This window comes from Rosa rugosa, chromosome 7 (assembly GCF_958449725.1).
Source record: "Rosa rugosa chromosome 7, drRosRugo1.1, whole genome shotgun sequence".
Classification (NCBI taxonomy): Eukaryota; Viridiplantae; Streptophyta; class Magnoliopsida; order Rosales; family Rosaceae; genus Rosa; species Rosa rugosa.
Window position 1 is genome coordinate 2378340 of NC_084826.1, and position 280551 is coordinate 2658890.

The 280551-nt window shown below is 38.2% G+C and overlaps 29 protein-coding genes, 7 long non-coding RNA genes, 3 other non-coding genes and 5 pseudogenes across 84 annotated transcripts in view; 26 read left to right on the plus strand and 18 right to left on the minus strand.

The window, feature by feature from the left end:
* Positions 1 to 18994: 18994 nt before the first annotated feature.
* Positions 18995 to 19487, minus strand: LOC133723725 (pathogenesis-related protein PR-4-like; annotated as a pseudogene).
* A 2906-nt stretch (positions 19488 to 22393) lies between these two features.
* LOC133720932 (cyclin-T1-4-like) lies at positions 22394 to 26240 on the plus strand (annotated as a pseudogene).
* Positions 26241 to 26372: 132 nt separating this feature from the next.
* Positions 26373 to 27220, minus strand: LOC133722206 (barwin-like). Its single transcript, XM_062149025.1, has 2 exons — positions 26799 to 27220; positions 26373 to 26716 (listed from the first exon to the last, which is right to left on the minus strand). Exons 1-2 carry the CDS (start codon positions 27209 to 27211, stop codon positions 26473 to 26475), a joined length of 657 nt encoding a protein of 218 aa, XP_062005009.1. The 5' UTR covers positions 27212 to 27220; the 3' UTR covers positions 26373 to 26472.
* Positions 27221 to 32943: 5723 nt separating this feature from the next.
* LOC133723801 (uncharacterized) lies at positions 32944 to 36396 on the plus strand. Of its 3 annotated transcripts, none has more exons than XR_009853279.1 (4): positions 32944 to 33098; positions 34762 to 35839; positions 35958 to 36039; positions 36140 to 36396. It is a non-coding gene; the product is annotated as an uncharacterized LOC133723801 (long non-coding RNA). The 3 variants fall into 3 exon arrangements; XR_009853280.1 differs by having other exon boundaries at positions 34762 to 35017; positions 35102 to 36039; XR_009853278.1 differs by having other exon boundaries at positions 34762 to 36039.
* Positions 36397 to 42103: 5707 nt separating this feature from the next.
* Positions 42104 to 44624, plus strand: LOC133723932 (uncharacterized). Of its 5 annotated transcripts, none has more exons than XR_009853353.1 (8): positions 42104 to 42301; positions 42411 to 42595; positions 42707 to 42779; positions 42890 to 42982; positions 43199 to 43270; positions 43574 to 43681; positions 43877 to 44103; positions 44413 to 44624. XR_009853353.1 is itself a non-coding variant. In XM_062150803.1 (2 exons), the coding sequence occupies exons 1-2, from the start codon at positions 43819 to 43821 to the stop codon at positions 44452 to 44454; spliced, it is 327 nt and encodes a 108-aa protein (XP_062006787.1). In that variant the 5' UTR covers positions 43762 to 43818; the 3' UTR covers positions 44455 to 44624. The 5 variants fall into 5 exon arrangements, 1 of the variants encoding a protein (XP_062006787.1); XR_009853355.1 differs by having other exon boundaries at positions 42906 to 42982; XR_009853352.1 differs by having other exon boundaries at positions 42411 to 42569; positions 42654 to 42779.
* A 4378-nt stretch (positions 44625 to 49002) lies between these two features.
* Positions 49003 to 51397, minus strand: LOC133720650 (auxin-responsive protein IAA16-like). Its single transcript, XM_062147061.1, has 5 exons — positions 50975 to 51397; positions 49824 to 50062; positions 49588 to 49723; positions 49438 to 49499; positions 49003 to 49346 (listed from the first exon to the last, which is right to left on the minus strand). The coding sequence occupies exons 1-5, from the start codon at positions 51259 to 51261 to the stop codon at positions 49309 to 49311; spliced, it is 762 nt and encodes a 253-aa protein (XP_062003045.1). The 5' UTR covers positions 51262 to 51397; the 3' UTR covers positions 49003 to 49308.
* Positions 51398 to 53071: 1674 nt separating this feature from the next.
* LOC133722593 (uncharacterized) lies at positions 53072 to 54900 on the plus strand. The gene is made up of 2 exons (XR_009852860.1): positions 53072 to 53831; positions 53936 to 54900. It is a non-coding gene; the product is annotated as an uncharacterized LOC133722593 (long non-coding RNA).
* A 5981-nt stretch (positions 54901 to 60881) lies between these two features.
* Positions 60882 to 62038, plus strand: LOC133720224 (auxin-responsive protein IAA4-like). The gene is made up of 2 exons (XM_062146431.1): positions 60882 to 61191; positions 61315 to 62038. Exons 1-2 carry the CDS (start codon positions 61031 to 61033, stop codon positions 61697 to 61699), a joined length of 546 nt encoding a protein of 181 aa, XP_062002415.1. The 5' UTR covers positions 60882 to 61030; the 3' UTR covers positions 61700 to 62038.
* Positions 62039 to 65104: 3066 nt separating this feature from the next.
* Positions 65105 to 67304, minus strand: LOC133720225 (uncharacterized). 5 transcript variants are annotated; one of them, XR_009851775.1, is made up of 5 exons: positions 67112 to 67304; positions 66825 to 66919; positions 66535 to 66627; positions 65764 to 66454; positions 65105 to 65672 (listed from the first exon to the last, which is right to left on the minus strand). It is a non-coding gene; the product is annotated as an uncharacterized LOC133720225 (long non-coding RNA). The 5 variants fall into 5 exon arrangements; XR_009851773.1 differs by having other exon boundaries at positions 65105 to 65320; positions 65764 to 65835; positions 67112 to 67303; XR_009851772.1 differs by having other exon boundaries at positions 65105 to 66454; positions 66825 to 66922.
* A 1090-nt stretch (positions 67305 to 68394) lies between these two features.
* Positions 68395 to 76717, plus strand: LOC133720222 (mediator of RNA polymerase II transcription subunit 14). Of its 2 annotated transcripts, none has more exons than XM_062146430.1 (8): positions 68395 to 68840; positions 69521 to 70600; positions 70745 to 70842; positions 71103 to 71280; positions 71459 to 72455; positions 72548 to 73560; positions 73950 to 75025; positions 75129 to 75436. In XM_062146430.1, exons 1-8 carry the CDS (start codon positions 68622 to 68624, stop codon positions 75154 to 75156), a joined length of 4689 nt encoding a protein of 1562 aa, XP_062002414.1. In that variant the 5' UTR covers positions 68395 to 68621; the 3' UTR covers positions 75157 to 75436. The 2 variants fall into 2 exon arrangements, with proteins under 2 accessions (XP_062002414.1, XP_062002413.1); XM_062146429.1 differs by lacking the exon at positions 75129 to 75436 and adding an exon at positions 75619 to 76717 and having other exon boundaries at positions 68400 to 68840.
* Positions 76718 to 76945: 228 nt separating this feature from the next.
* LOC133722662 (pentatricopeptide repeat-containing protein At3g04750, mitochondrial) lies at positions 76946 to 79708 on the minus strand. 4 transcript variants are annotated; one of them, XM_062149533.1, is made up of 2 exons: positions 78493 to 79708; positions 76946 to 78405 (listed from the first exon to the last, which is right to left on the minus strand). In XM_062149533.1, exons 1-2 carry the CDS (start codon positions 79100 to 79102, stop codon positions 77093 to 77095), a joined length of 1923 nt encoding a protein of 640 aa, XP_062005517.1. In that variant the 5' UTR covers positions 79103 to 79708; the 3' UTR covers positions 76946 to 77092. The 4 variants fall into 4 exon arrangements, with proteins under 4 accessions (XP_062005517.1, XP_062005515.1, XP_062005516.1 ...); XM_062149531.1 differs by having other exon boundaries at positions 76946 to 79468; positions 79616 to 79685; XM_062149532.1 differs by having other exon boundaries at positions 76946 to 79146; positions 79616 to 79682.
* A 752-nt stretch (positions 79709 to 80460) lies between these two features.
* LOC133721589 (transcription factor UNE12-like) lies at positions 80461 to 84774 on the minus strand. 5 transcript variants are annotated; one of them, XM_062148244.1, is made up of 8 exons: positions 84305 to 84770; positions 83862 to 84205; positions 83651 to 83767; positions 82101 to 82220; positions 81896 to 81961; positions 81715 to 81780; positions 81208 to 81285; positions 80461 to 81087 (listed from the first exon to the last, which is right to left on the minus strand). In XM_062148244.1, the coding sequence occupies exons 2-8, from the start codon at positions 84201 to 84203 to the stop codon at positions 80854 to 80856; spliced, it is 1023 nt and encodes a 340-aa protein (XP_062004228.1). In that variant the 5' UTR covers positions 84204 to 84205; positions 84305 to 84770; the 3' UTR covers positions 80461 to 80853. The 5 variants fall into 5 exon arrangements, with proteins under 5 accessions (XP_062004228.1, XP_062004229.1, XP_062004226.1 ...); XM_062148245.1 differs by having other exon boundaries at positions 82101 to 82217; positions 83862 to 84774; XM_062148242.1 differs by having other exon boundaries at positions 83862 to 84769.
* A 1897-nt stretch (positions 84775 to 86671) lies between these two features.
* On the minus strand, positions 86672 to 89672 carry LOC133720437 (sec-independent protein translocase protein TATA, chloroplastic). The gene is made up of 2 exons (XM_062146728.1): positions 89249 to 89672; positions 86672 to 86911 (listed from the first exon to the last, which is right to left on the minus strand). Exons 1-2 carry the CDS (start codon positions 89669 to 89671, stop codon positions 86777 to 86779), a joined length of 558 nt encoding a protein of 185 aa, XP_062002712.1. The 5' UTR covers position 89672; the 3' UTR covers positions 86672 to 86776.
* Positions 89673 to 89822: 150 nt separating this feature from the next.
* On the plus strand, positions 89823 to 91739 carry LOC133720435 (pentatricopeptide repeat-containing protein At3g18970). The gene has a single exon (XM_062146726.1). It carries the CDS (start codon positions 90033 to 90035, stop codon positions 91461 to 91463), a length of 1431 nt encoding a protein of 476 aa, XP_062002710.1. The 5' UTR covers positions 89823 to 90032; the 3' UTR covers positions 91464 to 91739.
* Positions 91740 to 91893: 154 nt separating this feature from the next.
* Positions 91894 to 95223, minus strand: LOC133720436 (light-inducible protein CPRF2). Its single transcript, XM_062146727.1, has 6 exons — positions 94708 to 95223; positions 93733 to 93829; positions 93297 to 93507; positions 92841 to 92916; positions 92623 to 92748; positions 91894 to 92530 (listed from the first exon to the last, which is right to left on the minus strand). Exons 1-6 carry the CDS (start codon positions 95101 to 95103, stop codon positions 92159 to 92161), a joined length of 1278 nt encoding a protein of 425 aa, XP_062002711.1. The 5' UTR covers positions 95104 to 95223; the 3' UTR covers positions 91894 to 92158.
* A 1273-nt stretch (positions 95224 to 96496) lies between these two features.
* Positions 96497 to 98787, minus strand: LOC133721099 (V-type proton ATPase subunit F). The gene is made up of 5 exons (XM_062147624.1): positions 98710 to 98787; positions 98388 to 98467; positions 97769 to 97850; positions 97016 to 97098; positions 96497 to 96890 (listed from the first exon to the last, which is right to left on the minus strand). The coding sequence occupies exons 2-5, from the start codon at positions 98448 to 98450 to the stop codon at positions 96726 to 96728; spliced, it is 393 nt and encodes a 130-aa protein (XP_062003608.1). The 5' UTR covers positions 98451 to 98467; positions 98710 to 98787; the 3' UTR covers positions 96497 to 96725.
* Positions 98788 to 107947: 9160 nt separating this feature from the next.
* On the plus strand, positions 107948 to 108026 carry LOC133723990 (small nucleolar RNA J33). The gene has a single exon (XR_009853410.1). It is a non-coding gene; the product is annotated as a small nucleolar RNA J33 (small nucleolar RNA).
* A 3769-nt stretch (positions 108027 to 111795) lies between these two features.
* On the plus strand, positions 111796 to 116536 carry LOC133722381 (uncharacterized). 18 transcript variants are annotated; one of them, XM_062149270.1, is made up of 12 exons: positions 111825 to 112286; positions 112438 to 112526; positions 112612 to 112696; positions 112799 to 112958; positions 113036 to 113386; positions 113552 to 113612; positions 113721 to 114070; positions 114176 to 114298; positions 114512 to 114633; positions 114965 to 115011; positions 115602 to 115694; positions 116156 to 116536. In XM_062149270.1, the coding sequence occupies exons 7-12, from the start codon at positions 113888 to 113890 to the stop codon at positions 116329 to 116331; spliced, it is 744 nt and encodes a 247-aa protein (XP_062005254.1). In that variant the 5' UTR covers positions 111825 to 112286; positions 112438 to 112526; positions 112612 to 112696; positions 112799 to 112958; positions 113036 to 113386; positions 113552 to 113612; positions 113721 to 113887; the 3' UTR covers positions 116332 to 116536. The 18 variants fall into 18 exon arrangements, 6 of the variants coding, with proteins under 6 accessions (XP_062005259.1, XP_062005253.1, XP_062005254.1 ...); XM_062149271.1 differs by having other exon boundaries at positions 111829 to 112286; positions 113036 to 113112; positions 113549 to 113612; XM_062149272.1 differs by having other exon boundaries at positions 111829 to 112286; positions 113036 to 113112.
* Positions 116537 to 118553: 2017 nt separating this feature from the next.
* On the plus strand, positions 118554 to 121787 carry LOC133721665 (GDP-mannose 3,5-epimerase 1). Its single transcript, XM_062148347.1, has 7 exons — positions 118554 to 118713; positions 119317 to 119727; positions 119863 to 119956; positions 120039 to 120168; positions 120266 to 120398; positions 121005 to 121212; positions 121335 to 121787. Exons 2-7 carry the CDS (start codon positions 119318 to 119320, stop codon positions 121488 to 121490), a joined length of 1131 nt encoding a protein of 376 aa, XP_062004331.1. The 5' UTR covers positions 118554 to 118713; position 119317; the 3' UTR covers positions 121491 to 121787.
* A 937-nt stretch (positions 121788 to 122724) lies between these two features.
* LOC133722434 (uncharacterized) lies at positions 122725 to 126953 on the minus strand. The gene is made up of 4 exons (XM_062149330.1): positions 126605 to 126953; positions 126173 to 126367; positions 124031 to 124212; positions 122725 to 123285 (listed from the first exon to the last, which is right to left on the minus strand). The coding sequence occupies exons 1-4, from the start codon at positions 126891 to 126893 to the stop codon at positions 122977 to 122979; spliced, it is 975 nt and encodes a 324-aa protein (XP_062005314.1). The 5' UTR covers positions 126894 to 126953; the 3' UTR covers positions 122725 to 122976.
* A 9534-nt stretch (positions 126954 to 136487) lies between these two features.
* On the plus strand, positions 136488 to 139552 carry LOC133719942 (probable aldo-keto reductase 1). The gene is made up of 7 exons (XM_062146128.1): positions 136488 to 136812; positions 137312 to 137479; positions 137804 to 138007; positions 138172 to 138344; positions 138577 to 138673; positions 138815 to 138968; positions 139108 to 139552. Exons 1-7 carry the CDS (start codon positions 136753 to 136755, stop codon positions 139284 to 139286), a joined length of 1035 nt encoding a protein of 344 aa, XP_062002112.1. The 5' UTR covers positions 136488 to 136752; the 3' UTR covers positions 139287 to 139552.
* A 6688-nt stretch (positions 139553 to 146240) lies between these two features.
* On the minus strand, positions 146241 to 147869 carry LOC133719944 (uncharacterized). Its single transcript, XR_009851571.1, has 2 exons — positions 147427 to 147869; positions 146241 to 146728 (listed from the first exon to the last, which is right to left on the minus strand). It is a non-coding gene; the product is annotated as an uncharacterized LOC133719944 (long non-coding RNA).
* A 171-nt stretch (positions 147870 to 148040) lies between these two features.
* On the plus strand, positions 148041 to 155708 carry LOC133719941 (probable aldo-keto reductase 1; annotated as a pseudogene).
* On the minus strand, positions 150322 to 156561 carry LOC133719943 (uncharacterized). 4 transcript variants are annotated; one of them, XR_009851569.1, is made up of 3 exons: positions 152752 to 153235; positions 152522 to 152644; positions 150322 to 150643 (listed from the first exon to the last, which is right to left on the minus strand). XR_009851569.1 is itself a non-coding variant. In XM_062146129.1 (2 exons), the coding sequence occupies exon 1, from the start codon at positions 156506 to 156508 to the stop codon at positions 155717 to 155719; it is 792 nt and encodes a 263-aa protein (XP_062002113.1). In that variant the 5' UTR covers positions 156509 to 156561; the 3' UTR covers positions 150322 to 150643; positions 155712 to 155716. The 4 variants fall into 4 exon arrangements, 2 of the variants coding, with proteins under 2 accessions (XP_062002113.1, XP_062002115.1); XR_009851570.1 differs by lacking the exon at positions 150322 to 150643 and adding an exon at positions 150833 to 151319 and having other exon boundaries at positions 152752 to 153240; XM_062146129.1 differs by lacking the exons at positions 152522 to 152644; positions 152752 to 153235 and adding an exon at positions 155712 to 156561.
* Positions 156562 to 163812: 7251 nt separating this feature from the next.
* LOC133719939 (probable aldo-keto reductase 1) lies at positions 163813 to 166062 on the plus strand (annotated as a pseudogene).
* A 3293-nt stretch (positions 166063 to 169355) lies between these two features.
* Positions 169356 to 172740, plus strand: LOC133721062 (perakine reductase-like). The gene is made up of 8 exons (XM_062147579.1): positions 169356 to 169622; positions 170631 to 170728; positions 170920 to 171090; positions 171200 to 171403; positions 171518 to 171690; positions 171844 to 171940; positions 172078 to 172231; positions 172386 to 172740. Exons 1-8 carry the CDS (start codon positions 169508 to 169510, stop codon positions 172562 to 172564), a joined length of 1191 nt encoding a protein of 396 aa, XP_062003563.1. The 5' UTR covers positions 169356 to 169507; the 3' UTR covers positions 172565 to 172740.
* A 206-nt stretch (positions 172741 to 172946) lies between these two features.
* TRNAG-GCC (transfer RNA glycine (anticodon GCC)) lies at positions 172947 to 173017 on the plus strand. The gene has a single exon. It is a non-coding gene; the product is annotated as a tRNA-Gly (tRNA).
* Positions 173018 to 173066: 49 nt separating this feature from the next.
* LOC133721063 (probable aldo-keto reductase 1) lies at positions 173067 to 176553 on the plus strand. Its single transcript, XM_062147580.1, has 7 exons — positions 173067 to 173203; positions 174217 to 174384; positions 174543 to 174749; positions 174900 to 175072; positions 175306 to 175402; positions 175556 to 175709; positions 176200 to 176553. The coding sequence occupies exons 1-7, from the start codon at positions 173144 to 173146 to the stop codon at positions 176385 to 176387; spliced, it is 1047 nt and encodes a 348-aa protein (XP_062003564.1). The 5' UTR covers positions 173067 to 173143; the 3' UTR covers positions 176388 to 176553.
* Positions 176554 to 177872: 1319 nt separating this feature from the next.
* Positions 177873 to 177943, plus strand: TRNAG-GCC (transfer RNA glycine (anticodon GCC)). The gene has a single exon. It is a non-coding gene; the product is annotated as a tRNA-Gly (tRNA).
* Positions 177944 to 179224: 1281 nt separating this feature from the next.
* Positions 179225 to 181615, minus strand: LOC133721064 (perakine reductase-like; annotated as a pseudogene).
* Positions 181616 to 183761: 2146 nt separating this feature from the next.
* LOC133722113 (probable aldo-keto reductase 1) lies at positions 183762 to 186257 on the plus strand. Its single transcript, XM_062148929.1, has 7 exons — positions 183762 to 183931; positions 184024 to 184191; positions 184351 to 184557; positions 184710 to 184882; positions 185075 to 185171; positions 185310 to 185463; positions 185941 to 186257. Exons 1-7 carry the CDS (start codon positions 183872 to 183874, stop codon positions 186126 to 186128), a joined length of 1047 nt encoding a protein of 348 aa, XP_062004913.1. The 5' UTR covers positions 183762 to 183871; the 3' UTR covers positions 186129 to 186257.
* Positions 186258 to 196532: 10275 nt separating this feature from the next.
* Positions 196533 to 206071, plus strand: LOC133722962 (perakine reductase-like). Its single transcript, XM_062149805.1, has 7 exons — positions 196533 to 196694; positions 196792 to 196959; positions 197202 to 197402; positions 197535 to 197707; positions 198351 to 198447; positions 205399 to 205552; positions 205700 to 206071. Exons 1-7 carry the CDS (start codon positions 196635 to 196637, stop codon positions 205882 to 205884), a joined length of 1038 nt encoding a protein of 345 aa, XP_062005789.1. The 5' UTR covers positions 196533 to 196634; the 3' UTR covers positions 205885 to 206071.
* Positions 198458 to 200221, plus strand: LOC133722963 (uncharacterized). The gene is made up of 2 exons (XR_009852911.1): positions 198458 to 199035; positions 199734 to 200221. It is a non-coding gene; the product is annotated as an uncharacterized LOC133722963 (long non-coding RNA).
* Positions 206072 to 209029: 2958 nt separating the features above from the next.
* LOC133721634 (perakine reductase-like) lies at positions 209030 to 211710 on the plus strand. Its single transcript, XM_062148299.1, has 7 exons — positions 209030 to 209193; positions 209291 to 209458; positions 209615 to 209818; positions 209948 to 210120; positions 210723 to 210819; positions 211005 to 211158; positions 211305 to 211710. The coding sequence occupies exons 1-7, from the start codon at positions 209134 to 209136 to the stop codon at positions 211487 to 211489; spliced, it is 1041 nt and encodes a 346-aa protein (XP_062004283.1). The 5' UTR covers positions 209030 to 209133; the 3' UTR covers positions 211490 to 211710.
* Positions 211711 to 215263: 3553 nt separating this feature from the next.
* LOC133722625 (protein ECERIFERUM 26-like) lies at positions 215264 to 220812 on the minus strand. Its single transcript, XM_062149498.1, has 2 exons — positions 220082 to 220812; positions 215264 to 216562 (listed from the first exon to the last, which is right to left on the minus strand). The coding sequence occupies exons 1-2, from the start codon at positions 220583 to 220585 to the stop codon at positions 215594 to 215596; spliced, it is 1473 nt and encodes a 490-aa protein (XP_062005482.1). The 5' UTR covers positions 220586 to 220812; the 3' UTR covers positions 215264 to 215593.
* Positions 220813 to 224934: 4122 nt separating this feature from the next.
* Positions 224935 to 229564, minus strand: LOC133720039 (uncharacterized). The gene is made up of 3 exons (XR_009851642.1): positions 227205 to 229564; positions 225958 to 226990; positions 224935 to 225318 (listed from the first exon to the last, which is right to left on the minus strand). It is a non-coding gene; the product is annotated as an uncharacterized LOC133720039 (long non-coding RNA).
* A 2079-nt stretch (positions 229565 to 231643) lies between these two features.
* LOC133720387 (peptide-N(4)-(N-acetyl-beta-glucosaminyl)asparagine amidase) lies at positions 231644 to 237295 on the plus strand. The gene is made up of 17 exons (XM_062146643.1): positions 231644 to 231801; positions 231878 to 231931; positions 232015 to 232176; positions 232255 to 232353; positions 232539 to 232625; positions 233130 to 233212; positions 233763 to 233864; positions 234386 to 234440; positions 234554 to 234640; positions 234879 to 234934; positions 235036 to 235095; positions 235217 to 235304; positions 235447 to 236208; positions 236282 to 236342; positions 236624 to 236726; positions 236800 to 236934; positions 237013 to 237295. Exons 1-17 carry the CDS (start codon positions 231724 to 231726, stop codon positions 237095 to 237097), a joined length of 2157 nt encoding a protein of 718 aa, XP_062002627.1. The 5' UTR covers positions 231644 to 231723; the 3' UTR covers positions 237098 to 237295.
* A 420-nt stretch (positions 237296 to 237715) lies between these two features.
* LOC133720388 (PITH domain-containing protein At3g04780) lies at positions 237716 to 240548 on the minus strand. The gene is made up of 8 exons (XM_062146645.1): positions 240392 to 240548; positions 240088 to 240174; positions 239286 to 239409; positions 239064 to 239112; positions 238917 to 238974; positions 238740 to 238786; positions 238574 to 238651; positions 237716 to 238000 (listed from the first exon to the last, which is right to left on the minus strand). Exons 1-8 carry the CDS (start codon positions 240428 to 240430, stop codon positions 237949 to 237951), a joined length of 534 nt encoding a protein of 177 aa, XP_062002629.1. The 5' UTR covers positions 240431 to 240548; the 3' UTR covers positions 237716 to 237948.
* Positions 240549 to 242244: 1696 nt separating this feature from the next.
* On the plus strand, positions 242245 to 243246 carry LOC133720934 (PHD finger-containing protein 1-like). The gene has a single exon (XM_062147425.1). It carries the CDS (start codon positions 242245 to 242247, stop codon positions 243244 to 243246), a length of 1002 nt encoding a protein of 333 aa, XP_062003409.1.
* Positions 243247 to 245120: 1874 nt separating this feature from the next.
* LOC133722641 (probable ribose-5-phosphate isomerase 3, chloroplastic) lies at positions 245121 to 246324 on the plus strand. The gene has a single exon (XM_062149511.1). The coding sequence runs from the start codon at positions 245237 to 245239 to the stop codon at positions 246059 to 246061; it is 825 nt and encodes a 274-aa protein (XP_062005495.1). The 5' UTR covers positions 245121 to 245236; the 3' UTR covers positions 246062 to 246324.
* A 3912-nt stretch (positions 246325 to 250236) lies between these two features.
* On the minus strand, positions 250237 to 252189 carry LOC133721843 (uncharacterized). Its single transcript, XM_062148583.1, has 6 exons — positions 251884 to 252189; positions 251628 to 251780; positions 251446 to 251529; positions 251226 to 251357; positions 251029 to 251118; positions 250237 to 250561 (listed from the first exon to the last, which is right to left on the minus strand). The coding sequence occupies exons 1-6, from the start codon at positions 251984 to 251986 to the stop codon at positions 250491 to 250493; spliced, it is 633 nt and encodes a 210-aa protein (XP_062004567.1). The 5' UTR covers positions 251987 to 252189; the 3' UTR covers positions 250237 to 250490.
* Positions 252190 to 253436: 1247 nt separating this feature from the next.
* Positions 253437 to 260218, plus strand: LOC133721967 (uncharacterized). Of its 8 annotated transcripts, XR_009852411.1 has the most exons (10): positions 253437 to 254022; positions 254625 to 254778; positions 255007 to 255124; positions 255279 to 255322; positions 255401 to 255483; positions 255776 to 255954; positions 256220 to 256259; positions 256608 to 256779; positions 259527 to 259665; positions 259782 to 260217. It is a non-coding gene; the product is annotated as an uncharacterized LOC133721967 (long non-coding RNA). The 8 variants fall into 8 exon arrangements; XR_009852408.1 differs by having other exon boundaries at positions 255007 to 255322; positions 259782 to 260218; XR_009852406.1 differs by having other exon boundaries at positions 253437 to 253796; positions 253908 to 254022; positions 255007 to 255483; positions 259782 to 260218.
* Positions 260219 to 274285: 14067 nt separating this feature from the next.
* LOC133721710 (disease resistance protein RUN1-like) lies at positions 274286 to 279283 on the plus strand. Its single transcript, XM_062148399.1, has 6 exons — positions 274286 to 274600; positions 274728 to 275298; positions 275415 to 276534; positions 276710 to 276988; positions 277094 to 278431; positions 278501 to 279283. Exons 2-6 carry the CDS (start codon positions 274814 to 274816, stop codon positions 278984 to 278986), a joined length of 3708 nt encoding a protein of 1235 aa, XP_062004383.1. The 5' UTR covers positions 274286 to 274600; positions 274728 to 274813; the 3' UTR covers positions 278987 to 279283.
* A 539-nt stretch (positions 279284 to 279822) lies between these two features.
* The window catches only part of LOC133720935 (protein HEAT INTOLERANT 4-like), a 2929-nt gene continuing 2200 nt past the window's right edge, over positions 279823 to 280551 (minus strand). The window contains exon 3 of the mRNA XM_062147427.1: positions 279823 to 280054. Coding sequence (XP_062003411.1) covers positions 279823 to 280054 — 232 coding nt within the window. The remainder of the gene's footprint in view (positions 280055 to 280551) is intronic.

A 280551-nucleotide genomic window follows, 5' to 3' on the forward strand; every position in this document is an offset into this window, starting at 1 on the left:
AAGCCTGAAATTGAATTTTTGACGTCGAAATCGAGCCTTACCGAATTCTGCAAATTTTCGCCGGATTCTGGAAAATTTCCGGCCACCTCGACTGTTTTAGGTAATTTCAACCACTTCCGGTCATTTTTAGCTTACATGATAGTTATGAAAGTTGTTAAGAATGATGAGAGGAAGAGGAGCAGCCCGTCCCCGACACCATTGGCGGTGGTCGGCGGCGGCTCTGCCACTAACTCCGGCGTCCCTTTCCGGCAACCTCCGGGGATCAAAAATATGGTTTCTGTACATTTTCAGATTCTATATTTCAATACGATCATTTTGATATATTATACGCAATTTTCGGATTTCGTATGATTTAGTTATGAATTTTTACGTTTCGTTCGATTTCGAATCGTTCGATTTATGATCTGTGAAGATCTGACCGTCCGATGGACTTGTAGTTTTGTTATGATGATCGTATGACTGTCCCAGTGACTTTTTGTGGTCACGGGCGAAGATCCGACCGTTGGATCTTTGTATAATTGTGAAATAGTGATTTGAAAGGCGATTCGTGAGAATCTGACCGTCGGATTATAGTATAATTTTGTGGAGATGTTTGCAAGGACGATTCAGGAAGATCCAACCGTTGGATCTTCGTGATAATTTTGGAGGATGATCCTAAAGGCAATCCGTGAGGATCCGACCTTTGGATCATCATTTAATTTCGATCCGACCGTTGGATCGTCGTATAAGTATGCTTGTGAGTTGTTGGCTAAGTTAAGATCTTGTTGGATTAGGTGATCGACGGATTGATTTGGCGGACGATTTGTAAAATTGTCTTTTGGGCTGTTAAGAAAACGCAGCTGGATTAGAGGTGATTAAACCTCACGTGGTTCATATTACGAACCGAGCACTTTTAATTAATTTATTTTGTCGTAATTGTGTGAAAAATGTTTATGGAATAAATATTTGTTTTAAAACATATGGACATGATCAACTACGGTTCATAGGTAAGTAAAATGATTTTAATTATACAAAATGAATTTCACAATTTTCTTGTGTGGACTATAGTTGGTATTAGTAGTCATTCCTGAGGGGACGACTACGTATATATATATATATATATATATATATATATATATATATATATATTATATGAAATATATATCTGAATGGTGTGGCATTGTGATATGTAGATTATTGAATTGAACATTTACATATGTCGGAAACATATATGTATTGGTAGAATTATTGTGATGCAAACAATATTTGTGAGTGAGTTCATATATTGTTTTGAAGTATGACTTTTCGGGAAACAATATGTTGTGGGAAATGGTATTTCTATTGTTTTAAAAAGTGTTTGAAGATTTGGGAGTCACAGGTTGTGATTTCTCATTTTAATGATTTGAGTAATGAGTGAGTTTGTTATTGTTTTGGGATATAACTTTCGGGAAAGTAATATATGGTGGGAAATGGTATTTCTATTGTTTTGAAAAGTGTTTGAGGATTTGGGGAGTTGCAGGTTGTGATTTCTCCTTTTGGGTTGGGTAACATTTTCAGGTCCGGTATGACCATTTTAAATGTTTTAATCTGACGACCGGTGGTCTGAGGATTTGAGAGTCACAGGTTGTGATTTCTCCGTTTGATTTGATTTAACATTTTGGGTCCAGTGCGACTCGTTTAAATGTTTTGATCTAAGGGTCAGGTTGGCCTAAGGATCCGGGGTTGCAGGTTGTGACCTCAGGCAATATATCGTAATTACGCCTTTGGCCCGGTTAGTGATTTCGATCAGTTAGAGCTCTAGTCTGTTTGCCAACGTGTCCAGGTTGGACCGGATTTTCATAATGATTTGTTAGGTTAACATTTCCTATGATTTTGTCACGATGTGACTTGTAAGAGTCCTTTTGGTAAAAGGTGTTGAGTTTTGGATGGATTTATTAGTGTGAGTTGATGATGTCTTTAATTAATTTCCTTGTTAACTCTTTTGTTTAAATTTCTATTCTTTTTCTCTTTTCTTCTTTTTCGGTTATATTGTTTATTATCTCTATTTATTTTCCTTGATCATTTCTATGGTTCGATTTCCCGTTTATTTCTCTTTTTCATTTTATTGTTTGATTTTAATGTAATCTCCTGAACTAAATTATATGCAGGGATTACTATGACTTCTGATTTTATGCGTGTTGGTTATTTCCTGAATTAATTTTCTATGCATGATTAATGTTCTTATTAGTTTAATTGGGGAGTGCAGTGATGGGTGAGACTCGTAGAATGTTGAGAAATATTATTCCGTATTGTGGGGATAAATACATCTTGTTAAGAGGAGAGATGAGTGATTCATTTGATTTCTTTGTTTGAGATTTCAAATGATTTGGAGTTAATGATTTTGGTGATCGATTATTGAGATTGTGGTTTTCTTGGTGGATGTTGAAATTGTTGGTTGTTACTTGAGTTAAAAGTATTGTGTTATAATAAATCAACCATTCTTTCTTTTTACTCATACGGGCTGTCAAAAGCTTACCGGGTTTTGTGTTGTTGCAATCCCGGTACACTATTCAAACGGTGTAGCTGATAATCCTACAGGTTAGAATATTGATTATTCATCATCGAAGCCAAGGTGGACTTTCCGAGAACGGGGACGTAGAAAGTGCTTATAGTTGTAGTCTTCCGCTGTGTAGTGAGTTGGTGAGTGTGTTTACATATTGAATTGATATTCGGTTATTTGTAAACTCTCAGAATTGAAATACGTGTGGTTCTATGCTTGGTTTAATTTAAAAAAAAAAATCTGAGCATTTGAACAGGTTAGTTGAGTTTCATGTTTTCGGATTTGAATTTGTTATTCAAAATTCGGGGCGTGACAGTGATGGACAAGAAACAGTACCATCCACGAACTTGAGAAGGCCATGACCACAAAGCAGAGAATACAGCTGAAAATGCCATGTGGGATAGTTGTTGTGATCGAGTTTGACCGAGACGATGCTTGAGAGATTAGCAAGAAGAGTCACAGCAGTAGCCACCATTGTTGCTCAAGAACAAAAAACTTGAATCTTGATAAGATCGGAGAAGAAAGATTGAGAGATCGAAGAAGAAAAGATTGAGAGATCGAAGAAGAAATTGTTAGGAACAGAGAAGCTGAAATGAAATTGAAGGCTTAGAACACTTGAAATTGAAGATCTAAAAGCTTAGAAAGATCGATCCATGGCTCTTGATACCATGCTGAAATGTAAGATCTGGAGTTTATAGAGAAGTAAGAGAGAGAAAGAGAGTGAAGAAGATGAAGAATAGTGACTAATATTGAATGAATGGTCCACGGGATTCTTACATAGCCTTTATATAGAATTAGGCTTAACAAATTATGTTTTACTCTAACAAACTCAGCTAATTAGTTATAGTAACTAATTCTGACAACCACTCTGATCATCACACGTGTCATCCTTAGTAGCCACAGCTATTGCTTTGCTTACTCGTAAGACTTGTGAACCTTGACCATCTTGACCATCACTATAATCCTTACAGCTTTTAGGTCTCCATGTATATATCATTTATGCAAATTTTCAATTAAATTGATAATCGTTAAAGTACCAATTATATCAAATCAATAGCCGAACTGAATCTGCCAGCATGAACCATTCATATTCATAATAGTAAATTACAGTTATAAATACCTTAACGATTTTTGATTTGTCTAAAAATTACATAAATGATACACTCATAGAGACCTAAAAATCTAATAGTCAATTTACCGATATGTGACCGAAAAGTGAATTCCACAACAAAAAATAGAACTGCTATATAATAGGTGCGCATGCACACTCTCCGCATCCTTCTCAGCTCTACTAGCTTAAAGATTCCCCCTTATCTAGTTGGACTTATCGTTCATGCTATTTGAATAATCCCGAGTCAAAAGAATCCCTGGTCGAGCAGCGGTGGTTTTAGAAAGCCTAACATGAACAATAATCAGGATATGCATGAGGATGACTACTACTCGATCAAAGCTGCAAATCTTCATGAGCCCGCTGCAGAATTAGCATTCACTCCCAAGCTTACCGCTACTTCCAACATGACCCAAAGTTATGTGTTATCATTCAACCACCACCAGCATGATCAGGGTACTTAGTAAAAATTCTTAGTTAAATTTTAATTTTGAAGATGTTGACATGGGATATAGTAAAACAATTAATTATTTCATACAGCGGTTGGAGTGACGTCGTCACAAGGCCGAAGTGGCGGTGATTATTGCTATAATGGTCACCAACCCTCCTCTGCAGCTTCGCAGCCAAGTTCCCAATGGAATCCAACCCCAGAGCAGTTACGGGTTCTGGATGAGCTGTACGGACATGGATTAAAGACACCGACGGCACAGCAAATCCGACAAGTGACTGCACGGCTTCGACACTTTGGAAAGATTGAAGGCAAGAATGTCTTCTACTGGTTTCAGAACCACCGAGCGAGGGAGAGGCAGAAGAGACGAAGAGAACTCATGTCCATGCGTCAGTATCACTCTAAGGAACAACAACTTTGGAGTAACAAAGAATCTGCAGGAGGTATTGGTCTTGGGACTGTACTGTATTAAATATGTTTTCATCTCTCCCCAAATAGTATGGAACTAGGGCTCAACACTAGGCCGGTGAGGCCACCTCCTTTAGGTTAAATGATTGAGTACTCGAGTTTCAAAATAGGTTGTAAAATTTGTTTCTATATGAGTTTCACGATTGCTCAAGCTCAAAAATTAATTAACAGATAAATCACAAGTATCGAAATTGTCTACTTGCAGCTGCAGGACTGAGAAGGTCAAGTACTCTTGAAATTGAGCACCAGAATAAATGGACACTATCAAACTGCGGTGTTCTGCTTGCTGATCAGGTATATATCATTTTCTTAACGTATGCGGTTCTTAGACCTAACTGTATCTAACCAAAATCTCAAGAAAAGATAGAAATGGATTGAATGCTAGGAATTTTTACTTTTTTACATTACATGTACGTACGTGCATGAGTTTCATTTGTTACTGTAAGTCCGCAGGAATTATCTCCAGGGTTGCGGAAGAGGATGAGCATGGTGACGGGTATTTACTCCGGTCAATTGGAGGAGCAATCCTATTCGATCGGCTACACAGACCTCGGAAGCACGCGCAGCTACATTAATATACCCAAAGCTCTTGGACTATCATCATCCCCATTATGATTATGATTACGGTACGGTGTTGAGTGCACCCAATATTTACAAAGGAGCAGAAAGAAGATTAGAAACTCAAACGCTGGAGCTCTTTCCACTTGAGAGCGACAATGTTAAGGGTGTTAATGAATCACCTATGATCAGAACCACAAACACAGACAGTAATGAAGACTTCATGGCAGACCCATATTTTCAATTTCTTTGAAGAATCTGAGAATCGGAGTATTTAGCTAGAAATCTCCTTAATTTGGAAGCGTTTGTCAACCTATCCATGTAATAATAAACTAAAAAAGACCCACTGCACTCTTGCATCCTTTGATTTCTTCTCCCGTGTTGGGGGGGAGTAGGGGTCCTCTTTATCAGGTTCTATTGTTCCTTCCTACTTGGAAGGGTAAGGTTGATGTCTCCCTTTATGTTTAATTTGTTTTTTCTGTATTGTTGGTGGGGTACGTGAAGCGGCCACACATATTGTTTCCTACTAAATGCGAAGCTCTTTACATTGTTTACATATAGGTCAGGCGACTACTTGTCAAATTTTGATATCGATAGTGTGACCAAAACAATTATTTGGAAGCAAGATCCAAAACAGTGCAAAGAACCACGTACGTCAAATATATCATAGATGCCGGATTGCCGGGCATAGAAACATGCTTGTACACGACTACGTAACGTTAATTGATGGCAGACTGAATCACATACTGTAAGCTTTTATTTATTTATTTATTTTGGGTCATAAACTGCATTGTAAGACATTAATCAAGCTTCAAGAAGATTCCCATGCATAAGGATCATTGTCTCTGGTTACATTGTTGTGTACTTTTATTTTGCATATCAACTTTAGCTTATGACAAATAAGTTTAGCATAACAAGAAGATTAACAATGCTATTCTGCAGTAAAAAAAAAAAACAATGCTATTTCGCCGGCTGATAATTTCCTCCATCTCTTGCCGTCTATGCTCTCAAATTGCTTTCCTTGAGTACGCCTCATATTCTCATCGTGATAGACATATATTGTGAAGCATTTTTTTATATTTTTATTTTAAATAAGCAGAGATTAAGTAATATTAGTTCTTTGAATGCAGACAATTAGTTTCATCCTCAATTCTGAAGGAGAGTGGTCTACCTACCACACTCTGGAAGTTCACTTCCGGTCTCCCCGGCCATTTTATTGAAAAGTAAACTAATAATAAAAAGTTGTTGAGGGACATAAACCTAAACGGCTAAACCCAACAACAGAAAAGAAGAGGCAAATCACACCCATAAGTACTTGCTAGGAAACTAGGCAAAGAATTCACCACATAAAACCTTCATGAAGTGCATCATAATTCTCAAGCTTATACGCCAAAGCATTGCCCTCTCTATAAACAAGAGATAAGCAAAATTGAATAGAGGGAGTAAAATGAAGACAATTAAACCAATCCACTCGAAGTCTCCACAAAATAGAATTTTGTTTGTTAAATTTGTTGAGAATGTGATAAAATATAACTCCCACATTGGAAAAATATAACTTTGCTTATGGGTTTATAAGGGTTTGGGCCACTCCATCCATTGCCAATTGGTTTTGGATGTGAACCCCAGATTACTTTATCATGGTATCAGAGCCAGGTTACCCACGTGTTTGGTTTCAGCGATGGTCACACGTGCTCACCGTCACCCAATATAACTTGTCCACATGTATGGCTTGAGAAATTGCCACACGTGCGGGGGCGTGTTGAGAATGTGATAAAATATATGTCACGCCCCGAATTTTGAATAATAAATTCAAATCCGAAACCTGAATAATTACAATTACAAAAAACCAAATCTCGAAACTTCGAGTTCATTATTACAATTCACTCTCACAATATATTATAAAGCTCAAATGAGCATAACACACCTCACAACTTACAATTGTTGTAAAACTCTAACAATTGCTCTAACCGCACGATCACCGTCCTGGTTCTCCTGTCCTGTAGGATTACCCGCTACACAATTTGAATAGTGTACCGGGAGTTGCAACAACACAAAACCCGGTAAGCTTTTTACAGCCAGTATGAGTAAACAAGAAAGAACTGTTGATTTATTAGATTTCAAGACTACCACAAACCCACGTTACTTTCTCACTCTCATATATATATATAGCCACTTATGAGTTACTCTCAATTTAGCTCATAAGATCACTCACTCTCATATATATATATAGACACTTATGAGTTACTCTCAATTTAGCTCATAAGATCACTCACTCTCATATATATATATAGACACTTATGAGTTACTCTCAAATTCGCTCATAAGATTTCCCAACATTTGGTAGACAGACTCATATATATATATAGACCCTTATGAGTTACTCTCAATTTCCCTCATAAGGTTACCATATATATATTGACACTTATGAGTTACTCTCAATTTCACTCATAAGTTCACTCCACATTTGGCAGACAGACTAGAGCTCTAACTGAACGTAACCACTCGTCCGGCCACAGACGTGATTACGATTTAATACTATTAATAACCACCAGCCCGGTACGAGAGCGTGATTCACTAATAGATGCCATGGTCACCTCGTGACCTAGTGATCTCCACAGATCACAACAATTTATTGTTCCTCAACAATAAAACTCAACACCTCTCACAATATATTGTTTCTCAACAATAAACTCAATATCTCTCACAATATATTGTTTCTCAACAATAACTCAACACAACTCCAACAATACATATTATTTCACGTAATAATATATATACAGACATTCACACAGGAATGTCTAGTAACACCAACAATAGTTCATATGATTGCAACAAAATAAAGCAATTAATTGTATTGGGTTCGTAATATGAACCACGTGAGGTTTACTCACCTCGATAATCCCGCTGCGTCTTCAATTCAGCTCAAAATACGATCCACAATCGTCCACCAACTCAAACCGTCAATCACCTAGTCAGATACGATCTTAACTTAGCAATCATTCATAAACCACACATATACGGAAATCCAACGGTCGGATTCTAATTTAATGATGATCCAACGGTCAGATCGAATTTATACGATGATCCAACGGTCGGATCCTAATTATACGATGATCCAACGGTCGGATCAAAATTATACGATGATCCAACGGTCGGATCAAAATTATACGATGATCCAACGGTCGGATCCTCACGGATCGCCCTTAGGATCATCCTCCAAAATTATCACAAAGATCCAATGGTCAGATCTTCTTGAATCACTCTAACAAACATCTCCATAAAATTATACGAAAATCTGACGGTCGGATTCTCACGAATCGCCTTCCGAATCATTGTTTTACATTTATACGAAGATCCAACGGTCGGATCTTCGCCCATGACCACACAAAGCCACTGGGACAGTCATAAGATCATCATATCCAAATTTGAAGTAAAACCGATGGTCAGATCCTCACAGATCGTAAACCGAAGATAAAACGTAAAAACGTTAAATAGTAACGTCAAAACATAAATTCACTATTTATCAACGTTTTCTAAAATGACCTTGTAATATATCAAAACGCTCGTAAGGATGCGTAGATCATCACCTAGATAATAAAAACTCAAAATATGGTCGAATACGCCGCCACAAGCGGCGGTCAGTGGGCGGTCAACGGCGGTCAACGCGGCGGTCAACCACCTCCTCTGGCCACCAAATTTCATCCACAGCATCATCTCAACATTTCCAATCACTTTCTCAACTGTGACAAAGTCAGAAAATACCTTGAAGTAGCCGAACAATTAAGCACTCCGATGTACAGTGAAATTTTCCAATTATGCTTTCTTCCTCCATGCTTCGATCTGGGTTATGAGACTTGGCGAGCATGAAGAGCGGCTTAAGGCGCTTCTAATGGACCTGGGTTTATGACTGGAGGTGGCCGGAAATCGGCGTTGACTAATTTGCTACAGTAAAAATGTTGGCTTCGATCTCCACATTTCCGGCCAAATCGTCGTAAACAACTCCCACATGCGTGATAAGGAGGAAGAGACGAGTCTATCGATGCTCGCAGCTCGCCATTTGGTGGTCTAGAGGTGGTGAAAGAGGAGGTTGCAGAAGAGAGAAAGAGAGAGTTGCAGAAGAGAGAGACTGAGAGAGCACGGGGGAAGGAGAGAGAAAAGAAAGAAAAGTTACCTGGCTACAGTAACATTTCAAATTTATACCAATCTACCATAAACAGTAACTTTCATATTTTGCTTATAACTTTCGCATACGAACTCCGATTTTTACGTACCACATATGCACGCACTCGGTTTAATGTCCTCTACAACTTTCATGAAGGAAGTTTTCCCAAATTCCCAATGTATAAAAAGTCACTTTTTGAGACCCCCTAAATAACGTTCGTTTTTTCGAAAATTAATCGTTCGAACTAATTCCACAATTCCTCCGAGCCTCGTACTCGCTCCCACTATCGTGAAATCATTTCTAAAAATCCACAGAATTTAATTTGGATTTTTCGGGGTATTACAATCTACCCTCCTTAAAGAAATTTCGTCCCGAAATTTAAGCGTAAGTCAATTCCTCTCGATTAAGGTTGACCTAATCATAGAATCTCCATCTTTTCCAAATCTGTAGTAATCTACAAAGCCACAATCCTTTGTATAAAAATACATTCCTATGGCCACTAAATCCCTTCATCACAATGTAAATTCACAAAACAACTGTTCAACAACACTCCACATCACATACACAAAATCGTCACATGGATCATCTCATAGATCCTCACATAGATCTTCACATAGATCATCACATAGATCTTCACATAGATCATCACTCTGTACTGGCATACAAGCACAGTAATCACTCCCACAAAGTGTTTCGCTACTCAATTAGCATCACGGTAAATCTCCATAGTAAAACTTAAGCATGCACCACTCTTCACAACCATAGAGATGCATCACTCAAAACAAATCATCCCCAAAAGTACGCCAATAAATTATGTCACCCAATGATGATGACTTGGGCTTGCTCAATCCTTGGGCTAAGCACTAGGGCTGGCCAATTGGGCCTGAAGAAATCGGACCATCCACATTTCGAACCGGCCCCAAACCACTTTGGGTTTAACATTTGGGCCTACTATTCGGGCCGAACGATTGGGCTTAACATTTGGGCCTACCATTTGGGCCTACCAATCGGGCCGAACAATTGGGCTTACTATTTGGGCCTACCAATCGGCCCACCAACTTCCAGCTCGGCTACGGTATGAAATTGTACATACCGTATATACGTATACATACCATACAGACCGTATATACGTATGCATACCGTACAACTGTATATACGTATGCATACCGTACAGACCGTATATACTTATGTATACCGTACATACCGTATATACGTCCGTATATCAAGCATATACGAGATCCAAAAATATTTGTAAGAGGTAAGGTTCGAACTCCCGACCTCGAACACGAAGGTTTTGCTCCCAACCACTGAAGCAAGAGCTGCCTTCACTAATATATGCTCACGTGTTATATTTATTATGTCATAAGTGACATAAATAAAATAACGGGGAAGGCAAGGTTCGAAACCTCAACCTGCCGCACGAAACCTTTGTCCCCCAACCACTGGAGCACAAGCTGTGCTTAATATAATGTGTACAAATTTTATACTTATTATGTCATAAACGAACATAATAAAAATAAACGAGAGGCGAGGTTCGAACCTCAGACCTCTTGTACACGAACTGTACACTCAACCACTCGAGCACGGCTGCTCACGTTATTATCCATACCAATCCTTTTATTTAAACCAACTGTTTCAACTGTTTCAACAATTCGGCCCAACTCATCCAAAACTGTTTCAGAAACTCGGCCCATCATGTCCAAAACTGTTTCTGAAACTCGGCCCATCAGGCCTCCACCCACAGCTACAGTGATGCCTTGATCCGAGACAGGCCCAAGTACGGCCCACTTGTGTCACGGCTTATCCCTTCCGTGATTTACGGCAGTCAAATCTGCTTTCGGCTAAAGCTGTCTGCCACAGCATCTCGAGGTTCGGCCTGTCCCCTTACACGCTCTCCACGCGCCAACAACTTTTCCGGGTTTTCGGATGACTTTAATCCAACGCGTGGATTCAAATTCTGAGATCGTTCATCCAACGGTGGAGATCTGCTCACCTTGTTCTATAAATAGGTGCATTCTGGGGAAAAACTGTTCACTCCAAAAGAAAAGAAATTTTCTTCCGAGCTCAAGCCTTTCTCTCTCAACTCTTCAGCCTTTCTCTTCTCAAATCCTTTCTTCATCAATTTCAATCCTTCTCTTCTGATCTTCTCTCCCATCTAGTTGATTCAATCCCATCTTTCCTCTGAACTTTCAGATCTTCAATCTTTTCCTCCAAATCTTCAATCCTTCTTTCTCAGATCTTTTCTTCCATTTGAAGATTCGATCTCATCTTTCCTCTGAGAATCTCAGATCTCCAATCACCAGTTCAACAACTCCAATCCTTCTAACAAAATCTCCCTCAAACACTAAACCATGTATTCCTCGATTTCCACATCCTCTCACCCCATGACCCAAGAGCCACGAACTCTGCAACTAATGGAGCTCCAAACCCCGCAACAAATGGAACCACAACAACAGCAACCAACAGAGGAGGGAGGAAACACCCAAGCAGCTGGAAGTAGTGCCAACATGGATTTCTGGCGAAGCCGTACCAGGTGGATTCCTACTCCAGAACAAATAAGAATCCTCAAGGATCTTTACTATGTCAAGGGATTTAAGTGCCCAACTACAGAGCAGATTCACGAGATCTGTCTCCAGCTGAACCAGTATGGGTATGTTGAGGGTAAGAACATTTACTTTTGGTTCCAGAACGTCAGGGCTCGAGAGAAGCAGATGAATAGGTGTAATCAGGCTGCTCCAGTGCCCATGGGAACTAGTTCTCTTGGTACTGGTAGATCCATTGATCTCAATTTTGGGTCCACTGGTTCTACTGGTGCTAGTGGATCCATCGACATCAATTTTGGGCCAGCTGGTGGATCCATTGACATCAATTTTGGGTCCACTAGTTCTACTGATGATGGTAGATCCATTGATCTCAACTTTGGTTCCACCTATTCTACTGGTAATGAAGGATTTCTTGATTTAAATTTTGTTTCATATTCTTCCTCACACTTCAACACTAATACCAGTCCAACTCTTTTGGCACAACAGGAGGACAAACATCCCTGCAACAACGAGGAGGAGATCACCAGGAGGTTCAAACTCTTCCTCTGTTCCCCGTGCACGGCGAGGACGTCTTTGGTAACCTGAAGACTACTTCCGAGGAAGGTAGTGCACATGATTACTATTTCGGTGGCTCAGGCGGTTACAACCGTGGATCTCCAGTTTCTCTTGAGCTCAGCCTCAACCCATCCGGAGCTGCTGACTAGGCTTAGTACAGCATAGTCCTCGTTTTCCTTTTTTTTTTTTTTTTTTTTCTTTTTTTTTTTGTAATATAAACTCAATAAGATGGTGTGCATGTTTTCTTTCCTGTTTGTTTAACCAACAACAACACCAAGGATCGAACCTTGGTCACCCAATACTATTTTCAAAACCATAAACAACTCTACTGCACACATCTTTCATAATGATGCAATAAAAACAATCACTCAAAAAGAATCCAACAATCAATTAAGTCGCATCGAGGTCTAGCTAGTATCCTCTGAGTCAAACCAAACACAACAATTTCATCGATAGGATTAGGGATTTATAAAGCTAAACACATCCTGAGTTAGCTAGGAAAAACCCACGTTTTTAGAGTTACTCTTACAACTCTTATAGAATCTCGATAATTCCATCTATCAATTGCTTCAACAAAAACTCACCACAATTCAATCCCTAACATTTAGCGATTCAGAAATCGAATCAAACTCCATATCACATAGTAATTCACTTGAACCACTATGGATACCTAACAAAGTCACTAAAATCAATATCTGAAATTGCGTTTAACTATATCACCTAAAATCAATCACCAAAGGCAAACCCTTGCCTGACTCTAACATGTCCTCCATGCTTCTTCCTGCACCATACATAGGCCTCAAAATTCAATTTCATTCACTTGAACAAAACTATATTCACAAGTCTGCTATAGACATCAGGGAAAAACCCATACATTTACTCATAACTTTTCCTTCTAAAAGTTCATCACGTAGTGTATATAAAATCACCACACAACCTTCTTAGTCTACACTAAGAATTCAATCTCACACAAGGTCAGCATAATTGCCTCAGAGTCACTTTAATCACGTATCACATGTCAATTACCAAAACTCCACTAAGACGTCTCTTTATAAAACAAGATATCTAATCCTTGATACGTACACCTCATCTAAACATCTGTACGTCCAACTTAAGAAGACAAAATTTATAACAATTCATACTCGTATCCACACTAGGTACGTGCATAGGTCCACACCATGTCTTCAACCAAACACTTCAACAATCAAAAGAACCTCATTTCCATAAAACAATCCTCGTTGACTTAACAGAGTTGAATCAAGAGGTTCCTATTCCTCAAGGATTGTAACTCGCGGCCACTGAACTTATTCCAATACGAACCTACAAGACAACTGTAAGGTTCTAAGTACAACCCCTTCGAATCTCCATCACCTAAGGAGTATAGTATGCTTGGCTAAGACATGTATAACACTTAAAACACAGTATAAGTCAAATACAAATTCATATTAACCAAGTCAATACTATAGGGAAGGTATTCACGTTCCCTAAACGACCTAGCGGCCTAAACAACTCCCAACACTCACGCATACCCAATGACTTAGCCAATACCGAAGAGCACACGATGGGGATCCGCTGCAGACGGGCCATCACTCGGAAGGTATTGACACATCACCAAATATGCACCTTACGCTCTGATACCAAACTGTCACGCCCCGAATTTTGAATAATAAATTCAAATCCGAAACCTGAATAATTACAATTACAAAAAACCAAATCTCGAAACTTCGAGTTCATTATTACAATTCACTCTCACAATATATTATAAAGCTCAAATGAGCATAACACACCTCACAACTTACAATTGTTGTAAAACTCTAACAATTGCTCTAACCGCACGATCACCGTCCTGGTTCTCCTGTCCTGTAGGATTACCCGCTACACAATTTGAATAGTGTACCGGGAGTTGCAACAACACAAAACCCGGTAAGCTTTTTACAGCCAGTATGAGTAAACAAGAAAGAACTGTTGATTTATTAGATTTCAAGACTACCACAAACCCACGTTACTTTCTCACTCTCATATATATATATAGCCACTTATGAGTTACTCTCAATTTAGCTCATAAGATCACTCACTCTCATATATATATATAGACACTTATGAGTTACTCTCAATTTAGCTCATAAGATCACTCACTCTCATATATATATATAGACACTTATGAGTTACTCTCAAATTCGCTCATAAGATTTCCCAACATTTGGTAGACAGACTCATATATATATATAGACCCTTATGAGTTACTCTCAATTTCCCTCATAAGGTTACCATATATATATTGACACTTATGAGTTACTCTCAATTTCACTCATAAGTTCACTCCACATTTGGCAGACAGACTAGAGCTCTAACTGAACGTAACCACTCGTCCGGCCACAGACGTGATTACGATTTAATACTATTAATAACCACCAGCCCGGTACGAGAGCGTGATTCACTAATAGATGCCATGGTCACCTCGTGACCTAGTGATCTCCACAGATCACAACAATTTATTGTTCCTCAACAATAAAACTCAACACCTCTCACAATATATTGTTTCTCAACAATAAACTCAATATCTCTCACAATATATTGTTTCTCAACAATAACTCAACACAACTCCAACAATACATATTATTTCACGTAATAATATATATACAGACATTCACACAGGAATGTCTAGTAACACCAACAATAGTTCATATGATTGCAACAAAATAAAGCAATTAATTGTATTGGGTTCGTAATATGAACCACGTGAGGTTTACTCACCTCGATAATCCCGCTGCGTCTTCAATTCAGCTCAAAATACGATCCACAATCGTCCACCAACTCAAACCGTCAATCACCTAGTCAGATACGATCTTAACTTAGCAATCATTCATAAACCACACATATACGGAAATCCAACGGTCGGATTCTAATTTAATGATGATCCAACGGTCAGATCGAATTTATACGATGATCCAACGGTCGGATCCTAATTATACGATGATCCAACGGTCGGATCAAAATTATACGATGATCCAACGGTCGGATCAAAATTATACGATGATCCAACGGTCGGATCCTCACGGATCGCCCTTAGGATCATCCTCCAAAATTATCACAAAGATCCAATGGTCAGATCTTCTTGAATCACTCTAACAAACATCTCCATAAAATTATACGAAAATCTGACGGTCGGATTCTCACGAATCGCCTTCCGAATCATTGTTTTACATTTATACGAAGATCCAACGGTCGGATCTTCGCCCATGACCACACAAAGCCACTGGGACAGTCATAAGATCATCATATCCAAATTTGAAGTAAAACCGATGGTCAGATCCTCACAGATCGTAAACCGAAGATAAAACGTAAAAACGTTAAATAGTAACGTCAAAACATAAATTCACTATTTATCAACGTTTTCTAAAATGACCTTGTAATATATCAAAACGCTCGTAAGGATGCGTAGATCATCACCTAGATAATAAAAACTCAAAATATGGTCGAATACGCCGCCACAAGCGGCGGTCAGTGGGCGGTCAACGGCGGTCAACGCGGCGGTCAACCACCTCCTCTGGCCACCAAATTTCATCCACAGCATCATCTCAACATTTCCAATCACTTTCTCAACTGTGACAAAGTCAGAAAATACCTTGAAGTAGCCGAACAATTAAGCACTCCGATGTACAGTGAAATTTTCCAATTATGCTTTCTTCCTCCATGCTTCGATCTGGGTTATGAGACTTGGCGAGCATGAAGAGCGGCTTAAGGCGCTTCTAATGGACCTGGGTTTATGACTGGAGGTGGCCGGAAATCGGCGTTGACTAATTTGCTACAGTAAAAATGTTGGCTTCGATCTCCACATTTCCGGCCAAATCGTCGTAAACAACTCCCACATGCGTGATAAGGAGGAAGAGACGAGTCTATCGATGCTCGCAGCTCGCCATTTGGTGGTCTAGAGGTGGTGAAAGAGGAGGTTGCAGAAGAGAGAAAGAGAGAGTTGCAGAAGAGAGAGACTGAGAGAGCACGGGGGAAGGAGAGAGAAAAGAAAGAAAAGTTACCTGGCTACAGTAACATTTCAAATTTATACCAATCTACCATAAACAGTAACTTTCATATTTTGCTTATAACTTTCGCATACGAACTCCGATTTTTACGTACCACATATGCACGCACTCGGTTTAATGTCCTCTACAACTTTCATGAAGGAAGTTTTCCCAAATTCCCAATGTATAAAAAGTCACTTTTTGAGACCCCCTAAATAACGTTCGTTTTTTCGAAAATTAATCGTTCGAACTAATTCCACAATTCCTCCGAGCCTCGTACTCGCTCCCACTATCGTGAAATCATTTCTAAAAATCCACAGAATTTAATTTGGATTTTTCGGGGTATTACAATATAACTCCCACATTGGAAAAATATAACTTTGCTTATGGGTTTATAAGGGTTTGGGCCACTCCATCTATTGCCAATTGGTTTTGGATGTGAACCCCAGATTACTTTATCAAAAGTAATGTATACCACCGGAGCTGAATTAGCCTCTAGGCATATATACTTTGGTCCAACTTCTAGACCAAGCAACCCTTATCGCGTAAATCACCATTCTATGTGAATTTCAAATAACATGTGAAACTTAGAAGATGATGCTGTGACACATCTAAACGTACCAAACAATGTTAATCCTTATTTTAATTCAAACTCTTCCATCCATGAACCCGTACGTACACTATTGTTGGACATCTTGTCAAAGCCCAATAAGTGTCGCCTAACACACCAAAAACATAAAGGAAAGCCTACATTTTCTCGAACCGAGTCCTTTCCTGCCTAAACGAGCTGAAGTAGTTTTATTCTCTGTACGTACGTCTTCAACCTCTCGACTCAAAGTCTCAAACCCTTATCACTCTGATAAAACCCTAAACCTTCAAAGTTCCCTTACTCGATCACCCTCCACACCTTAGTGTCTTATGTATATATGCTGAGAAGTAAGAACTTTTAGTGTGTAGAACACCAAGAATCTGAGAAGACTAGTACTCTAAAACACACCATGAATTTGCTTACTTCAGTCCCTAATATGTCATCCCAACCCGAATTTTCCTGCAAATTCAGAAGCTAATTTCTACATGTACTTCAGCGAGAACAGACTTGAGCACAACCGAAGAGTGAGGATCATCATGCATAGGTAAGAGTTGGATAGCAGACCAGTAACACTCTTCCATGTTACAAGTAGCATTGTTAGTATGAGAATCATTTGATCATCAACAATTTATCCTGCATGTATACCCATGTTTTCCTTTCAGATTATGAATCTTAATTATCTTTGTTTCTGATTTCGAAGTAGACATAGTATTCAGTCTGACAGAGTTTTTGTCCCTATCACTACTTTGCTTTCTTCGAAAAGGGGATAACATCTGTATTGAACTTATTACTTTGGAAGCTTCACATTTGACTACAATGGTTGAAACGACAATCTGATTGCAAAGACTAATCCCCCTTTTTCTTTGTTATCAATGTCGGACGGGTGTTTGAAGGCTACTTGCTCGGGAGCTCTAAGAGAGGGGTGCTGGCTCAAGGTTTGGCTGATGGTTTTGACGGCAAGCACCGGACGACGGCTTGGATGCGGTGAGCGTTTGTACACAGCAGGTCATCGATGATGGTGGGGCTTGACGGTGGATCTGCACCGGATCGGGCATCGTGGGAGGCTGGTCATGGTTTCGGCACTGCGTTTTGACTGTGGCGGCGCGGCTTGCAACGAGGTGACGATGGCGGTGAGGGATGCAGTGACGCCGGTTGAAGCATTGGGATGCAGCGGTGGGATCGACAAAGTTGCACCGGTGCTGTGTGCAGCCAGGGAAGCTGAGATGAAATTTGGGCTTGGGTCAAGTCATCCTTGTTGGGCCTTATGGGTCACTTTTCTTTGGGCTGCCTTTGGGCTTCTATGGTGGGCTGGGATGTTTTCCCTACGCCCATCCCTATGTTTTTAGCTTTGTCTAAGTACAATAAATTCCTTGTATTAGGAAGTTAAGCACCGATGTGCACTTGATGTGCACTCTAAATATCTCTAGCGCCTCTGAAGTTGTACCAAAGGAGGGTCTTCGCTACCTCTACGTATTTGAATGTATAATGAGTAGGACTATTTGTACATACCACTTGTGGGTACTACCACTATCTTCTTGTCTGTCTATGACTTTAAATGACAGTGGAATGGTATGTAACGGCCTATTCTGGCTTGTGATGAATATACAATTTCCCTGATTCAAAAAAATTCTAGGCAAGAAATTCTCATGGTTATATAAGCCAAGAATTCCAAGTAGCTTTCACTTTTATTCAGTTGAGAGATTCTTACATAGGACAAACGTACCATGTGGTAGTGGGGCAGCCCAATCAAAATTCAGAAAATTTGAAGTGTGTTCCAAATTTGTCCTTACTTATTAAAATAAAATACCCAAAGCATCCCCTTGCATGTTCACTGATTGGGCTGCCCTACCAGCCGCGTGGTACGTTTGTCCTACGTAAAAATCTCTCCAGTTATAATAAACACTTAATTCCAGTGCTACATTTCATTCATATGATGAAACTGTGTTTCATATCCATATGGTGAAGTTTATTTACTAGTTAGCAAAAATTACATAATTTGATTGGACTCTAATTAAAAAATAATTCAGTTGATTTAGTCGCCGCAGTCCACAAAGTCATAGTTGACAACAAGGTGTCCTTCCGCATAGCCTCTTCCATCTGTGTCTATCTGGTTAAACACATTCACATCCAAATCCAAACCTCCATTGCTGCACTGATCGATGATTCTTACTGTTTCCTGAGCTCCATGCAGGCCCCATGTTCGTCACCTTCATATACATATATTTCAATTAATTATTTGCACGTATAAAAGATCAAGAATAATAGTCTTAACTAATTACCGGTAGGCATTTTCCGCAAGCGTCTGCTCCACTAGGGCCATTAGGTCCGCAGAAGGTTGTCCATCCATATCTGCTGCGCCATTCGAAGGGCCGATCCTCATCAAATGTGGCGCAGAAGGCATCTACTGCAAGCAAGTCCCAGTTGTTATCCTGCGGATTGTAGTGGTGGAATGTGGATCTCACATCAGAAGCACTTTGGGCAGAAGCACTTCCCATTGTTGCACAGACAATAAGTAACAAAACTATATTCCTCATCTTCCCGGCCATTTTCCAAGTTTACTTTGATGGTATATATGGCAATTGATAATATGATCTTTGGTACACGAGGATATGGTATGAGGAACCTTATATATAGAGTAGCCTAGACCTAATACGATGTGACAAAGACGTATGGCACATGCATTGAAAATTTGAAATCAACATAGATTAATGATCCTTATGCAAACTGTTACATTGTTGCGTAATACGTGGTCGACCGAAATTAGAAATTTACAGTTAATTCTAAATTATAAATTATTGAAATAGTGTGAGTCTTGTTAAAAAAAAAATGGTGGATTGGCCAATATTACTATCAGTGTTATTGTTTTCAATAACTTTCTTCAAGATACCCGTAAAAAATAAGCCGGTCACATATATGTTTTCAAGGTGTTTTGATATTTATTATTTGATATAATTAAACAACAATTTATGAATTTAAACAGGAAAAACCCTAGGGTTTGGTAGAGAGCTGCGGCCGAGGATCCTGAGGTTGCATGCTGGTATAGCGGCGACAGGGCTTCTTGGCGAGGGCTGTGTTGGCCGGCCGGTCGGATTCCAGATCACGGTGTGCTTGGACAGGGTCTTTCGGTGGTGGAGGAAGACCAGTGGATCGGAGAGGTCGACGCGATCACGGTGTGCTTATCGGGTCTGTGCGGGGTCGGATTTCGGTATTGAGTGCAGGGGTCCGTCTGTTCTCCTGATTCCGACTTGGAGGGGCTGAGGTTGTTTCCTCGTCGGTGGATCTGGACGTGCAGGTGCTCGAAGACTTTGCTTGGGTTGCGGCTTGAGGTCACCATGGCCAGGCTCCGTCGCGGTCGGCCGCCGGAGGGTTGGACGGCGGCAGCGGCGACTTGGCTACTGGGGGCTAGGGCTATTGTCTTGGCTACTCGGGTTTGGGCTTGGGCTTTTGGGCCTGGGCTCAAACTTGGGTTGCGGGGCTATAAACCTAGGCCCACTTTATGGGCTCAAGGTTTTTTAAAGTGTCAGTCCTAATTCAGATCATGGTTCTTCGGAATTGGTAATTATCTTGAGTTGGACTGGAGGAAGCGGCTTTTGGATGAGGATCTGACTCCTATTTGTTTGCTGGGAAGTGGCTCTCTGTTGGTACCGCAATTGCGCGCCTGGCTAATGGGGATGCTAGTAAATGATTTTGCCCTAGAAGACACGGAGTTGTTCTTTGTTTATGGGCGCTTCCAAAGCGGGCTCAAAATCGACTTGTAATGAGTTTACATTACTTAGATAGGAGCGTGGTAGTTACCCCGCCATTTTTCTGTCTTTAAATGTATGTTAGACTCTGGCTCTTTGGCTGGTCATCTAATGCAATGAACTTTTGTTTCAAAAAAAAAAAAATTTATGAATTTATTGAATACGTACACCACTAGTTATTGTCGCATAATTATTTCATAAAAGGAAGACATACCATTGCCTAGACTACAAATTAAAGAACCCCGTACGTCAAAAACTATAAGATTCTATTTCAAAAACAAAAACAAAAATGATAAGATTCTGGGTATAGAAATATTCTTGTATTGTACGTAACGTTAATTAAATAAGAAATACATGCTAATTTATCGGCAGGCTCAATCAAACAAGAGTATGAAGTAGTACATTTCTTGTATAATGTGTATATTTAATTGTAAGCAGATCGAAATTAATAAATAGCTTCAATAAGATCCCCATGCATGCCATATCTCTGTTGGTTAATTTGCATTGAAGTTGATGTTTTATTATGATCCATATGCATATACTTACATTGTTGTCTACTTTTGTTTTACATATTAACTTAAACTGATGAGATATATCTGTAGCAAAACAAGGAGAGTAACGTCTGTGCCGGTTGCTTTTCTCCATCTCTTGCCGTCTATCTGTCATTGCTTTGTCTCATACTTTGCTTTCCTCATTTTCTTAATTTTTTTAAAATATTACTCTTAACAGAACTACAAAAATTGAAGAAAAAAAAATCAAAATGATTTCAGAGCTCTGAAGTGAAGTGGTTAATGCTTCCACTGTGCTACAAGTTCAAAAGGTTGAAAAGCGAGTATGCACGGTCGTGTCGTGTGATGGCAATATTGATGCATTTTTTTGGTTATATTAGAGGGGAATCAAAACCCCTTATATAGCTTAGTCCTACCTTATTTTTCAACCCTCCCTCACCACTTGAGCTAACACTAAGAGTTGAAACTCACACACAGGAGATTCGAACCTCCAACCTCTTAGTTGGGAGATTTGTAGATGATATTAATACATGTGCTAATTAAAAGTTAAAGCTAACCAAAAAGCAAAGCTCGTCAAAGCCCAACAAGTTTAGCCCAACACAACAAAAACATAAAAGGAAATGCCCAACACCCTTTCCCGCCAAAACGAGCCGAAGCAGTTTTCTTCCTCTCCGCTCAAACCCTAATCAATTTGATCAAACCCTAAACCTCCAAAGCCCCCTTACTCGGATCACCCTCCTCCAGACCCGAAACATCAACCCGATTTGGAAACCCGTCCCCAATCGCGACCCGATTTGGAGATTCGGAGCTCCAGGTGAGATAATCTCCCCCAAATTTTATTCAATTCTGCAATTAGTTCAAATTTTACGTGTTTAGGAGAGAAAGATTCCAACTTTCGTGTTTGGATTTGTTTAATTCGTGCTTTGGTATTGCTAGCTCGTCCCAATAAGAATTAGGGTTTCTTTAATTAGGGAAAGAAAGCAAGATTGTTAATTTCGTTAAAGAACTAACAAGTTGCTTAATTGAGGTGAAATCCCTAATTTACTTTTTTACAATTACCTTCCTTTTCTGGGTTCTTGTCCTATTTAGTAATGTTCTTAGGTACTAAAATGTAATTATAATCTTCAAAGTGTACTTTGATAAAGATTACTGTTAATTGGTTGTTTAAGTAGAATGTCCATGCCAGAAGAACCTGGGTGCTCTAGGAGTAAGTGGTTCTTTACAAGGCAGGAAATAGAGTCTCATTCTCCGTCACGGAGGGATGGCATTAGCCTGAAGAAAGAGGCCCAATTGCGGCGGTCCTACTCGTTGTTGCTTCAAGAGATTGGGACGAAGCTTAAAGTGTAAGTACTTGTGATTATTTGTGTATTTATTTGATAGCATCTGAGGTGTAGTTGTTCTGAAAATTTGGAGTTTCTCTTACTATGTATGGCGTGTTTTGGCTCATTGACTGCAATAGCATGGCTATCTATTCTATGCTGTATTTTCAGTTATTCTATAACTGTATATCGTTGCCAAGTATACGTACTAGCTTTACCGGTCAAGTTGATCTTAGGTAATTCTACAAACCAAGGCTGAATTTGAGCTAAAATGTAGGCTACATATTCTAAGCATGAACATCTTGGTTGCCTAAAAGCCTCAAGTAATATTTGGGAATGTTGCTTCTGACTTTCTGTATGAGTGATATCAAAACTGCCTGTGTTTTACTTTTATTGGCAGGATATTCTAGCTGATTGTGCTAACTATATATATATATTATATATTTTTTATTTATTTGTTTATCTGTACTTGGTTGAGTTGCCTCTCCATTCTCCTTTATGATTAAAAGTTTCCAGAGTAAATGAAGTTAATCCAAGTTTTTTCCTGTGTAATCTTTTGATTGCCTCCAAATATCCTTTTAGTTGCCCACCTTTCACTAGTGCTACTCGTCATACAATGGCTATGTTATCTCTGTTATTTTTTAAGTTTTCTTTTGGGGGAAAATATCACTGTCTACTGTTTCCCTTTTCAGTTTATATCAATGCTACTTTTCATCAACTACTGATTTCCATACGATGGTATACAAAACTCAATGGTAAAGGTTGATGTTTTATATCCTTCAGGCCTCATCTGACAATTGCAACTGCAAAGATGTTGTGCCACCGCTTTTATATGCATCAGTCTCATGCTAAGAATGATTGGCAGGTAAAGTTTTTCTGTGTGAATAATGAAATGAAATTTTTTTTGGCAACCTAAGAAGCCTTTTTGTTCAACTATATGACAGTCAACATTTTACAGACTATTGCAACTGCTTGCATCCTTGTCGCCTGCAAAGTGGACGACACACCACACTTTCTGAGTGATGTTGCTTTTGTGGCATATGAGATATGAGATAGCACACAAGTTTAATCCGTCTGCCTTAGAGAGTATCAGACAAAGAGTATGTCGATACCAATTATATGGCACTACCTCATTATATATTTCCTGCACTCAGGGTTGAGCATTTCCCAGTTCCCATCTTCTGCATGCAGGAATTTTTCAGAAAGCAAAAGGAGTTGATTGTAGTGGCGGAGAGAGCTCTATTGACAACAATTGACTTTGATCTTGACATTTGATGTGCTCATATTTTCCTATATTTCTTTGCCTCTTAATCTTAGTATTTATGCTTAGTCCTCCTTATTTCGAGTCATTTGTGTTGTTATAGTGTTTTTGTAGGTTTGTCTCATAAAGAGAAGAAAAGAAGCTAAAATGAGCTAAATAGGATTAAAAGACGCCCAGGTCCCAGAATCTGTCTGTGCAGAACATCCAACTTCGCCGAATTACTGGGAGTTACCCAGATCGAATCAGACAATGAGCCTTATATGCATGGAAAGCTACGGATGTCTACTTTCTATAGAATTTTACGGATCTCGTTTTCGATACTTCTGGAGAAAGTTATGATTATTTGAGTGAAGATAGGTTGGACAGGAAATCTGCTCGGGAATTTACAACCATTCGTGGAGAACTCAAGTTCCGTGACACAAGATTGTCAAATCCTAATGTTTAAAGGAAGTTAATTCAGATGAGTATTCAATGATGAACTTATTCCTACTTCTACAAGAGATATTTCAAGGTTTTCCCATTCCAAATGAAGAAAGGAATCTAAATCCAAGTTTTACAAGGAAACATGAAGCCAAAGATGAGCAGAAATCTTCCCTATATAAAGGAGCACGAATTTACATGAAGGGAGAGTCTCGGGAGCACAATGTAGATGCCTAAGGAGCAGAGACGACTCATCCATCTTTCCCTTCTTTTCCCCTTCCATTCTTTTTATGTTTTTCCTATGTTTTACTTAGTTATCTTTTGTTAAACCTTTTTCTAGGGTTAAGATGATGCCTTAGCATGATTGTTTATGTACTTTGATGATTTATTGATGGATTTATAGTTTCTTTATGATGAATTCTTAGTCACTATTTGAATTGATGCTTTATATTTAAGTTCTTTGATTGATCACCTTAGGGCTTTGCATCTAGTAATTAGAAGATGAATTTGAGGCGTACCTGCAATATAATTCAAATTAGCTTCTTGTGATTAAGAGTTGTGAATTACATTATTGTCGTACCTGAAGTAATGGTTTGCATGATTCTCTCGTTTTCTAGAACGTAATGAGTCCTATATGTTAAATTTATGCCGTACCTGGATAGACTGCATGTTAGGATATACGACCTCTGCCGTACCTGGAGAGAATCATACACTTAAGGAAAACTATGGTCTAAGTGCCGTACCTGGACTTAGATACGGGAATTGTCATCAAAAGAAATAAAAGAATCTGTTAATTGCATCGAAACATAAATAAGATTGTTAGTGGTTGATTTCGAAACCCTAGGTTTTATCATCTTTGCTTTTCAACTTATAAACTTTATTTTGTTTGTTTGTTTGTTTCACATTATTTCTTTATTCGAAAATCTAAAAACAATACTTTCTTTATCTTAATTGTTCATTGTGTTTTTGTGTTCATAGTTTGGATTAATTAGGTTAGAATTTAAATTGATTATCAATCTTCAGTTGGAACGACCTCGTACTTGCACACTATACTAACAACGATTCGTGCGCTTGCGAGTTTTAATTAAAATTTCACAACAACATTCAGCTTCCATACAAGACACTTGTTGCGGTTCTAAAGAGATTAAATATCCCTGACCTCGCTAAGGTTGCTAAGGTGGCATGGCATCTTATTGATCAGTGGTGAGGAACTGAGGATTATATTCTTAATTTTTAAAAGACTTGTGTATGTGTCCTACTGGAGATGTAAAATTGGACTTTCTTTTTGTTATTTTGCATCATTGATTATACTTACGAATGAAAGTGTAGGCTTCAAACATCACTGTGCCTACAGTACAAGCCCCATTACATTGCTGCTGGTTCAATTGTTCTTGTTGCTAGAATTCTAGAAGTCAAACTACCTACAGAGAAGGGAAAATTTTGGTGGTTGGAGATTGATGTGGCGCCGGAACAATTAGATGGTTGGTTGCAATTCCCTGCTCCATTCCTTTTTTTTTTCTTGATTTATGTATGATGCATCTATTGAAGTCATTTGCTGAGTGTTAGACTGGATTCATGAGTTTATTGTTCACAGATTTCCCTCTTCAACTCCTCCCTTCTTATTGTATATTGGTGTTGGGTGTTTGCTTCATTTAAGGTATATAACTTATCTCTCATTTCTTGCAGAGGTCATTAAGTGGATGCATAGTAAATTGGAGCCTTTACCATCCAAAAGTACGACAATCAATCATTCTGAATCTTTGTCTAGACATACCCCCTTGGTCAAGGAGAGAGGATTAGGAGAGTCTGTTATGTCTATTAACTGCCAAAATCTTGCAGAAGGTTACAACTATATGCTACTACGAAGGAAGCTTTACCACCATCTCAGGTAAGTGATAGTGGTCCTTTGATTAAAGCAGTAAGAGGGGAATTTGATAATCAGAACTCATTATGCAAGAGTTTAAAGATGCATTGAAGAGAAGAAGAGATCTGGTCTTCCTATGTATATATTGTTCCGCATTGTAGTTTGATTGGGGATCTGATTACACTAATTTTTCAAGTGTATAAAGTCTATATCATACTAGTTAATATTTGTTGTTATATGTGACTATTTGGTGAACAAATTTGACGAGTTGATGAGTATAGTAGCGTCTTTTGCTAAAGATGTGAGAGTGCAGTTTATTGGAAACCATTTCCAGGAATCCCATGGTGGTGGAATCCCCAAAAGTTGTCACAACTCTCATGACATTTTATTATAAAGCTAGCTCAGAACGTTTACTGAACATCTTTATCACCATCAGAAACTCAGAAAGCAGGGAATCGAGGACATTTCCACAGTCGACAAACTGGTAGTTGACTATGAGATGACCTTGTGCATATCCACTTCCATCAGTGTCTAATTTTTGGAACACACCCACATCCAAATCCAAGCCTCCATTACTGCATTGATCCACAATCCTCACCGTCGTTTGAGCTCCGGTCCGCGTATTTTTAACCTATATCAGGTAGCATATGCATCACTATGACTTAAAAAGTGCGGATAACATAATCATAAAATTAAGCTATTTGGTTACTTGTCCTTAAGCATTTGCCACAAGCAGCTTGGCCATGAGGCCCGGCCGGGCCACAGAAAGCTGTCCAGCCATATTTACTTCGCCATGAGTAGGGTTTGCTAGCATCCCCAGTAACGCAATAAGCACTCACTGCACCCAGGTCCCATCCATGTTGCTCCGGATTATACATATGATACGCTGAACGCACATTGGACGCGCTCTCACCTCCACCGCCACCGCCACCGCCACCGCTACATTTGCTCTGGCATCCCTTAGATGGGGAGCAGTAATCGTCGGAGGTGCCACAGTAGCCGTACTGGCTACAACACAGGTTGCCGGCACAAGTTTTGCCGCCAGCTTGCCGGCCACATTGTTGGGCTACACCACCACTTATTATGCACACTAGTAGTACCAAAATGCAACCACTGAGTCTACCCATGTTTTTAGAAGTTTTGTATATTAATGCACATTATGGTGTAGAGATCGAATTGTTTGAGTCTTATAGTGTTGGCCGGAGTAGAAGTGGACAAACATTGAAGCGGCTGGTGAAGTCAGACTCAATAAATAATAATCGGGGCGGCTTTCCTCAGTTTGGAACCCAAACTAAATTTGGCTTCTATCATCCATATCCAGCAAAGCAAACTTATCTCACACATATGTAAGCTAACGTTTTGGTATTTTCCAAAAGAAAAGGCATCTGATGCATATGTAAGCTAACGTTTTGGTATTTTTCAAAAGAAAAGGCCAAGGTTTTGGTTGTATATATTTGTCCTTCACAGTCCTTTAAAAATTGTGCACAACAACAAGGTTTTACACATATACAAGCTGAAGGCGATTCAAAGTTGGTTATTGATGTTGTGAAGGGTCACATATAGCCACCTGGCGGATTGCAAAACTTATCCAAGGTATCCGGAACATTGCTACCAATTTTTCTTCTATCACTTTAAACCATGTATTTAGGGAAGCAAACTTTGTAGCTGATGCAGTGACTAATGTAGGTCATGGATCTTTTGATGGTTTCTCGTGGACTAACAATTTCCCGAGAAATGCATCTAATGCTCTCATTTTGTAAACTCTGGATATCCTAGAGGCTTCCATTTATAATCATAATCTTTTCATATAAAAAAACAAGTTCCTTAAGAATTATTTTTTAGGTGAGCAGCCCTTATGTTATACATACCTATCAATTTCATCATCAATTTCTATATGCTCGTGATCAATGTCATCGTCCCGATTTGGACTCAATTTTTGTATATTCAATCCTAAGGCATTGTCAATAGACTAGTCATTAGTTGTTGGAGATGCTTAGAACATAAAGTGCGCAAGTGCATTAAAAAGTATGTTTTTTTTTTTTTTGAGAATGCATTAAAAAGTATGTTAAGTACATTATACATATGAAAAGTTTCAAAGATGAGAAATTTTATTCACACACCTCTAAATACTAAATACACATCCCTTTTTTCACACACCCAACATCACATTTTATGGGTAAGTTAAATTACCAAAAGAGGTATTTATATTAACAATAAAGAAACATAGTTGGAATTAAGAAATATATGCAGTTTTTTTTTTGTTTCCAAGTCTACCGCAGATGGATATCATGAATTTGATTCTCAATAATTTAGCATGCATGGAATCGAGCCTTCTTATCAATCTGGTTTCAAAAATGTATTAACTGTCCAAATGATATGGACAAACAAGAGCAAGTGAAAACACAACAAATATGGTTAATAGTCTTCTCATATTGACCTAGCATGCTCTGCTAGGGTTTGGTAGACGGCTCGACCTTTCTACTATACCTGGTTGTCATTTGATGGCTGCGTTGAAGTCAGTCCGACTGACTTTGCTTCTTGTCACCTCCTTCTTGATCTATGTTGAGGGAGAGGCTATAGGGGTGGATTTTGTTCGATCTGAAGGTGTGAAAGGAGTCTCAGATTTTGTCTGGGATAGGGAGATTGTTGGCTTTCGATTATGGGAGCCTGATGGATGTCGATCAGTTTGGTTGGACTGCCTGGTGGTTGCTGATTCCCAGGCTGTGTGGGTCGGAGATGTGGCGGCGGGGTCGACGGCACTAGGATTTCTTTCGTTGAAGGCTTGGACTGATGGGATCGGGTACCCAATTTTTGGATGCTTCGATCTGCTGTGGCGATGGTTATTGAAGGTGGGATGGGATGAATTTGACGATGGTGGGGGAATGAATGTTCATCTGCCATCGCTGAAATTGAGATCGATCTTGTCTTACTTTGGCATGGATAATAATGGCTGCTTGAATAATGCTGGTTGTCCAAAGTGCGGCGGTGGCTTTGGTGGCGGCGTTCAGGGCTAGTGTGGCGGCAAGGAGGTTTCTTTCCCTGCTCAAGTCGAACCTTGGAGCAGCTGGGCCGTTTGGACCTTGTATTGGCCTGTGGGCCGTAGCTCTAGGCTCACTGCTCTAGGTTTTCAAGTGGGCTGGATTACCCTTGTGTTATGGGGCTGGATGGATTGGGTCTTTATGGCCTATAGTATTGTTTAATTTCTGTTTGGGTCACAAAAACCAGTGCCTTAGTTGAATCCATTTTATGTCTACTTCGAGGTTTTCTTGGTTTTTGTTAGAATAATAGTGCGTGGACTTCCTAAAAGGTGGGTGTACTGGGGACTTTTCGGGATTTTATTCTTCTAGAATAGGGTTTTGGGAGGTTCTAAGGAACGATTGTTTCTGTCGACCCCATAGGGGTGTTTCGTTTTTGTACTGCTTGCTGAATTTAATGAAAGGGCTGACCTATTTTCCGATAAAAAAAAAAAAAAGCAAGTGAAAACCTTTGAAAAATTCCTCAAGAACTCTTGTGATGTATTTGTTTTGTTTCGCTCCAATTTCATCATCAGTAGTTCACAAATCTCAACAATTGGCATATGAATATTGTCTTGGTCAAATCCTCAATGACAAGCAATTCCCCATTGGCATTTGAGTATGTTCAACCCAACAAGTGAAAAGCAATTAAAACATTCTTTGGGTGCCATTGTATTAACTTTAGTGATGACCATGTGATTTCCCGAAACTCTCACATTGAGCCATTGAGGAATTGATGCTGAGTCTTCTAGTGTAATATGCCATTCTTTGGGTCTCATTTTTTACTTTTTCAACTGCAGCAATGCAATAGGTAGTCTCTCTTGTATAAGAAAAAAAAAAAAAGTAGTCTCTTAACAGATATTTATCTCAATTTATTTCAGCAAAAAAAAAAAAGATATTTATTTAATGAAAAAATATTGTGTATTGTGAATGAGGATAGTTTAGGAAGTTTGGGGTTTGTGTTTCTAGTAAAATATTAAAATAAAAAAGTTAATAGGTTGTGTATTAAGTAAGAGATGTGTATCTATCATTTAGCAATGTGTGAATAAAATTTCTCTTCAAAGATTTGGCAAGTAAAATGAAAAAAAAAATAGTGGTTTCGTAGCAATGGTAACCAATTCATTATGCAAAAATATCGATCCTATCCAGATATATAACAGGAATTGATCATTTCTGAGAGTTAGGGTTCATATATGTTGATAAGCAGTTTATTGTTTCAAACAAGAGAGAGGATAGAAATTCACCACCTACACTACATGCAGGAGGTAAAACTCTGAAATCAACTTCATAGAAATCCTGGCAATAGTCTGGACCCTCCCAGTAAATCAATAGAAAATTCATAAAAACCATGCAGCAAGAAAGATCCCAAATTTCACCAAACCATTACGAGTCTTCTCTTCCAAGATTCACATTGCCAACGTCGACGTCGAGGTAATCTCCCGCCACTGCAAATGAGATGTTTACACTGGTCTCGCTCCTCTTGCCTAAACTGTTAGAGCAAGGACCATCTTAACTCGACTACTATAAAGTGAAACCCTCAAAAGTTTCACCAAATTTTAAACTACCTTAATTACCCCTATCGAGTTAATTGAAACAAATAAATACAAGGATTATTATAGTAATAAATAAAAAAATAAATAAAGAGATAAATTATGGAAAAGAGACGTGGATGGAAGCAATATAGAATAGATAATTGCATTCATTTCAAATTCTCACGTCTACAGACTACAAGCAAGTCGATAAATTGATAAATCAAAATTAATCACCTCATTTTATTTTTTACATAGACTTTGTGATCAGTTCGTACATCTGCACAAATATGAGGCTAGTATTGATAATAATCCGCCAAACAATTTTTTTTTTTCCCTTGGTTTCCAATTTAGACTAGTTTAGACTTTAGACTTTAAGGTTAGGGTTTGGTGTCAAAAATTTATAATCAGATGTAATCATCTCTGATGGATTACTTTAGTTATTTGGCAATGATTAAAATAATAGTAACATAAAAAAATAAAAAAACCTTAATTGTTAGGTCTATGAGTTGAAAAATTAAGATTCTTATGAACATGAAGTGTCTTATTTGGTGTGCACCACAGAAGTGTCTCGTTCCGATATTTTTTGATTTTTTATTTATTTATTTTTTGGGGGGGGGGGGGGTTGCTAAACAGGTACCTTCAAGCCCACCGGACTTTTCTGAAAACCTCACCGGGAAGGTTTATTGCCCCCCAATAGAAGGGCAATAGACGTCTATTACCCCCCAATAGACGTCTATCAGCCATGTATTGCCCCCCAGTAGACGTCTATTGCCCCCCAATAGAACTTTCGGTAGCCGGAATGGGAACTAATATTCCTAAAATCAGACAAATAAAACTTTGGGCACCCACCTCTTCACCTTTCCATCTTCTCCGCTTGCTCCTTTTTTTTTTCCTCCCAGAATGGCTTTGTCGGTTGCGGTTTTGGGGCAAAAACAGAGAAGGGACCGGAGAGTTGCTGTTTTGGGGCAAGAACGACGTCGTCGGCGTAAGAGAGAGAGAGAGAGTCGACGGTGATGATGACGACGACCCGGTCCGGCGAGTCGAGATGAGGCGGCTCCTCGATTCGGATCTTTGCGCCGGTGGCCTGTTGGAGCTGCTCGGTGACGCTGCCGGACTTGCAAAGGCGATGTGGCCGGGAGGAACAGTGAGCAGAGGCTACTGCTGGCGCGGCTTGGAGGATCCATTTTCGAAGTTGGGCTCGGAAGAGGAGGAGGTGGAGGACATAATATAAAGGGACCTCACCAGAAAACACCGGTAAACCTCGCCGGAGACTTTACAGTGATGAGAGAGAGAGGGAGAGAATCGGTTTGTGCAAATCGTGGAGAGAGAGAAACTAGATCGGAAGGAGGAGAGAGATAGGGAGTGGTAGTAATTGTGTTCAGGGTAAAATGGTCATTTGGTGTTAAATTGTGTAAGTGGGAACAAAAATCTGTTGCTGGGGTAAGTAGGATAATTTTAGCTCATTTTAGTGCTTTTGGTCAAGGACCCAAAAAAAAATTACAATTCTATATTTAAAGCTATACTTATCATGAAAAAAAAAAGATTACATGAAACAAGAAAAAAAAATAGTATGAAGTCACATTCTAAATATTCACCTCATGCCTAAATAATCTAAGGACCGGCCCTAGTAGAAATGTAAGAGAGCTTAGTTTTGTGTCGAGTGAACTTCTCTTCGTCATATCACTACTTAGTGGAACATTAGTTTGTACCGGTAATTTCTTACTAAAGATTTGATTTGATATAGTTAGCTTGATTGTATAATGATTGGTTATGCTAAATATAGTTACTAGATTAATTTTTAGCCATGGTTAACCTGATTCACGATCTCCTTGCTCTTTCGATCATGATTTTTTTTATCATGATTGAAGCTTCTAAAAGAGTTGTAGATTTACTCTGTGTAAAAGCGGATTATTATTTTTATATTTTTAAAACAACATGATTCTTCACTGTCTTTCAAAAATGGCGGCATGGTCCATTGCATTTGTTTTCAAAACTGTCGATCTAGAATCATCCACTAATGCATGAGTAGAGTGGACCAAAAAAAGGAAACAACATGTGTCTAAATTATATATGGCCCTGGTGTGAAATGTTTAATTTTTTTTTATTTTAAGAAAGAATTGATTAAGACCGAAATTTATGTTTGAAACGGTTTATTGTTTCTCAAAACCACTTAATCTCCCACTATTTTTCGAAACTGCGGCATGGTCCATTGTTTTTGTTTTCAAAACCGTCAATCTAGAATCATCCACCGATCTATAAAAAGAGACTCAAGACGAGTGGGTTGTGCACTCATTTCTAATTGTCTAGCTAATTGCTTGGTTACATTTTATTTTTCACAACACAAATGATGATAGTCGATGTTTCTAAAAGATGGATGTCAAGATGAAGAGGAAGATGATGCAGTCGAGAAGATTTATTATAGCAGCTAAATCAATCATCGAATCAATGATTTACCAAATTAAAGAGAGGTATAATACATAGGTTATTTAAATATGTATATATATATATATATATATATATATATATATATATTTTTTTTTAAGAAACATGTCATCAACTCGTTTATTGTTCAGCAAAATTATACATAGTTCAGCGGCTTATCACTCAACTTGAAGGTACAGATCAGTTCAACGGGTTCCATAGTTCCATTAGCTGCTTCCTTTCAACAAGAGTTCGGATAAACTCTACTGTAAGTATAAAAAAAATGGAAGGGTTCATCAAACTACTATAGAGAAGTTTAAAAATGAGAATTACAAAAGTTGGAAAGTGAATCATACAAAATATCTAAGAAACGTTTGTTGTATAAAGATGTTCTAATTCTGAAATTTTTAGGTAAAAGGACGTTATTGCACAACAGAAAGAGGGATTTTTTGTTGTCTAAATGAAAGAAAAAAAATAACATGCATATTTCTCTCCTGTCTTGAGTCAAATTTGGTTAATTTTGTTGTAGGAGTTTAACTTGCAAATTATCATACCCTCAAAACGAACAAAGTTTTGCTTGAATTGTTGGTTATGCTTGCAAGTTCGTACAACAGAATGACATATTTGTGTTGTCTGAATGAGAAATGCCTAGCTGTAGCGCCAAGTCCGACATGTTTGATTGCACGGGTGGGAATTTTTCCTTTTTGCTTCCTCAGCTGTGTAGCAAATCAAACAACATCAATTTATCTATATGTTGTCTCAGTAATTAATAAAAAATAAAAATAAAAACAAAAACGTTAGACCCGTTTTTGACTCAATTAGGCAACAACCTATTCTCTCACTGCCACTTAGGTTATTAGAAGCTTGGAGTCCTTTCAACACTCGGAAACTTTTCTTTGACCATAACCATAGCACTCTTCCTTCGATGAGAGAGAAGACAAATCTGGGATTTCTTCTGGAAGCTCCAGACCAGGTATTTCTTCTGCCCTACCGATCCCTTCTACTATCGACTCCGACGTCTTGCAGAAGTCACCACCACCTCCTATTATTTTCAAAATTCCCTAAATTAGCCAACCTCTCTTCTTAAATTCATAATTCCACCCCATTTAATCTCAAATTTAGGGTTTTTGAATTGATCCACCCATTGCCCCTAATTCTCAAAAACCCTAATTCTCCCATAAAACCCTAAAACTCCTCCACCACTCAAAGACTGAATGATTGATTACCGAAATGGGATCTCATAATTTTATGCTTCTCAGAGGCAAAACACTCCTCCGCGTCCGTCTCCACCACCACAGGTTGGGCTTCGGGCTCATGATGGCTCCTAGTCGTAGGGCATACTGCACCGAGTTGATTCAAAAGTGGAAGAGATGAAGATCGAGCTCAGGGACAAAACAACGTTGTTTTGCTAGATCTCACTGCCGTTCGAATCCCCAATTCAATTTAAGCCATAGTGTTGAGTTCTCTTCTTATTTTGAATTTGTCCAATGATATGCTTGATCTATGGTCCCATTGTTGTGTTGAGACAAATAGAAGTTGGCTGATTTCAAAATTTATTTCTTCAAAATTTATTTCTTCAGTTTCAGTCTGCATAAGTGTATTTTTTTTTTTCTGTACAAGCCAATTTTTTAGATACAGTTTGTATACTTCCTCCGAGAATTAACCAAATTATGTGCTTAAGACTACCCCCTACATGTTGTTATTTTGCAGGGCCAGCATAAGATGTTGGAACATAAACTTTTTAAGGACAGAGCTGCATTGGTAGATAAGTTGTTTCCGGGAATAGATCACATGACAAACACGCTCTCCAGTATCTCAAAGATATCAAGTGGTGCAGGATACATGATCCTAAAGGATTTAAACTGGAATTCTTATTTGGTCCCAATCCTTATTTTAAAAACTCTGTACTAACAAAAACATATCACATGATTGAAGAACATGAGCCCATATGGAGGAAGGATATTGGGTAATTCTAGTTTCTGTGGTGTAGTGATTTTTCCTCTTTTTTTCTTTCTCTTATTCTAAAGTTGAGAATTGGGATGCCTTGTAGGACTGAGATTGAGTGGTATCCTGGGAAAAACTTGACAATCAAAGAATGCCAAGTCCATGACTGCACCTGAAATTTGTTACAGTTTCCTTAAGTTTTTCAAACCTGCCCAATATGATGATTATACTAGGGAAGATAAGGCAAGTATGATTTCATTAATTTGATGAAGTAATCTGGATTTCACATCCAAAACCAATTGGCAATGGATGGAGTGGCCCAAACCCTTATAAACCCATAGGCAATATCCCATTTTTAAGGTCCCATTTTTCTCATGTGGGATGTATATATTCTCAACACGCCCCCGCACGTGTGGCGAATTTTCAAACCATACACGTGGACAACTTTGGATGACGTAGAGCCTGTGTGGCAGTGAGGCATGCACACGTGGGATAACCTGGCTCTGATACCATGATGAAGTAATTTGGGTTTCACATCCAAAACCAATTGGCAATAGATGGAGTGGCCCAAACCCTTATAAACTCATAGGTAAGGTCCCATTTTTAAGGTCCCATTTTTTCTCATGTGGGATGTATATATTCTCAACATAATTGAGATCTCAAGGCTATTGAACTTGGTCAATCATGATATAAGCAAGTCTTTTCTAATCTCTCTGATGCATCTGTAGACAGGTTTCTATGTTGAAGACTAAGATAAAAGACAACCATGAAATGGCATACCTAATGATTACCTTTGCTTTGCTTCTCTAATGCATGTAGTGTAGCTCGATTAATGATTTGTAAGGTAGTACACTTTGTTGAAACAATAATTTTATGTTACCTACTGCCTAAATTTGTGTTGTTATCTGTGTCATTGTATTTTCAATGTTTGGTTACTAAAGGCGCTCTCTTTGGTACTGCAGAAGCTGGCTGATCTCACTTTCACCTAGCCCCATATTTATAGATGGAATAGTACTCACTAAGATTGATACTGTAGACGATAAGGTAAGTAAACTGCAAATAGTTTTAGATATTAATTTGTGCCTTTTTTCATTGCTTAGATTATAATTAAAATGGTGAATAACTGAATCAATGTAATGTGTAGGTTGAAGTTGCGCTTTCCATGGTTTACATATCTGGAGCTCCGGTCATGTTTGTTGGGTGTGGGCAGTCCTACACAAACCTCAAAAAGTACACATGTGAAATCAATTGTGAAGACTCACTTTGGGTCAGAATGCTTAGATTAGAATGCTTTGTTGTTTTAAGGTTGGCTTGGATGATGATGAAATACTCCATTTTTATGTTTGAAGTTCAATATATGTGTTGGATTACTCATCTGATGGATTGTAATTAGCTTTGTTTCCAATTCTACAGTACCTAATAAAATGGAGCAATATTGATGCACAAATGAATTCACGGAATGAATGTTTCAAATAATCATACAACAGTTTTCCAGTAATGTCAATGCAATGTTGTTTGAGTACACAAAATTTGGGTATCTACACAATGCAATCAAACATATCACATAATGGATTTTTAAATCAAATATATTCTAACACAACATAAAAGACTTGAACTCAGTTGTCATGATCTAAATCATATATACAACAGAAAAATTAAAAAAATGTTATGTGAAAAACTTATCCAGTAACACCATCAAAACAAGTTATGTTATCTGAACTGTTACGTATGGCCGCGTCCCATGCCAACTGCTGCGCATGGCTGCATCTGGCATATGCCAAGTTTTGGGGCAACACTGCTAACCAATATCTGTCGGTTAATGGACTCTCATACAATGATGATTCACCGTCTTTGAATTTTCATCAAACAACCGCTCGATAGATGACGGTGAGTCTCTAAATCATGCAACGGTTTTTTACCATTGTGTGATGCAGTTTTTGGCATAGTGATAGTTAAGATGAAAAGGAATAAATTCAACGACATTAATCAGTTGTATTTTCATTGGAGATAGGATATTGTTTCCAACATACTGTGTATCAAACAAATCAGATTGTATCCCTAGTTATAGATTGTGAACTGATAAATACTACAGATTATGTCCCTAGAAAATAAGCCTGTAACACAATTGTATATGAGTAGAAACTTACAGTATTTTTTGAATAATGGAGTTTGGAACCGAGTCAAGATGGGAGGCTCATCTCCACGTCTATAGGGAAGGAAGATGGTCAGATATATATGACATCCAAGTTCCCAAAGGAGACTCAGAAAATCCTTAATTCCCAAACGACAATGACATATGCGTTGGCCAAAGAGGAAGTAGAGCGTTGCTTCAACAAGAATGGCTGCTACTACCACATAACTCTACTCATCACCACCGCGTTTACACTCATTATCCTCCACTACACCGTCGCAAATCTCATGTTTGATCACCAACACCCCATATTCCGGGGTCGAATCAGCCGTCATGTCCTCACTAAATTCGAGTCGCTCCGCCTAGTTAACTGCCACGTGGGACTTCACACTCGTAGCCATAAACCCTAGCCACATGCTCGATATCAACTTCTACGACATACACGAAGAGGAAAGCCAGACCGCCGACGACGTCCACGTCTCGCTCTTGTGCCGGTTCGGCAATAGACACCAGCGCGTGCTCGCAATCGCTTGGCTGCATCCCTTGTGGCCTTGTCTTTAGGCAAGAGGAGTTAGACCAGAGTGAATATCACGCTTGCAGTGGTGAGAGACTACGTCGGCGATGAGGTGGCGACGCAAATTTCCGAAGAGAGGGTTGGTGGTTCAGTTAAATTCAAGCTCGAACTAGAGGCTTTGTATAAGTTTTCTCATATTTTATGGTACGGTCTTTTGTCTTTCATAGTTCCTATGAGGTCGATCTCAGGGTTTTACCAAATAATAATGAGACAGGGATTCACACGTCTTTCTAGAAAGGGTAAGTCTCCGGTCTTTTCTCTGAAATAGAGGATTCATTAAGCAGGAGGCATGTTCATTTACTCAGTAACTCAGGTTCCACTAGACTCCCTAAAAATTTGTAGATACCAAAAAGTGCATTTCGTGATAGTTCAGGTACCATATAAAGATTTTACCCTTGATTCTATGTTGCTTTGGATTTTATACATGTATATCAATTTGTGCTATCTCATATTTATTGGCAAGATTGGTTTTTAATCATATATTAGTGCTAAAACTCATGAACAATCATCACATAAGCTAGAAACTAAGCTTCAATGGCAAAAAATGAAACCCTAGCCTAACTTGTGGAAGAAGACGAAGCACAGAGAGAAAATAGAAGCAACTTGAAATTGAAACTTACAGAATGATTTTTCCACCCCTAAAGAAATTACAGAAGAGCTATTTGTACTAATTTGGAAGACACAATTAACACACTAAGTAAGCTAATTAACAGTGCTAATTAAGTCTGGACTGTCAACAGGATTACGCCACGTGTAGACCATGGTGCGGTCAGGATTGACTCCTCATGCAACAGTTCAAAATGACGTTGAGATGCTCAATTTGTGGAGCAGAGTGAGTCCCGGTTGTGAAGCGGTTAACCTCACGTGTGATTGAATTGATGAAGTCACTGATACATAAGCTCAAATTTGAAGCGCTTGTGGAGACTTGACTAGTTTGACTAAGACTCTTGACTTGAGCTGACTTCGTATTGCTTCCAGTAAGCTTTGCATTATTAATCACAGCAACATTACTAGCTATGCTAGCACCAGAGTCATTACCTTCACTCTTGACCACATCACCAGTATCACCATTAATAGTAGTAGCACCATTATGAGAATCTTTTATTGTCCTGACAATTAGTTGTCAATATTGTGTACAATATGTTTGCAGTTTATTGACTCTTTTGAATCTAAATCTATTGCAATTTGCATGTATGTTGAATTGGCCACAATGATGCACTGCTGTGTATAGTACTTCTAAAAAGCTTGCTTTCACTTTTGACTCTTTAATTTGACTCTTTTTTATAGTTCAATCTTATCCATTGATAATTTTGTAATCCCCCCACCCTAATTTATTTCAACTAGTTTACTATCGTAAGCACTTTCCTTCTGGATAAAATCTGTAGCATGAGTGTGTCACTCATAATGAACATCGAAATCAAAAGTCTATGTAAAAGGACTTTTCCTTGCCTGAAATTTGTTAAAGGGATTGCAGGCACCGTTTTTGTTGATTTCAACCACCTGCTAGAAAGAACTGGTCACCAACTGCGATATCTAGCAGTACATGAAGTTTTCTCAGCTAATGTAAACCTCAATTTTACTGTTCCAAGTAAGGATGCCTGAATCTTATTCTGCTGGATTTGAATAAAATGCTATTGGCTAGTCATGTATAGCTATTCAAATTTGTGGCCGGCATAAGGCGCATCCAACTGTTTGTTTTGGTTTGTGTGAGTTTGCAAGTGATATCGAGTTGGATGCAGTATACCCAAATGGCTTCGGATTTGATGATGCTAATTATTGCCTATCTGTCTGCCAAATGAGAGAGAGAGAGAGAGAGTTTTTCTTCACTACTTCTCTAAGTTTTACCTTCAACATTTATGGTATCATAGATAACTTGAAATTCATTTTGATCTTAAATTTGAGTTGATAATCTTGAAGCCCTCCAAGTTATTGATGAAGATTATGTTGTCTACTCTAACTTGTGCTCACTCAAATTATATCTTAATTGGAAGAGTTGAAATCTTTAAGAATGTTATGGAGAGAGTAGTTTGTTATAATTATGTTGAAGGATGTATTTTAGCAATTAGTTTCATTGGTTGAAGTCATCATCCTAAATTCCAAATTGCTGTTGGAAACCTGAAACCAGTTCTTTAGACCTCTCAGGTTTTAGACAGGTAGAACTTTCCCAGCCCGTCTTAATTAATCTATGATTTTGATTTAGTTGCTTATTTGGTGCAGATTTATTTCCTCGCCTGCTTTAGGTTTTCTGGGACTCGTTGCATTTTTTATTTTTTTTTATTTATTTTTTGTGGTATTGAACATATATATATATATATTTATTTATTAATCAAGTTGTTAAACCCTTATTTAATTTAGGATATGAGATTTGAGAGAGATTGATGAGAGAAATTGTGTGTTCACTATTGATAATAGGAGCCCTATGTATAGGAATTACAAAGTACATATTCTAATGATACAAGGAAAACTATTCTGAATAGAGCTAGGAATTCTAGAACCTTCTTTCCTATTACAATCATAGAACTGATAAAAGTACTAATCCTAGTTTGCCAAGGCACACTAAATGTCAACATTCTTCAACACTCCCCCTTATGCCACTCAAACTTGGTGGTGACGCTTCAATCATTGCCTCGTTAAAAACCTTACTCGAGTGAAAAACCCTGTGGAAAAAAAACTACCTCGAGGAGGAGAAAAGAGTACAACACATCCTTCACTCTTCGAGATCGAACATGTAGACATCATACCTCCCCCTGATATGATTGTAATAGGAGGGTGTCTGCGTTATAGGCCCAAATACCTATCTCTTTGCTAGTGAATCTAATTCAGCGTGGATTGCATAATTTCATTTAGGCCAATCCGGTATTCATTGACATTCTTCAACAGAGCGAGGTTTGATATCATCATACTCTACAATTCCTTTTGCAACAGAATATGCAAAGGCATCATCAATAAAAATGGAGTTTCTATTCATCGTCTCATGTACACTAGTGTAATTCATGCAGATCTCTCTATTCTCTGGAATTGGTTCTGACATTGGAGCGTCCCTCAATGATGTCTCTTGGACATAACCATAATCCGGAATATTTTCATGAGACGGATTATTCACATCGATGATTAATGGATTATTTTGTGTCAAACTCGCTTTCTTTCTTGGGCGAGAATTCATCGAACCTTTGGGCCTCCCGCGCTTCTTGGCAGGAGTCATGGGCCTAGCCACAACGTCACCATAGGAGGGGACGTTGGCGCCATGCTCGGTTTCCCTTGAGATGGCGTCATGTCTTCTAATTTTAGGGACATCAATCCTTGCAGGCACGTTTGCAGCAGGTATGTGTGATCTCGTCACTTTAGTGATATCAGAAAACGTATCAAGCATCTAATCTGCTACGTTCTGAAGATCGAGAATTCTCTGCACTTCAATTTCGGACTGTGCGGTTCGGGGATCAAGATGAGACAAAGTGAGGACAGACCACGACAATTCATGCCGTTCCTGTTGAACATTTATGTTCTTATCTCCCCCTAACGACTGGAAGACTGTCTCATCAAATTAACAATCCACAAATATAGCGGTAAAGAGATCGTCTGTCAAGGGTTCTAAGTAGCGGATAATGGTTGGAGAGTCATATCCAACATAAATGCCTAATTGTCTTTGAGGACCCATTTTGGTGCGCTGTGGCGGCGCAATTGGCACATAAACTACACGCCCAAATATGCGCAAGTGTGAGACATTAGGCTCATACCCAGTCACCATCTGGGACGCAGAAAAGGGTTGAGTGGTAGTAGGCCTCAGATGAATAAGCACAGCTGCATGCAATATTGCATAGCCCTAAACAGAAATAGGGAGATTGGTGCGCATTACCAATACTCTAGCAACCATTTGTAGTCGTTTAATGGCGGCTTCTGCGAGACCATTTTGGGTTTGAACATGAGGAACTCAATGTTCAACTTCAATCCCAATGGACATGCAATAATCATCAAAAAAAAATTAATGTAAACTCCCCAGCATTATCAAGTCTTATTGACTTAATAGGATGATCAGGGTGGTGAGGCCTTAACTTAATACACTACACCAAAAGTGGTATTTAGTGACGAAGTCTAGTGACGGATTAAGAAAACTGTCTCTAGTGATTTTAATAGAGACATATTTTTTGTGATTGTCTCTAATGACAGTGGTGGCGGATTAAAATTGGTCTCTAATAGTATTAGAGACGGAACATGGCCCCTCTATCTTTTGGGTGCGACCTCAAAATTTTGAGTCTAAAAATTTGAAGACCCGGCATTTTTTTTTGGCGCAAAGTTTTGGATTTTAGAAATTGAAAAGAAAAAAATCTTATCTCACACCTAATAAGTAATAATTTCCCCGATATCAAACCTGAAACTTCTCTTCTCATCTTTCTTCAGTACCAACTCATTGTAGTCACCGTCTCAGTCAAACCACAAATCTTTCAATGGTGAACCCACAAACCACTGTCTCCTTCACAACCATATCTTCAACAAGCAAGGCCAATAATCTTCGGTATTTCGTTTAATTGGAGGCAAAAGATCAGAAGAAGCTCTCATGGACCTAATTCAGACCCGAGCCCTTCACCATCAAGGACTACTACGAGGTTTGTATTCTCGTCTGAGGCTTTTGCTTACTGCAAATCTAAATGGGTTATGACATATATGCTCAGTGGGTCCTTGAAATTTGAAGAGAAATTGGGGTATGCCTATCAGGTGTTTGTAGAAATGCCCAAGTGGAAATGGTTGAAATTTGCAGAGAAGTTGGGGTATGCCTATTAGGTGTTTGCAGAAATGTCTAAGCGAAGCACTTGAAATTGGATTAGTTTTCACTATTGAAACGGCTCTATTTTCCTCTCAAAGTCACATCTTTGAGTATGTTAATCGTTCTACAAGCAATGGTATGAATTGAAAGTGGTTGTAAGGCTAGCTAGTGTTTTTCTTTTTTGATTTTGATAGGTTTACTTGTATGATAAAAACTAATACTGATGTAGTATGCATGAAATGGTCAGTGATGTTGTATTGGTGAATTTGAACTTGACACATGATGATGAAGATTGGAATTGAACCTCAAATTGAAATAAGGTCAGTAACTTGAATTTAGCAATTGTCCCTTGTACTCATTTTTGTGCCACTTATGCTTGCTTATTATAATTAGCTGCACACAAACATCTGAACTATATTATGGGTTTAAGGTGTTCCTTTTTGTAGGTTATTGAGGATTCAATTGCGTTCTCATTTGGGTTGGCACCTATACTTGCCATTTGCTGGGCTTGAATCTCCTGGAGGTATTTATATATGTGCTCGCATCATTTTTCTTTTCAACTCATGCATCTTAAATTCTTAAGTAACATTTTCTTTCACCTTTTTGTGTCTCTAAGAAATACCCTTGAAGTCTGATGGTTTAGCTTAATCTCTTAGAAGAATTTTATTGACTTGTTTTTTCTGATTAATGCTATATATCCTTCATTCTTATGCTATCATCTTATGTGTCAACTTTGCAGGTAATGGAACTACAGCTGCCATCCTTTTTTGACAATTTTGATCTCTGGGCTGCTGCTGCTAATGTCCATCAAGTAACTACCTGTTATTGTTGTCGGTATTTGTTTTTAGATAAAAGTTGGTTGGCTAAAAGATCTTACAAATTTCATCTTGGAAAACCGTGACATTCTAGGTGTTTCATAAATCATGATGATCATGCTTCTATTGCATCATATTTAATATAATATATTTACTGCAAAATGATCAAATTTTTATAAGAAGACTAACTGTTGATGTGAATGAAATCAAGTTCACCCCTCCTTTAAGTTTCTCTTTTGCTTGTCATAGTTCTATTTAGTATTTACTAATACTTATATCAATATTCAACTATCATCCAGGTCGAACTAATCCAACTGCGTAATATGGTGGTGGATATATCCATCCCTAATAAGAATCTGGACCTGAGACTGATGTTAAACATGAAGAGAGTCTTAACAACTCAGACTGTAAGTTACTTCGCGTCATGACAATGATCATTTTAGTACAAGTGACTATTGCTTGATAGACTGATATATATATATATATATATATATATTAGTGAATCTGGTGTTTCATCTAAATCTGTCGTTATTTCTCTTGGTTTATGCTCTTTTGTTCTATGTTGCTCCAATTCAAATTAAAAGTGGGATCAATTGTTTCAGTTGCACCCAAGCAAGATTATCCTAATAATTCTAGAGCTGTAATTGCAAAACCTGCTGATGAAGATGAAGAATTTGCTCGTATGATGGCCAGGATGGATGAACTTGAGAAAGAAGAACGTGAAGCTGAATGTCAGATGGCACAAAGTGATGAGGATGAGCAACTTCAGCATGGTTTGCATCAGCTTTCTGATCAGAAATCTCTCCATGGGAATCTCAAAATTTCCGAGGTAATGTGTTAGCTTTTTAGCCATTTCTTGAGGTGTTAAAGAAATGATTAAAGACACTTTTGGATTTGTAATGGACAATTAAAATTCCAAGCCAAGAAAGGGTTAATGCTCAATTTCAATCACTGGTCATATAGCAGTACCAGTCAAGGAAACCTCCAGATTCTTACATATATTTTAAATTCATGGTTTTTGGCTTCAAAGTTCATCATCCATGCAAAGAATAGCAGAGCTTTTATTATGTATTCCATACAGTTTTTGTAGCTTTGTAATCTTACATGCTATTGATAAGTGAACTATTTTCTTTTGTAGGTTGAGATGCAAGAGAAGTTGGCAAAAACGGTTGCAGTTTAAAGGCAAAAAGACTTTGGACTAACATGATTGCTTATATGGGATGCAGGTGTCTTGAAGCTCAGTTTAGAAATTAGCTAATTTGTATCCAAGTATATTTGATACTTGACGAATTTGTATTCTGTTTTATAACAAGTAATCCAAGGATCTGTTCTCAACAGTTTATTTTTATATATCAAGCAAATTATTATCAACTTATCAGTTTATTATTGCTATACATTTGATCCAACAAAACCAAAAGCAAGAAAAAAAATATATATATATAATTATACGCTGATTGAATTGGAATCATTGGATTGTAATTGGCTATTGTCGTATTCATTTAAATGCATTAGAGGCATTTATTAATATTAGATATTCGTCTCTAAAAGTAGTAGAGACGGTTTGTATTGTCAGTGGTTGTTATTGTACACGTGTCAGAGAAACAGCAATAGGGACGGATTTTTGTTTCTAGCTGTCCCAAATAAGCATTAGAGACGCAACCTTTAGAGACGGATGGCTAATTTGTCACTCCTTCTATTAGGGACAAATTTAGCTATATATTAGTCACTAATATATTTTTAGAGACGTTTTGTGGTTGTCTCTAGAGCCCATATTTGGTGTAGTGATAATTTGTGCTAGGAGTTTAGCAAATGCAACGTTCCTTGTGGACAATAGCATGACATGTGACTAGCGTGTCGATGCATCAACCAACACCATAAAATATCTAAATGGTCCGCAAGGTGGTTGAATAGGTCCACAAATATCACTTTGGATTCTTTGCAAGAATGGTATGTTTTCTTTAGTGTCATTTGCATAGGATGGTCTCAATCCTAATTTTGCTAAAGAGCAGGCTTTGCAGAATGAATGATGGACTTTAGAAGCAACCAATGAGGATTTTGGTTGAGCCATGAAGTCACAATTGACTTTAGAAGTAGAAATAGGAGTCAAAAAGGCACTAGTGGCGTCAAAGCCACTTTTGGGCCGCAGGGGGTGGCGCAGGCCTTAGATGGCCGGACTTGTAGGGGTACGGTGCCGTGAGGCGCAGGTGCTACTCCTTAGTCCAAAATTTGATTTTTACTTCTTTTTGTTCGGAAAAATGAATGTCCGTGTGAAGTCTTTAATATACGGATCATCATATCACGACCGGGGTGTCCCAAACGGTCATGCCAAAGCCTATATGTGTCCGAATCCCATAAGTCATCTCTCATGACATGGTTGGATTCAATAATTCGAATATTGGTTGCATACAACCTACTAGAGCGACACATAAGTTTCTTTAAGACTTAATTATGTCCATAGTCATTAGAGGTGATGCAAAGGAACTCTCACAATGTATTTCCACATGAAAACCATTGGCTCTTATATCTTTGAAGCTCAGAAGGGTTCTTCCGGCCCTAGAAGCGTAGAGAGCTTTAGTGACATTAATGATTGTGCCATTTGGCAACAAGCATTGAGCTGGTCCTCGACCATGAATCAATTTAGATGTCCCTGCCATCATAGTCATTGAAGATCGAGTAGGCATCATCTCAAGAAATAACTGCCTATTTCAAAGTATGGTGTGCGTAGTCGCACTATCCACGAGGCATTCTAGCTCTCCGGGAAACATATTTGAATAAATAAAGTTCGAATCAAAATCGACACTTTATTTAAATGAAAGCCAATTATTACGTCAAAGTTTCTAAATCAAAAATTAAATCCAAAAAATGACAATCAAGCTTAGACAAGTAGTAGTTACTCAATCCTTTTGGTAACTCCAATTTGGTTGTGATTAGGTAAGGTAAGGCGAGATTTTGGTGGAGCTGTGCTCACTTTTAAAACCGTTCTCTCAGTTCAAACCTTTCCTAAACATCACAATTAATTTTAGATGAGCCTAGTGGGAAAGAGTTATAACCACTGTCTATGTTGATAATTTTCAAATGTTGGATTTGGATTGAAAACAATGACGTTTGTATGGTCAAATTTTGATGCTCACGAACGCTCTTAGTCTGTAGCCTATGAACGCTCTTAGTCCGTAATATTTCGATGCTCACGAATGCTCTTAGTCCGTGGTTTACGAACACTCTTAGTTCGAAATTTAGCGTGAACTCCCCACAGCTCCGCTTTTGTGCATCGAACCCACGTTATAAGAAAGGTGGGATGTAGGAGAATGGATTTTGTAAGTCCCCGAAGAAAAATAAAAGAAATTTAAATTTCAAAAATGGGGAAAACTTACTTGTGAAAACTTACTTATGAATTTCGGAGCTTGAAATTCTCAATACACGCGCGTGTTGATGCAGGCGTGTAGGTGTTGAAATAGAGTCGGTAGGCGTGGCCGGGAAGGATGAGCGGGAGCTGTTGGTGGTTGGCCGGATAGGTGGCCAAGAATGGCCTGGTTTGGTTGGGCTGGCTGGCTACTGGCCGTTACTGGCCTGTATGTGGTCGGTGTAGGCCGAGAGGATTGTCCAGGCAGGTTGGCCGAGAGCTGTGCTAGCGGGGCTAGCAGGGTAAGCGCAGAGGCGTGCGGATGCGGAGGCTAGCGTGGCTAGTAGACGAGTGCAAGGAAGCGCGGGGGCTGCAGGGACAGCGAACTAGCAAAGCGAGGCTAGCAAGAGTGCAGGTGATGTTTAACCAAGTGAGGCTGACCGTGAGTGAATTTCCTTGGGATTTTAGCCTTTTGATTTCACTGTTAGGACTCGTGTTGATAACGTGTTTTAGGATATGAGATTTAAGAGAGATTGATGAGAGAAATTGTGTGTTCACTATTGATAATAGGAGCTCTATATATAGGGATTACAAAGTACATATTCTAATGATACAAGGAAAACTATTTTGAATAGGGCTAGGAATTCTAGAACCTTCTCTCCTATTACAATCATAGAACTAATTCTAATTTGACAAGGCACACTAAATTTATATCAACATTCTTCAACATTATTCTCTTTTTCTCTTGTCGACTTTAGTACTTTTCTACATTAATTTTCTTCATTTGGGAGAGAACCTTATCATAACACCAGGCCACCAGCAATGTCAGGGAATGGAGAACATGCATGCACAGCATGGTGAGGCTCGTCTGTGCATAATACCTGGCTATGCAACAAGCCTTGGAAGCACATACCAAGATATGCAACAAGCCTTGGACGGAAAACAAGATGGTATGCTTAATGAAATTTCGGCTCCTGTACGTACAAGACTTGATTATTGGCTCTGCTTTGGCAGAAGAATCCCTTTCTCGCCATGAGGAGGATGCCCAGGCAGTAGATGGTAGCCAACTAAGTACTAGAGAAGTTCAAGAGCTCCAAAGGCGCAGGCAGGTTTCATAGGTAGTAGTTGGTACCCAACCAAGTATTCAAGGAACTGAAGAGATTATACCCTTGCTGGAACAAAGGTTTCATAGGTAACGGTTTACTTTCTAGAGTTGGCAAGGGAATGTATGTATCCGTGTCATTCTGGCTTGAAATGAATGAATTATTTGGTTAAAAAAAAAAAAAAATCAAAACATGACGTATTAACCTATTGACATTCAAGAATGTCAGCCCACTCAATTCAATGCAATCTAATCAAATTGTTATGCAAAATTGGACAATGACTTAAGTGTTCGCGGACAACTTCAATAACAATATTATGAAATTAAGGACGATATTTGCAAATCCCAAGCTCTGTGTATGCAAAATACTGATTGACCTACAAATCCCCAATTTTATGCTGCAAATCGATCAAGCAATGGAAATGGATTGTATAGAAAGTAAACATTAAACTAATTAATGTTTGACTAATCAGTTTAATGCATGCATATGCATCGCTAGGAATCCGTGAAAGGGTAAATTAGTTACTAGGGATTCCCTAGTTTCATGCCTGCGGTGATCTTTACAGTTACACAAAGCGAAAGCAGATACCAGTCATACCACCATGTCCACCATTTCTGCAATAATATAAGCTGCTCTTATATGCATGCGCATGCATTTTCAGGTCCATTCCTTCTGCACTGTTTTTATGGTCTATATATATATATGTGTGTGTGTTAATATTCGATTTTTATAAATACCAAAACGATTTGGACCACCAGCATGTAGAGACATATTCTCATTCGTAATTGAGTCGACACCTTTCAGCTGGATGCGCATAGCTGTCTAACTAATTGAAATCAATGGCATCAATAATCGATGAATAATGAGGTTGATGATGAATGCTCCCCTCCCCAGCAATCTCCACATGGCCCTGCCTTCCACCTTATCACATCGGTTCATGGAACTTATTCGTTTTTCTTCTCTGCCAATAAAATATTATGTACGATCGAATCAATAGTTAATATGTTATATTGTTGGACTATGAAAGGAAAATTCATATTCAAATACATGTTGTTCAAATGAAAGGTTCATATCCAAAGTTGAACGACAAACATAACATAACATTTCAGGTCTGACTAGATGAGAACATTTTCGGTGAGTTATTGATCCAACAAACTATCATGATCTCATATATGTTATTGGTTTTGATATAACAAAATGAGAATAATGCAAAGAATCTCATCATATACAAGACATGAGGTACATGTATGCCACTAAAAAAATTTGGGGGAGAATAAAAACACTCTTTGACAAATAATATTATTATTAAACAGGTGGCCGTAGACAATAATTAGAAGTTGCACATGAGCAAGATAATATGAACATGATCTATAATATTATTTGCTTCTTGTCCCTAACAAATCTCCGAATATATTCTTACATAAAACTTTAAAATCGTTAGAGCACCAAACAAAAAAAAACATGGTACAGAGAGTCACAGACACAGCCAAACTTCGTGCTCCATTTTCGTGTAGAGCCGGTCTGCAAATTTTTCATTTGATTGTGTCATTCCAGAAAATCAACCAAGCAGACGAAGCGAGCAGCTTCATCTTCAACTTCTGTTCTTGAACTTCTCCACGGCTCTCGGCGCTGCAAATAGAAATTTAAACAATTAGTTTATGAAAAAAAAATTTATTTTCAAGGGAATTATACTGTGTCATTGTTAATCTAAAGTACTAACCAAGTCCAATTGCCTCGGATCCCTTCATTATCCGCAAGCGTTTGCATGAATCGACGAACATCCTGCGGTAGATATCAAAAACAAGATTAGCGATATTGTTCATTTGATTGAAGTTTTGAAGCTTAGTTAAGTAATTCCACGAGAACTTACTCCCATGGTACATCTCCCACAAGCATCCAATCTTCATCTTTGTCTTCATAAGTAGGCACATACTCAGAACCATTCAGAAGGTCTATCAGTTTGCTCTCGTTCATGAAATCCTTCATTCCTTGTGACCCACAGTTACCTTCATTCATGTAAACATAAAAAAATAAAATTACCACTTGTAAACAAAGAAAGGATGACGTTGGGTGAAAGGTTACGTATAGGTAAAATCTTAGAATTACCAATAGTGAAGGAGCTAAACATTTTGCCAAGAGCAGTAGAAAGCTCTTGGTAGCTTTGGTACAACTTCAAGTCGACTTTGCGCAAATATGGGGCCCCATCCATGCTCACTTTAACAAACGCTGCACTAGTACTAGTGCTGCCGGTCTTTTCAGCCTGATCCTGATCTGTGCTTTTCTTTTGAACGGTCACGATATTCTTTCGGAAGGATCGGACGGGTGGCCAACCCACAACTTGAGCCCTGTCATAACACAGTGCAAATCCCATCAGTTAAGTGTTGTTAGGTAATAAGTCGTTTTATGATTAGATACCACTTTCTTGACTAATCTTCTTTTGCTTTTAGTGCGTTGTCCTTAATTCATTGTTTGATAGTCGAGGGAAAAGCAAATGAGATTAATAAGATTCCATATGTTTTGTTCTTTTCCTTATTCTTCCCGACCAGTTATTACCACCCAAGCCAAACATGCACTCGAATATGCCTAATTGAATGAATCAATTTAGACCTTACAAACACAAATAGAGAATCTCGCCAAAACAAGAAGAAGAAGAAAACACAAATAGAGAAAAGGAAAATTAGATTCCTGTTCTCTTGTTACCATGTAGAAAGAAGAGGATCGAAACTCTAATAATAGAACTACACAGGTCTATTGTATGAATTGTAGTTCAATAGCTTTCGTCAAAGGATGCAGAAATCTACTCCCTTTTTAAAACCCTTCAGAGTTTGAAGAGAGGTGTCCGGAAAACTATTTTGATTTCAGTGATTAGTCCATCCTATGAAGTATGGAGCATATGCATGTGTTAAAAAAATTGGTTATGTCGCTAGATTTAGCCTAATATTAACATTAATCCGAGTTCGTCATCCTCAATAAAATACATCAAACAAAATGATACATATCGACGTTGGATTCCAGTATTTAGGTCCATAGGATTATGGAGCGCGTGTTAGAAAACAATTAGTTATGTTGTTGATTTTACCTTAAGCCTAAGCTCCTAACTCAAATCTTAATAAAAGGCATCAAACTAAATGATTCTTAGCAAAACGCAAACCTACTTTGGTTGGTGATTACCTTTTCGGTTGTAATTCATGATTTTCTAGCCAAAAGAGTTCATCTAAGACCACCAAAAAACAAGAAACAAAAAAAAAAAAACTTACTTTGCACGTGGAGCAGGAGCAGCAGAAGCATCCTCCTTCTCCTTTTTGATCTCCAGCTGACCATCTCCAGCTGGCCGATGCTCATCATCATTTACCGACGAGAAGTTGAGCTTCAAATCAACCGTTTCCAAAAACCCTCTCTTCCCATTACCGCTCTTCACGCCTTGGTCGCCGTCTTTCAGCGGACCCGGCAACCCTAGACGCAGCTCCGTCTCTTCGAAGTTTATCAAGCTGTACTTCCGATCCTCCTCCCTAACACCACCACCCATAGCAGCAGTACTAGTCATTGAAATTACAAATATATCCTCCTCCTCCTTCACCAGAACGCTTGGAGTTCGAGTTCTGTAGCTTTCTAGTTTTCTTTGTGTGCTGGGGAAGAGGGTGCAAAGAGTGAAAAAACGTGTGACTTTGGAAGAAGGCAAAAGTAGGTCGGAGGTGGGCTGATAAATGGTTTGGAAATGGAATCTTTTTGGGGTTTGGAGGGCTCCGATGTGGCCACGTGGTTGGAGCCGTTAGCTGGATCGGCCTCGGCTTGTCGGAGAAGTGATGTCACCAATGATGTCAGCGTTCAGAATGATTGTAGGTGAGGCAAGTGGACATAGGACACAACTTGGCTCTGTTTGCCTTTTTATTTGTTTCCTTGGCCTACCAATTATTATTCCTTAAGTCTAAATTTTAGAATTAATTACGATTGCATAAATTATTCCCATTTCCCAAGTTTAATCCCTTTCTAAAATGTTCTACTTTTCCATTGCCAAACTTCACTAATTATTATAAATCATTGTTGTCACTTTTTTCTTTTTGGAGACCATCGTTGATGCCTTGATGAATAAGCTTTTGTGTACCAAAAAAACTGGCGCCGTACTTTATTATGATTCGATTATAGTTAATTATTTGAAGAAATTAATATGTCAATATTAATATATAAACGTCATATTGAGTAGATTATCTCACTTATATAGTTATATCATGAATGAACAACTCAAAAGAATATATTCTACTTGAAGATTTTGATGCTAAGGAAACTATCTCTACCAGCATTCACTATCACAGTGCTTAGTGAACGACTTGGACTGACTTTTCCTTATCTTACCCGGAACCCCGAAGTCTCTACTTTTAATCTAGCGTGCTTGGTCCATGAAAGGAACAAACTGGGACAATGGTTAGGCACTTAGGCACATAGTACTTCCCATAAGATAACGCCAACACAACACACGGCTACAATGCCCTATAAGTAAAGCTCAAAAGGAAGAAAGAAGGCAATAGTGGTTAGTGGTTAGTGGTCAGTGGTCAGTGGTCAGTGGTCAGTGGTCACAGAGGTTCATGTATCCAAACGTCTTTGGATTGCTCACTATTTAGCTAGGTTCAAAGCATAACAGGATAAGGCCTGCTCCAATAATCGTAATTCAGATTAACACAAGAAAATATCTAATAAGTTTGCTCAAATAATCAGTAAAACTCAAGAATCCAAAACGAGAATGATAGTAGTCGATCAAATTATTCATTTGAGTTACAATTTAACTAATCTTTTATGAAATCGTTAAAATGAGTCAAAATATATTTATTATTTAACTGAAATTATTAATAACTTGATTCGAGAAATATATTAGGATATGTAATTTTATAGTGGTGAGAAATCAAAATCTTATCAACGTCCCACATTGTGTGGTAAGCATCAAGGCACCCATGCACGTCATGGAGTCATAGCATGGATAAGGTCCAAACTGTTCACGAAACTTAGCCATAAAATTAGAGAAACAAAAACAAGAAAGTTCCATGTTGTTTTGGCAATCAAATTGGTGTTTTATAGGTATAAGACCTATCATAGTTACTGTTTCTATAAATTTGGACCAACCACATAACATATAATTGAGTTTTCTGGCTTGGAAAAATAATAATATGTGATGGTACGTTCTTGCTTAGTGACATGATTTCCCGAATGTACTAGGGTATCCGACACGACAAGCAAATAAAAAATAGAAAATAAAAAAGGGCGTCCTATCTGGCACCTAATCGTTGGTGGTTAGTGGGGTCTATGACAGTGAGTCAGTGGACCTGGCCCACTCTTATATATAATGGAATATGAAAGGGCTTCCCTTCCCTCTCGTCTAAGTTGACTTAGTGAGACGCGTTCAACCTCCTCCATTGAAGGTTCAGCCTTGAGTTCATAGCCAAAACCCTAGCCAAGGGGGCCTCTGTATCAAAAGTAATAATGGTGTTTATCAACTTAAAGAGGAATTAGGAATCTTTTTGCTTTCTTACTTGCAGTGGGACGTACGGAAGAGTATGTTTTGCTGTGAGTCTACGATTATGTTTATTGTTTTTTTTTTTTTTTTTTTTTAATAAAAGTTTAGGCGAGTAGAGAGTTTTGCAAAAGATAGATTGAATTTGAGTCGGAGCTAGACCAACTGATAAGCCTACTTTGGCAATAGCTAAAACAATTGTAGAGAGACGGAGCAATATTTGTTGAGAGAGATAAATACTAGCTTCTGAGAACTAGAGAAACTGTAATCACATGAGATTACTTTTATTGTTTGAGTTTTATTGATTATTTATTTAAACTATATGAGAGATTTTTAGGTAGGACAGGCGTGCCACGTAGCCGTACGCCCAATCAATTATTGTCTATGTAGGGGGTGTTTTGGGTATTTCATTATAATTAAACATGAGTAATTTTGAAATTCAATTAAAAATAGAGAGATATGATTGGTCGGGTGTACCACGTGGGTGGCTGGTATGTTTGCCATATCTAAGAATTGTGTGATAAAGTGAGCATGTGATATAATATTCAGAATGATAATTGCAACACTAGAGTTTATCACTTTCCACCTTATGGCTCTCAGAGTTCGGATCAAAGGTATCTACGCGTATATTCGAGCGGTTACTGTTTTTTCTTGTAAACACATCATTATTATGTTTTTGGCTGTGATTGATTGACTATCGTTTCTATTGTATGATTAGGCATCTATATCTGGATTCTTAGGTATTGCTTCAGCTCAAATTTGACCTCCTCTGAACGACGAACCAGTAAACATCCAGGCTTATATATCGCCAAAGAAAAAAACACATCCAAGCTTATATATATTCATAACTATAGATGATGGACATGGCCATGCATGCATGGGAATGGGGATAGCCAACAGAGAAGAAACTGCCCCATCTGGATTGATTCAATTCCGCTTAAAGTTGCCAAAGCACAGAAAGCGAGAAGGACAAGGACCTGCCTCGGATCACCACCACCAAACAAATACGACTCGGAGCCCCATCGGCCCTACGCCAACTAATCCTCCAGTCAGAAACCCTCGTGCGGCGTGGCCCATCCGTCGCCATCGTAGGCGCACTCTCCGGCTCCTCGACTAGTCTCTAGTCCTAGCTTCAGCCCTATCTAGTCTCCTACAACAGCGAAACCCTAGACCCCCCACGTGTGCAGTAATGAGAATATAACCACAAGAGAGCGAGCTCCATCAACCAGTACGTCAGCGTCGGAGTACAGACACCACACGTGAGGACCTGATAGGGTTTCATGGCAATCATTGATACAGTAGTTTCTGAGTTCTGACTTTTCACAGCTACTCTACTGTATCTTTAGTTTCACTGTACTGTTCTTGACAGACGGTACGGAGGACGCCGGCACCTTTGGTTTCCTATCTTACTTTGGCCCCAGTTTGGTGAATTGCAATTTTCACTTCAATCGTTGGGAGCGAGGAAAAGGAAATGAAGCATATCACATCAAATGCAGGCGGCAAATATGAGAAACATGCATGAATGGAATGTGTATTTGTTAATTGAGGCCACGAGTGGATTGTTCCCCATCCACCTTGCCAAAAAATTTAATGCGAAATTGACGACCATTCCTAAAAATTGAAATACTTCGAATGCAAAAGCAAATGATTTAACTAGTTAGTATTTGGTTTTTTTTTTTAATATTTATTTAAAAAAACATTAGTTAAACTTGAAGGATAAAGTGATAAACAACATTCATTTGCTGCTGTTGGTTAGGGTGGGGAGGCCATTAGGTGCCAAGAACAAGCCAAAGCTTAATTGAGAATGTCAGCCCTTGGAAGATTGCTACTATTGCATGCCTTGGCATGGGTCGAAGAAAGCGATCGAAGAAACGCACTTTTGGTTTGGTTAAAAGAGCTCTGGAGATGGAGGAGGATCCGGTTGATGTTGCTGATGGGAAGGAGGATACAACCATGTGTCCTGGTACTACGGAACCTGGGGATGTTCCCTCTGCGTAGGGTGGTTCGAGTTTCGTTGAATAAATTAGGGTTTTTACTTTATTTCCATCTCTAACATTGTTAAGTGTTTGCTTTTTTCTCTGCTGTTCTTACTATGCATGATTTCACTAGGTTGCTCTAGAGTGCCCTGCATGACTTGATATTGACGTGACCTTCTCAAAGATAAATCATGTTGTGTAATTACCTACTCTAGTTATATGAAAGGCGTGACGTCATATTTCAAAAAAAAAAAAAAATCATTTGCAAGACATAGATCTATGTCTTGCAAATCATTTACCTACTCTAGAGTTAGCATCTCATGAATTAGAGATGATAGTATAATCATGCTATAGATTAAGTAAACCGATCATCTAACTATATACAAAAATCTTGCTCAATGCTTACGAACACTAAAATGCCAACTTTCTGAATCAATATGTTTCCCTCATGAGGCAAATACACTCGAATCATTTTTCAAAATAAATAAAGAAGTATGTAGAGAATATAAATCCATGGAGACACAAATTTCCTATTAAAATGAAAGTACATCTGTGGTAATGGAAGTAAATGTCTTTTGAACTCATACGCAATTGATTGGTATTAGTTTTTAAGGATTAGATACCATTGATATTTTGTTAACTGAGTCTCAGATTTCGCTAAAGATGTCATAGCAGTGGAATTATAAATATAACTAAAGTTGAGTAGTAATCATTGAGAAAATAGCAAATGAACTAAGTTAGCCTTCTCTCTTCCTTTGCTCCGTTAATGGAAGTTGATTATGAGGTGTGGAACGTAGATACAAACTACATTAAAATGTTGCGAGAAAATGAACAATGTAACAGAAATATTAGTCGGACAAGAAAAATAAAGAGAGAAGAAAATATATGCAGATAAGGCAAAGATGTGATTAGCTGGATTGAGCTTTAGGAGAGGCCCATTTTTGGTCGGGTCCCAATGGAAATGAATCTAACTCTATACTCCATTATTGGAGGGGAGAGGCCCATTTTGCTGTCATAATTAAAATCAATCAAACTGGTGGACCATTTGTGTCTGTGGTCCTAACGAATTTATTATTAAATTTAATTTACCTATAAAATTGTTTTTAGTTTAATTAATTAAGCTTATCTTAAGAAAATTCCATGGGGAGGTATATGTACTTTGTAGAAATCATAGACATTCAAATGTGTATCCATTATTTTGTCTTGTTGTCTACTAAAAGAAAAGTAACGTTATTATTGGACTACCGGAAGAATATTTGTAAGTTGTAACCTGCTTTTCCAATCAGCTAGGGCTAAATATTTTTTTTATTTTTAAATTAGGCCTGGTGCGGCTGCCCTCAGACTTTCATTAATGAAACAAATGAATATAAAGGGCCGCGGGAGGGGGGGGCATTAGGCCTAAACCCCATAAGACAATACACTTCAAGGAAACATCCCGAATAATAACAGGAGTCTCCACTACTACAATGTATTCGAACATGCACCAAATAGCAATGAGTGTCATATTGACTACTCCATTTTCTTTACAATAATGGTGGCATATCGGAAAGTTAAAGCAGTGCCATAAAACCAATAACGTAGCTTTCCCAATATGCTGACGACCAGAGATAAATCCGTCGACACGACGTTTCATCCTGCCACTATGAGAGCAAGTTCACCCGTTGGGTCACCGGGTCACCTACTATTCACTGCTTTTTAGTGTATATTTTCATTCTCTGGGTCACGAAATACACTGTGCTCGTGACCCAGGGCACGAAATACACTGTGCAGGTCACCATGGTGACCCAGAACACTGTACCGGGTGACCCAGGGCACGAAATACACTGTGCTCGTGACCTAGGACACAAAATTAACACTAAAAAATAGTGAATAGTGGGTGACCTGGTGACCCAACGGGTGAACTTGCCCTGAGGTTGCATCCAATCCATAATCTGCCCCCTTGCTAGGGCAGACAAGGCATACTGAGTATGCATCCTGGTACAGAACCCACATGACCTTACCAAGAGTTGGTAGGGATTTATTGTACATAAAATACACCTAATTAAACTTGAAATAGATTATTAAAACTACTAAAAAACATACTAAAAGCCCACCGATAAAGGCCCAAAGACTAAAGCCATGACCCATACCAGGCCCACGATCCAACTTGTTCATGATTGACAACCTTTCCCAGTCGAAATGGCGGCGCCGTAACCAACAAATCACCGTGCCAACGAACCGGTACGCCATTGATAGCGAGGTAGCAATCCTCCGATCGTCGTCGTCCCAGCTAGATCAAGGCAAGAACCATGGCCAAATTGAGCCAAGAGCCAAGCCTCCGAACCTCTACCGTAGTTGAAACACCATCAGAAGATCCACAAAACATCAGCAATTGTTGCCGTACAGCCTTTGAGTTCGGGATGCCGCCAGAGTGCCTCCTTGATTGTCCAGTCCAGCCTCCCCTAGGCTTCCTTGACACCGGCGATTGCAGACTGTTCGTCGGTGACAGACCGGTATATCTCCACCAACGGTCATCCTTATCCAGGCCAAAACTCTACTGTGGGCCTGCACTGGCAGACTGTGAAAGACTACCTACCCGTCCGACGACGACGTCCCTAAGACATGCCGCCGGACGAAACATGGGAACCGAAGCGGTTTACTCTTCTTCGAAAGCGAACTTCTTCTCCGAAAAATGCAGAGCAAAACTTGAGAGAGAGAGATTTGTACCTTATGGACTTGTATTTTAGAGGATATCGTACTCGTAAAAATTGGACATACCTCCAACAATATGAAGGATTTACTACATCACCAAGCATAAGTAACACCATCTTTGTGGGCCCGCAAGTCATGGTGGGACCCAACCGTGATATACATCCCGTAACCCGACATCCAACCTACCCTGTGGTAGTCGGAAGCGGCCAAGACCTCGCCGGGAAGCAACCTTCTTGGCATTGCCAAGTTACATTCACAAACATGCTTTCTAAGACTAGAATAGTGGTTTTAGCATTCCACATGGAAGAAAATGTAAAGGAGAGGGGTTCCCTTACCTATAAAAGGGACCCCTCCTCCCACTTAAACACCATCCCATTACATCTCTTGTAATCCTTTTGGGCCGCAAGGCCCAAACACATAATTAAACATTTTAAGTGGAATTAGTTTCCTGCTAAGGCGGGAGACGAACCACTATACTTCTCGTGTTCAAGCTAACACTAACTTTTTTCTATCTAAAGTTAACTAGAGTCTACAGCCTTCGGTTCTAACGTTAACAAAAATTAAAAAAATAAAGACCTCTTCACCACAATCAATCATACGACTACATTAAGTTCCACTCAAGTCTTAGTTTAGTTCACTTAGAGGCTAACTAGTAAGCTGTTGAAGTGGGCCTCTTCTTAGGGTTCTACACATGTTTTTGAAAATGAGTCACATCACCTTTTCATAAAATTACCTCTACAACTTTTTCATATCAGTCACTTGGAGACTCACATCTCATAAATTAATTTTGGCGATACAAAGACCCCTTCCAGCATACCATTGGTCAATCATACACCGTATAGCAGACGCAATTATGGATCAGCTTCCACAACAAGTTGATCGAAAAGAAGACTAGACCTGTCTGGTAGGTGTCTCGCCCACCATCCTGTCTTAGCATTCTCTTAAGTGATAGCTTGCCGACTCTTCTTGACCTCATTAGCTATGACACCCTCAGCTTCATTTGAGTTTTCAATCGTTATTATTATTACTATTATTATTATTGTTTTTTTTGCTATCGATCAAACAAAAAAAAAAGATTTGATCCGCCCATATATGTTGAAATTTCTTAAACTGTTTAATTATGCTGAATGAAGCAAGCAAACAAATGCCATCATTTCAATTTTTCATGCTTTGTATCTATCAACATTCAATCAATAACTATAATGTTTATTATCGCAATCATTTCAAACCGTTCGAGAGACGAAAAATATTTTCATAATTCTCTTGTTATCATATATACAAATCTATACTATTATTAAGAGAAGAGAGTTTGCTCTCCAAAATTGAAATTTTTTACCAATTTAACCTTTATATATTAAAAAATTATGAAATATAATTAATTAATAAGGATAATATGGTAAATTGTAAAATAGAAAGAAAAAAAATTTAAAGCAGAAAATATGATAGTTGTATGGGAAGTTTTTTCACTATCTTTAACTTTTCTCCACACATATAGTGGGTGAGCCCTACTAGTATGTATATAAAAATTGTAAATCTAACTTTCTTTGCTTAATTCTTTACTGAATTTTTATAATCAACCACTTGTTAGTCAAAAAGAAAAAAGAGAGAGAAATTCGGAAATAGAAAATGAAAACTATGGGTGGAGTCGAAACAAACGGAGCGGATCAAGGCCATGGCTCATGGGAGCTGACCCATACCCACATGGCACCAAACTGCCCTAACTTTAGCCCCAATTAAAGCCACGGCCACACCATGCCTTGCCCATCAACGACAGCCCATGTGGGCCCGGGTCACATGGAGGTGCATACCCAACCACTACCCCCCACCCTGTACAGAATGATCAGACGCTCAGAAATTAATCAAATGGTTTGATTCTGGTCGTTGGATTTGAAAATCAAAGTCTTCAATATGGGCGGCTAAGGCAATGTCCCAAGCTTGTCCCAAAATGAATGGACAACCGCCTCAAATGTGCCGATCGTGTTACAAACACCATAGCTGCCCATGTCTACATTCAACCAGCCGAACCTGATCTTTGCACGCTATCCTATAGCGCGTGACTTCTACTTTCTCGATTTAAAATTAAAGGAATTAGTACAACTTGTATTTTGAAGTTTATATACATGTTGACAAAGTTGTGAGTCTGGGATTCACTGCTCCAGTGCATGTTGTCTTTGCCTTTTAGTTGTTGTGCAAGTTTTAAGTCTGTAGTTGAATCGAGGTTTTTTCTGTCAGTCAGTCATTTTGGAGTTCTAGTGTGAAGTCCAGTGACCATTTATGTGTAAGAGATGTTGCCCAAAACTCATTGTAACCAGTTCATTATTAATGAAGTTTCTTCTTCATAAAAAAAAAAAAAATTTATATACATGTAGTTCGTGGAGCAATTTCTCGAGATTCTGTCGTTTATATTTAATTTTAGTCAACTGTGGGGTAGAAAATTATGAGGTCTCGACTCATAATATCATCTTTATAAAATATTTAATTGTATTAACTAGAGTTTTAGGTATTTAGAAATCGAACCACGTACATCATAGATTTCGATTCGATTCAATCGTTGATTATGTTTTCTGAAATCGTCAGTCTAACCTGCACACCCGAGGTAGTCTTCACCTTCACTATTTCTCTCCTCTAGGCTCTAGCTCTTTCTCTATTCTCTAAATGTGATTAAATCACTGAATAAAACTCACCGAATTCATCACTTATAAATAGTTAGATAACTAACTAAAAATGGTAGGTGACTACAAAAATATCAGTACATTAAGTAGATCAAGTTTCCTTTGAAGACATGATGCTTATTAGTTGGAAGTATTAAAAGAAAAGAAAAGAAAAGAAGTAGGAAGCTTTTAATTAACAAATTACGGATGCGCGTAATGTGGGATGCACGCGCAAACAAGAGCATGTGGGGAAAGTAACTGGTTTTGTATGAATCCGTAGACAAGGTCGTTTGCCTTTACGACTTTATCATTTTGTTCCAAGACTAGTATCTATAAAATACCTTTGAGTTTCATTTGGCCTATCACCCATTTCAATCTGCATCTCAATCCTCCATAGAATACAGAGAGAATCATCATCATCATCATCATCAAAGTTTGTGAAGAAGTTCATCAATATTCTTTAACATATTTCATCAGAAACCTCCAAAGTTAGCTATGGCTTTCCAAGCAGAGGATCTCAACCTTGAAGCCACCGAGCTCAGATTAGGCCTACCCGGAACCAAGGAATCCGAGCAACAAAAAACGAACAACAAAAGAGCATTGCCAGTTGAGCCTGAATCCAATGCTTCTTCAGCTCCCAAGCCTCCTCCCTCCAAGTAAGAAACCGACTCACGATTTAACATGCGTGTTCTTGTACGTACCATGCAGATGAGCTAATATCGATAATCCTCTGTTTACGAAAGATGTACTAATATGATTTTTGTATGTTTGGTTTCCAGGGCACAAGTAGTTGGATGGCCACCGGTGAGATCATACCGGAAAAACTGTTTCCAGGCGAAGAAAACCGAGGGAGAAAGCGGTGGGATGTTCGTGAAAGTCAGCATGGATGGAGCTCCTTACCTTCGAAAGATGGACTTGAAGGTTTACAAAGGATATCCAGAGCTGCTTAAGGCCTTGGAGGACATGTTCAAGTTCAAGGTTGGTGAATATTGTGAGAAGGAACTAGGGTACAACAACAGATCCGAGTTTGTGCCAACTTATGAAGACAAAGATGGAGATTGGATGCTTCTTGGAGATGTTCCATGGGAGATGTTTTTCACTTCATGCAAGAGGCTGAGAATTATGAAAGGTTCAGAAGCCAAAGGCTTAGGTTGTGCGGTGTGATTGATCCTTCTAGAAGTGAACAAATACAGTACATATGGAAGAGATTGAACAAACTTGCGGCTTGAGCTTTCGAAGAAACATAACAGAGATGTCATGGTCTTTCACTTGTAACAGAGAGATCAGAGAAAAAATTGTCAAAGAAGAAGAAGAAAGATTTTCATGTAAAGTTTATTTTGTCGTGTCCTCTTCAAAGTTCAAAGAGAACTGTAGAAAGAATAGAGATGAAAGGTTGAACAAAAGAAGTTTCACAATTTTCTTTTCATTACATCAAGGAAAGGATAACATTGTACAAAAGTTTTTAATGATGATATAGGTTACTTTGGAAGTAAGATTTGAGGATGGTTAGTTTGCTGATATGTATTGGACATGTTTCCTTGGAATGATTAGTACTTTCGATGAGTTGATAGTCAAATCATTCCATGTTTCCTTTCAAATTTCTATAAGAAAGGCTTTGATTAGTTAATAGAAAAAACAAAGAAAAAATTTTAAAAACAGTACATGGTATTGCTCACTGAAAATTAAGTTACATAAACTTTCTAAACTATCACAAATCACAATGGTACCGGTTTGAAAACCCTACACAATTTTAGTATATGCCGTCAATGACTGTTAATGAGCATGCCACCTGCTATATTTTCAAGAGTAAATCTGTCTCTTCAAGTTTCTCCTCCCCTTTCTTCCCCATCTCTCTCTTTTCATCTTCCATAGTTTTTCTCCACCAAAGTATGAAACACTCAAGTTAAATGAAATCAAAGCGGAAAACTTGTCGATTTCCCTTTTGATGATATTATCAAGGAATCGTCTTTTCAATTGCATTGTTAGTCGTAAATCGGGTTTAGGAAATTGGATCAGGCCCACAGGAGTATTGTGAGCAATTGATTGCCTCTCTCTGCAATCACTGTCGATCACCATCTTCTACGTACGATGAAACTAGTGAGCTCAACACCGTCGGTCACCTTCTCCTTCGCTGAAACCAGCGAACCCATGTCTTCTACCTCACTGAAACCAGCCTCCATCCTCTTTGCTGCAAGAACACAACCTCTGCAGGCCTCTCTTACCTTTAGCCGTTCATCGCCTGCACACTTTCGAGCTCCACCGATGCCGCTGGTCACACCATCACTTCTCACCCCTCTCCGCAGACTGGCTAGCCATCATCACGGCAGGTAGCAATATGAAAGTTTACAAACTTTGAGTATCTTAATTCTCAATGGGCAATATCTCATGCATTGTTTTTGAAATTTTCCTAACAACAAATTACAATACAGAATCACGAGAATTAGATATAGCAAAATTAAAAGCACAAACAACTTACAATCACCCACATAATTTAATTCATGTGAGATAAATTATTTTTCTTCACACAAATTTCAAGAGAGGCTTTCATTCGTTGATAGAAAAACAAACAAATTACAACACTAAATCCTAAGAACTAAGCTAATAAAAGCCGAAAGCATGTAAAAGCAAGGAAAAGTAATTTCAATAGGCAAGGCATGAATCTAAGATCTTTCTAAATCTGATCCACAATCAAGAGGTGCAAAAGTATCCGCAACGAAATTCACCTCCTTTAGAATATGTTGAAACTAGATCGAGTCTAGAAAGTGAGAGCAATAACTTTTTTTTTTTTTTTTTTTTTTATAAATAAGGGATTAGGCGATATTAGTTCCTCGGAGGCAGACAATGTAGGGAACAAATCCCACCCTCAATCCCGAAGGAGAAGGGTCTGCCACACTCTGGGAACCCACCCCCCATCCCCCTATTTTATTAAAACATAAAAAGACCAATACAAATCCGTTGGGGGGACCAAACCAAAACCCAACCTGTAAAAACAAGGAAGAGACAAGTCCTCTTTCCCTGTGCATAGAAAAACAAACTTGATCTTAGTAATCGTTCAAACTCTGATCCAAGAAATTTACACCTTCCTTTGAGACAACAAATTTGAGAATACCTTTATTGCGTACTTAGAGCAAGTGCACCCGTAGTCAAGAAAAGGCAAAGTCGAGAAGTCAATAATTCGACCAGTCAAGTTACTATTCACTGCCACTGGACATGGGTTTACACCCGTTGTTTTTCTTGCCCGGTCAACACTGTTTATTATTATATAATTTTAGGGGGTCTCGAAAATCGACTTTTTACACATACATAATTTGGGAAAACTTCCTTCATGAAAGTTATAGAGATCGTCGATACGATCTCGTGCATACATGGAACGCAATATTCGGAGTTCGTATGAATTTATTATGAATTTTTGAAATCTGAAAATTTCCTATAAATAGCAAAAATTTCTGGTCCTTTTTCATAAGGACAGATTTTTCTTCTTTTCTTCACTTTCACCCCTGAAACTCTCTCTTCTCTCTCCTCCTCGTCCCCTCAGACCTGTCGGGTCCCGACCGACCCGACCCGAGTTTTCCGGCGCCGTCGTGCGTCCTCCAGCAGCGGACCCAGGCCATACGGGCTCGCCTCGGCCCGCTCGTCCTCCCCACAGTGGTGCCTCACCTCACCACTCAGCCCAGAAGGAGATCGAAGGCCTCCCACAGCCGTGCGACATGACCCGGCCGGAATTCCAGTTTTCCGGCATCCTCTCGGCGACCGGGCGTCAAATCTTGCCTAATTGCGGCGCCACGCGTCAACGTCTCGTCCTCCACTGCCTTAATCAAATTCCAGAGCCGAGCTGGCAGCCCCTCACCCCCAGTCAAGAATTTAGTCATTTGCTTGCCCGTTTCTTTGGCCTTGGTCATGAAAAGCCAAAACATGGCTGGACAAATCTAGGCCGGTGGAGTTGCAAAAACTCTCTTGCCCGGTCACCACATCAACATCCCACTGTCTTGCCCGGTCAAACACAGACCGGTGCACTTGCTCTTAACCATACGTTGTTTTATAACAAGCCTCGAGTTAGAACTTGAGTTTCTACTTATACCCCACCCTGGATCGACGGTTGGTAATCATTCTAACCCTCTATCAAAGAAAGTCACAGATTCCTCTTAGATAAAACATTTGGGGCCCAATTGCTGGGACTTTACCATACCTTGCTTTTATAGATTTTATAAACCTTGAGTTAGAGCTTGAGCTTCTACGTAGGGGTGGGTTCGGTTCCGAGCCTAAACCGAAAACCGAACCGAAATTAGCATCGGTGCGGTTCGGTGCGGTTTTTGCATTTTGAGAAGTTGGCACCGAAAACCGAACCGAACCGTTCGGTTCGGTCGGTTCGGCCCAGTTTTGGTTTTTTTTTTTTTTTTTTTTTTTTGAAAAACAGATTTTTACCAAAAATACTTCTTTAGTATTGTAACTCATACTTCTTTGATATTGTGACTCAAGAAGTTTTTGTTTCTTCGAACCTATAATAATAATCTATAACAAGAAGTTTACAAGTTTACTAATACATGCTTTGTACTTCAATAGACAATAACCTATAATTCAATACTCCATAGTCCATATAATTCAATTGATATAGTCCAATAGTCCATCAAATTCTAGCATCAACATATGAAATGGTCAAAAAATATAGTCCATAATTTATAAAAGTCCATTACATCAAAGAAGTATAAGTTCACTAAAACTAGTTGCAGTAGAAATTCCTTCGTGGGGAGGTATTGGTGTTGTAGATTCACCAACACTAGTGTTGATCTGCAAAACAGAACAGAAACTGCATTAAGAAAGTGAAAACAGAATATGAAAGTTAATGAGCACTAGTATAAAGCACAAACTGCAATAAGAAACCAAAAACAGAAACTGCAGTAAGAAAGTGCAAAAATCAAACTGCAATACAAAACAAAAAAACAAAAACTGCAATGTATATAGACCAAACAAAAACTGCAATGTATATAGACCAAACAGAAACTGCAAAAATAAAACTGCAAACAGAAACAAAATACATAAACTGCAATACAATTACAAAACAGAAAACAGCCCAAATCTTCATTTTCAGCAATATCAAATCTAGAACTAGCCCAAATCTGCAAGTCTATTCCAAGCTAATCTACAACAATAATAACAAAAAATTAGCAATAATAAAAGTAAATCAATGAAATCTGTTAAACAAAAGCACAAAAGCACATCTCATTACTTACCTTTCAATCGGAACACAGTCAACACAAAGCCTCTTCTTAACTTCTTCCTCCCTTGCTAAATACTAGTAGAAACTGATTACATATTGAAAGAGAAAGAAACATTACTCAAGCTTATAGTCTTCTGGAAGTAAACAAACAGTCCATCCAAACTTAATCACACGTCAAGTTTTCACACCAAAAAGAAAAAACAAAGATAGAAGAGAAATAGATACACCTCCAGCTAATTAAACAACCAAATCATTCTAATCCAAACTCAAAAGCAAACATTTTGTTGGAAAATGGGGGCTTGAGGGCGCTAGATAACTCATAAATGAGCCCCAGTAAAGGAATGAAGATTTACATATAACTCACTGAGATGAGATTCAAATTTCAGTCGCATAAAAGTAGGCAATTGAGCACACCAAGTATCACATTCTATAAGTACAGAATGCAAACTATAGATAGGATATTCTGCAAGTATATTCCATGCTCAAGCCAAGTATATTCTGCACATATATAGGATACTCTTTGGGTGCCACAGAACTACAATGGAGTTAGCAACCAGTAACAAACTGGTAAAAAGGTCTCAAAAACTGTAGAACATCTTATTTATGAGTGGACTAGAGACGTTGCGTTAACAGACATGTATTAAGACAATTAGCAGCAGTTATCCGTTGTAATATGTCCTCAAAATCCACATTAAACAAGAACCCTGCAAAAGGAGCTGGATTTCAAATATTCTTCCGAGAGGATGTAATAGATTAACAATATAGGAGCGATGTCTATCATTACCAGTCAATCATTGGTATTTATTTGGGGACTCCAAGTGCTTATTACGTGACATCCCCCTTTTCTTCTTCTTCTTCGTCTCAAATGTAAGCAAATCTGGATTAGAACCATTCATGATATCAAGATACTCGAATACGCAGAAAATTAAAAAGAAAAGGCAAAAGGTTGATGTTAATATTGGCAATATTAGCAAGATTAGACATAAGAACAAAAAATTAGCAAGATTAAAAGTAAAACAATGAAATCTCTTAAACAAAAGCACAATGAAATCTCTTAAATTAGTAGGACCTAACCTGGATCACAGTTAGCAGGTCTGAGGCGGTGTCGTTCAGCTTCAGTCGCTGACTTCTTCAACAGCTTCAGCCCAGTCTTCTTCAATCTCTACTTGCTGCTATGGAGGAGAAATCAGAAGACAACAAGATTCGTGAGTCACTGAAGATTTGGGCTAGACTGAAGCAAAATGAATCGGAAACTACTAGCTACACACAAATCGGTGAAAATCAAAGACGGATTGGAGATTAACTAGCTCAGAATCTCAGATCGGTGAAAATCAAAGACGGAGTTCGACACTTCGACTAACCTTACCGATGGAAAGAGAGATGGAAAGCTGCTGTGAGTTCCTGTCTTCCTGAGTTCCCGTCTTTGTGTCACCGGAATTGATTGGCGGCGTCCGGTGGCGGCGAGGATTCGATTGAGAGATGAGGAAAAAGTCGGGGCCGAGAGAGTTTTCGGCTGAGGAACTGAGGAAATGAGGATTCAACTCGAGGCAGGGCGACTCCAGCGAGGTAAGTGGGTCTCCAAACCCTAATACAAAACGACGTCGTTTTGTAGTAAGTGAACAGTGTTTCGGTTTTGCGGTTCGGTTCGGTTTCGGCCAGATTCGGTGCGGTGCGGTTTTTTCATGTTCGGTGCGGTTTTTTTCGGCTGCGGTTCGGGTATCGGTGCGGTTTTTTTCGGTTTTCGGTTTCGCGAGCCCACCCCTACCTCTACGTGCTTAGAGCCCGCCAATTAGTGGAATTGAACGTTTGGCACCATCAGTATTGAGAGCATTCCATTGTCACTTTTAATTACAAAACATGCTGCAACTGTATGGTAGACAGTAAATATCATATTGTTATTTGGGATGTGGCAGAAGTTAACGAAGAAGAAGCAGAACATATATTCAAGATTCAACACAAGTGACATAACCTTGCAAAAGAAGAAACAACACCCTGTCATCATGTAAGGGATGAAAAATAGAGAGAAAAATATTATATCGTTTCCATACAATGATATGTTATGTCACGTAATCTATACTATTATTAAGAGAATATGTTTTGTTAGTCAACATAAAGGAAAAAGTGGAGGAAATTGGTTCCTCCCCCCCCTCCTCCCTCAGGATTCACTTTCCCAATGGAAAGGAAAATGATTAATTTCCTTTCCACCAACCAAACATGGCCTAAATTGCACAGAGCATTCCCGTCACCGGCCTCCTTCGCAGCTTTCTAGTACAAATCAAACACCTTATCCTTGTCTCACTTAAAGTAATGGATATATTTTACTTTCGACCCTCCGGATATCTCCTACTTTTAACTTCCGGACACTTATTATGAAGCCCCCCAACGTCCAAAGTTAGCATCAAAGAAAAGTGAAGAACAATGAAGTACAGTTTCTGAGTTTCATGCCAAGCTTATGAGAGGGGCCTTTCTTCAGGAGAAGGAAACCAAGTCAGACAGTCACAGCAGACAGCCCCTCAAAAATGGAAAGATGAAGAGAATAACTCGCCACGTGGCAAATCTTTTTTTTTACCATCATATATACTCTGACTCACACTCACCAATCACTTGCAATCACCATTTTTTTTTTACCCCCCTCTCTTTCTCTAAACTCGAACTCTCTAAAAAGTAAAAAACTTCAGAATTCAAAACCCCAAAGACCAAAACTTTAACGAACCCGAAAGAGAGGAGCGAGCTCTGAAACCACCACCGGGCTCGATCTCTCTCTCTCAATACGCGAAACCCTAATTCAATGCTGGGTTGACCAATTCTGCGATTTAGGGATTGAATTGAATCCCCAATTGGGTATTTCCGAAATCCGAAGAAAGATTCCGAATGGCGTCGGAGCTAGGGCAACAGACGGTGGACCTCTCCACGGTGGTGAACCGCGCCGCGGAGGAGTCGTTCCTCTCTTTAAAGGAGCTCATGGAGAAATCGAAGGCGGCGGCGCCGGAGCTCTCCGATACCGATAAGAAAATAGGGCTGCTCAAGTACTTGGTCAAGACCCAGCAACGCATGCTCCGGCTCAATGTCCTCGCCAAGTGGTGCCAGCAGGTCTCGGACTCTCTCTGTTTTCTGGGTTTTCGATTTGGACCGGAAAGTTTGAATCTTGGTTTGCTCTGTTATCAATGGAAATTTTGAAATTAGGGTTTTTGAATTTGAGTGAGTTTGTGTTTCAAAGGTTTGAGCTTTATGGGTTTCCAGATAGTCTGGGTTGTTAGGGTTTTTGTTGCTATATGAGTTTCAGGGTTTTGATTTGGTTGTGTATTGGGATGGAAGATTATTCATTGTTCTTGGTTTTTGTTGAATTATGTAACTTGTGTCTGTAGGCAGTTGAGAGAAAATGAGTTAGGAGGGGAAGTGAGGATCCCCTGCTCGAGAAAGATATACCATTAGTGTTTTTGGAATTCAGCTGTCAAGTATCAGATGGCACTTAAGAAGGCCTATCTTAGTCTTCTGTCGGGCGCCAAAGTGTTTGTATCTTGCCATGCGAGCTAGTAATGAACTAATTATATGTTCTCGGTTGACAGTAGTTTCGTTGACGTCAAAAATCAATGCCGTAGATATCCTTATTGGTTGGTTTATTAACTTGTGTTGATGAGTGTTTACTGTGTGTTTCGGATTCTGCATGTGCCGCGAAGTTTTTTTTTGTTTGTTCCTGTAAGCCTATTTCCTTTTGCAATCATTCTTTCGTTTGGCTATATTGTTTATTATCTGTGCCTTTCTATTTGCAGGTCCCATTGATACAATATTGTCAGCAACTTACTTCTACGTTGTCAAGTCATGATACCTGTTTTACTCAAGCAGCAGATTCATTGTTTTTCATGCATGAAGGTCTGCAACAAGCTTGTGCTCCTGTTTATGATGTTCCATCTGCAGTTGAAATCCTCCTATCAGGATCATATCAGCGGTTACCAAAATGTATAGAAGATGTGGGTCTTCAGAGTTCACTAAGTGAGGATGAGCAGAAGCCGGCTTTGAAAAAACTGGACATGCTTGTGCGGAGACAATTACTAGAAGTGTCGATCCCAAAAGAAATAAGCGAGGTTAAAGTCTCTGATGGTACAGCACTGCTTCGTGTAAATGGGGAATTCAAGGTTTTAATTACTCTTGGCTACCGAGGGCACCTATCAATGTGGAGGATACTGCACTTGGAGCTGCTTGTTGGCGAGAGAAGTGGACTTATAAAGCTAGAAGTATCTCAGCGGTATACTCTTGGGGATGATTTAGAGCGCAGAATGGCTGCTGCAGAAAATCCATTCAAGACATTGTACTCTTTTCTACATGAGATGTGTGTTAAACTTGTCATAGACACTGTCCTAAGGCAAGTACAGGCTCTTCGCCAGGGGAGATGGAAGGATGCAATCCGATTTGAGGTCCTATCTGATGGGAGCACCAGTCATGCAGGGACTTCTGGCTCTGCGCAATTAAATCAAGATGGAGAAACTGAAACATCTGGTTTACGAACGCCAGGGTTAAAAATTGTATACTGGTTAGATTTCGATAAAAACAGTGGTATTTCTGATTCATCATTATGTCCGTCTATAAAAATTGATCCAGGACCAGATCTACTGATAAAATGTGTTCATAGCACATTTGTAATAGATCCATTAACTGGAAAGGAGGCAGAATTCTCTCTTGACCAAAGTTGTATTGATGTTGAGAAATTGCTTCTGAGAGCCATATGCTGTAATAGATATACTCGTCTTCTCGAAATTCAGAAAGAGCTGGAGAAAAACGTTCAAATCTGTCGAGGTTCAGGGGATGTTGCTTTTCAGTCCTGTGTGGAAGAAGCGGACAGTGACCATAAAAAGGTATTTTTCCTTTTTCTTGCAACTTTTGTTTCATGTTTCTTTTTTATCTGTTTATTCTTTCCTCCTTGGTTGTTGTCTGGGGATACTACTTTTTTCTCTTTCATTATATTGCTCATATATTGATTTCTCTAATTCTATATGCAGAAAGATTTTAAGTCAGATGTCAGAGAATATGAAGGGCACGAAGTATTACGTGTGCGTGCCTATGGGTCATCATTTTTTACTCTGGGAATAAATATAAGGTATCCTTATTTGCTTATAAGGCTTGGTAAATTAGTACAGGAATTTGGATTGAAAAAATAGATTAGGTTTTGACAACTAAAAGTACTTCTGGCTAGACATAGGAAGAAGCTCTTCATATATTTTGTAAAAGTTTGTCTCTTAATTTTTAATTTGATTAATTTCTTAGAAAGAATGAATCTTAGCACATAAATGCTGGACATTGCTTTGCAATTTTGATGTCCTTCTCCATAATCTCTTATACAACACCTCTGACTTGCAGGAATGGCCGCTTTCGTCTTCAGTCCTCCCGGAATATTCTTGCTTCTTCTGCATTTTTGTCTGAATGTGAAGATGCTTTAAATCAGGGAACTATGACTGCAGCCGAAGTTTTCATTAGCTTGAGAAGCAAAAGTATTTTGCACTTATTTGCATCTATTGGAAGGTTTTTAGGCCTTGAGGTACACATTCCCTTCTTTTGACTTTTACTTTTTAATTTTTTTAATTGTTTATATTTTTTTTATTATTTTTTTTTATGAGGATAAACATTGGGTGCTGCACTTTGCATTGTTGAGGATTAAGTGTATGTATGGCTTCATCTGATTTTCACAAGACAAGACATGATCTGTACTTTTGCAGGTATATGAAAATGGTTTACCTGCAGTTAAATTACCAAAGAACATTTTGAATGGCTCAACTATGTTGCTAATGGGATTTCCAGATTGTGGGAGCTCTTATTTTTTGCTGATGCAGCTTGATAAGGATTTCAAACCCCTTTTTAAATTGCTTGAGACTCAGCCCGATTCTTCTGGAAAAGCTGATTCTCTCAATGACCAAAATCATGTGATACGGATCAAGAAAATTGATGTTAACCAGATGCAGATGCATGAAGATGATATGAATTTAAGCTTGCTTGACTGGGGAAAACTACAATCCATATTGCCTAGCGCTGGTAGATCTAATCAGTCATCTGAAAATGGTCTTCTTACGGATATCAGCCTCGAGGGTTCTATGCCAATTGCAGGGTGTCCACCATCGAGTTTTTCTTCTGTGGTTGATGAAGTGTTTGAACTGGAGAAAGGGTTATCTGCACCTTCCTTCTCTCTTCAAAATGGAACTTCATCATTCAACACATCTTCTGCCTCTCATTTTGGCTCTGCTCCAATGAATCTTCATTCCATAAAAGCTGGAAGTCCAGCTTCCAAATGGGAGGGAGGTATGCAGATGTCGCAGTTAAACAGTGCTGCGAATGTTTCTGGTATGGCATCCCATTATAATGGATCCTTGTATTCATCAAGTAACGTGAAGGGCACCATACAGTCTTCTTCTCTCAGTTCTCTGTCTTCTGCTACTGGAAGGAGTGTCTCTGTGAAGAAAATGTCTGTTTCAAAGTCTGATCAGGATTTGGCTTCGCTTAGGTCTCCCCAGTTAGTAGATTATGGTTCTACTTCAATGGATGAAGATCACCTGAGATTTATGAGTGATACTTCAAAGGGTGCAACATATGGATTTAGATCTTCTCGCCTATTATCTCCACCTGGTCCCAGTGGCCCCCGAATATCCGGGCCAGGCATGAGACCTGTAACTGGATCTTTCAGAGTCGCTGGTTCAAACTCATGTGTAACAACTCCTGCAAGTAAGTTACTTTCTCTGTGATGCGTATATTAAGTGGGATATATCCATAAATATACTTTTGCCGCAAATTTACTATGATTTTTTTTTTTTCAGCCCATGCACCTGATTCTGGAGTCTGCGATGGCCCTAATCATGATGATTCAAATCATGATAGAAAACTTCGAAAGCGTACACTTTCAGAAATGTTGGATCTGATCCCATCACTGCAAGGTGTGGAAGCCAATTTAGGATCTTGTAAAAGGAGGAAAGTTTCTGAAGTCGATCAGGCTCAGCACTCTTCATCGCAGGTGTTAATGTCAATGGATATGACTTCAAAAACTGGATTATACAGTTATGGGGATCTTATATCTGAAGCTAATAAGGGATATGCACCTTCTAGCATTTATGTTTCAGCTCTTCTTCATGTGGTCAGGCACTGTTCACTTGGTATTAAGCATGCCAGACTAACTAGCCAGATGGGGGCTCTGGACATCCCTTATGTTGAAGAAGTGGGGTTAAGAAGTACATCTTCAAACATATGGTTCCGACTTCCATTTGCCAGGGGTGATTCATGGCAACACCTGTGCTTGCGACTTGGCAGAGCTGGAAGCATATATTGGGATGTAAAAATAAATGACCAGCATTTCCGCGATTTGTGGGAGCTTCAGAAAGGAAGCAATACTACACCTTGGGGTTCTGGTGTTCGTATTGCCAATACTTCTGACATTGACTCTCATATTCGTTATGATCCAGAAGGTGTTGTTCTCAGTTATCAGTCTGTGGAGGCTGATAGTATAAAGAAGTTAGTGGCAGATATCCAAAGGCTTTCTAATGCAAGAATGTTTTCCCTGGGGATGCGGAAACTGCTTGGAGTAAGAGCAGATGAGAAACCAGAAGAAAGTGTAAACTCCGATTCTAAAGCACCAGGAGGCAAAGGTTCTTTTGAGGGAGCTGATAGGTTATCTGAACAAATGAGAAGGGCATTTAGAATTGAGGCAGTAGGACTCATGAGTTTGTGGTTCAGTTTTGGATCTGGTGTCCTGGCTCGCTTTGTTGTTGAGTGGGAATCAGGTAAAGAGGGTTGTACTATGCACGTATCTCCTGACCAACTTTGGCCTCATACCAAGGTAGATTCACAATTTTAATTATTTTCTAATTCTTTCGACATTTCTAATTGGTTGTTTGGGTTAACCTCGTGTTAAAGGTATTTGAAATTGATTAGTCCTACAGACATCCTCTGCATACGCTTTGTACAATTCTATAATTTCCAACTTTTAGCATGTGGTGCCATGTAAAAAGTCTACTTAACTTGGACTAGTTTTTCTTAGAGCCGTAAAAAGCTTTTCATAATGGCTGAAAATGGTATATGAAAGTTGTTGTTTTTGATGCATTGAAAGTTTTTAGATTTATTTTGCATCTTGGGTTTGTGTCTTATTGATTTCACTCCATATTTCCCGCTAATTTTGCTTCATTATAAAGACTTGCATTCATGAATGTAATTGTTTTCTGTCTTCAGTTTCTGGAAGATTTCATAAACGGAGCTGAAGTTGCATCACTTTTGGACTGCATTCGCCTCACTGCGGGTCCCTTACATGCTCTTGCAGCTGCAACTCGACCGGCGCGAGCTGGTCCTATTCCAGGGGTTAGTGGGATGACAATTCTCTCTTCTGTCCCAAAACAGGCCGGGTACGTACCATCCCAGGGCCTTATGCAAACCAGTTCAACCACAAATGTTAGTCAGTCTCCTGTCCCTGTTGGGAACTCTGTTTCATCTGCTGCTACAGGCCCTCTTACAAATCACGGCCTTCACGGGGCTGCAATGTTAGCTGCTGCTGCTGGCCGAGGTGGACCTGGCATTGTACCTAGCTCACTGTTGCCCATTGATGTTTCTGTTGTGCTGCGTGGTCCTTACTGGATACGAATTATATATCGGAAGCACTTTGCAGTTGACATGCGATGTTTTGCAGGAGATCAGGTCTGGTTACAACCAGCAACGCCACCAAAGGGGGGCCCTTCAGTTGGAGGTTCTTTGCCTTGCCCGCAATTTCGGCCATTTATTATGGAGCATGTGGCCCAAGAATTGAATGGTTTAGATACTAATTTCAATGGTGTTCAACAAACGGGATTGGCAAATTTACACACTCAAAACCTCAGTGCAGGTCCCCAGCTGTCTGCTGTCAATGGAAATAGGGTTAACCTCCCTAGTTCTGCTGCATTGTCTAGGACAGGCAATCAAGTAGCTAGTTTGAACCGTGCTGGAAATGCTTCTCCAGTATCCTCGAATTTGGCTGTCATGAGCTCAGGGATGCCTTTACGTAGATCACCAGGTGCAGGTGTCCCTGCTCATGTGAGAGGAGAACTGAATACAGCCATTATTGGTCTTGGAGATGATGGGGGGTATGGAGGTGGTTGGGTCCCCCTTGTTGCTCTTAAAAAGGTGCTGAGAGGTATTCTCAAGTACCTTGGAGTGCTGTGGCTATTTGCCCAGCTGCCCGATCTTTTGAAAGAGATTCTAGGGTCCATTTTGAAAGACAATGAAGGTGCACTATTAAATTTGGACCAGGAGCAGCCTGCTTTGCGTTTCTTTGTGGGGTAAGAGCTTTTCCTCAATCTTATTCATATCTTAGAAAGTTTTATTATTCTAATTCTTAATCTTAGTGATGGGCTGATACTAGGTGCCAACTGTGCTATGCAGATCATGTAATCTCTTTTTGTTGTGGTGATGACCTATGCTCAATGTATTTTGTAACAGAAACAAAAATTAATTTAAGATGCGAAAAGAATAAAAAGGAAGAAGTGCTTTTCTAGTGAAACATCACGAAACAGATAGGGCAATAGACGCTGCAGTAATTATGTACATGGCCAGCAAGATGGAAATACAAATTTCAATGTATAGATATTTGCAATGAATTTCCATCTGGAATTTTGAGTGACAAACATTAAGGTTACTATTAGCCTCAGATTTTCCTCAGTGGATGGAATAAGAGCTCTATCATATGGATGTTTTTGGCATACAATGATTGATATGTAGTTCTTGCTCTCTGTTTTGAGATGCTTTGGATGTTATTTCATGGTTGCTTTATTCCCTGCCTGCGCTGCTATCTTAATTGACTACACCAGTTCTAATTTTACACCTATATAGAACCTTGCAAGTTCTTTTATCTGATTGCCTGGTGTTTCTGCAGTGGCTATGTATTTGCAGTAAGTGTTCATAGAGTTCAACTTCTTCTTCAAGTCCTGAGTGTGAAAAGATTCCATCATCAGCAGCAGCAACAGCAGCAAAATCCAACCACTGCTCAAGAGGAATTGACTCCAACTGAAATAGGAGAAATTTGTGACTACTTTAGTCGACGTGTTGCATCAGAGCCTTACGATGCTTCTCGTGTTGCATCATTCATCACTCTTTTGACCTTACCCATATCAGTTCTAAGAGAATTCTTGAAATTAATAGCATGGAAAAAAGGACTAGCCCAGCTGGTGCAGGGTGGTGATGTAGCTCCTGCTCAGAAACCCCGTATTGAATTATGTCTTGAATATCATGCTGGGTCGAATATAGATGAGAACTCAGATAATTCATCTGTTGCCAAAAGTAATATCCATTATGATCGGCCTCACAACTCGGTTGATTTTGCACTGACTCTTGTTCTTGATTCTGCTCACATACCCCACATAAATGCCGCAGGCGGTGCAGCATGGCTGCCTTACTGTGTATCAGTGAAGTTGAGGTATTCATTTGGCGAAAATCCTAATGTGTCCTTTCTTGGCATGGAAGGAAGCCATGGAGGTCGAGCTTGCTGGTTGCGTGTTGATGACTGGGAGAAGTGTAAACAAAAGGTTGCTCGGACTGTGGAGAGTTGTTCAGGAGGAGACAATAGTCTCGGAAGGTTGAGACTTGTTGCTGACTATGTGCAAAGAACGCTACATGTGTGGCTTCAAGGTTTGAGGGATGGCGGTGTGGTTAGTTCAACCCCTGGGGGCACATGACTGGTTGGTCCGCCGAGGGATTGATCATGGCTTATGTTCCGATTTTTTTGGTTCTCTTAGATCGTTTAAGGTGAAACTTGTAGTGATAGTAGCTGTAGGATATAAATGTGCAGAATGCTTGAATGGAATTTACTGGGATATAGCGGTCTTGTAGAATGATGCAGTTGCAGAGTTAGCGCAGAGGTTGTGGTGTGATGGACCTTCAACTGTTATTAGCTGATATGAATATTCTGATACATGGGTTGTACAATATTTTGGATCTTTTTCTGATAATTAGGAACATTGGATTAGATTATTGTCTGTCGTTGTAAATACACTTGGTAAAGTTTTGTTTTGCTGGAGTAGGTCAGTTCTAATGGATACCTACAAACTGTAGGCACAATCCGCTGTCTTGTTTTAGAACTTCTAACAGTTAGTTTAGTAAATTGAATCAGCAGTTCGTCATTTTCTTTTTCCCTTCTGGATCACGGGTTTCGTAAAATGAATTCAAACTCTTGAAAGGAGAAAAAATCTGAAAAATCCTGAAACACCAAATTTCGGTGAAGAACTTGAACCTTCAGAATCTACATATAAAATCTTACCCATTGGGGTGTGCAACAATTCTTGTTTGATGCCATACATAACTAGCACAGAATACTTAGTGCTTCTACATCAAGCTCAAAATAAGAATCAAAACTAAAAACTATAAAATAAAAAATCACACGAGTCTAGTAACATTGGTTTCCCACCTTGGAAACAAGGCTCAAAATTGGCGAAACCAGTATCATCTAGCTTCATTTCACTTTTCAGACACTGCAAAATAAGAAAGATCTCTTCCCACCTTGGATGCCGCTTATCCGCAGCAACAAAGTCATGGATAACTCCATCAATAACTACGCTACTGCAACCTGCGGTCTTCTTCACTCCTCTTATTTCCATGATTTCTCTAATCTTATCCGAGGAGCTCCACCTCCCGCAGGCAGCGTATATGTTAGACAACAATATATATCCACCGTCTTTCTCAGGCTCTAACTTGAGTAGCTCTGTGGAAGCTATTTCGGCTAGTTCCATGTTTCTATGAGCTCTACAAGCACTCAGCATTGCTCCCCACATGTTTCGACTTGGTTTTATTGGCATCTTTTCAATCACATCTTTTGCCTCTACCAACCTCCCTGATCGACCTAAAAGATCCACTAAACAGCCATAGTGCTCAATTCCGGGCTCAATATCAAACTTTTTCTTCATATTGTTGAATATGCTGAGCCCTTCTTCCACAAGTCCACTATGACTACAAGCTGTAAGAGCAGCAACAAGAGTCACCCCATTTGGCAATAGAAATCTCTGCATCTCAGAAAACAGATCCAGAGCTTTCCTTCCATGACCATGAAATGCAAATCCAGTGATCATTGTTGTCCATACGGTCACATCTTTCACTGTCAATCCCCTGAAAACCAAGAATGCTCTTTCTATGCTTCCAGCCTTGCAGTACATGTCTATTAATGCAGAACCCAAAAATGCATCTATTTTCATCTGCATTCTCAAAATCAAGCCATGCATCCATTTACCTTGGTCCAGTGCTCCAATTTCTGCTGCAGCAGAGACCAAATTAACCAAAGTGATATTATCAGGCCTCGCGTTCTCTGCTACCATATTGTGGACTACCTTAATTACCTTCTCATAATCACCCCTCTTGGCATAGCCAGAAATCAATGAATTCCAAGAAACAAGATCTCTTCTAGGCATTTGCTTGAAAAAATTGTGGGCAAGTTCTAAATTGCCAACCTTAGCATACCCTGCAATCATGGTGTTCCACGAAACAATATCTTTCTCCACTAAAGCATAAAAAATATTACGGGCAGTCTCCAGTTTATTGAACTTCACATACATGTCTAAAAGAGCGTTACCCAAGATCAAATTTGAAGAAGTAATGGTTTTCCTCCTCTCAATCCATGCATGTACAGATATTCCCATTCGAGCATCTCCTAATACTCCACAAGAGATAAGAAGTCCTAGAATGGTAAAGTCATCCGGTTTAAGACCCAAATCCATCATTTCATGGAAAAGTTGTAGAGCTTCTAAACAATATCCCTTCTTACCATAACCAACGATCATGATATTAAATGAGACCCTATCTGGTGTTGGCAGATCATGGAAAACCTGGTGAGCTAGCTCCATTTGTCCTTTCTCCAGATACATCTTGATGAGGCTGTTTTGCAGGTATCCCTGTGACAACAAACCGGTAACAATGGCATGACAGTGAATTTGCTTTGCATCTGATACATACTTGGATGCTCGGAATAAGTACAGAAGGGTGTGTTTATCTGGGTATATATCAGAGTAGAGCATGGACTTGTATAGGCCAAATGATTGACTTTTCGAGAAAGATAAGGCAGAGATCATGCAATTGTATATGTAAAGATTAGGACAAGGAGTATAGTGATTGAAAAGGAGAATTGCAATGTCTAAATTATCAGGGTACGAGATGGCTGAGAATGTGAGGAGCCTGCTCATGGGAAATGTTTGACCGATGAGACAGGTCCTCATCATCTGCCCCAAAATCTGTTTGAAATGGTACCTCGTACGACATTTCTCCAGCAATGCAAGAGTCGGGTGATTGAGTTCAAGGGCAACAGTCGGATCCCAGAGGCTCCTGCTGCTCGTTGAAGCTGAACTTAGAAGGCGGATACCTCGCCCACATTGGTACATGCTCAAATACTCAAACACTGTCTATGAACAACTATCACACTGAACTGCAGATATGACATAACTTCTCTATAATTGCATCATCTACATTCTCAAGGCTCTAATCTGAACATATCTAATATGAACAAACGGGCAGACAGAATTTCGTCCGCGAATAACTATCATCTGCATTCCGATAGCTCTAACCTCTACATATCTAGAATCCCAACTGAAATTGAAGCATTAAGCAATAACCAACCATAAATTCCAAAAAGCACAACTAAATTGATGTCTTCCCAAACCCCAAAAGAAAAGATCACATCTTGGAGTCAAATTCTTCTTCTTTCTCTACAGAAATTCCATTTCAAGTCCAGAATTGTCATCCCTACACTGATGAACATACTATAAACCAAGTTTCAAGTATTTTACAATGAACCCAAAAAGTCCCAAGTATTTTAGTTCAATCTAACAGAAATCAAAGTTCAAACACAAACGACTAGAAAAAAAAGAACTTGGTCACTTGCACAGCACACTTACCCATCATCAAGGTGAAACCTTTGAAGCGAGAACCCTAATTTCAATCCAGGAAATGGGACAGGGATCCATATTGTGCTGTTCTGTCTAAACCCAGAACCTTTTGAACTAAATATCATAGGCTTATAGCCCAACAATTGGCCCATCTCATCTCAAGCCATTTTCAATTTTTCTTTTTTAAATGTAACGTCCATATAACAATTTACATAGCAAATCTACTTGTAATCCCTATAGAAGCATTTATCAAAGTTGTACTACACTGCGTTTTGATCATACATATGGACTAATCTATAATGAATTTTATTGCTTTTATAACTTTGAAAAATTGTGATAGGAATTTGCGTCGTGATTTTTGAGTTTCGTCAGTTTGAGAAATGCTTGAAAATCATTTGAAGGTGAAATTTTTTTGGTGAAAACATAAGAACATGTGACTTTGGCAAGTTGAGTTTTACACCAATTAGAGTGAGTTAATGACTCTTGAACCGGTTCTATCCCTCTATAATTGAGTTACTATAGTGGATGCAGGGACCTCAAACTTTACAGAGATGTTGCTATAGGATCTCTCCCATAAAGAGAATCCTAATAGAATCCAACTAAATCTCTATACATTTATTTCCTTATACATATCAGATTCTTTGCCAAAATACATATCAGATTTATTACCTTAAGTAATAATACTAGGATTCTCAATATTAATGGTTTCACATTCACAATATATGAGATATGAGTCTTGATACAACCCATTACTTAGTCTCCAACTAAAACACATAATTGATGTTAATTAATCTTGCTGGCTAGTGATGTGTTCAATTCTTACATCCAACACTGCTTTATAAAACAACCAACCATTATCATCTACCTTCAACTTGCATTAAGAATTTTCTCAAAATACATCATACACAACCATCCATCCCTTTTACATGGCCCCCTATCCCATTATCCATAGAAGAAAATTGAAGAGTTCTTAGTTCTTACCACCAACATTTTGGTCACACTCAACTAACCCCACCATTGATATTACAAGAGGAGCTCATCAACTTAGCTTTTGAAATTTGTTCCTAGACTTGAAAATGACAATCAGTCCCTTGTTTTACACAACTGGAAAAAAACAGTGAACAGTTGCTATGACTTGATTGTCACTTCAGTTCTAATGAGTTGTAATTGACTAGAGTATATATGAATATACCCAATGCCATGAGTAAGAATGGTACTAACTAAAACAGGACTTAATTTGGGGGAGCCTAGGAAGAGTTGTGTGATTCTGGCTTAACCATTGTCGTTGCGTCCGGCTGATGTGTCCGGAAAATTGCAGGAGCGAGTGATATGGGCATGATGCAAAGTGCCTTGGATTGAAGGTATTGCATGGCAGCTCCTACATCTTCGTCCATGAGCTTAGCTACCTGTTGCTCTGTGCCATCATTTGACCACTTCTCCCATGCTTGTTGATTATTGGTTCCTCCTTCAATCCCCTCTCCCTTCATAAAACCAAGACATTAATATCCTTTTTTTAAATTTGAGTAATCAAAAAATTTGTTGAGAAAAACTCTTGATCAAGTAACAATAGGTTTAGGGATGCATTGTTCAGGTTTGATTACCTCAACTGCTGATAAGGGTACATCAGCTACAAGCTGAGCCACTGCACCTGCTCCTCCAAGTCTACTCATGCTCAAAACCTGTTTCAATATAAACTCCAAGAATGAAGAAAAGTTGTACAATTTGCATTTTTCCTATTTGATTATGACTTCATTGAATTCTAGAGGTTCCAACCAGACAAAGTTATTTCAGCATTGACAAAAAAACAATTTCATGCGAAAACAAAAAATTCAATGCCTTTAATGATGTCTGGCATGTGCAACAACAATGATGGGGGCCTACCTTATGGTAAAGACATTTTCAAGACTTTGGAAATTGGAAGCTATTACCACACAACTGGTTGGCATTTGGTACACGTTTTTGAAACAATGATGAATTCAAGATATGCTTTTAGCCATTGAGCAGGAAAAGCTAAATCTAAATTTTCAATCTAAAGGAGTCTTTCAAAAACTTTAAATTTTCCATTATTAGTTCAATCATGAATCAATTTAAATTTTAAATAAGCATACCTTTACTTGGAGCCTTAGAAATTTCACATAATCGACGATTTCGTCAAGCATAGCTGCCCTATCTGTCTGCATAAGATGTCATAATATGTCAATACATGTAGAGCAAATCTAAAAGACAAGGCAAATACCCAACAAGCACTCAATGCAGAAGCTATTAAAAACTGCTGTTTTGGTCACTAACCTTGTTACAACTAGGTACCAATTCCTGCAAAGCCTTCATTCTTTCTGCAATTCTTTCCCGGCGTAACTGAACAAAGAATATCATTAAAGTTCCGATATTAGATGCCATGATTATGTCTTAGTTGTAACAGAAAAACCAGTATTTGATAGTACTGCAGAACTAATATAGCTGCTGATTTTTTATGAGACAGAAAAATCTAGTTTACCCGCTCGGCAATACTGTGGGGATCTGTTGCTTGACCTCGTCTTGCTCGGACCCTTGGGCGGATAGCAGGAGGGTGATGGGGAGCAGCAGCTGGCCCCGGTGCTGGTTGGCTATGAAACTGCTGCACGCGCCAAAAATTAACAAATTTATTGACATTCACTCTTTACTTTATTTACATCGACTGAGTTTGATGAAATTACTAGCTGTGTAACCAGAACCAGATAAGTGAAAGCACAATGAGCACTTGCCAGCTGATATTCAGCACAAAAGCAATGGGCTCTAAAGCACACTTATTGTTACTCAAAGTCATTTTCAATACAAGTTTGATCAAATTGGATTTTCATCGCATTAATCCAAACAGTCCAAAGTGGAAGGAAGGGCCATCTTACAAGTCATTTCACATTTACCATTTTTTTTTCTTCCAACTTTCCTAGTTCAAGACTCCATCAAATGCTTTTATAAAAGTAAGAGAGATTGCGTAAAATCTTGGCATCATGGACAAGTCAAGATATCGAAATAGAAGGAAAATAAAAGTTCTTTGTTTTTTCCTTTTGAGAAAATAGAGAAACATATAAAATGAACAATTCATACAAATTTCACTAAAACCTCTTAGGGTCATTAACTGAAACATCAAATAATTTAAAAAAAAAAAAATCCACATGCCCCTTAAAATGTCAAATTCAAAATCATCGAAAACTTTAAATAAATAAATTAAAAAAAAAAAATTAAAGATCCCCAAATTCTGCAGCAAAATCTTCAGAGGATATCCATATCACACACAGAAGTCAAAACTATTGACAGAGTCAACCCCATGTGAAGGGCAGGACATGAGCGCGCGTCCCCGAAGCGCGTGGTCATATAATTAGGCTTACATGACAAAGATTGCCACTATAACAACTTGAAAAGACTACATTGTCCCCCAGACGGCACGAGCTCTTCACACCTGCGAACAATCTCACTCGTTTATTGTGCCTTTGTCCGTCGGGTACACCTTTGTACTGAAAAAGCATACCCCACGTTCGCTCAAGCGCGTGTAAAACACACTTTTTAACTACTACAAGGCCAGACAAAAAAACGCTAGAAAATAAATCCACTATACCCTTAACCATCTTATAGGACACATCTCCTTAGGTCCCGAGTATTGAAATTCTGAGAAGCTGTGAATCGTGTTTAATTAGTATTGATTCATTTAACTGCTCATTTTCAATACTGTAGAGCACTATATAGAACGGAATATTTAGCTTTTTTAGAGGACACGACACGACATTGGAATCTAAATTCTAAATATTTGGCCTTTTGAGGGGGACATAAACATGACCTTATCCTGAGTATTGAAATTTCAAAGATGCGGTCGCGTTCAATAGATCATCACCCCCGCATGTATCAATTATCGAACTGCTCACATCTCCGAAATTTCAGTACTAAAACAGCACTGCCACAACTCTCGGGCGGAATATTTGGCCCTTTTTAGGGGACATAACATGACCTAAATGGTATCTTTGAAAACAAAGGAGGGGGGGGGCAATTTCGTCATTATGAGAGGGGACTGACCTGGTGAGGCTGAGGAGGAGGCGGCGGCGTTGGCCGGACAGAGTGGTTTTGCAAATGTCCAAATGCCGGAAACAAACTCGTCATGTGAACCGAATCTCTTTCCTGCCATGCCGTCAACTAAAACCCATGTCAAAATCCCCCAAAACCAACCTCAAAAACAAGACCAAACTACCAATCCTCAACTTGAAACAAAGCGAACCGAGAGACTTACATTAGAACTGCTACCGTTGTTGTTGTTGTTGGTGGTGTTAGAGTTGGGTTCAACTTCATCTCTGAACCTGTCTTGTCCAAGAAACCCCTGCTCCAAATTCAGACCCAAAGGCATGCCCATACCCATCCCAACCGACCCGACTCCTCCTCTGTACCCGACGCCGGAGCCAGAAGAAGACCCGGTTCCGGAGCCCAACTGCAGCACCATGGGCATGGACCCCACGTCTCCATATCCACCACCAGCTGAGTCAGCAGCGGAGCCGGAGCCGCTGTACGTTTGAGGAACGGCCATGATCTGCTCGAAGAAATCGTCTCCGAGTCCCTCAGGCGGATTGCCCGCCATAACTGATTAGTGCAAAAAAAAAAAAAAAAAAAAAAAGTTGGACTTTTCTGTAAAGATGAGGACTTTGGTAGGAGGAAAGAAAACCAAAAAAAAAAAGAGACCAAAGCTTGGTTCTTGAATCTTTGAGAGAACCAAAAACAAAGTAGAGGGTGTGTTGGGTTTATTTTATGGGAGGCAATGGATTTAGGTAGTGGTGAAAATGGGTGGTGTTGGACCCGATGACCCGGAAGTGGCTTATTGGGGTTTGTGTGGTTGGAGCTTTTTGGGTTTTGAGAGAAGAAAGAAAGAGAGAGGAGGAAAGGTGGAGGCTTTTGGTGGTGTGATGAGAAAACGTTTGTCTTTTTGGCTTCGGAGTTCTTTTGCTTTTGGGGGGGTCTGCAACACTAAAGCTTCCTACTACTGGGTTTGTGTGTGTGTGCGTGTGATTTATGGATTTAAAGAGAGGAGGACGACTGGAGCGGAGAGAGGGACAGTAAAACTGAGATAGAGAGTAATCAGACATTTTTTTTTTTTTCAATGTGAAATCGTGGTACTAGGCCTAGTACAGTACTGCTACTACGCGCGGACAAGGGGCCGTGACTGGCGTTTTTGTTTTTCAAAGTTTGAAGGCTAAATGAACTTGGTAGTAAAGTGTTCTATAGAGTTTCGGAATTCTCTTGTTCAGTGAGAAATTCGGCCACAACACACTAAATTTTCATTTTTATGTGATGCCGACACATTTTGATTTGGGAAAGAGTCATTTCAACGTATAATTAACTCGTTTTACTTGTGTTTATACTTCTTGAACATTGATAAATAACTCTTTTTACACTTGAAAAACTTTTTACTTGTACGAAATGAATTTTTAAAATGAGTTTTCACTATGGGATCATGAGCCAAAGAAAATGGAATTTTGTACTAATACATTTAGAGACTTGAAAAGAGAAATATCAACAACAATCTCTTTTACGTTATATCTTTTAGAATAACTTTGGACGATAAATTTTTACAACTGGTAAGACTATATTATGATAATGTACAAGGTTAAGTAAGAAAATTTGTGAAATTAATGGGAACTAAGACATTGAATTAGATATAATGACTCACAGAGAGACAATTTATCATTGTTTTCCTCTTTTGGTTCTTTCGGTTTTCTGATAGCCACCCAAAATGGGAATTACTTAATCAGGGTGCGTACGAAACCCTACATGATTTCGAAAAGACACTATCACAGCTCACTGAATGCAACTAGTCCAATCCAGCCACACACCAAATTTGTATCATACAACTTCTAAAGCCAGACAAAGAGTGATTCATCCAAATTTACAACCCAAAAATCATGTTTATGGTTCACTGCACGTAATTTACACCTCCATTATTGAGTTTGAGTCGTCCTTCTCAAACTTAGTCATCTTCTTCAAGCCTATCTGTAATTAATCAGGATTGAAACTCAATTCTTGCTATTCTCAAAAATAAAAAAGAAACTCACTCCTTGCACGTCTTATGAGGATAATGGGTTATCTTCTTTCTTGAATCGACAATTTTCGATTACTTAATCCAATCTATATCCTTTAAATTCTGGTATTCTGAAAGAAAAAGAAAAAAACAATATAACTTGTCATAAAGTAGGGTTTGATATCACCATGGCAACCATTCTCCATTGCTTATTAGAGATTTGGAATTCAATACACAGAGGTTGCTATCTTTTCTTGTTTTTAATTCTTTCACCTTTTCTGGGTCGGTGCCCTCGTTTTAGTGGAGTTACTTTGTTATAGTTATAATACACAGACATCATACATCAGTATATGAACCATAGCTTGAAATAAGCGTAGCTTCAAGAGTATCCCACAAGAACAATCCATACAAATCATTAGTGCATCATAACCCGGATATAATTATATGGTTTTAGGTCATTTTTATATTGTTGTATGATTGAGACCTTTCAAGCAACGAGAGCACAAAGCAGAAATAAACAATTTTTTTAAAGTTAGTGAACTAATAAGTCACACATTTTGCTGCCAAAAGAAACTAGGATGAGAAAGATAATCTAATTATTGGATAAATTACTAGTATACTAAATAGCTCAAATGAAAACCTGCTAAAAGATGTTGGTATAGCACCATGCCAAGAAAAACAAAAGTTGGACCATCAATCCAGGACCGCTCATTTCTACCTATCTGGAAAACAGTTTAGGGCTACAAAAGCCAAGACATTACCTACTCTTGGGAAAGTTACACCCACTTCTCTTTTTCATTTCAAAGCAAAAAGTTTTTTGTTTCTTATCTTTATTTTTGTTCTTTCCCCCCTTATAATGAGCTTAGCAGTCCACTGTGCATAGTAGAATAGGGAACCCAGAAGGGGTACTTTTAAAGAAAGCAATTTGATCAAGAGATGGGCCAAACATAAGGGAGTTTTGGTTAGATCAACTTAACAATTTCCTTTGAACTCTCCTAAAAGATCATTAGGAGGATGGCAATCACACAACACAAGAAGTAAATTTTCTGCATAACTGATCTACATTGAAAAAATCTTGTTCTAAACTTGTATCACAACAACAAAATTAATAATGTGTCAAATGAGTGATTCCTACAACCTCATACTTTTTCCTGGGAGCTTGGGACCTTGACTTCTGGTTTTTGTTCTTCACTCACCGTGGTAGGTTCATCAGTGAGAACCTCTGTATTAGGCTCAGGTTCTTTTTTAAGTTCTGTCTCAAACTCCTTTGCAGCCTGCAAAGTTCACCAATCAATCAGATACACAAGGATAAATGAGTTAAGCAGAAGATAGAAATGATATATCACTGTGTTACCCTTTGTAGTTATTCCATTATTTGCATATTAAAGCACATTGATAAAATGCAGCAACACTTAAATCAGTCTTTGATCAGGCGTAAGCACACTACAAAGGAACCACATAAATTATATATTCTTATTTGTTCTTTCCTTCTTCCCCTTCTATGAGTGCAAATAAAATATAATCATTTTAAAGTGGGAGTGGGACTAATATTTCCTTGGGAATTGATAACCCCACTATGATATACAGACTTTTACTGGTCTAAAATGATTCGACCGATATTTACAGCTACTCTGTTGATTAACAACTAATGAGCCCCTGGTTTCCTAGTACTAGCTTGAGCTGAAGCTCTCAAAAAATACTAGCTTGAGTTCCTTCTACAAAGAATCAATTTTGTATATGAACGCTTCAATTCCCGCCACTTGCTGATAAAACCAAGTAAAAATTCAAAGGGAAAAGTGAAGTACAATTAGGGTTATGGTTTAGTATATGATAGGGTTATGGTTTAGTACAACTAGCTTGAGTTCCTTCTACAAAGAATCAATTTTGTATATGAACGCTTCAATTCCCGCCACTTGCTGATAAAACCAAGTAAACATTCAAAGGGAAAAGTGAAGTACAATTAGGGTTATGGTTTAGTATTTTTAAAATATGGGTGTGTAACTTGAGATTGTCACTGAATAACTCACTCCTGACTAAATGCAACAAAACTAACCAACTTGTTATCTAAATGCATCCATCTGATCACCTCAGATTAAGGTGTTCTGCATAACTCAGGCCAAATTTAGAGTGTGTACAGACTACAGACTACCATAGTGCACAGGCACCAGCAGGATATCCCATAAGCCAAGAAAACTAGGGAAATAAATTTGTCCTGCTGAGCAAAAGAAACAAGGATTTCACCAATTTAGGAGAAAACCTTTACAATTTGGTACAAAGGAAGGACGATATGATTATAAAGACAGGATTTTCTTTTTTCTTTTTAATTTTTTCTTTTGGATAAGTAGAAACATTTAAAAATGGAGAGGATGGAGAGGAGTGTGTGTTTTTGCTCATAATATTTAGTGAGCAGAAAGGAACGAAGCATTTCCCTCTTTGGTACTGCATATTAGAAGGTAAAGAAATTGTAGAATTTTCTTGTGAATAACCTTTAATTCACTTTCCAATCTTAAATCATCCCTACAAACAGACAGTCAAGGTGTTTGAGAGGTGGTGAGGGAGTGTGAATACTAACGTCCCTTCATTTTTGCCTCTATATCACAGTAGAAGAACTTTTACTTTCTGTGTCCCTTGATCCTAGTTCTTTTTTACCCGTTTTATGTGTAATGAGTGATAGAGATTTAGTAACACAGATCGATATCATCAATCTTACTGTCATTTTCATTTTCAACTCAATTTCTAACTCCAATACCAGAACTCTACCACAACCCACCTAAGGTGAAACTAATGTCCTACATACAAAATGCTGTAAAATCTACCTTAGTTTCTTTTGTAAGAGAGAGGTATTTTCATACAATTATTGAGTGTAATCTATGCAAAAAGAAGACAAAACCAAATACTACAAGAAATGAAATAATCTACTATAATATTCAACATGTACAGAGTACACTACACATCAACAGTTGTGCCTATCGCAAAACTATGGCAGACAGGGAATGATGGCTTCCAATGCATGTACATCTCAAACAAACTTTTTACAACTAATTTCACGAAGACATATACAAGGCAGAAACAACAAATCACAAAGACATATACAAGGCAGAAACAACAAATTACTAAAGGCGTAAAGCTTTCAATTCCACAACAACCAACAATCTGAGAGATTCCAGTAATTGCCCCATCGACATAACATACAGTTGATTGAGAAGTAATGGATTATCCGAACTCTTAACTTTTCACCATTTGATACCAATAGTATAAAGAATTTCCTAAACCCAACACTAATACAGCTACCTAAATTTAATTTACTTCATATTGAACAATGAACAGAAGTTCTAAGCTAGAACTGGCCTTCTTCCTATCAGTTAAAGCATAGTGCAAGTAACTTATTGTCCTTTCTAATTTTTTCAATTAACTCCCCCATTTCTGGTGCAATCAAAGTAGCTCAATCAACCTAAGTACCCAATTGCATAATATAAAACCTTTATCAATAGAATTAAACATTCTTGACTTTGTTCCCTATTTCCACATATGCATACAACAAAAGACCCCAAAAGGCTATAACTTTCATCAATTTTCTAAACAACAAAACAGATCCAGGCAATGAAATCTACCTGTTGGAAGCTCTTGATAGTCTTCCCTAAACTCTTGCCCACTTCAGGTAACTTCTTGGGTCCAAAAACCAGAGCAGCCACCCCAGCAATAACAGCAAGCTCAGGCACCCCAAGACCAAACAAAGCATTACAAGTGAGACCCTTCTTGGCTCTTTCAGTTCTGGTTCTGATTCTGCTCCTGCCCCCAACCAAACCCCTGCTGTTGACCTTGTTTTTGGTCATGAACAAATTGGTGCCGCCATTGTTGGTCAAAAAGGTGGACTGGGATGAAGAGAAAGGAACTGAAGGTGGAAATCTTGGAGTGGATAGAGTTAAAGATGAGATCTCCATTTCTGCTCCTAACTTTTGGCTTGTGGGTTTTGGAGATTTTGGAGCTTTCGGTTGAATTTGTGTGTTTTTAAACTGCGGAGGATTAGATAACATCGAAAGGGGAAGGTGGCTTCAGCAATATACTATTCTCTGTTTTATCTTGGTGGGACCTTAACAAATATATTTGACCAATGATTTTCACATGGGCAACTCTTACTTTCATCTTTTGACAATAAATTCTCCTATTCTGTTCAGTAAAAACAGAAAAGATCCGACCTTTATTAACTTTTTTGCAGAGGTATATATACACCTACTCTGCTTTCAGTTTCTGGGTTTGTCTCTCCTCTGAAGTTCAATAAAATTCTACACATGGGCTACTCTACTTTCATGTTTTGACATTTTAAACCAATTTCATCGAGTAAAAACAGAAAAGGTCTGACCTTTATTTACTTTTGCCAAAGTTAATTATACCCACATGCACCATCTGCCAAGACTCAGATCTCTCTCCCTCTTAAACCTGAAACTAAAATCCACACACCAATTGAAGCAAGCCCATGCCCAGTTGATTACCAATGGTCTCAAATCAACTTCCATATATGGCAAGCTAATCCAGCAATGCTGTGCCTTATCAGACCCAGAAAGCACCAGCCTTTATGCCCATTTAGTATTCAAACACTTTGATGAGCCTAATCTGTTCCTGTTGAACACTTTGATTAGATGTACTCAACCTAAAGACTCCATTTTTGTTTTTGCCAATTGGGTTTCTAAAGCAAGCTTGTGTTTTGATGACTTTACCTACAAGTTTGTTCTTGGAGCTTGTGCTAGATTACCTTCAATACCAACATTAGTAGTAGGTAGAGAAGTTCATGCCCGGATAGTAAAAGAGGGCATCATATCAAACATTTTAGTGCAAACCACTTTACTACATTTTTATGCTAGTAATAAGGACCTTGATTCGGCACGTAAGGTGTTCGATGAAATGACTGAGAGAAATAGTGTTACGTGGAATGCAATGATCACGGGGTACTCTTCGCAAAGAGAAAGTGTCCGGGATGCATTGCTGTTGTTTCGGGACATGTTGGATGGCGAGTCTGGAGTGAAACCTACTGATACTACTATGGTTTGTGTTCTCTCCGCGGCTTCTCAGTTGGGTGTGCTGGAAACTGGTGCTTGTGTACATGGTTATGTAGAGAAGGCAATGCCTGCTCCTGATGGTGATGTTTTTATGGGTTCTGGTCTTGTTGATATGTACTCGAAATGTGGAAGTGTTGATAGTGCTCTAACCATTTTTAAGCGAATGAAACAGAGAAATGTCTTGACTTGGACAGCAATGGCAACCGGGCTAGCTATTCATGGTAAGGGGAGTGAAGCACTGGAGCTTTTGGATGTAATGAAAGCTCATGGAACAAACCCAAATGAAGTGACTTTCACCAGCTTGCTTTCGGCTTGCTGCCATGTCGGGCTTGTTGAAGAAGGCCTGCATTTGTTCCATATGATGAAGACCAAGTTTGGAGTCACCCCTCATATGCAGCATTACGGTTGCATAGTTGACCTGCTTAGCCGAAGTGGGCATTTGAATGAGGCCTATGACTTTATAGTAGCAATGCCAGTTGAACCTGATGCTGTCTTGTGGAGGAGTTTGCTAAGTGCATGCAAAGTTCATGGGAATGTCGCAATGGGAGAGAAGGTTGGGAGGAAGCTGCTTCGCATCCAGCTGACGCAGAGTTCTGCAGATGGAACTCCAAAGAGTGAAGACTATGTAGCTTTGTCAAACATTTATGCTTATGCCGAAAAGTGGGATGCTGTGGAGATGGTGAGAGAGGAGATGAAGGTCATGGGAATTGAAAACAAAGCTGGCTCTAGTTCTGTTCAGACTACTAGCAATCATGCCTTGGATGGGTTGTAGTTGCTAGGAAGTGAAGCTGCAAAGCATTGAGCTTGCGAAGACACCATTAGCATCTGCAATAGAAATTTGCAGAGTTTAACTCTCTAAGTTTCCGCCTTTCCGGTAGAATTACTTGCAGTTTTAACAATTGGTAATGTCTAATGTAATCAAGGCTGTTTACCCATGGACCCTTTGTCTAATGTAAACTAGTTCTTCTGAGTTTTAAACCATCTTTTATTTTTTTGGTTTCGCCATGAGAAAATACTCATGCCACCAACTGACCCCTTTTTTTAAGTATCATATCTTACTTTGCTCCATCAGCCCTTAACCCAATTATCAAGTAGTTGGTGAACCTGGCTGTGACTGTCTAATTTCTCTCCTACGCAACAGTACTACATGTCGTTTTCATCCGGGGTGAGAGATGAGCTGCATACATTTTGTTACTAACAGCTGAACTAATTAGAATTTCTATGCAAATAAATCACTGATGCAGTAATCAGCTCTCAAGCAGAGACATTTACCGGCTTATGGAAGCAATGTGATTAATAGTCTTTTCCATGCATGGCATCACATGACGAGGTAGATGGTAAAAATATCCATCAATGTAGTTGGGGTAAGTGATAGGAATTTTTACATAACTAAGCCCCAAAATAATATTGCAACAGCATTCTTCAATAAATCCTTCCTCATGCTTTGATGATCATTGAGCTTGTAAACTATTGCTCTCCACCGCGGATCCGCTTCTGGAGATGCTCTAAGCTAGCAACTCGCGGTAAGGAAAGTGTTCGTCCCATCTTGTTTCCCACCACTTCTGTTGATGTTGCTGCAGAAGTCTGCTGCGCATTTTCAACTGAAGGGGTATTATCTGCCAAATCATTGTTGCCTCTGAAGTCAGTTGGCATAGAGTTAGTGGAAGCAGGTTGGAAATAGTGATGGTTTGGGTCATCTTGCACGGGAACAGCAGCATCTGCTGATGTTTCTGAAGGGCTTCCATCAAATGGTGCCATGCTGATTGAGGACACATCTGACATAGTATACAAAGAGTTTGATCCGGTTAGTCTTTTCACCGTCTCCTCAGCCATCTTTACCTGGAAAGGAAAACAACAAAATCACATCAATTTTTGCCCCATCTTGAACCAATACTTGTGTATATCTAGATTCTTTTTTGCCCCCATGTTACCTTTGCTCTCAATGTTTCAATATCAGCTCTCAAAACTCTGTTGTCAACAGATGCTTCATTGTACTTCTGGTTTATATCAGTCAGACGCTTCAATAAAGAGGAGTTCTCAACTCTTAATTGAGATGCCTGTATAACATTGAGTAAAAAGATCAGAAGACAGAAACTACACATGCAAGAACAATGACTCCAAGAGGTGGCAAGTAAATAGCAGTCTGAACCTGTGTCTCAAGCTCAGTCAAATGGGCCTGCTTTCTTCTTCTTGAGCGTCTAGCTGATTCTCTATTAGAGAGCATTCTGGAAACAACCACAAATTAGTGCAAGGGAGTGGAACGAACTTTATTCAAAGTCAGAAAAGTAAACCCATCATGCATCTTAACAATTTCACTAGTCCAAAAAGAGAAAAGGAAACATCATTTTGTTTTCCATGCATGCATAGACTTGGAACCAAACAAGCATAACTACTAAAAATTAAGTCGTTGACAGTTCTGGTACTATTTCTTTGAGGAACTTTACCAAGATGGGATAGGATATCTGTGTTAGCAACTCTCATGAAACAAGTTAAGATCACAATAATGAGATTGACCTATACCATTTCCTTCAGAAACTAGTTCCCCGGCCCCCAGTACCTAAAGAATACAAAAGCCTATAAAACCACCATTAGAAAAGTTTGTTACCTCCTCACACGTTTCACATCAGTAGGGTCCATATTTTCAGTCATTGCAGTTTCTCCTTCAACTTCCTCATAATCTGAGAGTTCTCTTGATGATCCACTTGTTGCTTGCCTTATTGAAGCCCCAGATCTACTCTGTATCGTTGGCAATAAAGGAATTCCAAGTGGTGCAGTAGCATTCTTATCATATGACCTGCATAAATCATTCCCAGCTCCTACATGGGTAACAGGAAAAAGTGGATGATATTCCGAGTACATAACTTCTTATCAAGACATACTCAGCTCTATAAATACTCAATGGAGAAACCCAATCTAAGAAAAGTAGAAGGAATAAGATCAAAAGTGGATGCCTTTGCAGAGATGCTCCTATATCTAGACATGGTATACATCATACAATTAAACATATACCATTGTAAATGCATAAAAAGAGAAATGCAAACCTTCAAGGGGGGCTTGAGAACCCAGTTGCAAAGCATCGGAAGCCTGTTGCCCACTGTCAGCTAAAGAAGCAGAATCTTGAGCTTTCACTAAAGATCCCTATGACACGACCAGAACATATCAGCTAGCGTCTATCTATACAGAAAAGAGCATTGCCTCAAATCTATTTCAACCCAAGATAAACGAAGAGGAAAGATCACACGCAAAACAAAATATGAGACGCGATCACACATTTATTGGGATCGGTACACTATGCTAATTTCGGGATTTTAACTTTCATATCAAAAGCTCTTTATAGTTCAGCAATGATTCAATTTAATCAGATAACAGAGAAAGCTTCACACTTTCAAAGGCCAGACACTTTAAGTAGCCTAATTAGCAAAGACAGTGATCTATTCATTATGATATTACAAACCTGGTTACTCGGTAATATCTACTGTCTAAAATGCTAACCCTTATCCTTATTTGGATCCCTTGTCTTGGTTTGGTCAATCATCAAACAGGGTACTGCTCTTCTTTCATATAACTCCTTGCCTTAGGATCTACCCCTTGTTTTCTTTCTGAAAAATTACATCCACTCCAGAAAAAATTTACTTTTGCTATTACAATGAAGGACCCACAAATCCACAACCAAATTTCCCAGTCAAACTAAAATAATTTCTTTTAACTTTTCTCCCTCCTCTTCTTGTTCATTCTATGAGGCCCAACATCGACCAATCTCAGCCTAAATCTACCCACCTAAACAGTAACAGAGAAACACACACCAAACAAACCAGTACAAAACCTTCATCCCTCTAGAACAATAAAAAACTACTCCTAAATCTTACATTCACCAACAATCAAAACACAGTCAAAAGTAAAAAAAGACTCCAACTTTATCCAAACCCACCTACTAAAATCACCATATCTACCAAGTTACCAAGTCCCAGTTCAGTTTTAACCAGATTTTCACAAAACCCAGAAAGAAAAGCACTAACCTTTACACGAGACAAGGCCACAGCAGCACAAGCCAGATCGAGCTTGGTCTTGAGGAAGGCCTGGTACTCCTCAGAATCAACAGGAACATTAGGAGCCTTAAACGGCGCCGCACTGCTGTTAGTGTTTGTGGGGTTTGGCCCATTTGGTAAGGCCATACTTGTTGCATTGACCTTGGTTTCTTCAACATCATTTTGAGCTTGTGAGGAAGATGAAGGTGAAACAGAGGCTTCTTGTTGGAGAAAACGCTGGAAGGCCCACTCTGAAGCGCTCCTGTTCATTTTGGAAAGCTCATCTTCATCTTCATTCACATTAGTTCCAGGTGGTACTGGTGCAGAAGAAGAAGAAGACCAGAGATGGTCTGACATTTCACCCATGGAAGAGAACACCCTATCCATCTTTTGTTTTTCTCTCTCCTATTGTCTAGTTTGGATTTTATCTGATTTGGGATCCTTTAATATGTCTACTTTTACTATCACTATGGAAAATTGGGAATCAATTGATGTGTATTAAATGGGAAATTTTTACGTTTGTTTTTTGATGGTGAGATGGAGATTTTCTGTATTGATTATGGCAAATTTTTTGGATAATTATATTCTGTGGGGTCCTTGAAAAAACTAAAATTCAAAAGAAAATTGATAGGGAAAACGTTTGTGGTTTTGTGGGGGAGATCTTTGTGGGGGAAATGAGGTTTTGCTAGTTTTCTTTCCTATCTATGGTGTTCACACAATTTGGAAAATCAAAATTTGGGTTGGTTCTTGGTATATGGATGGAAGAATTGACATGTTTGGAAACTTGATTAAATGGATTGATTCACATTTGAGAATTTAGGTGAGTTATGATAGGGTTTTTGCAAGACTTATTCAAAGTGTTTGAATACATAGAACTCATTCAAGATGGATCAAGGAAAGCAGAGGATGTGGTAATGTTAAAAACGTTTCTAAGTAAGGCACATGACAGAATAGTAATATCTCACCGTATATATGAGCATTTGAATCTCATCTCACGTTTAATACATATATAAAGAAAAATCGAATTTGAGACCTCATCTAATATTATGAAGAGAAAAATCACTAGATAAATAGTTAGTTTTGTATTAATGACGTTCAAGCCTTATCTTTCCACTCTGATTAGAAACTGAAGCAAACAAATGATAGATGTGGTAAGTAGTAATCAAGTCATGTCCATCCTTTTTTAATCATATCTTTGATTTCTTTCGGCTCAAGGAAACATCAAAATGGCTCTTCCTTTAAATGTGAAAGGAAGAGAAGACTAGTTCTTTCAGATTGGAGGAGTGATTTGCAAGCTAAGAAGAGGGGATGCGGCGGCTCTTTTTCCATTCCATAATCCTCTTGTGGATAAACACTAAATCTCCCCCACACACTTTCTTTGAGGGTCCAATATGTTCTCATTTTTAAGGCACCTAAAGTCCCATTTGTCTCTTCCTCTTTGCTCCTCTTGGTGCTCCTACCACTAGACTTTAGCCTTTGTAACTTTTTGCTTTCAATTCCTTGGACCCTTACCATAATTAAACAAAAATTGACCTATCACCCTGTCCCTGTGCTTTTTCTTTTGAGCCAGTATAGGCCCCAAGTTACTGTATTTTATAAAGGTTCCATTGATGAATGAAATGCGTCAAACACTTGTGGCGGACGTCCATTGGAAGGTTCTTTCACGATTTTTTTTTTTTGGGGGGGTTAGAATTAACTAATCTCCGTTTGCCTTCAAGCTTATCCATAATGATCTTTAAGTAGGGAAAGGTCATTTTCAGATGCACAAAGACAAACCAAAGAGTGGCAAGGACCAATATATTTTACTGAAGTAGAATAACACCCAAATTGCATTGGTATTTATAAATAGACGCACAAGGAATCTAGAATACACAGATGTAGCAAACCAACTGCAAGCTGTCTGTAATATAGCACTTGGTGTGCACAAAGGCAAAGAGCATATATGGTATCAAATGCAAAACTTATTTGGCGACCTGATGAGTAAAACATAACCAAATACGTAACGCTGATCAACGCCTGTCTCCTGCCACGGATTCGGCAGAGAAGAGGTACTTGACTCGCGAAAGAACTGAGTCACTCGCAGGGTCGTACGGATGATCCTTGGAAGGGATTTCCAATATAGCTGGAACTGGCTTGTTGTAGCTATCAACTAGAAACCTTATCATGTTTGCCACCTGGTAAGAAAGAAGGGAAAAGTCATAATTCTCATCCTGAACTTAAGCACATAAGGACATTACCTTGCAAACCAAAGAAGCCATAACCATAAGTTGAAGTACTTCTTCAGAGTATGAGAACTTACGTATTGACTGATTAAGACAATTGCAATGTCATCCTTTGTGGTAAACTCTTTGAATGCATCCTCAATTTGTTTCATTGTTGTTTCTGAGCAGAAAAACAGAAACACATACTATTAAAAAGGAAATGAGCACCAGCGAATGAACCTCTATTGAAATGTTAATATATAGTAAAACAAAAAAAAATACAATGCCTAAGATTCTTGCCAAAAAAAAAAAACAAAACTAGATTTTTCATTGAAGGAGCAGGCTTGTAGTTTGATTTCAACAGCTGCTAGTAAGAAGAAAGAAGTAAAATGAAAGCATCATGACAGCAAAACAAATTTAACTTCTCTGCCTTACCCACTATGTAGCCTTATACTTTGCTTCACTAATCAACCATACAAAATCATCCTCTTGTAAAAACAAAAAAAGATTAACTTTCACCATCAACAGAAGGCCTTAAAACTTGCAACAAACCAATTTCTCATCAAAAAGAGAAACTATTTTTGGTAGGAATTTTACATAGAATTCATTTCTTAGAAACTTGTAACTTCCTTCCCTTTGCCCACCCAGTCACCTTTCATTCAGTATTAGTTGGAAATAGTATCTTATATATAGATTCAGGGTTATAGACAACAATTGGCATTTTAATCTGACTGCCTATCTTCATGCATATAAAAAAGCAAAGGACAAATAAGGACGAAGTTCCAATATTCAAGCATCAACAAAGCTCAGTCAGAAAAGGAAAAAGAAAACATCCATAGCAGTAACTTTACTTGAATCAACTATAAGATAATTTGTCTTTCTGCGCAAGTCAACATTGCCCACTCCAGCCAGCAGAAATCCAGTTATAGTGTCCTACATGATAACAATCACGTCATCAAGTGGGTATTCCACATTCATAAGATGTGATTCATCTCCATCATGGATAAATAATAGAATACTCGTAACACTCATAAACACCCTTTTTAAAAAAACTGCAGATGGGGGTGTAAGCATGAACCTTCTGACACTCATACCACAGAATAAAAAAGATCCTGAGCACCCAAACGTCTAGTGTTTCATGGTGTAATTAAAATACAAAAAAGTAGTAACGAGTTTATAATCTCTAAGGCAAGGCAGCTACCGAATAAAATAACAAACGCTATAACTCTCTGGAAAATAACACACGATTTCCTTTAAATCAGCGGAAAAGAAGTTTGTTTCCTCTAATTCATAAGACACAAAGTGGGGAAGCAGAGATGAAAACTTCAGTTGCATCAACATTGTACCGAAGTCGAAAAAAATCCTAACTGAACATCATCAAAACAGTTTGGTCCCAAATCAGCACTATTTACATGTACAAATATGACCAACTAAAAATCGAAAATTTACGAAGCAGAAAATTATCCATACCTCATCAGCGATCATGGCAATGAGCGCCGAGCTCTTATTAGGGATAGCAGCTCTTCCAGCCATTATAAGTTTGATAGTAACTACACCAAGAACAATAAAACCCATCAAATATAATTGAATTTGCCTAATTTACAAGGCAGGCAGGCATGTGAGTATAGTCATCATATCATATCAGGAAATTTAATCTAGTAAGAGTAAAAGTTGAATCATCATATTATCAATTATGCAAATCAATTATATAAAATCCTGAACTGGGATGGAAAATCGATCACTGATATTAAGAATTTGAAAGAAATGGAATCAGAGAAAATAAGTCGTGTACCTTGGAATTGATAAGAGAAACTCTGCTTCAGTATTACAGATCTGTGCAGAAAGAGGGAGAGGGAGAGGGAGAGACCCGAAAAAACCAAAATAAAGCACCTCCTGAATTCGGATCCGGGTCGAACCTTTTTTTTTTTGGGGTTACATGGGCCAAAGGCCCAAACAAAAAATTGTTTACAGGATTTGTTGACCTGACCTTCTGCACATAGGATGTGCAAGACAATGTTGGATGTGCAGGCCCTGAGAATTTACAATGTATTAAGTTAGGATGACAAGTTAATTGGCCATCACCGATAGTTGTGAACCCTTTATAAGTTTTCCTTTGTTATTTTTCGGTCTCTTTGCCATATATTGTGTTCTAAATTCTCAGGCTTTTTATCATTGATTCATCATAGTTGTAGGTGTTTTTTTTTGGTTTGAAGCATCTATCTTTTAGATATGTCATTATCATTTCGGAAAGGGAAAATCGTCCAAACAGTGTCTGAACTTTTCCAGACTATTAATTTTCATACCTATACTTCAAAAAATATCAAAATGGTACCTGAGTGTTTGAGCCCGACCCAATTTCCGTATCTAACAACAGTAAAATCGTTAACGGAGTTAACTTTTGAAGGATATTTTCGTCATTCTACTATTCATCATCTCCATCCTCCTCTTCTCCTCCTCCAACGTGTCACTCATCTCCTTCCTAGCTCCACCCTCCCCCGCATCGTACCTTCCATGAACAGATCCTCTATAGAAACGTTCCCTCACTTCTCCCTTCCCATCAGACCATCACTCTCACAAACCCAATTTTTATAACAACCACTCTTATATTTTTCTGCGATTCTTTTTTTTTTCTTTTAATCAAAGAAAATGGAAAACCCGACCCTTGCCGGTCTGTTGAAGAAGGCCGCCTCGGAATTCCAGAACCGCCGCGCTATTTCCGTTTCCAGCAAATTCGACTTGACCCATGCCCGATTACATGAGCTCCGTCGGAGAAAACCGGTAGCTAAAGTCTTCGATCAACAGAACGCCGAGGCTGGAGTCGAGTTCTCCGAGCTTGGTTGTTATGGTTTTCCATTTTCCGGCGAAGATTTTAATGGAGTAGGTGAGGGAGATGAGGGACGAGATGGACTGAATGGCTTGCCGGAGACTTGATTCTCCGACCGCGGAGGGTTGGTCTGGTTCTTTGCCTTGACTGCTGCTCTGCTTTTCTTCCCCCATTGTGGTTGTTGGAGCTCAGTCCCTAAGCTTGCAGGTAAATAACTTAGTACTCCAACTCCTAAAGTCCATCACTTTCAACAGGACTAAACAAAAAAAGTTACTTTCTCTAATTATGTGTCATATGATTATGGTGTATGACGGTGTACATGATTTTCAGGCCTACAAAGATGGGGGAAGACCGGAAGAGCTGCAGGTTGAGGTGGATAAACTACCTGAGGCCTGATTTGAAGAGAGGTCCATTCTCACAGCAGGAAGAGAATTTGATAATAGAGCTTCATGCAGTTCTGGGCAACAGGTACTTGATCTTTTTTCTTTCTTTTCTGGAAATTATTCAAGAGCTTTTATTCATCTTCTGGGTTTTAGAGAAAATGAGGTTTTGTGCTACAACAAGTGGTCAGATTGCAGCTCAATTACCCGGAAGGACAGACAATGAGGTGTTGGTGATGGTGAAAAGAAAAATAAACATGAAATCTTAGTTCACAGCCCCTCCAAACTCTAAACTCCAAGGAGAAAATAAAAGAACTAGAACTCTGGTCATTGCACATGCAAATGCATAGACATAATTTATGTTAAGTAAATTAACCCAGTAAGAGAGGTGTTGGTGATGGTTTCGGTGGAGGAGGAGAAGAGGATGGAGACGGTGAATAGTAAAATGACGAAAATATCCTTCAAAAGTTAACTCTATTAACGATTTTACTGTTGCTAGGTACGGAAATTGGGTCGGGTTCAAACTCTCAGGTACCATTTTGATATTTTTTGAAGTATAGGTATGAAAATTAATAGTCTGGAAAAGTTCAGACACTGTTTGGACGATTTTCCCTTTCGGAAAAATGATGGGTATTCCCAAATGAATCTGCTAAGATGTGGAATTTCTCGTTTGTTGTTGTTGGTTTTTCCGGTGATAATAAATGCCATACTGAGGTCATTGTTCTTGCCACACAGGAGGACCAGCAGACTGACAAAGATCTATTGGAGTCTCTTTGCAAAGCATGGCGTTAGAGGGGGACTATGGGGACAACCAAAGACAAGATTCAGCTCATTGTACCAAATTGCTGTTTTCGGCTAAAGATGAGTGGTGGGGAATAAAGAAATAACTGAATAGCTTCCGATTGTCAGTTGTGTCTCTACGGCTTTCAAAATTCTATATCGAAAGGCTTGGTAGATGCATACATTGTGCCGATGTGGAGCAAGAATGCTAACAATGGTGAGGGAGATTATTTGGTGGAGAACAAGAGGATTCCTCATCCTTGTCCTTGCACAATCTGGAGTTTGTGGTAACAGAGAGTGCATTGGCTGACACATGTAAGTTTGAAGAAATATCTTCTCAACAAACCAATGAAAGATGGCAAGATGGTGATGAACCTTGCAACAGTTGGTCCTCATTGGTCATCTAATAAGAGCATGATGCATCATTTTAAAACATTAACCTCCTAAAAAGTAGGTGAACATGATTGAAGTATGACAGAGTTAATTACAGAAACTCCCGAATAAGAACGAAGAAAATTTGTGCAAATGATTCACTCTATCAGTAGTTGCACCATTGCATGATGTTTGCAATAAAAAAGAATCGAGTTGGATCTGTCAATGTGTCAACTGCGCAGGCTGCTTTCTAAGAACATTTTGACATTGAAACATGGATCTTTTTGGAAATACTGACTCAATTAAGGATTACCCACAAGGAATTGGTTTCATCGATCCATCACTATCACAGGTTCATTAAGGGAAGTACAAAGAATATCTTCCCAATTGGCTGCATTGAGTTGAACACCGACTTCACATTCACTTCCCTTATCCCCCTACTACTCTACTAGTACTTGAGGAAAGCAGGAGGAAGAATATGGTAGAGAGAGCTCAAATGATATGAGCTGCCACCCAATAAAAGGTTTTGAATTATTGTAATCTCCTCATCTTCTTCTTTAATCAAAATTTTATTTATCTAATTTTAGAGAGATTAGTACTCATTTCCTCTAATAAATTTGTATTGCCCCCCAATAAAAAGTTATTATTGGGGGGGGGGGGACAATAAAAGTTTATTTGGGTTTTATTGGGGGTAATAATAATCTCCGGTGACCTATGACATCTCTGACGACTTCTTTGGAGACATCAGACGAGTTTTCCGACAGAGTCCCGTGACCTATCACCGGAATCCAGCGACTGGATTTCGGCGGCCGATGACCATAGTTCGGCAAAGTCTCCTATGCTCTCTTCCATTTTCTCTCTCTATGTGACAAAATGGTGAGGGCAAGATAGTCACACAAAAAAAAAACTTAATTTTTTTGAAATAATGGTAATTCCATTGATAATAGCGCATGCTAAGAAGACCATTACATACCCACCCGCTGACACATAATAATGGCCAGAACAAGGTTTCGTGGAGGAGTCACAGTGACACATAGGATAGACCAACTATATTTGAACTTATCGCTCACTTAAAAGCGAGCCTATAAGCTATGGAAAAAACCATAGCGAATAGACAAGCCAAACTACACTCATTAGGTTCCTAATACAAGGAAATTTATGGTAATTAGACAAAAAGCTAAAAACATAGGTCTGGGGAAAGAGCCTAAACCCTAGCCCAAATTTAGAAGTTAATGGACTAAGGTAGAACCTCAGCCCAACAAAGCCCAACAGGGCAATCACCAAGGAGATCTCCAGGCCCAGCAACCCGATTCGGGCCCAGTCCGCCATCCTTCCCATCACCCTCGTCGTACGTCGTCTTCCGGCAGAGATCTTCCTATCCGGGTTCCCCGACCCCACGGCCCAACACCATCGATCGAACCCATGGCGGCACTGTCGGTGCAAGATCTAAACCGCCACGACCTGCATCACCCGTCGCCTAAGCCACGCCGCCGAGACCTGCATCACAACGGACCAAACCATCCCCGATCCCAGCCTTGCAAACCACACCGCCATCGATCAAGATCCATTACGCCGGCGGTCCAAGAAACCCATTAGCGGGGATAGAATACCAGCCTGGACAGCACGACCATCATCGTCTCCACCATCCCAGTTGAAACAACTGACAAAACCAGAGAGAATCCCCCTGACGGTGTCCCATGGGTAGTAGTTCTCCCGATCGACACCAAATCCCATGACGGCGGGAGGCCAAAGGCCAGACCCGACTTCCGAGCGCCACCGGACGAGAAGAAATTTGCAACCTGAAGGTTTTTTAGGGTTCAGCCTTCTAAGCAGATGCTTTTAGTTGGAATCCTCAAGATATGGCATGGTTGAAGGAGATATATAAGAAGCTATAAATAAAAAACTTAATTGGGTATTAGGGAACAACTTATAAGAGTTATAATGGGTAAGCAGAAAAAAAATATAAAAAAATGGTATAAGGATGAAAAACTTTCCTAGAATTAGTGTAACGAGGCATTTCCCTTATTTTCTTTTTACCTTATGCATTGAGCCCCACAAAAATTAGACAATTTTATTAGTCTTTGCCACTACATGGCAATGTCACATTGTAGTCCATGATCATAAGATAATGACTTCGCTGGTTGTACTTTAGTTTTCAACATTTCACCGCCTAGAGTTTGTGGGTGCATTTAGTAAGGTGTTGCCAAATGATTTTTTTTTTTTTTTTGACAGATGCAAAACTCGTTCAATATGTTTTGTTGGCAAAACATCAAACCAAGATGGTCGGATGGTGATGAACCTTGCAACATCCCCTCATCATTCGTCATTTAAAGATGCATAATTTGAAAATATTAAACTATTCCTCAAGAGTTGGTGAACATGGTTGAAGTTCTCCAAAACACTCCCAAACGGAGAGGATCCAGAAAATTTGTGCAAATATCTTACACACTGAGCAGTTGCACCGTTGAATGCTTGTTTGAGACAGAAAGAATTGAGTTGGATATGTTAGTTACACGTGCTACTCTCCTGAAGTTTTTTGATATTGCTGATACATGGATTTTTTCGGAAATATTGACTGAATTAAGGATTTCCCATGAGAATTTGGTTTCATTGATCAATTCACTGTCACAGGAAAACAACAAGTTTCTCATTAAGGTACCAAATACAGAGAATATATTGCCAACTAATCACTTTGAGTTGAACACCAACTTCACATTCACTTCCCCTATCCCCCAACCAGTACTGGAGGATAACAAGAGGGAGGAATGTGGTGGAAAGAGTAAACCATGACATGAGCTTTATCATCCAGTGCATGCTTATGAAGGTAATGAAACCCAATTTAGGTTTTGGACCGATGGATAGGCACAAGCTAGCAAGTGCAGCAATTGAAAAGTGTACTGGGTTAGAAAAATGCAGGTTTGTACCCACAAGAGCAGCTGTTGGTGTCAGCATTGCAAGTCTGATCAAGAACGAGTATTTGTTGGTGGATAAGAATGACAACAACATCAGTCTTTGTACCCCTTCCTCCACCAGCCTTTGTACCCCATTCACCCTCTCCGGCTGACAAGAGTGGTGTATGGGCCATTCTTTCAACAATTTCTAGCATATTGGCGGTGGTGATTGCTGGGTTAGGACTCGAAAACCAGCATCGTGCGGTCCAAATCAAATATGAACAAGACTTTAGGGAGAGATTAAGGTTGGTGTATTGTATTTATACCCACTTTTTTTTTTTTTTTTTTTCCATTCAAGTTTAGATTTTAAATGATTTGGAATGTTTTGAAGTCCATAGACTATAATGGTGTGTTTGGATGAAGGAAAAAAAGAGGGAATTTAAATGAAAATGATGAATTCATAATTCCTAAACATGAATTACCTCGTTTGACATTCTAAATGTGAAAATTATAAATTTTTATGTGGAAAAAGAATGAAGGAACTGATTCTCTAATTTCCTCACTTCAATTTCCATCAAAATAGATGTCACTTCAAATTTCCTGCAAAAGTTTCTTCTTATCTCTTTATTAGTTTCCAAAACAGTATACTTCTTCTTTCTTAATATTTTAGTTTTTTTTAAACTTTGTTAATTTATTATACATTCCAAATTCTAAAAATCTACAACCAAGTAATGGAAATTGCAACTAATGAAATTTTAATTGATAAAGTTCTAGATTTTAAAATTTTCTCATCCAAACGCAGCGTAAATGATAGATTTGTGTGGATTGTATGTTGAAATCTTGTGTCTCACAGATTTTGATTAACATTTACGTGGTGGAAGCCAAAACGATAGAGTTGAGAGGTTTTTCAGTATCTTTTTGCAACTGTCATTTACTAAATTGCTGTTTAATTGCAACAGATTGATTACTTTCTTTTTTCTTTGAACAAACAATGGATTGGTTGCTATATCTTTGTTTCCTTGTGAATGATTGTGTCAACCACAAGCAGAAGTGCTTCAGAACATGAATGCTTATCATTTTGCTGTTTATTACTATGTCTATCGTATCGCTTATTTCTCTGTTTCTTGTTAACAACTACGTGTTCCTTTCAAAAAAAACAACTACGTGCTTGCAACATTTTTCTTTTATGTAATTTTTAAAATTCTTCAACAAATGTTCTTCAAGAGCAGGAGGAAAATACATTTCATTAACTTATGAGCAATGTTTTTGGATTTGATTTTGAAGAAGCATTTACTTGTTACTACTCTTTTTTGTTGTTGTTTTAATGCAACAGCTTGGTCGCTATGACTTTGTTTTCTGTGAATAATTGTGTCAACAACAAGCAGAAGCACTCGCTTCAGAGCTATGCATGCTTTTCATTTTGCTATTTTCTGCTGTTTGAGCCCAAAAGTATTTTTTGCAATTTCCTTTAAGAGGATTCAGCATAGCGGGCTGATACTTGCGACCCAAAAATAAGTCTACTTGGGTTTGGGTTATAGTTTTGCCCATTCCGGAGTCCATAAGGAAAACGAGCCCTTATAGGATTCGAGTAGCAGAGACCGATTAGGAATCTTCAATCAATAATCCTTTTTTGGCAAGGAACTGTTGAAACCCCAGTTATAAATACCAGGTTTCAATGGACAACAAAACACACAACTCTTCATTCAACTAATTGCACAGATTATCAAAGCCTCTCAGGATCAACCTACCTTCAATCTAGTTGAAACCAGCGAAGCAAGGGTAACGCCCTCGCAACCCAGCAAAGCAAAAGTCACGCTTTAACAAAACCCGTGTTTTCTCCTACTTTCCGATGATTGCTCTACTTAGTCTACAACACTAAGTATCGACTCGGTGATGCAAGAGATCACACCACAAGTCCTTATCCGTAAGGCAAAAAGTATTTTTCCGAAAGGCAGAGAAAAGAACCTGGTGACGAGGTTAGTGCTTTCCTCGTCCACAGCGTTTAAGAAGAAGTCAGGTCAAGGGACGCCCCGATGACTACACCAAAAGGTGTTGGCACGCTCGCGCACTCAAAAGAGATAGTTTGCTATCCAGACTGATTTTGGAGCCAAACAGCTGCTATGAAATTTGCTCTGGCCATCTTACCGTTGATTTGAATTTGTGATAAGAAAGTTAGCTCCTAATTGTAAGACCTTATTGAACTAGACATCAACACTTTCTGCAAATTGACATTGTGAGGAGTTTTAGAGTTTCAGTTTGTAACATCAGAGTATTTAATAAAGCTTGTAATCGAAAATAGTTTTATTAATGCAGTCTGTTTTTGAATTTGAATTCAAACATGTATGGTTATTTAGATTAATCCATTCAGATAAACATAAGGAAGTTATAAGGCAGTTGCTTAATGGAAGGAACTGCCACAACAGTTTTTCTGATATAAGGAGGATTACAACGTCCTCATTTGATCCCTGCTAGAACATCAAACCTCAAACAAAATTGTCCCATTAACAATCTGAGATTGAGGGTGCATCTAGGAGAAGCATCAATGGATTATGGAACTACATCCTGTTAGTATCATATACTTTTTATCAGTTTTGTTTTCTAGATATAATGTTCAATATGCAGCAGATTCTTGATTCATGTTGTTCTAGAATTACAATCTTATATTTGGCATAGCCTTGTTAATAATCAAGTATTTAGATGTTCAGAAATAAATTGCATTCTAACAATTGGTATCAGAGCCTACTATGCTCAAATTAAGATTGTTAAGATATTCATGTTTCGGTTCAAGTCTCATGATCACATCTTACATATTGCTGCATAACAGTTTCATGTTCTGGAATCCTTACTGTAATTCAAATTTGTTCGATTAATGCATAAATGGTGCTTATATATGTTCAATTTGTGATTTTCAATTACACTACAAGATTGATAAAATCATCATGCTTTATTTATGATACATATCTCTGCAAGTTGATTAGATGGTGTATTACAATATTCCTGAATATGTGTTTGACAGAATATAATTTCAGAAATTGCTGCATATATGATCACAACATAGTATGCTGCCAAAGTAGCCATGTATTCATGATTATATGCAAACTGAAGTGCTTTCTGGATCATGATTATGCATATATATATATCCTGCCATCAAAATGGTTGTTATATAAATGCATAAACTGATTCATTTATCAACAGAAAACAAAAGACTCACTTAAACTTAAAATTAATTTGATTCTAGTTTCCAAAGAAATTAGTATTCAAACATTTGGTTATTTGAGTAGCATATACATGTCATTAGACATTCATATGATATCAGAGAAAAGTGTGTCACAAATGACACCAAAATTCTTGAAAATACCATAGAAATTAGTCTGCTGATTAATGTATTTGCACTTCATTAAAATGTTGTTCAAAATTTGAATTAACATTTGGGACATATATTTTTAGTGCATAATTTCAGTTTTACAGCACTACTATGACTGACTTAGATTGAATTGCATACAGCCATGCATTTTCTTATAAGTATCAATCAGATTCAGTTGCTCAATGAATTGAACTTAAGAAATAGAAAGGTGGAGTTGAACTGCATCTAAGAATCCAAGATTTTGATCATATGTTGAGGGAGGAACCACCTGCAAAATTAATTGTAAATAAAGCAGATGCAAGAGTCTAACATGGAGAGGATGCGTCGAGAAGGAATAAGCAATGATGATGAGATACGGACAACGATGTTGAGGGAACTCAGGCTTTGGGCATCTTAAAGAGGGCATACACTTACTCGAACTGTAAAGGGGATGATATATTATTTTTGAGCTCTTAAGATGTTGTTTTTCTGGATTCTGCATTAGAGATGGACATTCGGGAAGGTTCACAAGAAATTGGTTCTATGATGCGAGACATTGGTTTGGACGATTTGACCTCGGAGAGGTCACCTTCTTCCAGGAGTTTAAGTAGAACAAGCAGTTGTGTGAATTCATTGTACAAAGGTCATGAAGTTGGAACTACTTTGATGAAATATATATATATATGTTATATGTATGTATATGATTGCATGCCAGATATATGGAAAACAAAAGGCAAAGAAAGATCTCCATGCTGATGAAATTTTATATCTAATGAAAACTAAGGAAGCACTTCGAATTGCCTATATTGATGAGGTTTCAACTGGCACGAATGAGAAGGAATATTATTCTGTTCTTGTCAAGTATGATAATTAATTAGAGAAAGTAGTTGAATTCTATTGCATTAAGTTGCCTAGTCCCTTAAAGCTCGGAGAGGGAAAACCAGAGAATCAAAATCATGATATTATGTTCAATCCTGTTGATATGAACCAAGACAATAACTTTGAGGAGGCATGCAAAATGCGGAATCTATTGGAAGAATACAGGCACTATCATGGTATCCGGAAGCTTACGATCTTGGGAGTTAGGGAGCATGTCTTTACTGGTTCTGTTTCACACTTGCTTGGTTTATGTCAGGTCAGGAAACAAGTTGCCATCTTAGGACAACAGGTGTTGGTAAATCCTTTGAAAGTTCGAATGCATTATGGTCATCCAGATGTCTTTGATTGATTTTGGTTCTTGAATTGAGGTGGCATCAGTAAAACTTTCAGGGTGATTAACATCAGTGAAGACATTTTTGCTGGCTTTAATTGTACTTATTTGCATGGAGGCAACGTCACCCACCATGAATACATCCAATGGTTGGACTATCTCAATTAGTGCATATTTTATTGAACATTCAGAAAAGTCAAAAATTTCAAATTCGGCAGTTCAGAAAGAGGGATAAGAATTTTTAGAACTCTTAGAGCAACTTGTTATAATGAGATGTTCGACCAAAGTGAAATAGAAGAAAAAAAAAAGGTTCAAGAGCAGAACATACAAACCAGAGTTTAGAAGAAATGGAAAAATTGGAGTGAGAAAGGTTAGGGTATCCAGGATTATATATTTGTAATATGTGGTAACACAAATGTTGTATTTTGGTCCACAGTTTGGCAGGTTTGAAAGAACAATAAATTAAATGAGTTTTACAGAACTGAGTAAAGCAACTGGCAGCCTTCAAAATATATCAATGTCTTCACCAGTTTATTTTGGCCAGTAAAACCAAGATCTTCCAGAAACCTCTCCAAATGAAATGTCTCACAGTAGCCCAACTTTTGTGAAGAGAGATGATCGATAGATGAAATTGTTTGAGCAACTGTGCAGCGAGCTATGCGCTCTAAAAGTGGCCTCTTGATATTAAGAACAAGTGATATGTCTTTTGCAAGAAGATATTTCTGAGCATCTCAAGAAATAGATTTCTCCACCAGAAGGATCAGGGTGGCGTGCTTCGATCTTTGCTACTGTCATCTTTAAATGGTCCATCTCCTGCTGTAAAAGAGTATCAAAACTTGACAATAGGTTAGAAACTCGCTGGTACTCAAGACCACCACCAAGAATCATGAACCGAGGTTTCTCCATTTGAGATGAAGAGAAATTTTTACTCTTCGCATAAGCACTCAATGAAGGTAAGAATGAAGCTACAGCACTTCCTCCTGGGCACTTCCACGAGCATAATATTTCAGCAGCAAGCCAGGATCGAGTCGGCTTTTCATTTGTTGCTTCCACAAAGAGAGGGAGAGTATATCTAACATAACCCCCAACAGCTCTATCAATCCCAATTTCTGATATCATCTTGTCAATAAATGAAATTAACTTGCAGTGGCCAAAGTCTTGGATAAAAAAATCCTTGGCAATTATTCCCTCTGGCCTGCAAAAATTATGAACTATCAACAAAGGCCATCTATCACCTCAGCAGAGAAGTTGGTCCAGCAGATTTTGTTCCTTATAGGGACCCTGAGAGAGACAGTCTAGAATTTCAAGCTGATTATATTGTGTGAAGTACTATCAGGTAATGTATCTTCTTTAGTCAGTCAGTCATTTATGAAGTCATCATTTGATATCTATCATTTGAATAAAATTAAGTTTCAACATTTGGTTGCTGTATAGGTAGAACATGTACATATGCAGAACCATGTACATATAAAGAGCCTGATACTGATATACTAAATCAGTGAATATGTACATATGCAGAAAAACTTGATACTGATATGCCAAATCAGTAAGTTAATACAGCTCTTTATCTAGTTGAAATTAATTTTGGATCAAACATGTTTTACAAATCGATTACTGTAAATAAAGTAAACATGTACAAGATCATACTTGAGGTAGTTTCATGTAATTTTACTTGCTGCATTGTGATCATAGAAGACTAGTGATTTTCCAATTCATTGTAATCTTCTGTAGTTCAATGCAGTTTAGCAAAATTGACAGGACTTTGAAAAACAGATGATGTCCTTGAACTCTTGTGCACACTTAAGAAAACAACTCAACAATGTAAGTTGATTATGTATGATATCTAGTTCAGTGGGAGATTGTAAGACCTTATTGAACTAGACATCAACACTTTCTGCAAATTGACATTGTGAGGAGTTTTAGAGTTTCAGTTTGTAACATCAGAGTATTTAATAAAGCTTGTAATCGAAAATAGTTTTATTAATGCAGTCTGTTTTTGAATTTGAATTCAAACATGTATGGTTATTTAGATTAATCCATTCAGATAAACATAAGGAAGTTATAAGGCAGTTGCTTAATGGAAGGAACTGCCACAACAGTTTTTCTGATATAAGGAGGATTACAACGTCCTCATTTGATCCCTGCTAGAACACCAAACCTCAAACAAAATTGTCCCATTAACAATCTGAGATTGAGGGTGCATCTAGGAGAAGCATCAATGGATTATGGAACTACATCCTGTTAGTATCATATACTTTTTATCAGTTTTGTTTTCTAGATATAATGTTCAATATGCAGCAGATTCTTGATTCATGTTGTTCTAGAATTACAATCTTATATTTGGCATAGCCTTGTTAATAATCAAGTATTTAGATGTTCAGAAATAAATTGCATTCTAACACTAATAACAATGCGCTATAAGACCCAAATCCACAGGCCACCAAACCAAAAGGACTAACTTGAAACTTGTAAACCTGCTGGTCCTCTGTGCACTGTACAGAACAAAACTGGTGCTTAGCAGCTTTGACTGATTAAGTTTGAGACTTTTCATTTCTAAAATCCCCTCGATCGTTTTTACATTCACCTCATGCAACACACACCACACCATCTCCAGACTTTCTTAAGTTTTAACTAAGGATTGTCTTGCAAATCATGCCTTTCAGGCTTTCATGTTGGATTCAGAAAACCCTGAGGCTGACAATGTTAATTAAGTTAGGATCACAAGTTAATTAACTGGCCATCAACGGTAGTTCTCAGCGATCTGTATTTGTCAGTCTCTTTGCAATTGGGTGTTAAATTCTTAGGCCTCGTACTCTCAGGTTTAGAATTTCGCAGTTTCTTCTTCGTTGGTTAAGGCATCTATGGTTTTTCTCTATAGTATGTTCTACCCTTCTATGGGTGTTATAAGAACTTCTACCCTCACTACTAGAATAATGCTAATAGACATCATGTCTTTAAAATCGGTTAAGATTTCAACTGATGTAAATTGCGTTTATAACATCGGTTCTAAAAAATCTGATTTCTATAAAATAATTAACATCGGTTCTTATACTGAACTGATGTCTATACTTTTCAAACAAAATTTAAAAAAAACGCGGAAATGTACTAAGTCTAAAATTAAGGAAGCGGGAGCCAAATTTTCACTCCCTCCCAACACTTAGTCAGATTTCCACGACTGATTGACTAGGTTTTCCTCTACTTTTCCCCACACCGGCCGCGATACAGAAACACCGAGACAGACTTCCTCTTTCACCCACACCGCGACCGATCGTCCTCTTTCCCCACACCGCGATACAGAGACACCGCAACCGAAGTCATCTGTCGCCCCCGTCCAGTAACCGACGACCTCTTTCGCCTTCTCTGGCTCCGATGGCTTGATTTCCTCCTCCTTGTCCGCCTTCTTCTCTCTCATCTCTCTTCTGAAATCCAGCGAATCTCCCAATTGCTGAGATCGAGAAGCCGAAGCCGGAGCTGCAGTGGCCGTCTGTCCTTTCTCTTTCCACGGGCCTCCCCTTCTCAGCCCCTCTCTTCGACCGTCGAGGCGGCGACGGCCATCGCTCTCATCGACAGTAATTTGCTTGAATCTATAGTTTTCTGGGTTTGTGATTTCGTAAATTTGATTCATGCTTGTGCTCTCTTTAATTCTGATTCAATTTTCGTTACCCATATAACGGTTGGAAATAAGATTAGACTTTTGTATTTTTCTGAATGTGATTTTAGGCACTTCTGAGGCAATTACGGCTATTAAGGAGCAAGAGAAGCAAATTAACGATTTTAGACAACATTAGTGGGATTATAAGACCTTCAAGGTACTTATCTAAGCTTCGACTAGTACTGAGTTGCTGAATTTTCAGTCCAGTGAACTTTAATAAGATATTTGGTGCTGTGTTTCAGATTGACGTTGTTATTGGGTCCACCGAGCTCCGGCAAGACGACGCTACTATTGGCTCTCGCCGGACGCCTTGGAACTGGTCTTTAGGTAGTGGTTTATCTTGCATACTCATGAAGTTTATGATAGTTGCTGATTTTGAGACTTCAGCTTCAATTAGTACTCATTTGTTTATGTTTGATCACTTTGAAGATGTCAGGTAGCACAACATACAATGGCCATGGCTTAAACGAGTTTGTGCCGCAGAGGACGTCGGCTTATGTCAGTCAACAGGACTGGTTTGCGGCGGAGATGACTGTAAGGGAGACTCTTGACTTTGCAGGACGGTGTCAAGGTGTTGGATTCAAATATGGTAAGGTTTGGGAAATGTGTACTTATTTGTGCATGGTTTGTGTTTGATGAAGTGTTGACATGAATGTTTGGTGACAGATATGCTAGTAGAACTAGCAAGAAGAGAAAAGATTGCGGGGATAAAACCCGATGGTGATCTTGATATATTCATGAAGGTACTTGTTCTTGCTACATGGAGAAAGGCATTGGATACATCTAATGAGGGATAGGCCAATCATTCTGCACATTGATAGATATAGGGTTTAGGGTTTAAAGAAAGAATAGATTATTTCTAATTCCTGAAGAGCGTGTAGGAGTTTGATTGTGGGAACCCAAAATGACCACACACTATGACCATAATGATTTGATTTCTAGATTGTCAGGAAAATAATCTCTTTCTCTACAAAAGGTAATTATACTTGGAATGTGATTTGGCTGAGGAAATCTCATGTAAGCTTTCTCTTTCTCTAAAAGAATAACTGAAACAAACAGGATATTCTTTTGAGTTTTCTGATGCAAGCTTTCTCTGTCTTAGACACAATGGGATGTTTCTAACTTTCTATACTGACTAATTATTTAGTTAATTAGTTCCTTTTCGTTTTCTGTTTTCAGCAGTTGTTGCAATTCGTTTTCATGACTCTTGCTATGTCAAAATGACTATATAAGTGGACCATATGTAAGTGCTAACTTCGCCATCCGTTTTCCTGTTTGTTCTGTTTTTGTCCCCTTTTAAATGCATTCTGGTAGCAAATGTTTGAAGTTACTTATATTTATTTCTCTGCAGCCTATCTACTTTTTGGTATGGATCATCATATTATAGAAACTCAAAGTCTGTTTAACTAAGCAAACAGATGATAAGTTCTCCAAGAACAGAGAAATTCTATTGAATCAAACCATGCAGCTTAAAAGGAAAACAAGACTGATTTTCCAAAAGCTAAAGGCGGTTGGTAGATGCCTAGACTTGAAGTGGCATGGCATTTAATAAATTCAAATTGTAAGTTATTGATCATTGGTGTTGCACTTGTGGTGATTCTGTTGATCATTCTCATCACCAAACACCCAAAGAATTACCTACACCCAACACGCATAACATCTGGAGCAGCAGCTTTGGTGTTTTCAGCCTTCTACATCATGGTATGATATTGTCATGGAAATATTTTGGATCTTTAAGTTTTTTGTTTACTCCTCTTTATAAAAGTTGATATCCTCTCATTCCATGTTGATATCTGGGATATAAAGTACCTGTTTCTCCCTCTGCAATGGATTGGCATGAATGCTATGCTTGTCTACGTTATGGCAGCTGAAGGCATCTTTGCAAGGTTCATCAACGGGTGGTATTACAAGGACCCCCATAATACGCTAGTACATTTACATACCTTCATTCTTTTCCTGCAATTACCATGTTAGATAGATTATTATCTCACCGAAACTCATTCGATACGACTGCTCATGCAGTCATGCTTGCTATACATAGCTGACTATGATTACTCGCATTCTCTTTTCCATTGAAGTGGTTTTATAGCTTTACTTTTCAGCTAATACTGATATGAGTAATATTTTTGCTACTTGTGGCAGATATATTGGATCCAGAAGCACATTTTTGTTGGGATTTGGCATTCAAGGAGAGTAGGCATTCCACTCTATGTAATCTTCGCAAAGATCTTGTTTTGGGGCATTGTCGCTGGCATTTTGCATTGGTTGGGCATATATTGGAAGCTTTAAATTCTACTTTTAGCACTTTGGATTCACTGTAGTGAATCTTGGACTCTTGAACTACTTGTTTATGCCTTTATTTCTTCTAAACTCTGTGAAGAACTGCAGTAGCTTAAACTTTTAATTTTTAATTTTTCTCTGAGAATAAATAAAGATATTTATATTTAATATTTTAAGTTACTAATTAGAACCTAATTAACAGGTTAAAAAGATAGCTTTAAAGATGACACCATTAACTAAAATAATGCCATGTAACGTGGAGCATTGTAGATTTTACCACTAATTGTTATGATATGGTTGTGCTCTGCGTTTTAGGGGTCTTTACCGAGCTTATTCAGCAGATGCAAGTAAAAGGTGCGCAGGTATGGGTTTCTTTGATGCCTCTCTTTATGGTCCTTTTCATGCTGGGGATAATTTGTTGATTGTCCAATGGTACTGCTAGATCTTAGCATATAATCATTTCTAGGAATTATGTTTGCTCTTGTTGTGAGATTGGAGTTTCCAGTGCTCTATCCTGGATATAGAACTTAGGGGACTATAAAACTGGCCTCTTTCTTATATGTTTGAAGTTTTGCACCAAGTTATTGCATGTCCACTTGGTTTTGGTTTTGAAATTTGAAATTGGCCTCTTTGACAGCGCCTTGGTATTGATAACATAGAGTTGAGTTCACCAAATGTTACTTGTACCGAGTCTACTCTTTGTCAAAATTCTGATTTTTTTGAGTGACCATTAAAGTACTCTATGGGTAGTATGAGCTTAGACAATGCATTTCTGGTAGTTAATTTCCTCAATGCAGCTTTAGTCCTCATAGCTTAGTTAAATGATGACTAATGTCAAGGTTGAGTCAGTGGAATTTCAAACTTTCTAGTTGATGCTCATGCAATAAGATGAATGTAAATTGTCATGAGGGAATAACTGGTACATGTGGCTTTGATTCACGAATGATTGCAGGACCTTTTATATACCAAGTCAGAAGCCAACTGACGCCAACCAAGTCAGGACCAAATTTTGTGATGCATTGCAGTACCTCTCTTACGACTTCAGGTTTTCAATTGTGCCCTTTATTTTCTTCGTAACTACCATAAGAAAAAATATTAGTTTACGTCCTTTTTGGTTGGGAGTTGATGTAATAGACATGATCACATGAATATAGTTTGGAACACCTGTAAAAAGGCAAATGGAGCGCTGAAAATTGTTAGTTTCTGGTACCGTGATAATCAACTCAAGTAAACTAGGATAATTTTTGTGCTTAAAATGATTATTTCCATGTTTCAACTTTCAAGGTAAAGAAAGTTGGTTGTTCTGTTCTATTCCAAATGAAGTAAACTATGCAGCTGAATTTGATAATATAAGATGGAAATCCAAATGTTCTGTTCAGGCTAATTCTTGACAATGATCAGGTCTAAACTATCCTTTGGAATGTGATAACATATAAGATGAAGTGCATGTTTATGCAAGCGGCATTTCTCTTTTTGCTGACAGCCATGATTTTATATGTTAGCCAGATAAGAACGACAAGGATTTGGATCGGGCGAGTGAGAGGCAGGATCTTGAAGGAAAAGAGCTAAAGCAAGAAACTACTTTGCATGAACTGGAGCTGGTTGCCGTCCATGCTCTTCATGAACTTGTTTCTTTAGTTCACAGTCATGTCAATGCTGCAGGGCAATATGATTTTGAGTAAGGCTAGATTTTGCTGACTATTTTGTAGTAGATGTAGTGATATCAGGATGAATTGTGAACAAATTATACTGCATGTAGTTATTGCAGTAGTGGTATCTTCTAGACTAGCCTTAAAGTAGGTTAGGGTTTATTGTGCAAAATTTTTGAAGCTACCTCAAGCTCTAATTTTGTATAGAAATTAATGCAATTCCCCAATATTTGAATTTCATGTTATTTGTGGATCAACTTTTTAGTACCAAATACAGCACGAAAGGGTTATAACAGTAGTTTGAATTCATAGACTGATGTCAAGAAAAGAAAAAAACATCAGTTACTGATGAAGAACTGATGTCAAAAAATATAAATTACATCAGTTTGATAACAAAAACCGATGTTAGAAAAGAGAGAATACATCAGTTGCCAAACAAAAACCGATGTCTAGATTACTATGGACATCGATATATAAACAAAAACCGATGTCTGGTATAAATATGGACATCAAGATATAAACTAAAACTGATGTCTAAAACAATTATGGACATTGATAAAAACACAAAACCGATGTCTACAATTAATATGGACATCGATATATAAACAAAAACCGATGTCTAGAGTAACTATGGACATCGATACAAACATAAAACCGATGTCTAGAATTAATATGGACATCGATGTATAAACAAAAACCGATGTCTAGATTAACTATGGACATCGATATAAATACAAAACCGATGTCTAGAATTTAATATGGACATCGAGATATAAACAAAAACCGATGTCTAGAGTAACTATGGACATCGATCTAAGTAGAAAACCGATGTCTAGCTTATGAACCAAATGTAAAAATTTATTAGAACCGATGTGTAAAATATTATTAGACATCGTTTCTAAATCAGAAACGATGTTAAAATGGATAATTGTGTTGTTAGACTTATATTTCATTAAGCACCTAATGCTAAAATATGAAGGTTCGACAATAGATAAACACACCAAAATGGTGATCACATAAACGTTTTTACATCGGTTCTGAACCTTAAACCGATGTCTTGTGGCAAACTAGACATCAGTTGTGAACCGATGTCTTAGTTTTGGTGATCTTTAACATCACCCACTAAGACATCAGATTTTTTTTTTTTTAACATCAGTTGTGAACTGATGTCTATGAACTTTATCCTAGTAGTGCCTTCTGTTTCTTTTGTACTTATTTCCACCTGCACATAGCATGCCTTTTATGTCTCTGGATCATGCCTCATATTTTCTTTTGCATGGATCATGCCTTATTATTTTCTTTTGTTTAGTTTGGTTTAGCTTGGGCCTTATGCTCAATATAACAATCCAGTAGCGACATATTTGTGCCAACCAACATCTGATCGGCTTATAACTCAGGCCAGCATCAAACATTCAAACACCACCAAACCATAGGAACGTGGATGAATATAAAGGAACATTTTATATTATAGTCAATATATATTAAGCAACTAACTACGAATTTTCTTATCAAAAAAACTAACTACGAATTTCGGAAACATCAAACTTTCAACATTGTTTTCAGGAGACAAATACGGTAGCTGATTGGTTGGCTTCTTTAGGTCATAAGCTTGGTCACAATAGTCTATGATTTCATAATTTTTCTATTTGTATTTCTCCGGCTTTCTTATGTGACAAGATGATGGTATGGACAGATGCAAAATTATAAGGGAATGACAGGAAAATGAAAAAAAAGGAAGGTGTAAAATCACAGATGCTATATATTTGATATATACCAATAAAGATCAAAAACCTTCTCCTCATAATGGACATGTGAGTTTGAGTTATGTGAGTTTGAGTTACCAAAATACCAAATAGGAAATTTACCCAATCAATTACCCAAGGTAAAACCAAAAATGAGAGAAGTTTCCTAGTAATTTCTCCTGGGCCCAAATGAAACCAGCTTCATTTTCAGTCCCCTTTCCCGGAATCTTCTCATTCTGTCAATCAATCTCGTATAGAATCAAACTCACAGTCACAGACAATTGCAATTGTTTTGGTACCTCCAAATGATTAGTTACCAAAAGCTAAAAAATATATTCCATATGAAAAAGCACTTTTCCATAACAAAGAAAATCACTTTTCACATAATCTGCCCATTTAAAAATCCTGAAATTTTACTCACTGCACATAAGTAAAACTGTAAAAGCACTTTTTTTCTGCTTTGGCCAGAAGCACGTTTGTCTGTCTCAATTATTTTGGCAAATAAGGAATATACAATAAACGAGTGGCCTTGTTTGGTTTGCTGTGTCGTAGGTCTATATATAGCAGAGTGTTACAGGCCCAGAACTCACACCTCCATCTCTGAGAACCCTTTACCTCACATCTTCTTCTTCTTCTTCTTCAACCTCAAAGCACCAAACTTTACGCATTTCAGGTAAAAATCCCAGCTGGGTTTTTCTGGGTTTCTCTCACTTTCTTTGTTCCCTATGCTCTTTCATGGCATTTGTGTTTTGATTTAGGTTCTAATATTTGATGGGTTTGCTTTAAATTGCTCTGTAATGGTTCTGTTGGTTCCTATTTCATAAGGTTATCTGCTAAAATTTCATTCCTTTTTGTTCACCGTGATGAATACTTGTTTTAAAGTTTCTGTGTACTTTTGTTGTGTTCTGTTTTGGGTAGGTTAAGCAAAGCAATTCAAAATTATATGCTCAGTTATAATTTCGTGTTCATTATAGTCCCTTTACATGTTAATGTACAGGGAATTTGGTATAAAATTTGCTTCTGCTTATGAGAAGGCATTGTTTTTCCATGTAATTTTTGAAGTATATGTACTGGGCTTGATACTTAACTCACTTCCAGGCTTTCGCTTTCCAGTAGTTTTCTCTTATATTGTTATTCATTTGTAACAGTGTGAAGTTATATGTTAGTAGTAATAACGTTCTTTGTGCTTCTTCAGCAAAGCTAGTAAACTGATCTGTGAATGCTTGTAATTTTTTGTACTAAAGTCCTTACATTGTGTGATGAATCTGTCTTGTAGTATGGGAAGTGCTGGTGAAAGTGGTTATGGTGCATACACCTATGAGGCTCTTGAGAGGGAGCATTATTGGCCCTCAGAAAAACTCCGAATTTCCATTACTGGGGCTGGTGGCTTTATTGCCTCCCACATTGCCCGCCGATTGAAGAATGAGGGCCACTACATTATTGCCTCTGACTGGAAGAAGAATGAGCACATGAGTGAAGACATGTTCTGCCATGAATTCCATCTTGTGGACCTCAGGGTCATGGATAACTGCTTGAAGGTTACCAAGGATGTCGATCATGTGTTCAACCTTGCTGCTGATATGGGCGGCATGGGATTCATTCAGTCCAACCACTCTGTCATTATGTACAATAATACCATGATCAGCTTTAACATGCTGGAAGCTGCTAGGATCAGTGGAGTGAAAAGGTTTGTGGTCTTTAACATGGTACATTTTGTCCTTGAGCTAGAATGTTCAGCACATTTCAGTTGAAAGTTGGGACCTTACCTCTAACTTTGGAAATATACTTAACAGATTCTGTATCGGTTATCTGGTTTCTGCAGGTTATTCTATGCTTCCAGTGCTTGTATTTATCCCGAGTTTAAGCAGCTGGAAACCAATGTGAGCTTGAAGGAGGCTGATGCCTGGCCTGCAGAGGTATGTTACTCTGTGGTTATGGCTTTTGGAATCTAATTTTTGACATATTTAATTTAATTTGGCTTTCTACCTTTCTTTTTAGCCTCAAGATGCTTATGGCTTAGAGAAACTTGCAACTGAGGAGTTGTGCAAGCACTACACCAAAGACTTTGGAATCGAATGCCGTATTGGTAGGTTCCACAACATCTATGGTCCTTTCGGAACCTGGAAAGGTAAGTGCTTAGCTGTAGCAATTGTTAATAACTTAATATATAGCATGGTTTTATTGCTTTGTAGCCTAATTTGTTGCTTTATCTATCTGTCATATAGGGGGCAGGGAGAAGGCTCCTGCTGCTTTCTGCAGAAAGGCTCTCACTTCCACTGATAAGTTTGAGATGTGGGGAGATGGACTCCAGACCCGATCCTTCACCTTTATTGATGAATGTGTTGAAGGTGTACTCCGGTAAGCATCTTTTTTCTCACGGTGTAGGAAAATCTTTTTTATTGAAATTCTTGAGTCTGAAACTAACTCCCTTTTAGGCTGTAAGTTTTAAGTAGATTAGTTTTAAATAGATTACCTGCTTTGACAAGGCTTTGGAAGTTTTCTTGATCAGTTAATTATGGTAAAAAATTAAAAAAAAGTAACATAGTAAAAAATCAGCTGGAAGTTAAACCATTTTTTAAAGGATAACTTGGATGTGAACTCTTTGCATGTATACTTTTGCAGTAAGGTGTTGGTCAGGAAGAAATTTCTTCTTGAGTATTTATATGATAATGGTAGATATGAAGGCAAACCAATGTATTACTTAGAAAAGCATTTGTCTTTCATGAAGAATGAAAACTTTGATTCATCTCATGGTACTTGCAATGTAATCTAGTAGATTATTGTGACCAGCTATGGCAACTTCACTTAATTGGAGGCCAACGTCAAATTTGTTGAATTTCATTTGAGAATTCCTATAAGTTTGTAGTTTATGTGGAATTAGGCATATTTTGCATTTGTTGAAATTCTGTCTTTGGTTTGAAATTTTGCATTTACTGTCATAAACTTTTCCATTCTGTGATCTAGGTTGACAAAATCCGACTTCCGTGAGCCAGTGAATATTGGAAGCGATGAGATGGTTAGCATGAATGAGATGGCTGAGATTGTTCTTAGCTTTGAGAACAAGAAGCTGCCTATTCAGCACATTCCTGGGCCTGAGGGTGTCCGTGGTCGTAACTCTGACAACACCCTGATCAAAGAGAAACTTGGCTGGGCTCCTACCATGAGGCTGAAGGTAAAAATAGAATCAGATCATATCAAAGTGTACCCATTTGCAGCTTCTTAACACAAGTTCATGTATTTTTAAGTTGGAGTTCATTAATTGTGCTGACTTTGCTCCCTAATTCTTTTTGATAGGATGGACTGAGGTTTACATACTTCTGGATCAAGGAACAGATTGAGAAAGAGAAAGCACAAGGTACTGATCTGTCGCTTTATGGGTCATCTAAGGTGGTGGGAACTCAAGCCCCAGTTCAACTTGGTTCACTTCGTGCCGCTGATGGCAAAGAGTGATGTGTTTGAAGGATTCCAGCTGTACTTGGGAAAGCCAGTATTTAGTTTATCCAGTTATGATATTGTGGCGCATAGTCAAGTATCTATGTGATGATGCATGTACAATAAGTGATTGAACTACTTATTTTGCTTTCCTTCCTTTGTACTATCTAGGGAACTTCTGTGGCCTCATTGCCTTCCAGGAGCTATTTGCTGCTTAGATTGCCTTCAAATTCTTGTTTCCGCAACTGAACGATAGTTCAGTTATGAGTTGTATCAGTTATTTCCTTAAAGATAATGCTCCTTTTTTGCGCTTTACTCTCGCCCTTTTACAGATTTGACTTTCATATTCCCCTCACAATCATCAATCTTCCCAACTAGAATTTCTGGCTTCATTTCCTTTCCTTGAAAAGGATATTCTACAAGGATATTCAAAGAGCCTTGATTTTAAAGTCTGATTTTATTGCTGGGTTGTGTTTAGACAGTAAAAAAACACCAGTTACAACTAACAAGCTGTTGAAAGATGCATCTTTTTGGCTTCAAACTCTACCTACAGTACCATTGGATTTTGCAATAAATATTAAACTTTCGACCCTGATTAAGTTACCGTGAGCTGATGTGGATTCTGTCTGAATCTTATATTCTTTTATTTTAAGATATACTTGACTATTAATTCTAGTCGTATATTACAATTCGAAAAGCTTATAAGACTCATAACGTTTTTGGTCCGTCGGATCACCCTTATGTTTTTAATACGCCTAGAATTGATCCTAGCACAAACAATTCCACAACTATGAAGCTCGAATGAGGTATGTATTCCGTATGCAACTTGTAGATTGTGAAAGATAGTTATCATCATTATGATAGATGATGACCTAGGATTGAGTGGCCAAAAATTGCAGATGTGACGTGGCCGAGTTATTAGGCTTTAGGATCACCAAGGAAACAAGGGGATTCCATCTTGTTAACGTGGACATCCAAAAAGTACCAAGTTTGCCATCTCCATGGAATATGACCTCTAGCAATTGGCACATTCGACAAAACAAAATCCACCATGGAATTGCACGACATATCAAATCACCTATAAGGGGTAGTGCTTCGGAAAGAAGCACTTTTCAGAAAAGCCGATGTCGGTCACATACATGATAACATGCAGAAAAGCACAAAGGAATTCCTATTACTGCAATCATTGTACCAATGCCAAACAGTGCAAAAACAAGTAACATGCGTATCGTAGTGAAACTAAGAAGCAATCTGCATCGGAAAGCTTGTTTGTTCCTGTTTCGACTCCAAATGACTCCAAGTACCGAACATCAAGTTATAACCAATGTTATCAAAGCAATAATTCGAGAACATATTACATAGAACAGAGGTTTTACATTATAATTTTCTTCGTATTTGGCTGTGTATGGATCAGGAAAACATGTGAATAATAATCTGAAACCCAACAAGAATCTCTGCCATTGAGACTTTGATATACAGGATGGTGTAGACTTGGCTCTTTTTCTCAGTGCTCAGTATCATGAAATACAGGATTAGCTTCTAGCTGCTCCGCAAGTTTCTCAAGGATCTTCTTCACAAGATTTTCAAATTTATCTTCGCCTTCTTTCAGAGCACTCTTGTCTTCCTTAAGCTCAGCAAACACTAGATCATATAAAATAGCCACTGCCTCGTCACCTTCAGATGGTGGCAACCCCAACTCTAGCCCATTTTTCTCAAGATAACTCCTGATTACTTCTGCACTCCTCAAGTCATCCTTCTTCCCTTGCAATATCTTCTCTACGACATTGTTCAATTGCTTCTCATCGGCTAAAAGCTGCATAGTTTTCAGGAGTTTATCAGACTTTATCGACAATAATTTACATAACATAAATCTAGGCCAGTGACTGACAGACTTGAACTTTCGAAACCCATGAATAGTCTCAAAACAACAAATGATTGGCTCCCATAAAAAAAGTTTTAGTACCGATTCAAGTAACTGCATTGTCCAACTTTAATGCTTCAAATAGTCAAGATAACCAAGTCTTTATTACTCAGTTCTAAGAAATACAGTATTCTTTTCTTCATTCTTTCTCAAAAAAAAAGAACAAGAAAATATCTAGCAGATCTTGGATCAATCAAAGCAATCCCAACTGCCGTTTACTCATTCTAGAATACTGAGCATAAGCAAACTAATCATCTACAATCTGAAATTTCTATAAATATCTAGATACTTTAAACAATTTTTCAGGTTCTGGGATCTTTCCCGAGTTCTTAAAATGACAACGTAGCATACTTCTTTTCTAGCTTATATTCAGTTTTTTCCATCAAAACTCCAACAAAGGGTCTTGCCTTTTAAACAGCACTAGAAGGTATATATTTCAGTACTAATTTTACCACTAGAATCAATGGCAAAGGTTTTAGATGAACAGAACTGGCAAAATGGGCAGCTCAGGATGACGTTTTTTGTTAATGAATGTCAAGAGTACCCTTTTCCAATATAACGAGTACAGGTAGAGATATACAAAAGTTTGTTAAAAAAGAAGAAGAAATAAAATAAGAGCAGGGGGAAAAGGAACTACCTTTCTCAGCTTAGAACCATTCACAATCTTGATGTTCTGTATAAGAACAACATTCTTTTTTGCCAGGGCCTCTGCAAGTTCTTGTAGGATAGGCTGGAGTAATTCAGCAAATTGTGCTTGGCCTAGTTCTTCTTCCCCATTAGCTTCATGTTTCGTCAAGATATCACTTAGTGGAGGAAATTCTGCAAATTACACCTTGTAAATGATCAACTCTAAACTAGGAAATTAGAATTTAGTAATAGATGAGTATTCATGTGTTTGATCCCATACGCATTGAATAAAGGGAAGGATGATGGTAAAACAGAGAAGAACCAGATAAACAGACCGATTAGCAAGTTCATCTATTCATGGCATGCTAGAGCTCAAAATCGTACAACTGTGAAAATCTTGGAGTCATACATTCATATAGATTATGCGCATGTGTGTGTGTGGAAACTCGGAAACACAATCATTATTTCCAAACTTATACTGTTATACATAATAGAGAACACCAAGAATTTTAATGCTTCAGAAATGTTGACATGCAACCTTGCCACAAAGTATTATTAGGGAGTTATCGACTTCAAATATAAATGATAACCACAGCAAGAAACAAGGTCAAAGAAATATCACAGAAGGGTTTCATAGTTTAGAAATGGACAGTGCTCTCTGTTCTGAAATATATTCATTCACTCAAATAATCACCATCCATAAACTCTAGACTCCAAAACCATAATACTACCATAATATAAAGCATGTGACCAAAAGACTGAACATAGGAACATATGATTATGTGCCAAGATCCTTCATTTACACAAGTGATGTTGAAGTCACTCAAAATATGCATACCTTAGTAATGCAACAGAAACAAGTTAAATCATCACAAGTGAACTTGTCAAAACTCTTGATTTGTGCCTTCAGTAACGTGGAAACTCAAAAAATTTGGGCTGAGATTAAACAATTTAAGAACATGAGGGAGAGGGAGAGGGAGAGAGAGAGAGGGAGAAAGAGTTGGTGAAGATGCAACACTCATCAATATCAGATCTTGTCTTACTCTATCAGTCAGACTATATGGTGGAGATACTGTCTGGAACCTTCAGACCTGAATGATGCAGTGCTGGCTGCACATGTTGTTTCAGCATATGCAGACTACTCTAATGGGGAACCTATTTTTAAGGGTATTGGTTCTGCACTAACGAGGAAGTTTTACATGATGAAATGGCACCTATAGGCATCTAATATGTTTGACACCTTAACCTTCCTTTCAGCATGGAGAGTACCCAATGCCTTAAGGATGCTGTTTGGAGGTCAGGCACAGATATTTACCTTAACCTTGTGTGTACACCTGAAAACATGTGTATCTTTTCACAGATTCTAAAACATTTTCAACCATAATGCATGTCTGTTTCTTAAACATATGCCAAACAGAGGTTGAATGTCTGCTTTTCGGAGAAGAGTGCAAACCATCACTAAATTTTGTAGCAAGACATTATTATATGGAAGCCAATTTTCCCCTAGTCTTGATAAGTAGATAAGATCTAGATTTATGACTCAAAAACATTATGAGGAAAATTTCATGGAGGTTGTGTTTTCTCTTATATTTCAAGGCTGTTAATAAAGCAAAAAAACATATCTCCAAAGACAAACATTAAAGGAAGACAGATGATTAAGTAATTTGGTCCTGAACACTGAGCTTATAAGAATTTGCATCCTCACTACCCTGATGCAACAATTTAGCCAGCCAAAATAATGGTCTAAACTACTTAAAATCCAAAAATAGAAAAGAGACACACCTAGCATTAAGAATACAAAAGTAAAGTATATGAAGGTGAGCACTAACAAAACTATACCAAACAAAGAAGATACCAGAAAGTATTAACCACATCTCCCCTATAACTGAATAATGTGTCATGAATGTGACTCAATAGGATCAACAAAGTCCCTTCCGTATCGATCTTTATGAACTCCTAATGTATATAGAGCACTACCTCTTTTACATTTCCACAAGCTAAAACTTAAATCATACGAGAAATTCTAAAGCAACCAAATACAAGAAAAGGTTCAATTAATGTCTGCAGAATCCACTACATACTTAGCAAAAAGAAAGAACATATTTTCCAACAATCCTAAAATTAAAGCCAGAGCAATGAATCCAAAAATAACCTGAAGCGGGAGGGACACCCATCTCAACTCCCATCTGAACCAGCGCACTCCGGATCGCGCTCTTGTTGATCTTTCCTACATCTTCTGCATCAAGATCAGTGAACAGATTCTCCGCTAGCATTGCAAAGTCATCCTCATCCTCCAAAAACAGCCGAATCGTGTTTCCATCCAAGATAGATATGACAAGCGGATCATCTGAGTCACAACCACCAAAATTTTCAGCATACAAATTTCAAGCTCATCATAAGCACCGACCAATCATTTCACTATGATATCTCGAAAACATATCAAAGTCCACACATAGATTACACTCCGGTATTAATCCGCGATGACGCTAAGAAATCTTCTAAGCTTATTAGAATGCTCGGTTCTAGACTAAACCATATAATGCAGGTCAAATTCTGCTGTGTAATTCAAGCCAAAGTTCAATACCTTTCAACTCATCGGCGATCGCGGCGATGTAGTCGCCGGCGAGCTTCAGAGCCTGGTGGCGATCGAGCTCGGCTTGACGGAAAACGTCGTCGTCTTGGACATTGACGCGTTTCAAAGCAGAGGACTTGAGTCCCTGAGGCAAGGACAGGCCGAAGAGAGACGAAGAGGCTTTGGAGTCGGCGAGGTCCAGCACGTGACCTCCGGTCAGGATGACGTCAGAGTCGGGGAGAGAGAGGTCGACGGCTCTCAGGTGAGTGCCGTCGAGGACCGTTAAAGCTCCGTCGGACATTTTCAGAGAGAGAGAGAGAGAGAGAGAGAGCAGTGGACTTGGAATTGAACTGGTCTGGGAGTTTGTAGCTTTTTGTCAAAATATGTAGAAGGTTTTTGGTTTGGTACCCTCGGTTTTATGGTAATTTACAAAAATGACAAAGTAGACTCTAGTCTTTGTCATGGGGTCGAACCTGAGGCGAGGGCTGCATCAAGCTCCGACATTTTTCGGTCTGAAAATTTGCCATTCTCTAGTAGGGATTTAGGCATGTTATGTTTAGTGTAACAAAATATTATAGTGTGCTATATTTTTGTCATTGTTGGTCTTTTGTAGTCCTAAAATCATATCGTATGTAACTAATTCTTTCGTTGGATAGAACATGATGTGTTTATTTATTTTAAATTAGAGCGGAAAATGATTGAAATTAAAATGTGAAGTGATCGTTGTGATGATTTGAAATTTATTGATATCTACTATCATCGAAGCTAAGGTTTTGATTTCCGAGTACTCGATTGTTGACATTAGAAGCAAAAAGTAAGTCACAGGGTGAAATCTTGATCTGAATTTGGGAAATTTTGATAGTATATGTTGAAATTGAATATTGATTGCTGAAGGATGTGGCATTTGGGGTTTGTCTAGATAATTGAAGATATTGGGAAAGCTTGTATTGTCAACTTGTTTTAGAATGCAGCTTGATGACTAGTATTGACTTCACAGTACGTAGTCTCTTGAAGAAAGCTTCATAATTCACACTATCATTCCAACTTCAGAAATGGGACATGTGATGATTGATAAAACCTGTAGACTTGTCTAGGGTGCGTCTGAGAGTTGTAAGCAGGAGACCTCCAAGCTTGGACTGATTGTTGTCTGGTTGCTTTCATTAACTACATTTTGCTTCATTGCTGCGCGCCCTGAATCACGAGTAAGAATACTGAGCTACAGAATTGTCTACTCTTCAACTTCAGCAAATTAATCTCAATACAGACTCTAACTATGTAACATGAAAATTCTCAGGTATCTTGTCTATCACAAGAAATTCAGTATGGTGCTTCATCTGATATAAGTCAAGGGTCGTATAATCCATCTTGTCCTAGCAATTTCTCTGTATCTACTGATGTATTTTTCACTGGTTATAATCAAAATGGGGTTGATGCATGTCCTGCATGTATCTTGTGTGCCTGGTATGGTAAACTCTAGCACCAGTGCATGCCTTCACAAGCAGCCCTTCAAGTCCAGTTACTCAATTTATGTGTGCACCTCAGCCTACAATTTTACCTAATACCAGCTATGTCACTACTTTTGTTGCTGGAGATAGAACTATGCAGACAAATTTCATTTAAACTAGTGCAGGAGTTGTCTGAAATGCTGTTGGGATTAGATATCATGATGCATATGGTATTGGTGATGTGATGAAAAATGGAAACTATATATGTCTACTTCTGGGACTCCTCTGATCGACTTCTATTTCTCAATCAGCTTGTAAGATGAATTCTCCATCACTCACAAAAACTATTGAAGCTGGTTATGTGTCTACCACTATACACTACTTCTCCTCAAAGTGGATGTCTTTCTCCACCAACTGGTTTTGCTGCTCAAACTGGTGGAAGCAATAACCTACCATACAGTGGATCTATATCTCCAGGTCAGACTCAGTATATATAATATCAATTTCAATGAAGGATACTCAACATCAAATGGTGGTGCGTTACGACATGCACAATGTGGGATCTTATCAAAAATCAAGAAACTCAAACTCAGAAGGACCATGGAAACAATAGGAGCTTCAACAAGATTAATGCTAATGGCTCAACCAGGTAAAACATCGGTAATCAGATGGGTACTCAGAACTTTGGAAACTCTATTGTTTGCCAAATCTGTGACAAACTAGGACACGGAGCCTATAACCGCTACTACAGAAATTCTCAATCTCAACATGATGGTTCCAGCTCTACTGTAGAATGCCAACCCCTGGCTGCTTTCCTCACTTCTAAACCAATGCCGGTCTCCATTGCCACCCCAACAAGTTCTTGCTTTGCCTCGCTGAGTGATAATGCTTCTCGATCAAATTAAACATGGTATTCCCTTGCCAGTTGCATCTGCACCTCTCATTCCTCCTGGTTCAAAACACATTCTCCGCTACAATCTGATGTTAGCTTCCCTACCATCAGCTTGAGGGGGTTTGTTAAGATGAAGACCACAGATGGAGACCACGTGTCAAGCATGTGGAGGCTTAGAGGTTAGCATCTGGAGGCTTAGTTAGTGAAATCAATTACAGCAGCTCGTTTTAATATAAAAATTAAGCTATAGTATTCCTTCATTCTAGTAGTCAGTTAGCATTGTAGAATAAAACAGATCAATACCAACATGTATACCAGTTTGCTTTCTTCTCCTCTACCTTCTTCGTTTAGCTAGTTTTTTCTGTTCATCATCAATACCAGAATTTTAGCACAAAGAACAGGTAGTTAAAGAAATATACTCGATGGAATCAAGGCACTCCCAAACTAGGAACTCAATAACATCAGGATCAAAGTGAACATCTTTGAGGGACATATATATTAGTTTAAAAGAGGAAGGCTCAGATCTAGGTTCAAGATACTCTGGACCGTTGTAAATGCTCGATCAATATGTTCTTGATTCTCACACTCCAAATCTATAGAAATTAGAGATTTTGCTGATAAAGGTTGTCCGGTACAAGTAGTAGGACTTTTTCACTCCACCTCTGCTGTTGAAAATAAACTCAAACCACTTAATGTTATATACAATATACTGATATAGTAACGTCTCTAGTCTCCAGATGAGTTTTTGTCATAAGAAGCCTGAATTTATCCGAGGTGCTATATTTATGCCTCTCTTTCTCATGTGATTCCAAGCATCTTCTTAACACGTCAATGAACTTCTTGCCTTCATCGAAGTTGTCATTTCTATTCCAGACAATTTATTTGTTGGATAAAGCCTCGCATAAAAAAAAAAAAAAAAGGCCAAATCTTTATATGGTGATCTAATCTCAGAAAAACTAATCTTCTCAAAAAAAAGTAAAACAAAAATTAAAAAGTGTCACATCTTTGTGGACGAAGAATGTGCACACCCATGCAAGCGAGACTAATGATGTCTATGTCTAGTTCACTAATCATGTCATTATCAAAAAGGCTAACGGTGTTCGTGCCCACGGCCAAACATATAAGGCTAACGGTGCACATGTCTACGCCCATGCAAACGAGGCTAACAATGCTCATACCTAGTGAGACTAACGTGCAAAAGAAGCTAACGGCGCATCCTCAAGGAAGGCTAAGTGCACTGTGTACCAAAAGATGTCATATTTCTTTCCAAGCCTGTGAGAACCAACCCAAAAACTTGGTAAAAAAAAATTGAGACTATGATTTTCCCCAAAACAGTGGACTATATAGTGCAAATGTTTTTTTTTTTTGGGGCAAAATCGCATGTTCTCAATTTCTCTTGAAAATCTTTCCACAACGAAGTCTTGATTTTTAAGAAATTCTACAACTAACAGAACTCAAAAAGCAGATCGAGATTTTTTTTAATGATTTTCTAAAGTCAAATAATTGAGAAAATCATTAAAAAAATTGAGTCAAAATTTTTGCAATCCCTCACTTGGAGCAACTTCTAAAAATCATGTTTTCTAATGGTGAGATAATGGCACATGATAATTTCAATAAAGAAAGGGTGTTTACAAAGTTTGGCATGTTTTGACATGTCATAGCATACCACGAGTACCACCATGGTATGCCATGAGTGACAAACCATGTCAATGCCTTTATTTCTTAAAATTTCTCATACTATAACCAGAGCATTGATAATACATGATTTTTAGGAGTTGTTAACTGACGAAATAAACATCGAACAAATTATTTTTTTAGATTTTTTCGATCTTCGTACTTTGAAAAATCGTAACAATTAAATTTGTTCTATATTTTTGCTAACTGTTACTTGGAATATGTCCTATAATTCATGCTTTACCAATGATGAGATAAAAAGCACATAAGAATTTCAATAAAAGAAAGGTGTTATTAAGGTTCTCGCATGTTTCGGCATGCTACGACATATCAAAACATGTCAAACCATATCAAGACCACGGAATACTTGTATAAGCGTTGATAGTCAAGATTTGAAATTAAAGTGAAAAATAAATAGAAAAAAAATATTGTGAGAGCAACAGATGAATAAGTGGTCGCTCCTTGTAATTTAGGAATATCAATTACATACGACCTGCTAGATTATGAACAAACACAAATGTCCTTGAGGGCTAGTACGTACAATGTCACTATGTTACTTGCACGATCAAAACTTAGATGACAATGGACGATAACTAGTAGTAGTTTTCCATTAAGTTTGTTAGTTAAGTTAGATGGCTTTTCTCGGGGTAGAGGTTCTATAAGAAAGTTGAGATACAAGCTGTATCAAGCACCAAAGAGATTAGCTTTCCTGATTAGAAATATTTTGTTACATTGGATATGATCGGACATACTATTTGATCTAAGAACATTCGTGCTTATACCAAATGGACTAAACAACTCGAATGGTGATTTGGTGTGCTAGTGAATTCCAAAACCATTTCATCCAAAATTGTCAATTGCTAAGGTCATATAAAGGCAAGTCCCATTAGGAAACCCTAGCTAGTAAGAAACCCACCAGATCGATATTGTTCTTGTTAAGATATTAAGACAAAGGAAACCATACAAGGGTGCTTTGTGATCAGAACCAAACGGGTGAGGTGCGACTTGTTCTTGTTGAGGTATCAATACAAATGAAAACCCTACAAGGTCACTTTGTGAGAAGCAAATGGATGACGTGGGTCGCACTTAATGTATCCGTCAGAGCTAGCGCTGATATGTACTGTAGCCAAACAGGGCTTTCAAACAAAAACCAAATTCGACTACATAATTCCAACAACCGAACTAAATACCTATTCACATCAATCACAACTGGTTTCGTGCAGTGCTGCAGCTTCTAACTTCATTTACGTAAATGAGAGAGAAAGAGAGGGAGGGAGGGGGGCCGTGTTCAATGCAATTGAAGAAGTTAGGTCACTCCTTATCTACAACCAAAGATCGATCAGTTTGATGCATCAATCACATTGAATTCAAAAGCTGCGCATTGACATTGATCACTCTGATACGATTATCTAATTTCTGTGTATATATGTTAAATATTAATACATGTAGCTGCCTAGCTATTGCTACTTGCTAGGGATTGATTGGAACTGGTTATAAGCAGATGAATGTTCATGACTTGTCTCTGATGTTTCGAGCTCTAGGCCGGCCGGTCTGAACAAAATGATAATACCAAGAAACTTAATGGCATAACTCACTAGGTCAGAGAGAGATTGCCAGCTAGCTAGCAATATTTACAATCTCTTTAATTTTTTCTGATTTTGTGTACATTAATATTTTTGGTTCTCTCTGTGGTAAATTATATTTAATATTAAGAATTGGTCCGAGTCTTTTGTTTCTGAGAGAACAACTTGATTTACAGACCTTTTGTTTCAATGAATGTAGCAGAAATTGCCAAAACAATTAGCTTTTCAACAGAGATCTGCAACTGTGTTCATACTTGGTGAATCCTAAGTTATATGTCGTTATACATGTATCGGCAGTAATTCTATTCCTATATGAACCACGGTATATATATATATATATATATATATATATATATATATATAGAGAGAGAGAGAGAGGTACCAGTTCAGTTCAGTTCAGAAATTGACATGACTCTCAAATAAATAAAAAAAGAAGAGAAATCGACATGACTGAAAAATAAAAATTCCTGTGAAAAGAAAAAGAATCCGGATCTGCATCATATCAACATCACTTTTACTTATTTGAGAGAAACCACTCATTCAATTGCATTTCTTGATAAAACCCTTTTGCTCTCTTGTCCTCGATTCGTAAGACGGGTAGATATACTGGAGTGGGTTTAATCAATTTCATAAAAGAAGAAAATATTATAAAAGCACCATTACACATGAGAACAAATCAAATTAAGCATATATGTATATGCAAACATGAATATATTTATATGGAAACACTATTCCCAATGAACGAGGATGGATCTCAAAAGCACAAACTGCATTCACACAGCAGAAAAATTCTGTCACTCAAACCCCTAACAATATCTCTCCCTTGTTAATTTGTAAGATTCTCCAAAAGAAAGTTGAAAAGATTATCAATAACATACAAAACAACTCTTTTTTGTCAGAACATCAAATCTGCTAAACAAGAAAGAGGGAAATCTGTGAGATACCCAGATGAGGAAAAATGAATTAACAGAAATTTATAATACAAATATGTAATATATGCATAACAGACCTTTTCTAGGGTTTCCCCTAAGAAACCCTAAATGGGTTCTTGAAGAGATGGCAAATGATTGCAGATTGATGGAGAAATTAGGTTCTAGGTTGATGACAATGGTTTCTGGTGCTTCCATCAAACAGGTGAAGCTACCACATGATCTAGTCTTTCCTGTATAAGAAGAGTTTAGATCATGCTGGCAGCTTCAACTATTGGAGGTGCACCATAACAACACACACCCGAGCTAGCTACTCAATATTTGTTTTTCTTTCTTCTTCATCTTCTCCTTCTTGAGGTTTCAGAGTTGAGAGCTAGATAAGAACATATGAGAGGATATAAATAGAGGGGGAGAGGAGGACTATATGTTTAGAGGTCTTTAATTCCTGCTTCTTCCACGCAAAAGTTTTGCATCTTCCAGCTCACATGTTTTGTCTTTTGTGAGTTATGTTATCTGATGTTTTAAATAGAAATAGGTTCTGCCATTCTGCCTTGAAGAAATTTTAATGGAATCCATTCCATTTATATTGGGGTAGATTTCTTGTAACGGATCCAGCCGTACGTTAGAGAAAAAAGAAAACAATAATTAGGCTCATTAATATTGATTTTTTTTTTGTCAAAATATTGAATTAATGCCGCAAAATTTCCAAGTAATTAGGCTACATACATCGGATAGCACTGTTATAAGAAAATGATCATGTAGAATAAGATTAGGGTAGACGAGAGTTTGGTTTCATATGTTATAATTTGATTTGATTTCAATTTTAGCTTATATATTTGGTCCCAGTGCTTCACATGCAATTTATGTAATTTTTATTATGTTCGTCATTTTGAAGTTAAAATGACTTGTATAAATGGTCAATTTGGTTATTTTCTTAAAATTCTGCATATTATTTTCTAAGTTCTAATTAACTAAAAGTAGTTAATATAATTATGTATCATTTTGTTTAGTGTCATAAGTATTTCTTTTATAAGTGGAAGGTCGTGAGTTCGACTCACAATATAGATTTTCTCCAATCGAACATAACATCTAATTATGAGCTTAATATTTTTTTGTATAAAAAGTTAAAGTCTTTTGATATTAGAGAAGGTGAATGGAACTCATAACTTCATCTGTCATTCTGACCGAATAAATATCATTAAACTAACTAAATCTCGGTAGTGATATCGAATCGTAAGATGGAGTGCATGTTGGCAAACAGCCAAACATCTAAGCTAGCAGCTTATACAATTCTCTAGTGGACAGCACACTCTAATTCGTAGATGTTAATTTTTTTTAATATAAAGATTAGATCGAGATTAAAAACTCAATCATAAGAAAATGGAGAAGCACTAGCACCAGAGCTAGGGGATGAATAGTAAAACAAGGGAAAAGATGAAAGATGCATGTGGCCCCAAATTATGATACTCATATATTATCACTCCCACGCCACCACATGCAGACATTTTTCTATACTTCTGATGAAGCCTTTCATAGCTTTAGTTGGATGCATGACCTTTTCATATACAGTAATTAAGTGTCTCAGATCTCTCTCTCTCTCTTCCCGCCTGTGAAGCTGTAAGTCATGTGTGACTGTGTTGTAAGGTAGGCATCAAGCATGAACCAAAAAGAGTATAAAACACACAGAAAAAGGGGACCATTTTGCATGCCTAGCTCATTGGGTTTGCATAAGGTTCACAGAAAAGCCTGGAAAAATATATAAGACAATAGGAAAATAAGGACCATCTCTCATGTAGAAATTACTGTATTACGTCCTTCCTTTTGCCCTACCTGTCCTTCTCGGAAGATAGAGATGGCAAGTAATAATCTTATATGTCATCTCTGTGTATGGTACTGATCGAAGCAAACGTTTAGTACCTTAGTTAGGTAACAAGTGATTGAAGCCATTTGAATATGGGGTATCTATATATAAAACATGACATTCAACTAAGTTACGCACAAAACTTTGTTTCATGAAAATTATAACAGAAATGACAAGTTAAGCATTTGAAATGTACATTTGACCCTGATTTATTGAATAATTAACAATTATTTTTTTCGTAATTATTCATAATATTTTGAGGTTTTATGTGATATTGTACTCCGTAGATAGTGAGAAAATAATACTTGAAACATTTTACAAATTTAAGATAACAATCCGTACATTTTTGTGTGTATAAAGTTCATAATTTGGTGCTTTATGCATGTGTGTGTGTCTATAATTAAATAAAACTTCATAATTTGGTGCTATTTTTGGGTAAACTTCCTCGAACACATAGGTTGCAATCAATCCATCCATCTCTAGCACTGATAATTGGTCCACTGCTTAGACTTTAAAGGAGAATATACAGGACTTCTTGAAGGGTTAGGTAACAAGCTAGCTAGTGGAAGACTTATCAAAAAAAAGGTCACAAGCTAGTGGAAGTCATCATTTAATTTAGATCCAAAATGTTGGAGCAAAGTTGTTTAACTTGGGAGTCTTGGACTTGTATATGTTTTTGTTTTGTTTTATCATTTGTTTCTTTTCCAAGGTGGCTGGTACAAAGTATAAACCTATTCATCCTTTCTTATAAGCTCTAGGTTATTCTGCTCAGAATTCTAAGTGCTAGAGAAAACTAAATCGGGTATTGAATGATGAATATTTAGAGAAAGAGATGATCAAATTTGGTCCTCCGGCCATTTGATCGTCGTCTGCGTTTTGAAAGCTTCGTTTTCTCCAGCTATTTGCCTGGAAGATCTTGATCAATATCATTACTCGACAATCAGGATCCTGCGGGATTAGCCCTAGGGTAGTACTGTCATGCTTGCTAACGTGGGCTCGGTGGGCTAACTAGTTTAGCTGTTTTCTGATTTTGAGTCTCGGGCCTCCGTTCCACCAAAGATTTAATAAAAGATTGAAAAAAGGAGTTCATTTATTTTCTCCGAAAAGAAGAACTCAAGAAAGAGCACGCCTAGCTTAACCTAGCTAAGTCTCGAATCAACATTATTATGCAAAGAAGAAGAGTAAAACTGAAAGACGAAGGGTCTAAATCCTGAAATTTAAAATAGTAAAGAACTTATTATCAATACAATTTAGCACATTTCTAACTAAAGGAAAGAACTGAGTACCATGCAAAGAATTATTTACCCAACAATTTGGTGAGCCACTTAGCTACGTGTAGCCGTGTAGGGGTTTCATCCACATTCAACTTATTTAGAAGGATCCTAACCAGATGACTATACATGTTTAACCAGATGACTTTACGTGATCTCTCCAACTCTCAAAGAAATGTTTAACTAGACTAATAACTAATTGATTGTCTTGTTTGGGTGTTAGTTTGACTCATCAAAGAATCCATCATATTAGCTGGTATTGCTTTTGCATCATATTGTAGAAATATTACGATTTTTCAGGAGCAGGTTCTTAATGACGCCATTGACCAATGACATGTTGTTTGTGTAAAGGAATGATCTAATCCATGATCAAACAAAAATTAGACAATACAATAACTTTAACCTGTAATTAGCCGGCCAGATCTAAACTCATAAACAGAAGTCAAGTCCTCATCTCTCACTTCAGTATCAATCAGGGAAGAAATTAAGAAGAAGAAGAAGCAGAATGGCTGAGGAGCAAAGAGTCCAAATTCCAAGAGTGAAACTTGGAAAAGAAGGATTTGAGGTGAAACCCATTTCAGTCTTTGATTTTAAGTTATATTCTGCTTCTTCATTAGTTACTTGTATGTGTTTTCTTGCATAATTGCTAACAAGTTTGATATACTCATATACATAAATTCAACCTCAAGCTCTTGAATTTTTTAAGATTACTACATCATATTTAGTTAAAACTCAAAACCCAGTTTCTTTTGCATGTCCTATACAACAAATGGTGTATATTGTCAAGTAATAGCTACTTTTACTTTCATTATGTTTGATATAAACTACCAATGTCTTCTAAAGCCCTTTCATTTGCAAAATATGGACCCTTGTTATAATGCATAGCATAAATTCAACTTAAAATAAAGAGTTGCACACACATATATATAGTTTATAGCTGCCAGAGTTCAAAGACACAGAAATTGCACCAAAGTGATTAGGCTCAGTCTAGGTGACTTAGAATTAAAGGATGGTTCTGTTTCTCATTTGAATTGTAGTAAGTTGTTTTTCATCTGTCTGTGCAGGTTTACAAGTTGGGATTTGGGTGTATGGGACTTAGTGGAATCTATAATGTGCCAGTTTCTGAAGAGTTTGGCATATCAATGATCAAGTACGCATTTGACAGAGGAATAACATTCTTCGATACATCAGATGTTTATGGACCACATGCTAATGAAGTTTTGATCAGAAAGGTCAAGTGTTTTCCCTCCCAAATAGTTTTGAATTCAAGGTGTGGTTCACATTTATGCATCGTTTTCATATTCTTGCATAATCAACAGACCATTATTACCCCATGAGTGTTTATATGTTTATGTTGAAACCTGCTCTTGTTAGAGCTCTTAAACTTGAAAGTGATAATCCTATGTAAGGGTAGTTCACTAGTCACTAGCTACTGTTAACTTGCTTGCATACTTAAATCAGTTAATTGTTTTCATTTTCGATCATTTTATGTTGTCTTTTGAGTTATGACTTGTCAGAGGACTTCTATTTACTTATTTAGTGTTCAAGTGTTTCAGGCATTGAAGCAGCTACCTCGAGATAAGGTTCAGGTGGCTACAAAGTTTGGAATTGTAAAGGCTGAGCCTGAGAAAGTTATAATTAATGGCACTCCTGAGTATGTCCGCTCCTGCTGCGAGGCTAGCCTGAAGCGGCTTGATGTGGACTACATTGATCTTTACTATCAGCACCGGATAGATACATCAGTCCCCATAGAGGATACCGTGAGTGTTATCTATTTCCCTTGCCTGTAAAGTAATTAATTGCAAGCTTAGGTCTTTCTTTTTCATTTTGTGGTTAGTTTTTCTTTCAATTCTTTCTAAATATCACACTGAAGTTATATGTTTGCTTCAACCACTTATCATTAGTACTACTGTCGTAAGTCTAGATGGAGGAACTACAGAAGCTGGTGAAAGAGGGGAAAATAAAGTACATTAGATTATCTGAAGCTAGCCCAGACACAATAAGGAGGGCACATGCAGTTCATCCTATCGCTGCAGTCCAAATGGAGTGGTCTCTTTGGACTCGCGACATTGAGGAACAAATCGTCCCACTTTGCAGGTAACCACTTTTATCTTCAAGTTTCAATATTCTGTACAAAACCCACAGTTTTGAAATGCGTCAGGTTCCATGTTATTGTACTTTTGGATAGGAGTTGTTCTGGCTGTTTTGTATGTTGTACTAGCTATTAGCATTTATCTAAAGTTTTCAGAGTTTACATGTACTCTTTATACCCTGTTAGTGTAAAAGATGAGTAATGCGAAAACAATTGGGTTGTGGTTTTGGAACATAGGGAACTTGGAATCGGGATAGTGCCATACAGCCCTCTAGGTCAAGGATTTTTTGGTGGCAGGGCAGTTGTGGAAGCTATACCATCAAGTAGTATTGTGGTAACCTAGCTATGTTATATCTTATATGCATTAGTTCTTAAATTTCAAGCCTGCAATTTGTTACTTCCTCTTGTGTTGTTTATGATATATGATATATGATAAACTATTTGGTTATGTGATGGCTACTTAATCTGTTATCAGGGATGGCTTCCTCGCTTTCAAGGAGACAACTTGGAGAAAAATAAAGACATCTATGCTAGAACACAAAAGTTGGCTGAAAAGCATGGGTGCTCCCCTGCACAACTAGCCCTTGCTTGGGTTCTTAGTCAAGGTGATGGTGTTGTACCTATCCCTGGTGTGTGCCACTCTCCTTCTTAATGTGCTTTGAGTCGTATAATGTGTTGTTCATGTTTATAAGCAAGTATGCTATTCATGAGCACGCTCATACATTGAAAATAACCAAAGCATACTGAACTCTCCTCGTGTTCTTGCAGGAACAACTAAGATAAACAATCTTGATGAAAATATCGGTTCCTTGGGAGTGAAACTAACTGAAAAAGATATGAAAGAGATTTCCAATATAATACCTACCAATATCGTGGCAGGGAATAATGCACCGCATATTTTCATCCGCTGCTCATGGAAATTTGCAAACACCAGCAGCAAAAGATAGAAAAATACCATCTTAAATGTTTTTATGCATGAGAACTAGTACTCTTTCTAATTAATAATAATAATGAACAACACACTGCTGCTACACCAGAGTCCATATAGTTTATGTTTCTGTAGGATTTATTAGCGGTGTAACTTGGAGTAGATATGGATCATGGGAATGCTGCTTACAATATTTACACACAAAGAACATGAACGATAACAATATTTCATCTCATATTGAATTTTGGATGACATTAAACTACAATGGATACAAAGAAAAAGCCTGCTATAATATCTGTTTAATCTTTATATTTATTCTTCTATTTTGAAGGTTGGATGCAGTAGTCAAGGTTTGACTGCTGGCCTATTGTTAAATAGCGACAAGCGTGGCCAGTGGCCCACCATTGTACCAATACTGTCCCAACTTAACCACCCGTTAGGTGTTGAGTTTTAATCACAAAAGGCCTCGGTACAATTGGGTAAGAGCCACCCACTTATAAGTTATATTTTATTTGTCACTTTTCCAATGTGGGATCTTTCCTCTCCAACACGCCCCCTATTCATTCATCCAATATTCCCATATTGGAAATTGGGACACAAGTCTCATATTGGAGACTTGGTAATTTCATTTCAATGGCAATACAAGGAACCCCAATTTGGGCTCATGATACGTGCCTACGTGGAGACTTTTCCAATGTGGGATCTTTCCTTTCCAACACGCCCCCTATTCATTCATCCAATATTCCCATATTGGAAATTGGGACACAAGTCTCATATTGGAGACTTGGTCAATACAATCCAAGGCCCACATTGGACACTTGGTAATTTCATTTGGTCAATACAATCCAAGGCCCACATTGGACACTTGGTAATTTCATTTCAATGGCAATACAAGGAACCCCAATTTGGGCTCATGATACGTGCCTACGTGGAGACGCAATTGGAGAGGGACCCGCTTTGATACCATGTTAAACAGCGACAAGCGTGGCCAGTGGCCCACCATTGTACCGATACTGTCCCAACTTAACCACCCGTTAGGTGTTGGGTTTTAATCACAAAAGGCCTCGGTACAATTGGGTAAGAGCCACCCACTTATAAGTTATATTTTATTTGTCACTTTTCCAATGTGGGATCTTTCCTCTCCAACACCTATTACCAATATAAATGATTACTTGTCAAACAAAAAATCACTTGTGCGGAAGTATCAAAACTCAGCCAATAATTGGAAACATATATAAGCAAAAGTTTAACTCAGTCTGATAGCTTCTACAACATAATTGGCTGGATCTAGAATCGACTATCATGTCAATTACAAATCCTTTATATGAAATATCAAATTTGTTATATTTCAGATCCCATAGACTGAGGAACACTGATAATAATATTTCCTACTTCATCTGCTGATGCTAAACCAGACAATTTTAACAAGACCATCGAGACTCAGTTTCTCTTCTCAATTTGGCCATATGTACTGTAGTATGTAAACTGGCTGGAAATGAGGAGGGTAAGCTACATGCCCACAGCTATATGCAATTTGTTACTAATACATGTCTTTCATGATCTGATCGGAAATTTCTGGTTTTTGTTAGTGTAATTTTTATTTTTCTTGGATGGTGTATTCACATTCTTGACATTGTTCAAGACAAAACCACGGATGAGAAAGTTGCTCTAATCAACTGGTTAGATATATTTTCTTATGTTTATATCAGTTAACCACACCAAAACATTCTGTTTTCTGACCTGATAGTACTTTTGCATCATATTGGAGGAAAAAAAAATGCAAGTTTCATGTAGACCAATGACATAAACTGGTCATATTTAGAGTTTAACCTTGAAAAAATGACATACACCAATAAATTGCGTGTTGTTGTAAAACTAACATAAAAAGTGTTTCAGAAAATGGAGAGAGCTTTGCTTCTAAGAACTTGAGAGAGAGAGAGTTTAGATGCAGATAATAAGTGTAGTATTTTCTGTTTTTCTCCTCATAACATGGATGAGAAATGGACTACATATAGTGGAAGATAGGGAACATGTAGCCTAAAGTCCTCCATAAAACAAGGACCCCTAAAGTCCTCCATAAAACAAGGATTCCTAAAGTCATCCATAAAACATGGAAAGGGTAAGCCTATAACAACATAATGATTTACCCTATATCTATTTACATGATATAGCCATAATGATTTACAACACTCCCCCTTGGATATTTCATGTCAATAGTGTTGCATGGGTTGTGCGCTTCTAAGTTGTCTCATCAAAAACCTTGCCAAGTAATAAAAACCCTGTGGGAAAAAAACAACCTTGGTCGAAGGAGAAAAAGAGCACAACGCGTATGAGTGTGGAGTAGTAATATCACAGCTTCGGAGATAAGTGGAGTCTTCTTATTAGCATCATAAGTAGGTAGTATGTCTACGAGAGGGATGCATTTAGATTTGCTACACCAAAACCTTGCCCGGTAAACCCAGTGGGAGAAACCCGTGGTCGAAGGGAAAAGATGAGCAAATGCATATATGTCAAATCAAAGCATCTTCAGGATGTAGTATAAGTGGGGTGACCATTCTAAAGATGTGCCTCGTTAAAACCTTGCCAGGTAACAAAACCCAGTGGGACAAAATAACCCTGGACGAAGGACGAAAAGAGTACACGATGGTCAAGTGTATATGCTTCGGGATACTCCCCCTGATTTCGACTCCCCCTGAAAATTACATGTTAGGTAATTCAGATAGTTTACGTAGACCAATACCTTGAACATGCTTCTGGAATGTAGACTTTGGTAGTGACTTGGTAAAGAGGTCTGCACGATTATCTTCAGATCGAATCTGCTTGACTTCAATCTTCTGATGCTCCTGTTGTTGCTGATTGAAGAAGAACTTCGGTGCAATATGTTTGGTGTTGTCTCCTTTGATGAAACCCGTCTTCATCTGCTCTATGTAAGCAACATTATCCTCGTAGATAATGGTTGGTTCATCAGTGGTGGAATGCAGTCCACATGTGCTTCGAACATGCTTTGTAACGGCTCTTAGCCATGTACATTCACATACTGCTTCTTGAAGAGCTAGTATCTCAGCATGATTCGAAGAGGTAGCAACAAGTGTCTATTTCGTAGACCTCCAAGAAATTGCAGTATTCCCAATGGTAAAGACATAACCAGTTTGGGAACGTGCCTTGTGCGGGTCTGATAGATAGTCTATATCAGCATATCCAACAAGGCGAGCATCATTCTGAGGATCAAGGGGGTTTGATCCATTCCTTGATGCGTAGGGATAGAATAAGCCCATATCCGTTGTACCTCTAAGGTAGCGGAAAAATGTCTTTCATGCCATTCCAGTGGCGGCGTGTTGGCGCAGAGCTATATCTAGCTAACAAGTTCACATCGAATGAGATGTCCTATCTAGGGCATTGAGCCAAGTACAATAATGCGCCTATTGCACTTAGATATGAGACTTCTGGTACCAATATCTCTTCGTTATCATCTGCAGGACGATACGGTTCTCTCTAGACTTCAGACGACCATGGGTGTGCTTGCTTTTATCCTCATTAAAGCATCTTAACATCTTCTGGATGTAATTTGGTTGATGGACCAAAATTTCATCTGCACTGTGCTCGGGCTCCAGGTCAAGACAATAATTTGTTCTCCCAAGGCCTTTCATCTCAAATTCCAACTTCAGGTGCTTTGCGGTTTCCTTGATCTCTTCAGGAGTATCGATCAAATTCATGTCATTGACATAGACCGCCACAATTCTAAACTAGGAACTTGTTTCCTTAATAAACACGCATGGGCATAGTTTATTATTCACATATCCCATCCTGATTAAATATTCACTTAGACGGTTATACCACCTCCGTCTGGATTGTTTCAATCCATAAAGTGAACGCCTCAAAACTAATGGAGAGCGTGTTCCGTGGTCTAGAACTATTTGCATCGGGTATATTAAGTTCTTCAGGAACTTTCAGGTATATTTCTGTATTATGATCCCCCTAGAGATAAGTTATGACCACATTCATAAGCTGCATATTCAGTTTTTCGGAAACTACCAAATTGATAAGGTAGTGGAACGTTATGACGTTCATTACGGGAGAATACGCGTCCTCGTAATCAATCACAGGGCGTTGAGAAAATTCTTGCGCCACTAGACGAGCTTTGTGTATCACAATCTCATTTTTCTCATTACGCTTCCTTATAAATACCCATTTAAATCCTACAGGTTTAACATGGTGAGGTGTGGGAACGACAGGTCCGAACACTTTTCTCTTTGTCAAGGAATCTAATTCGACCTGGATTGCTTCTTTCCATTTTGGCCAGTCGTCTCTACGTTGACATTCATCAATAGAGCAAGGTTCGATGTCATCGCTAGTTATAATTTCGGTAGCTACCGCGAATACAAATATATCATCGATGATAATCTCATTCCGATTCCAAATCTCACTTAAGCATGCATAGTTTATCGAGATTTCTCTATTCTCGTGAGTGGGTTCAGACGTTGGAGCGTCCCCCAACGTTGTCTCTTCTAGGACGGACCCATAATCTGGAATTATCTCGTGAGATGGATCAGTTGAGATCGCGATGTCTAGTGGATTCGTTTGTGCTGGTTTTACCCTCTTCCGGGGATAGGAATCCTTCGAACCTAGTGGTCTACCTCGCTTCTGGGCAGGGACATGTGACTGGTTAGCCGCCATGGTCGTACCTCGTCCATCCGGGACAACGCGTCCTACAGGGACATCTATTCTTGCAGGCACATTTGCAGCAGGTATATGTGATCTCGTCACTTTAGCTAGATCAGAGAAAGCGTCTGGCATATTTTGGGCTACACTTTGTAGATCTAGAATTCTCCGCACTTCACTATCGCATTGTGCGGTTCGGGGATCGAGATGAGACATAGTGGGGACATTCCACGTCAATTCACGTCGTTCATCAGGAACGGTAACGTTCTTATCTCCCCCTAACGGCGGGAAGACTGTCTCATCAAAGTGACAATCTGTAAACTCTCCGGCATTATCAGGTCTTATGGACTTTATGGGATAATCCGAGTGGTGATCCACAATTTCATGATATGGGCGAGAGTTTAGCAAAAGCAGCATTTTCTTGTGGACAATAGTGTAACATGTGATCACTTTGTCGATACATCAACCACAACCATGAAATATTTAAATTGTCCGCATGGTGGTTGGAAAGGTCCACAAATTTTCCTTGCATTCTGTGCAGAAAAATGGTGTGTGTATATACTAGTCTTTGCACATGATGGTCTAGAGTTTAACATTCCTAACGAGCAAGTTTGGCGTAATGTGTTACTAAACACAGGACCCTTATTCAGAAGGGGATGCTCGTGTGATAAGTTGAGGATACGGTGCATCATACTTTGACCTGGGTGTCCCAAATGGTCATGCCATAGCAAGTAGTTGCTCGAATTGGTTAGCTTCTGGCTAACAAATTTCAATTTCTCCAATATACGCTTCTGGCCGCACATTCAGAGGTTATGCAAAGATATTACACTCATTTTTCTTAGAGGTTTCAACGTGATAAATGTTGGTTCGAATATCCTTAATACTCAATAACGTTCTTCTGGAACGTGGAGAATATAAGGCCTCATTAATGGTAAATTCAGTACCATTGGACAACATAAAGTGGGCTTTGCCATAGCCCTCTATCAGGTTGGATTGGCCTGATATGGTTGTCACAGAGGTATGCATGGGCAATAAGTTTGAAACATATCTCCGATCTCGGAGTATGGTGTGCGTAATAGCACTTTTAACCGGACAACAAACTTCCCCACAGAATATGCCTATTCATTTATTTAATTCAATGGATCACATGTATGAATAAGTTTATTGAATTAAATATATTCGAACATAACCACATTTCTATAATCCAAAATAATTGAAAACATAAATCACCAAAATCCGAAGATGTTTCATTCATTAAGATGAAATAGATATGGCACAAGGGGCCAATTATACCCATGTCTTCGAGTTCTAATCCTCGGTATGTTCAGTAACTGCCTGAAAATCCATGATCTCTAGTGTGGAATCGATAGAAAATGACCCTTTAATAAAGTTGGTATTTCGAGTTCTGCGACTGGCGTAATACTCATCTACTGCTTAGGCTATCGCACAACAGGTGCGGGACCAGCAGTCAATTCCTCCACATTGATAACAAAGATCATGCTGATCGATTCTGGTGGCAGCGGGCCGGACCAGTGTTCCTTTCAACTCGGGCTTGCTGAGTTATGGCATCATGGTTCCTACCACGTGGGCCTTGGCCACGTGGAGCCTGATTACATGGCCTCTTGGGCTTTGGCCAAGTGGCAGACGGTCATATGGGCTAATTTCGTTCTGCCAATCATGTCTTGCTTCAAGCAAGAAAATGGTCATTTGATGGTGAAAGTGCTCTTCTAGAGCGACCCAAAGAATCTGTGTATCCTCTTCATCGGATACTCAACTTGGAGTGTTTTCTCCATATGTTTCCTTTGAAAATTATGGCACTCATATTAAAAGCCTCAATGACGACATTGTTAGCATTGATTGTTGATCTCATCTTCTTTGCAGTTAGATGAATTATCACATCTTGAACCACTTTAGATAGTTTCTTCCGGAAACCTCCAAAGAAACAAAGTCAAGTTTGTTGAGATTTGGTATTTCTTACAGGAAAGGAACAAATAATCTTAGTGCTTTGGGTAATATCGTCCATAAGCAACTAATAGGAACTTCAGGTTCTATAACATGGTATGAAAAATCGGATTAAACATGTAAAATCTACTGGTTTTATCATGTGTGGTGAATTTATGAAGGAAACTTCAAGTTTCTTAAATGGCATTATCGAAACTACAAGTTCGATATGTGTATGAACTACTGGTTCATTTAGAACTTCTAGTTCATTAGGTACCTGCATTTTCTACACATATATTCTAGTGCGAAAATTTAGACAAGTAACACAATAATATTGAATAGAGCAAATTGAAATAATATCTCACAAATTGAATAAATGGAAATCACAAATCAATTGAGATATTAATTGCATGCTAGTAATATAACATATTAATTGTCACACAATTATGTGAATAAATGCTTCTGGCAATTAATTACACATATGAAATATGGTGAATTTATTTGCAATAGCCATAATGACATGTACATTGTCTGGGTTCAAATCTCAGTAGAATCAAATCATTTTTCCTTTTATTTGATTCTGCTGGACCAAAGGAATGGGCTTGATAGTGAAGCCTATCGGGCTTAGTCTGCGGGCTTGTGACCCGGCCTTTCATGCGTAATTTAAATGGTGTGTGAGGCCTGCTGGGCTGCTAGGTCCCGCAGAGGGAGAGTGGGCCTGCTGGGCTCAAGCTGGTCTGCCAAGGAATGAAAAGTTATTACTCAACCCTTTTGGTAACTCCAATTAAATACGACCAGGTAAGAGTATGAGGTTTGGGTGGAGCGAGGCTCTCTTAAGTACACAGCCTCATTGTATCTTGCCTAGACATCACATCGAATTGGGTGAGCCTACTTGGAAAGATTCATAATATTTCAGTGTTGTCAAAACTACAGGTTCGATACTATATGTGAACTTCTGGTTCAATATTTATGTATGAAATTTTGGTTCAATGTTTATGTGTGTGAACTTCCGGTTCGTTAAGTACCTGCATTCCGCACATATATATTCTAATGCAAAGAATTTAAGCGGGTAAAATATTTAAATTTAATATGAGCAGGTAACACCACAAAACATTATCATAATAAATAATGAAGGAAAGATGTATCATTATCACAAAGTCCAAACAAGTATTTATAGATATTTGTCACAATATACATGAATTAATAGCTAAATTAAAAAGCTATTGATTTTCCTTTTACTCATTCCATTATGCCAATTATAGTGCAAGAGAAATAAGTGTCTCTCATAGATGATTAAGTTAAACTAGATGCTTCAATAAAAGTCATAAATCGTGATTGCAGCTTCTACTGAATAGCAGTCGAAAAACAAACCAAAATCCCAACCAAAACAACCCAGAAAAATATGAAAAATTATAGAGATGCAGTAAACACACAGAGGCTCTAGCATACAAAATTTGGTGAATTTTGGAGTTGAATTACTATTTTAAATAAATACGGGAACACAGAGGACAGAAGGTAAACTGAAACAGTAAAATCTGTTTTTGCTTGGAAAAACATACTTGGTTGTAGAGCTGGTAGATTGATGTTGATTGAATGATGAACCTCTTCTTTTCTGCAACCCAAGAGTTATTCACCTCTTCTCTTGTCGATCGGCAATCCGAATCCTAGAGCTAGTCGTGCTGATAACGTGTTGTAAAACTAACATAGAAAGTGTTTCAGAAAATGGAGAGAGCTTTGCTTCTAAGAACTTGAGAGAGAGAGAGTTTAGATGCAGATAATAAGTGTAGTATTTTCTGTTTTTCTCCTCATAACATGGATGAGAAATGGACTACATATAGTGGAAGATAGGGAACATGTAGCCTAAAGTCCTCCATAAAACAAGGACCCCTAAAGTCCTCCATAAAACAAGGATTCCTAAAGTCATCCATAAAACATGGAAAGGGTAAGCCTATAACAACATAATGATTTACCCTATATCTATTTACATGATATAGCCATAATGATTTACAACACGTGTCATCATGGAATGCATGTAATTCCTACTCATGATGGGTAGGTAGGTTTGAAAAAAAAAAAATGTAATCTATGATGCATGACACAAAAGTTAGACAAACAGGTTGAAACTGTTTTGGGAGGCCGATCTGAACTCATATATATATATAAAGGTCGATGAAGACCTCATTTCTTACTTCAGAACTAAATATCGAGGAAATTTAGAAGATCGAAGAAGAAAAAGAAGCAAAATGGCTGTCCAAATTCCTAGAGTGAAACTCGGGAGTGAGGGATTTGAGGTAATAAACAACTTCAGGTCCTTGTCATTATGCATTGCATAATTTCTACTTACAGGAAAGGAACTCCTAAAATGATGGTTTCGTTTCTCATCTTGACTTGTTTTTGTAGGTTTCCAAGTTGGGACTTGGTTGTTTGGGACTTAGTGGATACTACAATGCTCCACTAGCTGAAGAGGCTGGCATATCAATAATCAAGCATGCATTCGATAATGGAATCACGTTCTTTGATACATCAGATATTTATGGACCAGAAACTAATGAAGTTTTGATCGGAAAGGTTAGGAATTTCCCCTCTCAAATAGTCTTGTGCTCAGTGGTTTGTCTATACATGGGTGCTTACATTCTTCATCAGAAAGCAACCTTTAGAACTCTTATTTTTCGTCAAGCATAAGATGATGCTGTCTTATGACTTGTGTGAGTACTTATATCAGGTGTTGAAGTGTTTCAGGCATTGAAGCAGCTGCCTCGAGATAAGGTTCAGGTTGCTACAAAGTTTGGTATTGTAAATATCAAGAAACCACAAGTTACACTTAATAGCAGTCCTGAGTATATACGCTCCTGCTGCGAGGCTAGCCTGAAGCGCCTTGATGTGGAGTACATTGATCTTTACTATCAGCACCGTGTAGACCCATCAGTACCAATAGAGGATACCGTGAGTATTACACATTTTCCCTTGGACTAATTGCAATCTTAAGTTCCTTTTTCATTTTGTAGGAAGTTTTTCATGCAGTTCTTTCTAGATGATCGATGATAGTGCTCAACTTTGAAGTTGTAGATTAATGCTTAACTGTGTCTTAATGGTAGATGGAGGAACTAAAGAAGTTGGTGAAGGAGGGGAAGATAAAGTACATCGGATTATCCGAAGCCAGCCCAGAAACAATAAAGAGGGCACATGCAGTTCATCCCATTACAGCTGTACAAATGGAGTGGTCTCTTTGGACTCGCGACATTGAGGAAGAAATCGTCCCACTTTGCAGGTAAGCTCAAGTTTAGTCTAAAATTCCAAAGTTTGATCTGTGCAAATCTACATTTTTGAAAGGCAGGATTTACACATGCATGCTTCCTTTTAAATCACACACCAGTCTACTTTTGAGAATTGATCTTGCTGAGTTGTATGCTATGTCTTCTTCTGTTTCCACAATTTAGATTTACTTTTCTTCTCCCTAGTAGAATTGATTAATGTGTGAAACTTGTGTTGTGTACGTCGGTCGAAACACAGGGAACTTGGAATCGGGATAGTGCCATATAGCCCTCTTGGTCAAGGATTTTTCGGTGGCAGGGCAGTTGTGGAAGCTATACGTACCTGCAAAGAGTCATTTGGTAACCTATGACCTTGCTTCCTCTTGTTGCTTATGATAATGTTCAAACCTAGTTATAGACTTTTGAGCAAACAGAGAATGGGCTATTCAATCTGTTAATATCAGGATTCAGGACTGGCTTCCTCGCTTTCAAGGGGAGAACTTGGAGAAAAACAAAGACCTTTATGCTGAAACACAGAGGTTGGCTGAAAAGCATGGATGTTCCCCTGCACAACTTGCGCTTTCTTGGGTTCTTACTCAAGGCAAAGATGTTGTACCTATCCCTGGTGTGTGCCACTCAACCAGCTCTCCTTCCTAATCTACCTCAAGTCATATAATGTGTTGTTCTAATTTAACAACTGTGTGCTATTGATGAGCATATAGACCTAGTTTGAATTGATTGAAAACCAAAGCGCATTCATGAATTCTCCTCGTGCTTTTGCAGGGACTACTAAGATAAAGAATTTGGATGATAATATTGGTTCCTTGAGAGTGAAACTCACTAAAGAAGACATATGGCTATGTTTGGTATGGCTGTTCTTTGAGAAAAAGCTGGCTTCTGCTTATTTCTGAGAATAAGTAGCTGAAAAGCAAAGTAACTGAGTGTTTGGTAAACTGGCTTTTTATAAGTGCTGTCAGTGGCAAAAGCAGTGACAAAGTGTTTGGTAAACTCAAACTGGCTTGTGCTTTTTGTTTGTGGAATTACCAAATTGGACATGAGAGATTCTTTTACCTTGATTGTTTGGTAATACAATGTTGTTCAAGTGCTTTTGTTATTATTTTTAATCTTTATTATGTCCTTATTAATTTTTATCAACTTTCAATTTTTATAAACCATGGTGACCATATGATTAATATTAGACAATTTTAAAAGTAACTTATACAAATATATTAGTAACATTAATAACAATTGATTTCTGGTTCACATCAAGTAACCACAAAAAATATCATAACATATTCAAATGTTCACATTATTACGTGCACTCATCAAACTTAGAGTAATGTTTTTTCTTATTGTTTCCCTTTCTTGTGCACCATGACCATGATATTCTTCTTTTACATCATCATCAATCTCTATTCCACCGCTTGACCCATCATCTTCTCTTTCTTCACTGCGGATAAAATGTTCACTTTCAGCCTTTAGAACATCAATTGAATGTCACAACTCCTTCACTTTAGCATCAGCACTAGAAAGTAAGGACCGCACCCAGAAACAAATGATCAGTAAATATCCACAAATAATATGATAACTAATTAAAACAATAACTAATTAAGTTGCATTGAGCTATCTAGTTAAAGGTTGTCATGTTAAGAAACACATCATCAATTTCTTATTTGTATCCATTTTAACTTGATTCACATCTAGGTTTAAAGCATGATTTGAAAAGAAACACCTTTTATTGATTAAATCATAAAGCATGACACATAGAGAAACAATAAAACTACAAAATGCAGAGAGCTAGCAAACACAAAACCTCAACTGCCACCAAACCAGCCTAATCAATCTAGATGAACAAACTCATCTACGGATCGAATTGCAGCCATGTAGTGATTCAATTTCACGCAACTACATATACCAAACGTTCGACACTGAGTGCATTATTGAGATAGTATTCCTTCGCTTTAATTTGCTATTCAACACAAAATGCTGGTAGAAATGTTTTTATATTCCAATTAGCTGTAGCATCTCAGAAGCACCCAAAGACATTGCAAGTACCCATCATCAGATCCATTACTCCACCAGTTTCGTGCCCAACTCCACCCTTGGCCTAGCTGGAAGGCCCTTTGCTATCATCTCTTCATCGTACTACTAACATATAAGCGTCTCCAACTTACTACTAATATACACGCACAAGAAGATGCCTACAGAAATCAATAACAAACTAATACACGTTATTTTAGTAATGTCATGCAATTAACATTGGCTTCTGCACGTTTATGAACTATTGATTCAAGAACAATAGAAGATATCGAGTACTAAGCAATAGTAAATAGAGCACATTCGTAGCTGAGGTTAAAATAATTCCCCCCTGATGTCAGGGGTATCAAAGAATAAAAACAAAAATAATTTAAAACAATGAATAAACAAAACCAAAGTTCATAGAGTTGTTTACTATGATGCTGTTTTGATCTAACAAGACTACAAGAGTAGACAAAGACACAGATTATGGGGGCTGCCACTAGGAGCACCATTTCTTACACATCTTCAATCAACCAGAAAAGGCTATCTATTGGCTACACTGTCTCTTACTGCTCTTTTCAAAGCCTTCAGTTTCCTCTCAATTATTCTCAAAGCGTATCCAATCTGTGATCCAGGCTAAGATAAATATGCCCTGTGTCCAATGCTTTTGACATGGTGGTATCTATAATTTAAACTACGCTTCTTACAAAGCATAAGATGAGATGTTGGAATCATACACAAACCAAAAACTAGATCTTTTGCATTGCTTCTGTATCATAGCAAAGAACATGTATATTCATGAATCATGATGCAGGATACAGATACCATGGTTGATAAATGTGCATCAAGTAACCTAACAAATTCAATCAACCCTTCAAAATTAAAGGCATTTTCCAGAAGTTCACACAGCACAAGCAAATATCAAGAAGACGGAACCCCCAGCAGCTTTATCGACTTGGATAAGTAATCATCACATCATACAAACTAACCAATTTAAGAGAGTTGGCCTTCTCTTGCAGAATATCAAGCAGGCTGTCGAAACTCTCTTGAAAGAGTCCACTCCTTCGATTTCGAGTTGGTTACCGACAGAAACAAAGGATCTAACACTATCAAAGTGAATTCAATTGCCATAACTAGATCGTCAATTTCAATTGCTAAAAGTAACAGAAGTGAATTCAAAGTTCAGTTCCAAAAGGCAACTTCCTCCATCCCCAAACCCGTTTGGATTAATAACCCGAAATTTTGTTGTACATCACAACACCCAGTATATATATGCTACAAATCACAATCTCTACCACTCATATCCCTAAAACCCAGCACAAATTGATCTCAAATATTCATCACAATCAAAGAAATTTGAAACTGAAATAGATAAAAAACTAACCCGAATCAAATTCCAAGCAGCCTTGCTTGATTGAGGCTTCGATATCTAACCCGGAATCTTGATGAGAGGCTAGGTGATGCGGTTTCAGTTGAGAGCCTTGCTTGATAGAAGAGACGTCTGCGTCTAGATATCAATCGAAGAAAAAGGTGCGTTTCAAACTCAACTCTATTAGGTCAAGAATGGAGCCGTTTGCATGGCTCCGGTGCGAAATGGAGAAGAAGAGAACTCACCAGAAAATCAAAATGACGTCAGTCCGCCGCCCTGTGTCTCTCTCTTCCCGTCTTCCTTCTCAGATTCTGAACCAGTACTAATCCTTTTTCTCGGGTTTTCCTTCCTTCTCTACTTACTCCGATAACTAGCCCGGGGTTTCGATCGACGTCTATGAAGGAGAGCGGTAGAGATGAGGGAGCAGAAGCGAATGGAAGAGTTGGAAGAGCGGTGTTTTCATGAATGGTATTGGGCCGTAATTACTTCCAAGCCATGAGGGTACCCATTGGTATTTCGAAAGATTCATTAACTCATCGCTACAGTTAAAAAGAGCGCTACAGTTGCAGCAAGCGGCTTCTGGCTTCTAAAAGCAGGGGTCTCCAGGCTTCTGCTTTTCAGTGAAAAAAGCCCTGGCTTCTGTTAGAAGCCGGCTGAAGAAGGAGTTACCAAACGCTAAAAGATGTCCTGCTTATAAGCAGGGGAGCAAAAAAGCCCCCCCAAACATAGACATAGAAGAGATTTCTGATAAAATATCTATCAACACAGTGGCTGGGAATAATGCACCTGATGCTTTTTTTCGCTGCTCATGGAGGTTTGCAAATACACCACCAGCAAAAGATGGCAAAATACCTTCTTAAAAGTTTGTATGAGAATTATGATAAAGAATAAATGAACTACTAAAGCATGTTTAGGATTCTGATGTTGCTTAGTAGTGTAACTAAAGTTATTGGAGCAGATATAGATAATGTGAAATCTGCTTCCACTTCTTTACAATAAAAAGAAAAAGAACATGAATATTGCAGATGCCTCATCTCGTTCTGAATTTCAGATAACATCAAAGTACAAATTATGCAGGAAACTTATAATTGGTATAGTTCAACAACAGTCCTGTTGGTTGTGGTTTCTTCAGAATGTTTAATCACGAAAGGGTCTTGTGAACAGCTTCCCTGCAAATTCTCAACTTGTATGGAAGCTTGCTCTATTTAGCTTAACCGCCGTAATCATATTCAATGTTCAAGGAGAAATACTGATAAGAATAAGTTTTTCTACACTGTTAACTTGGCAAAGTGGCAAAGGGGTGATATGGTGCCTATTCCTGTGAGTTTCTTCATTCAACTTGTTATGAACTTACGAAAACCCATCACTTTGTATTGTTTTATGATTTTTCCATGGATTCTAGAAGGGATTAACTGGCGGGCAAGATCGGTCTCCAAGAAGGAAGCTCATAGAAGTATTCAAGATATGTATTGCCTTGAGATGAAGTTGCAAGATATGGATACTTCATCTCTCGCTACCCATGGAAGTTCGGCAAATAAGCCAAAATTGAAGATAGCAAAATTATAAACTAAGATATAATGCATGGAATGCTAGAAGGGGTGCTGTGTCCAGTGTTCAATCTTTCTGGGACTCAAAATATATGAAAGGCAACTGTGTTGTACAATGCAAAATCTGACTGCATGTAAACTTTATGTTAAGATAACTGGATTTAGTATGGATTACCGATTACTACATGCATCCAATTTCCATGCAGCATGACTACTTGAACTAGGCAATAACCCAGAGAATGAATATCAAAACCTTCAAGTGAAAGAGCTAAGAGTCCACATTCTAAGAGTTCTGGAAGTCAGGGACTTAAGGGGAACCTGGTCTATTTCGGATCTTTGGTTTAAACTTCTAATGGCAACAAGCAAAATCAATCTTCGTATTTCTTCATTGCTAACACATTAGTGAAACTTGAAACATACTTCTGACTCTTGAAAAAATTCCAAGAGTATTTGATCTAAAAAATCCAGTTCTTCCTGTACATTGTATAACACACATTTGATATGTCGAGTAAAAATACAGGTACTTTCAAGTGTTCAGTGTGTTTTAAATAGAGTATCGACTATGTCTATAGACAAACACATACCCAACTCGGCAAGGAAACTAATAGCAACAACTTAGACTAAGGAAGAAAAATGAAAAAAAGAAAAAAAAACAGGCAACTAGCAAGGTCTAACCGTCTAGATCCCATCTATCCACAAATGTAGATCTAATGCTCGTTCTACATCACATAGCTACAGCTCAGAATATAGAAATTAGTCAAGGCCTTCAATCCCATCAAATTTTCAAGAGTACTTGGCTAAAACTCAAAACCCAGTTCCCTCTGCATGTAGTACAGGATTGAAAGCGAAGATAGGTATTTTATCTCTGCACTCATAACGGTCTTCTCATTTGGTTTAATGGCAGCAAGGTCTTACAGATCCCATTCATTCACAGAATAGGAAACCCTGGTCATTCTAAATTGCATAGCTACAAATTAAGATTCAGAAATTGCAAAAACGATTCAAAGTATCAACACTCAAAGAGATGAACACAAAGTATATCCAATTATCCATATAAGAAAAATAGCTCATTGCTTACAAACATAAATAGCAACTAAATAGGGTTCAAATCTCATACTAGAATGCACAGCTACAACTTACAATACAGAAATCAGTGAAGTCCTCAAACACTTGAAAATTCCAAGAGTTACAGAACAAATTAGCCAAACCACAAAACTCAGTTTCTCCTGTATGTAGTATATATCAAACATTGTTCGTATTGTTCAAGTGAAGATAGGTTTAGCAGATACTGTACATATTCTCAAGTAACGATAGGTATTTAATGTCTTCCCAATGGTCTTCTCATTTAGCTTAATAGCAACTAGCAAGATCCTACGGATTCCAGTCATTCACAAAATGTAAACATTGTAATTCTAAACTGCACAGCTACAACTTAAAGATATAGAAATTGCAGGAACAACTCCAAATTCACCAAATGATTAATGAAGCTCCGGTCAATCTACATTGCATAGCTACAACTTAATATACTCCAAATTCACCAAATGATCAACACATATCATCTCATTTAAGTACTAAGTGCACACAAAAGTAAGTTCTATAGCTAATCATCATCATCCACAAAACACATCTCAACCCGAATTAAACTAAACAACAAGTACCGAATTCACTGTTGCTGCTGCTGGTTAGGGTTCTGAGGCGGCGGAGGCATTCCTCGTGGAGGTCCTCCAAACACACCGGGAGGAGGAGGCATTCCTTGGCGAGGTGGTGGACCCCTCATCATCTGCCCCGGAGGCCCCATTGGTCTCTGCCCGTACTGCATCGGAGGACCGGGAAACTGCTGAGGTGGACCGCCGGGCCTAGCACCGGGAGGAGGAAACTGCGGCGGCGGGCCACGCACCATCGGTGGTGGTCCCTGGCCAGGATACATCTGCGGCGGGGGACGGATCACCGGAGCAGCCGGATACGTCATCGGAGGCGCCGAGAGGTTAGGGCGAGACATCTGAGGCTGCATCATGCCGGGAGCGGGCCCGCCAACGCCGCGGACGGGGCCGGAGAGACCGGGCTGGGCCTGGGCCACGGGAGGAGTCACGATCCCCCTGCCGGCGGCGCGTCCGATTCCGGAGCCGGAAAGAGCGGCGGCACTCGCGGCCTTGGCGCGTGACTCCTCCTGAGGCGGCGGGCCCTCGACGGTCATGGAGATGACCTCCTCGCCGCGGAGGAGGACGAGGCCGAGAGTGCGGCGGTCGTCGCGGTCCTCGTTGGTGTTGGTGTTCTTCTTGGCGGCGGAGCCTTTGGCCGGGGGAAGCTTCCGGAACTCCTCGCAGTCGCCGAGGACGAGGTTCATGTGGCGGTCGAAGGCCATGAACTTTCCGACGAGCTGACGGCCGTCCTGGATCGTCACTCTCATGCGGTAGTTGATGAACTGGAGCATCTTGGAGCTCTTCGACATCGACATGGTCGCTCAGTGAGGGGGTCCTTGCTCTCCTGAGCGATTAGGGTTCTGGGTTTCCGGTTAGGGCTTTGGTATTTATACCTGTGTGTTTTAGGGCTTAGTTTTTGGGTCGGTTCTATATTTGTTTTGGGCTTGGGTTTGATATCTTTTGGGCTTGGATTTGGCTTCATGTATGCAGAAATGATGGAAACAAGTCCATTGAGCGTAAGAAATTGCTATGCGTTATAAAATTGAGGACGAAGAATTTGACAATTTATGATATAGTTGAGGGGTGAGAATGTGATGACTCTTTTTCTTTTATGTAACTACTAGGTCAAACAGTTGGTGATTGGGTTGTAAATTTGTTACTTGAAATTTCATATGTTTGTGCAGATTTGCAAGTTGGGAGTTGGGTGTATATATGGGGGATTGGTGGAGTCTCCTTCTCTAATCATATGTTCATGGACCGCATAAAGTTTTGATTGGAAAGGTAAAGTCTTCTCCCTCCCAAATAATTATTGAATTTGAAGATGATATCATCATCTTCTTTTTGAGCTTTCTGCATGTTCATGCACACAATCACAGGTGCGGTTTTCTTATTTCTCTTGGAAGTTCGAATTTGGATTCATAGTTATTCATGGGATCTTTTGGTGGCGAAGCAGTTGATCAAAGTCTACCAAATAGTCTTCTGGTAACACTCACGGCTGTGATTAATAGTTATTTAGTTTGTATCACATTGGGTACATGAATATGTTGCCTAATTAAGGAATAAGGAGTCGAGTTTATTAAAAACGTCTCGTGGCCTGTACATCTTTTATCATAATGTCTTCTTAGATTATCCCATTTGAGATCATTCTGGTTGCTTTGAGAATTTGAGGAATTCCTCTAGCAAAATTGACTATACACACTGATTAGAATATCCGTGTGCAAAACATTTCTCACAGATGTCTGTGAGTATAAAATTACTTAACAAATGATATTTTTATTATTACCCTCCGTTATCCGTGTGTAAAATATTTCTCACAGATATCAGTATTAGATAAATATGTGGGACACACGGACATCTGTGAGAAATTTTATCATTTTATGTCACACTGATTTTAGTAGGCAATAGTGTATGTGAACATTGCTTATGTAGGGTCCAGTTGATCAATTCACACTGATATCTGTATCTAGAAATCAAATCCTACTGATAATTAATCAGTGTGAATGTCAGTGTGTATAAAATCAGTGTGGGTTGTTGTTTTTGCTAGTAGTGGAAGTTCCTAGTTCAAGTAGTTGTTATATTAAAGAAAATTAAAGATTTTTAGATATTAATGAAATACACTATTATATTCTTTGAAATTGCTAGTAGAAACATACAATATCATATTTTGCTAGTACATCAAAATCGAACGTATACTCAGTTTCGTTGGCAATGTTTAATTTTTTTTTTGAGAAATAGATAACTTCATTACTTATCCATGGGCAGAAGGCACGTACATCATCAGTTGTCTCATACCAACAGATCTAAATGGCACAAACCGCCAAACAAATGACAAGTAATCTTCATTGTAAACAAATACGCACAATTATTTTAGTTCCTAGCCAAATGAACACAAATCCACACTACCTAAATCCTTGCTAAAGCAACTTTAATTGCCTAGAGACCTCAATTGGTATACAACTAGATAAGCTAAACTTAAATAGCAAAAGACTAGAGTCCAAATACTAGGTACTAGAGTCTTAAACCAGGCCGGCCCACACCAAGCACAACTAAAGGTCCAGCCCAAGCCAAAGAGAGGAGGGAAAAGTGGGCTGAAAATAAAGCCCAACCCACTACCCCATACCCTCGCCCCAGCACTAGACCAGAAAGAGCCGGAACCCTAGCGAGTTCGCCGGAGCCGCCGCTGCCGCCAAGTCAGTCCAGTGGCCGCCCTACCCGAGCAGCCATATCATCCATACCTCACCCCAAACCTGCTGGTATTCCGCCGCTACAACAACACGACCTTCCCAAGTCAAGGATCCGCTCGCCTCCTCCGGAAGATCGATGCAGCGCCTCCGATCTCAACACTGCCGCCACAAGACGAACAGGACTGGCCTCCTCAGCAAGGATCATCGGCGATCTCTCACCCAAAACCTGAGTGAGCCTAAAAATCAAAATTGAGATCGATACTACCACCAACACCACCACTTCACAAGTCGCTGTCACCTGAGGCTCGACGCTGGAGCGTCCTTGTCACAGCCGAAGGATCCTCGGAACCGCTGCCGTACTTCTGCATGAAACCTAGGGTTTCGGCCTGGGTGCTCCGAGAAAACGGGAGCTCTGATAGATTCAATTCGGACGGATGTTGGCAATGTTTAATTATAAAGTCCCCAGTAGAACTTACTTGCATAACAATGAGTGTATTTAGTGAAGGTTACTTAATTGAGAATTTGAGATGGACATTGACATATATACGTTCATACACTAAAGTTGAGGCCCTCTATCTGTTTGTTTGTTTGAAAGGATATCTAAAATTTTGACAGCATGAAAATCATGACCTTGCTTAGATGGGACATTTACTAGGTTAGTGCAGAATTTACATTCGAATCCCCAAAAAGTAAATATCAATTACTACATGACTACACCTACATGCTACACCATTGTTATTCCAGAAATTCTTGCATAGGAGCTGCCGCACCGCCACCCTCCAATTAGAAGAATTTTTTTTTTCTTTTTCGAAACTGCCCTTGATTTTTAATGTGAAATATCCAAAATACTCCTCTGCTTGGGCACTGATTGGATAGCCCCACTGCCACGTGATGCGGGTGCCGTACCTAAGTCTCTCTCTTGTTATTCAGCTTAAATATCATCTAACCTGTCTTGTCTCTTTTGCATTTCTGATGAATCCATCAAGACAGTCATTTATAACCTTCAGGTCACCATGAAACTTCCGTTGCCGGGGAACTATCCACCTTGCCAGGAGAAATTTCCAATATGGATAAATAATATTAGAGGAAATTAAAAACAGACATGCATGTAAATTTTATGTCCTTTACACTAGAAAAAATATGCATGTTCTATACAAACAACTAAATCTTTGAGAGTGAACAAATAACAGTATCATCAAAGATTAGAAATGTTAAAATCAAGTATTTGACATTGATAAATATAATGAATTGTTGTCCTAGAGAGAACTATGTATGTGACAATGGCATAAAACTCTCTTATGCTATAATCGATCTCACCATTGATGAAATATAATTTGTAAAATGTTCTCCACTTAACGAATGCTCAAAAAATCTCTACTCAAGTAGACCTTAAAACTCATGATTTACCACTAGTGACATGAAATAATTTCAATAAATAAGCGCGTTGACAGGATTTCGACATGTCACGACACGTCCATGTAAATCATTGTCGAGGTGATCATGTGGTATCTATCCCAGTATCCCTGGTGCGTGCCTGTTTACCTCTCCTTAGTTCATCTTATTCTAAATTAGACTACTTGCACTAGACAAATTTATGTTCCAAACGAAAATACGAAATGTATCAAGGACACTATAACTTGATGTATATTGTAATAGTTCAACATACTGAACTCTGCTTGTGTTTTTGTAGGGACGACAAAGACTGAAAATATTGATGCTAATGTCGGTTCCTGGAGAGTGAAACTCACTAAAGAGCATATACAGGAGATATCTGATATGATACTCATCGATGCAGCGACAGGGAATAGAGTATCCGATAGTCGTATTCTCTGCTCTTGGAAGTTTGCAAACACACCACCAAAAAGCAAGCAACGCAACTAAAAGAAGCCTTTATTCATAATATATATAGATTGTCTGCGATGCTGCTGCATCTTTGTATATATTAGGAACAATCTGATGTTTGTTTGCAATGAAATTGAAAGTTCGTTGGAGCAGATTAATGCGAATTAAGTGCAAACATGTTGTCACCTGCACTAATTTGGTGCATGGTTTAGCAAATTGGTTTCTGTTGAGGTTCTTATCAAAGTGTGAAACTAGTAAACTATTGGATAAACTAATTTTTTTTTTTTTTTTGTTCTTTGAAATTTAATAACAGAGCTTACTTTTTTTGGCTGCCTAACTCGAAGCTTTCTCGGATAGGGTTTCTGGGTCGGATTCAACTTTCAGGGATCATAGATTCATAATCCTAGGGCTACGTCACTCTATCTCTGGCGCACTACTCCACTTTGCTAATCGCAGTCCGCTTTATAACTGCGCTTCTAATGGCTACTTCAGTGTGCATGAACATCTCCTTGTGCTCAATCCCAGAGATACTGCTGCCGAGTTTGGATGTAATTCATGGCATGATCTAGTCTCTAGAGGTGCTTGATCAAGTTTTCCAAGGTAAAATTTACTTTTATCAAGATGTTCTTTTGCTTTTGTTTGTTTGATTTGGAGTTGGTGGAATCAAATCAATTAGGCAGTATAGAAATGTTTGAATTGACAACAAAGAAATCTGTTGTCAATGTTTGAAATGTTTGGAGTTGCTTTTGTTTGTTTGATTTGTTTGCTTTTGCTTTTATTATCCTCACGGCAACTCACGGCAATGGAATGCAAACAACGCATTGAAATTGAATGCTACAAACTAAATCAGACTAAAAGAAATAGAGAACAACCATCACAGGTGGTCGAGTTGGTAAGAGCCTCCAAGTGTGGAACCCCCACACCCGGGTTCGAATCCCGCCGACGCTTATTGGAGTTAAATCCCAATATATTCTTGGTGGCCAGGGGGGAGGAAGCGTTCTGACAAGATCTCCCGAGCACGGATTAGTCTCTGGGCCTAGGAAGCCTTTGAGGACAAATCAAAAAAAAAAAAAAAAATAGAGAACAAAATGAGGAAAATCTCTTTCATTAATTCAACTTTGTAGTTCCCACTATTTAGTATCTTTTAGTTTTGCTTCTATGTTTTTGATATTCAACTGGGCTCCAAACCTCAAAAAAAAAATTAAAAAAAAAAAAATATATATATATATATATATATATATATATAGAAATTCTAAAATTTTTGTGCACTTCTAATTAGGCTAGACAAGTTTCGGATCCTGGATTCGCCACTGCATACTAGGGCTGGGCTCGGTGCGGTTCGGTCCGGTTTGGACCCGAAACCGCAACCACACCGCATTATTCGGTAGGCCCATTTTTAGAACCGCAACCGCTTTGACATTGTTTGGACCACATTTTCGGTTGCACCGTTTTATCGGTGCGGTGCGGTGCGGTTTGCACTCAAACCGCATACGAAGTCATGCAACAAAAACCTGGAAAAAACATGAAAAACCATGAAAAAATAGACATGAAAAAACAACTAATCGAAACGCAATTACCAACAAATCTGCAGTTCAAAACCATGAAAAACCCCTTATTCAATTTGAGAGCCCAAATGCACTAATACAAACTGCATCACCAACAACTAATCCAACACTAATCGATTTGTATTAGTGTATTCGATTTGAAAAAACAACTAATCGAAACGCAATCACCAACAAATTTGCAATCTTCGGTCATTTCCAATCTTGGACAAAAAATTTCTTGATTTCAAAACAAGGACACGCATCAAAGTATCAAACATTCACAGTAGTCTAACAATCTACACGTCATTGCATTGAACAGAGTATCAACTTGATTTGAACACAAGAACTGGAAAAAAATGAAACAGAGAGAGAAGATTTTAATCTTACCGGAGATGGGGTTCTGGCTGAGACAGAAGGGAGAGGGGAGAGAGAAGCGGCGGCCAGCTGTGGTAGAGAGTAGAGACGTTGTGGGAGTCACCTTGCCGACAGAGATAGAGATGAGAGAATAGTAGCTGAGAGTGAAAAATGAAAAGTGGCCGAGAAGAACCCCTCCAACGCTAGGGTTAGTAATGGGTGACCAATCAGAATTTGAGGAATAATATAAAATATTATTAAAAATAAATCATATTTATATAATCGGTCCGGTTCGGTTCTATGCGGGTGGTTCGAAGCCATGAACCGAAGCCGCACCGCAGTGAAGTGGTTCGGTGCGGTTCCCCTTCAATACGACGTCGTTTTGATCACGATTCGGTTACCGAATCGGAAAATCCGGTTCGGTTCGGTCGGTAACCGGATTTTTGTCAATTAATGCGTTGAAGTACTCATGAAAAAACAACTAATCGAAACGCAATCACCTACTGCATACTGCTGCTGCGTTTGAATGGAATTCACGGCATGCTCTAGTCTCTAGAGGTGCTTGATCAAGTTTCCCAAGGTAAAATTTACTTTTATCAAGCTGTTCTTTTACTTTGGTTTGTTTGATTTGGAGTTGGTGGAATCAAATCAATTAGGCAGTACAGAGATGTTCGAATTGACAACAAATAAATCTGTTGTCAATGTTTGAAATGTTTGGAGTCGCTTTTGTTTGTTTGATTTGTTTGATTTTGCTTTTATTATCCTCACGGCAACTCACGGCAATGGAATGCAATCAACGCATTGAAATTGAATGCTACAATAGACAAACTAAATCATAACAGACTAAAAGAAATAGAGAACAAAATGAGGAAAATCTCTTTCATTCAACTTTGTAGTTCTGGAAGCTCTTCTCTAAATAAATTTTGTAGTTCCCACTATATTTAGTATTCTTTTAGTTTTGCTTCTATGTTTTTGATATTCAACTGGGTTCCAAACCTTAAAAAATAATATATATATATATATATATATATATATATAAATTCTAAAATTTTTGTGCACTTCTAATTAGTCTAGACAAATTTCGGATCCTGGATCCGCCATTGTCCCAGACATATAGTTTCTCATTAATATTTTCTGTCATTTTAATCCCCATGAGTACTTCAACGCATTATTTGCAGTTCAAAATCAGTCGTTACCTAGCTAGAGAAAATAATTAATTCAAAAAAAATAATAATTAATAATAATAATAATAATAATGCACGAGTCCTCGTTCTATTGCAAGAGTACAAGCTCCACAACTCTTGCTGAGCAGAGTCCTTCTATTGCAACCTTGCAAATGTACAAGCAGCTATACGTGATAAGTCTCTGAGCTGATATCAATATGTTATACGTCATCTTAATTTACTTAATTGTATAGATAGAGTGATCAGTTATAGATACTCTTTAGAGTTTGATTGTATCTAGTACTGTATGCAATGTATATATTCAACGTACATACAATGAATAAAATTCATTCACTTCTCAAATTCTTCATGGTATAGGAGCTGGAAAGCTTCTAACGAAGAATTTTTTTTTTCTCCAGTCTCTGCATCTCCTCATTCTCTATGGCTAACACAGAGTCCTCCCTCCTTGGTCCCTCTTTTTCAAGCTCACTGAAAACAACTACCTCTTTTGGCTTCCACAAATGCGTCCATTTCTCAACTGACACAAATCTTTCCCAAGACGGACCTTATTGCCTTTCTAATCTTTGGCTCTATTACGTAAAACCTACATCAACAACTTCCCAAGCATGAGCTGGAGAAAAACCAAGACAGACCTTGTTGTCTTCCTAAGCCTTGGCTCTACTACTCACTGATTTATTGTCTACAAGCTATCTAGGTCTCTAAAGTTTGTTGTATAAATACTAATAACGTTAAACTGCTTTTGCTTTGTCTAAGCTCATATATATCCTAATTTCCACCTAGTACCATTGAGAGAGGAAAGAAAGAAAGAAAAAGAAGAATGGTTGAGGATGAGGGAGTCCAAATTCCGAGAGCGCAACTGGGAAGTCAGGGATTTGAGGTGAAATTCATTTTAGATTCTTGATTTTTAAGTGTCAATAGCAAGCTACCAACAGCAACAAGTAAAAACGTTGACTGGCTTGTTTTTCTTAGTAGCTTAGGTGACTAGCTTAGCATAATGAATTGTTGGCAGATGTAATTTCATTTGTTTAATGCAGGTTTCCAAGTTGGGATTAGGGTGTAGATGGCTTACTGGGAAATTCAATGAAGCTCCAGTGGCTGAAGAGCTTGCATGCATTATCAATCATCAAGCACGCATTCGATAAAGGAAATGAAATTTTGACATCTATGGACCACATACCAATGAAATTTTGATCGGAAAGGTAGCGTCATTACATATCATGCATATATTTCATAAAAAAATTCAATGTTTTATGTGTTATCTTAGACTTAGTATTTTACAATTGTTTCAGGCATTGAGGCAGTTGCCTAGGGATAAAGTTCAGTTGACTACAAAGTTCGGCGTCGTAAGAATTGAGCCTGATGAACGGAGGATAATTAATGGGACTCCTGAGTATGTCCGCTCCTGCTGCGAGGCTAGCCTGAAGCGTCTTGATGTCGACTACATTGATCTTTACTATCAGCACCGCGTAGACATATCAATCCCCATAGAGGACACTGTAAGCCCTCTTTTAAATGTAATCTTAATGTGTTTCATTATTTATTCTGTCAATTGTCACAAATTTTTGGATTTTGAATTAAACTATTAATACCTAGTATTTTGACAAGCTTAGATGGGGGAATTAAAGAAGCTTGTGGAAGAGGGGAAGATAAAATATATTGGATTGTCTGAAGCTAGTCCAGAAACAATAAGGAGGGCACACACTGTTCATCCCATTACAGCTATACAAATGGAGTGGTCTCTTTGGACTCGCGAAATTGAGGAAGAATTCGTCCCACTTTGCAGGTAACCTCATCTCACAGTGCTCTAATTTGCGAAATTGGTGTTCATTCTGAGTTGTATTCTGTATACTCTCGGTTTGGTTGCCAATGTTTATCAAGTCCTGAGGAGAGCTTACCATAACCTTACTTAGTTGAGGTGGAGGTTTTTACATAACACATGCGTTGTGATATATACACTTACACACTAAAGTTAAGTCCCTCTATGTATTGCGTTTGTTGGAACATAGGGAACTTGGAATTGGGATAGTGCCATACCACCCCCTTGGTCGTGGGTTTTTAGCTCGAGATGGGCTACCTGAAGATCGTTTCTTGGTAACTATATGTTACAGATTTTGTATATCGGCTGATTCAGCCTGCATTTTGTTAATTTCCTCATGTAGCTGCTTATGTTCATTTGGTGGCCAATATTTGTTATCAGCGTTCAACTCCTCGATGTCAAGGAGACAACCTCAAGGAAAATAAGATCCTTCAGGGTAAAGTACAGAACTTGGCTGAAAAATATGAATGCACCCCTGCACAACTCGCGCTTGCGTGGCTCATTAATCAACCCGATGCCTGTTGTGTGCCTGGTGTTGTACCTATATTTGGTGTGTGCCTGTTTCTTTTCCTTACTTCTATCCCTAAGGGAAATGTACCTTGATGAATATTGTCACCAAACCTTTCTTCAATTATAGTTAAAAGTTCAACATACTGAACTCTCCTTCTCTTTTTGTAGGCACAACCAAGACTAAACATATAGATGCTAATGTTGGTTCCTTGAGGGTGAAGCTATCTAAAGAAGATATGCAAGAGATATCTGAGACGATACCTATCAACACAGCAGCAGGGTACAGAGTACCCGACAATGTCATTTGCTACACTTGGAAGGTTGCAAATACACCAGCAAGCAACGCAACCAAAAGAAGCTAACATAGATGACGGTTTGGTTTAAATGTCCCCCTCCCTTTTGTTACTTTTGTTTTTCTCTCCTTTCTTTATTAATTTCCTCACAAAAAAAAAAAAAAAAAAAAAAAACAAGAAGGAAAAAAAAAGGATGACGGTAATAAAGGAATGTATTTCTCAAATTTCTATTTTAAATTTGGCCATGTTTTTTTCCGAAGACAATCAAGCTGCTAATGCTCTTGCTAGCTTCTTCCGATAGCTTTACTTGGTGGGATTCAACTCCACATTTTACTATGAGTGATTGTAATAGGGATTTGTTGGGTCTTCTTAATTTTTGGTTTGGGTAATTTGTGTTCTTTATGATAGGAGGATGATTGTGTTTTTTACGCCTGTCTTACCTCCATTATCTTTATAACTTTTTTTCTACTTAATAAATTGCACTCGCTCGAGTTTTTATAAAAAAAAAAAAAGTGACGATGTTGCATTCATTATATAACATTCTGATGTTGGTTTGCAATGAACAGATTTGCTCACTGATTTGGTGCTTAAATGCAACTTACGCGCAATAAGGGCACGGTCATCAAAGAAAGGGAAAATATTTAAACCCAAAATTATCGTACCACGGGGATTGAAAAGCTAACTCCAATCCTTGGTTATGCCGATTAATAAGTCACTAACAATTAACAAAATCTAGAAAAATAGCACCAAGCTATTTACATGCCCGGCTCGGAACAACCAAGCCTAAAATTGGTCAAGAGAACCACAAGTGAATGCGGAAACCCACAACCGAGTGGTATTGACAATGAAAGTGGTTTGTGAAATTTGATTTTGATTGTGAAAAATAAAATTGACAATTGAAAATTAAAATTGCAACTAAAGATAAAGATAATAGAAACTAATCAAGAAATGGAAATTAGGTCACTAGGGTATCCTCCTAGCCAAATTTAATGCACAAATATATTCCGACAATGGTCATTCAATTCATAATGACATCAAGAATCGTACCCAAGGCTTTTCAAGGCTCACGGGTCATTAGATTCCTTAAAGGGTATTCCTACTCCGGATCAAGGGTCGTAGAAACTCAATTGAGACAATCTAGAGCCTTATTAGGGCCTCTAGTTGCACCAAAAGGCGAAGAGTCCTAGAATCAAAGTTCCCAAGCTAGCCAATACGGCAATCGGAATTGGTATTGTAACTAACCATGTTCTAAACAAGTGTCCTAGCCATAAATTAGAGAAGTGATTAGGTCCCCTAATTTGTTCTAGACATGCTCATCTACACATTCAAGAGTTAATCAAGCTCCTAATCATGCATCTAAGCCAAATAATATAGATTAGAACATATGCCAAACACGAAATTGAAAACCATTTAATTAAAACATATTTATTACATTAAATTCATGCTAGGGCTCAAACCCTAGCTTCCTAAATAGACTACTCACAACCCATCAATAAATCAACAAAAATATACATCAATTAAAGAGGTAAAGGTGAAGAGGAGTGAGAAACAACAAGAACAAGTCACAAATTGCTATGGAGCAAGTATGACAAGCCTTGATTTATGATTTCTCACTATACCCAATCTCAAAACTTGAAGCCCCTTGATGCTCTTTGAAATCCCTTGAAGGATTGATGAAGATTTGAGGGTGGGAGTGAGGAAAGAAAAATGGAAATAGTGAAGGAGGGTAGGTGCTTTGCCGAGAGGAGAGAGAGAGGTGATGGGTCTGTGGCTGTGCGGCTAAATTAGGTCTGATCAGAGGGAGGTGGGATAGATCGTATATATAGTATAGGGCTGCAAAGAGGAGGGTATAGGGTGCACGTGCTAGTTAAGAATGAGAGAACATAATAACCCACCGAGCATTCTTCTTCTTTCTTCTTCTTTTTATTATTATTTGTTTTTTCTTCGGTTCCACCTGCCTTACATGTACACGTGATGGGCAAAGCTGCACATGCAATGGTTTAATTAATCAAAGTGCAATTGCTTAATTAACCATTCGATAAAATAAGCAATTAATCATTTGATTAATTAAATTTTCTTTTCTTCCTTCTTCTTCTTCTTCTTCTTTCTTCTTTCTTCTCAATGCACTTCCGCAAATATTACCAGAGGTAATTGGATTCCGCTCCCTTGATGGCGTTGACCACAGTTGACCCGCACTGACAATTTCGTCACTTTCTCCGAAACTCCAATTAGCTCCAATTTTACATCATTTCCTCACGTTTCCGCAATTCAGCTTATTTCCTACACAATAAATTAAAATGGATTAATTACATAATAATAGCCTTGATGATTAACTAATTCTCGTGTTTTAGATACAATTACATGCATAGAAATGCGTGTAATCACTCACCTAAGGGACTGTGAGGGACAAATGCATCTTAACCATATGTATTAAATATAAAAGCAGAAATTATAATAACTTAAAACTGTGCATTTATTTTCAGCCGTCAGATTCACTTGTCCCTTAAAAACTGTCCCTTAGGTGAGCATGCCTTTTGCAATGAAATGATAGTTCTAATATCCAACACACATGAATGTGAACACGCAAAAGGGGGGAGAATTGTTAATTGAGAAAGAATAGGAGGAGATACGCTGCCATCTTCCAAGAGTGACAATACCGACAAGAAAGTCGGTAAAGAGGGGAAGAAAAACAAAGGTGAGGGAGATATAGAGATAGTTATGGATGGAGAACAACAAGGATTTTGGCCTCATATTCGAAAATTCGAATTGAAGGAGTTGAAATGAGCAAAAAACCATAGACAAAACAAGGAAAAACATGGAAATCGGGACAAAGACTGAAAAAGGAGGCCACTCTAACTCGTCGTCGATTTAGATCCGGAGAGATCAAGATCTGGGCAAGAGAGAAGGAGGAGAGGAACTGGATTTTAGATCTATTTTCTCTCTCTAAGTTTTAGAGAGAGAAGCTCTCAACTAAACGTGCTATGTGAGAAGGCTCTTTAGTTGCACTGTAAAATATGGATCGGCTCCTAGCCACTAGTAGATCTATCACTATGCGATATGTATGTGAGGTTAAGCACAATGAAATATATGGTATGCTTTTCCAATTCCATGAGAGCTAATTTGCGAATTTTCTCTTAAAAAAAATCAAGATCATAAATTTCCACCAAAATCTGTAGATTGTAGCACATTTTTTTTTGTCAAAATTGCACGTTCTTTTCTCACCAAATCTTTCCACTCTTAAATCATGATTTTTAAGTTATTTAAAAAAAAATCATGATTTTTAAGTAATTCTATAACTAATGGAACTCAAAAATCTCGACCAGATTGTTTTCTACCATTTTTCAAAATCGAAAAATCAAAATAATCATAAAAGAAAATCGGGTCAAGATTTGTCTAGTCTATCACTTGGAGCAACTCCTAAATCATGACACATCCAAAGTGATGACTGTGAGATTATAGCTCCGGAGAATTTCAATAATACATAGTGTTCGACAAAGTTTAACCACGTTTTAACATTTGGGAGGTGCCAAACCATGTGAATCTTTGGTCGAGACCACTTTTTTATTAAGCGTAGGCTCGTTTGTTTGATGAGCCAATCACTTTGTTATCAGGATGCAATATCCTACACCCAGAACCACTGCTCAAGTACTCAACCTCCTTCTTTGATTCTTCACCAAGACGACGATGTGAGGCCTATCCCTGGTTCGTTCCCTTCCCCCTTCCCAACATAAAGCATTATTCTTGCTCATATTCTCCATTACTCTTCAGAAACTTTCAGTCCACCCTTTTTCTAGTTTAGTTTTTGAAGTTCCCCTGATGGTAAAATTGGCTGAGATGGAAACTAGCAGTTGCAGGACAAGTGTAGGTTCAAATTACTGAGATGGAGTTTTGGGTTTGGGATATATGTGAAGTTAGTACCTGCTTGTGTTGTTTTGTAGGGACAAATATGATAAAAAGAAACCTTGATGGTAACACTAAGAGTGGAACTCACTGAAAACATATCAGAGCTATCCGGATATGATACCTGCGGTGGGAGGGAAAAATGCACTTGATAATTTGATGTGCTGCTCTTGGAAGATTGCAAGTGCGCCAGAAAAGAGAAGGCAAAGTACCATCTTGAATGGTTTACGTATGCAATCTTATCTGCGGCTTTTGTGTCAGGAATTCTTAATTACCTCGTAAAAACCTCTAAAACTTCTTCTACTAACCGAGTCTAAAATTTCCAATTGAACGGTAGATAGAAGTATCGTGACAGAGAATGTATGACGTTGCGTGTGGATATTAGTAAGATTCTGGTGTTATCTTGGGGTTCGATTGAAGCTGTTTGGAGCATTCATGGATGTCAATATGTATCCAATATATCAGCATAGTTTCTTGTTGTACTAGTTGCCCTATGCATGTTTTGTATGGAGTAGAATTGTCATTTGTTTATAGTAAGGTAGGGAGTTTTAGATGCCTCCCATTTTGAATTTGAGAACTGTCTTGGTTAGAAAAATTTGGCAGAGATCAAGAGTTTTGTTATAAACTACCTATGAGTCAATGGCATCAACATATAGTGCAATTTATATGCGGATTCGTAGTAACCAGTGACAAAAACAATGACCTTGAAACAAGAATGACATAATCTATGTTGACACACACAATTTAGAACATCAAATAATTTAATGCTGTCCAGATTTGAACTCACAGAATTCCTGAATTCCACTTCAGCACCATTTGGGGAGGAAAGAGGAAGAGGAAGAAGAACAAGGATGGCTGAGGATACACTCCAAGTTCCAAGAGTGCAACTGGGAAGTGAGGGATTCGAGGTGAAAACCATTTTAAATTCTTGATTTTAATTAACAAAAACAATAGAATTTGTGGGTTTGATTGTCATTCTTATAATTCTAGGTGACTAATAAATTTAGCTTAACATGATAACAATCATGGAATTTATTAATCTTCTTCAGACAAAAGGTGCATGTCTTTCATATTGAATTTTGGTATGATGTAATTTCAGGTCTCCAAGCTTGGATTTGGGTGTACTGGGTTTACTGGAATCAACAATAGTGCTCCAGTCAGTGAAGAGCTTGCATTATCAATCATCAAGCATGCATTTGATAAAGGAATAACATTCTTTGATACATCAGATATTTGTGGACCACATACTAATGAAGTTTTGGTGGGAAAGGTATTTCATATATGATCCATCTCATAAAGACATTCAATGTTTGATTGATTTTATACTGTCTTGTGATTTGTGAGATGACTTATAGTTGGTATGTTACTAAGTATTTCAGGCATTAAAGCAGTTGCCTCGAGATGAAGTTCAGTTGGCCACAAAGTTTGGTATGGTAAGAATTGAGCCTAATCAAGTTATAGTTAATGGCACTCCGGAATATGCCCGCTCCTGTTGTGAAGCTAGTCTGAACCGCCTCGGTGTTGACTTCATCGATCTTTACTATCAGCACCGGATAGACACATCAGTCCCAATAGAGGACACTGTAAGCCTCTTTTAACTGCAATCTTATTGTCTTTTCTTTCTGATTTTCAGATTTTCCTCAACTTTTTGGATTTTGAAATAATCCAACTAATACTTGCTATTGTCGTAAGGGTAGATGGAAGAGCTAAAGAAGCTGGTGAATGAGGGGAAGATAAAGTATATTGGATTATCTGAAGCTAGTGCAGAAACAATAAGGAGGGCACATTCAGTTCATCCTATTACTGCTGTACAAATGGAGTGGAATCTTTGGACTCGTGAAATTGAGAAAGAAATTGTCCCTCTTTGCAGGTAAACTCAGTTAAAACCACAGTTCTGTAATGATCGATTGATACATGCTTCCATTAACTTTATGTACCAGTCTACTTTTCAGTGTTGGTGCTTTGGGTCTAAATTTGATTCGAAGTTCCTCTATGTGTAATGTGTTGTATTTGATGGACATAGGGAACTTGAAATTGGGATAGTGACATACAGCCCTCTTGGTCGTGGATTTTTTGCTGGCAAGGCAATGGTGGAAAGTTTGCCTGCAAGTAGTTTTCTGGTAACTCTTTGTGTATCTCTCTCTCTATCTAGTTATTATGTGATAAAGAGCACTGTAAAGACAGCTGCAGTTTGTTAATTTCCTCTTGCTTATGAGAATAAGCTAGTTCATTTGATGGCCACTCAATTTGTCATCAGCAATCACTTCCTCGTTGTCAAGGCGACAACCTTGAGAAAAACAAGATTCTTTATGGTAAAGTACAATACTTGGCTGAGAAACATGGATGCACCCCTGCACAACTCGCGCTTGCGTGGATTGTTCATCAAGGTGATCATGTGGTGCCTATCCCTGGTGCGTGCCCGTTTGTCTTTCCATAGTTCACTTCTTCTAAATCAGACTACTTGCACCAGACCAATTTATGTTCCGAACGAATTGATCAAGGCCACTGTACCTTGATGAATATTGTAATAGTTCAGCATATTGAACTCTGCTTGTGTTTTTGTAGGGACAACTAAGACTGAAAATATTGATGCTAATGTCGGTTCCTTGAGAGTGAAACTCACTGAAGAAGATATACAGGAGATATCTGATATGATCCCCATCAATGCAGCGACAGGGAATAGAGTATCCGATAGTCTTATTCGCTGCTCTTGGAAGTTTGCAAATACACCACCAAAAAGCTAGCAATGCAACTAAGAGAAGCCTTTAGTCATAACATAGATGACAGTCTGCGATGCTGTTGCATCTTTGTATTACTAACCATTCTGATGTTGGTTTGCAATGAAATTGAAAGTTTGTTGGAGCAGATTAATGCGAATAATGTTAGTCACCTGCACTAATTTGGTGCACAGTTTAACAAATTGGTGAATGTTGCTGAGTTCTTTTGGGATGCCTTAAGTTTTCTAGCCCAAGAATAAGATCAAATCATGAAACCAAACTAATCTTAGTTTCACCTATGGCTTTCATTAATATTTCTGTCATTTCGATCAAAGTAGTACTTTTAAGAATTATTTGCAATTCAAAAATTACAGGTAATTAAGTTTAACCGAGCTAATTTAACAAACGAGCACCAGTGGTCTAGTGGTAGAATAGTACCCTGCCACGGTACAGACCCGGGTTCGATTCCCGGCTGGTGCAAGAATTTTTTCTTTCCTAATTTTTTTTTTTTGGTTATTTGATATATTCTAGTTTTATTCAGTATTTCAGTTCACCAACCTCCCTGATTTTTGAAACAGGGAGAAGAAGAGTCCAAAATCCGAAAGGATGGATGAAGCTGGCCAAATCCAAGTTCCAAGGGTTAAATTGGGCAATCAGGGACTTGAGGTAACTTTCACTACAACATTTTGATCACCCCATTACTAAAATCCAGGTTCTGTTTGTGTTGATATCAAGTTTCTTCAGAACCCCCTCTTACATAATCCAAGAAAGTTGAATCCTTTGGTGGAAAGGTTTAAAATTTACAGGGCATATGTTCTGTGATGAGAGTGGTATTGAATTTAGCTTCAGACTTTACAGGGTTATTGTACTTTAATATGTGTTGACTTCTTGATGTCTGTGACAAAGTAAGTGATGTCAGTGTTGTTTGGGAAACATGAATCATTAACATAGAGAAGACTTTGTAGCTTTTTTCAATATAATGAGCCTATTCTCAAGGGTTTGAGTTCAAATACCTATTAGCATTTGGGATTGATCAGCAATCCCAGAAAGAAAATTTAGAGAAATGAAGAAGAATGAGGAAAAGGGAATACAGATTCCAAGAGTTAAACTTGGTGATCAGGGATTTGAGGTATAACCCATTTAGATTTCTGTAGTTTTTTCAATCTGAATCTGTTGTTGTTCAGGTGAATTCTTCACTGCATATGCTTTGTTTCTGCTATAGAAATCAACTTGCTCGAAGTTTAGTAATCTTTAAGAGAACGAAAGAAAAAAAAAATTGCATAATGCATTTGCATTTTGGGAAGGAAGGATCTCTAATGAAAGAAATATGAGAATCCTTATTCTTTATTTCTGATAAAATGTAAAAAGTTGATTGCAAATTTATTGCTTTTCTGCTGAGTGAATCTTTTCTTGCATATAATCAACAAGAAGAGGACTGATGATTGAAGTGAGATGTATCATTTCATCCATCAGTGCACAGGAGTGGAATCAGAATGATATTAAATGATCTAACTGAGTTTTAATTCAATTAAGTTGGAGAGTTTTGAGGTTAACTTTTTTGGAGGAGATTGCTAATGATGCTTAGTTTCTATCGTTGTAAGTGTGCTCATTCGTTTTAATAAACTTCTTCCAATTTTTTTCCTGAATAATATCAAGATTCCTAAATTCCTTGTCTTCAGGTCTCAAAATTGGGGTTTGGATGCATGGGCCTGTCTGGAGTCTACAACTCTCCTCTTGCTGATGAGGATGGAATCTCAATAATAAAAGAGGCTTTCAATAAAGGAATCACTTTCTTTGACACAGCTGATGTATATGGACCTCATTTGAATGAAATTCTTGTCGGAAAGGTATACAACTCTAAATCGACTCACTCAATTACACCAACTCCAGTGGATAGAATTTCTTTATTGCTTAATCTTTCAATATATTGAAGACCTATTATCATGATATCTATTGTTAATATTCTGATTTCTGTAATTCTGACTGCAACACTTTATTTTTCTAGGCGCTGAAGCAGTTGCCAAGAGAAAAAATTCAATTAGCCACGAAGTTTGGTATTGTTGGAAGAGTGGATCCTCCTGGTATTACAGCCAAGGGTACTCCGGAGTATGTCCGCTCATGCTGTGAGGCTAGCTTGAAGCGTCTTGATGTGGACTACATTGATCTGTATTATCAACATCGGGTGGACACTTCGGTGCCTATAGAGGAAACTGTATGTATTTCTCACCTATTGTCAACTGGAAAGTGGAATATATTAGAACCATTAAATGTGCATATTGTAATCAGTTTTGTCACTTGTTGATGGAATTGGGAATTCGGTGAAAGAAATTGATTAGATGCTTTTGTTTTTCCTGGAGTTTAGATGGGTGAGCTGAAGAAACTGGTGGAAGAAGGAAAAATAAAATATATCGGGTTATCTGAAGCCAGTCCGGACACCATAAGGAGGGCTCATGCAGTTCATCCCATCACGGCTCTACAAATGGAGTGGTCCCTCTGGACTCGTGATATTGAGGAAGCAATTGTTCCACTTTGCAGGTTTTTATGTTCAAAACCCATTCTGGGTTTCATAAACTGATTTCGCTATTCCATTTCTAAAAGGAAATGGAAGGGGGAAGGCCTTCAGAGATTGTTATCACCCTTATATCCCCTGTTCCTTTTAAAAGTTGTTTCGGGGTTACTGAAATGTTTAATGTTTTAATACTGTTGGGAGTAATAACTCTAGTATGTGCCGGTTGTTTCATTTATTGATGTAATGTTATCACATACAGGGAGCTTGGCATTGGAATAGTTCCATATAGTCCTCTTGGTCGTGGGTTTTTCGGTGGGAAAGCAGTTGTGGAAAGTGTGCCTTCAAATAGTTTCGTGGTAGATATTCTTCGTTATTTATTCTGTCCAATCCGTTGTCAGAGGATATACAGTAAATTTTATTTTTGGTAGATTGAATTATTCTTCATTTGTGCTTTAAGAAAATCTATTTTGGTCATTGTTTGAATCATTTCCTCTTTTCTGCTTTGTAAGTCGACACATCCTCGGTTCATAGGAGAAAACTTGGAGAAGAACAAGAACATTTACAATCGCATGGAAAGCCTTGCTAAGATACACCAATGCTTTCCTGCTCAACTAGCACTAGCATGGGTTCTCCACCAAGGAGATGATGTTGTACCTATCCCCGGTGAGTCTTCTACGTATTTTATAACATAAAATGTTAGAAGTTTCTGTGCTGCATCTACAACTCATATACTGATTGTTTGTATGAAATGAGTGTGTGCATTTCTTTGTGATGGCTGGTTCTAATATGGAATATCAACACTATAAACTACAATAAGGTTTTCATTACTGAATATAGTCTTGTACATTAAGAACTGTAAGAGTCATCTATTATGTTCTTGTGGCAATACGATCGTAATCCACACATGCATAATGATGAGAGAACTGAATATTGAATAATGAGGCAAGAAAAGCAACCTCCTCTGACAGTAGACAATTACCGTGTCATTCCAATTATAGTTTCTTCTTGATTAAGATATAATCAGAGACCAGAATTCTCTGATGCTTCTCAGTGACTTGGTTGCTATGGTTTATCTGCACATGTATTGCATCACTTTACTACATTGATGAAACAGACGTTCTTAATTCATTTTGAAATTCCATTTCTACTGCAGGGACAACAAAGATTAAGAACCTGGATGCAAACATTGGCTCCTTGAAGGTGAAACTTGGGAAAGAGGACTTGAAAGAAGTTTCTGGTGCTGTACCACTCGACCAAGTCGCTGGTGACAGAACTTATGGAAGCCTGATGCCTTTGCAATGGAAATTCGCCAACACTCCGCCGAAAGAATCCAAGGTCTGAGGACTTTGACATTACATTGTATTCTATTTTCTGCAATTTGGCCAAATGAAGTGAAACTTGCAATTTCTTAAATACTCTGACCCACACAATGTAAGAGGGCTCTACATATGATGTGTATTTTCTGTTTTGGCACAAACTAGAAATTATCACATTGCCTTTGAATCTCTTTTACAATGTCGGCATATACTAAACCAGCAATATGAATACCAACATAAACAGTGGGGAGGCCTTGTACCGGTCTAGGGAGCCATCGATGCTGCTCAGTGAACATACATCTCATCTGATTCAGTTCCTATTTCAATCCAATTCAGTTCCTGTGAAAAGCTATGCTGGTTAAACACCAATTTAACCCTAACTTGCAATCCAAGTCTTGTCGATGTGTTTATATATGGCTAATTACTCGCTACTGGACATCACCCAATAGAATTCTTAACAATTTCTGAGCAGACTCCAGTTTAAAACCACTGAACTTCTGGCAGAGTTCCCTCATCCAATTTGGATGGAGGAGCCAGATGTAGTAGCAACCTATATTGACTTGGTTTTGTCTTGTGCAACCTGGGTTATCAGAATGTATTACCACATCTGCAATACACACACCAACATTTTTTTAGATCCAAGCATTGTTGTATGCAGGGACGTAGCCAGGATCTAGATTTCGGGTGGGCTAATTTAAGGCTTTGCTTACAAGAATTTTTTTTCTTTGTCGATATAATTCGATAGATTTTGACACTAAATTCTAGAAGAAAAAACTGATGGAGAATGTTGTAAGTAAAGAAAAAAGGGAGAACAAAATGTGGAAAGAGCAAAGAAAAACAGACAAAATTTGCCTTTAAGAGAAGAAAAAAATATTAATAGGTAAAATTAATAGAAAAGTTGTAACAAAAAAAGGGAAAAAAGGGAGGAGAAAATGGGGAAAGGAAATCAAAAAAAAAACAGGAACTAAAGAGAAGAAAATGATGCAAAAAAAGGAGAAAGAAAGTTAATAACAAAGAAAACAGCCCTAGGAGATTTCAAACCCAGGTCTACACTTTAGAAAGAGTCAAAATGCTTGACATTTTACCAACTCAACCAAAGTGAGAGCATTTTCTACCAAAAAAAAAAAAAAACCAAAGTGAGAGCCTTGCTCAAAGAGCACTCTTATACTATCTAAATGATTGGAAAGATTTTGGGTTGGGCTGTAGCCCAAGTATCCCATCACGTGGCTACGTCCCTGGCTTGTATGGAGTTCAATTTAAAGAGGATCCGGCATTCCGGCCTTCCAATTCAACAGGCAGTTCTTCTCTTCCGAGAATGGTGAATGGACATAATCCGTTGAACTATACCCACAAAGGATATTTTTCATATTTTCGTAGTTTGATTTAACTGAGGTTTAAGTTCCATTAACTTGGAGAGAGTTTGAAGGTCATGACTTTTGCAGGGATAAATATACTTGCAAGTGTAGTGCATGCTCTCAAGAAATTTTGTTCAAGCCAATTAAGCATCAAAGCACCAGTGGTCTAGTGGTAGAATAGTACCCTGCCACGGTACAGACCCGGGTTCGATTCCCGGCTGGTGCATCATCGTTTTTTTTTTGTTGCTTTAATTTGTTCATTCTGTGAGGTCACTATGCTTATCACTGCTTATATCTTTGCTTTACTGTGCTGTACATTTTCCTTCCATAATTGACAGAAATGAATCAATCATAGACCGAAATTTGAGCTGGCCCGAGATATTCGAGTTTAGTCTCAGAGTCTCAGACCCTGTAAAACCACTGTTTATGTTGGTATTCATCTGCGAGGCTAATTTAAAAACTCAAGCAGCTCTTGAATTCAAACTAACTCAAAGTAGTCAAACTGTCGAAGAGTCCAAGAGACAGAAATTCCTAGAGTGAGAATCTAGCTGATTGGATTTAGACCTTAAATCACTGAGTTCCAAGTAAATTTCTTTCAATTTAAATTTCTGATCTAAATTCCTTGCATTTTTCGTTGCTTTCATTACCTGATGTGGTAGACTAGGAAGACTTGGGAGACGTGGCCGGAGCCGTGCACCGCCATGTGTCGAGTCAGGGGGAGGGGGAGTTTTGGTCTGCTATAGACTGGTTTGAGTCACGAAAGGGAGAGGGAGGTCAGTTTGGGGCACCTTTTAGGATGTACGGCCCCGAGTTGACATGCATGAGCATGAAGCACATGGTTGACTTTCCTAATAACCCAATATTAAGCTATTCTTCATAACTTTCCTGGGAGTACTGGGAATAAGCCGTTGATGTATAACTTTGCTGTTATATCTATCTCATATTCCTAGGGTTTCTTGGTTTATTATTTGGTTCTACTGTAATTCTTCATCTCATATAATGAAATCTTCGAGTCTTCCTTAGGAATTATGACAAAGGAACTGTACGTGATTTAGGGTTTAATATATAAATAAGTGTGTGTGTGAGTGTGTATTATAATAGTTACATTTGGTATACAATACAAATACCTTAAGACGATGTGATATAATGATATATGATATAGGCACAAAATCAACATTAAGATAAGTTGAGAATCCGAATACTTAATTAGTTTTAAGTCCAGTCTAATGCAGTTTAAATACCACTAAGCTTTTGACATTTATTTAAGGAGAAACGATAACACTTTATTCATAATAAAGTTGTAGTATTACAAATGAATCTGTCACGAAGTGGCAAAAAGAAAATAAGTTTCACACATATAATACTACACTTGCAACGAAAAATGGAATTCGAAGAAGTACAAGGATATCCCATATGGAATATCCCATATTTAACTTTTCAAAGAGAAGTTTCGTTTGTCTCAATTACAAACATACTACTAATACAAATAAGTTAAGCTTGAGATGAACTAATTCAGAGTCTTTTGAGGAGTGTTGGCGAATTTCCATTGCACATGACTTATGCTTTCAAAACTCCTATCACCAGCTACTTGGTCGAGTGGAACAGCATCAGAGATTTCTTTGAGGTCGTCTTCCTTGAGATGCAGACTTAAGGAGCCAATGTTGGTATCCAAGTTCTTAATCTTTGTTGTCCCTGCATGTATAAGTGGAAATTAGTTCACAGTACTAAGGAACTAACAAGGTCAACTTATAATCTTTGTTGTCTGGCTCATTTAACTTGAAGACAAGGAAAAGTATACGTAAGTAGGTAACGATGAAGAGGTTCTCAGGCTCACCGGGGATTGGTACAACGTCATCACCTCGGTGGAGAACCCACGACAGTGCTAGTTGAGCAGGAGAGCAATGATGCTTTGTAGCAAGGCTTTATATTGCATGGTATATGTGTCTGTTCTTCTCCAAGTTCTCTCCAGTGAGCCGAGGATGTGCGGCCTGGTATTACAAAATCCAAGATTAAGTCGCATGCTAATGCTACAAGCCTACAAGCATTCAAATTAATGCTACAATGAAATGCTCTGTTTCTGAATTACAGAGCTCTCTGTTTTGACATATCCTTTTCATGCTTTATACATCTGTTTTAAGTTTGTCATAGAATTTGAGCAGAGGTCAATGTAAGGGAGAAGACGATATGTACCGCAGGAACATTTGGATCCAAACTTTCAACAACTGCTTTGCCTGCGAAAAAACCACAACCAAGAGGACAATATGGAACAATTCCAATGCCACGCTCCCTACACCATGGTATGAGAATTTTAGATTGATGTATGCCTTTTAGAGGTGGGAATAATAGTATGTGGAATAGAAAAACGCCAACATTGTGCATGAAATCTTTATCACATTCATATTCCGTGCCTAAAGCTATACAATATGTATGGTGTTCATATCCTTCATTTTCATCTGATACCTGTCTATATATATACACCTCAGTCTCTATTTATCATTTTTGATTAGTTTAAGTATGTCCTTAACAATACTAATTTAATCAAGTATACGAGATATTGAGAGAAACCAAAAAAAAAATATTCAACTCCAAACAAAAAAATTGTAAATATGCTCTCAAGATGACGCGTCATCAACTTCTCTAGTTACTGATGAAAGTATCTCGGCCCTAGTGATCAGAGTCGATGTGCATGATATTGTTTGTATTTATCTTTATGACTTGTACTCCTCATTTAAATGTATAGCTCACAGGTAAATGGTACTGGGAACAATGCATGGCATATATTGTATTTTTCTAACACCTATACAAAGAAGAGTATATATTTTTTGTTTTAATTTCTTTCGGCAATTGAACCTTTTCAAAGTTTTTATATAGAAATAATCTTTAAATGAATCAATTATATACCTGCAAAGTGGAATAATCTCTTCTTCAATATCACGAGTCCAAAGTGATCACTCCATTTGTATAGCTGTGATGGGATGAACTGCATGTGCTCTCCTTATTGTGTCAGGACTGGCTTCAGATAACCCAATATACTTGATCTTTCCTTCTTCAACAAGTTTCTTCAGCTCCCCCATCTTAAATCCAAGAAAAAAGAGGAAGTATCTAATCATATTTCAATCTGGGGTTGTTTCGTATCCTCTTAATTGTTTACTGTATTGATATTGTGCATGCGTTCAAATGAAAATTACATGCATGATTTCAAACTTACAGTTTCCTCTATCGGCACCGTCTGGTCAATGCGGTGATAATAGTACAGATCAATGTAGTCGACACCAAGACGCTTCAAGCTAGCCTCGCAACATGACCGGACATACTCCGGAGTTCCGTTTACCACAAAACGAGAAGGAACCAACACCAAACTTCGTGCCTTCGTGGCTAATTGAACCTTTTCTCTTGGCAATTGATTCAAGGCCTAAAACAACCGACAGAAAATGACTTTGATAATAACATAATTTAGCAACAAAAGTTCACATTGCATTTGATCATCTCTCAAAAACATTTGGACAAATGCTTTAAGAAAAGTTCACCCGTAGAGGTGTGACCAAATATATATAAATATATAGAAATATCTGACATACCTTGCCAACAAGAATTTCATTGGCATGATCAGTTCCATACATATCAGATGTGTCAAAGAAAGTGATTCCTTTACTGAAGGCATGCTTTATAATGGAGATTCCATCCTCTTCAGCACCAGGATACTTGACAAAAGTCAAACCCATGCATCCAAACCCCAATTTTGAAACCTGAAGTTAATATAATTGGAAATTAGAAAAAAAAAATACCTGAAAGAAACTTTAGCAAGAATTGATGCAAATGCAGGAGAATTATATCTTACCACAAACCCTTGAGTTCCAAGTTTAACCTTTGGGATCTGTATTTCCTTCTGTTCAGCCATTTGTTCTCTTCCTGCAAATAATTACTATTGATGTGCAAAACTATGAATGGGATTTACAAACCACTGCAAGTGGCCTAATGGTTCTTGCCTAGTTGGTGTGCTCCCTAACCTAGGTTCGAACCCCGAAGCTGTCAAAGTGGCCAGACACTGTGCTGCAATGCACAGTTGGAGCATTTCACATGCGCCGAAGGGATTTATCTTGGGCCTAGGAAGCCTTTGGGTTCCCTTTGACAAAGTCAAAAAAAAAAAAAAATGAATGGGATTTACATTAAAACTGTGAAGAGTAAAGTTCGCACAAATCTCTTTAATTTTCTGTGTTTAGGATTAAAGTTGGCCATATGTTTCTGTTGTTATATATGTACTCATACACTGACAAGTGACATCATTGCCTATGTCACAGTATCTAGTTCTATTTAGAGCACTATGTCACTATGCCTTTTCTTTTAAACTGTTGGGTTTATCTATACTATTATTAAGAGAAGAGACTTTGTTAGCCAAAACTGAAAATTTTGACAGATTTAACCTTGAAAGATTAAAAAACTTTAAAAATAAATTAAATCACAAGGATAAATATGACAATTATCAAATAAATTTTTATTAAGAAAATTAAAAAGAAATGATTCCACAACCTCCACTTTTCTCTCCCACTATTTTCTCTCTCTTTTTTTAATCGAAGGAGGTCAGCCATTTATTGAAAATGAAAGAGTACAACGATACGATGCCAAAAGACAACAAGAAATGAAAAAAACAGCCCGGAAAGAAAAATACATATGAAATGTAAAAACTTAATAACGCAAGGAGCAGCAACGTCGAGACGCAGCGCTGATTTTACACTACGGATTGCAGCCGTGTAGTGAATTGAGTAGTCGGTGGTTTGACTACCCATCGAACTCCAACACACAAATTGACAAAAATCAACTTGGCGTCGGAATGAAGGCACTCTCCCACCTAAAGATCGAAGCCGGCCAAGGGTGTCAGAACATGGCCATGTTGGCAGACGATCTTTCACGAACAAATACCAGAGAAGTGGGTCCTGGATCCAATACCAATAAGGCACAGGAGCCCCCATCCATTCTAGCAAATCATAATCAGGCCAATACCAAACTCCACCCGGATCCCAGATCCGACTCCATCTGCCAAGCCCACCCGGATCCCAGATCCGGATCCTGATGCCAACGAGCTCGACAGCAGCACCGGCGGATGCGTCTTGAGGACCTGCAATGGAGGATGCCAAACTGCAATAGCCATCGCTGACGAGATCGACGCCGACGACCACTACTAATGCCCCAGCAACACCATCAAAGCCACGACTTCGCTTAGCCCATGCCGGCGACAAACCAGAAAAACGCAGAACCCCGATTCCAAATCTCCAGCCTCTCAGAACCGAGGTCCCTCCATCACTGCATCGCGACTCACCACCGCGATCCAACGATCTCATCCAATCCAAAAGAACCGTTTGCCCATCAAACTTCTTCTCTGGGAGCTCCAAGACACAACCAGCAAAAGAGACGCAAAAGAAAGACAGCAGGACTAGGCCTGCAATTTTGTCCATAAAAATGGAGAAGGTATGAGAGCCGCCACCACCAGATGCGGCAGAGCTCAAAACCCTAGCAGAGCTAGGTCATATGTTTCATTTTTCTCATTTTCTCTCTACAATAACTACTAGTGAATCTATTTATTCTGCAATAATTACTCACATTTTTAAAAAAAAAATGAAAACTTTTCGTACACATGCAGATCATGTGATTGCAGACTAGGTTATATAGGTGCATCATCTTTTTTTTTGCTTTAATTTATTCATTCTGTTAGGTTTATTTATATATTTCACTTCCACTATAACAACACCCATTGGTAAACTCCAGGTTCTGTTTGCGTTAATATCACATTTCTTCAAAACAACCCTTATTATATATTAGTTGAATTCTTGGGTGAAAAGATTCAAACTTTATTAGAGTACTGATTGTTGTGCTGGATTTTGATTTGGTTAGCTTCTTGATGTGGACTTTATTCATATGTTTACTTCTTGATGTTTGTGACATAGTCAGTGATGTCTGAGATATAGTCAGAGATGTTTGTGACACAGTCAGTGATGTCAGTATTGTTTGAACCTCTTGTGCCATATAACCACTGTTGTGGGAAACATTAATCATAACACAGAATAGATCCTGTTGCTATTTCTTGATTCTCTAAAGCCAGTTTGAATTCAAATCCCTATTAGCAATCCAAAAGAAAAAATTTAGAAAACAGAAGAAGAATATGGCTGAGGAGAAGGGAACACAGATTCCAAAAGTTAAACTTGGAACTCAAGGATTTGAGGTATAATCCATGGTTGTAATGCTCATTCGTTTTAGTAAAATTTTCATTTTTTCTGGATTGATTTCAAGAATTCTATTTTCCTTGCTCTTCAGGTCTCAAAATTGGGGTTTGGATGCATGGGTCTCACTGGTGTCTACAACTCTCCTGTTTCTGATGAGGATGGAATCTCAATAATAATAGATGCCTTCAATAAAGGAATCACTTTCTTTGACACAGCTGATGTATATGGACCTCATACAAATGAAGTTCTTGTTGGGAAGGTTCGTAATCAGTTGGTGAATTTCTCTACTTAATTACACCAAATCCAGTAGTTGGAAACTTGGAATATCCTTATTGCTTCAACTATAAGTACTAGGATATTTGCTGTTATAATTTGATCTCTGTAATTCTAAGCTCTGCACATTTTTTTATTATTCTAGGCATTGAAGCAATTGCCAAGAGAAAAAATTCAATTAGCCACAAAGTTTGGTATTGCTGGAATTATGCATCCTCCTAGTATTAAAATCACAGGTACTCCGGAATATGTCCGGTCTTGCTGTGAGGCAAGCTTGAAGCGTCTTGATGTGGACTACATTGATCTGTATTATCAACATCGGGTGGACACTACGGTGCCTATAGAGGAAACTGTATGTGCTTCTTATCTTCAATCAACTAGAAATTTTAATATGTTAGAAGCAGTAGAGATCGATCTGCATATCGTATAGTACCACTTGTATAAATAATAGGGATTTTGGTGAAGAACTCTTGGTTACACAATTTTGTTTTTCGTGGACTTTAGATGGGTGAGCTGAAGAAACTTGTGGAAGAAGGAAAGATAAAGTACATTGGCTTATCTGAAGCCAGTCCCGACACAATAAGAAGGGCACACGCAGTTCATCCCATAACCGCTCTACAAATGGAGTGGTCACTCTGGACTCGTGATATTGAGGAAGAGATTATTCCACTTTGCAGGTATGTACAGAGACCCCAATCTGGTTTTGCAAAAGTGACTTCCTTATTCCAATTCTTTAAGGGAAAATAATGGGGAAGGTTTTGAGATGGTTTAGCACTTAGAAGCTGATTTTGGGTTGCTGAATGCTTGTGCAAATAATCTGTAATATGTGTTGGTTGTTTCATGGTGTGATGTAATGTTATCTTATGCAGGGAGCTTGGCATTGGAATAGTTCCATATAGTCCTCTTGGTCGTGGGTTTTTCGGTGGCAAAGCAGTTGCTGAAAGTGTGCCTTCAAATAGTTTTGTGGTAGATATTCTTTGTTATTTGTTCTGTTCAATCTGTTGTGAAAGGACATACAGGAATTAGGTTGATTGCACTCTCGTTTCTGCTTTGAAAAATTTATAGTACTGGTTTATTGAATCATAATTTTTTTCTCTGTTTTAGTCATCGCATCCTCGGTTTGTAGGAGAGAACTTGCAGAAGAACAAGACTATTTACAATCGACTGGAAAACCTTGCTGAAAAGCACCAATGCCTTACCGCTCAACTAGCATTAGCATGGGTTCTCCACCAAGGAGATGATGTTGTACCTATCCCAGGTGAGTCATCATTTCATATATGTTCTCAACAATGTAATAGAAGAGAATGAATTATTCTTCGATGCTACATCTGCAACTCATAATACTGATTGTTTGCTTATGGGAATATGGATATTTTCAACAATGAAAATAGTCTTACAAATTATGGATTCTATAGCTAAAGAGTTGTTCATTCTCCTTTTCATCTGTTATGTGCTTATAAATCAAGTTCATATATAGCTGAATATCAAGTTAAAGTTATTGAAAAGTGAGCAAAAAACGCAACTCTCTGACTGTAAATTACCTGTCATCCCTCTTATATCATCTTCTTAATTTAGTTATAATGAGAGACGGGACTCAATGATGCTCCTCAAGTTTTCAGTGACTTGGTTTCTATGGTTTATTTGCACATATTTGCACATATATGCATTACGTCGCTTAACTTCATTGACGAAACACACACCTCTAGTTCATACTGAAATTCCATTTCCACTGCAGGGACAACAAAGATAAAGAACCTGGATGCAAATATTGGCTCCTTGAAGGTGAAACTTGGGGAGGAAGACGTGAAAGAAGTTTCTGGTGCTGTACCACTAGACCAAGTCGCCGGTGGTAGAACTTTTGGAAACCTGATGCATTTGCAATGGAAATTCGCCAACACTCCTCCAAAAGAATCTAAGATCTGAGCTTTAGACGTCTTAACACAATATAAGAGGGCTCTAAATATGATGTGTAATTTTGCTCTTTCAATGTATTCACATTTTCCGCTCAAAAAGAAAAAGAAAAAAGAGAAATCTAGATACGAATTTCTGGTGTACTATATTGGACTTGAAGTCTCAAATTAGTGTATGAATAAATCATTCAACTGTTTAACCAAGATTATCTGTTGATGAACTATGCCACGGAGCCGTTACAAAAAAACCCTAGGAGAGCTTTTCTCTCAACCCTAGTTGTCTACGGCCTCCTTGCCTTCGTCCCTTTCTCTTCCCGCATACGTTCTCGTTTGACTATGGCCTCCATTGATGCAGTAACAGCGAGCTTCGCTGCCTCGCTTGCTCTTGCTGATGGGGGTCGTGCCCCAAATCTGGAGAAGATCGGTGGAGGTCCTGTTCGCAAGTCCTCCCAAGTTTTCCTCCTTGGCAAGCCTTTGACCCGAAAACCTATCGAACCAAAGGCTTTCATGTCTCACTTCAATCGCACCTGGATGGTGGATAAGGAGTTTCGGATCCAAGAACGGGCTGGTGATCTTTTCTTGTTCTCCTTTGCTTCTGCCCGTGATCGTAACAAAATTCTTCGGGGGGGAGTATGGTGTTTTGATCGTGCCCCTGTCTGTTTTGAGGAATATGATGGCGTTAAGCCATTGCATGAGATTCCTTTTAAGCATCTTCGAATCTGGGCAAAAATTGCTGGTATACCTCCTCTGTATGAAGAACCCGAGAATCTCATGATTCTTGGACTATGACAAGAAGGAGTTTAAGAAGGGGGTCAATAGGGTTTTGTTCACCCATGACACATCCAAACCGATCCTGCTTGAAAGAAGAGTCTTTCTTGATACCGGAGTTGAACCTGTATTGCAATTCCAGTTCGAGCATCTGCGGGGGCGATGTTCTCAGTGTGGTTTGGTCACACATGCCGGAATTGCTTGTGAGTGTTAGAAGAACTGCTATTAATTAGTTAATTAGCTCAACTGTTGTTAATTAGCTGTTTCACTTGTTAATTGGCTGTTAGGATTAATTAGTGCATGATTAGGTAGTTAGGTAGAAGTCTCCAGATGTAGGACACGTGGATCAATTCTGCTCTCTCCCTGTTGAGTATATAAGCTGTACTTGTACCTAACTCTCTGAGATTAATCAAATAGACTCGTATTCAGTTTTGCTTCTCTCATTTTCTCTCTAAACTTTCATGGTATCAGCAGCTCAGGTCGATCAGTGACCTAGATTTTGCTCAAGAAATTCATCAAAGATTGAAGTTTCTCCTTAGTGGTTCATCACGCTTGTGCAGTTTGTGCACTAGTTCATCAACTCAGCTCAAGAATCTCAGATAAGTTCTTCTTCATCTTCACGAAGAATTGTTGAAGTGTTTTCATATCAGTTCATACAATCGAAGACTTGGATTTCGGTTTTATACTTGTGATTACTGGAAATTGTAGCAAAAGATATAGAAATCTTTGAATTCTCTGAGAAATTGTAGCATTTGTTACCATAAACCCTAGATCTACTTCATAAACCTCAAAATCTAGGTCTATACGTTTCAATTTCTGGTTACTACGTGGAAAAATCATTATGGCACCAACTCAGAATACTCAGACTACTACACAAACCACTGTTTACCTTCCAAACATTTTGCTTGATGAATCGAACTATGCTACTTGGCTGTTCAGGCTTGAATCGTTTTTGAAAGGTCAAAATCTATATGGATTTGTGGATGGAACTTTGCCTTGTCCACCACAGTTTGTCACCACTTCTGATGGCACTAATGTTGCATCTGCTGATTATATTGCTTGGAAATCTCAAGATCAGAGTATTGTGAATATGCTAGGCCAGACTTTAAGTCCTGTTGCAATGTCTTGTGCTGTTGGTAGTAGATCTGCTCAAGAAATGTGGAATAATCTGAAAATGAAATTTGCTGCTCCTAATAGGCAGAACATTCTGCAATTGAAATCAAATCTGCAAAATCTCAAGAAAGGAACTGATAACATTGAGACTTACTTGGATAAGATCAAGGCTGCTAGAGATGCATTAGAAACTGTAGGTGTGTTTCTTGATGATGAAGATGTGGTTGTCACTGTTCTTAGGGGGCTTCCAGCTGAATTTGCAGCAATAAAGACTGTTATTAGAGCACAGTTTGTGAGTTGCTCCATGGGAGAGTTAAAGACCTTACTCAAGGCAGCTGAGATTGATATTGAGAATGAAGTTTCATCATCAGCCTTACCACTTACTGCTATGGTTGCTCAACAATCTACTGGTGCTAGCTCATCATCTACATCTGTTCCAAGTCAATCATCACAAGTATCTGCTCCACCAACACCATCTATACTCACCACACCACCTGGTTTTGCTTATCAAGCTGTTCCTGCTACTGTATCACCTCAGGCTGCATATGTGCCAATCCCAGCCATTCCTTATGGGTTCAATCCAATAATGACTCCAGAGAATGCTTTTAACATGACTGGATTCTATGCAGGAAGGGGACAAAATCGTTTTGTGAATGGAAATGGAAACAGGCCATACAACTTTGGTGCCAGACCACATGGAAACTTCAACAACTTTGGAGGAAATGGCTTCAATCCAAATAACAATGCTGCAGGAAATGGCTTCAATCCAAACAACAATGCTGCAGGAAATGGTTTCAATGGTGGATTTCAGGCTTTCAATAATGCTAGTGGTCAAAATGGGAACAATGGTGGTCAAAATGGGAACAATTCATTTTTCAGAAATGGCAATAATTCAATGCAATGCCAACTGTGTGGAAGAAATGGTCATGGGGCCAAGACTTGTAGATCTCTGCAAAACTTTCAACAAGGCAATATCTTCTCAAACAATGGTGGATGCCAGTATTGTGGAAAGATGAATCACACTGCAGATAGATGCTATCATCTCATTGGCTTTCCAGGACAACAAAGTCAATCACTGAATCAAGGTGCTTCAACTAACACTTCTGGGAATGCAATGTTTGCAGCTTCAACTTCTGGCCCTCAGTTCTGGCTTGCAGACTCTGGTGCATCCAATCACATGACCTCTGAAGTGCAACTCCTCAACAATATTGCTCCATACACTGCCTCAGACACTGTTCAGATTGGAAATGGTAACAAACTTAGCATTACTCACATTGGTAAAGCTGTACTTGGCCTACTTAAACTTGATGATGTCTTATTGATTCCTGAACTTGCTGCTCACTTGCTTTCCATATATCAACTATGCAAACAGAACAATTGTTCTGTTTGGTTTGATGAATTTATGTGTGTAATACAGGACAAGGTGTTGGGCAAAATACTGTACAAAGGACTGAGTAAACAAGGGTTGTATCCCATTCCCTTTGATCTGCCTATGAGACTTCAGCAACAATCTGCAACATCTAGTCCACCCACAGCAAAAACACAGTCTGCATATCTTGGAAAGCATGTGAAGTGTACTCTTTGGCATCAGAGGTTTGGACACCCTTCAAATGAAATAGTTAAGCAGATGTTGAATAAATGTAATCTTGACAGTACCTTTTTAGACTTTGAAAACACAACAACTTGTGAAGCCTGTCTTTTAGGAAAATTTCAGAAATTACCTTTCTCTAGCTCAACATCTAGGTGTCAATTGCCCTTTGAACTGATGCATTCAGATGTTTGGGGGCCTTCTCCCTACTTGTCTCTAGATGGTTTCAAGTATTATGTACTGTTCATAGATGATTGTACAAGGTACACCTGGATGTTTCCAATGAAAAATAAAAGTGAAGTTTTCACTCATTTCTCTTCTCTATGTGCTTTTGTCTCAAATCAATTCTCAACCACAATTAAAGCACTTAGAACAGATGGAGGAGGAGAGTATCTGAACAATAGATTCAAAGATTTTCTGAGATCAAATGGCATAATGCATCAAGTATCGTGTCCATATACCCCAGAGCAGAATGGCATAGCTGAGAGAAAGAATAGACATGTTAGAGAGACAGCTGTGACCTTATTACAAAATGCTTCACTTCCCTCAGAATTTTGGTACCATGCCTGTGCTTTATCAACATACCTCATCAATAGAATGCCAACACCAGTACTTGACAAACTATCTCCATTTGAAAAATTATATAACACCAGTCCATCACTTGATATACTTAAAGTTTTTGGGTGTGCCTGCTATCCTTTAATGACTCCTTATAGATCCAATAAGCTCCAACCCAAGACTGTTAAGTGTGTGTTCATAGGTTTTGCTACTGGATATAAAGGATATATATGTTACAGTCCATTTTCAAAGAAATATATTGTCTCAAGGCATGTTATTTTTGAAGAAGATGCTTTCCCATATGCAAGACAGTCCACTTCTCCAGTAAGCAACCTAAAGTCAAGGACCATCTCAACTACAACCATGCAACCATGCTCACAATCTCTCCATACTACTCAGTCCACAACTCAAACAGTATTGCCCTCACCTGTCCAACACACAAGTACTCAGGTTACTGCAGCAGTCACATCTTCTCCAGGTCAGTCCATTCCTTCTCCTCCAAGTTTACATCAATCTTTTTCTAATGAAAATCACAATGCCTCTATGATTAGTCCTGCATCTCAGTCAGATACTCTATCTTCTGATAATCAGTCACAAGATCCTATTATTCCTCCAACTCATTCTTCTGATGTCCTAGACACAGACACACACACACTGATACATTTTGGTGAAGAAAATGGAACTGTGTCTGTTGATACTCAGCCTGGAAATGGTCTCTCTATTACCTTGGAATGTGCATCTGATAGACCTACACATCAAATCTCTACTTCTAATATTCTGCATCCCATTGCCGGATTGGAAACCTCAACTGTCAATGATCATTCCATGCTCACTCGAAGTAAGAGAGGTATTGTGAAGCAGAAAACATGTTGTCTTTCAATCTTGAGTAGTACAGCTGCTAATTCTGATCAAACTGAGCCTACAAACTATAAATCAGCTTTGCACATTCCAGTTTGGCATCAAGCCATGCAAGAGGAATATGCTGCTCTCATGCATCAAAACACCTGGACCTTGGTGCCTCTCCCACCTGATAAGAATCTTGTTTCTTGCAAGTGGATTTTTAAAATCAAAAGAAATGCAGATGGTACTGTGGCAAGGCATAAAGCAAGGCTCGTTGCAAGAGGGTTTAGCCAAGAATATGGGGTTGATTATGAAGAAACATTCTCTCCAGTTGTGAGACATACTACTGTTCGACTTATTCTTGGTCTAGCTGCATATTATGGGTGGAAATTACATCAAATGGATGTCAAGAATGCCTTCTTGCATGGAGAATTACATGAGGAGGTCTATATGCAACAGCCTGGAGGATTTGAACATCCTACTTATCCCACTCATGTCTGCAAGCTGAACAAGTCTTTATATGGCTTAAAGCAGGCTCCTAGGGCTTGGAATGACAAGTTCACAGCATTTCTTCCTACTCTTGGCTTCACATCTTCTTCTGCAGATCCTTCTCTCTTTGTCAAGGTTACTGGTTCATCCAAAGTCTATCTGCTCCTGTATGTGGATGACATTATTATCACTGGTACTAGTGAATCTCTCATTGCCGAGATCAAGATGCAATTACAAACTGAATTTGAAATGAAGGATTTGGGTGATCTGCATTATTTCTTGGGTTTGGAAATCAAGTCTGTCCAAAATGGTCTATTTGTTTCTCAGTTTAAATATGCCAAGGATCTGTTACACAAAGCTGGCCTAGATGACTGTCACACTCACCTCACTCCATGTCAATCTGGTGTTAAGCTTCTTAAGGACGTTGGTACTCCTTTAGCCTCTCATGATATTGCTCACTTCAGAAGTTTGGTTGGTTGCCTGCAATATCTTACTTTCACTCGACCAGATATAGCTTATAGTGTTAATAGCATCTGTCAATTTCTTCAAGCACCAACTGAAGATCATCTTCATGCAGCTAAGCGTATCCTTAGATATATCAAGGGCACTTTAGATCATGGCATTGTCTTCAGGAGGGGTGCTAATCCTGAGTTTCCACTAAAACTTCAAGCACATGGTGATGTTGACATTCCTGTGAGTCTCCAAGCCTATAGTGATGCCGACTGGGCTGGAGATCCTAATGATCGTAAATCTACCACAGGGTTTGTCATTTTGCTCAATCAATCTCCTATTTCTTGGTGTAGCAAAAAGCAAACTGCTGTGTCAAGATCATCAACTGAGGCAGAATATCGAAGTATGGCTGACACAACTTCTGAGCTTCAATGGCTTTTACACCTGCTTAAAGATCTACATATTGAGCTTGAGACCACACCTACTCTTCATTGTGATAATATCTCAGCATTGGCATTAGCTACTAACCCTGTTCATCATTCCAAACTGAAGCATATCGAAGTGGATGTTCATTTTACCAGGGACAAAGTAAAGGCAGGGACTATCCGATTACAATTTGTTGCCTCCAAAGAGCAACTTGCTGATTTGTTTACTAAAGGGCTTTGCTTCCCTCAACACTCTTACCTCTGCAGCAGCTTGACGTTGGTTCCCTCACATCAAGCTGAGGAGGGGTGTTAGAAGAACTGCTATTAATTAGTTAATTAGCTCAACTGTTGTTAATTAGCTGTTTCACTTGTTAATTGGCTGTTAGGATTAATTAGTGCATGATTAGGTAGTTAGGTAGAAGTCTCCAGATGTAGGACACGTGGATCAATTCTGCTCTCTCCCTGTTGAGTATATAAGCTGTACTTGTACCTAACTCTCTGAGATTAATCAAATAGACTCGTATTCAGTTTTGCTTCTCTCATTTTCTCTCTAAACTTTCAGTGAGGAGCCAACTGCAGTCAACCCTACTTCCAGGGTTCTTCATTTTCCAGGAGGTTCGACCTCAGGGAATTCCTTTGCTTTTTCTGCCAAGAGCAAGGGAGACCTTCTCTATCCTTCCCAGGTCATTCCAAAGAAGAAGAGACCTGCTTTTCGCCGAGTCGAGCGTCTGAACTCTGATCCTCCTCCTCCCCTTGATCCGGTTCCAACTGAAATCAGTCCTACTTCTGCGGGTAGTCCTTTGGAACACAGGTTGGAGAGTACTGGGGCCTCAGGTGAGGAACCTGTTATGGACGTTTCTTGTGATCTTGTTGTCCCTACAGATATGCAGAAGACACAGATTGATCTGGTTTCCAAGAAACGGGAACGGAGCGGTGCTAACCATCCTTCTCCCAAGAAGTTCAAAACAATCTTGGGTGGCAAGATTCCTACACTGCAGGCGGAGGCACTTGGCCTCATTGAAGAGGATGGTGACCTTACTTTGGTCACTCTGAAGAAGAGGTCTGGTAGGCCTCTTGGAAGCAAGAATAAAGCTCAGAGTGTCAATAAGAGGTTTGGTGGTACTCCTCTGAAGATCACTTACCCTACTAGCAATGGAACAGTCCCCAGCCCTAGCGACAAGGGCAAAGGAAAGATTTAGTCTTTCCAGATTTCTCTGCCTATTACTAGAAGTTTTAATCTTCTACTACTTGCATCTTAGTTTCTCTAGTTGTACACCAATTGAGGTCTCTAGGCGACTAGGTTACTAGCAAACGGAAGTTGGTAGGGAGGATTTTCTTTCTTGTGGTTAGGCTCATTAAGTGAGCGAATGTGTTAACAGTGAAGGTCACCTGTCCTTTGTCTGATAGCTTAGACCATTTATGATTTTGGTGTAAGACAGTATTTGATGTACGAGCCTTCTGGCCATGGATATTTGAATGAAGTTATCTCTTTTCTCAAAAAAAGATTATCCGTTGATGAAACTCTCTCGGTTTTTTTTTCCTCGATATCTTTTTTTTTTTTATATGCATGCTCAGTGAGATAGTGAGACTTGAGTATCGAAACAAATAAGTGAAATAAGCTATATTTAGGACTTGTGTTAATGTTTTACCCATCACCCAAATTAATTTTAAGGTTTGATCAAGCGAACTATATTCCTATTTCAATCCAATTCAGTTCCAGTAAAGCTAGGTACCAACCCTAACTTGCGATCCAAGTCAAATAAATTTAAATTTTTCTTTCTCAACTTTTCGTCTTTTTGAACATGCATTAGCAAAATCCAGGTTCGATCCGTTTGTCTTTATATCACATTTCTTCTCTTACATAATCTAAAAAATTGACGAAGTGGTGTTAGCTCAATGGTTAGAGCGCCCACTATCTCGGATCGAGGTTCTGAGTTCGAGTCACCATGACTCTTAATCCTTTGATCCTCTTAATATATATATATATCTATATATATATATATATATATATATATATATATATATATATATATATCTATATATCTATATATCTATATATATAATAAAAAAATAAGAGTTGAATTCTTTGGTTGAAAATAAATTGAAACTTCTATGGGTAGTATTAGTTTTATAATCAGAGTGGGATTTCATTTAGTTTCTTGATGTGGACACATACACATACAGTAGTAATGACTTGAAGTTTAAGTTCCATTAGTTTGAAGATTATAACTTCTGGAGACTTTGAAGGGATTTTGGATGCGTAGATTCTATATATGGTTGGAAACTTGGAACTTGTAAGTGTGCTCATACTTATTCATAAATTTCTTCGACTTTTTCTTCAGGTCTCAAAATTGGGGTTTTGATGCATTGGGCTGACAGGGGTCTACAACTCTCCTGTTGCTGATGAAGTTGGAATCTCAATAATATAAGATGCATTTAGTCAAGGAATCACTTTCTTCGTCTGATTACAAATCAATCAATTGCTAATTATATTCTGTTGACTACTAATCAATCTTAATTGGTGTAAATCATGCAACACTAATTGCTATAACATGAATAGCCACATTAATATTTACAACAGGAAGCTCTTTTTCGACGAACACTATATAGTCTTTAAGAATTTTTAGTGTGAGGACTCCACTTCTACTGCAAGGAACCAAGGAAAACAAATTAAGAAACTGATGCATGTTTCTTAATAGCTAGATTTAATGCTAATTTTGATACTGCTTGTCCGTTCTGCAGTGTAGGGGTTGAGGATCTAAACCACCTCTTTTTCTCTTGCCCCTATGCTTCGGATGTTTGGAGGACAACTGGGATCTCTTCTCTTGGTTTTACTACTTTTGATGATTGGTTTTCTTCTTGGTTTGGGATATGAAAAAATATCTACTGAAAATTGTGTTCTGATTTGCTGGAAAATTTGGGAGGCAAGAAACAACCTCGTCTTTCGGCAGAAAGTCTCCTCCCCTGCCTCAGTTGTATTCTCTTCTGCGGCAATTGCTAAAGATTTCAGATGCGCCAACTCGGTGTCCATTCCAACTGCTTCTTCAGATTGGGCCTCCCCTTCTGTTCTTCGGCCTCAACGTTCAGACATTAGATGGAAACCTCCTCCTCCTGGTTTCTGGAAGCTAAACTTTGATGGTTCCGTCGTCGGGAACAAAAGTGCTGCTGCGGGTTTTGTCCTTCGAGATGAGCATGGTAACCCTATTTTTGCCGGGTCCAGGAATATCGGGATCTCCTCTGTTCCTGTTGCGGAAGGAAATGCACTTCATGATGGCCTCTATCATGCCCTTCTCCTCGGCTGTAGGAAGATTTTAGCTGAAGGTGATTCCAAGCTTCTAATTGACGTTGTCAATAGCAAAAGTGCCACTCCCTGGAGGCTTCGTACTCTTGCCAGAGATATCGCTAACCTTTCTAGCAATTTTGAGCACATTGTCTTTGCGTTCATCCATCGGGAGGCAAACTTTGTGGCTGATGCGATGGCAAATCAAGATCACCATTTGAAGACTCCTACTACTTGGAAGGGGAGACTCCCCCTTTCTGCCCTTTCTGCTTTCAACTTTGATTCTTTTAATTTCGGTTGTCCTAGGAGCTTCCGGTTGTAATTTTTGTTTTGCTCCTCAAAAAAAAAAAAAAAAAACTGATGGATGTTTCTTCATTGCCTTGTTGAGGAAGCAAGGGAAGTTGGTTAAGTGCATGTTTTCAAAGATAGGAGAATGTTTAACTAATTCTTCTTTTCACCGATCTATGTCCACACATGTTGAGATTAGGCTAATTAATAAACTCAAGCAGCTATTGAATTCAAACTAACTCAAAATAGTCAAACTGTCGAAGAGGGGAAAGAGACAGAAATTCCTAGACTGAGAATCTAGCTAATTGGATTTAGACCTTAAATCACTGAGTTCCAAGTAAATCTTTTTCGATTTTGATTAATTTTTAGATTAGATTATCATTTCTGTCATTTATGGAAGAAAAATACACAGCACAGTAAAGCAAAGACATAGGCAGTGATGTCAATTGTTAAGTACTGGCATAGTGACATAATCACTTACCAAAACAAAAGGCATAGTGACATAGTGCTCTAAATAGAACTAGATACTCTGACATAGTCAATGATGTCACTTGTCAGTGTATGAGTACATATATAACCACAGAAACATATGGCCAACTTTAATCCTAAACACAGCAAATTAAAGAGTTTGTGAATCCTCAACTTTATTCCTCACAGTTCGAGTCTAAATCCTATCACAGTTTTGCAAATCAATAGTAATTATTTGCAGGAAGAGAACAAATGGCTGAACAGAAGGAAGTACAGATCCCCAAGGTTAAACTTGGAACTCAAGGATTTGAGGTAAGATATATTAATCCTTCTGCATTTTCCTTAATTCCTGCTAAAGTTTCTTCAGTTTCGTTTGCTTAGTTCTAATTTCCAATTGCATTAACTTCAGGTTTCAAAATTGGGGTTTGGATGCATGGGTTTGACTTTTGTCAAGTATCCTGGTGTTGAAGAGGATGGAATTTCCATTATAAAGCATGCCTTCAGTAAAGGAATCACTTTCTTTGACACGTCTGATATATATGGAACTGATCATGCCAATGAAATTCTTGTTGGCAAGGTATGTATGATATTTATATATATTTGATCACACCTCTACTGGTGAACTTTTCTTAAAGCATTTGTCCGGGTGTTTTTGAGAGATTATCAATTGCAATATGACCTTTTGTTGCTAAGTTATGTTATTATCAAAGTCCAGTTCAGTAGGGGATTTCCGCAAATAGGGTAGTTAGTTTGCGGAAATATCACAGAATGTGGTAATGACTAATGAGATCCAAACTCATTTTTTGTATGTTGTTTTAGGCCTTGAAGCAGTTGCCAAGAGAAAAGGTTCAATTAGCCTCAAAGTTTGGTGTTGTAAGCTTAGGACCTCGTTTGGTGGTAAAGGGAACTCCGGAGTATGTCCGATCATGCTGCGAGGCTAGCTTGAAGCGTCTTGGTGTCGACTACATTGATATCTACTATTATCACCGCATTGACCAAACGGTGCCAATAGAGGAAACTGTGAGTTTGAATTCATGCATGTAATTTTCATTTGAGCATATGCATAATACCAATATAGAAAACAGTGAAGAGGATCCGAAACAACCCCAGATGGAAATATGATTGGATACTTCCTTTTTTCTTGGATTTCAGATGGCGGAGCTGAAGAAACTTGTGGAAGAAGGAAAGATTAAGTATATTGGGTTATCTGAAGCCAGTCCAGACACAATAAGGAGAGCACATGCAGTTCATCCCATCACAGCTATACAAATGGAGTGGTCACTTTGGACTCGTGATATTGAAGAAGAGATTATACCACTCTGCAGGTATATAATCAATTCGTTTCAAGATGAATTTATATATATAAACTTTAAAAAGGTTCAATTTGCCAAAAGAAATTAAAATATAAAAAACAAATATACTACAGATGCTTTTTACAAGTGTTAAAAAATACGATATGTTTCATTTTTGCAAGTACCATTTACTTGTAAGCTATATATTTAAATGAGGAGTACAAGTCATAAAGATCATTACAAGCTATATATTTAAATGAGGAGTACACATAATGATCAATACAAACAATGTCATGCACATTGCCTCTGATAGCCGCCTCGGAGAAGTTGATGACACTTCATCTTGAGAGCATATATATAATTTTCTTATTATCAGTTGAATTTTCTTTAGTTTCTTCCAATATCTTATACATTTAATTAAATTAGTATTGATAAGGACATACATAAACTAACGCAAAAATGAAAAATAGAGACTGATCGAGGTGTATATATAGGCTGGTATCAGATGAAAATGAACGATAAAACCATCATACATATATAACTCTAGATATGCAATATGAATTTGATAAAAGGATTCCAAGCACAATGTTGGCGTTTTTCTGTTCCTTCGTACTATTATTCCCATCTCTAAACAAACGTACGGCTCATCAATGTAAGTTCTTCTCACATGATGCAGGGAGCGAGGCATTGGAATAGTTCCATATAGTCCTCTTGGTCGTGGTTTTTTCGCAGGCAAAGCAGTTGTCGAAAGTTTGGATCCACATGTTCATGCGGTACATATAGTCTTCTCCCTCATATTGATCTCTGCTCAAATTCTATGACATTCTATGACAAACTTAAAAACAGATGTATAAAGCATGAAAAGCATACGTCAAAACAGAGAGCTCTGTAACTCAGAAACAGAGCATTGTTGTAAATCATTATGGCTATATCATGTAAATAGATATAGGGTAAATCATTATGTTGTTATAGGCTTACCCTTTCCATGTTTTATGGATGACTTTAGGAATCCTTGTTTTATGGAGGACTTTAGGGGTCCTTGTTTTATGGAGGACTTTAGGCTACATGTTCCCTATCTTCCACTATATGTAGTCCATTTCTCATCCATGTTATGAGGAGAAAAACAGAAAATACTACACTTATTATCTGCATCTAAACTCTCTCTCTCTCAAGTTCTTAGAAGCAAAGCTCTCTCCATTTTCTGAAACACTTTCTATGTTAGTTTTACAACACGTTATCAGCACGACTAGCTCTAGGATTCGGATTGCCGATCGACAAGAGAAGAGGTGAATAACTCTTGGGTTGCAGAAAAGAAGAGGTTCATCATTCAATCAACATCAATCTACCAGCTCTACAACCAAGTATGTTTTTCCAAGCAAAAACAGATTTTACTGTTTCAGTTTACCTTCTGTCCTCTGTGTTCCCGTATTTATTTAAAATAGTAATTCAACTCCAAAATTCACCAAATTTTGTATGCTAGAGCCTCTGTGTGTTTACTGCATCTCTATAATTTTTCATATTTTTCTGGGTTGTTTTGGTTGGGATTTTGGTTTGTTTTTCGACTGCTATTCAGTAGAAGCTGCAATCACGATTTATGACTTTTATTGAAGCATCTAGTTTAACTTAATCATCTATGAGAGACACTTATTTCTCTTGCACTATAATTGGCATAATGGAATGAGTAAAAGGAAAATCAATAGCTTTTTAATTTAGCTATTAATTCATGTATATTGTGACAAATATCTATAAATACTTGTTTGGACTTTGTGATAATGATACATCTTTCCTTCATTATTTATTATGATAATGTTTTGTGGTGTTACCTGCTCATATTAAATTTAAATATTTTACCCGCTTAAATTCTTTGCATTAGAATATATATGTGCGGAATGCAGGTACTTAACGAACCGGAAGTTCACACACATAAACATTGAACCAAAATTTCATACATAAATATTGAACCAGAAGTTCACATATAGTATCGAACCTGTAGTTTTGACAACACTGAAATATTATGAATCTTTCCAAGTAGGCTCACCCAATTCGATGTGATGTCTAGGCAAGATACAATGAGGCTGTGTACTTAAGAGAGCCTCGCTCCACCCAAACCTCATACTCTTACCTGGTCGTATTTAATTGGAGTTACCAAAAGGGTTGAGTAATAACTTTTCATTCCTTGGCAGACCAGCTTGAGCCCAGCAGGCCCACTCTCCCTCTGCGGGACCTAGCAGCCCAGCAGGCCTCACACACCATTTAAATTACGCATGAAAGGCCGGGTCACAAGCCCGCAGACTAAGCCCGATAGGCTTCACTATCAAGCCCATTCCTTTGGTCCAGCAGAATCAAATAAAAGGAAAAATGATTTGATTCTACTGAGATTTGAACCCAGACAATGTACATGTCATTATGGCTATTGCAAATAAATTCACCATATTTCATATGTGTAATTAATTGCCAGAAGCATTTATTCACATAATTGTGTGACAATTAATATGTTATATTACTAGCATGCAATTAATATCTCAATTGATTTGTGATTTCCATTTATTCAATTTGTGAGATATTATTTCAATTTGCTCTATTCAATATTATTGTGTTACTTGTCTAAATTTTCGCACTAGAATATATGTGTAGAAAATGCAGGTACCTAATGAACTAGAAGTTCTAAATGAACCAGTAGTTCATACACATATCGAACTTGTAGTTTCGATAATGCCATTTAAGAAACTTGAAGTTTCCTTCATAAATTCACCACACATGATAAAACCAGTAGATTTTACATGTTTAATCCGATTTTTCATACCATGTTATAGAACCTGAAGTTCCTATTAGTTGCTTATGGACGATATTACCCAAAGCACTAAGATTATTTGTTCCTTTCCTGTAAGAAATACCAAATCTCAACAAACTTGACTTTGTTTCTTTGGAGGTTTCCGGAAGAAACTATCTAAAGTGGTTCAAGATGTGATAATTCATCTAACTGCAAAGAAGATGAGATCAACAATCAATGCTAACAATGTCGTCATTGAGGCTTTTAATATGAGTGCCATAATTTTCAAAGGAAACATATGGAGAAAACACTCCAAGTTGAGTATCCGATGAAGAGGATACACAGACTCTTTGGGTCGCTCTAGAAGAGCACTTTCACCATCAAATGACCATTTTCTTGCTTGAAGCAAGACATGATTGGCAGAACGAAATTAGCCCATATGACCGTCTGCCACTTGGCCAAAGCCCAATAGGCCATGTAATCAGGCTCCACGTGGCCAAGGCCCACGTGGTAGGAACCATGATGCCATAACTCAGCAAGCCCAAGTTGAAAGGAACACTGGTCCGGCCCGCTGCCACCAGAATCGATCAGCATGATCTTTGTTATCAATGTGGAGGAATTGACTGCTGGTCCCGCACCTGTTGTGCGATAGCCTAAGCAGTAGATGAGTATTACGCCAGTCGCAGAACTCGAAATACCAACTTTATTAAAGGGTCATTTTCTATCGATTCCACACTAGAGATCATGGATTTTCAGGCAGTTACTGAACATACCGAGGATTAGAACTCGAAGACATGGGTATAATTGGCCCCTTGTGCCATATCTATTTCATCTTAATGAATGAAACATCTTCGGATTTTGGTGATTTATGTTTTCAATTATTTTGGATTATAGAAATGTGGTTATGTTCGAATATATTTAATTCAATAAACTTATTCATACATGTGATCCATTGAATTAAATAAATGAATAGGCATATTCTGTGGGGAAGTTTGTTGTCCGGTTAAAAGTGCTATTACGCACACCATACTCCGAGATCGGAGATATGTTTCAAACTTATTGCCCATGCATACCTCTGTGACAACCATATCAGGCCAATCCAACCTGATAGAGGGCTATGGCAAAGCCCACTTTATGTTGTCCAATGGTACTGAATTTACCATTAATGAGGCCTTATATTCTCCACGTTCCAGAAGAACGTTATTGAGTATTAAGGATATTCGAACCAACATTTATCACGTTGAAACCCCTAAGAAAAATGAGTGTAATATCTTTGCATAACCTCTGAATGTGCGGCCAGAAGCGTATATTGGAGAAATTGAAATTTGTTAGCCAGAAGCTAACCAATTCGAGCAACTACTTGCTATGGCATGACCATTTGGGACACCCAGGTCAAAGTATGATGCACCGTATCCTCAACTTATCACACGGGCATCCCCTTCTGAATAAGGGTCCTGTGTTTAGTAACACATTACGCCAAACTTGCTCGTTAGGAATGTTAAACTCTAGACCATCATGTGCAAAGACTAGTATATACACACACCATTTTTCTGCGCAGAATGCAAGGAAAATTTGTGGACCTTTCCAACCACCATGCGGACAATTTAAATATTTCATGGTTGTGGTTGATGTATCGACAAAGTGATCACATGTTACACTATTGTCCACAAGAAAATGCTGCTTTTGCTAAACTCTCGCCCATATCATGAAATTGTGGATCACCACTCGGATTATCCCATAAAGTCCATAAGACCTGATAATGCCGGAGAGTTTACAGATTGTCACTTTGATGAGACAGTCTTCCCGCCGTTAGGGGGAGATAAGAACGTTACCGTTCCTGATGAACGACGTGAATTGACGTGGAATGTCCCCACTATGTCTCATCTCGATCCCCGAACCGCACAATGCGATAGTGAAGTGCGGAGAATTCTAGATCTACAAAGTGTAGCCCAAAATATGCCAGACGCTTTCTCTGATCTAGCTAAAGTGACGAGATCACATATACCTGCTGCAAATGTGCCTGCAAGAATAGATGTCCCTGTAGGACGCGTTATCCCGGATGGACGAGGTACGACCATGGCGGCTAACCAGTCACATGTCCCTGCCCAGAAGCGAGGTAGACCACTAGGTTCGAAGGATTCCTATCCCCGGAAGAGGGTAAAACCAGCACAAACGAATCCACTAGACATCGCGATCTCAACTGATCCATCTCACGAGATAATTCCAGATTATGGGTCCGTCCTAGAAGAGACAACGTTGGGGGGACGCTCCAACGTCTGAACCCACTCACGAGAATAGAGAAATCTCGATAAACTATGCATGCTTAAGTGAGATTTGGAATCGGAATGAGATTATCATCGATGATATATTTGTATTCGCGGTAGCTACCGAAATTATAACTAGCGATGACATCGAACCTTGCTCTATTGATGAATGTCAACGTAGAGACAACTGGCCAAAATGGAAAGAAGCAATCCAGGTCGAATTAGATTCCTTGACAAAGAGAAAAGTGTTCGGACCTGTCGTTCCCACACCTCACCATGTTAAACCTGTAGGATTTAAATGGGTATTTATAAGGAAGCGTAATGAGAAAAATGAGATTGTGATACACAAAGCTCGTCTAGTGGCGCAAGAATTTTCTCAACGCCCTGTGATTGATTACGAGGACGCGTATTCTCCCGTAATGAACGTCATAACGTTCCACTACCTTATCAATTTGGTAGTTTCCGAAAAACTGAATATGCAGCTTATGAATGTGGTCATAACTTATCTCTAGGGGGATCATAATACAGAAATATACCTGAAAGTTCCTGAAGAACTTAATATACCCGATGCAAATAGTTCTAGACCACGGAACACGCTCTCCATTAGTTTTGAGGCGTTCACTTTATGGATTGAAACAATCCAGACGGAGGTGGTATAACCGTCTAAGTGAATATTTAATCAGGATGGGATATGTGAATAATAAACTATGCCCATGCGTGTTTATTAAGGAAACAAGTTCCTAGTTTAGAATTGTGGCGGTCTATGTCAATGACATGAATTTGATCGATACTCCTGAAGAGATCAAGGAATCCGCAAAGCACCTGAAGTTGGAATTTGAGATGAAAGGCCTTGGGAGAACAAATTATTGTCTCGACCTGGAGCCCGAGCACAGTGCAGATGAAATTTTGGTCCATCAACCAAATTACATCCAGAAGATGTTAAGATGCTTTAATGAGGATAAAAGCAAGCACACCCATGGTCGTCTGAAGTCTAGAGAGAACCGTATCGTCCTGCAGATGATAACGAAGAGATATTGGTACCAGAAGTCTCATATCTAAGTGCAATAGGCGCATTATTGTACTTGGCTCAATGCCCTAGATAGGACATCTCATTCGATGTGAACTTGTTAGCTAGATATAGCTCTGCGCCAACACGCCGCCACTGGAATGGCATGAAAGACATTTTTCCGCTACCTTAGAGGTACAACGGATATGGGCTTATTCTATCCCTACGCATCAAGGAATGGATCAAACCCCCTTGATCCTCAGAATGATGCTCGCCTTGTTGGATATGCTGATATAGACTATCTATCAGACCCGCACAAGGCACGTTCCCAAACTGGTTATGTCTTTACCATTGGGAATACTGCAATTTCTTGGAGGTCTACGAAATAGACACTTGTTGCTACCTCTTCGAATCATGCTGAGATACTAGCTCTTCAAGAAGCAGTATGTGAATGTACATGGCTAAGAGCCGTTACAAAGCATGTTCGAAGCACATGTGGACTGCATTCCACCACTGATGAACCAACCATTATCTACGAGGATAATGTTGCTTACATAGAGCAGATGAAGACGGGTTTCATCAAAGGAGACAACACCAAACATATTGCACCGAAGTTCTTCTTCAATCAGCAACAACAGGAGCATCAGAAGATTGAAGTCAAGCAGATTCGATCTGAAGATAATCGTGCAGACCTCTTTACCAAGTCACTACCAAAGTCTACATTCCAGAAGCATGTTCAAGGTATTGGTCTACGTAAACTATCTGAATTACCTAACATGTAATTTTCAGGGGGAGTCGAAATCAGGGGGAGTATCCCGAAGCATATACACTTGACCATCGTGTACTCTTTTCGTCCTTCGTCCAGGGTTATTTTGTCCCACTGGGTTTTGTTACCTGGCAAGGTTTTAACGAGGCACATCTTTAGAATGGTCACCCCACTTATACTACATCCTGAAGATGCTTTGATTTGACATATATGCATTTGCTCATCTTTTCCCTTCGACCACGGGTTTCTCCCACTGGGTTTACCGGGCAAGGTTTTGGTGTAGCAAATCTAAATGCATCCCTCTCGTAGACATACTACCTACTTATGATGCTAATAAGAAGACTCCACTTATCTCCGAAGCTGTGATATTACTACTCCACACTCATACGCGTTGTGCTCTTTTTCTCCTTCGACCAAGGTTGTTTTTTTCCCACAGGGTTTTTATTACTTGGCAAGGTTTTTGATGAGACAACTTAGAAGCGCACAACCCATGCAACACTATTGACATGAAATATCCAAGGGGGAGTGTTGTAAATCATTATGGCTATATCATGTAAATAGATATAGGGTAAATCATTATGTTGTTATAGGCTTACCCTTTCCATGTTTTATGGATGACTTTAGGAATCCTTGTTTTATGGAGGACTTTAGGGGTCCTTGTTTTATGGAGGACTTTAGGCTACATGTTCCCTATCTTCCACTATATGTAGTCCATTTCTCATCCATGTTATGAGGAGAAAAACAGAAAATACTACACTTATTATCTGCATCTAAACTCTCTCTCTCTCAAGTTCTTAGAAGCAAAGCTCTCTCCATTTTCTGAAACACTTTCTATGTTAGTTTTACAACAAGCATTTCATTATAGCATTGATTTGAATATTTGTAGGCTTGTAATAATCTTGGATTTTGTAATACCAGGCCGCACATCCTCGGCTCACTGGAGAGAACTTGGAGAAGAACAGACACATATACTATGCAATAGAACGCCTTGCTACAAGGCACCATTGCTCTCCTGCTCAACTAGCACTGTCGTGGGTTCTCCACCAAGGCGATGACGTTGTACCAATCCCCGGTGAGTCTGAGAACCTCTTCGTCGTTACGTATACTCTTTTCTTGCATGTCTTCAAGTTAAATGGGGTATACAACACAGATTATAAGTTGACCTTATTAGTTCATTAGTACTTAATTTGAACTAATTTCCCAATACATATACATGCAGGGACAACAAAGATTAAGAACCTGGATACCAACATTGGCTCCTTGAGTCTGAATCTCAAGGAAGACGACCTTAAAGAAATCTCTGATGCTGTTCCACTCGACCAAGTAGCTGGTGATAAGACTTCTGAATTTTCGAGTCATGTGCAATGGAAATTCGCCAACACCCCTCAACAGACTATGAATTAGTTCATCTCAAGCTTAACTTATAGTCGTAGTATATGTGTAATTGAGGCAAACGAAACTTCTCTTTAATAAGTTAATTATGGAACATTGCATATGGGATATGGGATATCCTATTGTAAGATTGTACTTGTTTGAATACCCATTTTTCGTTATAAGTATACACATATAATACTGAAATTTATTCTCTCTCGACCACTCTATGGTAGATTTTTTTTGTAATACTACCAATTTATTATGAATAAAATGTTCTCGTTTCTCCTCAAAAAATTCTCAAAAACTCCATAGTGGTATTTGAACTATATTAAACTTGACTTAAAACTAACGTCGACTCAAATTCTCAACTTATCTTAATGTTCATTTTTTATCTATATCATATACCACATCGTTTCTATTTTATACCAAATATAACTGTTATAATATACATATACATTTAATATATATATAATATATATACACACACACATATATGTGTAAACACTAAATCACAGTTCCTTAATTTGTCATAAGAAAACTTGAAGATTTCATTATATGAGATGAAGAATTACAGTAGAACCAAATAATGGTTACAATCAAGAAACCCTAATCTCCTAGCTCTGATTGAGAGGTAGAAAGTGAGGGTAGTTACAGACTTCGAGTAAAACTTAATGAAATCAAGCTTAAGATGTGTGACTTGATGAGTAGGGTCACACAAGTTGGGTCTGCTTGCATGTGCAAGCAACTTAGTCCAATGGCTGCTCCTCCTCTTACAAATTCATTTATCTGCTCCATAGAAGTATAACGAGTATAGTTAAACCAAGGACTTTCTTTTTCTGTTTTTGTTTTTCTTTTTTAGTGAAAGATTTTTTTTTTTGTCAGTACTTTAAAATATGCATATGAATGATATGATGTTGTGAACTGAAAAATAAAATTAACAGTTATGCTACAGGACGGAACCAGAATCTAAAAAATGGGTGGGATGCAGCTTGAAGATAATTTTGAGTGAAAAGTGCTACTGAAATTTAAGCAAAATTTCTTTAATTAGAATTATTTTCTTAATTAATGACTAAGTTGGACAAATATTAGAACCGGAAAGCGGGGATTAGAGGCTAGGACAAGAAGATTGGAGGTAGGGATGGCAAAAATCCCCAGCGGGGCGGAGCTTCATTGGATACCCGCCCCTAATGGGGGGAGAATTAGGGGGACAAATGGGGAATGGGGATGGGGATCCCCAATCCCCACTATCTAAGATTGGGGATGGGGCGGGGATGGTATTGTGATCTCCATCCCCAAACCCGCCCCAATAATATATACATATATTTAACTTATATATATTTTAATTTATTGTTTATAATATAAATCGCAAATACATTTATTACTTTACTTTAATATCTACACTTTTATTTTAATGATGTTTTGACTTTTGCACTCATTAAATTATGATTTATGAATTTAATTATATTTTAAATTTATTTGTTGTAGATTTTGATTTTAAAAAAGGCAATATGAGAAAAAATTATTTTATTTATTAAATTCTTATTGGGGATTTGGGGCGGGTTTGGAGACTTAGTCCCCAATGGGGATGGGGACGGGGAATCCCCAATATATTTTTATTGGGGATTGGGGCGGGGATGGGGGTAGAGAATGACCCGGGGGATGGGGATGGTATTGTGATCCCCATCCCCAACCCGCCCCATTGCCATCCCTAATTGGAGGAAATTTTTGGCCTTATTTATATGAAATTTGTACTCAAAGTACTTTCCCACATATATGGGGTGGGCTGCAGTTTTACCTGGACACCTTATAGTTCTATGCTTGGTTATGTCAAAAACATAACCGTCAAGCTAGCATGTCACTTTTTCACATTGAACTTAACTATGTAGCAGGTTGCCCCTCTCTAGTTAGTCGTTTTTCTTTCTTCTATTTTAAATTGAGGGGATTGATTTGTCCTTCCACATTCAAAAATAATAATAATAACTATTCAAAATTGTTCGGAAAAAAAAAAATTTATTCTAAAAGTTTAAACTCATTTCAATTAAATTAATGAAAAAATTAACATTTTTACTTTAATTCAAGCATTTTGACCTCACAACTTTTTAAACGATCAACTGCGAACACATATATGTCCTGACATTTGTTACTTGAAACTATAGGTCCCAACCATTAATTTTAAATGTCTGCAGAAAACAACAAGCCAAAATCACATCATATAATATGATTAACCTTCGTCCCCCTCTTTTTGTATCTTTTATTTCTTTAATAACATGGGGTAGTAAGGAGGTTTCTTTGCCTCTCTTATCCCTCTTTTTGAGCCAAAAAAAAAAACCGTAACTATTATATATATATGAGCTCTTGTTTCTTTAGAGAAAAGAATTTGGCCGGCCTATTACTTTGAGACTCCACTTCTACTGCAAGGAGCCAATTAGGACAACAAATTAAGAACCTGATACAAACATATTTCTTCATTGCCTTGTTGAGGAAGCAAGGGAAGTTAAGAAGTTAGTTAAGGCTTGTTTTTCAATATATGTGAATGTTTGGAAATTCTTCTATGCACTGAGGGTGCAAGTGAGTCTTAACTCTTATAAAATAATCTCAACTCTTGATATTTATAATCAATTTTTTTTTTAATAAATAAAAAATAAATTTTATGGAATCCAACAATCCATTCATGTTTGTGTATTTTGAATCCTCCCACGTAAATGTATAACTAATGTTTTTTCCCCTATCTATATCCACATATGTTGAGATTAGGCTAATTAATAAACTCAAGCAGCTGTTGAGTTCAAACTAACTCAAAATAGTCAAACAGTCCAAGAGGGGAAAGAGACAGAAATTCCTAGACTGAGAATCTAGCTGATTGGATTTAGACCTTAAATCACTGAGTTCCAAGTAAATTTCTTTCCATTTTGATTAATATTTAGATTAGATTATCATTTACGTCATTTATGGAAGGAAAATACACAGCACAGTAAAGCAAAGACATCAGCAGTGATGTCAATTGTCAAGTAGTGACATGGTGACACAATCACTTACCAAAAGAAAAGGCCTAGTGACGTAGTGTTCTAAATAGAACCAGATACTATGACATAGTCAGTGATGTCACTTGTCAGTGTATGAGTACATATATATAACCGCAGATACATATGGCCAACTTTAATCCTAAACACAGCAAATTAAAGAGTTTTGTGAATCTTGAGCTTTACCCTTCACAGTTTGAGTCTAAATCCCATTACCAGTTTTGCAAATCAATAGTAATTTTTTGCAGGAAGAGAGCAAATGGCTGAACAGAAGGAAATACAGATCCCAAAGGTTAAACTTGGAACTCAAGGGTTGGAGGTAAGATATAATCCTCCGGCATTTTCATTAATTCCTGCTAAAGTTTTTTTTTTTTTCTTTTTGCTTTATTTCTAATTTCCAATTGCATTAACTTCAGGTTTCAAAATTGGGGTTTGGATGCATGGGTTTGACTTTTGCCAAGTATCCTGGTGCTGAAGAGGATGGAATCTCCATTATAAAGCATGCCTTCAGTAAAGGAATCACGTTCTTTGACACATCTGATATATATGGAACTGATCATGCCAATGAAATTCTTGTTGGCAAGGTATGAAAGATATTTATATATATTTCATCACACCTTTACTGGTGAACTTTTCTTAAAGCATCTGTCCAAATGTTTTCGAGAGACGATCAGATGCAATGTGAACTTTTGTTGCTAAACTATGTTATTATCAAAGTCATTTTCTGTCTGTTGTTTTAGGCCTTGAAGCAGTTGCCAAGAGAGAAGGTTCAATTAGCCTCGAAGTTTGGTATTGTAAGCTTAGGACCTCCTCGTGTGGTGGTAAATGGAACTCCGGAGTATGTCCGGTCATGTTGCGAGGCTAGCTTGAAGCGTCTTGGTGTCGACTACATTGATCTCTACTATTATCACCGCATTGACCAAACGATGCCAATAGAGGAAACTGTAAGTTTGAAATCATGCATGTAATTTTCATTTGAATGTATGCATAATACTAATATAGAAAACAATTAAGAGGATCCAAAACAACCCCAGATGGATATATGATACTTCCTATTTTTTCTTGGATTTAAGATGGCTGAGCTGAAGAAACTTGTGGAAGAAGGAAAGATCAAGTACATTGGATTATCCGAAGCGAGTCCAGACACAATAAGGAGAGCACATGCAGTTCATCCCATCACAGCTATACAAATGGAGTGGTCACTTTGGACTCGTGATATTGAAGAAGAGATTATTCCACTTTGCAGGTATATAATTAATTTATTTCAAGATTAATTTCTATATACTTAAAAAAGGTTAAAATTGCTCAAAAAAATTAAAATAAAAAATATACAATTCTTTTTATCGGTGTTAAAAAAATAGAATATATGCCATGATTATTGCCGGTACCATTTACTTGTAAGCTATATATTTAAATTAGGAGTACAAGTCATAAAGATCAATACAAACAACATCATACACATTGACTCTCATCACTGGGATTGAGATACCTTCATCAGTAATTAAAGAAGTTCATGACATTTCATCTTAAAAGCATATTTACAATATTCATATTCTCAGTTGAATTTCTTTAATTTCTCCCAATATCTCATATACTTGATTAAATTAGTATTGTAACCGAGATACATAAACTAATAAAAATGAATAATAGAGACTGAGGGCTGGTATGAAATGAAAATGATGGATATAAACACCATACATATTGTATGGGTTTAGGCTTGCAATATGAATGTGATAAAGATTTCATGCAAGAGCCAAGATGTTGGCGTTTTTCTATTCCATCATACTATTATACCTACCCCTAAAAGGCACATGTACATCAATCTAAAATTCTCATCACATGGTGCAGGGAGCGTGGCATTGGAATAGTTCCATATAGTCCTCTGGGTCGTGGTTTTTTCGCAGGCAAAGCAGTTGTCGAAAGTTTGGATCCAAATGTTCTTGCGGTACATATCGATCTCCCTCACATTGATCTCTGCTGAAATTCTATGACAAACTTAGAACAAAAGTATAAAGCATGAAAAGCATACGTCAAAATAGAGAGCTCTGTAATTCAGAAACAGAGCATTTCATTGTAGCATTAATTTGAATACTTGTAGGCTTGTAATAATCTTGGATTTTGTAATACCAGGCCGCACATCCTCGGCTCACTGGAGAGAACTTGGAGAAGAACAGACACATATACCATGCAATAGAACGCCTTGCTACAAAGCACCATTGCTCTCCTGCTCAACTAGCACTGTCGTGGGTTCTCCACCAAGGCGATGACGTTGTACCAATCCCCGGTGAGCCTGAGAACCTCTTCGTCGTTACCTACTTACGTATACTTTTCCTTGTCTTCGAGTTAAATGAGGCAGACAACAAAGATTATAAGTTGATCTTGTTAGTTCATTAGTACTTTGAACTAATTTCCACATACATATACATGCAGGGACAACAAAGATTAAGAACTTGGATACCAACATTGGCTCCTTAAGTCTAAATCTCAAGGAAGACGACCTCAAAGAAATCTCTGATGCTGTTCCACTCGACCAAGTAGCTGGTGATAAGAGTTTTGAAAGCACGAGTCATGTGCAATGGAAATTCGCCAACACTCCTCAAAAGACTCTGAATTAGTTCATCTCAAGCTTAAGTTATATTAGTAGTATGTTTGTATTAATTGAGGCAAAGATAGGGATATTCCATATGAGATATTCTTGTACTTCTTCGAATATCCATTTTTCATTGTAAGTGTAGTATTATATGTGTGAAACTTATTTTCTTTCTGCCACTCCATGACAGATTCATTTGTAATCCTACAAGTTTATTATGAATAAAGTGTTCTCGTTTCTCCTTAATTATTAAATAAATATCAAAATCTTAATAGTGATATTTGAACTGCATTAGACTGGACTTAAAACTAAGTATTCAGATTCTCAACTTATCTTAATGTTGATTTTGTGTCTATATCATATATCACATCATCTTAGGATATGTATTCGTATTGTATACCATTATAATACTGACACACTTATATATTAAATCCTAAATCACAGTTCATTTGTCATAAGTCCTAAGAAGACTCGAAGATTTCATTATATGAGATGAAGAATTACAGTAGAACCAAATAATAAGTTAAGAAACCCTAATCTCGTAGATCTGATAGAGATGAAGAGAGAGAGGGTAGTTACGGACTTCAAGTAAAACTGAATGAAATCAAGCTTAATTAAGATGTGTGACTAGCAGGTTGCTATTAATACAATCTTGGGGAGTGCTAGGCTCACACATAAGTGATTGTGTGTGAGACACACTTAGACATGTGTCAAGTTTTCATGGTGTTTTAATATTAAACTAGACTCCAAACACATTCTATGGGTGTGGATAATTACATGGACAATTCTTAGATTCACCCCTAGGGTGAACGAGCATATATATTCACCCTCATTGTCGATTAACATACTTTTACTTAATAAATTTATAATCCAACGGTCCATATCTTAAATAAGCATTTAAAGATCATCTCTGTAAAAAATCAATCGAATCAGAAATCGTTTAATTATTTAATTGAATCAAACAAATGGATAGTTCTAACAACGATGAACCGTCCATGTATTTTATAGAAATGAATAACTAAAAGGTCTTCAATTTGATTGATTTTTTACCGAGCTAATCTTTGTATTACGTTATACAACATGAATGGTCGGATTAGAAAATTATAATGTTATTATGCCTTAATCGCAAGAGATGATGAATATACTCATTCACCCAAGGAGCGAACCTAAGAAAATTGCTGCACATATTTTGTTTTTTTTTTGTTTTTTGTTTTTTTTTGTTAAATTTCATTTGTTTTTCTTTTATTTGTGAATTGACCATTTTGCCTTTCTCAAATATTTCAGTTCAAATGTTTTTTAATATTTGAGGGATATTTTGGTTAAATTTTTCTGTTTTGACTGACAAACTCTCTTCTCTTAATAATAGTATAGATTAGACAATAACTATAAATGCTGTTTTGGATTCATTTTCTTCTATATATGCGCTTTATTGTATTCACTTCTCCCATTTGTGACCCAATTAAATTAATCCCCAACCCACGACGTCTTCAAACTTAACTCTCCTCCCTCTCTTTGCATATCACCCACCTCTCTCTCCTTCTATCTCTGATCAAACCCCCCAAATCAATTTATTGCTCAAAGCCCATGACATGATCTGATTTAGAAAACCCCAACACAAAAGAAGAAAAGATTCGATTTTTGATTTTGGGTTTTTCACTTTTTCTATTTGACTCAGATCACAATCCGGGGGTCTAGAGAATGAAAGAGAGTCGGGATGGGAGAGGACCCTTCATCGTCCCAAATGTCCGAGGACGACGACCGATCTGCACCGTCATGATGTTGTCATCGTCCCAAACCCAGAAAAGCTTGAGATTTTTTTCAGCGAAACAGTAATTGGGAGAAGAACCATATATTGGGAGAGGAACCGAAAGAGGCCAATTATATAGGTTTTGGGAGAATGACATTTTCGTTTGTTCTTTTTTGGTGCAAAGAAATATAATATTATTTCCATCCCTGTTCAATTTAAAACGCATGAACCCCATTACCAACAAGCTCTGAGCTATGGTATTGGTTCCTCTCCCGATGTCTTTTTCAGCAAGTGCTTTCTGACCAATATTTGGCTTATGCGACAACAAACCTGAGATTTTCTGGCCAATCCAAGTTTGAGAATTTCTTTGGTTCATTGATGCTGTGGAAATCGACTCGGCCCCGAGTCCAGTTGTCGAGTTATGCTGATGACTTGGTTGTTGGGGGGATAAGAAAACTCAGGGGTATACATGGAAGAAAATGAATCCAAAACAACATTTATAGTTATTGTCTAATCTATACTATTATTATTATTTTTTTTTTGAAGGGAAAGACGACAAAATTATATTAAGTGAAACTGAAAAGTACATGGAGCGATGCAAAAACATCGAAAGAAACAATAAAGCATAACAAGATGCACAAACGCATCTATAAAGTAGGAAAATAATAAAAGATAGCAAGACGCACAGACGCATCTAAAATTAAATGTAACCATGTGACTTGATGTCGGACGACATCGCTGCACTGCATATGTCACGAGAGCAGTGTAAAGATATGAGTAACCGTAACCGTAGCTGTAACCGGTGATATGATCACCTAGGAGAGGTGATTCGCTCACCAGGAGTTTGAAAGTAACCGAGGGTGTCAAAAACTCAAAAATTAGCAAACAAACTCCCAAGAACCAGAACAAATACCAGATCAATATGAGCAGCTGTCTCGGATCCAAGATCCGGAATTGTAAGCGACCAGGATCCCAAATACGGATCCAAATCCGGCCCGAGACCAAAGTCAAGTCTGCCAAAGCAGACTTGATAAAAGCCCACGCCAATTCGAATCTGATTAGGGCACCCAAGCTCATGGGCACCCCCGCATCATCTCTTCTCTGAGCACTCGAAAGCCTCCGCACCCAAACACCAGTGATCCGAGCGACCGCGCTGTTATCCCCGCCTGAATCAATCCGGGACTCCACCAAACCTTGATGGAAGAGACCATTCCGGGGAAGGCAGCTGAGCAATAGATCTGGGATGCCCCGCCACGTCAATTCGATCTGTGAATTCTGCCAGAGTCGGCCCGAATGCAGCCCCTCCAACCCTCGTCGAAGAAGACTCAACCATCGTTCCAACTTATCACACCGGACGGGGCCAGCCTCACCTTGTAACGATTCGGTGACAACACCGCCTGATCGATCCGGTCTGGGCATGCCCTGAACAGCCAAGCACAAACCAACCCGACCCACGTCACCAAATTTGAGACGCGCCCGCTGAGGCCTCGACGAACCACCACCGTGAGCCGCCCTCCGCGATGATAGATAGGCTATCATCCTCAACACCGATCGAGCCGGCAAAGCACAGGCCGCTTCCAACTCAACGCAGGGGACCGTCAGCGGATAAAACGAGAAGGAGGGAAGACGAGAGTCCCCACTCCAAAGAGCCGACACCACAGAAGGTGAAGGAATAAAACCCCATTGAAGGGGGAAGGTGCTGCAAAACCTCACCCAAGGGCGGCGGCCGCTCAACCCTAGCAGCGCACTGCTAGGTCTCATAGTTTTTTGTAAACATTAAATTGCCCAGGACTTCCTATACTATTATTAAGAGTAGAGGCTTTGTTAGCCAAAATCTAAAATTTTGACAGAATTAACCCTAGAAGATTAATAAACTTTGAAAATTAATTAAATCACAAGGATAATTAAGACATTTATAAAATATATTTTTATTAAAAAAATATCCACAACCCACATTTCTCTCTCCCATTTTCTTTTCTCTGCAATAACCAACTTTTTTCTTTTTTATTTTCTGAAGAAAAAAAAATTTAATAACTTGCACATGCAGAACATGTGTGGAAAAATGCTAGTTTAATATAATTTAATATTAAAACACCATGAGAACTTGACACATGTCTGAATGTGGCTCACACATACTCACTTGAGTGTGAGCACTCCCCATACAATCTTAGAGCTGTAATAATCTCTAACTGAAATCTTAATAAAACCACTAGGAATAGAACACATGGCGTCTAGTCCAGGGTGGAGAGTTGACTTGGTTGTGTCGCAACTATTCACTTCATTGACGTTACCTTGGACATGAAATATTCTTTTATTCCCTTTTTTTTTTTTTTTTATGAGAATAGGATCTTTTATTCCCTTAAGATAGATATAACAGCAGATTTATGCTTTTCTCGTCCCACTTATGACCATTATTGGGTTTAAGTTCGAAATAGCTTCATCCTGACATAGCTGCTCTAGTTCCTCCTCCGGCAATGTCACCGTAACCATCCTCGCCAGCCCTCCTTCCGGAGATGGCATCACGATTATCAAACCTTCCCCTTCCACATTTCCAACATGATATGACACGTGTACGGGCCTGTTCTCCTTATCAAACACAGCTGTATACATCAACGGCTTATTCCCAGTAATCCCAGGAAAGTCAACCATATGCTCCATGCTCATACATGTCAACTCGGGGCCATACATTCTAAAAGGTGCCCCAAACTGACCTCCCTCTTCCTTTCGTGATTCAAACCAGTCTAAAGCAGACCAAAACTCCCCCTCCCCCTGACTCGACACATGGCGGTGCACGGCTCCAACCACATCTCCCAAGTCTTCCTTTTCTTCCACATCAGGTAATGAAAGCAACGAAAAATGCAAGGCATTGCCGTAGTGCCCATAAGAGAGCTGCAGCTTCTTCCTGAAGTCGACACAAATGGAGAGAGAGTGCTTGCTTTCACTTTTTGGGTGCTTCAAGCGAGCAATGCGTGCCCAAAAGAGTGCGGCCAGCAAATCAAACGGGGTTGCAACAGGGCATGTTTGCTGGATTTCTAAGAGGCTTTGCTTGATCACTTCATTGGAAAATTTGAAAGTGGCTGTGCCCATTTTCTTCAGTACTAATGGGGTCTGTGCTGCCATGGACTTGGCTTCGTAATAAGAGCATGATAACTTTGTGCTTGTCTTGTGAATGTTGAGTCCGCTAGTGAGTGGCGAGTCCGATAAGTCGTCGAAGGAAGGCGGGTGTACGACGGGTTCCCGGCGGTGAGTCTCGGCCCATGACTTGATGAGTAGGGTCGCACAAGTTGGGTCTGCTTGCATGTGAAAGCAACTTAGTCCGATGGCTACTCCTCCTCCTTCAAATTCGTTTATCTGCTCCATAGATATATAATGAGTATAGTTAAACCAAAGACTTTTCTTTTATGTTTTTCTTTTTTAGCGAAAGACTTGTTATTTCGTTAGTACTTTAAACTTGCATATGAAGTTGTGAACTGAAATATAACATTAATTAATAGCTATATGACAAGGACATAATTAGAATTGAAAAATCGAGTGGGCTGCACTTTCAACTTAGTTTTAAGTAAAAAATACTGTTGAAATTTATAGGGGTGGGCACGGTGCGGTTCGGCTCTGTTTGATGCCCAAACTGCAACTAAATTGCTTCTTTCGGTGGCTATATTTCAAACTGCAACCGCATTTCAAAAGGCTGGACCGATTATTTCGGTTACACCATTTTTCAGTCCGGTGCGGGCCAGTTTCGGCGTGGACCGATTTATTTATTTCAACTAGCAAAAAGACCACACAAATTTTCAACAATGCTCATTTTACCTAACAATTTCAACAAGGCATAAACACTTTTCAATCAATTCAGAGTCCACACAAATCTACAAATGTTACCCATATATCAAGCAACTAGCAGAGATACCAAATTTGAACACTTAACAAACCCACATAAATATCAATTATCAAGCAAACATAGCAACTTGCAAACTGCTAACCTGAACAAAGTCTCAAACATAGCAATTATATATTACAGATAGTTCCATCAATGATCAAAGTCTCAAACATTAAAATTTGAATGTTTATGGTGAATAGAACCAACAACAAATACTAATTTAGTCCATCAAACATTAAAAAATAAGTATATAAAAAATGAATTAAAATAAATTCTGTGCGGGTTGGTTTCAATTGGGCGGTTTATGACCCAGAACAGCAACCAAACTGTTTTTATGAGGTTCGGTGCAGTGTGGGCATAAAACGACACTGTTTTAGTTTGGTGCGATTACCGCACATTTTTTTTTTAGTACAAACTGTCCACCTCTAAAAATTTAAGCAAAAGTTCTTTATTTAAAATCATTTTCTTAATTAATGACTAAGTCGGGCAAAGGTTGGAACCAGAAAGTGGGGATGAGAGGCTAAGATAGGAGGATTAGAGGAAATTTTTGGCTTTATTTATATGAAATCTGTATTCAAAGAACTTTTTTCACATAAATGAGGTGGGCTACAGGTTTACCTAGCCTCCGTCTAGGTTCTTTACTTGGTTATGGCGAAAATTTTCAACATATTAGACACTGTCCAGCTAGTATGTCATTTTTTCACACTAATCATAATTATGTAGCATGTCGTCCATCTCTAGTTAGTCGTTATTCAAACATCTCTTTTTTTAATTTGGGAGGATTGATTTATCCTCTCTCATTCAAAAAAAAAAAAGCTAATTATTTAAAATTGTTAAAAAAAAATAAAAAAAACTATTCAAAAAGTTTAAACTCATTTTAATTAAATTAATGAAAAAGAAATCAAAGTTTTACGCAGAAAACAACAATCCAAAATCACATCATATAATTATGATTAAGTATTAACCGTAACTATTATATATATAATATGAGTTCTTGTTTCTGCATAATTATTGCGAGTCTGCTTATTGGTAGGGTGAGAATTGAATTGAGTTGCCCAAATTGGTGGGTGGCTTCGATGATCATATACGTCTATTTCAACCACCAAAATTAAACGTCGACGCAGTTGTGTATGATTGATGTCATGCATGGCACCGCTCACAGTCAGTGATTGCTCGACCAAACCCTTTTACAGTAGAGCCCTGTGCTATTCTGATTTGCTACATTCAAAGCATTTCCAGGAAGCACGAGACCTCTTAGATCCTTCTTTATCAGTCTCGCATCCCAAGATAAATTAACTTACTGGAGATCGACAAGTGTCACCTTGCAACTACCCTTTTACTTTCAATTACCCGCTTTTTCTCCGTATCAAAGAACCGAGCATTCATCTTTTCAAAACAAAAAAAGAAAAAATATCACTTTAATCACTCAAAGTCATTTAATACTTTAGTCACTTAACTTTTAAAAATATCACTTTAATCACTTAATTTTAAACCGTAGTTAAAACTTCTGTTAGACACAGTCAAAATTAGAGATATTTTGGTCCGATTACCAAAACGTATTAAAAATTGAGAATAATTAAAAGGAAAAAAAAAAAAAGAACACCATCGTTCTGCAGCAAACCATCCATGCAATCTCCTTCCTCTATTATCAGTCTTTCCTTCTAGATCGAGCCTCTTGTCTATTTAAGCTTTTTTATTCTCTTTCATTCCTCTCATTGCGCCATAGTAGACTTGGACACCTCGATCTCAATCAGGTCCGCCCCTTTTTTTTTATTCTCTAGTTATTGTTCTGTTTAGCTAGTTTTGGGCTTCTCATCTGCCTTTTGAAATTCTTCTGGGGTATTTGTTTTGAGTTCGTTCAATGAATTAGTTTATTAAACAATAGAAAAAGTGTAGATGAATCATCGAGGCTCATGAGAGACAGAATAGGAGAAAAAAAAAAAAGAAAAAAAAAATGAGAAAGAAAGAAGATAAGTTTTAGGGCAAATTTTATTTTACCACATTGATCTTTAGACCCTAAATCATTTGTGTCCCTGCACTTTTAATTTTATCACGGGTACTCCTGTACTTACCAAGTTCAATCAATCTTGTCTAACCCTTAGCTTTCTTTACCAACTATTGTGTGATGTATTTTGAAATTGTTGTCATTTTGTATATAATTTTGCATGCCACATTAGTGAATCATCATTATACATGAGAGCCTATTAGACCCACATTTTTAATTTATAAAATACTTGACAAAAAAAACTAATATTGGACATGATTAATTAAATTGGAGAACACAAGGGTACATGTGATGAAATTAAAAATGCAGGGTCACAATTGATTTAACGTGTAAAGGGTGGGGAGGTAAAATGAAATTAGCTCTAATTAAGTTCTATCTATTTATCCTTTAACAGAAGTAAAAGTTGACGGTTTATGAATGAGTGATTAAGGTGAATAACACAGTGAAAGTTAAAATACTAAAGTGATATTTTTCAAAATAAAGTGACCAAAGTGTCGATTGAGTCATAATTGAGTGACTAAAGTAATATTTTTTTAAAAAAAAAAACAACAATCATTCATATATGGTAGCTCATGATCTTTGGTACCAACCTGCATATATAGTCCTTGGGACCAAACCAGCATTCATACTCTGGTCGAATCCTAAGGAAAATCTAAGGGCTTCATGCATGCAGTATATATCATTGCTCAAGACCTCATGCCTTTCGGAATTAGTAATCAAAGTGGTGAAAGAATAAATAAATCATAAAATATCTGGGTTAGAAGTTCAATCACTCACATAGAAACTAAATTTCTTAATTTAAAAACTTTAAAATCTCTTAAAGAACCAAGGAGACCGGTTTCAATAGGCCCAAAAAAAAAAATCATTGAGTCACTGACCTTGATGTACAAAGTAGGAAATAGTGAAGCAGTCTCTATTTTAGGCACGTAAATTCTTTTTTCTTTCTTTGTTTCATTAAAAAGAGAGGGAAACAGCCGGATCGGAGTAGTACCTGGATTCTATACGGCGACCATGAACTAGGATCATCAAGAGGCATATCATCCCACGCCGTCAACAACCTCTCCTCCGCCCCATCAGCAGATCCCAGCCACTCATCAAGTGTTGTCGCCACCGTGGCCTTCACCGCCCTAACACCGGCATCGTTACACTTGACCTCCCACTCACCGTCGACCTCTCTCCGGACTATCCTACCCGTCACCGGCGGGTACAGTGATAGGATCTCCGAGAGACACACCCGAAACGGGTCCAAGTCAAAATATGAAAACAGCGTCTCCTTGTAGTAGAATATCACGTGAACGCTGTGCAGGGCCATTGCATGGTCCAGACCCGTGAAAGAATGGATCGTACCCGGGTTCACCGGCCTGCTGGATACTGCCGTTAGCTTTGACCGGACAGCCACCCGGTTGCTCTCGTTCTGCTTCATCATGTTCAGAGAGACAAGGAAATTAATTAGGATCGGAAGAGTTGTGTAGAATACTAGAATTTGAGAGGACATTTATAGTAAGCTTAGGTATGTAACTGGCCAAATGGAGATGTGGAGGGTGAGATGCATTAGTCCTTGGGGGCCGGTGGACATTAAAGAAGTTGGTTGAGCTCAATAAATCTATCACAAAACAAACAAAATAGTCGAGTTCATTCTAATTCTGAGCTGTTTTTCATCAAAATTGAGTCTCCTACGACACTTCGATCAGCAATTTGCGGGATGGACTGTAGCCCTATGAAGGTGACTTTTTTTTTTTTGGGGACAAACCCGTGAAGGTGGCTTGGCTCCCTCCAGGGACAGAAACTAGAATTGAAAAATAGGCTGGGAGAAGATTTTTGACTTTATCATATGAAACCTAACATGTACTTAACAATAATTTTCCCACAAAAATAGGTGGGCTGCAGCTCAACCCAGTCTCCCTCTAATTTTGTGCCTGATTTTCTCTCGGCCACGTTTGGTTCGCTGAAAGTAAGTATCAGCAAATGAAAAAACTTGTTCCTTTTCTGCCTTTGGGATGCAAAATGAAATTAAATCATTTCCTGAATGAAGGAAAAATAAGGGGGAAAGTGGTTCCTTCCAAGCCCCAAATGAAGATCACTTTCCTTCATTCTTTCCTTGCATTTATCCTTGCATTTATTACTCACAACATATTATTTTATTACATTATCTTTTACAAACTTTTAACAACTTTCCTGATAACTTTCCTTACGTTACCAAACATCGGAATTGAAAGTTGTTGGGAAATTTCATTTCCCTTCCCATAGAAAAAACAAATGAATTACTTTTCTTTCCGTGAACCAAACGAGGCCTGAATGTAAGCAGTTGAAAAACCGTCTTGGTCTTATATACATTATTCTACTAAAATTTCTTAACGTATTAGATAAAATTGGTGGGAGACAAAATTTATAGTTTAAAATTCTCCGTTCAAAATTTAGGGTCTATTTTCTCATATAGTGAAAACAAGTGATAATATTTATAAATAAGGTATAATTATTAGAGTCGGGTCAACTATATTGAATATTTATACCACATAATCAAATTAAATTTAGAAAAGAATTACTCTTTTTTTTTTTTTTTGAAAAGTGACCGATGCAGCTACCCTCAAGCCATGGTTAATGAAATTGCTGAATACAAGAGGGGTACGTAGAGCCTGAACCCTAGATTACAATAAGCATTAAGAGAACATTTTGAAATAATATCAGGAGTCTCTACTAAATTTATATATTCTAACAAGCACCAATTAGCAAAGAGTGCACAACTGGCTACTCTATTTGCTTTAACAAAGCGATGACATAATAGAAAGATTACTCTATCATAAAGAAGCATCATTACAAATAGCACAGCTAGCTTTCCTATTATGTTGCAGCAAGGAAACAAATCCGGCGACGCTCCATTTCATCCTGCCACTAGAGGAGGTTGCAATCTTTTGACAAAGTAAGGAACCCGCCACCTCACTAGGGCAGACAAGGCACACAAGGTGTGCAGCCATGTCGCTATGTCGCCAAGGTTTGAAAAATCGCTAGGGTCTAGTCTGGCGGTGGTCAGGGGACTAGCGCCTAGACGCCTAAGCGGGTGCCTAGGCGGAATTGTATTTTATAATTTTAATTTTATTTTTATGGCGTTTCTTTACATAATTAGGAATATAAGAAGATTTAAAAGTATTTCAAATCAAAAACTACTTAAAAAATATAGAATATATAGCCCAAGTGCATAACTTTATCCCACCTTCCCACGTGCCCCAGACTATCTTGACGGATAGACCATTCATCGATCCCTTTTCTTTACCATTCATTCCACGTGTCCGGATCCTCAGAGAAACATTTTTGACTTTTTTTCCTTCTCTCCACCAACTCAAATCTTTTCTTTGAGTTTCATTCTTAATTTCTTATCTGCAACAACAATGGGCAACTCTGACCCTCTCCCCACAACAACGTCATCGACCTCCGCAAAGCCTTCAAGGTGTTCGGCTACGACGCTGTCATCAACATACTCCACGGACCTCACCAAGACTTTCCTTCGAGCTGGGGGGAAAAACTAAGAAAGCCCCTCCTCCTCCTCTGGACCTCTGACTTGGCCCCGCGACGCCACCATCATTCGTCAAGCTTTCACCGCCGCCGATCTTCGCAGCATCACCGAAGTCTCTGCTCCCGAACCTCCTCCCAGATGGCTAATTCAAACGACTCGACTCTACAATTTCCAACTAAATACCGCCTAACGCCTATCCATCTACCCGCCCAGGCGCTTAGGTGGGCTGCTTAAGCCTCTTTGGCGGCCGCCCAAGTCCAGACCGCCCAATTCCACCGATTTGCCATTAATTGAGTCGGAGAGTTGCCGCCCACGCCGCCTAAGAGGCGTGTGCGGTCGAGTTTTAGAACACTGTCTGACGCATATTGGTAATGACTTATTCCCGGTCTAAAGCCATTTCTAATTAACAAAAACAAATAACATAAATAAACAGTAAATTAGTTTGGTGCGAAAGCATAAGCCTAGCCCAAGCCCATGTCAAGATTGGCAAAAGCAACCGTACCAGCAGCTCGTTTGGAATCTCGTCAACAATCTACCACCGTCCACACCCCTACCTCCGCCTTCCGTTACCTTGGCTGACCAACTCAACTTCAGAATAGGGTAGATAGAACCTGACGCGCCACTGCGACCTACAATCAGGTTAAGCCAACAGCGATCCGAACCCATGCCCGCTTTCCACCCATTCTGCCCTTTGGGTCTATCTCCATTGACAAAACCCCGAGACGAAGGGCTGTAAGATCTCGCTCTGGAGACCACGACCGCCATTGCCACCCACTGAACCATCGCTGGCCTTTCCCATCATCCTGCCTCCCACCTAATTCCGACAACACCCAATCTCCACACCAACTGGGCATACTGAAGGACCAACGGTTGGAAAGTCCAGTGTGGTAGGGTTCTCTCTCTAAGAATTACTACTATAATTGATTTGATTAGTTTGGTATATAAATTAATTAGTATACCTTTTTTTTAAAAATTTTTTTTAATTAGTATACCTACATCTTATAACTTTTATATTTTTTAGAAAATGATTATATGTCTCACTAAGGTCATATATTTCGTGGCCTTAATCTTATATGGCATTTACACATCATTGTTTAATCTTATGAAATGTATGTCATTTTTGTTCATTCTTGGCATATCCTTGTCAAAGTTCACTCATGCTCCACTTTGCACAACTACTAATTAAAACCACACATGGTACTGAGATGTTTATTATACATTCATTTTACTTCTAAATAAACTAAATCTATAACTTAATTGAAATAAATTTACAACAATAATAACAAATTTACCACATTTATTTTACACTATTTACATATAATTAAATCAAAGTTATAATATTGAAAATTAATTTTTCATAAATTTGTAATAAGAGTGTAGGTGGAGTAATCCTCTAATAAAACTAAAATTACATAAAAAATGACTCATATTATTATAATCATATGTGTAAACGTGTGTATGACATATATGTATATATTTTAAAATTTCCTTGCATTCAGTCCCACCTTAACTTTAAATGGACTATCGTTTTAATGTGCCTACTGTACGTGTGGTACCTTTTATGATAAAGGGTAGAGGCTTTATCCCCCTATTAAAATCTGGTATCCAAAAACTTATTAATGTGACAATAAAGGAGGAAATATATAATAATGCAAATAGGGGATTCACAACCATATAAAAATAGAAAAGAAAGATGCCTTGAAAGCTCATGATGTGCAATACATGCATAAATTATTAAGAGAAAGAGCTAGCTCACCCGCTCTAGCTGCCCTTGTCGTCCCAACGTGCAATCGAGAAACTATGCCCTTCATCTTCCTTGATCCACAGGAAAACAAGTACGTGTAGGATTACATGCCTCCTAAATCTATCAAATTAGCTACAAACTTGGTGTGGTTTGAATTTACTAGCGAAGCATGAACATGACCAAATTGGAGCTCGTGAATTCGTGATGTTGTAGGAGACATGCAGTAGTCGTTTGGCGGATTTAGTTAGGGCAATTGTGTTGAGTTTTGTGGTCATGTTCGGGTGAGCTAATTAAAATTTTAACAGTAAAATTAGATAAGATTTCAATTATTAAACTCTAATTCTATTATTTTTCTTTTAATCGTAATTATCTTGATATAGAGCTGTATGTGGTTCATGAGTACATTTTGAAAAGAGAAAAATACACTAACAGTCCGTCAACTCTTGTGCACCGGCCAATTTGATACCCAGACTCACAATGGTATCAATGTGATACCTAGATTCAAAATTTGCTATCAACGACATACTTCCGTCAATCATCTGTCAAGTATGATGATGTGGCATACATGTAGGGCAAAAGATAGGGGCAAAAATGTCTTTTTAACTTGTTAATAAAATAAAATAAATTACTCTAAAAAAATAATAATAAAAACTGTTGGTCACATCATGATAATATTGACTTCTCTCTCTCTCTCTCTCTCTCTCTTTTTTCCTTTCTTTTGATTTTGCTTAATTTATAGAACGAGTCCATTTTTTTTGTTTCAAACCCATTCAATTAAGTAAACTCCGAAAGAAGCCATGAAGCATATACATTCCATTAGTACAAATCCAAGCCCAGACGACGTCTTCTGATTAAGATAATCCACATAGAATCGGTATGGATCATTGACGGTGCCTCCAACTCCTGACCCGCCGCATCTTCGCCCTACTCTCAGTCAATCCTCCATTCCACACCCTCTTTACCCCACCTCCCATCTCTACCCAGACACGGAACCAGGAATTAAATTTGAGGTGGGCTAAATTTACCTTATACTGGCAAGAAAAATTATTCTAAAAAATTGGGCACAGTCTACTTTGTTTTGATGGAATATCTCAATTGCATAACACTTGTCAAAATATCATCCACAAAATGCATTTTGTCACCCAAATCTAACAATAGAAAATTGAAACAATTCAAAGTTAAATATTCAATGTCAATACAAATTCAACTACTTAAGTTGTGCTCTTCGGTTACCTGAAGCATAAAACTCATCTATAACCGAATTTGAATCAATAACCTGAAGCATACAAGGAGCACACTCGGGCAACCCCACCAGGCCACCACATCCCTCCCCACCACAAGGGAATTTTTTTTTAACTTACTCAAAAGCTAAAAAACACCCAATCAAAAGTATAATCAACTCAACTCTCAAACAATCAACACAATAAAGAAATTGCCACTATCATGGGCAATTGGGCATTTGGGTATTAATAATACAAATTCAATATCTTTTTCTAGAAATCAATAGATTTGATTACTTACATCAAGAAATCTAGAAATACCCAAATTCTAACCTAAATTACATTCTAATTTCGTCAAAAAATTTCATTATAGAAGAGAAGTTAAAGTGTAATACCTGAATAAGGTTGAGAGATGAGAGCAGATTATTGAGGAGAAGAGATAAAGTGACTTGGTAGAGAGAGGTGAGAGTCTGAGCTCGCAGAACTGGGCAGTGGGCAGAGGTGAGGACGAGAGGACAAAGAAAGGGAGAAAAGGAGAGACTTGTCTGTTAGTTTGCTACATACATTAATTATATATGTTGACCCTTTTTTTTTTAAGGGGTGCTATGACTTGGTATACATATATCAATTCCCCCATTCAATATCTTTTTCTAGAAATCAATAGATTTGATTACTTACATCAAGAAATCTAGAAATACCCAAATTCTAACCTAAATTACATTCTAATTTCGTCAAAAAATTTCATTATAGAAGAGAAGTTAAAGTGTAATACCTGAATAAGGTTGAGAGATGAGAGCAGATTATTGAGGAGAAGAGATAAAGTGACTTGGTAGAGAGAGGTGAGAGTCTGAGCTCGCAGAACTGGGCAGTGGGCAGAGGTGAAGACGAGAGGACAAAGAAAGGGAGAAAAGGAGAGACTTGTCTGTTAGTTTGCTACATACATTAATTATATATGTTGACCCTTTTTTTTTTAAGGGGTGCTATGACTTGGTATACATATATCAATTCCCCCCCCCCCCCCCCAAATGTTGAGGTGGGCTGCAGCACACCTCAGCCCACCCTTGTGTCCGTGCCTGTCTCTACCCATCAAGTCAGCAAAGCCCTCGTCTCCAAATCCCCATCGTTGTTTCCAGCCCCAATTGGTTTGCCCAGACCCGCTATTTCTAGATGGCTTTTCCCCGCTCCTCCGCCGCATCGCGTCATCAGAGAGTCCTCTCTGTCCGCTCAACAAAACCTTGGCGCAAAAGATCTGTAAAACGATTCGCCGCCTCTAAGGCCCGGATATACTCCGATGCCAACGTCGTCCGCCCCAAGGAGTGATTGGAATGAAAGGTCCAATAGGTTTTTCATCAAGATTTCAACAGTGACAATGATGCAATCTTGTCGGCAACTTAGTGGGAGCGACGGAGAAGGAGGAATTTCATCCACCTGATAGTGAAACAAAAAGCAAAATTAAGCATCAATGGAAGCTCAAATCAAAGCCAAAATCTCCAAACACCTAGCAAGATACAAACTTTGACATCAATATTCACCAACAAATACAATTCAAATCGAACAAGCTCAGCAGCAGACACAAAAATCTCAAAATCAAAACCAAAGAAAGGAACAGACTGGGATTGGAAATCTCAAATACCAGCGGTACCTGCAAGAGGTATGAGGATCTTTCTGGAGATCCTTGAGCTCCTTCAAGATCCGCTTGGACGCCATCACCTTCACAAAAGAGAAACACAGACGACAAAGTACAAACCCAAGAACAAAGGAAGAAGAAGAGAAGAGAGAAAATAATAATAATAAAAAAAAAAAATCATTTAACTATATAATTAAGTTGTTGGTAGAAGTTGAGGGTTATTTTGGTCATTTGCCATCTTTGTTTTCTCCAAGTGATTGCTACGTCAGCTCTTTAACGGAACCGTTACAAAAATTTAACAGAAATATGTCGTTTATAGCAAATTTTGAGTCTAAGTATCACATTGATACCATTGTGAGTCTGAATATCAAACTGGCAGGTGCACAAGAGCTAAGGACTGTTGGTGCATTTTTCTCTTCTGAAAATGAACAGTAACTAACAAACCAAACAAACTTAAATGCGCATAATTTCTTTTTCTGTTTTGTACACATAAGCAACGTCATATTCTTTTCACTTTCATTCTCTTTCAAGATCCAGGTCATAATGTAACACCCACACAGTACTAGCACTTTCTCAATTACTATCTTTGTTTTGATTGCATTGACTCGTCCACTTCACTATGGAGTGTCATTTTCATATACCTAACGGCACCCCATTACCTAACACCGTCACATTACTAGCACTTTCTCCATTACTATTCTTCTTTACAATGAATGGAGTGTCATTTTCATATATCGATCTAATGGTACCCCTTGTATCCTCTGACTTGTCGCACCAATTAATGTGACAAAATCATATCAGCTGAATGGTTTAGCTGGCCAATTAAACCGGAAGAAAGAGAGTTTTTCTATTGAGACTTCCATATTTGCTCATTTGATCTCTCCGGCTCTTTATACCTTTTATTTGCTTTTTAAAAAGTAAAATTTGCTATTTAAACCTCTTTCAAATACCTAACTTAACCTTACTTATAAATGGAATGTTCCAAGCATTAAAGATGAGTTTTAATTCTCCCATAATTGTTTGTTTGCCGAAAAATAAAAATTGAAATAATTATTGAAAAAAAAGGAGGAAGTCATAGCTTGATAACTAATTAAGAAATTATTACCATAATTTTTTTCAAGCCTAATTTTTCATGTTTTATGGTTACAAAATTAAATTTGCTCATTTAGTTATTTTTATTTAACTTTATCTTATATGCCGCTTCACAAGTTTATTTGGTTTAGTTTACACGATGGCTCTCTATCCCTCATTTCATGATCTTGTAATACTAATGAGAAAACCATTTATCTAATATTTTTTCTATTGCATCATAATTTTGTTCTTGTATAATCCACCAAGTAATTTTGAATGCATTATCTTTTGATTCTTTGTTTTCTTCGAAAGCTTTCATTAACAAATAAAATCATAAATGAGATTTGAAAATGGAAATGAATAATAAAAGTAATATAAAGTTGTGGAGAGAGAGAAAAAAAAAATCTTAATATTTTGTTGTCTGTAACAGTATTTTCATATAAGGACATATATGTTATTTAATAATTAAAAAAAATAGGGGAGGTCTAGTAAGTATTTTTTATATTTTTTTATTAAGATTGAAGATAGAAGAGCAACAATGCTCTCCATCTCCCCTTTATTTAAAAAGAAAGAAAATGAAACACATAAGGGGGGGGGGGACGTCCCAACTAACGAAAACGAAAATTGGGAAGACCTAAATAATCTCTATTACATAACGATGAAATAAAATCTGGAGGGAAATCCTACCAAATCAAACCTGCCGAAGAAAGGCCAAAATTTACAAAAGTATCTGCAACTTGGTTTCCTTCCCGAAAAATGTGTGAGGAGTGGAAATGCATTTAAGAGATACGGTGCAAACAATTACCCCACTCAACTCGTAATTGCCAAGGCACCAGCTGAGGAGATTTGAGTAAATTAAGAATCAAAGAAGAATCCATTTCTAACCACACATGTTTCCAATCACAAACCCAAGCTAATTCAATTGCTTTAATCACCGCCATTACTTCTGCAGTTCTGCTGCTACGGAACTTGGAATATCAAAACTAGAGGAAAAAGCACCAAGAAAAGTACTTTGATAATCCCGAAATACTCCACCAAACCCAGCTTGACCGGATGCACTTCTCCAAGCTCCATAAATTAGGAGGTCCCAATAGAAACCCTCGAGGAAAAAAAGACGTCCATATATATAAGAAATTCAAAGTTAGAAAGAGGAGAAGCAAGCAGGAAAGAAAAGAAAAAGGTTAGTACAATACACGCATGCACATGACCAAATTGGAACTTGCGGTGTTGTAGGAGACGGTAGTCAGTGGGTAGATAAAGTTAGAGGCAAATGTGTTGAATTTTGTGGGTTAAGATTGGGACTAGAAAATGAGATGTATTTGAGTGCGTCAAAATTTCACTATAAAATTAGATAAGAATCCAACTGTGAAACCCTAATGCGTGCTATCATGATCATTTTCTTTCTTTATGACCTAAATAGATAGGTGTCGACAGTAAGTGAGTGACTTGCAAACCAAGGAAACTGATCAGATGTATGGCATCAATCATGATTATTTTCTTTCTTTATGACCTAAATAGATCGGTGTTGACAGTAAGTGAGTGACCTGTAAACCAAGGAAACTGATCAGATGTATGGCATCAATCATGATTATTTTCTTTCTTTATGACCTAAATAGATCGGTGTCGACAGTAGGTGAGTGACCCATAGGCTAAAGAAACTGATCAGATGTATGGAACCAATTTCTTTGCTCTATAGTCATAAAAAAAAAAAATAAAAAAATTCTTTGCTCTATATCTATCTGGATGGTCGAAAATGCATGTCATATCCTCGTCAATCTCATTCACTTGGGGACATGCCGCGTGTTTATAACGTACTTCCCCACACATACCATCTCTTTCTCGAATCTCGATCATTATCTTTATTTTAATTGGATGGTCTCCACTTCAATTATAATAGTCGCTGTAGGGTTAAGTACAATATGCAACACATGCAAAGAGATCCCCAATTAATTCCAACGCGAATCATGTTTCTTAGAGATTAGCGACTCTATAATCTTATGGTTCATCCTTCCTTTTTTTGGCAGAAAGGTCTAAGTGAGTTTGAGGTACCTTGTTCTAAAAGTCTAAAACTATCAAATTATTGGCTATCAACTTAATAGAGAGTGTCAAGTGTTGGAGTACGTAAGCCTCAGTTTTAATTAACTTAAATCACAAATAGTGCACAATTTCAGAGGCTTGAAGTCATTAGTGCGTCGCTAGCATCTTTAACACATTGTTTGTTTTATGGATTATAGCATCTTTAGCAATGTTAGCCATTTTTGAGTCAAATTTTAGCTAAAGTAGCTAAAAAGTCATTTTAGTTAGTTACTTTAGAATTACGTCTGCATCAATGCTCTCTATTTTAGCTAGTTTTGAATTTATATTATTTTTTAAAATGAATATTAAATAGTTTAAATGTATTTATAAATTATATAAAATAACTTGAAAGGAATGTTTTAAATTATAGAAAACCTCATCCCGCTCTCTATATTTAGGAGCGGGATAACTAAAAGTTATAATAGAGAGCCACTTAGGAGTCTGGTGCAGCTGCTAAAATAGATAAAAAACTAAAAAACTAAACATGCTCTCCTAAATAGCTAAGGAGTCATAATAGAGAGTCTGCTAAAGATGCTCTTAGAGGTCTGAAAATAAAAAAAATGATTTCATTCCAGTATGCGGTAAACTGCCACATTGGACAATGATTCCTCATCATAGTTGTAGAAGTCAGGCGCAGGAGAACAATTTTTTTTTTTTTTTTGAGAAGAATAAACTTTATTAATGTAAAAGATTACGACTATGGGAATAATTCTATAGAGTATTAATTACTCCGGATAACGACTGTGGGAATAATTCTATAGAGTATTAATTACTCCGGATAACGATCGACATGACCGATTCATACACATAATGTAGAACCAATGCCAAAAGGCCCAAACAATGACCACAATATTGTCCATTCTTCAAGACTACCGAACATCAAGCTTAATGTTGAAATGTTCTTTGTTGTGATCTCTCTAAACTAGAGTCCCAGGCCACATATAGATTATAGAGGACACTAAATAGACATCGCCTCAGAGAAATCAGTCACGAAAGTCATAGATGTTAATAAAGTCACTTAAAAAGGAAAACCGATTATTTTCTTTTTCTTTTTCACATTGTTTCCAAAAATACCTAGTTTGAAAAAAGTTTTATTTGAGATTTGCAGCAGAGGTCGTAAACATCGGTTTCTCAAAAATCAACTGATAGACATCAGAATTCAGAAGTAGGGAGGCCCGTTGGGCTTGTTCTTCGTTGTCTTGTTTGGGCCTTCGCTCTCCGCCCCCTCCTAATTTAGCCCACACATCCCCGAAACGACGCGTCGTCAATCTCTGCGGAAGAATCAGAAAAAGCTGAAAGAAATAATGAGAGCGGACAGAAACAAACGGAGAAAGTCGTTATAGCTTCTTGACTTGAGATCATCACAGTCGCTTTCAGAGAAGGAAAAATGGTGGCTCGGAGCTTCCAGGTCCGCCACAACGACTCCGATTTCACCGTCGTCTACGACACCGATGACGGCCTCGAAGTACGCACCTCTCTCTCTCTCTCCGATGAGATTCTCTATTTCTCTCTCTAACAAGCCATTTCAATTTCGGTTGCAGGTTCTGAAATACCAGCTCTTCTCTCTCACGTCTGTACCTCCTGATGAGCAAAAGGTTTCGCCAATCTTTCTCTTCTCTCAATCGCTAGCTTCTTCTGGTTGATTTACATTGATTTGATTTGTTTTGTTGTTGTGAAGATCATCGGAGCCGATGACAATCGCGTCGTTTCGGATGATTCGGACCTGGTTGCGATCTCCGAGAAGCTCCGGTTGGTTTCGATCAGCGAAGAGGAACCGGAATCGACGGCCGGGAATGAGGAATTGCTCAAATCCGATGAGGAATTGGCCAGAATGTTGCAGGTTCTGTACAATTCTGTAGATTTTTGAAGCTGTTTAGCTGGCTTTTGGTTTATTTGAGCTTTTTTGAATGAAAATTAGGCGGAGGAGGAGGCGCTTATGTATCAGCAATACGCTGTTCCTGAAGATAATGGAGCATTTGAGCAAAGAGTGCGGCCTTATGTCAGTCAAGTTCTTCTGGTAGATGTTCTTTCCTTTTTACCTGATTTTCGATTGAAGTTTTCGGATTCTATATGCATTTGGAGATGTAACATCAAATGCAGTATTGTACTTTACGGCAGAAAACAATTTGTAGAATAGTTTCGAGTTTTGTATTTCTGCGATGTTGTGAGCTGATGTGTCTATTGGGATTTGGATGTAATTAGTATGAGACCGCGGTACGCCAGGAGGCTGCTAGGAAAACAGTCCCTGTAGAACAGCTTGAGGAGAAGGCATTGGTCAGTTTGGCCAAGGTGAGAGCACACCTACCTTGTTTCACTGCATAAATGTCCAAATTATGGTTTTCATTGTTGTGCATATGCATATATAATTTTACTTTCATCAGTTGCCTTTGTCAATTGTTTTTGACTTGCAAACAAGTTTTATCATATATTAGAATATAAGATGGAAATATAGAGGCGTGTGGAACTTTCCTAATACAATATGTTTCATCCTTATGAGTGACTTACGTAGTTGATTGTTTGTTATGTGATCTGTTTCAATTGTAATGCTGGCTATATAAGTGAACCCAGCCTTGATATTAATTGTTTTGAATCTTCTGATACTGAAGCTTGTGTTGTATCAATTTGTTTCATTGATTTGTGATCTTATTATAATTTGTTTTGTTACTATTCTAAAAAATAAGATTTTATTATTGAGGAATATAACAAATGCTTTCTTTTATCTAAATACAAACTGGTTTAGCAATATATTGATGATTTTGGTAAAGATCTGAAAATCTGATAAACATATGTCAGGAGGGGAACTTAACTCCATCAAAGAATGAACAAGATCATGCGTTCCTGCTGCAGCTGCTTTTCTGGTTCAAACAATCCTTCAGGTGTTTTCGCATTTTGTTTGTTTTGTTTTGTCTTGTGTTTCTATTTTATTATATATATATATATTTATTTATTTATAATTTTTTAGTTGTCTTAATCTGTTTTGACTCCAAACTAATGTATCTGCATATTAAGTGAATATAAGTACAGATCACGGAAAATATAAAACACAGTTTCAACTTAGTAATCATATATTAGTATATTACCATCTTTGGTCAACAGTAGCAAGCTATTTTAAGTAAATATCTCAAGCATAGGTGGGTTTGTGTCAGATTGTTTCTTAATAATGGTTGGCTATTTTAAATATGGTTAATACATTATCATGCTAAATGTCTTGAATTTTTAGTACGATTTTGTCTGCTCTTGGTTGTTGAAGAGTAAAGAAATGACACATTTGTTTTAAATATGAAATAGTATATTATGGTGAACACAGAGCTGTTTCTAAGAAAAAGTTCTTTTTTTCTTTTATTTAATCAAATTTGTACTTCACTTGATGTGCATTTTTTGACAAAATGCATATCGCTTATATGTTGTCCTTTTTCGGTACTGCAGGTGGGTTAATGAACCTCCCTGTGATGGTTGCGGCAAGAAAACCATCAGTGTTGGCATGGATGTTGCACTTCTTCATCAAGGTTCTCGAGTTGAAGTTTATAGGTATGCTACAGTGAACTCATTGTGATTGCCAGGACCCATTCTCCTCCCCACTTAAGTTTGCACTTGTAGTCTTTGCTTTGGCATATGGTTTGCATAGCATTGCTGTTTAGATTTCCCAACCCCTCTATCTCCAACCAAAGTTCTAAACCAATACTGTAACCGAGTCCTATTTTGGTCTCCGGTACTTTTTTCCTTGTAATAATTTTTATTTATATGTCTATTCACTATGATATATCATCAATCACTATGGCATTTCTGTATAGCTGAATGTATATATGCCCTTCAACCCTAAACATGCACCTTCCCACTGCCAAGCTATGACAGCATTTGTAGCTGTATTTTCAGCTTGTAAGGGTTCTTTATTTACTGTCATAAGTTTGTTTTGAGTTTGGGTTTCTACTTTCCTGGCTCCCATGTATTCTTTGTTTTCTTATGGTCTATTGAAATTCGATATTGATGTTTATTAGTTTGATTAACTGAGAGGGTCTTCACTTTGCTTTCTTTACTCTTTTAAAAATCAGATGCACTTCTTGCCCAGCAGAGACTCGTTTCCCACGCTACAATGATCCACTAAAGGTATCTATGTTTCTTTACGTCTTGAGAAGCTTATTTTTACTTCTTTACCTATTGAAAAGCTCATTTGATATGTCATGTCTCCATCATTCTCTTTCCCTTTTCCCAAAATGTAGCTTCTGGAAACAAGAAGGGGTCGTTGTGGGGAATGGGCAAATTGCTTCACACTTTATTGCCGAGCTTTTGGGTATGAATCACGCCTGGTTAGTGATTTTCAACTCTAATTGGACATGCTCAATATACTGTATATAATCTCTCTTGTTCTACACTTAAAAAAAGTAAAGTTCCAACTTAGAATATTTGTCTTATCTAGTTTCGGCTGAAAATTAAACATGCCAACAGTGTAGAGGTGTACTTTTTTTCCTCGAATGTGGAAGGTTCACAGATCATGGCCGTCCATAGCTTTCTATAAATCAATTTTATTCTTTTATTTTTTTTCAGATCCTGGATTTCACAGATCATGTTTGGACAGAGTGCTTCTCAGAATCTTTAGGAAGGTAACTTTCATGTACAAACTACTGAGTTTTCATTAAGTTGAGGAATGCCATAGTCGGTAATGTATGGCTACATCCTTTCTAATACCTTTGCTGTTGTTCAGATGGATGCATCTTGATCCTTGTGAAGGAGTGTATGACAAACCACTGTTATATGAAAGCGGGTACCCTTTGTTTTGCTAGTTCAATCATTTTTCTAGAATAATCTGTTCATTTAGTTCTTGATACTAGAATTATATACTCTGATGTGTTCATATTATAATGTAACTAAATGCTTTCTTGAAGGTGGAATAAGAAATTAAATTATGTACTTGCCATTGGGAAGGATGGAGTATGTGATGTAACTAAACGCTACACAAGGAAGTGGCATGAGGTAATCAAAAGAGGTGTAGTAGCTTTAATTAGTTGCCTAGATTTTCATAAAGAGAAATTCTTGTGGAGAATTAAGAACTAGTCTCCATTAGATATGTCTTAATGCCGAGTCACTAATGAGAAAGAAATCTTTCAATTTGCAGGTTCTTTCTCGACGTAACATTATTGCAGAGCCTGCACTGTCATCTGTGCTTGCTAATATAACAAAAGAATGTCGGAGAGGCTTTACTTCTCAAGTGCGTTCTGCACTTGAAGACCGCGATGAGAAGGAAAGACAACAACTTGAGAGAGATTTACATTCTACAGATGATGCCTCAACCTCATTACCTGGAAGACGAAGTGGGGACAAGGAATGGCGCAAGTCAAGAATGGAAGATGGCTCTGATGAGAGTTGCTCCTTAACTGGTTCTTCTTGTCCACTTCGTCAATGTGTGGACGAGCATGTGACAAAAATTTACAATGGTTTTTTTCCAATTCTTTCACAGTTGGTTGATGAAGGTTTTCCGAAGTCAAGGGCAGTTGAAGTACTGGAGATTCTTAAAGAAATTCTCATAAATCTTAAGAAATCCCCTTTTAAAACAAGGAGGGTGTCAATAGATTCAGTTCCAAATATCAGCCAGTCTGTTGTTCAGCAGTTGTTGCCCTCTTTCACTGAGTTACTCAGCGCTCTTTCATTGAGTAGCAAGGCAGATACTGATGGGAGGGTTGACATTTATTTGGCTGGACCTCCTGTTAAAACCTCTATGGCACTGCCTGTTACATTCCATGCTTTGGACGTCACGATCCGTAATCTCAAGAGTTGTGAAAACTTTGTTAAAGATTCTCTGTGCTTGCCGGTTCTTAAGTTAAACAGAATACATTCCGGTGTAGTCCGTGCAAGTGGAGAAGAAATTCCTTTTGGAATTGTGAGTGTTATTTTCTTCTGCAGTTCACCTTTTTCACTTTTTCACTTAAGAATATCTCTTTAATAAATTTCAGGCCACATCAGCTTTTGATGGGACACGCATGTCCAAGTGGGAAGAACCAAATGGTGCAGAAGGTAATGAAGACTTCTCTCTTTTGTTAGTTTTTTTTTTTATTGGTCAATCTTCATTATTATCACTTAAATTGTCAAACATAATCAAACATGTATCAATTCTTAGTAGCTACATTTGGGTTTAACACTAAAAAAGACAATAGGTAAAAATAAAATAAAAATTTAATGAGATAGTACCTGTAGCTTATTTTAATAGCGTATATTCTTTCTTTTTTAAACCCCTGATTCGGAGGCCCCCATATGCAACAAATTCACTGTTTGAAGTTTCTTCTTATTTCTTGTAGGTTGTTGGATCATGTATAAAGTATCGGATAACCAGATGCACGAACTGGTGGCATATGAGTTGATGTCAGCCAATGATGCACCTGAAAGAGATCCAATGGATTGGTATTTACATGCACTACATTTGTGATTGTCCACAGATCTTTCCTTGTAAACATCTAACAATCTGATTTTTCAGGGTTGTCGAGGGAAGCAATGATGGGGGGTCAAGCTGGCATTTATTAGATAAACAAACTTCTCAACTATTCGACAGTCGTTTTCAGTGTAGAACATTTAAAGTTTCATCTGAAGGTTTCCTATCAAATGCTTTCAGGTAAAATGTGCACCCTAAACCCTATTTGAACATTTGCTTATATTCTGGCTCTCATTTAACATATAGTTATGTAACCAGGTTTAGATTTTTGAGGGTTCGTGATATTCAATCAAATTCTCGACTGCAATTAGGTAGCATTGATCTCTATTCTAGAAGCAGTTAATCTTACAGACCGGAATCGACCTCACCAACTTGGGTCGAGACCCTTCGAACTAATGAAGCTCTCATGTATGTCTGCTATCAGTCTTAAGGCGTGAACCTGCCCATGCTGTTTGGGTTTCAATTGGATATATAAATAGACCAACTATCTTTGTATATTTCTCATTTCTTCAAATTTTAATGAAGTTCCTTTTATAAGATAGTTTCAGTATCAAATTACCATCAGTTTGAAGCAACAAATAGAAATGCTAGATGGTATTCTGCTTAATCTGATTCCTCATACCGATCACCTCAATCCTCACAGTCACAGCAGCTCGAATCACATGGATAACCAGACCAAGTGAGGAGCTACTTGGTCCTTGTATGTTAAAAGGCGATTTTTAAAGACATCGCCTTCTATTCCACAGAAGAGAGGAACCAACTTAGGACCCCAAGCGGATAAAGAAGTCAAAACTAAAAATTGTCAACAGTGCACATTAAACTGTAAACCAGATTGACAGGAGTTTGAACTTCTACTATGGATATATGCCATTGATTGGCGGCATTCGGCAGAGGCATACGGATACCCAACTGCCAACAACCTTATAGAGATACTTGGCACATAACAGAAAGACACGACTCATTTTCAATCAAATATGATGCTTCTCAGGAAGAACGATAACTTCAAATCTTTCTTAGTCAATAAAAGGTTCCTATCATCCTAGCATCCCACAAAGGGTGAATAATCTCTTAGGAACTTGATTATAATCTCAAGTACAATATGCCACAGAACCCAGGCACACAAATGGCTTTGCTAGACAATCACAATGATTTTAGATGATCCACCTTTGTTCAATCATCCATTTGTAAGTCTCTTCAGTGTCCATCCTCAATCTTCTTCAAACCCTTCATGTCAGTTGTTTCCACCCTACATCACAAGAAAAACAACATAAGATGCATACGGTATGTGTATTATGCGGATGCTGGAGTATGTCACTGTTGTCGCCAAGGTAGATTGGAATACATGTCAAATGCACAATACATAAAATGTGCTACACTCTAGTAGATCTGTACTTTATGTATATGTATGCCACAACACACAACATTGCCACATAAAGAAACAATCCATGCTAAGGGACTAAACCCAGAGACAGAAAAACACAACAGAGGTATTTGATCCCTTGTAAACAAATTATGATAATTCGTATGTTAGGATTGGCTTTCCTCAAGATGATGAACTTCACACTTGAGCAATCCAGAACCAAAGGTTCAAAAATACATTTCACACACTAGATGCATGCTAGCCAATTTGTGCAAAGGCCCAAACATGTTCCATGAAAGGTATTTCCAATTTTCCACTATCGGTTGGAGCCATCCAAAACATATAGGTGGGTATAAAAGAAAGCAACAAACTATCCAAGAGACTACAACACATGCAAACATGTTATATGAGCAGAAATGTAGAGCAATGAATGGTAAATGTGGATACTCAGAAACTTACGTTGTTCCAACCAGGCCAATCTTTTGAACTTTTGTGATTTCTGAGTCAGACTGATTATCCTCAATGAAAATTGTCAAGCTGATACAAGAATAATGTGAGACATCTACTTGAAAGGTTAAAAAAAGAAAAACAAAGTAGAATATCAATAGGAATAGGTTTGAGAGACCTGCGAACATTTTGAAATTTGACATACTTCAAAACAACTGGTTTTCCCTGTCACACATAAATACATAAAGGATATCACAACAAAGAAAGCTCCAACTATGTATTACTAAACTGATTTCAACAAGCAAAACGACAAAACAGAGTAGAGGCCATTGCCTAGTAGGTACAGAATCCCAACCTTTAGATGATCAGGCGATAAAACAACTGTGTCACTTGCCGGGTAGTCATTGACATTGCTGGCGTTGTCAAGAAGAAATGCATTCTTAAGTTAGCTAAATTCTTTTTTTCATCATGTCAGTAATTGTAACTCTCCCAAAAATAATACCTGAAACCCATGTGCTCCTTGTTTGAAAAAAGCTTCACTGTCTTGGGACCTGAAACGTTGCAGTAGAAAGTTTTAAAGGATATGTATAAGAAAACCACCTTTTAGATAGCTTAAAGAGGTCAGAAGAAAAAATAACAAGGAAAAACACAGATAATAGACATTTGTATGAAAGCCAGGACAAAAAGAAAATTATCTTCAGTAATTCATAAAATTCAATATTACCTTCCTCTTCAGGTCCTTTGATGACAATAGAGTGCAGCTTAATGACTTGAAGAAAAGGAATGTAGATCAGAAGCTGCTCATCCGCATCACTCTCTAGATTCAAACCATCATCGTCTCTGTATCCCTATTTATTAATGCAAAAACATAGTTATAATAACTGCATTACCCTCTAATTTAGTTCAGGTACTAATTTAATACTTTTCTCTTTTTGAAAGGGTACTAATTTAGTACTTTAATCAAACAAAAATTTTACTCTGATTAACTTGCAAACTACAACTCGATGGCTGAAGTGCAACACCTCGAATTTCACAAATCACAAGGTACAAAATATCTCACCCTTCATTCACCTAGTTCTCGAAAATCAAACAGAGACTAAAAAAGTACACATCCCTTGTCATATATTCCAGACCAAAACATAAATATATCATATACTACACATGAACCGAGGAAATGTTAATCTGCCAATGAGGAAATGTTAATCTGCCAATGATAACGCAAACCATAAAGCTTGATAACCAAAGAAAAGACTTGCAAAAATAGAAAATTGTTGTACGAATCATGATAATTGCACTTACATATGGAAAACATGACACAAAAACCCACATACATCAATAATTTTCCTTCAATTCTATCACCATACAAGCCGAGAAAAAAATAAACAATCAACACTACTACAACAATACATACCTAACTACCCAGTTACCCACAGCTGACTTTTCAAAACCCATGATAGTCAATCAAATCAACAACAGCAATTCCATTGATTCTTATACATAACACCCAGAAATCAAGCACAGATTACCTGCTTAAGAGCGTTAGCAACAGAGTGACTGGTGCTTTGGTTGAGGCATTCAACCCCAGACCAATCTATGAAGTCCATCAGATCAACCTGGAAACAAAAAACCCACAAAGGTGTCATCTTTCAATGCCTTATCAAATTGCAAGGAAAAAAAGAACAAATTGGGTAATATAAAAACTGGGTTTTGAAACCCAGATGCTAGATTTCAGGTTATTCACACCAAGTTTCGAAATTTTTCTCATAGTGACTAAAACCCAAAAGAGAGAATTGAAGGAGGAAGAGGAAATTGGAAGTGGGTGATACTTACTTGGCTTCTCTGAATTGCGCTGGCTGATTCCGCAGACATGGTTGGTGAGATTGAAAGAGAGAAAGAGTTGGAGTTTTGAGAACGAAAACTACAGACCGGAGGAGCAAAGGAGAGAACCAAATATATATATGGGTCCGATTGAAGAATCTGAGAAGAGGCAGAATTGGTGAAGAACAGTAAACGACGTCGTCTCCTTGAGTTTCTTTTTTCTTTTTCTTTTTATAATTTTTATTCTCAAGTTAAAGAGAATATTTTTCAAATAAGAATGACGGAAAGTGTTAATATGGTTTTTTTTTTAATTATTTGTTAAAAAACTACGTACCCATATGTGAGTAGAGAGACCTCTCTAACTCTCGGGACTCAGGCTCCAACATGCTTGTCCTATGTCACAGTCAAGTATTTAGATCCTTTTCGTGATTTTGCTATGAAAGTGGTAATAAGGTGAAAGTAAAGGAACCGAATCAATTGTTTTTGAGAAAATTACATATAAACCCAAAAATTCAACCTTCTATTAAAAAACACCCATACAAACTTTTCTTTTAATTTACACCCAAATCACATTAATAAACCTTCTATATAGAGTGATTCATAAAAAAATAAATAAAAAGAAAACCTTCCATATAGACTATATGCCTATAATCAAAATATTTTTTCTTATTTAATTTCATGTATATCTAATTTGCCTCAAATAATTCATGTCTAATGTACCTACTAAATATGTATATGTAGGTAGGGCTTGAATAATAGAAATGTTCAAGCTTAATAGAGATCGACACGCAATGATATACACCACAATCATAGGTGTAACATTTTTGTTTATACAATCATAGGTATAATATAATAGAAAATCTAACAAACATGTATGATACAAAAAATAATAATAAATTCTAATACAAATTATCTAGAAAAAAAATGTATTCTAATGATCAGGTACCTTTTTAGTACATACCTTACAAATAGAACAACTGTATAATATGTTATTAACCTATGTTTGCTTTCCATTCAAGTGTTTATATGAAAAATATAAAATACCTTTTATATAGAAAAACAGACCACGAAATAGAGAAATCAGATATAAACCTCGATGTAGGTATTGATTACGAGAGCTTCAATCAAGGGTCTAGTTCATCAAGTGTATTTGTTTAGAGCTTGTGGCATATTAAGACATTTTTTTGACAAAAACATGTTTTATTTGCTATGTCAGTTAATGAGAATTTATTTATGTATTCAACCTAATCAACAGATTTGGGTGTATATTAAAAAAAATCATGGATGGGTTTAATCTAATAGGTGTAATCAAATTTGGGTGTAAAATGAAATGCCCCATTGTTTTTCTTATTTAGAAAACAGTACATATTTTCTCATTTTTATATGAGGTATTTCTTAGAGAAAAAGATAAAAGATACATTTATAAAATTGTTAATATGAGTGACAAAATGTTAATCGGGTGAAAGTATATGCATGTTATCGATTGTTTTCTTTATTCAAAAAACAATAAATGTCTTTCTAATTTTTATAAAATGTAGAGGGAAAAATAATCCATAATCCATAATTAATAGTTTTCCTAGTCGGTTTAGTATTTCTATTAGAGATACTTTCCCCAGTACATTTGGAAAACCCCATTCCTTTGGGATTTTGCCCCAGTCCCATAACAATTAGGATAGACTGATTATATAAAGGATCGACACCGCTTGTACGTTTCTAATTAGCTACTCGGAAGCATTTGGCTTCTTTCTTTCTTTCGACAGTGAACAAGTTCTGTTTCATCCCTCTTTCTCTACTCGATCTACCCATCCATAATTTCCAGTGAGCAAAATCGAAAGCTTTCTTTCATCGACTACTGACTTGTCACTATGGATATTAGAAACACTTGCCTAGCTTGTGGTAGTGGAGCCTTTAGGGGAGTTCTGGTCTACTGTAGTAAGTGCAAGGAGTATGCACAGCATGGATATTGCCTTGGAGTGTCAATAGACGAGTATGTTCGTCGTGGGCGTATTTGGTACTGTGAAGATTGCCAAGAGGTGAAGCCAGCTGCCTCTTTTTCCACTCATGATCTCGATGAATGTGAATCCATGGATACCGGAGAAGTGCTGCAAAGCACTCCTCCTTCTGCTGGGACAAGTAGTACCCCTGATGGTACCAACAAGAAATTGAAGGCCAAGAACACCAAGAAGCTGAAAAAGAAGAGTCAGAAGAAGAAATCCAATCAATCTGGATTTGTGGTTAAAAGTGTATTAGAGACAATACTTGAAGGTAATGAAGAGGCTGAAGATGAGGGCGCCGAAATCAATTGTGATGATGGTCACAAGCTTGGTAATGATCAAGAAGGCAATGGTCTTCAAAAAGATCAATTTGATGCCTCCGATGACACTACAGAAATAGATGAAGATGGCGATTCTACTCATGTTGCTGCTCAACCGGTTGCTATTCCAACTTGGAGGGGAAGCCTAAACATATTGAACAAAGTTAACTACAAGAACTTGAGAAATGAAACTATTAGTGGACTTGCTGCTCATCTCTCAAGCATAGCCTGCGCTAAAGTGTTGGAGGAGTCGAAATTTCTGAAGACACAGCTTGTCCCAGATTTGGTTCGTAGGACGGATGTGTGGCCAAAAGGCTATGACATGTGTGAAACTAGTGATCGGAGTATTGCCCTTTATTTTTTCCCCGACAGCGAAACAGATGAGAAGGATTTCAACAACTTGATGGGTAGCATGATGCAGGAGGATCTCGCTATGAGAGTTGATGTCGAAAACGCTGAGCTTTTGGTTTTCACTTCAAGCATGTTACCCAAGAAATATCAAAGAGTTAAGTCAAAGATGTATCTATGGGGAGTTTTTAAGGAAAAGTATTAAGACATTGATGAGTGACACAATCTTCTGGGTGCAAACAAAGTTTAGACTTGGATTAACTAGTGCTTTAATTCATTAAGGGAGGCATTTGATCTCAGGCCAATTCATTTAGTTCAGTATTGTAAATAATCTAGCTAGTAGCTAGCTCATGCAAAATTTGTAACATTCAGGCTCGATTTTGAACTATGAATATATGAAATGAATTGATTCCTTCAATTTAGATCATTTTTCATTTCCCGCTATCAATAATTTCGTTTTCTGTATTTTGGCTTTCTCAATTCTCAATTGTACAGTGGTGGATATGCCTCGGCAACTCAAAGTTCTATTTATATGACCAAAAGAATTGATATGTTTCTTCGTTACATAACTGTTACAATCTCATCGTTGCGGAAATTCATTTAATAAATTACAACCATGAAGTTTTCATTGTCGAAATTACAAGATTGATTTCTCGGTCATTCTAGAGAGCAAAAAAGTTGTTTTCGGAAACAAAACGACAACCTTACTCTTATCCTTCTCTGTTTAGGAAACTAATCAATTCCTCAGTAGACTTGGGAAATCGTTTGTTCCATAGGGATTAGGAGGATATTCACCTTCTCTGTTTAGGAAACAATGATCAGTTCCTTAGTCGACTTGGAAATCCTTGGTTTAGGGAACTGTTTATACACATGCTCTCTCAACATAGCATGTCTTCATCACAGGCTTAGGTCTAGAGAAGCTCTGTCTGAAGTAGAAGAGTAGTAGGGGTGTTGGCTTCTTACATTTCCTAATTACATAGAGGCCAAATCCTTCAATACTTGCCTAACTTAGTAATGGAGCGGTACAAAAAGCATGCAGCAGATCATGGCAGCAAAACCATGTTAGAGCAAATAAAAAAGGAGATCAGCAGTTCTTGTTTGTATGCTTTTGCTTTTTCATCCTTTCGGTTTCTGGAGTTTATTATTTGTGTGGTCAGTCTTCCTAGAGTTTGGAAATCAAGTCCCATAAAATCGTAGACATAGAGTTAAGGAAGGCTTCTTAAGTTCTGGGTTTTATATCTTGTAAGAAGTTGTATTACTTCTATGCTTCCACAGAATGAGATTGTGTAATTCTTTGAAAAATTGATTGAACACTTGTAAGTTTGATTTCATTTACATGTTCAGTGCTTCCCATTTTGGATTATCAGTTAGTCAATACTAACTCCATGAATCTGTTGAACTTTATATGACAGATTGATACAGTAAATCAGGCTCTGTTATATTGATAATACTTTTAACCATGAACACTATAAAATTTGGAAATAACTAATGCAGTGAGTTATTTAAAACTGCTTGGTCTAGAGCACCACTTGAATGATTGATGCAGATCACCAACCCAGATCTACAAGCTGTTAGTCAGCAGTCTCAGCAATCAATTCAATTGCTTTAGGTTTGAAAAACAGATGGTAACAACTAACCACATGAATATAATGTGCACAAAAATGTGACATTTTACCCCTTCAACATTGATCAATGCCTAGTTGCCTACCCCTCCCAAATCCATTGCCTACTTTTTTTTCTTTTTCTCATCCTTCTCTGTATCTAGACCGAAATTTAGGAGAAATATTTAAGCAATGTTTAAATAACTTACCTTTTAGAATCACACTGAGACTTCAAAATCGACCAATAAGAGTTATTCATCGAAATCGACCATTTACGTTATCCATTTTAACAGAGAACTTTTCATCTCACCAGAAAGTATAACTTTGGATCTCTCACTCAACCAAAAAGCCAAGTCGCCACCAACCACCCAATTACCCAAACCCAAAAAAGGTCCCATCTTGATCCAAAAGCATAAACCTTTAACCAAAAACACATACTCCCCAAAACTATATATAAACCAACCCAACAAGATTAGCCTCCAACATTAGAAAGAAAACAAAAACAGAGGAGAGGGAAAATCAAAGCCAACCTCTCATCTTCTTCCTCTTCTCATCTCCACTCACTCTCTCACTCACTCCTCACCCAAAAAAAACATGGCTTCCTCCCTCTCCCTCCTCTCCCCCCACGCCCTTATCCTCCGCACCCCCAAAACCCTTAACCTGCGCACCCCCTCCCACCGCCGCCCCATGTGCATCAAGGCCCGCACCGTCCCCGCCCTCACCCAAGACGACCTCAAGAAGCTCGCCGCCGACAAGGCCGTCGAGTACGTCAAGTCCGGCATGGTCCTCGGCCTCGGCACCGGCTCCACCGCCGCCTTCGTCGTCTCCAAGCTCGGCGAGCTCATCAAATCCGGCGAGTTGACCGACATCGTCGGAGTCCCGACCTCGAAACGAACCGAGGACCAGGCCAGGAGCCTCGGCATCCCTCTCTCGATCCTCGACGACCACCCGAAAATCGATCTCGCCATCGACGGCGCCGACGAGGTCGACCCCAATCTGGATTTGGTCAAGGGCCGCGGCGGCGCGCTGTTGAGGGAGAAGATGGTGGAGGCGGCGTCGGAGAAGTTCGTGGTGGTCGCCGACGAGACGAAGCTGGTGACGGGGCTGGGAGGGAGCGGGCTGGCAATGCCGGTGGAGGTGGTTCAGTTTTGTTGGAAATATAATCTCGTTAGGCTTCAAGAGCTGTTCAAAGAAGAAGGGGTCGAGGCCAAGCTGAGATTGGAGGGTGACAAGCCATATGTGACCGATAATTACAACTACATTGTGGATTTGTATTTCAAGAGTCCTATTAAAGATGGGCCGGCCGCCGGGAAGGAGATTTCGGTGCTGGAAGGAGTGGTGGAACATGGGTTGTTCTTGAACATGGCGACCGCGGTGATCATTGCCGGGAAGGAGGGAGTGGATGTGCAGACCAAGTGATTGGCTTCTATTTTTTTCCGGGGTTTTTTGGTGGAGGTGAGTGCTGGAACCTCTGATTTGTACTTGTCATATGTTGTGCAACATGTTTATTGGTGTAATGTTAGATATGGATAATTGATAGAGGTTTCGGATTTGGTGCTCTTTGTTCTTTGTAAAGCATCTTGATTTGGATCAGTAGATTAGGGATGATACTAGAGGGGGAAACTTGAAATGTGGAATAATATGATATAACTGGAAATGAATTGCGTTCATGCTTTTTAGTATCTTTGGTTTGTACTCTTATTGAGTAACTGTCAGTCTTGTTTATGGATATATCAGTGGAGGAGAGTGAACTGACATGGTTAAAATGATTTTCTTCATCAACAATAGCACGTATGTATAGAAGGCTCTGCTTTTCTAGTTTGAGCTCGAATTTATGAAATCACATCTGGTTCCAATTAGTAGGTGAAGGCGTGAAGCTTAGGAATTGAGGGGTTGTTTAGTTGTGGACATGGAGAATGTTTGGAGAACTAAGTTCTGTTGAAATATGTCACTGAAAGAAGGTAAAACAGAGGTTAAACAAACAAAGCATTTTGAGTCTCATGAATGAAATGCAATTTGCTTAGTCATGTGATCTCTTTATTTGGGCACTGTAACCAAGTTGAAAGTGACAATAATCGCTAATGAACACCGGTTCATGTTGACCAACCTAGGGTTCAGCGGTTCAGGGTTCTCGTGTATGCCATATGAGATGTGTGGCCATAAATTTGCAAGGGCATATATTAAAGTTAGGATATATTGTCTTAGAAAGCCATCAGATACCTGTAGAAAATCTAATGAAGGGTCGGTGAATTTCTCCGTGAAGTTACTTGAATCTTGTTAGCTAGTATAGTAACTATAGTTTGCTTGAATTTGTCGAGAATAATAGAGGAGGCGAAATGAAAGCCTGTATTCATAACTATCTTTCTACAAAGTTTAGTGGCCAATATATATGACAGTCATCAGCGTATGACTGTTTTTTGACTAATTGATACAAACACAAAATGAAGAACTGGGGAAAGCTCAAGGAATGTTACAACAATGAAATTAACCTAAAGCTAGTATTTCAAACTCATGTATGATGAAACTGGAACAAATGAAAGGCGCAATATCTTGTATGACAGCATTATCCACCTTACTTCCACAGGATCATACCCAGAGACACCATCATTATAGTCACCAAATGGAATTTTCCTGGCATAAACTCGGTAGCTGGAAAACAAGAATAAACGATTAAGCCATCAATATATTGTGAGCCCTTTTAAAGTCCATTGCATAAAGATGTTAACTTTTGAAGCCTCAAAGTCAATTGAGAGCTTTTCTCTGATTCTGTTAGTATAGCGTTGAAATTGAAATTAATTAGTAGAGTAACTACACCAACAGAGATCAAATATGGGTGTTTTTTGGATAGTAATCTCACCTTTATTACTGTCATTCCCGTCAGAAGAGGTGGTTGAATTTGCAACTGTGATTCCAAGGCGTTCACAGTCGGGTTTAAGTGTGCCTGAACAAGAAGATAGAAAACAGAGCTAGCTCCTATTAGTTTCTCCATCTTCAGTTACTTTGTTAATAGTTCTTTTTCCGATGAAAATAGTACTTTAGTTTCTCTTACATTCACTGTAGCATGGGAATACTGTGACGTCGAGAAGATTCGATGCCCCTGAGTTGCATTTACACTCCGGTGTGTACAGATAGGTTGAGTTCTTTACGCATGTACCTTCTCCACACTAAACCCTGTAGCAAGTTATACACAAAGCACAGAATTCAACAAGTTGGGGGATGAAAGACTGAACGAACAGATATGATGACTCTGGTTGGTTTTATGGTACTTACGGTCAAATGCAGATGAGTTGCTTGGAAGTTATGTGTAATCTGGAACTTTAGGGGGTGCTTGGCAATTGCTGTAGTCCAGGGTACCTGAAAAACCATGAAAATGGGCAAAGATGGGTAGAGCTAGCTTTAGAAGCACAGATTTCTACAACAAAAGAGCCAAGTACTTACAGTCAGGGATGACACAAGGGAGAAACTTGAGACAATCATTTCCTTCGGCGGTTCGCTTCCATCCAGTTTCGCACTCACATGTATAGAGTAATGGCTCACTGGAGTTATAATTGTATGTTCCTATTCCACACTCCAGTTCTTTACATATTTCCTCTGTAAATTCAATTTTATTGAATAAGAAGGATATATAAGAAGAAAGAGACACAAGTTTGCATGTATATGTTTTGATTCAGAAGAGGATGAAAATCGGTACTTACTTGCAGCAGTAGGAGATATATCTGGCCAGTCCACAGCAAAAGTAGCCATAGGTAGTAGTAGTACAAGAACCGTAGCTAAAAAGGCCATGGAGTTGGAGAAAGGCATTCTTTTCAGTTTCACTTTGAGGAACAATGAAAGAGTGATTGAATCTGATAGAAACTAGAGAATAAGTGATGGATGCAGTTTCTGTTGTTGTTTATAATGGTACTTACTCCTCTCTCTCTCAATATATATATATATATATATATTTCTTAAACAAAGAATAAGGTTATGTGTAAAAATCAACACGTCTAGGTGTTTTAACCTAGACTGAAATTTGCGAAGCTTTCTATGGAGAAGCTTCTGCTGCCGGGCTGAGTCTTTAGACTGAAAGAAGCGTCCATGCTTCAATAAAGGTGAAGGGCCTGCCGTAGTCATCTGTTCATGTTAAAACATTCAATTGAGACTTCTATTTATTTCAGGATATGGTAATTGTTTATCTATTTATTTATTTCAGGATATGAATAATTGTTAATTAGAGTTTTGGATATGGTGCTCTTTTTCTTAGTAAAACATCTTGATGATCAGTAGCTTAGAAATAGTACTAAACTTGTAAACGTGAAATGTGGAAGAACCTGAAATAACCATAAATGAATCACCTTCGTGCTTTTGGTATCTTAGCTCATACTTTATGGATATCTATATACGGTGTAGGGTGAAGTACATGGCAAGATGATTTTCTCCATCAACTATAGCAGTAAGAGCTCTGCTTTTTCCAGCTTTTAATTTTCAACTCTGAACTAGAATTTAAGAGATTATGTCTATTTTGGATTAGAAGTTGAAGCTTGGGAATTGGGATCTTGTTTCCTTATGCAGAATGAGAATGTTTTGGAGGGAAAAAAAAACTGTTCAAATCTATCAAAGCCTTCTATCTCTGAAACGAGGTAAAACAAGGTCGAGCAGGACTTCCCTTTATCGATATTTTGAGACTCATGGATAAGAAGCAATGTGCATAGTCATCTGAATGTCTTTATGGAGTAGATGTGAAGACCAATCGATTAGTTCTTTCAATTTTGGTGATGGTGAGTTTTGGAATCTCCTCTGTACTTTCTTCTTGTTATGCAATATAGTTAGTGGTGAAATTGTAGCTGCATTTGTGTACTATTAGATCAGTGAGACGGTAAAGTTTGCCATTTGAAGCTCTTATTGTTTGTAAAGCTTCTTGATTTGGATCAGTAGCTTAGGAATAGTACTAATGTTGGAAACTTGAAATGTGAAATAATTGGAAATGAACATGTACCAAAAATAATTGGAAATGAACATGTACCAAAAATAATTGGAAATGAATTGCCTTCATCGATCTTAGGTTTCTTAGCCCACAATTTTGGTATGATTTTTCCGGTTGAATAATTGACGGTTATGTTTGTGGATTTGTGGAGGAGAGCGAACTACTATTGTTAGAGTGATTATCTCCATGAACTATAGCCCTTGCTTTTCCTGAGGATGTCATAAAGCTCTGCTTTTCAATACCATTTCCAACTTTAACTTCTACTCCGAAGTAGCAGTTAAGTGATTACATCTTGTTGGGATTAGAAAGCGAAGTAGTGTGCTTGTGCACATTGAGAAAATAAAAAGTTGTGTTTCTTTTGAAATCTAAGTTTTTATGTCACTAAGAGAAGGTAGCCCTTTCTTCATCAATATTTGGAGCCTCATGAATGACATGCAATCTGCAGTCATCTGAACTCATTGTGTGGATATTGTAACCAAGTTTAAAGTGAAAGTAACAGAAAATGAACCGTTGTTAATTTCATAGTTGAACAACTTAGGGTTTAACAGTTGAGGTTACCGATAGTAACTTTTACTATTTCCTTGAAGTTAATTTGCATCATTAGCTTGCTTTGCTTGAATTCAAAAAGAAGGACAGAGAAGGAAAGCCTGTACTCATATAACACTTTCAAAGTATAGGAAGGAATGTTTATACATATGTATGACTGTCATCGGAGTATGACCGTATATCTACTTATTGATACAAACTGACTTTACACAAAATGAAGAACAGGGGAATAATCAAGGAATGTTACAACAATCAAATTAACCTAAGCATATAAAACTCATGTATGATGAAACTAGAGAAAATGTAAGCCCAATCTCTTGTATGACAGGATCATGAACCCTACAGCATCATACCCACAGACACCATCACTATAGTCATCAACTGGAATTTGCCTGGCATGAAGTCGGTAGCTGGAAAACAAGAACAAACCAGTAAGGTATCAATATATTGTGTGCCTACCATTATTGAATAGAAAAATGTGAACACAAGTACCAAGTCTAATGCTATTTTGCTTCTGTGAAATGCTTAGTATATGATGATGCCTTTTTAAAGTCAATTGCGTAGAGATGTTAAAGTTTTAAAAAGCCTCAAGTCCTTGACCAAGTCTTAATCATTAAATCCCCAGCAACTCTTCAAGAAAATAAACTTTTAGAAACTATTATTTTTAAGGAGATGGGTTTGGCCTGCCTAAACCACATGAAAGACACCAAGAGGTGTTTTTTCGTGTATTATAATTGTTCTTGCTCAGGTTACCCTATCATTATAGTTTTATCTGGGAATGGTACCTTTTTTAATATACGTTGAAATTAAAATTATTTAGAAGACAACCACACAAATAGACATCAAACATTGCTGTTTTCTGGACAGTCAATCTCACCTTTATTACTGTCAGTCGTTCCATTGGTAGAGGTACTAGTCGAATCTGCAACTTTGATTCCAAGGGCAGCACAGTCAGGTTGAAGGGTGCCTGCAGAAGAAGAAAGTAAACAGAGGTAGCTCCTATTAGTTTCTCCATCGTCAATCTTGGTTTGTTCAATATTGTTTTGATGAAAATAGGAGTTTAGTGTCTCTTACATTCTTTGTAGCAGGGGAATACACTGACGTCAAGAAGATTAGAAGCCCCTGAGTTGCATTTACACTCTGGTGCGTATAGATAGGTAGAGTTCTTGTCGCATGAACCTTCTCCACAGTAAACCCAGTGGCAAGCTACACATAAAAGCACAGAGAAATTAACGAGTTGATCGATAAAAGACTGAACAAAACGCGGTTGGTTTTTTTGATTTTGTGTACTTACGATCAAAGGCAGATAAGTTGAGTGGGAATTTTGTGTAATCAGGAACTGGAGGGGGGCTTTGGCAACCGGTGTAGTTCAGTGTGCCTGAAGAACCATGAAAAATGCTTAAAGATAAGAGCTAGCTTTCAGAAGGGAACTAATATCACCTAATCCTCTATTTATCTAAAGAAAAAAGTACTTACAGTTAGGGATGACACAAGGGAGAAACTTGAGATTATCGTTGCCTTCAGCGGTTCGCTTCCATCCTTTGTCGCACTCGCAGGTATAGGCTGATGGCTCACTCGCGTTGAAGCTGCAAGTTCCTTTTCCACACTCAACTCGTTTGCATATTTCATCTGCAAAATGAGATCCAACAAGAATATAGATAAGAAGAAAGAAACTAAATTTTGCAGGTATATGTTTCGGTACAGAAGATCGAGGATGAAGCTCAGTACTTACCGGCAATAGAAGGAGAAATATCCGGCCAGTCCACAGCGTAAGTAGCTATGGGTAGCAGAACAAGAAGAGTAGCTAACAAAGCCATGGATTTAGAGAAAGCCATTTGTTTCGGTCCTAGTTTGAGAGAGAGAGAGAGAGAGAGAGTAATCTGATGGAAGCTAGAGAATAGGCCGGTGGAGGTGGTGGTGTTCAAAATGGTACTTCCTCCTCTATATATATACAAGCTTCGAATGGTTTTGAAGATTTCTTGGTCCCAATTATTCAAAGAAAATAAGAATAGGTATAAAAATCAACACGCGTAGCTTATTAATTAGGAGCTTTAACATACCATATATAACATATAAAAGACTGGAAATTTGAGAAGCTTTCTAGGCAGAAGCTTCTAATGGCGGGCTGAATCTGTAGACTGAAAGAAGCTTCTGCTTAATTAAAAAAACGTGAAGAGGGTATCGTTGCCATCTGCTCAAGTTATAAAATTTGCAAATGGGACCTTTTTTTTTGGGGGCACATCAAGGGTTTGGTAAAGTCAACAATAAGCTACTAGAAGAACAAAGATATCAAATATTCAACAATGAAATTTACGGGGTTGATTGGGTTTAATTAATGCAAAACGAAAAGGATCGGAATTGAATCATATGATGGTATGATTTGTTGAAAAAAGCTCCTCCATCATTCATATGATGAGTGACGTCTGATCTCATCCAAAATTACTATATGACAAGAAAATGTGTGAAAATATATTTTTCAACTTCTTTCTCCTTTCCCAAGTTCCAACGGTATTTTTTTTCTTAGGACATTCTTCAAGGTGTACAAAATTCAAAAGAGAAGACAATCTAGAAGAGGGACACAAGGAAATAGTAGAACCATTCAGCTCCTTCCAAAGTCAACATTTCACCCTCAATATCTATTTGCCGTTTTAAGACTCTTAACTAAACCATGGCCACAAAATAGAAACAGATGGAGAAGAGCAAGAAGCTGAAGGAAGATGTCATTTGCATGCACGTCAATTTCTCAAATAGATAAAGATGTATGCACTTATGTTTCAAGAAAAAGATGTATGCACTTAATGTCCCAAAGAGAATAGGAGTTTCGAATCCCCTCGAGTATGTTGAACGCCCTCAAGTTATGTTCAACACCTTTGGGCCGGGTGATTATCTTTCTAAGAGCCTAAAACATTAATTAGTCAAAGGTCTTTAGAATCAACAATTTTACGAGCACAATCACCTGCACTACTAGAATAATGTCATTAGACATCACCACTATTAAATCGGTCAGGATTGCACCTGATGTTAAAAAACATGTTAACATCAGTTTGTGAAGAAACCGATTTCTGTTGCTATTATGGACATCAGTCACAAAAGAAAACGATGAGAAAAGTTTTGTTCGAAAAATTTGAAAAAACACGGAGGGACTAAGTTTTAAAGTTTGAGAACGCGGGGACTAATATTTCATTTCCCCCCACACTTGGTATTTTTTTCCGCTTTCTCTAAAACTGTCGAACCCTAGCTAATGACTTCATCAGCTCACCTTGTCGACCTATTCACTCTCCAAGCTGAAGTTCATCGAGTCCCCGACCTCCTTCTCCAACCCAAGCCGACTGGAGCCGCCTCCGACCTGACCCCGAGTCCCGACCTCACCCCGTGTTCCCCTGCCTCGCTCTCTGACCTCGAGTCCCCGATTTCGTTCTCCAGACCCCGATCTCGTTCTCCGCCTCCGATCTGACTCAATTCTTCTACACTATTTATCATCATCTGCACTCAGGGACGGAGACACTACAGATCGATTTTGGTTCCACCTTCCAGAGTTGCAGGCTCCAGCAATCGAGCCAGCTCCCCTTTCAGTTCGCCTGAGCCACCTCCACTGCGAGTTTGCATCTCTGCGACTACGTGAAGGATTCAATCCCTGAATCTCAGGTAAACACCGTAAACTGCTGATTATGTTTGATAATTGGGAATGGGTTGTCCAGATTCTTGATTCATGATGTTTGGTGTTTTGGGTGAGGTGTTAAATTGATTACCCAACAGTCCAATACCCAGCTTCTGTCTGTCTGATTGTCGCTGGAAATGAAGAGGCAAAATCTCCACAAGTTAAGTGGTGCTCTGGTGCTGGTGCCATCGTAAATCATCTTCATCATCTTAGGTACCAATTTCTCTTCTTTTTGGTTTTATGAGTTTTGGTTATTTTAGAAATTGGATGTGTTGATAATGTATGAGTTCTGCAACGATTTTGATTGCTTGGAATTGGATGTGTCCAGTTTGAATGATCTGCAATTGGATGTGTTGAGTTTGATATTTGATATTGTGAATCATTAGAGCAGCTTAGAGTAGCCATTTAATTCTATCTGTTGGAGTAGAATTCCTACATATGTAATAGTAAAACAAAATATGAGAACCAAACTATGAACTAGAAACACTTATCTGGACATTCACTCTCTCTATCTACTGTTGAATTTAGGAGACAAATGTACCTAATTAACTTTGATGATTTCCTTACTCTACCCTTGTATTAACTTTCTGGCAGATTTTCTATTTTAAGTGTGTTAATTTGATATTGAGGTTTTTCAATGTTGATATAACTCCGAACTTCCTCAGGATCTATTTTATGATAATCACCAATGTTGATTTTACCTATTTTAATATGCTTTCTTGTTTTCTGGCATCTGTTTGCCTCTTTCCATTTCGATCTGCAACTGTATAAAGATTAAAGAATCTAATCTTTAGTGTATATTTCGGGTACTTCAGAATGACGATGGTGGCTGGGGACTACACATCGAAGGACTTGCAGGGCTTTGGTTCCAGTTTTCTGTGATGGGTAATGCTCGAGCCATTGGTGCGTTTCCGGTGCTTGTGTTAGTCCAGTTCTTTGTTATTGCAGCAGAGGCAAACACTCAGGAATGTAAGTTCTCTTCAATTGTTATGTTCTTTCTCAAAGTGAAGCTAATCAGTTTTCCTTGATGGTACGGCAGCAGACATTGGTTTTTCTTCTTTAGCTTTGTTAATAAGCACCTTTTTGCATCCCCTAGTTGTACAAAGAGCTTTATGTAACTGTTTCTGCTTTACAAGCTTCTTGTAAGTCACTGATTGTGGATTGAAGCTTTAAACATGATTTGAATTTTGGATGCAGATGGTTATATGTAGATTCTTATGGATGAGTGGAATATAAAACCTCCTAGTTGGGTGAGTGCCGATCCTTGTGACGGCTGGGAAGGTATTAAGTGCACCAATTCACGCAACACTGCCTTGTAAGTTCTTGGTCTTCACCTTTTTAGTGCTCCTGGAAGTTGCTTGCTTCATATTTTATGAGGATATTACCGGAAAAATCTTAAAAACAGAATGCTGCTTTGGCATGGTAAGTTGCACTAGCCAAATTTTATGGAATATAGTGTTTTTCTGCAGTGAGATGAGAATGGCTATAGTTCTTTTCAATGTTATTTTTCAAGGTACACAGAAATCTATTGATAAATGTATCAGGATTTAGGATGCAGAATCATGACTAATAGTAATTATCTTTTCCTCAGGTTCTCGGTTTACGAACTTTGTGGGAATACTTAGCCAAGGACTAAGAATAGCTCCTCCTGAAGCTCCAGCTACTGGTTATATGGTTTGTTTTCTTTGTCTATGTATATATCTGTATTCATGAGCTCAAGAAGGCCACAGTGAGCTCATTTGCATCCCCCCTTATCCTTTCTTTTTCTTCTATCCTTTTTCATGTGTGTTTTGATCATTTTGATATTCTGTATATATATTGACATCATGTGTCAACTAATTTTAACTCCCGTAAAAGTTTTCAATTTGACCTATGTAAAAAAACAATATACTGGATTCATCAGACTTATTATTTCTTACAACTTTTTCCCACTTAACTTATCTTTATGCATTCTACTGTCATTCAGTATATGGATAAACCTCCTAAGGGAAAGCACTCTACGAAGGGACTTGGCAAGAAAAAACCTGAGTCGGACTATGTTAATGGAGAGATGATGTCACTGTGCCCTGCGGCAAACCAGTGGATTCACATGTCAGGGCCTCTGAGCTGATGTATAATGAGTATATTGTTTATGATACAGCTCAAGTAAGTTATGAACTCTGTTCTTGTTTTTTTATCTTCTATATGGGATAGTGGCAGTTTCTTACACTAAACTTTACGTGTTTATAAGATTTTGATTTAAATTAATTCTTTACTAGTAATACTAGAAGTGGCAGCTACATTAACTGGATATCAGTGTAAGATTGTGTACACTTCGGGTTCTAATTCTTAGAGCCGCTCTAAATAATTGGATATCAACCTTTGCCTAGTGTTGGTACACTACTAATTTTAGAAGTTGTTCTCTGAACAGGTTAAGATGCAATTTCTATTGAAGGTGAAGTCCACTTGAGGTTAGTTCCAGTTCTAGCAGGACCAATTAAAGTAGCTGGGGTCAGTATTTACTGATTTATTATAAAAGTTGTAGAAAGGCCTTGATTTTCCGGTCTTCATTCATCAGGAGGTTTCCTTTAAATAGTTTTTTTTTTTTTGGTACTCATTCCTTTAGCTTCTGTTATAATCCGACTGACACAATACAACATAAGTGATACTCCTTAACTTGGTTACTGGGAAGAGTTTAACTTCACGTGGCAAATATTTATTATCTGGGTAACCATGTTGTTTTGACAACATGCACCAATCTATGGTTTTAACTGACAAGCACTAACATATATTAATTGAATATAACCTATGATCTGCAGATTAAGTATCACTCTCCTGAAGAGGAAATAACCTTTGGTCCTCCTGCTTGTTGGTTATGGGACTATTTAAGAAGAAGTGGAGCTTCTGGGTTTCTGCTACCCCTTTCTGGTGGAGCAGATAGCTCGTCTGTGGCTGCCATAGTTGGCTGCATGTGTCAGCTTGTGGTAAAAGGTTAGTTTTTCTAAACTATCCTATTTACCATTTGTTTCATTTATTTTTGTGCCATTGACTTGTGGGCTGCATGATGCATGGATTGTAACCATATGTGAAACGTAGAATACGTTGATCATTAGCCTTGCATGCTCACTCGTGATAGAGTTTACATATTTCATATTAGAACCATACCATTTTCAAGTAAACCTGAGCAAGCTTTTTGCATATAGTCTAAAACAAGCGTCTCACGTTTAGGATAGTGAACATAGAGGTATTGGGAAAGTTAACAAGGATTCTCCTGCAGATTAATTCTCATAATATGATATAAAGTAGGGGTCATCATGGGCCGGGCTAGGGCCGGCCCTACCCTAAATTTTAGGGCTTAGGGTCGGGTCGGGCCGGGCCTAGTCAAAGTCAACAAAATTTAGGGCCGGGTAGGGTCGGGCCGGGGCTTAAATATGCTAACCCTTACCCGCCCGAAAAGCCCAATCTGTTAGGGCCGAAAGGGCCAGATCGGGCCAGCCCTCAAATAGGGCCGAAATGGGCCAAAAAGGGCCTTATTTTGTTTAACAAAAAAAAAAAACATTATTTTTTTCTTCTCAAAATATGGCTTAATGGTATGTATTGGTGATAAAAGACTCATTGTTTTTTATTGAACATATTTTATATTCATATAATACTTGTAACTTATAACATTTATTAATATTACTTAAGGTGGTTATATTCAATTAACTATCTATATAAATCTCCCAATATTAATTGTTGTGTAACAAAGAAAATAGAAAATAAAGAAAACAAAACTTATGAAATCAATTACAAAGAAAGAGATAAATTGCATATTATAGAAAAAAGAAAAACGTAATTAAAAAATAGAAAAAATATAAAAAAAATTATGGCTTATTCGGGCGGGCCAAAAATTTCGAAATGGAAATTGATCAATCTGACAATGCTCATGGAGGGTAACAAGCCTAATAAATTAGTTATACTACATTACAAGGCATATAAGGATTATGTGCGATCCAAAAATTTTGAAATGAAAATCGACCAATCTGAAAATCCTCATATGTTTATACAACATTGATAGGTATTGTGTAAAGAAATTAGGCCGATCTGCCGTGAATAAGGCATCCAACGTAGCGGTCAACGCTTTGCACAAGCAAACTTCCCTAAGGGGAGCGGCACCATGCGCGGACAAACGTTGCAGAATTTTGACATCCGTAAGTAGACCCCCTACCCATGAGAGTGTGGGAGCTGAAAGATCGAAAAAAGTGAATTGCCAAGGACCGGTTAAGAGCATATTTGTTTTATGTTCTATTTAGGGTATTGAGTTGACCGGGTAGATCGAGGTCCAACCGAAGGCGGAAATTGCTGAAATTTCTACCACTAACATATATTCATATGAAAACAACATCCAGCGGTTCATTTTAAAAAATTCCATTTCGTCCCCCATTTTCCTCATGAAGGGTAACAAGCCTAATAAATTAGCTATACTACATTACAAGGCATATAAGGATTATGTGCGATCCAAAAATTTTGAAATGAAAATCGACCAATCTGAAAATTCTCATATGTTTATACAACATTGATAGGTATTGTGTAAAGAAATTAGGCCGATCTGCCGTGAATAAGGCGTCAAACGTAGCGGTCAACGGTTTGCACAAGCAAACTTCCCTACGGGGAGCGGCACGATGCGCGGACAAACGTTGCGGAATTTTGACATCCGTAAGTAGACCCCCTACCCATGAGAGTGTGGGAGCTGAAAGATCGAAAAAAGTGAATTTCCAAGGACCGGTTAAGAGCATATTTGTTTCATGTTCTATTTAGGGTATTGAGTTGACCGGGTAGATCGAGGTCCAACCGAAGGCGGAAATTGCTGAAATTTCTACCACTAACATATATTCATATGAAAACAACATCCAGCGGTTCATTTTAAAAAATTCCATTTCATCCCCCATTTTGCTCATGGAGGGTAACCTCAATCATTTAAATGCAATGTATAAGTTATACAACTTTAGGAGGCAAATTGGTATAGACCAACATATTTGTAATTAAATTTGAAATTTTTATCTTATATCTACGCACATCCATTGATGAAATATTTAAAAATGTGATGTAAAAAAATTAGCACGTTTTGCGGTTGTCACGCCATCGGTCAACCAAGAAAACATACAAGTGAATATAGTTGACCAATCTGATCGGGTTCGAAACTATGGTGAAATTGACTAAATTTTTAACCACACGCATAATTTATTGTAATAATCACATCCAACGGTTGATTTTCTCATTTTCTTTGAATTGATAGAGGTTGCTCTTTGGAGTATATGATATATAAATATAGATTTATAAAAAAATTAGTGTCCATTCTCTTCGGAGTGTATGATATAAAAATTAGATTTACATAAATTAATTGGGTTCAAATGTTCAATCTAATACCCATTCTCTAAAATAACATATTTCTTATTTCTTTTTATGTAAATATGTAATATAGAAAAATAATAAAAATAATATATAAATTTTAGGGTAGGGCCGGGCCGGGCTTGGCCCTAACGGGCTCAAACGGGCCGGGCCGTAGGGTAGGGCCGGGCTTCATTTGCATGACCCTTACCCTACCCTATTTGAGAAAGGGTAGGGCCGGCCCGCCCTAATGTAAGGGTCGGGTAGGGCTTCGGCCCTACGGGCCGGGCGGGCTTAGGGCGGGTTTAGGGCCTAAGGGCTAAATGATAAGGCCTAATATAAAGTAACTCAGTAACTTGGTTTTACTACAGCTCCGACTCGACAAAATCACGGGCAAAGGTTCTAGCAGATGAAATTGGCGCATGGCATCTTGATATCAGTATAGATGGTGTTATTTCTGCACTTCTGACGCTGTTTCAAGCAGTGACAGGAAAACGACCACGATATAAGGTAAAAGTTATCTACCTTCAACCTCTTTTCCTCCTTGTGTGGCTCTATTGGGATCAGGATTTGACCATAAGCAATAATGCTATACATGATTCATCAATGTGGTTTTTGGTTGACAGATAGATGGAGGATCTAATGCTGAGAACTTAGGTTTGCAAAACATTCAAGCACGAATCCGAATGGTGCTGGCTTTTATGTTTGCATCACTTCTACCTTGGGTTCATAACAAACCTGGGTTTTATCTTGTTCTGGGTAGTTCCAATGTGGATGAAGGATCGGAGAGGGTATACCCAACAACAACTTGACGAGGTCCGCATTGAAGTAGCCGACTACTTACAGACTCTGCTGTAGGTTCTGACCAGTTTCTTGATTTTGAGTTAGGCTAGCTTTTAATTAACTTTTTTGTAGCAATTATGAACAAACATGAATACTAATTGCTAGGCTAGCCTTGTAGTAGGTGAATTGTGGTTTTATTTTGCCCATTTTGTAAACTGTTAAGGATGATGATTTCAGATATAATACTCCAATATTCAAATCACTCTTGTCAACTATTGAAATTGCAATTTATAACAGCAGCTACATATTTTGTGGACATCATCCTCTTTATAGAATGTGATGTCTAGATATAAAGTTGAAATCAATTTTAACCATAAAAACTGATGTCTAGTAATACAGATACATCAGTTCCAAAATGAAAATCGATGTTACTGAAATATACAAACATCGATTTTTTGTCGAAAACGATATGTTACTGAGTACCAGACATCAGTTCCAAAATGGAAATCGATGTTACTGAAATATACAGACATCGATTTTTTGTCGAAAACGATATGTTACTGAGTACCAGACATCAGTTCCAAAATGGAAATCGATGTTACTAAAATATACAGACATCGATTTTTTATCGAAAACGATATGTTACTGAGTACCAGACATCAGTTCCAAAATGGGAACTGATGTCTGTAACAGTATCAGTCATCGGTTCTTAAATCAATAACGATGTTAAAACGCAAACTTGTGTTATGTAATCTATATTTCTTTAAGCATTAAATACAATAAAATGTGGGTTTAACAATAGTAAAACGTGTAAGTTTGTTATCATTTAAACCTATTTACATCGATTTATAATTAGGAACCGATGTCTACACGAATACTAGACATCGGCTAAAAACCGATGTCTGCATTTTCCGTATCTTTCTCATCACCCACAAAGACATCGGTCGGGTTTTTGTTTCTCATCGGTTTTTGGCCGATGTCTGGGGCCATAATTCTAGTAGTGCTGTATCTGAAAATGGAGAGGGCACATCCTCTTCTTCTTGACATGCATATTGGCTTCTACATAAACTATATATTAAAATTAGAGTACCTATTCATTTATCAACAAAGTGTATTAATTTGAAGGAGTTTAGTTGCATGAACCTTGCAGAACATGCATATATAAATTATAGTTTGTTTGTTTAAGAAGTGTTTGACTCCAAAACCAGTCTGGTTGCAAACAGTCTCTTTTGCTGATGTGATTGCGCAGGCGTGCCAGCACCGTGGGGTGCAGTCGTCGGGAGATCCCTTAACCTGACTTCTGAATCAAACGTTGTGGACGAGGAGAGCACCAACCTCGTCACAAGATTCTTTTCTCTGCCTTTCGGAAAATGACTTCTTGCCTTACGGATAAGAGATTTAGTTGTGATATCTTTGCGTTCACCGAATCGATACTTAGTGTTGTAGACTAAGCAGAGCAATCACTGGGAAGTCTGGAGAAAGCACGGGTTTGCTAAAGCGTGACTTTAGCTTCGCTGGGTTGCGAGGGCGTTACCCTTGTTTCGCTGGTCGAGATAGTCTCGGTGGCAGTGGTACTGGCAGTCAGCTCTGGGGAGACTAGGACTGGAAGTACGGTCGCCGGGTTGGTTTGGTGGCACTGACAGTCAGCTCCTGAGGAGATTGGGACTGGAGTGTGGTCACCAGTAAGAAAGGTTGCTCCGGGGAGACTTGGATAATCGTAGAGATTAATTGGTCGATTGGCTGTGTTTTGTTGTATCGCTTTAGCCTCTATATATAGGCTGCTCGCTGCAGATTCTCCTTCCAAATAGGAATCCAATACTATATTTTAGGCCCACAGTTATTGGCCTTGATTCAAATCAAAACTCTTAATAGTCTTGATACCAGATTTGTCTATGTACGTGGTTAGAATATAGACAAAGATTAATTGCCTCTTGGAGAACAACTTCTAGATGTGCACGGATTGCATGTATATATTGTTTGTTAATTGCAATTAAAGGTGATTGCAACTTACTCAAACTGCTCCACGTCCATGAATCCTTAATTGCATGGAACCTTGGTTAATGGCCTACCATATATAGGACTTAATTGCATGAGTACTCTTGAATATAGGTAGAGAAGGACTGCACGTTGCCATGTTGAATTGCATGGGGAACCTTCCTTAATTGAACCATGCATGAGCCACCATACATACATCATATATATATTCCTCTTTGACCACCATCAAGCATGATTGCATGCTTCCATATATTGCCATTACACATTAATTGCATGGGAAACTTGACTACCCGCATGAGCCATGTTATTGTTCTCTCTTGCATAATCTTAGTAATCAAGCAAACAAATCACCATTAATTATCAAATATTTGATAATTACTAGTAAATCAATAAGATCACGATTTGTCTTAAGATTACTTGATCTTCAAGTAGGCTTTAATTAACATCAAAATAATATATTTCGAACTTGTCGAAAATATATCGCTTGAGCCACGGATATTTGCCCGGTTTCTCCGAGTCCCCCTTATCAGGAAAAAATGTTAATTTTGAGTTCAAACATGCAAGAAGGTTGGCCAATGCTGAGAACAGTTAGTTCTCCCCGGCCGTCAACGAAGATATTTAATCTCCATTATTAGATCACACCAGAAGAAAACAACGAGAAAATGATATTGAAAGTCAACTGCGTACACATAATTGATTTGCGCGCTCATCATCAGAACTAATGTTTTGATGTTCATGACATATGAGTCATGTTACTTATCTATACAGACGACGTACAAATGCATTATTAATCACATTTGGGAGTGTATATACTAATTTCAATTGTGTCTCCTCCATTAAGATCTTCAATCAAACTCAACTCGGAGTCTTTAATTTTTTTTAAGAGCTTAATTAGGTAGTAATCTTGGATTGATTTATGCACTAGTACTGTTAATTTGGAGTGCTAGCGACAGGCCGGTGTCCGTACGTAGGTTCAAGAGTACACAAATCAGTTTGTGGGACGATGACTGTGGTAATATTGCTACACAATGGTCGCCGGAGGCCTTAATCAAGGCAATAATCTTGTAAAGACGCGCAAGGCAGGAAGCCCTAGGATGTACTTGTGGAGTTGTGGTGCAACGGAACTCGTGTGGCTCACTATTGGCTTAAACTGTCTAAATATATAATCAAACAAGTACTCTATGATCTTGACAATGATGCTCACCTGATTAGTAACTGATCATAAAAATTATATTCAATTACCGTTTGATGTAAATTTAAAGGTAGAAAATAAAACTCAACTTAAAAATAATTATTTCAACCGTTGGATATACATCCAAGAGTAGTTGAGCAAGATATTACCAGGTAAACATTTGATGATCTTGATTGATCAATCACAGAACCTCATTAGCCTTTGTGTACAATGAAATGATATTTAGACTCTTTCGGGTGGGGAATTATTATTAACTTCTAAATTTGACTAATCTGCTTTTTTTTTTTTTTTTTGAGAAGAATGAAGGGATTGCATTTATAAGCAATTAGATAGTTACAACATATATAAATACATTGGACTCACCATTGTCGTTTTTTTTTTTTTTTTTATAAATTAAATAGAGGACTCACATTGGACTCACCATTGTCGTTAATCCTCTACCCAAAAATTGGAATGCAGGAAACAAAAACGCGATCCTGCTAACAAAATATGCGCTGCCTGAATACATTTCTTGTTCATACCATGTACAGATGGTGGTCACCGACACCACATGCTCGGAGAACCCACGGGACCAATACAACGGCCGAACCAAATCAAACAATGGCTTGGTTCACACACAGCCAAAAAATTCAGAAGAGGAACCTACTTTCCCACATCCAGGGCCGGCCTTGCTGCTAGGCAGCATTGGCGACCGCACAGGGCACAACAAAGAGGGGGGCACCAGATTTTTTTTTTTTTTTTAAAATATATATATATATATATATATATATATATATATATATATGTGTAATTATATATAAAAATAAGTAAGGAATGTTAAAAAAAAAAAATTGCAGATTTCTAGACGCAATTATTTCTGCGTCTTTTCTTCTTTCTTCATCCAATTGCACTCACGATGTCATTATTGTAGCGTCTCTTACTCTCTCTCAAACCTTTTTTTTTTTTTTTTTTGAAAGGGTTTGGAACCCAGCCTAACTGGGAGGCTCAGCCCCACGCCCGGTTTATTTATTGAAATTTAAAAATCGTTGGGAGGGACAAATACCCAAATCCCGAGCATACAAAACATCTCAATATAGAGCAAAATACAATGTGGAACTCCAGAAAAGAGCCCAAGAAAACCAAGATTAAGAAAACCTATAACGAGGACAAAAAGATAGATCTTGACCAAAAGAGGAGTACAGAAACAGTGGTAACAGTTCCCACCAAACATAGTTATTTGAACTGGCACCATAGTTAGCTAACTTGTCTGCTACTGAGTTACCTTCCCTGAAGATGTGGGAGATGTGAACATTCATTTGACGGGTTGTTTGCAAGCAGTTACCCCAAATTGTACGAAGATGCCAAGGAACAGACAAGGGATCCTTGAAGTACTTTAACAGAAGCAAAGAATCCACTTCTAACCACAGATTGTGCCACCCATTTGTCCAAGCTAAGCGCACTGCCTCAATGACAGCTAACATCTCTGCGTCTAGAGCACTAGGCACTGCAACCCTGGCAGAAAAGGCTCCTAGAAATTCTGCCTCACTAGTACGGAAAATCCCACCATAACCTGCAAGAGAAGGCCCATGGAAAGATCCATCTGTGTTTACTTTCACCCAATGAATAGGAGGGGGGTGCCATAACACTTGCACAATTCTAGGGGCTGCAGGGCGTAAAGGAGAAAGACCCAGAAGCACAAAAATTGGCAGAGACTGGGGGTTAGAAGAAGGGGTAAAAACCAGAGACGCTGATTCCTTAAAAGACAAGATCAACCTCTGTTTAAAATTCACCTCATTAAAGTCACCTCCATCATGCTTTAATCTGTTACGCTCCATCCAAAAACTCCAAAGGATATTGCAAAAAGAAATATACCAAAGAAGCTTGGAGGAAATAGAGAGGCTAGAAACGAAGTTGTCTTCTAGCAGGTCAACTAATGACATACCTGGATCAAAGCGAAGTCTGAAAAGAGATACCACCCAATGCCAGATCGAGAGAGAAGCCTCACATGTAACAAAGAGATGACTTGTGCTTTCAGACTTAGATTTGCACAATTGGCACCGTGAACATAGGACTGATCCTCTTCGTTGGATTAAGTCATCTGTAGGAATTCGATTCAACAAAACCTTCCAAGTCACTAAACTTTTCCGAGGTTGGATGGCACCATGCCATATTGTGCTCCTCCATCTTACCCTTGGCCGCGTGTCAGCAAGGAAACTGTAGGCAGATTGAGCAGTGAGTACACCAGATCGCTCCAAAGCCCATACCGGCTGATCCGGGACGTCAATGGTAGGTAATGGAACAGAGTAAATAGCTTCAGCTGCTTGCTGATGTACTAGCTGGAAACTCCAAGGAATTCTCCATTCATTATTATGAATAAAAGTACAAACCTTGTCATCAAGGAATGGAAGGAAATCGGGGGTGCAATGAAAAGAATGCACAAGTGCTTCACCCAACCAATTATCCTTCCAGAATCGAATCAATCTGCCATCCCCAACAACCCATTGAAGATTAGTATGAAACTGTGGCCAAAGCTTTTTGAGCCCCAACCAAATCGACGATTTCTTATAGTAGCTAGAAGGAAGCAAACCAGGGGTTAAGAAACGATCATGGAGCAGAATCGCCGAAGGAGTAATTCTTGTGACTACATCCCAGCAACGTTTCAAGAGCAATGACTTATTGAGTGTGAAAAGGTCTTTCAAACCTAGACCACCTTGATCTTTGGGGGTGCAACAATTCTTCCAGGCTACAAGTGCACAGCCGTCTTTCATAGGATCACCATTCCAGAAAAAGTTACGAACCCACCTTTGGACTTTCTTCAGAAGTTCATAAGGCCATTCATAAACCTGGAAGCTGTAAATTAACTGGCTATGAATAACAGAACTAATTAATTGCAGCCTACCTGCCTGTGAAAGTAATCTGCCCTTCCAGGAACTGAGCTTGCTCTTCACTTTGTCCGCAATGGGTAGAAGAAAAACTGATTTAGGCCTCCCCACAAAAATGGGAACACCCAAATAAGTAAAAGGGAAATTGCTAACATTGACATCCAGAATATTCTTTATTCTCACATGCCTTTGAACTGCAAACTTGCCAAGAAAAAGCTGTGATTTTGCTTTGTTTACATTCTGACCCGAATTTAATGCATATTCATCCATGAATGACATCAAGTTTCTGAGGTGCTTGTAACGACCTTGAAGAAAAACCATAACATCATCCGCAAACAAAACATGTGAAGGAGGCGTTACATAACCTGGAGCTTTAATGCACCGGATCTTTTTTTCTATTAACCAAAGAGGTGATACCCCTACTTAGAACTTCCTCTGCAATACAGAAGAGCAGTGGTGACAAGGGGTCACCTTGGCGCACACCCCTGGAGCAAGTAAAATACCCACAAGCTTTGCCATTCACATTTATTGAAAGATAGGCAGATTGCAAAATGCTATTAACATACCTGACAAAAGTTGAGCAGAAGCCAAAAGCGGCAAGAACCCGTAAGAGAAAATCCCAATTCAACGTATCAAAAGCCTTTCTGATATCAAACTTTATAGCAATATTGCCATATTTGCAGTTCCCATCAAGGAGGTTTATACATTCTGAGGTTTGGGTAATAGGATCAATGACGGTACGACCTGGGATAAAAGCGCTTTGATTAGGAGACACGATTCGTGCTGCAATGCGACCAAGATTGTCCGCTATAATTTTCGTAATAATTTTGAACCCAAAGTTAGCAAGCGCAATGGGCCTATAATCAGAAATTGTCTCAGACTCCTGTTGCTTAGGGATGAGTGTAATGACGTTGGAGTTGAAGTGTGGCATAATGTGACCATTTTCAAAGAATGTTTGAACCATCAAAACAACCTCAGGACCAACCACAGACCAGCAAGATTGAAAGAAACTCCCATTAAAACCATCAGGACCTGGGGCACTAAAGCTATCCATACCCATCACAGTATCATGTATCTCCTGAGACGACGGGATTGCAAGAAGCACACTGTTCTCTTCCTCAGTAACCAAGCATGGGATAATACGTTCCACTAGTCCAGTGTTCAGAATATGCGGATCCCTTGTGAAGGCTTTTTCAAAATGTTGCACTGCATGAGCTTCAATAGCAGCCATATCATTAATAATCACCTGGTTATCCTTCAGAGAACAAATAGATTTATTTATACGCCGCAGCTTGACCATGTTATGCAAAAAAGCTGTATTTCTGTCACTATCCTTTAACCATCTCAATCTTGATTGATCCCTAAGGAACGTTTCCTGAATGGAAAGATCAGCCAAGAACTTTGAATGCGCGGCTTCTTCACGTGCAAACCTTTCCTCAGAGGGACCCAAAAAAGAAATCTCAGATTGCACTGCATCAAGAAGAGCCGTTGAATCTTTAACCCTAATATGAACATCCCCAATAGTAGCTTTGCTCCATTGTTTGAGCATCATCTTCAGAGCCCTAAGCTTCGAAGCTAGAACAAACTGAGGACAACCAGAAAATTGAAGCGTGGCCCAGAAATCACTGACCAAGGAAAGGAAACCGGGCTGCTGCGTCCAGAGACTTTGAAACCGGAATGGCGGCTTAAAAACTTGCCCAAGCCTAGAGCATGTAAGAAGGATAGGACAATGATCAGAGGTGGCTTTGGTAAGTGTGCAGCATTCCATCGTAGCCCAAGATTCCAGCCAATCCAGATTCCCAAGTGCTCTATCCAAGCGAACCTCTATACTTCGATTTGTCCAGGTGAAGGCCACCCCTTTGATAGGGATGTCAAGGAGGCCACAGTCTGAGCACATTTGTTGAAAATCCTGACAAGAGGTTGCATTAGGAGAGTTACCACCTCGCTTCTCATGAGCCCCAAAAACACAATTAAAGTCACCAAAAACCACCCAAGGACCCTGAACATGTTGCGTGCAGATGGTTACAAGATCAGACCATAGCTGTCGTCTCCCAATCACAGTAGTTTTAGCATAGACTGCAGTGAATAAACTATAAATTCCATCATGAGTGCAGGAGACCGTAACTTGTTGTATGCCAACTGAAATGACCTGCAACCTGAGAGCTTCATGACAGAAAACCCAGAGGTTTGGGTCTGAAGAACCTCTATCATTAGTAGTAACTAGGCGTAAGCCCAGAGATGTCCAGAAAACCAACGGAACTGAATCAACTAAAACAAACGGTTCAGATATACAAACAATCAATGGTTTGTGTGAACGTACCATATTAGCAAAAGCCCGCTGTGTATCGTCATTAGCGAAACCGCGGGCGTTCCAAAAAAGAACTTTCATTAAAAAAGTTTATGCTTGGCCCCCTTTTGCAGGACCGGTTTCTTGGTACCAGGCTTGAGCTTTGCTTTGGCCTTGTCAGACAGCTTGGCAATTTGCTTTGGCCTTGTCAAACCTTGAAATCAAGCAAATTCTCTTTAAATTGGTTTCAATGGTTATTCAATCCTTCAACTCTATGCTTATGTTCTTCTACGGTATTCATATGAATTATTTGGGTTTCCATCGATGTAGGCTGAGGTACAAATCAAAAATACATATTGGGTGTTTTTCAATTTTGATTTTGGGTTACTTGATTTTTGGGTTCTGTTGATTGCTAATTCGTTTTCAATTTTCAATATTAGGTGCAATTGGAAGTTGGAGTTCCAAGTCAATCTCGAGCAGAAAAGGAAAAACAAGAAGGAACAAAGTTGATTCCACGTATTTATTGTTCTATGCTCAAGTATTTACATTCAAAGTTTAGTAGACTTATATTTGGCTTCTCTTTAGAGATCTCAATTATTGAAGACTTATTTTTTTCATTTCATTTTATTGATGTATATATATTTTTCGCCCAGGGCCTTGAAAAACTTAGGATCGGCCCTGCCCACATCGAAGACAGCAGGCCAACAAGTCCCTAGAAGCAATATAAAAAGGCTCACATATGGCCAAACCAGGTAAGTCCAAACTCTGCCTTTTCCTGTACTGTAACCTTGTCAACATCGTCAACCGATACTGACTTAGGCATCGAAGAGCCAGAGATCTCCCCTGACCTTTTCTTTGACTTGTGAACAGATAGTAAGACATCGGCAACCAGGAGATCTCGGCGTGTTCAGGAACACTACTGACTGTCGATACCCCAAAATATTTAAAATATTTAGGATTAAATACTTGTTACTCCTCAAACTTTTCCCTTAAAAACAATTTAGTCCCTCGCATTTTAAATTAAACTGCATAGTCCTTATTCTTTCTAATTCTCACACAATAGGTCCAAAATGCCTATTATACCCCTCACTTTCACTTTTTTTTTCCCTCTTTTTTCTAATTTCTCTCTCTTTTTTTATATTTATTTTTCTGCTTCTCTCTCTCTCTTCTCTTCTCTCTGCGCACAACGCAAGGCAAAAGCAAAATGGGGCAGGGAAGCTCCAAATAAGACACTGGTGTTTCTTCAGCTTCAGAGTCGTCCTCCAAAGTAAGAGGATGTGGAGGAGGAGGAAGCTCCAAAATATTGAAGGAAGCAAATTGAAACAAATCAAGCACAAGAGCTGCCCTTTTCTTAGCTCATTGCAACACAAAAATCCTAGATACAATTTACCTTCAAAACCAGCAACAAACCACCAAACAACAAATCTGACTTTCTTTCCTGTAGCTCTAAACCCCAAAACAGAAGACACCCAAAATCCAATTCAGAAAACAGAGAACAACCCAACCAAATTGGAGGAACATATGGCGAATTTTGGAGCGGGAGGCGCGGAGGCGGTGATCGAGCTGCTGCTTGAGGTCGTTGAAGAGGTGGCTCGTGTCGTCGAAGTTGTGGGAGTTGGGAGAAGGGAAAAGGTTGTCATGGTGGTCGAATTGGAGGAACATGTCCCAGGCGTGACTGCACTGGGATTGGTTGAGGCTGGAGTCATGTTCGAAAACGTCGAGCAGTTGATGAAGAGGGGTGTAAAGGTGAGGTGCTCGATAGACGCTGCGGTGGAGGAGCAGACAGAGATGGGCAGCGTCCTCGCTGTGGCGGAAGTGGTCGGAGACGAGAAGAGTGAGGGAGTTGGACTCGGCGTGGCGTCATTAACGAGAGAGAGAGAGAGAGAGAGGCAAAAAAAAAAAAGGATTAAAAAAAAAATAATAATAATAAAAAAGAGGAAGTAAGGGTATAACAGTCATTTTGGGCATGTTGTGGACCTGTTGTGTGAGAATTAGAGAAAATAAGGAATATTCAATTTAATTTAAAAGGTGGGGGGCTAAACTGTTTTTAAGGGAAAAGTTTGAGGAGTAACAAGTATTTAATTCAAATATTTATTAAGGGGTTATATGTACATATAACTGTAGAGAAGAAGCAAAAAAAAAGGTCATCGCTTCTTGTCTCACTACACCTCCGCCATCAGAATAAATGCACACCACATAAGCATTAACCACCACCTGAGCAGCCAACATTGACATGTTATTCGGTGATGTCAAGTCATTCTGCATGGTTTTGCTGAGGTCTATTGAGTGAAGGTCATCGTTTCTTGTCTCACTACACCTCCGCCATCAGAATAAATGCACACCACATAAGCATTAACCACCACCTAAGCAGCCAACATTGACATGTTATTCAGTGATGTCAAGTCATTCTGCATGGTTTTGCTGAGGTCTATTGAGTGATTTGATAAAAATGGAGTAGCTGCTTGTGAATCACAGTCCATTCATTGAGAAATCCAGCATGGAAACATAGGGATTGCCCAGCAACGATGTTCAGAAGGCACAACCTTTGGTGCTACTCTATTACCAAGTCTCCCACCTTTCATAATACGTACGCCAACAACATGTAAATGAATCATTCCATTGCAGGAAATCAGGAATCTAGAGCCGGACCTGACATGAGACTCGTGAGTCAGCCGTCTCAGGTCCAATGTCTCGTCGGATCTAATTTTTTTTCAAAAGGGTATTTCAAAAAATTATTAAGTAAATAAAATGTATGTTTTTTTCCTAAACAATAAGATTGGTTTAGTTGGCAAGTTGCATTCATGGTTTGATTCTCCTTTCAATTGTGTATTTATTTTTCTTTTCAGTTTTTTTTTTTGGTAATTTTTTTTTCTTTTCTTTTCTATAAAAAATGTAAGCCCATTTTTATTTTTCGCCTCAAGCCTCAAAATCTCAAGTCCGGGCGTGCAGGAACCAACCACGTCAACGAAGCCGTGCACCCCACAAAACAACCAGACACATCTCCCACAAATCTCTTTGATAAATATACTCCATGGTTCTGACGCCAAAGTGCAGCACCAACAATTGAACCATTAGCGTCCGAAACTTACGCACTATGACTCCAACAATCTCTCAACCAGATACACCACAAGTGATTTCCAAACCACTTAGATAGCTACTAAATCATGAGCAATTGACACAGATACACCTGACATAACATTAATAAAAAGAAGACTCGGCAACAGTTGCTAGCTAGGACCTCAATCCCAGTATTTCAAAAGCCATATGACTTTACCAAAAGTGACTCATAGATTCTATGCATGCCCAGAGTACTAACGGTTCAACACAAACAAACAGAACCCAGCTGAAAAGTGAAAATCGGGTGAAGTGTTCGAGAGGAAATCGGGTTTTATGTTTGGGTGGAAATGAGGGAAATTCGAGGAGTGAAAACTGGACACAGAGCCGGAATTAGAATTGGGGATGAAGGTAAAATAGGGTGAGGAGAAGAAAAGTATGATATGGGCCTCTAAAAATGCACGGAGAAATCCATTATTGATGGGCCTAGTCCACAAATATTACTCAAAAAGAGGTTAGGACAACTATCATTGACCAGATGCTAAAATGAGCAATTGCCGTTGCGATCCAAGCTTTACTGTTGAAAATGCTCTTAACGAGTTACTAACGACCAAAGCTTTACTGGACTGGCCTGTATCAGCTCACAAAGCCCAATCCAATCCACTCATTCTCATTCACAAAAAACAGTCCAACCTTCCTCTTCTCTCTCCATTTTCTTTTCCTAGTCGATAGGACTGAATTTGTCAAAGAACTTAGGGTTTCCACTCAGCACAATCCCAATGTGTTTGGATGAACGAAGATGGCAGGAGTCAGACCCGGACTGCTTAACCAACGTTTTGGAAGGGTCGGAATAGAGTCGCTGCTTTTGGCTTTCCCTTTTGTATGCAAGTCCTGGTATATAACAAGTCTTAACCCTATATGCCGGCAATCTCTGCATTTTTCAAAACTTGACCCTTTTCCTTTGTTCATTGATGATTTTAATGTTGAACAACCTGAACCTCGGAGGTTTGGCCTTTTTCAAAACTTGACCCTTTTCCTTTGTCCATTGATCGATAGGACTCGTTTCTGTTAAGAATATATACATCCCACATGGGAAAAATGAGACTTTGTCTATGAGTTTATAAGGGTTTGGGCCACTCCATCCATTGTCAATTGGTTTTGGATGTGAACCCCAGATTACTTTATCAGTTTCTTCACCACATACGCTTTTGTAAAATTGGTAGTTAATCGCTACAATGGAAGTGCTCAAGAACTCAAGCTACTGGGATCTTTACAGAAGAAGGTCTGAGATATGTTTCGAGTGTGTACCCTAGCCTTAGAGTTTTGAGTTTTCTGGATGATTTGGTGATTTTCAAGCATTCGCAACTTATTCCAGAAGTGATAAGCAAGTGTAAGTTTTTAGGTGGTTGTCTTTGGAAGGCTATGCTTCGAATGTGTACCCTAGCCTTAGCGTTTTGAGTTTTCTGGATGATTTGGTGATTTTCAAGCATTCGCAACTTATTCCAGAAGTGATAAGAAAGTGTAAGTTTGTAGGTGGTTGTCTTTGGAAGGCAACTGGGACAAAATTCTGGAGCAAAGGAAAGATGGACAGCGCGCATTACTTGAGTAGACATTTTGAGCCATTGTTGGATTTGGATAGTTCCATGTGTGAAATGTTTTGGAGAAAATCCTGGTGCAGATTGGTATTCACTGCAAGGATTTGAGGAGTTTAAGAAATTGTGAGGCCCATTTTGGTTTAGCTGAGGCAGGGACAATTGTAAATTTGATGCCAGATCTCAACTGCTTAAGTATTACAGAGTCTTACATTGACCGGGATGGTAGTCTGGCTGCAAGCAACCTGTGGATTTTGAGGCCAGTATTTGTAGTGGTTTTGAACCAGTGAGTTTATGTGTGAAGGCCGTGGTTGATGAGATGTTATTGGCTTGGACCACCACATGTCAGTGCCACGTGGTAGTCCGGGACCACCTAATAATTCCCCGTGGATATGGTTTTTGGAGTCTTGGACCTTATTAGGGAACCTTTTTTAGCTGGAGCTAGCCAATAGTAGATTCTACCACAGCTAACGTGCTTATTGCTGTTTCCGCTAACCTAATTAAGGTATGTTGTCACTTGTCAGCTGATTTATAATCTCATTGTAATATTTACTTGAATGTTTATATTCCAGACTTCTTGATGGATTTGTTTCTGTGTTTTAATGTTGTGTTTTCATCACATTGGTACTGTCTAACCAATAAATTTGGCGAGTAAAATCTTATTGAATAATTATTTGATCAAAATTGATCCAGTCCAACTAGCTAGGAAACATCTCGGGCCAATGGAATACCTAACATAAAAACTAACGATTATTCAGCATGCCATGGGGATCAACCTCGAAATTATCTTTGTGAAAATGTTTATCTTTTTGACTTTTTGCTATGAAACTTCCTACCGAGACATCAACCTCCAAAAGGGTGATCAGTCACATATGAATACTTTATTTTAAGATATAACTGTGTTATTTTCCTTGTTCTTTTCATTATAAAAGATCTTATCTCGATCTCTAGTTAACGTGAAAACTAAGGAAGTTCCAGGAATAGCACTTTGAATTATAACTCGCACCAACTTTGAGAATTAGCATTAGCATGTTAAAAATTTTTTGTTGATAATTAGCCTTGGTTTACTTACTTCCAACAACAACAAAAGGTTTCCCATCCATTACATGACGAGTGACACCAAATATACGGAATACATTATGCACGGTGGGTAAATGGACTGAAACAACTATTCTACTTAATTATATGCAGACAAATTGAAAAGAGGAAGTCAATACCGGCAGCCATTAGATTTATCGCAGTGGTTAATTTCATCAAATTATTTATATACGTCTACATGTGAAACTGACTTTTAGACCAGCATAATCTCTATGGATTCCTCCCTCAGCCTCATCTGTGTTGTTTCCAGATGCAAGTGCTTATTATCATATATGCTTCAAACTACTACATTTTATATGTTGCAGAAAGCCAATAGTTCCAGTCATAGTCACCCTTTGTTTAGTTTGAATTACTGAAAGATATTTTAACGAAAGTTCTTTGAACTTTCTTGAGTTTCTTCCTTTTATCTCTGCTACCAAGAGTTTTGTCCCGAGATAGATATAAGAAGTTCCTAATTTTGTGCAAATCAAACCTGACCTTGAAGTCTGATCAGATCAGCATAATCTCTCGTGTTCGATCTCTCTTCCGACATACTGCTCTGCTTTGTTTCTCCTAACTTGTTTAAGTTGTTTCCTAAGAACTTGTACGCAAGTGTTTTTTTTATCGTTTATCATATATATATGTATCTAACTACGTACTTAGTTTTGTTTTGAAATTTTGTTATTTCTAATCACAGAACCAAGTAACCATCTTTTATTTATTTTTGGCAGGTCACCATTTTCAAATTAATTCGAATCTGGAGAGTTTTGGGGACCAAAAAGCGTGCTTTGACTTGTAGATCTGCGCATTTTGCAATATGGCTTCCTCTTCTGTCATCCCCCCAAAAGAAAAGTATGATGTCTTTCTTAGTTTCAGAGGCAAGGACACTCGCAAGACTTTTACCAGTCATCTTCATGCCGCTTTGATACGGACGAAAGTGGAAACCTACATTGATTCCAGACTTGAGAGAGGAGACGAAGTTGGACCCGCCCTTCTAAAAGCTATCAAGGAATCAAAGATTTCTGTGATCATTTTTTCAAACGACTATGCTTCTTCCACATGGTGCTTGGATGAGCTTGCTTATATACTGGAATGCAAGGAAACTCATGGACAACATGTTATACCTATTTTTTACGAGATAGATCCATCACATGTACGATACCAGATGGGGAGTTATGAGACTGCATTTGCTACACATGAACAAAGGTTGAAGAACCAGGCGGACAAGGTGCCCAAGTGGAAGGAAGCTTTAGTAAAAGTAGCCAACCTATCAGGGTTTGATTCAACTTCAAAAACTGTTCGGTAACTCTCTAACTAGTACTAATTTCTGCTTTTGACTTACAGATTTAAGTTAGAAAAACTGAAAAAGTCATTGTATGAATAACTATTAATTACCTGTACTTGGTCATTTGTGGTAGGCATGATTCCGATTTAGTTGACCAAGTCGTCAGAGATGTGTTGGCTAAATTGAATCGTGAATCATCAAGTGATTCAACTGGTTTGATTGGAGTTGAAAGCCGCATTGATAAAATTTTATTGGAATTAGACATTATCCCAGAAGATGTTCGTGTTCGCTCTTTAGTTATCTGGGGTATGGGTGGTATTGGCAAGACCACACTTGCTGGTGCTGTATTTCACCGGCTCTCTTCTCAATTCGAAGCTCACTGTTTTCTTGCAAATGTTAGGGAACGATCAGGTACCAAAGGATCATTCTCTCCTGAACTGTATGTTTTGCGAAATGAACTTCTTGGAGAATTACTAGGGGACAGGAGTTTAGCTATCCATACTCGAACTATAGGTGCTGTTGACAAGGACAGGCTCCGCCGTGCAAAAGTCCTTGTTGTTCTTGACGACGTGAATGATTCAAGCCAACTAACATTTTTAGCTGGAGAAGTTCCATTTGGCCCAGGAAGTAGAATAATTATAACAACTCGAGATATGCAACCAGTTAAGGAGACTCTACCAATGAAGAAAGACCATGATGTTAAGATATTCAAGGCGGAGGAATTAAATGGTGTTGAGTCTCTTCAGCTCTTCCATTCAAATGCTGCCGCACATTCTACAGAAAATTCAGAAATTTTAGAGCAGGTGGTAGATCATGCTGCAGGCATTCCATTAGCCCTTAACATTTTGCGTTCACTATTCCTTCGGTGCAAGAGCAAAGAAGAACAGGAACTGTTGTGGGAAAAATTGAAAAAGTTTCCCAACAAAAAACTTCAGAATGTGTACAGAGCAAGTTACGATGGATTAGAAGAGAATGAGGGGGAGATATTCCTTGATATTGCATGTTTTCACAAAAGGGAGAAACTTCGTGATGCAAAAAGAATCTTAGCTGCCTGTGGTTTATTTCCGGATGATGGAATTGAAATTCTCATAGATATGTCTCTCATATCAATTAAAGACAACTGCATATGGATGCACGATGTGATCCAAGAAATGGGCTGGAAGATTGTCCGCGAAGAAAGTACTGAAAAGCTTGGAAAGCGGAGTAGGTTGCACAATGGTGAGGATGTCTGTCACATATTGAAAAGGAATACGGTAAGAGCTCAATGCATTACTTTAAAAAAAAAAAAAAAAAAAAAAAAGCTTATGAATTTCAATAGATAAAATACCTAGCCAGAAGATACTAATTTCTGCAAATCAGTTAGATGGACTTCCACGAATCACTGTTGTTTTGAGGTTTTTATTTTTTTAATTTTTTTTTTTTATTCAGGGAACTGCAAAAATACAAAGCATTTCCAGCAGAAATTGTATTAACAAGCTAACGTTGGACCCTCAAGCTTTCACAGGGATGGATAACTTAAGGTTTCTTATGCTTAGATTTATACATCTTGACGACAAGGCAAATCTAGAGTATCTTCCTGATGCCCTTCAATATCTCTATTGGCATAGTTACCCTTTAAAATCTTTGCCATCAAAATTTTTTCCAGACAATCTTGTTGAGCTACATATGCCCTGGAGCAAACTCAAAAGACTTTGGAATAAAGGCCAGGTATGCTTAAGTTAGTATTTAAATGCATTGAATATAGTGCATGGAAAAGTTATTTGTTCGGGTTTTAGTTATTCTTAGTTGCCTTTTCTCTTTAATTTGTTACAGAATCCTAAGAACTTGAAAAGGATAGATCTTAGTTACTCCATGGACCTGGTCGATGTTGGAGAGCTGTCAAATAGTGTAAACATGGAGAGTATAAATCTTCAAGGCTGTAAAAGTTTGGTTCAAGTTCCGGATTTGTCCAAGTGTGTATACATTAAGAGTATAAATCTCCTAGGCTGTGTAAGTTTGGTTCAAGTTCCGGACCTGTCAAAGAGTGTAAACATTGAGAGTATAAATCTTCAAAGTTGTGCAGATTTGGTTCAAGTTCCTTCATACTTTCAGAAGTTTACCAAGCTTACTTATCTGAATTTGGGATATTGCTCGAAGATTAGTTTTCTACCAAAGTTACCAAGCAAGCTGGAGTTCTTAGATTTAAGTGAAACTGCAATAGAAGAATTGCCTCCATCAATTTTTTCTCTTGAGAAACTTGTTAAATTGAATCTTCATTCCTGTAGCTCCATTGAAAATACTTTGAGCAGTCCATGGAAGATGAAATCCCTCAATTATCTTTCGTTGAGATACACAAAAATAGAAACAGTGCCCTCGTCAGCATTCATGTGTATGACTGGGATCATTTCACTTGACCTCAGTAATTGTGATCGCCTTGTCAGTCTCCCAACTGACATTTGTAAGTTGAAATCTCTTGAGAGACTTGATCTCTCTGGTTGCTCTAGTTTCACAAACTTTCCGGAAATTGCGGAGCCTATGGAACATCTGCAGTATCTTAATTTAAGTGGGACGAAAATTGAAGAGCTGCCCTCATCGGTTGGGAATCTTGTCGGGCTTAAGACCTTAGATTTATCCTACTGCAGAAGCCTTGAATTACTCCCAAACAGCTTCTACAATTTAAACCTTCTCGAGTGGTTCTCACTTGATGAATGTGTCGAGCTAAAAAAATTGCCTCTCTCGTTCATTTTGTGCTCTTTGGTAAATCTAAACCTCGGAAGCTGCAAATTGTTAGAAGAAATTCCCGATTGCTTTACTAGCTTCCCCGCATTGCAAGTCTTAAATCTTAGCCAAACCATGATTGAGACCATACCTCCCACCATCAAACAAGTTTTAAGGCTCAAGTCTCTGAGACTTGTCCTGTGCAAGCGGCTTCAATCTTTGCCAGTGCTCCCATGTCTTCTAGAAAAGTTCGATGCAACAGAGTGCAGGAGACTTGAGACAGTGCCAGTTTCAATGACTGCACAGACACAATGTTTTGATCAAGTACTTTCTGGGAGGAGGACGGAGAGACATACATATTCCGGTTGCGTTAATTTGGATAAAAATGCAAGGAGCAACATAATGGATGATACACACTTCAGAATTATGAGAATGGCAACTGCTTGTAATCTTGTAAGTCTCTCTCTCTGTCTCTCTGAAATGTTCATAACCATGATGCTTATATACGGTATGTATCTGCAGAAACGTTTATCATCTGGTAAAGTAGAGTTACTTTGTCCGGGAAATGAAATTCCAAAATGGTTTAGCTGTCAAACGGAGGGATCTTCAATGAATATTAAGCTTCCTCTGCATTGGTCCGATAATTCAAACTTCTTGGGTATTGCTCTCTGCTCTGTTTCTGCAATCCACGCATATTCTTACTCTCTTGGGTGTCAATGTGAGATGATTCTCAAAACCAACAATGGTGAAACCCATAGTGACAATTTTGGAACTACAGGGGACTTCGAGACTCGGTATCCGATGGCTGAAACAGATCACGTTTTGGTGTGGTATGATACAGTCCATGCAATTTCAGATGAAGCAAAATGGTCTTTGGAAGCCTCTTTTGTCTTCTATACAGACGTCGATGATAAACGGCGGAATAACGTGAAAAGGTGTGGGGTCTGCTTTCTGTATGCCCAAGGCCAAGATGATGATGCTCTGAAATTTGAAGTCATTCGTCCATAACAAGTTACAACAACTAGGAGACACGGCGGCCGCTTTGAGGATGAAGCTAGTGGAAGTCAAATGTCTGGTCACTTTGATAGTGGAAGTGAAACTAATGGTGAATATGATAGTGGTGAATATTCTGTTCAATGAATGTTACAGTGAGTGTGATAGTGGAAGTGAACGTTCTACTTATCACTCTTGCGATGAAGCTTCAAAAACCTGAATCAAGGTTTTCAGAACTGTCACCTGGCATTCATGACTATATTTTTCTACATTCTGTTTGTGTTGATCTTCATAACATATAGAGCGAAACAAGCAGCGTTCTGTGTGTGTAAATGTTTTTGTCAAGTAATTAAAAGATCTTGATCTATTTTGCTCAAATTTTTGTAAATCTTTTGGTCAATTAGTCCTGGTTTCTTGAAAAACCTTATATTTTGGCTAATACTTCATGCACTTTATTGGTGTAATTTTCATGATATATTACTAAAGGCTAAGGCCGGCAAAGCATAGTTCTTAAATTTTAATTGGCTTCATTGAACAGAATATTTTCTCACAAAGTATTTCATTTCACTTAAGTACTCTTCTTTTACAAATGTATTTGATGAATTAAGCACAACAAAGTAAAATTTAACTTAATTTACATATATAATTAGGGATCAAGTTATGACTGCGTACGTACTTGATCAAAATGATAAGGAATAATGTTTGACAGCAAAAAAAAAAAAAAAAAAGAACAACAGGCAATCAAGTGTAGTGTCGCAGTTGGGGATTAATGTGGCATCCCGTTGATTTCAGAAATTAATCATCACAGAACCTCCTGAGCAGTGCCATAGTACCTGTTGACAAATGCATTCTTAAACTCTGATGTCAGGAGTATCCGGTGTTTGTACCGGATACAACTTGTAAATCCTCATCTTTATTATATTATCCACACTTCTTCTCCGGCCGCCTTCCCTAACTCGAAGATCAATATTTTGTCCCTTTGATTCTTCTTCCACCTTGACATTCTTTTCATCATCTTCTTCTATTACCTGATCCTCATCTTCACCACTGAAGTCCAACTCCTCCAGCTCATCATCATTAGCACTAAAGTTGATGCGGGAAGCGTGTACACGATAGTAAGAGACTCCGTCAAGCGTCGAAAGTCATATGAGATAAGCTAGAATCCACTAGCAATTACGGGCACAGCCGTAAGAAACATAGATAAACTTCTCTAATATTTGGTTTTTTATTGATAACTTGAATGAAAATTACAATCTAAGAGGTGCCTTATATAGGGCACATAGTATAAACCTAATACAAATAGAAAACATAAAGAACAATTTATTGTAGACTAAAACTAGGAAACCTAATTAAACCTGATTAAATAAAAATCGAAAATAGAATCCTAGATACTAAAGAATATTACGCTTGGAATCTCAATCAAGATTTTGCTCGAGAATCCCGATATATCCAGAAGAGTAATTTATGATTAATTCCATCATTAAGAAGACTATTTGAATACCAATTTCCAATATTCAAATTATTCTTCTTAATGTGAAGACGCTTCTTTCTTTTCAAGATTTTTTGTTGAAATTGGCTAA

Excerpts from the sequence above, each read along its gene's own strand:
- LOC133722206 (XM_062149025.1), bottom strand. The coding sequence starts at position 27,211 with ATGGGTAGACTCAGTGGTTGCATTTTGGTACTACTAGTGTGCATAATA. Across the intron at positions 26,717-26,798 it reads GCTTGTGGCAAATGCTTAAG|GGTTAAAAATACGCGGACCG; the intron begins GACAAGTAACCA and ends CTACCTGATATA.
- LOC133723932 (XM_062150803.1), top strand. The coding sequence starts at position 43,819 with ATGCTCTTTTGTTCTATGTTGCTCCAATTCAAATTAAAAGTGGGATCA. Across the intron at positions 44,104-44,412 it reads GGAATCTCAAAATTTCCGAG|GTTGAGATGCAAGAGAAGTT; the intron begins GTAATGTGTTAG and ends TTTCTTTTGTAG.
- LOC133720650 (XM_062147061.1), bottom strand. The coding sequence starts at position 51,261 with ATGACTAGTACTGCTGCTATGGGTGGTGGTGTTAGGGAGGAGGATCGG. Across the intron at positions 49,724-49,823 it reads GTTTAGCTCCTTCACTATTG|GTAACTGTGGGTCACAAGGA; the intron begins GTAATTCTAAGA and ends ACATGAATGAAG. Across the intron at positions 49,500-49,587 it reads GTGGGAGATGTACCATGGGA|GATGTTCGTCGATTCATGCA; the intron begins GTAAGTTCTCGT and ends TATCTACCGCAG.
- LOC133720224 (XM_062146431.1), top strand. The coding sequence starts at position 61,031 with ATGGCTTTCCAAGCAGAGGATCTCAACCTTGAAGCCACCGAGCTCAGA. Across the intron at positions 61,192-61,314 it reads CCCAAGCCTCCTCCCTCCAA|GGCACAAGTAGTTGGATGGC; the intron begins GTAAGAAACCGA and ends TTTGGTTTCCAG.
- LOC133720222 (XM_062146429.1), top strand. The coding sequence starts at position 68,622 with ATGGCGTCGGAGCTAGGGCAACAGACGGTGGACCTCTCCACGGTGGTG. Across the intron at positions 70,601-70,744 it reads CGGACAGTGACCATAAAAAG|AAAGATTTTAAGTCAGATGT; the intron begins GTATTTTTCCTT and ends TTCTATATGCAG. Across the intron at positions 70,843-71,102 it reads ACTCTGGGAATAAATATAAG|GAATGGCCGCTTTCGTCTTC; the intron begins GTATCCTTATTT and ends TCTGACTTGCAG.
- LOC133722662 (XM_062149531.1), bottom strand. The coding sequence starts at position 79,102 with ATGTACCAATGTGGGCGAGGTATCCGCCTTCTAAGTTCAGCTTCAACG.
- LOC133721589 (XM_062148244.1), bottom strand. The coding sequence starts at position 84,203 with ATGGCGGGCAATCCGCCTGAGGGACTCGGAGACGATTTCTTCGAGCAG. Across the intron at positions 82,221-83,650 it reads CTCCTCCTCAGCCTCACCAG|CAGTTTCATAGCCAACCAGC; the intron begins GTCAGTCCCCTC and ends TGGCGCGTGCAG. Across the intron at positions 81,088-81,207 it reads TACCCTTATCAGCAGTTGAG|GGAGAGGGGATTGAAGGAGG; the intron begins GTAATCAAACCT and ends GGTTTTATGAAG.
- LOC133720437 (XM_062146728.1), bottom strand. The coding sequence starts at position 89,671 with ATGTTATCTAATCCTCCGCAGTTTAAAAACACACAAATTCAACCGAAA. Across the intron at positions 86,912-89,248 it reads CTATCAAGAGCTTCCAACAG|GCTGCAAAGGAGTTTGAGAC; the intron begins GTAGATTTCATT and ends TGAACTTTGCAG.
- LOC133720435 (XM_062146726.1), top strand. The coding sequence starts at position 90,033 with ATGCACCATCTGCCAAGACTCAGATCTCTCTCCCTCTTAAACCTGAAA.
- LOC133720436 (XM_062146727.1), bottom strand. The coding sequence starts at position 95,103 with ATGGATAGGGTGTTCTCTTCCATGGGTGAAATGTCAGACCATCTCTGG. Across the intron at positions 92,749-92,840 it reads TGACTGAGCTTGAGACACAG|GCATCTCAATTAAGAGTTGA; the intron begins GTTCAGACTGCT and ends AATGTTATACAG. Across the intron at positions 92,531-92,622 it reads TTGAAACATTGAGAGCAAAG|GTAAAGATGGCTGAGGAGAC; the intron begins GTAACATGGGGG and ends TTTCCTTTCCAG.
- LOC133721099 (XM_062147624.1), bottom strand. The coding sequence starts at position 98,450 with ATGGCTGGAAGAGCTGCTATCCCTAATAAGAGCTCGGCGCTCATTGCC. Across the intron at positions 97,851-98,387 it reads TTGCCATGATCGCTGATGAG|GACACTATAACTGGATTTCT; the intron begins GTATGGATAATT and ends GTTATCATGTAG. Across the intron at positions 96,891-97,015 it reads TTGTCTTAATCAGTCAATAC|GTGGCAAACATGATAAGGTT; the intron begins GTAAGTTCTCAT and ends CTTTCTTACCAG.
- LOC133722381 (XM_062149269.1), top strand. The coding sequence starts at position 113,888 with ATGCCTAGACTTGAAGTGGCATGGCATTTAATAAATTCAAATTGTAAG. Across the intron at positions 114,071-114,175 it reads TTTCAGCCTTCTACATCATG|TACCTGTTTCTCCCTCTGCA; the intron begins GTATGATATTGT and ends TGGGATATAAAG. Across the intron at positions 114,634-114,964 it reads GTCGCTGGCATTTTGCATTG|GGGTCTTTACCGAGCTTATT; the intron begins GTTGGGCATATA and ends TCTGCGTTTTAG.
- LOC133721665 (XM_062148347.1), top strand. The coding sequence starts at position 119,318 with ATGGGAAGTGCTGGTGAAAGTGGTTATGGTGCATACACCTATGAGGCT. Across the intron at positions 119,728-119,862 it reads AGGATCAGTGGAGTGAAAAG|GTTATTCTATGCTTCCAGTG; the intron begins GTTTGTGGTCTT and ends TGGTTTCTGCAG. Across the intron at positions 119,957-120,038 it reads CTGATGCCTGGCCTGCAGAG|CCTCAAGATGCTTATGGCTT; the intron begins GTATGTTACTCT and ends CTTTCTTTTTAG.
- LOC133722434 (XM_062149330.1), bottom strand. The coding sequence starts at position 126,893 with ATGTCCGACGGAGCTTTAACGGTCCTCGACGGCACTCACCTGAGAGCC. Across the intron at positions 124,213-126,172 it reads GGGTGTCCCTCCCGCTTCAG|AATTTCCTCCACTAAGTGAT; the intron begins GTTATTTTTGGA and ends TGTAATTTGCAG. Across the intron at positions 123,286-124,030 it reads ATGGTTCTAAGCTGAGAAAG|CTTTTAGCCGATGAGAAGCA; the intron begins GTAGTTCCTTTT and ends AAAACTATGCAG.
- LOC133719942 (XM_062146128.1), top strand. The coding sequence starts at position 136,753 with ATGGCTGAGGAGCAAAGAGTCCAAATTCCAAGAGTGAAACTTGGAAAA. Across the intron at positions 138,008-138,171 it reads CAGTCCCCATAGAGGATACC|ATGGAGGAACTACAGAAGCT; the intron begins GTGAGTGTTATC and ends TCGTAAGTCTAG. Across the intron at positions 138,345-138,576 it reads CAAATCGTCCCACTTTGCAG|GGAACTTGGAATCGGGATAG; the intron begins GTAACCACTTTT and ends TTTGGAACATAG.
- LOC133719943 (XM_062146129.1), bottom strand. The coding sequence starts at position 156,508 with ATGTCGATGTCGAAGAGCTCCAAGATGCTCCAGTTCATCAACTACCGC.
- LOC133721062 (XM_062147579.1), top strand. The coding sequence starts at position 169,508 with ATGAGCCAATCACTTTGTTATCAGGATGCAATATCCTACACCCAGAAC. Across the intron at positions 171,091-171,199 it reads ATGAAGTTTTGGTGGGAAAG|GCATTAAAGCAGTTGCCTCG; the intron begins GTATTTCATATA and ends TAAGTATTTCAG. Across the intron at positions 172,232-172,385 it reads TCATGTGGTGCCTATCCCTG|GGACAACTAAGACTGAAAAT; the intron begins GTGCGTGCCCGT and ends GTGTTTTTGTAG.
- LOC133721063 (XM_062147580.1), top strand. The coding sequence starts at position 173,144 with ATGGATGAAGCTGGCCAAATCCAAGTTCCAAGGGTTAAATTGGGCAAT. Across the intron at positions 174,385-174,542 it reads ATGAAATTCTTGTCGGAAAG|GCGCTGAAGCAGTTGCCAAG; the intron begins GTATACAACTCT and ends TTATTTTTCTAG. Across the intron at positions 175,073-175,305 it reads GCAATTGTTCCACTTTGCAG|GGAGCTTGGCATTGGAATAG; the intron begins GTTTTTATGTTC and ends TATCACATACAG.
- LOC133722113 (XM_062148929.1), top strand. The coding sequence starts at position 183,872 with ATGGCTGAGGAGAAGGGAACACAGATTCCAAAAGTTAAACTTGGAACT. Across the intron at positions 183,932-184,023 it reads TTGGAACTCAAGGATTTGAG|GTCTCAAAATTGGGGTTTGG; the intron begins GTATAATCCATG and ends CTTGCTCTTCAG. Across the intron at positions 184,192-184,350 it reads ATGAAGTTCTTGTTGGGAAG|GCATTGAAGCAATTGCCAAG; the intron begins GTTCGTAATCAG and ends TTATTATTCTAG.
- LOC133722962 (XM_062149805.1), top strand. The coding sequence starts at position 196,635 with ATGGCTGAACAGAAGGAAGTACAGATCCCCAAGGTTAAACTTGGAACT. Across the intron at positions 196,960-197,201 it reads ATGAAATTCTTGTTGGCAAG|GCCTTGAAGCAGTTGCCAAG; the intron begins GTATGTATGATA and ends ATGTTGTTTTAG. Across the intron at positions 197,708-198,350 it reads GAGATTATACCACTCTGCAG|GGAGCGAGGCATTGGAATAG; the intron begins GTATATAATCAA and ends CACATGATGCAG.
- LOC133721634 (XM_062148299.1), top strand. The coding sequence starts at position 209,134 with ATGGCTGAACAGAAGGAAATACAGATCCCAAAGGTTAAACTTGGAACT. Across the intron at positions 209,819-209,947 it reads CGATGCCAATAGAGGAAACT|ATGGCTGAGCTGAAGAAACT; the intron begins GTAAGTTTGAAA and ends CTTGGATTTAAG. Across the intron at positions 210,121-210,722 it reads GAGATTATTCCACTTTGCAG|GGAGCGTGGCATTGGAATAG; the intron begins GTATATAATTAA and ends CACATGGTGCAG.
- LOC133722625 (XM_062149498.1), bottom strand. The coding sequence starts at position 220,585 with ATGTCCTCTCAAATTCTAGTATTCTACACAACTCTTCCGATCCTAATT. Across the intron at positions 216,563-220,081 it reads GGTCGCCGTATAGAATCCAG|ATAAACGAATTTGAAGGAGG; the intron begins GTACTACTCCGA and ends TCTATGGAGCAG.
- LOC133720387 (XM_062146643.1), top strand. The coding sequence starts at position 231,724 with ATGGTGGCTCGGAGCTTCCAGGTCCGCCACAACGACTCCGATTTCACC. Across the intron at positions 232,177-232,254 it reads AATTGGCCAGAATGTTGCAG|GCGGAGGAGGAGGCGCTTAT; the intron begins GTTCTGTACAAT and ends AATGAAAATTAG. Across the intron at positions 236,935-237,012 it reads TTCCTATCAAATGCTTTCAG|GTTTAGATTTTTGAGGGTTC; the intron begins GTAAAATGTGCA and ends TTATGTAACCAG.
- LOC133720388 (XM_062146645.1), bottom strand. The coding sequence starts at position 240,430 with ATGTCTGCGGAATCAGCCAGCGCAATTCAGAGAAGCCAA. Across the intron at positions 238,975-239,063 it reads AAGGAGCACATGGGTTTCAG|CAATGTCAATGACTACCCGG; the intron begins GTATTATTTTTG and ends TGACAACGCCAG. Across the intron at positions 238,787-238,916 it reads TATCGCCTGATCATCTAAAG|GGAAAACCAGTTGTTTTGAA; the intron begins GTTGGGATTCTG and ends TATGTGTGACAG.
- LOC133720934 (XM_062147425.1), top strand. The coding sequence starts at position 242,245 with ATGGATATTAGAAACACTTGCCTAGCTTGTGGTAGTGGAGCCTTTAGG.
- LOC133722641 (XM_062149511.1), top strand. The coding sequence starts at position 245,237 with ATGGCTTCCTCCCTCTCCCTCCTCTCCCCCCACGCCCTTATCCTCCGC.
- LOC133721843 (XM_062148583.1), bottom strand. The coding sequence starts at position 251,986 with ATGGCTTTCTCTAAATCCATGGCTTTGTTAGCTACTCTTCTTGTTCTG. Across the intron at positions 251,781-251,883 it reads TATTTCTCCTTCTATTGCCG|ATGAAATATGCAAACGAGTT; the intron begins GTAAGTACTGAG and ends CTCATTTTGCAG. Across the intron at positions 251,358-251,445 it reads CAACTTATCTGCCTTTGATC|CTTGCCACTGGGTTTACTGT; the intron begins GTAAGTACACAA and ends TTTTATGTGTAG.
- LOC133721710 (XM_062148399.1), top strand. The coding sequence starts at position 274,814 with ATGGCTTCCTCTTCTGTCATCCCCCCAAAAGAAAAGTATGATGTCTTT. Across the intron at positions 276,989-277,093 it reads GACTTTGGAATAAAGGCCAG|AATCCTAAGAACTTGAAAAG; the intron begins GTATGCTTAAGT and ends AATTTGTTACAG. Across the intron at positions 278,432-278,500 it reads TGGCAACTGCTTGTAATCTT|AAACGTTTATCATCTGGTAA; the intron begins GTAAGTCTCTCT and ends ATGTATCTGCAG.